Raw genomic sequence first — 288,358 nt, forward strand, 5'->3', positions numbered from 1 at the left:
TCCAGCCTGGGCTACAGATCAAGAGTCTGTCTCAAACCCCCTCCCCCAAACCCCACAATATTTAGTCTTCCAGTCCATGGAAAAGATGTTTTTCCATTTATTTAGGTCTTCTTTAATTTCTTTCAATGATGTTTTACAGTTTTTAGTTCAAGTCTTGTACTTCTTTTGTTAAACATATTCATCAGTATTTTATTCTTTTTGATGCTATTGTAATTGAAAGTTTTCTTGTTTCATTTTTGAATTGTTTGTTAGTGCATAGACATACAATTGAGTTTTGAATATTGATGTATTCTACAACTTTACTAAATGTGTTATTTTCAATTGTTTGTGTGTGTGTAAATTCCTTAAGATTTTCTATATACAAGATTATGTCTTCTGTGAATAGAGGTAATTTTACTTTTTCATGTCTGATTTGGATGCCTTTTATTTTGTTTTAGCTTCATTGCCTTGGCTAAAACTCCCAGTACGAGTTGAACTGAAGTGGTGAGAAGGAACATCTTACTCTTGTTCCTGATCTTAGGGTATAAGCATGCAGTATTTCACTATTAAGTGTGGTGTTAGTCGTGAGTTTCATGAACTGCTTTTATCAGATTAAGGAAATTCCTTCTATTCCTGGTTTGTTAAGTGTTTCTATTGAAAAATGATGATGTATTTTGTCTACTACTTTTTGTGTCTATTGAGAGAATCATATGGTTTTTGTCCTTTATTCTGTTCATTACATTGATCGATTTTCAGATGCTAAACTGACTTTGCATTCTTGGAATAAATCCCACTTGGTCATGGCTTATAATCCTTTTTATAGGTTGCTGGATTTGGTTTGCCAGTATTTTTTTGAGGATTTCTGTGTCTCCGTTCATAAAATATACTGACCTATAGTTTTCTTTTCTTGTAATGTCTTTGTCTGGTTTTGGTGTCAGGGTAATACTGGCCTCATAGAATGAGTTAGGAATTGTTCCCTTCTATTCTATTTTCTAAAGAATTTGTAAATGATTGGTGCTAATTCTTCTTTAAGTGCTCAGGATGAGGACTTGAAATGTGGATATAACCAAGGAAGCACAGAATAATGAAGAAGAGTGCTAGCTTTCAGGAGCTGAGAGGAATGGGGCAGTGATATTTCTGAAGATATCAAGAGAAGGGAGAATTGACAGACAAGGCTTCGCTGGAGGAGAAAAGGAAGTTTGTGCAGAAATACCATCAAAGGCACTCCTTCCTGCTGCCAAGGGCTCTTGCATCTTGTAGAAAGGCTCCAGATTACAAGATGACCTCATTCCTCAGAAGAAATTCTCCAACTGGGCAAATATTTCCTTGCTCTTAGGCCAGTTTGAGCTTGCTCAGAAGTGTTAGTTCTGTTGGCCTCCCCTGCGCTTTCTTCATCCACGGGTGTGTAACAGACTCTTTGAACATCAAGAATAGTGCTTCCCAGTGCTGGTCTTGACATGTCCCAAGGTGTCTTCGGTTATTTCAGGGGGTGTCTTGTAATTCCCAGAATTAGTTTACTTTAAATTTATTTTATAAAGAGCTATATACCATTTCAGATGTTCCTTTGTGGTAGACATGTCAGGAGAGGCAGTATGGAAAGATATGTATCACAGAAGGGAAACGAAGCAAGAAGTTACAACTGATAAAAGACTGAGAATCTCAGATCTCGGGTGTTTGGAAGTGTTCACTCTGTCCTAATCACTGATTTGTCCCAGTGTTTAGAAGAGGTTCTGGCATATCAGAGTAGAAGTTCCATAAATATTTGTTGAATGAGAAACTATGGAATCATGATTCTAAAACTCTGTGTGTGTGTATGGGAGAGCAGACATTATGTGGGGAGTATCTAAAGAGGTACAAGAAGATATCATTGTCCCCAAAGGAAGTGGCAAGTATGAACATGTAGGCAGTAGATGGATGTTTATGGTAGCCTTAGGTCCTAGACTTTTCCTATAGCCCTAATTTACAATATTTTCCTTTATCACTCTGTTAAGAAAATCATTCTTATCAGAACTGCTTTTTGCTTTGTAAAACATCCTCACTGCGAAAGGCAGAGACCTTCTCGGTGTAGATTGTGGCTGTAATGGAGCAGTGGTCAGTGTGTGTGAGCTATGGCATATTGGAGAGAACACTCCACTTGGAATCAGAAGGTGCCAGTCCCACCTTGACGAGGCGCCACATAGGTGGGATCACCATAAACATTGATAAACACATAAGGAAACAATCCACCATGAAGGAGAGTCAGCCAACACAAGAAGCAGGGTAAGTGGCACCCCATGAACATAAGAGATCAGAATTGTTGGTTAAGGACTCTGCTAAGTATGTTTAAAATGATTAAAGAGATAAAATTAGCAAGGGAAATTATAAGAGTAAGACTCTATTTAAAAGAAAGAACATACAGATTTAAAAAGAACAAATGAGATTTAGAGAAATAAAATTAAATGTATTGAAATTAACATGTTAATGTATCACCTATGTTCACTTTAAAAGGAATTTAATATTACTTGGTAAAATTGAAGATGTCCATACCCTATCTCTTAAAAATGTTGTAAGTACAAAGGCAAACACTAGAACAAAAATACAAGCCTTCCTAAATATTCAAAGATATTTATAAATTATAATAGCAAAGAAAACAACAGCATGAAGAAAAAGAAACAGTAGATATACATAATATACATGGTGATTACAATATAAAATAATATATTGAAGTTGAGACCACAAACATCAATCTTATCAACAAATGTGAATGGGCTTAACTCACCTACTGAAACAAAAATATCTTCAATGTGGCTCATAAAGCAAGACCCAAGTATATGTGGTATATGGGAGATACATCTAAATCAAAATAATTCAGATGGGTTAAGAATAAAGGCATGGGCAAAAAAGTACCAGGCAAATGGAAATAACAAGTAAGTGGGGGCTGAGATCCTGATATCAAAGTAGAATTTAGGCCAACAAATGATTAAATGTGACCAAAAAACAGTCAATTTCACAAGGTAGGTTTAACAGTTGTGACAATCTGTGCACCAAATGACCATCTTTAAAAAGCAGAAACTACAGCTGAAAGGAGATACAGATAGAAACACTCTGCTAGTAGGAGAGTATAATACACTGCCCAGAGCAAAACAGATCAAGTGGTAGAAATATAAGTAAGGATATAAAGTTAACAGCATAGTCAATAAAATAGATTTTATCGATCTATACTGAACTTTAGAATCGAATAATAGAGAATACACCTTCCCTCTCAACTGCATATGCTATAGTTACAAAAATTGATCAAATATTAGATCACAAATAAAGCATCAACAAATTCTATACAATAGAAATATTAAGGGCTGGGTGTGGTGGCTCATACCTGTAATCCCAGCACTTTGGGAGGCTGAGGTGAGGGGATCACCTGAGGTCAGCAGTTCAAGACCAACCTGGCCAACATGCTGAAATCCGTCTCTACTAAAAATACAAAAAAAATTTAGCCAGGCGTGGTGTCTCACATGTCCGTGTGAAGAGACCACCAAACAGGCTTTGTGTGAGCAACAAGGCTGTTTATTTCATCTGGGTGCAGGTGGGCTGAGTCCAAAAAGAGAGTCAGCGAAGGGTGGTGGATTATCATTAGTTCTTATAGGTTTGGGGATAGGCGGTGGAGTTAGGAGCAATGTTTTGCAGGCAGGGGGTGGATCTCACAAAGTACATTCTCAAGGGTGGGAGAATTACAAAGAACCTTCTTAAGGGTGGGGGAGATTACAAAGTACATTGATCAGTTAGGTTGGGGCAGAAATAAATCACAATGGTGGAATGTCATCAGTTAAGGCTATTTTCACTTCTTCTGTGGATCTTCAGTTGCTTCAGGCCATCTGGATGTATTCGTGCAGGTCACAGGGGATATGATGGCTTAGCTTGGGCTCAGAGGCCTGACAGTCCTGTCTTCTTATGTTAATAAGAAAAACAAAACAAAATGGTGGTGAAAATTTTGGTGGGAGGTATGGAGAGATGATGGGCGATGTTTCTCAGGGCTGCTTCAAATGGGATTAGGGGTGGCGTGGGAACCTAGAGTGGGAGAGATTCAACTGAAGAAAGATTTTGGGGTCAGGGGTGATATTGAGGGGGTTGTTAGAAGGAGCATTTGTCATGTAGAATGATTGGTGATGGCCTGGATGCAGTTTTGTATTAATTGAGAAACTAAATGAAAGACACAAGGTCCAAATAAGAGAAGGAGAAAAACAGGTATTAAAGGACTAAGAATTGGGAGGACCCAGGACATCCAATTACAGAGTGTCCAAGGGGGTTCAGCGTAATTACTTGCTTGGTTGGCACAAGTTTAGGCTCTATCCTTGAGTTTTTTTATGTTGTCATATACCATGCCAGATTGATTTAGATAAAAACAGCACTCTTCATTTAAAAATATTCAGAGTCCCCCCCCCCCCTTTTTTTTAGCAGTAAGTCAAGGCCTCAGAGATTTTGGAGGAAAGAGAAATGCAAAGCCAGCAACTGTTTAAGGATTAGAAATGGCTAGGAGAGAGTGAGATTGATAGTGTGGTGGAGATAGCTGGGGAGAGGTAGAGGGTGGCATAAGAACAGGAACCAGAATAAGAGTATGAAAGTAAAGAATAGGACTTCATCAGGGTGAAAGTATTGGAGGGTACCTTGTCACTGAAGATCTATCCACTTCAAGAGAGACTTAAGGGTGGCGATTTGAGGTAAAACCAGGAGCCACTAAATACCAAGAGCCTGAGAAACTGCTTGGGTGATTTGACTAATAAAGGCTGGTCCGTTATCAGACTGTATAGAGGTGGGAAGGCCTCTATAAAGGTCTTCCTTATTTGACTAATAAAGGCTGGTCCGTTATCAGACTGTATAGAGGTGGGAAGGTCAAACTGAGGAATTATGTCTGACAGAAGGGAAGAAATGACCACGGTGGCCTTCTCAGACCCTGTAGGAAAGGCCTCTACTCATCCAGTGAAAGTGTCTACCCAGACCAAGAGGTATTTTAGTTTTCTGACTTGAGGTATGTGAGTAAAGTCAATTTGCCAGTCCTGGGCGGGGGCAAATCCCCGAGCTTGATGTGTAGGGAAGGGAGGGGGCCTGAACAATCCCTGAGGAGTAGTAGAATAGCAGATGGAACACCGAGAAGTGATTTCCTTCAGGATAGATTTCCACGATGGAAAGGAAATTAGAGGTTCTAAGAGGTGGGCTAGTGGCTTGTAACCTACATGGAAGAGGTTATGAAATGACAACAGAATAGCATAGCCTGCCTTTGCTAGTGTGTGGCAATTAGGCCCGGTGGAACTGCTATCAATAAACTAAGTGTGATCAGGGTGAGGAACAGGAAAGAAGGAAACACAGGGAAATGGAGTGAATGTCAGGTGGATCAGAGAGATACAGTCATGGGGGTGGGGCCAGACTAAAACAGTAAGGTCAAGTTGTTTGGATAGAAAGGCTACAGGGTGCGGTCCTGGCTCTTGTGTAAGAATTTTGACCTCACAGCCCTGTACTTTGGCTGTGTGTAATGAAAAGGGTTGGGATGAGTTAGGGAGAGCCAGCATGGGGGCAGCTTCTAGGGCTGTTTTTAAGGAACAGAAAGAGGAGTGGCGAAAGGATTTAGGATCTATGGGGTCAGCTAGGTTTGCTTTTGTTAGTTTACACAATGGTTTAGTCACAATGGTAAAACTAGGTACCCAAAGGCGGAAGTACCTAGCCATGCCTGGGAAGGAAAGGACTTGTTTCGTAGAAGGGGTTCGGGTTTTGGAGATTAGCCGGACACGATCAGCAGGGACAGCATGTGTGGTTTTCATGAGAATTATGCAGAGATAGGTAATGGATGAGGAAGAAATTTGGGCTTGACTGCAGTAATGGGTGCTGTCCGTGAAGCCTTGCGGCAGTACATCACAGGTAATTTGCTGAGCCTGATGGGTGTCAGGGTCAGTCCATGTGAAAGCAAAGAGAGGCTGGGATGAAGGGGCAAGGAATAGTAAAGAAAGCATGTTTGAAATCCAGAACAGAATACCGGGTTGTGGAGAGGTTGTGGAGGGAGGTTTTGAGGATAGGAGAGTATATGGTTTTGGCACCACGGGGTGGACAGGCAAGACAATTTGGTTGATAAGGCGCAGATCCTGAACTAACCTGTAAGGGCTTGTCTGGTTTTTGGACAGGTAAAACGGGGGAATTGTAAGGAGAGTTTACAGGCTTTAAAAGGCCATGCTGTAACAGGCGAGTGATAACAGGCTTTAATCCTTTTAAAGCGTGCTGTGGGATGGGATATTGGCATTGAGCGGGGTAAGGGTGATTAGGTTTTAATGGGATAGTAAGGGGTGCATGATCGGTCACCAAGGAGGGAGTAGAGGCGTCCTATATTTGGGATTTAAGGTGGAAAGATACAAGGGGAGGATGTGAAGGAGGCTTTGAACAGGGGAAAAAGGAGGCAATGAGGTGTGGCTGTAACCCAGGAATAGTCAGGGAAGCAGATAATTTAGTTAAAATGTCTCAACTTAATAAGGGAGCTGGGCAGGTGGGGATAACTAAAAAGGAGTGCATAAAAGAACGTTGTCCAAGTTGGCACCAGAGTTGGGGAGTTTTAAGAGGTTTAGCAGCCTGGCCGTCAATACCCACAACAGTTATGGAGGCAAGGGAAACAGGCCCTTGAAAAGAAGGTAATGTGGAGTGGGTAGCCTCCGTATTGATTAAGAAGGGGACGGACTTACCCTCCACTGTAAGAGTTACCCAAAGCGTCTGTGATGGTCCAGGAGGCTTCTGAGGCGATGGGGCAGTGTCAGTCTTTAGCCGCTAAGCTGAGAAGATCTAGGAAGGAGTCAGTCAGAGCCTTGGGCCAGTTGGACAGTCCAGTTTCCAGTGGGGTCCCACACAGATGGGACATGGCTTAGGAAGAATGCCAGGCTGCGGGCATTCCTTGGCCCAGTGGCCAGATTTCCGGCCCCTGAAGCAAGCTCCTGGGGGGAGGAAGTCCTGAAGGAACGCCTGACCGCTGTGGCTTAGGCGTTTTGAAGTTTTTGTGTGCTTGAGATATGGCTGGGGTTTCTTTCACAGCACAGGCAAGTAACTGCAACTCTTCTCTATTATTGTACCCCTTGAAGGCGAGGTTGATTAAGTCCTGTTGTGGGATTTGAGGGCCGGAATTTAATTTTTGGACCTTTTTCTAATGTCGGGAGTGGATTGGGTAATAAAATGCATATTGAGAATAAGGCGGCCTTCCTCTGGGGTCTGGCTCATGAAGCCGGTGGTTATCAGCATGAAATGGGGCTAGAGAAAAAGCTTTGCCATTCATCTGGGGAGAGGGTAGAAGTTAGGGTGACATTTAAGTCACTCCAGGTTAAATTGTAGGACAGAGGTAGATATCGGAATTCTTGTATATATTTAGTGGGGTCCGATGAGAAAGAGCCTAAAAGCTGGCTGATTTGGGAAAGGTCTGATAGAGAAAAGGGTACATGTACCCAGACTATGCCTTCAGCTCCAGCCACCTCTCTAAGAGGAAATTGCTGGGCAGGTGGGGGAGGGCTAGTCGTGGAACGAAACTGTAAGCCAGACCGGGTGTGAGGAGGGGAGTTGATAGAGGGATTATAGGGTGGGGGAGCAAAGGCTGAGGAAGAATTGGAACCTGGGTTGGCCTGGCGAGGAGCAGCCTGGGAAGAAGGGGAGAGGTCGGATGAGTCCGTAGAAAAGAAGGATTCAAAGGACTCAGAGCTTGGGGTGGAGACTGAAGGAACAGACAGGAGGGAAAGAAGGAAGATTTGGGATGAGTTGCATTGGGAACAGAGACTAGGGAGGGACCAATGTGTGAAAGAATGCCTGGACATCAGGCACCTCAGACCATTTGCCCATTTTTCAACAAAAATTATCTAGGTCTCATAGGATGGAGAAATCAAAAGTGCTGTTTTCTGGCCATTTAGAACCATAGTCGAGTTTGTATTGGGGCCAAGCGGTGTTGCAGAGGCAAATAAGACGCTTAGATTTTAGGTCAGGCAAGAGTTGAAGAGGTTTTAAGATCTTGAGAACACAGGCTAAGGGAGAAGAAGGAGGAATGGAGGGTGGAAGGTTGCCCATAGTGAAGGAGGCAAGTTTAAAGAGAAGGGTAGAGACACGGAGAAGGTGGGCGGGGAGCAGCCCCGGGCTGCAACATGGGTGAGCAGCCAAAGCAGGCGTCCCCGCAATTGACTTGCCACCAAGGGAATGTGGGTGAATGATCAAGGCAGGCGTCTCCACGGAGATCAGACACCAATGGAACGTGGGTGAATAATCAGAGAGGCGTCCCCGCAATGATTAAACACCAAGGGAAGGCTGCCTTCCCGAATTCGTGACCGGCGCCGGAGTTTTGGGTCCACAGATAAAATGTGTCTCCTCTGTTTCTGCCAGAAAATGAAAGGAATTGAAATTAAGAGAAGGGAGAGATTGAAGGGTGATGCCAAGACTGAAAGGAGAAAGAGGTTGAGGGATAGTGAGAGAGGTTGGAGAAGAGAGTAAAAATAGGCCGCTTACCCGATTTAAAATCGGTGAGATGTTCCTTGGGCTGGTTGATCTGAGGACCTGAGGTCGTAGGTGGATCTCTTCACAGAGTGAGGGTGAGGACAGGGGACTGGTCTTCCAAAGGAGTCCCGCGGACCCGGGTCTTTGGCACCAAATGTCTCACATGTCCGTGTGAAGAGACCACCAAACAGGCTTTGTGTGAGCAACAAGGCTGTTTATTTCATCTGGGTGCAGGTGGGCTGAGTCCAAAAAGAGAGTCAGCGAAGGGTGGTGGATTATCATTAGTTCTTATAGGTTTGGGGATAGGCGGTGGAGTTAGGAGCAATGTTTTGCAGGCAGGGGGTGGATCTCACAAAGTACATTCTCAAGGGTGGGAGAATTACAAAGAAGCTTCTTAAGGGTGGGGGAGATTACAAAGTACATTGATCAGTTAGGTTGGGGCAGAAATAAATCACAATGGTGGAATGTCATCAGTTAAGGCTATTTTCACTTCTTTTGTGGATCTTCAGTTGCTTCAGGCCATCTGGATGTATTCGTGCAGGTCACAGGGGATATGATGGCTTAGCTTGGGCTCAGAGGCCTGACACATAGTGGTGTGCACCTGTAGTCCCAGCTATTTGGGGGACTGAGGTGGACGAATTGCTTGAACCCAGGAGGTGGAGCTTGCAGTGAGCCAAGATCTCGCCACTGCACTCCAGCCTGGGCGACAAAGCGAGACTCCATCTCAAAAAAAAAAGAAAGAAAGAAAGAAAGAAAGAGAAAAGAAATATTAAAACAATTCTTATCAAAGTGCAATAAAACTAAGAACAAAATAAAAGCTTCCCCCCAAAATCTTTTCCAACTAGAAACTGTTAATATTTTCTATTAAACAACTCTTGGATGAAAGGGAAAATACAAGCCAAAATCACAGAATATCTGAAAAGCAAACAAATAAACAACAACAACAAAAAGCAAGTAATGAAAACACTACGTATCAGGATGTTGGATATGTTTAAAGTAGAGATTATAGGAAAATTTATAGCTGTAAACACTTATATCAATAAAAAATGGATGAAAATGAGTGAATTATATTGTCAACTTTAAATAATGATATTCAGGCTGGGCACGGTGGCTTACACCTGTAATTCCAGCACTTTGGGAGGCTGAGGTGGGTGGATCACTTGAGTTCAGGAGTTGGAGACCAGGCTGGCCAATATGGTGAAACCCTGTCTCTACTAAAAACACAAAAATTAGCTGGGCGTGGTAATGGGCGTCTGTAATCCCAGCTACTCGGGAGGCTGAGGCAGGAGAATTGCTTGAACCCGGGAGGTGGAGGTTGCAGTAAGCAGACATCGTGCCACTGCACTCTGGCCTGGGCAATAGAGCAAGATCCTGTCTCAAAAAAAAAAAAAAAGAAAGAAAGAAAGAGAGAGAGATTCAGAAAATATGATTAAGTGTAGAGGTTATCCAAGCACAAAGCTTGAGGATGGCCACTGGGAAAGCACGGACTCCAAACGAATGGGGTCAGTGGTTTTAAAATGGAGAAGTTAAAGTTTCAGTTATATAGGCAGAGACAGAGACGATCCAGCAGGATTACGTTTTCCATACAAGACCAGTGCACATGCGCCACAGTTATTTGATTGGTTACAGATTGCTACATTCCAATGAAGATTACTTTATTACTCTGTGAGGAGGCGTAGTGACTTGAGTCAGGGGTTCTTATCTTTGGAGCTATTTGGTCTTAATTATTTACAGGAAAAAGAGAAAAAAAGGTAGAAGTTGCAACTGCATGCCTTGTGACCCAGGTTGCATAGTTAAAATCCTCTCAAGGCTCAGGGTAATTTAAAGTTCTAACAGCTTTAAGTTTGAATTATTTAATTTTACAATATCAGCTTAAAAAGTGAGAAAAAGAACAACAAATGAGTCAAAAGAAAGCACAAGGAAGAAAACAACAAAAGTAAAAGCAGAAAAACAGTAAAGGTTAAGAATAGAAAACAGTGGGTCAAATTAATAAAGAAAAATTCTGGTTCTTTGAAAAAAGTAAGAAAATATGTAAACCACTAGCTAAATTAATCAAACTACAAAGAGAGAAACACATTTATACAAAATAAGACAAAGAAGAAATAGGCCAGGCGCGGTGGCTCACTCCTGTAATCCCAACACGTTGGGAGGCTGAGGCAGGCGGATCACAAAGTCAAGAGATCGATACCATCCTGACCAACATGGTGAAACCCCGTCTCTACTAAAAATACAAAAATTAGCTGGGCTTGGTGGCAGCCGCCTGTAGTCCCAGCTACTTGGGAGGCTGAGGCAGGAGAATTGCTTGAACCCGGGGGATGGATGTTGCAGTGAGCCAAGATTGCGCCACTGCACTCCAGCCTGGCAACAGAGCAAGACTCTGTTTAAAAAAAAAAAAAAAACAAAAAAACAGACATAACGTGGAATATGAATAGGCGTGAACAGACTAAACTGCTTTGTAAATGAATAACATAAGCATTCTAAACAGGGAGGGGGGCAAAAGCCTAAGTAATTTTTGAGCCTAGTATTTTGACTGTGTACATTAAGACCAAAGAAAAACACTGCAAACAAATATTGAACTCTAATTAGTAGGTTTGTCCTTTGTTTTGCAGAAATATGAGTTAGGTGTTCTGAGGCTGCTTTCAGAGTCTTGTAGTATAGAGCAAATAAGTAAATACAGTTGCCCCTCGGTGTACACGGGGGATGGGTTCCAGGACCCCCGAGTATACCAAAATCTTTGAATACTCAAGTGCCATGGTTGGCCTTGCAGAACCTGTGTATACAAAAGTCAGCCCTCTGTATATGTGGGTTTTGCTTCCCACCAATAATTTATTTTTATTTTATTTTATTTTTACATGGCAAGGTTGCAATCGTCAGCACAGCAGAGAAAGGGCTGTCTGCTCCAAGAATAATTTTAAAAGTCTGCGTGTAAGTGGACCAATGCAGTTCAAGCCTGTGTTGTTCAAGGGCCAACTATATTTTGAGGATAATTGGAATGAGATTTCTTACAGCTTGAGCAGAGCGTCACCAGTGCAGAAAGGGGAATACCAGCAGGTACTCTGTTATGTTGATTGGAATTGGAGGTATTAGTATAAACTCATGACTTTTAATATATCTATTTCTATGTATATCTATATCTTCATCTTTCTAGCTGTAGACAGAAACTTGGCACACTTCACCTTAACTCAATGATCAAAGTGAACCTCATCATTGATTTTAAAAATGCACCTTTGATGAACTAGAATACAACAGTCCTCCTGTGACGTTGTTGTCCAAAAGCCATAAACTGAATCTCCTCATGAGGAAATATCAGTCACATCTAAATTGAAGAACTTTCTACCAGATATCTGGCCTATCCTTTTCTTTTCTTTCTTTTTTTTTTTTTTGTTTTTTCCTGAGACGGAGTCTCAATCTGTTGCCCAGGCTGGAGTGCAATGGCGTGATCTTGGCTCACTGCAACCTGTGCCTCCCAGGTTTAAGCAATTCTCCTGCCTCGGCCTCCTGAGTAGGCTGGGATTAAAGGTACCTGCCACCACGCCCGGCTAATTTTTGTATTTTAGTAGAGATGGTGTTTCGCCATGTTGGCCAGGCTAGTCTCGAAGTCCTGGCCTCAAGTGATCCACCCGCCTCGGCCTCCCAAAGTGCTGGGATTGCAGGCGTGAGCCACCACGCCTAGCCATGGCCTATCCTTTTCAAAAATATCAAGGTCACAAGAGATGAAGAAAGATGGAAGAACTGTTCCCAATTAAAGGAGAATAAAGAGACATGACAACCAAATGCCATGTGTGATGTTGCATCAGATTCTGGGTCAAAACAAATTATTTTTCTTTTTGCTAAAAAAGGACATTATGGGCCAGATGTGGTGGCTCATGCCTGTAATCCCAGCACTTTGGGAGGCCAAGACAGGAAGATTGCTTGGAGCCAGGAGTTTGAGACCAGTCTGAGCAACATAGTGAGACCCTTGTCTCAACAAAGAAAAAAAAAATTAGCTGGGCATGGTGGTGTGTTCCTGTTCCCAACTACTAGGGAGGCTGAGGTGGGAGGATCGCTTGAGCCCAAGAGATGGAGACTGCAGTGAGTCGTGATTGCACCTGGGTGATAAAGCGCGACCCTGTCTCCAAAAAAAAAAAAAAAAAAAAAAACATTATTGGGACAATTGCAAAATGTGAATAAGTATTTTAGATTAGAAAATAGTATTGGGCCAGGCGCGGTGGCTCAAGCCTGTAATCCCAGCACTTTGGGAGGCCAAGATGGGCGGATCACGAGGTCAGGAGATCGAGACCATCCTGGCTAACACGGTGAAATCCCGTCTCTACTAAAAAATACAAAAAACTAGCCGGGCGAGGCGGCGGGCGCCTGTAGTCCCAGCTACTCGGGAGGCTGAGGCAGGAGAATAGCGGGAACCCGGGAGGCGGAGCTTGCAGTGAGCTGAGATCCGGCCACTGCACTCCAGCCCAGGCGACAGAGCGAGACTCAGTTTCAAAAAAAAAAAAAAAAAAGAAAATATTATAAAGCCAAGACAGGTGGATTGCTTCTTGAGGTCAGGAGTTTGAGGTCAGGCTGGGCAACATAATGAGACCCCATGTCTACAAAAAATTAAAAAAAAATTAAAATAGCTGGGCATGGTTGCACATGCCTGTAGTCCCAACTACTTGGGAGACTGAAGTGGGAGGATCATTTGAGCTCAGGAGGTGGAGGCTGCCGTGAGCCATGATCATGCCACTGCACTCTAGCCTGGGCAACATTGTGAGACCTTGTCTCAGAAAAAAGAAAACAGTATTGTATTAATATTAAATTTCTGATTTTAATTATTGTACTTCAGTTATATAAGAGAATATCCTTATTCTTAGGAAATACACACTGAAGTATTTAGGAATCAAGGGGCATGATATCTGCAACTTACTCTAAAATGTAAAAAACTATATATGGGGAAAATGACAAAATGAATGTGGTAAAATATAAAACAATTGGGAAATCTGGGGAAAGGATAAATGAGAGTTATTTGGACTGTTCTTGCAACTTCTTAGTAGCTTGAAATTATTTCAATTTAAAAAGCAACAAGGAATTTTGAAAATGTTTGCAAGAACATGTAGGAGAATAACTGTTCTTTTGGAGCAGTATAAGATTTTTGAATTCACACCAAACAGGCCAGGTGCAGTGGCTCATGCCTGTAATCCCAGCACTTTGGGAGGCCAAGGTGGGCAGATCACCTGAGGCAAGGAGTTCGAGACCAGCCTGGCCAACAAGGTGAAACCCTGTCTCTACTAAAAATACAAAAATTAGCCAGGTGTGGTGGTGCATGCCTATAATCCCAGCTACTCAGGAGGTTGAGGCAGGAGAATCACTTGAACCTAGGAGGCGGAGGTTGCAGTAAGCCTAGATCACACCATTGTACTCCAGTCTAGGTGACAGAGTGAGATTCCATCTCAGAAAATAAAAAGTAAAATAAACCAAAAAACCCACCAACCATAACTGAAAGAATGATATATTTGAGTAAAATAAAATAACAAATTTATGTACAATAAAGAACTCTAAGGCCGGGCGCGGTGGCTCAAGCCTGTAATCCCAGCACTTTGGGAGGCCGAGACGGGCGGATCACGAGGTCAGGAGATCGAGACCATCCTGGCTAACACGGTGAAACCCCGTCTCTACTAAAAATACAAAAAACTAGCCGGGCGAGGCGGCGGGCGCCTGTAGTCCCAGCTACTCGGGAGGCTGAGGCAGGAGAATAGCGGGAACCCGGGAGGCGGAGCTTGCAGTGAGCTGAGATCCGGCCACTGCACTCCAGCCCAGGCGACAGAGCGAGACTCAGTTTCAAAAAAAAAAAAAAAAAAGAAAATATTATAAAGCCAAGACAGGTGGATTGCTTCTTGAGGTCAGGAGTTTGAGGTCAGGCTGGGCAACATAATGAGACCCCATGTCTACAAAAAATTAAAAAAAAATTAAAATAGCTGGGCATGGTTGCACATGCCTGTAGTCCCAACTACTTGGGAGACTGAAGTGGGAGGATCATTTGAGCTCAGGAGGTGGAGGCTGCCGTGAGCCATGATCATGCCACTGCACTCTAGCCTGGGCAACATTGTGAGACCTTGTCTCAGAAAAAAGAAAACAGTATTGTATTAATATTAAATTTCTGATTTTAATTATTGTACTTCAGTTATATAAGAGAATATCCTTATTCTTAGGAAATACACACTGAAGTATTTAGGAATCAAGGGGCATGATATCTGCAACTTACTCTAAAATGTAAAAAACTATATATGGGGAAAATGACAAAATGAATGTGGTAAAATATAAAACAATTGGGAAATCTGGGGAAAGGATAAATGAGAGTTATTTGGACTGTTCTTGCAACTTCTTAGTAGCTTGAAATTATTTCAATTTAAAAAGCAACAAGGAATTTTGAAAATGTTTGCAAGAACATGTAGGAGAATAACTGTTCTTTTGGAGCAGTATAAGATTTTTGAATTCACACCAAACAGGCCAGGTGCAGTGGCTCATGCCTGTAATCCCAGCACTTTGGGAGGCCAAGGTGGGCAGATCACCTGAGGCAAGGAGTTCGAGACCAGCCTGGCCAACAAGGTGAAACCCTGTCTCTACTAAAAATACAAAAATTAGCCAGGTGTGGTGGTGCATGCCTATAATCCCAGCTACTCAGGAGGTTGAGGCAGGAGAATCACTTGAACCTAGGAGGCGGAGGTTGCAGTAAGCCTAGATCACACCATTGTACTCCAGTCTAGGTGACAGAGTGAGATTCCATCTCAGAAAATAAAAAGTAAAATAAACCAAAAAACCCACCAACCATAACTGAAAGAATGATATATTTGAGTAAAATAAAATAACAAATTTATGTACAATAAAGAACTCTAAGGCCGGGCGCGGTGGCTCAAGCCTGTAATCCCAGCACTTTGGGAGGCCGAGACGGGCGGATCACGAGGTCAGGAGATCGAGACCATCCTGGCTAACACGGTGAAACCCCGTCTCTACTAAAAATACAAAAAACTAGCCGGGCGAGGCGGCGGGCGCCTGTAGTCCCAGCTACTCGGGAGGCTGAGACAGGAGAATGGCGGGAACCCGGGAGGTGGAGCTTGCAGTGAGCTGAGATCCGGCCACTGTACTCCAGCCTGGGCGGCAGACCGAGACTCCGTCTCAAAAAAAAAAAAAAAAAAAAAAAAAAAAAAAAGAACTCTATATTGAAGTTAAAAGACAAACAACAATGAGAAAATATTTGCTATGCCTCGGATTAGTATCCAGATTATCTGTCTGTCTGTCTATCTATCTATCTATCTATCTATCTATCTATCTAAAAAAAAAAAAACTACAAATGACGGAAGAGAAAAATAAGCAAAGGATATGAATAGCTGAGTCACAGGAGAAAGTAACAAGCATGGGAAAACATGACCAACTGCACTAGGAATTAGGGAGAAACAAATTAAAATAACAATAGTATACCATTCACACTTATTCAGATGATTATCCAAAATTATATAATTTGGTAATACCTATTGTTGAAAGGATGAACAGGGAAGGGGATTTTCTTAATTGGTTTATCTATCTGGAGATCGTCTAGCAAAATCTAGTAAAACTGAAGGCATGCACTCAGATATGTATGTAATTCCATCTTTCAGTATGTGCCCTAGATTATTGCCAAAGGAACAGGCGGAGTTGCTCACTGCAGCATTGTTGGTAACTAGTGGAAAATTGGACACAATTTAATTGTCATCAAAGATGAGAGCAGATAGTTAATTTGTGGTATAATCATACAATGCATTTAAAATTAATGAACTCTACATGTATTAATGTGTAGAAATCTCAATAACAGAATTTTTTTATTATTATTATTTTCAAGACAGAGTCTTGCTCTGTTATCCAGGCTGGAGTGCAGTGGAGCAATCTCAGCTCACTGCAACCTCAGCCTCCCTGGTTCAAGCAATTCTCCTGCCTCAGCCTCCCAAGTAGCTGGGATTTACAGGCATGTGCCACCACACCCAGCTAATTTTTGTATTTTTAGTAGAAATAGGGTTTCACTATGTTGGCCAGGCTGGTCTTGAACTCCTGACCTCTTGGTCCGCCTGCCTCAGCCTCCCAAAGTGCTGGGATTACAGGAATGTGCCACCGTACTCGGCCTCAATAACAGAATCTTAGGCAAAAAAAAAGCAAGTAGCAGAAATTTAGAGTGTAAAATTTATAAACACAGAAACAATAATGGATATTGTTGATGAATATAAAAGGAGACACAGTCCCTGCCCTGGAGGAATTTGAGGGCATTTAAAGAAATGTCAAGTCAACAGGTGATTACAATGTAGTGGGATGAAAGCCCCGATCAGAATAGACACCAAATACAGATGGAGGTGGCAGGAAGAAGGTGAAAGAATATACTGAAGAAATGACAATACCTTCCATGCCCCACTTCCACGCTGAATCAAGTCCTGAAAGACAAGAAGGGGTTACTTAGGTGAAAGATAGGAAGGAAGGGTGTTTCTAGACGATAGTGTTATTTGCAAAAGTCCCCAGAGGAGAAACCGCAGAGCCTGATTTGGAAACTGCCAGTGGTTTCTCAGAGCTGGAGTAGATGGAGGAGGGGGCAAAGAAAGGGATGGAGGGCATTGGTAGATGCCCCCTGACAAAGGGTCTTCAGACCAGGCTATAAGGAGTTTCACCGCCTTCTGAAGGCGGCGGGAAGGCTGGATTATTGAAGCAGAAGAGTAACAGTTGCATCATGAATTATAAAAACGACGGCTCTGGAGGCAAGATCAGTTAGTTTTTTTGTGTGTTTGTTTTTCTTTTTAAAGAAGAAAACCAGACAAGAAACAATGGGATCGCAGCTGAAATAGACGAGGTAGTGACTGAGAGAGAGTATCGAGTCCAACCTTTAGGGCTTCAGGGAGGGATTAGAGGTAGGTGTCGGGAGAGGAGGTTCCTGGCTATCTTGGGGTGTACGATGGAGTGACAGGGCTTGCGTTTTGTGACACCTGACTTTGCCCCTGGCCACTCCTGATTGGACCTTACAAACGTTTAGTTCAAACACAAAAATGGGCCGGACACGGTGGCTCATAACTGTAATCCCAGCACTTTGGGAGGCAGAGGCGGGAGGGCTGCTTGAGCCCAGGAGTTCGAGATCGGCCTGGGCAACATAGTGAGAGCTTGTCTCAAAACAAAAACAAACAAACAAACAACAAATATAAAAATATCCAGAGGAAAAACTGAAGGCGGTGGTTACCATTACAACGCGTTTTCGTTAGGGGTATATGTGGCTTTAGAGTCATCTTAAACGTTTTAATTACAAAACAAAAGCTGAAGTCTATGCAACATAGGAAAACATCGACTTGTGTAACATCTCAGTGAGCACACGGGCGTCATATTATTTTCTGTACTTTGCTGTGTGTTTGAACCACATAGCAAAACACTGTTGTCGACAAGAATTGGAAAAGCAAAGTACAAGAAAGGCTTTGAGTTCTATAAAGGGGTTAAACCAGAAAGCGGCGGGGGCAGGGAACAGTCAATCTTTGTGTGTGCACACTGCGTGGGCAGACAGGCGACTCCTCAGGAGACCAGGACCTGTCTGAGTGTGTGCGGGGATGAAGCGGGACGAGGGGAACTGGGGCGGGGGAGGAGGGGCGCGCCGCGGAGGTGCCCCCCGCCCCCTCACAATTCTTCTCCCCACCCCCCCCCGCCCCTCCTCCCTCAGTGACGCCGCTTCCAGTCTCCAGGCAACGTGGGGGCCAAACAACGCGGCCGGGAGGCGGCCGCTGCCTGCCGGGCCCTCTCTTCTGGGACCCTCGATTTTCGGACGCTGAGCGCCATGGCCCTGCCTCTGCTGCCGGGCAACAGCTTCAACCGCAACGTGAGTAGGAAGGGCGTCCGAGGTCACAGCTCCCGGCTGGAGTCTGGGGTCCAGGCAGGGTAGTGGCATGGCCACCTCCGCGGACTCTCCTGGAGACCCGGTGCTGCTGCCCTGGGTTGGTGGCAACTTGGACCAAACTTAATAGGCTCCTTCTCCCATCTCTCCAACTGCATCTGAATGTTTTTCCTAATTTAGAAACATATATATAGACCCCTTATAGGTGACAGGACCCTCAAAGGTAACGAATAATAGGGACGATAACCATTGCGGGTTTAATGTGTGCCAGGCGCTGTGCTTTAATCACCTTATGCAGCATCCAGTGTCCCAACAGCCCTTTAAATTAGGTAGTTTTTATTCCCAGTTACTATTGAGGAAACTGAGGCACAGAGCTACACAGTCTCAGTGGTGAAACTGGGTTTCTTTCAAGCAACCTTGTCTCCACAACCCAGAAGCCTAATCATTATCCCCCGTATCCTGTGTGAAAAAAGATCCCATTTCAATTATCAAATCGAAGAAATTTGGCACTTATCAAGAGGGGTAGGTGGCAGATAAGAGTGGCAGCCTGTAAAGTTTACTCCCAAACTTTATAGAGACAGGCACCCAAACTTGGAGGGATTTTTTTTTCTTCCTCTATTTATAATTGGGAGGTTGGGAGGGGTTCATTTCTTCTTCTTCTTTTTTTTTTTTTTTTTTTTTTTTTTTTTTTTTTTTTTGAGACGGAGTCTCACTCTGTCGCCCAGGCTGGAGTGCAGTGGCCTGATCTCAGCTCACTGCAACCTCCACCTCCCAGGTTCAAGCGATTCTCCTGCCTCAGCCTCCCGAGTAGCTGGGATTACAGGCGCCCGCCACCACACCCGGCTAATTTTTGTGTTTTTAGTAAAGATGGGATTTTACCATGTTAGCCAGGCTGGCCTCAAACTCCTGACCTCAAGTGATCTGCCCGCCTCGGCCTCCCAAAGTGCTGGGATTACAGGCTGAGCCACCGCGCCTGTCCTGGAGGGATTCATTTCAAAAGAACATGAACGTACAGAACAAAGCAACACAACACAAAAAACCCTGAGCATGAAAGAACTTTTGACAATAAATAGCACCTCATTTAAACGACAGAAGGAAAAATGATTCAGGCTTTTGTTTATACTGGTTACTACTCTTCACTTGGGTCAGCCATCTGTGTCTGCAGGAAAAGCTAATTCCCAATTAGATGGGAGGGAATTAGATGGAGCCACTCAAAGCAATTGTGTAAACCTTTGATAACTTTAGAAAGCAGGCAGCAGATTGAAGTGCTTGACTTTATAGTTTCCAAACAGTGTCTGTATCTAAGTTGTTGGCCCTAAAGTACCAGTTTTCTTTGTAGCTTCAGGTCATTGAATTCTGACCCCCACACGTCTGGTCAGTCCAACTTTGAACACTGATTTGTGCATTTCTTGGTTGATGGGTAGAGGCTGGCCTTCCAGCATAGCATTGTCCTTTGGTAAGTTTAAGCCAGCCACGCAAATAAGAAAGGTCCCTGAGAGACGGGACATGAAAACAGATTCCAGAAGTAAAGAAGCATGCTGTGTAAAAGTAATTTTACTAAAAAATGAAAGTAAAGCCTACAGCTTTTTGCCCAGCAACACTCTGATTACCAATGCCTGCCTCCTGCAGAAGTATCATAGCTCTCACATGCCGTGATTAAGGATGGGAAGGAAAAATAGTGGATGGATGGATGAGATATTTATAAATCTGCAAGGTTCTGAGTGTATTTTTGCTTTTTAAAAAACTTTTAAGATCATGAAGTACAACACATATACAGAAAGATGCACAATGGATGATCACAAAATGAACATCAAGAAATTAAATATGGGGGCTGGGCACGGTGGCTCACACCTGTAACCCCAGCACTTTGGGAGGCAGAGGTGGGAGGATCCCTTGAGCCCAGGAGTTGGGGACCAGCCTGGGCAATATAGTAAGAACTCGTCTCTACAAAAAATTGAAAACATTAGCCAAGCATGGTGGCACATGCCTGTAGTCCCAGCTACTCAGGAGGCTGAGGTAGGAGAATCACTTGAGCCTGGGAGGTCGAGGCTGCAGTGAGCTATGATTGCATCACTGCACTCCAACCTGGGCAACAGAGCCAGACCCTGTCTCAAAAAAAATAAATAAATAAATAAAATAAAATATTACCTGTTCTCCAAAAATACCACCCTTGACTGGGGCTGCTAGATTTAGCAAATAAAAATACACATCTTAAATATCGCATGGAACCTGTTTATGGGAAAGGATTATTGTTTACCAAATTTAACTGAGCATCTTGTATTTTATGTAACAACTCTACCTATGAACCTTTCTGTTCAGTACGCCTTCCCTGCTCTCCAAATGTAACCACTGTTCTGGCTCCTATCACTATAATTAGGTTTTGCTTGCCTTTGAACCTTTTATCAATGGAAATGTTTGGTGTTTATTCTTTTGTGACTGACTTTTTTAGCTCAACAGTATGTTCGTTAGATTTGTCCATGTGGCTGTCTGTAGAGGTAGTTTGTACATTTTTGTTACTCTGTAGTATTGCATTGTATGATTTTCACATCATTTATATATACATTTTACTCTTGATAAATATTTGGCTTGTTTGGGGTTGTTAAGAATAATTTTACTGTGACTATTTTTGCTCGTGTCTTTTGGTAGGATTGCTAGATCATGCAGTATTCATATGTTCAGCTTTAGTGGATGCTGTCAAAGTGATTATACTACTTAAATTCCCACCAGCATTTTATGTTCCTGTTGCTCCACATTCTAACACTAGGTATTGTTAGTCTTTTAAATTTTAGATATTTTGGTTGGTGGGTATAGCAACTCTTTGTAGTTACAATCTGTACTTCCTGATTCCTAATGAAATTGAGCATGTTTTACACATTTATTGGTCATTTGTATGACCATTTATTGGTCACTACTTTTTTTTTTTTTTAAACAGAGTGTTGCTCTGTTGCCCAGGCTGGAGTGCAATGGCGCAATCTCGGCTCACTGCAACCTCCGCCTCCCAGTTTCAAGCGATTCTCCTGCCTCGGCCTCCCGAGTAGCTGGGATTACAGGCATGTATCATCACGCCTGGCTAATTTTTTTTTTTTTTTTTTTTTAAATTTTTTAGTAGAGACGCGGTTTCACCATGTTGGCCAGGCTGGTCTTGAACTCCTGACCTCAGGCGATCTGCCTGCCTCAGCCTCCCAAAGTGCTGGGATTACAGGCGTGAGCCACGGTGACTGGCTTTATTTGTATGACCATTTGTTGGTCACTACTTTTTTATGTAGCACCTAGTTATCTCTTGTCTAATTTTTACTGGGTTGTTTGCCTATTTCTTAGTGATTTGTAGAACTTATATATACATTTTGGATATTTTCTTGTCTGTGGTTGGCCTTTTCCCTCTCTTAATGATGTTTTTGATGAATAATTTTTGGAAAAGATCACTCTTTCTCCACGTCTCTGCAGAGCCACTTTGTCAAACATCCATCTACGTGTGGGTCTATTTCTAGACTCATGAGTATTTAAAACATTTATTTACTTTGTGCCTGAGAACAATGGGAGTGTGTGTGTGTGTGTGTGTGCGTGTGTGTATGTGCATGTGTAATAGAGAATGACAGTACCTTGGACTGTCATTCAACAAATCAGTATCTATTTATTTGTTGAGTATCCTAGTATGTGCCAAAATTAGGTGACTGCATTTAAAAAATTGTTACACTAGCCTTGGTACTAAATGTACTATGTGTTTCCCACAAATTAATATTTTAAAAACTTGTACTTAGTTAAAAGATTGGATGTTCTCTGGCATAGAATGGTCAGAAAGTCAGTAAAGCCATATCTCGCCTTTTAATCCCGCCCCCCGACCCCCGCTTGCTGAATTAAATGACCGAGTGAAAAACCTTGGCCTCCTGTAGATAGCATAATTACTTGGCTGTTTGGATTTAAAATTATAACACAGCTAACTTTTATTGCTTTTCCATATAAATTGAAAAGGAACTTATGTGCCCCTTACTTAGCTGCCAGTGGTCAGTCATAAGCAATAGATTGATTTCTGTCCACGGCTAGATGATATGCAGCCTATATTTCTCTCTCTGAAATACAAGAAGTATTGTGCCTTCTAAAATATGAACATTTGTGCCTTTGATGACATTAGAATTATTTTGATATAAGTTGAAAACCTTAGGGAAATATCACAACTAAATTCCAGATACACCGTATTTTTTTTCCAACAATTTCCATGCTGAACTTGTATTGAGCAAGAGAATCTTGGGCATATTATTAAAATTAAAAGAGACATTTCCAGCCAAAGCCAAAAATCCTTTCTACAGTATTTTGGACAGATGGTTGTGTGGCCCATCCTGATCCTGAGTGTCTGTAATGAATGATGAGGAATTCACTCTTTCTGCTTTTTTTTTTTTTGAGACGGAGTCTCGCACTGTTGCCCAGGCTGGAGCACAATGGCGCCATCTCAGCTCACTGCAACCTCTGCCTCCCAGGTTCAAGCGATTCTCCTGCCTCAGCCTCCTGAGTAGCTGGGATTACAGGCGTGTGCCACCACGCCTGGCTAATTTTTGTATTTTTAGTGGAGTTGGGGTTTTACCATGTTGATCAGGCTGGTCTCGAACTCCTGACCTCAGGTGATCCACCCTCCTCAGCCTCCCAAAGTGCTGGGATTACAGGCATGAACCACTGTGCCTGACCGCTCTTTCTGCTTTTAATGAAGCTACCTTGACACCATCTTAGGAGGGTTTGCTGTACATAGCCCATCATCTAATTTGTAGTGAAACAAAGTCCTCCTTAAGAAGAAAGAAAATATATTTGAATTCACAGCAATAAAAAAAATAAATAAATAAGAATGTAATGAATCATGACCAGCATTTGTTTTTTTTGAAAAGGAAAAAAGAAAAAGAAGAGACTGGGATAGAATAAAGAATTAGAGTGTATTATGCTTGACAAGAGTTAAGTGTTTCATGGACTTTTTTGTCTTTCCTGTGTGTGCTTGTGTATGTATGTGAACTGGCCTGCACCGAAATATGCCTGTTACTATGGTTGTGCAATCGATGTTTGAAAAAAATCTCATTTGAGCCACCTCCACCTTTTTTTTTTTTTTGCGATAGGGTCTTGCGCTTTCTTCCAGGCTGGGGTGCAGCGGCAAGGTCACTGCTCACAGTTCACTGCATGCAGGCTCAACCTCCCCGGCTCAAGACATCTTCCCACCTCTGTTGCCACAGTAGCTGAGACTACAGGCATGCACCACCATACCCAGCTAATTTTTAAAATTATTATTGGTAGAGATGCGGTCTTACTCTATTGTCCAGACTGGGCAATTCTGATTTAAATTTAGATCTTCAGCTTCTTTCAAGGTCAGATCTCATCTCTCACCCTTCAAAGAGCCTTGTCAGCCTTTCTCAATATATTTTTTAAAAATATTTTGAGGTAAATTTCATGTAACATGAAATTAACCACTAACTATTTAAAATTATACAATTCAGTGGTACTTAGTACATTCACACTGTTGTGCAACAACTCCTCTAACTAGTTTCTTTTTTTTTTTTTTTTTTGGTTTGTTTTGTTTTTTGAGACGGAGTCTCGCTCTGTCGCCCAGACTGGAGTGCAGTGGCCGGATCTCAGCTCACTGCAAGCTCCGCCTCCCGGGTTCACGCCATTCTCCTGCCTCAGCCTCCCGAGTAGCTGGGACTACAGGCGCCCGCCACCTCGCCCGGCTAATTTTTTGTATTTTTTAGTAGAGACGGGGTTTCACCGTGTTAGCCAGGATGGTCTCGATCTCCTGACCTCGTGATCCGCCCGTCTCGGCCTCCCAAAGTGCTGGGATTACAGGCTTGAGCCACCGCGCCCGGCCCCTCTAACTAGTTTCAAAACATTTTCATCACCTCAAATCTCAATCTTTTTACCCTGGAGAGTCTTTGAAATGATTTTCAGGTCTTAGAGAACTCCTGCATAAAACCTATATCTATAGTCCATGGTACATTAGCACAATCTGTGATAATAAATATATAATTACATAACAAGATGTTCAACATTATAGCTATTAGGGAACTAAAAATAAAAATCAAGGTGAGATCCCACTGTATACCTATTAAGATGGCTAAAATCCAAAACACAATACCAATTGCTCACATGGATTTGGAATAACAGGAATTCTCACTCATTACTGGTGGGAATGCAAAATGGTTATTTCTTACAAAGTTAAACACCTGCCATATGGCCAGTTCCAAATTTATGTGAAATAAATAAATTCCCGTAAATAATTCTGGGTTAAACTCGAAATAAGCACACATCAATTTCATTTTCAACTGGAATGAGAATATTGTAGCTATAACAATCCAATAATTGTCTTTTTTAAGTAAAAAATGGTAGTTTTCTGTGAATCTCTTGATTTCAGCCAACTTATTGACCTTTTCTTTCCCTTTCTCACAAAGGGTATCAACCTTAAAGCAAGTGGGAATGTAATAGAGGAAACTTCAGGTTGTTTTATGGTAAAATTTCCTACTTGATTTATTTTTCCTTTTTACCTTACCCAGGTAGGCCTAAAGGTTCTCTATAGTTTCTATTATAGAGGGTGCTATTGAGGAATGATATATGGTATATGGTATGGACAAGAGTGGTTTTCTTCCCTATTAAAAACTGAAAAGGACTTTTCACCAGCTTTTTTGAGGAAAAAAAAAAACTCCAAAACAGGTAAACTTAGCTTACTTTTCTTTCCTTTTCATGCATTCAAAAAACTTTTCAGTCAGCATAATGTAAACATGTTAAATAATTCAAGATTATTTCTGTTTATATCTAAGATGGAATTTACTTTTTCAAAAAGTAGGCTAAGATGATTTAATTTAAATAAAGGTTGTAAACTCATTGTAATTAATGCTGTTTTCAACATGAAAATGTATTGACAATGTTACATAATAAAGCTACTAAAACCATATGACAAAGCATTATGAGTAAAAATATAACCTAAGATACAATTTTATACAAGACTTAAAAATTAAGTTCTTTTACTGACTGACATGATTGGGCTTAAATATAGGCAGTTACAAAACTATAATCTTGATTTCTTTATAGACCTGTATGTACATAAGAGTCTTATTTTTTAAAAGCTAAAAATAAATAATAAAATTTACCTCTCCACTCTGAAATCTGTGTTTATATTTTGCCACATGAATAATTCCGGGTCAAACTCGAAATAAGCGCACATCAATTTCATTTTCAGCTGGAACGAGATTTCTGGCCTTCTTTTCGATACCTGTTAAACAAGGAAAGCTTTGCTTGCATATATAAGAAGTTGAAAATTATAGCAAAGCCGGGCGCGGTGGCTCAAGCCTGTAATCCCAGCACTTTGGGAGGCCGAGACGGGCGGATCACGAGGTCAGGAGATCGAGACCATCCTGGCTAACACGGTGAAACCCCGTCTCTACTAAAAACACAAAAAACTAGCCGGGCGAGGTGGCGGGCGCCTGTAGTCCCCGCTACTCGGGAGGCTGAGGCAGCAGAATGGCGTAAACCCGGGAGGCGGAGCTTGCAGTGAGCTGAGATCCGGCCACTGCACTCCAGCCCGGGCGACAGAGCAAGACTCTGTCTCAAAAAAAAAAAAAAAAAAAAAAAAGAAAATTATAGCAAAATGGTCATTGCTTTCCTGTGAATGGCAGGATACTTCCTTTTATGTAAATTTTGAACTGGCCATATGGTAGGTATGTGTTTATCTTTATAAGAAATTACCATTTTGCATTCCCACCAGCAATGATTGAGAATTTCTGTTATTCCAAATCCTTGTAAGCAACTGGTATTGCCAATGTTTTGGATTTTAGCCATTTTAATAGGTGTATAGTGGTATCTCCTTTTTTTTGAGACTGAGTCTCACTTTGTCACCCAGGCTAGAGTTTAGTGGTGCGATCTTGGCTCACTGCAACCCTCTGCCTCCCAGGTTCAAGCGATTCTCCTGCCTCAGCCTCCTGAGTAGCTGGGATTACAGGCGTGTGCCACCACGCCCGGCTAATTTTTGTATTTTTGGTAGAGACAGGGTTTCACCATTTGGCCAGGCTGGTCTTGAACTCCTGACCTCAGGTGATCTATCTGCCTTGGCCTCCCAAAGTGCTGGGATTACAGGCCTGAGTCATCGCACCTGGCCTGATATCTCCTCTTGATTTTAATTTTTATTTCCCTAATGGCTATGATGTTGAACATCTTTTTATGTGCCTATTTCCCATCTGTATATCCCCTTTGGTGAAATGTCTGTTCGTGTCTTCTACTCATTTTTAATTGGGGTGTTTCCTTACTGATGAGTTTTGAAAGTCATTTTTAATATATTCTGGATACAAGTTAGATGCAAGTCTATTATTGAATATATAGTCTTTAAGTATTTTGTTCCAGTCTATGGCTTGAATTTTCATTCTCTTAAAGCAAGGTTAAAAAATATGTACATATATTTAAGGATAAAATATAACATGAGTTCAAAAACTATTGTTTCCAATGCAAATTAAGGATTATAGGGTTTTTATTTAACTTATTTGATTTTATATATTTACATGTAATCTTGCTCCATAAGTACATTAGCTGAATTACTTGTCCTAACATAAATAAAAATATACAATCACATAATAATTTTTAATTAATAATACCATTATTAACAATTTGAGTTTTGAAAATAGTTTAAGATTTCTTTGTAGCTATTTCTGTTGTGAGGGTATATCCCACCAGGAACGTATTGTCAAATTACTGGATTTTAGCTTCATTTAAATCATTGCTGTTAGTATGGTTAAGTTACCAGTTCAGTATCCAGTTAGGTTCATTTGTTTCATTGTGCTTTTGATTCTGAACTTTTAAAAAAGCATTTGTGTGGCCTCAAAGTCAAATTTGCAAACTAAGTTACTTTCAGAGAGCTCTAGCTTTTATTTGTCTCTTCAATCTTATTCTGTCCCTCTCTCCATAATAACTTTAAAAAAAAACAAAAACCTTTATTTAGTTTGGGGTTATCCTCTTTCTCTTCTTCCTTCTTTCTTTCTTTTTTTTTTTAGTTTTTAAAACAGCAAATTGTTAAATATATTCACATGTTCCCCTTTTATTCAATACATGGTAGCATAATCTACACAGTCTCTTGAACCTTCTTTTTTTCATTTTAACAGTATATCTTGGCTATCACTTGGTAGTGGTATATAGGGCTCTTCCTCATTTCTTTTTACAGTTACATAGTACTCCATTGTGTAGACTTACAAGTTTATTCAACCCATCCCCTTTTGGTGTACAGTTACATTATTTCCAGTTGTTTGTTATTATCCAATAATGTTGCAATAAATCGCCAAACTGTGCTTCAAAAGACACTATCAAAAAAGTGAAAAAGCAGCCGACAGTGTGGGAGGAAATATTTATAAAGCATATTATCTGATAAGGTACTAGATTCAGAATATGTAAAGAACTCTCAAAACTCAATAATAAAAAGACAAATAGGCAAGGTGTGGTGGCTCACCCCTGTAATCCCAGCACTTTGGGAAGCTGAAGTGGGTGGATCACCTGAGGTCAGGAGTTCGACACCAGCCTGACCAATATGGAGAAACCCCGTCTCTACTAAAAATACAAAATTAGCTGGGCGTGGTGGTGCATGCCTGTAATCCCAGCTACTCAGGAGGCTGGGGCAGGAGAATCACTTGAACCTGGGAGGCGGAGGTTGCAGTGAGCTGAGATCGCGCCGCTGTACTCTAGCCTGGGCAACGAGAGTGCAACTTCATCTAAAAAAAAGAATAATAATAATCCAGTTTTGGTGGTATGGGATTGCTGGGCAGACAAAACAGTTGATGTCTACTATGCCAGATCACAGGATGGTTTTGATATAATGAATTATATTACTTTGTTCCCAGTACCTATTAAAATATCCTTGAAATTACATTATTTCAGATTGGGCCGCTTATTGAAGCTGCCATCCATACTTTGGAAATCACATATTCCATTACTATTCCTAAATGTTCATTTGAAGTTCAGAAATTAGAGTCTCCTTGCCTATGTAGGATTCAAACACCTAATTTTGGTCACTGTGCATTCTGTACTGAACTTCATAGCTCTGTCACCTAGGGTACATTTGACTATAAGTGACAGAATACCTGACTAACAGTGATTTAAGCCAAAATTAATTTTCTCATATCATAAGAAGTTTAGAGGTGTAGCATTTTCAGATTTAGGCAGTGACTGATGAATGTCATAAAGAACTCAGGCTCTTTTTATCTCTGCATTCTGCCATCTTCAGAATACTAGCTTTTCTTTCTTAGGCTTGTGACCTCATAGTTGCAAAATAGTTGCCTCAGTTCCAGTCATCACAACTACATGTAACCATATTCAAGACAAGCAGGAAGGAGAGGGAGGGGAAACAGCTCTTCTTATACGAGAAAATAAAATGTTTTCCAGGAGCCCCCCAATAGATTCCCTCCTTCCATCTTATTTGTTAAAATTGATGCACATGGCCGTCCTTTGCTACAAGGAGTGCTGGGAAAATTTCTTGATTTTTTTCACTATCTACTTTTGGAGGTGGGAAAGGGAAAAGAGGGTTCACTAGTGGCTGTTAATAATGGCCAACAAACTTTGTATGCCACACCAGCCACAGACAATACCTGTGAGTCTGGAATTGTCAGACTTAGTAGTATCCCTTTCATTACAATTTCTTTGTGTTTTTAAATTATACAAGTAACACATGAGTATATCATCATTGCAAAGGATTCCAATAATACTGTTCTTTCTAAACTGTCTTCTTTTCCATAATGGAAAATAAGCCTAATACTCCGGTTAATCCAGCATGTTCACTCTCTGTCCTTTGGGTATACTTTGGACTTTTCCACTCAATTATTAGTTTGTTTGTCCCCTTGCCTGATAGCAGCATCCTCATGCCTCTTCCTCTTCCCATCTAGATCCTGAGCTTCCCTCAAAACTTGGCTCTAATCCCCCCTCCTCATTGAAGCCTTTCCCAATCTTCTCAGCAGGAACCATCTGTCTACATAATCTTGCATGCTCATATTGCCCATTTACCGCCTTATTTCCTGTGTTGTGTTTTGTGTTCTTTATGTGTGATCGTGGCAGTCCTCAGCTGACTAAGAAACTGTGATTGGTGGCTCTTTGGGTCATGTTCTCAGTGCCTTCCTTATACAAACCGGGTCCTTAATAGGTGATTGTCCATTGCTGCCTCTACCTGCAGCAACCATGGTTAAAACATAGACGGGAATAAACACAGCTCGGGGGAATCCTCTCTGGAATTAGTTTCCTGCTTATGTCTTCCGCTGCTGCTGTAGAACAAAATAGTTCTTATTTTAGCAATAGTGAATATAAAGGAGAAAGAAAGTCATTTGTTTTTGTGGCTTAAATAGGAGATAAGCCTCTCAGGATACATGGTTTATACACAGCAGCCAGGGCAATATGAAGATGTCCCTATCGAAATTGTGACTCAAAGCCTCTCTGTGGCCTCTTGTGCCATGCTGAGGGATATTTTTCTCTCTTATTGGCATCCAGTTTGGGTTTTCCTGGAAGCAGCAGGTTTGTCTGTGCATATTCATCAGTCAGGACTCCTAAGGAGACCATTCTCCCCACAGTAGGATTCCAGCTATGCTAATGGTACAGATGTAAAGGGATTTCTTAGGCCATTTCCTGGGGGAGTTTATTCTGTTTTTACAGTTTCGGAAAGGGCAGAGCCAACTTCTTCCAGAGGGGGGATTCCCTAAAGCAAAGGGTATTGAGGGGTGGGCATTTTTATTTCCCCATTACCCAGGCCCCTGGGTGCTCAAATTCTACCTGGCAACTCCAGTGTGGCAAAGTGACCAGCTTGACCAGCTGAAGGCTAAACAAATTATTTGCTTTCCTAATGGTATGTTTGACATCCCAAAGGAGGGAATGGTCAAAACCGCTAGATCTTTTTCGGAGTGTGAGGTCGGGGAGAGTTTAGGTCAATTGCATGGTTTAACTGTAATTTAGATTACCTTTTCTTCTTCATATGAATTTGGTAATTGAAACGTACTGTTCTGTCAGATTCAAGCAGAGATGTTTGTTCAATCAGTTACAGGACTATTTCCATATCATTTCGGTTAGAGTTTAGTCATTTGTTGCTCAACTATGTTCAGACCTAAACTTTATAAAAGGCATGTGAGTAGAGCCTCTCCTAGTGACCAAGGAAAGTGGACCTTCTCTTTTCTTTTTTTTAAATCGAAAATTAAGAAAAAATTTAAATCCTTTTTTTATTGAGATAATTGTAAATTAACATGTAGATTCACTTAAGAAAGAATACAAAGAGGTCCTATTTACCCCTCACCCCATTTACCCCAATGGTAACATTTTTATTTTCTTTTCTTTTTGTTTTTAAGATAGGGTCTTGCTCTGTCACCCAGTCTGGAGTGCAGTGGCGTGATCATAGTTCACTACACCCTTGACCTCCCTGGATTAATCAATCCTACCACCTCAGCCCCTTGAGTAGCTGGGACCGCAGGTGCACACTACCACACCTGGCTAATTTTTTAAAATTATTTTTTCTAGAGTTGGAGGGTCTTGCTATGTTGCCCAGGCTGGTCTCGAACTCTTGGACTCAAGCAATTTGTCTGCCTCAGCCCCCTGAAGTGTTGAGATTACAGGTGTGAGCCACTGCGTCCAGCTCATTTTTCAAAGCTATAGTATAATATCACAATCAGTATCTTGACATTGATATACTCCACTGATCTTATTCAGATTTCCTCAGCTTTACTTGTGTTCATTGGTATGTTTGTATGTGTGTATTTAGTCTATACATTTCATCACATGTGTAAGTTTTTGTGGCTACTACCACAATAAAGGTATAAAACAGTCTTATCACCATGGGGATTCCTCACGTTATCCTTTTATAACCACACCTCAGTCTCTTCCACCAACTTCCCCAACCCTACCATTCCTAACCCCTGGCCACAACGAATCTGTTTTCCATTTCTAAAATTTTGCTATTTCAAAATGTTACATAAATGGAGTCATAAAGTATGTACCTTTTGGAATTGTTTTTTTCCACTTGGTATGAGTCCCTGGGGATTTATCCAGTTGTTGTGTGTATCAACTGTTCGTTCGTTTTTACTACTGAGTAGTAGTTCATGTATGTATCACAATTTCTTTACATTTGCCTTTAGAAGGACATTGGGGCTATTTCTAGTTTTTAGCTATTATGAATAAAGCTGCTGTGAAGATGTATGTACAGGCTTTTGTGTGAGCATACATTTTCATTTCTCTAGGATAAGAGCCCAAGAGTGCAATTGCGTGTTATTTGATGCTTACATGTTTAATTTTACAAAAAGACTATCAAACTATTTTTGAGAGCAAATTACCATTTTACATTCCCAACAATATGAGTGATCTAGTTTCTTTGCACCCTGGTCAGCATTTAGTGTTGTCACTATTTTTATTTTAGCTGTCTGATAGGTGTGTAGTGATATCTCATGGTGGGTTTAGTTGGCATTTCTCTGATGGTTAATGAATTGAATATCTTTTCATGTGCTTATTTGTCATTTGTATATCCAGCTAAGTGAAATGTCTGTTTATGTCTGTTTATGTCTTAGCACACAGTGCTAAGATTACAGGTGTGAGCCACTGTGCCTGGCCTCCTGTGTTGTTGTTGTTTTTTTCTAAAGGATTTATAGTTTTACATTTTATATTTAAGTCTGTGATCTGCCAGGCATGGTGGCTCATGCCTATAATCCCAGCACTTTTGGAGGCTGAGGTGGGAGGATTGCTTGAGGCCAGGAGTTCAAGAACAGCCTGGGCAACATAAGGGGACTTTGACTCTACAAAAATGATAATACAAAAAAAGCCCCGTGTGGTGGCGTGCAGCTGTGGTCCCAACTACTTGGGAGGCTGAGGTGGGAGGATGGCTTGGGCCTGAGAGATGGAGGCTGCAGTAAGCTGTGGTCACACTACTGTACTCCATCATGGGGGACAGTGTTTGACCCTGTCTCAAAAAAAAAAAAGTCTTTGATCCATTTTAAGTTAATTTTTATTTAAGGTGTGAGATTTAGGTCATGATGAACTTTTTTGGCCTATGGGTGCCCAGTTGCTCAAGCACCATCTGTTGTAAAGGATATCTATCCTTCCATGGAATTACTTTTGAATCTTTTACAAAACCATTTGAGCATATTTGTGTGGGTTGTCTTTTGAGTTGTCTGTTCTGTTCCATTGGTCGCTGTATCTATCCATCTGCCATTGCCATACAGTTTTTATTACTGTATCTGTATAGTAAACCTTAATATCAGGTTCAGTTCTTCCTCCCACTGTATTTTTCTTTGTCAAGGTTATTTGTCTTTTTTTGTTTTTCCTAATATATAAAGAAAATTACTCTTTAGATCACTTAATCTTATTCTGCTAAAAAAAATTAAAAGATAGCTTTTAGAGACTGCATGCATTAGTTTGTAATGCTTTCTCCTGAAAGTAATGGAATACCTGACCAATAGAGGTTTAAACAAGCAGGGATTTATTTTTTTCACCAAGTAGGAAGTCTGGAGGTGTTACCAGTGGAGGGTGTCCAGCTTCTTGGCATTGTGAACAAAGAATTGGACAAAATGTACAAACAAAGCAAGGAAAGAATTAAGCAACAAAAGCAGAGATTTATTAAAAATGAAAGTAAACTCCACAGTCTGGGAGCGGGGGGAGCATAGGGGCTCAAGAGGCCCTTTACAGAATTTTCTGGGGTTTAAATACCCTCTAGAGGCTTCCCGTTGGTTACTTGACGTAGACTCTATATAAATGAAGTAGTGGCCCAGCAATCAGTTTGACTGGTTGGGGAAAGCAACCAATCAGAGACTGAAGTGAAGTTATAAAGGTTACACTCCTATGCAAACTTTCTGCAATCAATCAGAGATACTTTTTGCTTTCTGCAGCCAATCAGATACTTTCAGTTTTCCATCTGCCATGCAGAAAAAGGTGGGGGTCGCAGGGGGATTGCAAAGGGAGTAGCTTCCCTTGGGTCCTTTTGTTACTTAGGTGTGGAAAGTTGTGGGTTTCCTTTTGATTTAGTTCTAAGAAGTCAGCGTGAATTAGCCTTAGGTTCACTGCCTCCAGACCCTATTCTCTTGCCTCAGAGGTAGGTGGCTGCTGGCACATGTTTAGAGGCTCAATTTTGTCTCCGCCAGCATTTCTGCAATCTTGCCCATGATCCCAAGATGGCTGCTGCAGCTCCAGGGATCATGTATACATTTCAAGGCAAGAAGAGGTGAATGAGGGGAACGTGACCTGCATCTGTCCCTTGGCTCAAGGGAGCAAAAATCCTTCAGAGATTCCAAAACAGATTCCTAAAAAGAGGCTGAGGAAACAAGTGCAGTGTTTAGCTTTTTCTGGAGTTTTTAAATGGAGACTTGCAAGGGAGAAGGAATTTGGGAATGGCTGCACGAATCAGCTACAATGAGCCAGTGGTTTCAACTTACTTTGGGGAAAATCTTTAGAATTCTCTTTATTGACTGGTGCCTTAAGTTCAGTTATTTAGAGAAAAAATATCAGAGCCTTGTGAGAAAGATTCTGCAGATCTCCAGATCTTATTGATTTAAATTTTGTTTTTCACTCTACTGATTTAAATATGTTATTAAATATATAAAATCAATCTTATTGTTATTTTGAGTTGATGGCTAAGAATCATGAGCACAACACTTTTTCAAGTTAGTTTTAGAAAGAGGAAATTAGCTTAAAAAATGTTTGAGGTTTTCTTTGGTGTGCCTTTTTAATTTGCACATTTGGGGTTAGTTTTTGAGTAATTTAGCTTAATTAATAAGTAATGATGACTTTCACGCTCTTACAGTCTTACACTGTCAGATCCCACTATACCTGAGGCGATTTTGTTATTTTCTCTGGGAGGTTCGCAGTATCTGCTGAATGACTTTTTCTTCTCCATAAAAGTAAAGAAAAAAGAAAAGAGAAAATGAATTTTTAAAATAAATATTAGATGAAGGAGGAAAAAACCCCACACTATTCACAGAATAGGAGCAAATTAGTCCAGAACCTGATCAGACAGAAATATCTAAGAATGATAGTTTTAGATAATTCTATATCAAATTTTCTATTAACCTAAAAAAAGAAAAATAAGTTTTGTTAATGTTTATTGAAATATTAAATATTAACTGTCTCTCTTCAGTTCCCAAATTTCCAGTAACTGCTGGTGACTGTAGAGGAATTTCTACAGCACTCTCTTTTAATACTTCCCCAGCTTTTAAGAGATTGAGTCTAGATCCAATTATTTGGTCTATTTCCTCCCTTCTGGGTCATGGTGGATGTTTTGGCTGTTATATTTGCCAAAAGCAAAAGTAACAATTCAACCCTGATTACTTAAACAAGGAGACATCTATTACTTTTCTCAAAAAAGCACAAAGAATATGAGGCCTAATGCTTAAGGGCTCAGGTGTTGGATTTGCATCCTGGATTCACCACTTAATACTAGTTTAGTGACCTTGGGCAAATTACTAAAACTCTGTCTTTCAGAATCTCCATCTAGGCTGGGCACAGTGGCTCACGCCTGTAATCCTAGCACTTTGGGAGGCCGAGGTGGGCAGATTGCTTGAGCCCAGGAGTTTGAGACCAGCCTGGTCAACATGGTGAAACCCCCTCTACAAAAAATACAAAAATTAGCCAGGTGTGATGGCATGCATCTGTAGTCCCAGCTACTCAGGAGGCTGAGATGGGAGGATTGCTTGAGCCCAGGAGGTTGAGACTGCAGTGAGCCACGATTGTGCCACTGCACTCCAGCCTGGGCTACAGAGTGAGACCCTGTCTCAAAAAAAAAAAAAAAAGAAAAAGAAAAAGTCAGACTCCTCATGTATAAAATGGGGATGACGAGAGAATATACTCATAGATTTTCTCTCTGAGGATTAAGAGCATTTTTAAAAACTTGCATATCTCATTTATTAATGAGGTTAACTATATTTTAGTTTATTGGCTATTTCCATTTCCTTTTTTTGTGAAGTGCCTTTTCAAATCCATTGCCCATTTTTCTGTTGGGTTTTCCCTTTTTTAGTGTACATATACGTGAGATAAAGAGTGGTATTTCTCTATGTGTATACAATGTGTAATGAGCAAATCAGGCATATTTATCACCTCAAATATTTATCATTTCTTTGTGTTGAGAACGTTCAAAATCCTCTCTTCTAGCTTTTTGAAAATATATAATAAATTATAATTAAATATATTCACCCTACAGTGCTACAGAACACGAGAATTCATTTCATCTATCTACTGTAATTTTTTATCTGCTAACCAACCTCTCCCCACCTCCTCTTCTTCCCCTTCCCAGTCTTTAATACTCCCAATGATTAAGAGAATTTAATGTGGCTGGACATGGTGGCTCACTCCTGTAATCCTAGCACCTTGGGAGGCCGAGGTGAGCAGATCACTTGAGCCCAGGAGTTCAAGACCAGTCTGGGCAACATGGTGAAATCTCGTCTCTACAAAAATTACAGAAATTAGCAGGGTGTGGTAGTGTGCACCTGTAGTCCCAAGCTACTCAAGAGGCTGAGGTGGGAGGATAGCTTGAGCCCAGGAAGTCAAGGCCACAGTGAGCTGTGATCACGCCACTGCACTCCAGCCTGGGTGACAGAGCAAGACCCTGTCTCAAAATAAATAAATAAATAAAAATTAATGCTTCTAAAGTGCTTAGAGCAGTGCTACAATTGTTAGCTATTATGGCAACAGAAATGACATTTATATTTGCTTATCTAGCTCATGGTGGTCCTAGTAAGCTGTCCCATTCTTTTTTTTTTTTTTTTTTTTTGAGACGGAGTCTCGCTCTGTCGCCCAGGCTGGAGTGCAGTGGCGCAATCTCGGCTCACTGCAAGCTCCGCCTCCCGGGTTCACGCCATTCTCCTGCCTCAGCCTCCCGAGTAGCTGGGACTACAGGCGCCCGCCACTGCGCCTGGCTAATTTTTTCTATTTTTAGAAGAGACGAGGTTTCACCATGGTCTCGATCTCCTGACCTTGTGATCCGCCCGCCTCGGCCTCCCAAAGTGCTGCGATTACAGGCGTGAGCCACCGCGCCCGGCCAGCTGTCCCATTCTTACCAAGCACCTCACTCTACCTGCCTTTGTCCTGTGGTTGTCAAGCATCTGGGCTTTTGAGTGTAGCCTAGAAAGAAACAAGAGACTGCTGTGCTGGGGTTCTAAAACAGAGGTTGCAAACAGATCAAGAGCTCCTAATGTAGATGACTATAGCCAGCTTCTCAGTTTGGATTAACTTTACGGTTTCTGTAGCGGCCTTGATAACTAACTGATTAATCAACTTATGCATGTAATAAAATTGCCCTTCCAATTTTTAGCAGCGAGGAAGGGGTGCTGATATTAGCTTTTAATTTGATATGAAGCAGAGTCTGGATTTGGCTGCCACCTTTCCAACAGTGGTAGAATGGGAATCAGGGAGTTGAGATGCCAAGGAGCACTGATCTAGGATCTAGGAATAGTTATGTTCCTAACTTTATCATTTGCTAAGACATTTGCTAATTTCCTTGAATTGAGACTGAGTACCAATTCACAGTCACTATGGCAAAGGTTAGGTTGCCATGCCATCTTAAGAGGCTATAATGGCAAATCTCAAGCTTGTATATGTGTGTGGGGGTGTGGGGCTGTGGGGCAAACATTTTAAACAAGTGCCCTATGGACTGTTACATCGTATCAAACAAATTCTCAACATGTTAGTTTCTAAGGTATAGAATTCTGAATTGAAATCTCAAGCTAATACTCTAATAGCGCAAAAATGGAGTTTTGCATGCTATGTCAATTAGAATAACAATAGCAATTGGCATCATTGAACTTAAAAAAAGTGTGTGTGTGTTTTGTTGTTTTGAGTTTGTGTGAATTCACAACTCACAAGCCAAGAGTTTTGGAGAGGTTTTAGCAATAGTTCCTTTCATGCTAAAAACATTGTTTTAAATAATTAGGTGTGGCTGATTTTATTTTATTTAGCACGAGAATTGGAAATATTTAACAAGTATCTGGATAATACTCTTTGGGTGGAGAATTTGCTCATAAATTTAGCAGCAACTTGGTTGAATGAACTGCATTCTGACTTTGATATATTTTGGTTTCTCCTCAATTTTTATAGCATTGTGGATTTTATGGGCCCCACATGCTTCCATACAACTCTGTTGGCCTTGTTGGAGTTTAATGTTTAAAATTAAAAGGCCCTGTCATATGATATTCTTAGTTATTGTTACTATTATAGCTGGACAAAGATATGCTGGTAAGAGTTTGTAGCAATTGTGTGTGTGTGTGTATGTGGGCGGTGGGTGGGGGGGCGGGTGTGTAGTGGTTACTGCCCCTCAAAGAAGCAAGCATGTAGCTACCCAATGGGTTTTTCTCACCCACTGCCCAGATAGAGCCGATTTATCAAGACAGAGGGATTGCAATAAAGTTTCATATAATCAGAGCCACCTAAATGGGAGACCAGAGTTTTATTACTCTCAAATAATTCTCCCTGAAAATTTTGAGACGGAGGTTTTTAAAAGACAGTTTGGCAGGCAGGGGCCTAAGGAATGGGGAATGCTGATTGCTGGTTCAGGGATGAAATCATAGGGAATTGAAGCTGCCGTCTTGTACTGAGTCAGTTCCTGGATGGGGGCCACAGACCAGATGAGCCATTTTACCTGTCTGGGTGGTGCCAACTGATCCATCAGAATGCAGGATCTGGAAATTATCTTGAACACCAGTCTTAGGTTTTATAATAGTAACGTTATCTGTGGGAGCAATTGGGGAGGTTAGAAATCTTGTGGTCTCAGGCTGCGTGATTCCTAAGCCATAATTTCCAATCTTGTGGCTAATTTATTAGTTTTACAAAGGTGATCTGGTCCTCAGGCAAGGAGCAGGGGTTTGTTTCGGGGAGGCGCTGTTATCATCTTTGTTTCAAATTTAAACTATAAACTCCTCCCAAAGTTAGTTCGGCCTATGTCCAGGAATGAACAAGAGTAGCTTGGAGGTTAGAAGCAGGATGGAGTCGGTTAGGTCACATTTCTTTTACTGTCATAATTTTTGCAAAGGCAGTTTCAGGCATACCTCTTTTGCCCTTGTTTTTTCCAGCACCTTCTCTTTCTCTTGCAGTGGTGGTGACCAGGAAAGGAAGGTTAGCCTTGTGGAGGGCTCTTGAATTTCAATCCACCTCTTCAGCCTCCTTTAGAAATACTAGCAGAAATGAGCCTTATACCCCATAAGATGTTGTTTAAGTGTCTGACTTTGCTATTTAAGGCTCTCTATGGATTGATTTCCACATTAACTGTTCCAAGTTCGTGTCCCACTACTGTAGGAAATGCCCCTGTATCTAGCTGGGTCTAGTCCTGGTCCTTCAACATGCTTCAGCATCTTTTCTCTTACTCTGCCCAAATTCAGTGCATGGTTCAAGGTTCACTTTAAGACTCAAATTCCACATGAAGTTTTCTCTGGCATCGACCACTCCATAGAATACTTCTTTGAATTCCTATAGCCCTAATCTATATACATAGGGTTGGCTGTTTGCTACAGTGGGTTGCCCAAAAAATAAATCTTAAAAACAGATGGTATGTTTAAGTTGAAGAACTATTGACTCATACCTATCAGACCCTGTTGAATATTTCTTATTCAACATTTAACATGTGGCCCTGCTTCCATGGAACTAAGAAAAACAGTGTTAAAAGTGACATTTGACCCAGGAATGAAGATCAGATAATTAATGTTCATGGAGCAAATATTATGGCCAATAATGTCATAAAAATGGAGATAAATCTATAAATCTACTTGTGGAAAAAAATATATAAGCTCTTAGGTTGGTTAGTAAGGGAGTCATACTTGGTCCCTTTTTTTTTGGATGGAGTCTTACTCTGTCACCCAGGCTGGAGTGCAGTGGTGCGATCTCGGCTTACTGCAACCTCCACCTCCCAAGTTCAAGTGATCCTCCTGCCTCAGCCTCCTGAGTAGCTGGGACTACAGGTGCATGCCACCACACCTGGCTAATTTTTATATTTCTGGCAGAGACAGGGTTTCACCATGTTGGCCAGGCTGGTCTCAAACTCCTGTACTTGGTCCCTTTTTATTGGAGCTCTGACTCAGTTCTCTCTAAAAGCTAATACCAAGTCCTTATTCTTGAGAAAACAAAATAATAAATGCTAACAGGCAGGCACAGTCACAGATATTCTCTCACTTAGTCCTAACCACTGTCTCGTGAAGCAGGTATTATTATTCTCACTTCAGACATGGCAAGCCAGAGGCCTCTGGAGAAGTAAAGTGACTGCTCCAACATCACATGGCCCATAGAGGCAAAGCTGGAAGGTGAATGCCAGGCTTCTGATGCCAGATCTCCTGTCCTATCCTTTATGACCCTATTACTCCCTGGTTCTGCTCTCCATTCCAAATGTTTGATTATTAGATTTAAGGGTGTCTAAGCCAGGTAACATGAACAGGGAAAGATCAGCTGACAGTATCTGATTTTTTGAAAATAATCCACAGCTTATGTTCTATTCATTCAATAGATGCTCATTGAACACCTACTATGTGCCAGGCCCTATAGTCCTTACTGTCAGAAAGTACAAAGTCTGGTATAAAATGCAAGTATATAAACAGGAAACTATAGTATAATATGCTGATTACAGTGATGGTTATACAGGAATTATGGGTATAGAATGAATGAATCAAGAATAAACCTTGTGAGATTGTTTGTTTCTGTCTGTACCACTGCTGCCCTTTCAAGGAGCACATGTATAATTTTTTTAAAAATATTTTATTCTCTGTTCTAGGCACTTCGCCTGGCCCTGGTGATACAGCTGGGGGTGGGGGAGGGGAAAGCGTAAGTTCCTAAATAGTTAAAGACAGGGTAACCTTCTAGACTTTAATAGAAGATCTATGCAGGAACAGAATGTTCTGTCTCTGGCAGTCAGAGAAGACTTTAAGAGATGACATTTAGATGATCTTTTATTTATTTCTTGCATTTTTCTGAGCTTGGGTTATTTTAAGGAAATTATAAATACTAGAAACTCAAGAGTTTTGATTTGCAATACCTTACCTAGAGCTGTTCAAGAGCCATATGGTTCACAAGCTATTTCTGTTCCCATGATTCCGCTGAAACCATTCTCGTCAAGGTCACCAGCCACCTCCATGTTGCCAAATCAGGGGGTCAAGTCTCAAGCCTCGTCTTCATTTGACTTATTAGTAGCCTTTAACACAGTTAGTCATGTGTTCCTTCAAATGCTTTCTTTATGTAGTTTCCATGATACTGAACTCTCCTGGTGTTCTTCCCATCTTACCAGCTGCCCCTTTTTAGTCTTGTTTGCTAATTCTACCCCATCTCCCTGATCACGTAACATTGGGATATTTTAAAGCTCAGTCTTGGACTTCTTTTCTGCACTGTCATCATTCATTGTAGCACTGTAGCCTTAAATACCATCCATCAACTGATGTATATCAAATTTTTATATCCAGCCTTGACTTTTTGCTTGAACTTCAGACTCCCATATCTACCTGCTAGTCCACATTTCTACTTGCTTGTCTGAGTGGTATCTTGAATGTAACATGTCCAAAATAGAATTCTGGACTCCTGTGCCTGCCTCCTACCTCCAGAATTCTCATTTAAGTTCTCTCCCACCATTCTGCATCCCAGCACCTAAAACTCCATTCTTCTCATTGTTCAGACCAAAATACTTGGGGTTGTTAACAACTCATCCCTTTTTCCACACCCTACATCTAATCTATTGGTAAATCCTTTTTGTTCTACCTTCAAAATACATACAGAACTTGATCACTTCCACTGTCTCTACTTCTATTACCCTGGTCTAGGCCACTATCATTTCTTGCCTGGACTATTGCAATATTCCCAGTTCTTTGTATTGTGACCAGAGCGATCCTTTCTATGCCCTGCTCAAAACAAAATCTAGTGTTCTTTAAACCCCTAAGGCACTGGCCCCTGTTTATACTCTTAATCTCATGTCTCAAGTTAGAGGACTCTAGACCTTTCAAACATTAGTATAATGTGGTGTGCTGCAAGGTAAGGCCTAACAGGGGAGGTTGTATGACAATCCAGAGTGCAGGAGTGAATGGAGGAGAGAAGGCACTCTCAGTGACTGCAGACTACTGTTTCGTGAAACATGAAGATAGAGGATGGGAGGGAGTGAAGACAGTAATGAAAGCAAGACTAAGGGCTGAAGGAGGCTTTTCTTCCTCTAAGAGGTGAAAGACTTGAGTGTCTTTATGAGTCCATTGAAAGGAGGTCATGGAAGGGAGAGGCTAATGCTGTTGATCACTGACTTACCAGGGACACAAGCAAGCCAGTACTGGAAGGAGAGACAGTTAGAGCCCACGTGAATATGGAGATCAAAAATTGACTGCAGTCACTTTTGTTTGCTTAGGTGCGTGGTTTTATCCCACCACTTCACTCTGTCTTCTGACCAGAGCCTTCTAAGTATCTTCAGTCTAACCCTTCCCAGCCCTTCTATTATGCCTGCCAGTCAATCCCAGCACCTTCTCCCTTGTTCTGCTCCAGGCTCCTGAACACTGTGGATGTGACACAGCTCCTGAGGGTCACATTGCTTCCTGGATCACTATTCTTCTCTGTCTCCTAATTCCTGCCCTCCTCCCAGGTGCTTTAAACTTATCTACTCCAGGCCAGGTGCGGTGGCTCATGCCTGTAATCCCAGCACATTGGGAGGCCAAGGTGGGTGGATCACCTGAGGCTGGGAGTTCGAGACCAGCCTGGCCAACATGGTGAAACTCCGTCTCTACTAAAAATACACAAAAATTAGCCAGTTGTGATGGCATGCACCTGTAATCTCAGCTACTTGGGAGGCTGAGGCAGGAGAATCGCTTGAACCCAGGAGGCAGAGGTTGCAGTGAGCCAAGATTGCACCACTGCACTCCAGCCTGGGCAACAGAGTGAGACTCTGTCTCATAAAAATGCATAAATAAATAAATTAAATAAATAAATAGTAAAAAAAAAAAAAAACTTATCTACTCCTGTGACATTTGTTTGATAGGGTCAGAGGCTATGAAACTTTAGAAGCATACATGCTACCTTTGGAATTTAAAAAATGTATTCGATCCATTGCCATGGATCCATGCCAACCGATCCATTATTTACTTAATATCTCTCTGTGAAATGAATCACTCTTGGAAAACTAAAACCTATTTAAAAGGGAAACTTTATATCCTTACCATAAATGAAAACCACACCATTTGATCTAAGTGGAAGGTCATGGTAAGAAAAAAAGAAAACAAAACAGTGTTTTAGATTTGATGCCTGTAAAATGTTATGAGCCTGAGCCCTGCTTTCTTTTTATAGGCAAGTATTTGGGAGTATAGTCAGTACTACCAAATTGAGACTTACCCTTGCCTTAATCAAAAGGAAGAAGATAGAGCAAGATGAACATTCTTGCATACCCGCTGAAATCATCTCCATTACCAACTAGGGTGGCATCCCTGGAAAGAGTGAGGCCCGGGTGTTTGTGTGCACAAAGTGTTTGTGTGCACAGTTAGCTCAAGTGTTGGCATGCTGTGGCTTGCTTAATCAGTTTCAGTTTAAGATTGGTTGAAGATCTTCATGTTAAGATATAGCAGTGGCCTCTTTAAAAGTCTTTTGTGCCTGTCGCGGTGGCTTATGCCTATAATCCCAACACTTTGGGAGGCTGAGGCAGGCGGATTACTTGAGCCTGGCAGTTTGAGACCAGCCTGGCCAACATGGTGAAACCCTGTCTCTACTGAAAATACAAAAAGAGCCAGGCGTGGTGGTGGGCACTTGTAATCCCAGCTACTTGGGAGGCTGAGACAGGAGGATCACTTGAACCTGGGAGGTGGAAGTTGCAGTGAGCTGAGATTGCGCCACTGCACTCCAGCCTGGGTGACAAGAGTGAGACTCCGTCTCAAAAAAAAGAGTCTTTTGCCTTCAGACCTTTCCCCTTCCAACCTACCCTGCCCACTCTTAGTGGATCTGTCTTCAGATTTGCTGCCTCATATTGTCCCTGTGTCCCTCGGGAAGCTTTAATGGCTCCTTGTTACCTATTTGATCCAGACACAAGGTTCAATTTGGCAACCAGTGAATCTACCACTCAAGTTTTATGGGCTTCCTATATCTGCAACAATCTGTTAGATGGTGAGGGGACATAGAAAGAGGAAGAAATACACACCATGGTCCTAGAGTTTAAAAAATGTGTCATCTGGTTGAGGAGACAGATCAGACATGAGTATGTGCACATATTATGGTGCATGTACACGACGAAGGGCTGGTGGTCAGGGAAGGCCTCATGAATCTGCCCATCCCTGTGCTTGGTCATCATATAGCTCATTTGTGGTGTGTGAATCTCATGCTGGCTGGGGTTTTCTTTTTTATTGTGGTAAAATACACAAAGTATAAAAGTTACCATTTTAACCATTTAAATTATACAATTCACTGGCATTTAGTACATTCACAATGCTGTGCAGCTGTCCCCACTATTTCAAGAAAATTTTCATCACTTCAAAGGAAACCTGTGCCCAGTAAGCAGTCACTCCCCATTCTTTCTTCCTCCCAGTCCCTAGCAACCACTAATCTGCCTTCTGTCTCTGTGAATTTGCCTATTTTGTATATTTCATATAAATGGAATCATAATACGTGGCCCTTTGTATCTGGCTTTTTTCTCTTAGCATAATGTTTTCAAGGTTCATCCATGTGGTAGCACATATCAGTGCTTTGTTCCCTTTGACGGCAGAATAATATTCCATTGTATGGATATACCACATTTGTTTAACCATTCATCAGCTGATAGACATTTGGGTTGTTTCCACCTTTTGGCTATGGTAAATAATGCTGCTATGAACATTTATGTGTAAGTTTCTTTCTGTGGATGTATGTTTTCAGTTCTCCTGAGAATATACCAAGGAATGCAACTGCTGGATCATATGATGATTCTATGTTTAGCTTAATGAGGAACTGCCAAACTTTTCCACAGCAGCCATGCTAGTGTACATCCCCCACCAGCAAGGTGTGACAGTTCCAGTGTCTCCACATCCTCACCAACATTTATTTTCCATTTTTAAAAAATTATAGCCACCCTAGTGAATGTGAAGCATTATCCCATTATATGTATGTATATATCTATGTATGTATGTATTTTTGAGACAGAGTCTCTGTCGCTTAGGCTGGAGTGCAGTGGTGCGATTGTAGCTTCATACCTCACTACAGCCTCAGCCTCATGAGCGCAAGCGATCCTTTCACCTCAGCCTCCCAAGTAGCTGGAACTATGGGCATGCACCGCCATGCCTGGCTAATTTTTGTATTTTATGTAGAGACAAGGTCTCACCATGTTGCTCAGGCTGGTCTCAAACTCCTGGACTCAAGTGATCTGCCTGCCTAAGCCTCCCAAAGTATTGAGATTAAAGTATGAGCCACTGTGCCTGGCTTCATTGTACTTTTGATTTACATTTCCCTAATGACTAATGGCATTGGACATATTTTCATGTGCTTGTTGGCCATTTGTATATCTTCTTTGGAGAAATGTGTATTCAAGTCCTTTTGTTACACGCCGAAAGAATGAAGGTCATGGTCAACTCAGTATACCACTGGAGGCTATATGAGTAAACAGCAAACTGTTTCTCATAAATGCAGAATGTTGGCAAACTGACAAACTGTCTGCCGCCCGGAAGGAATACTGAGGGCAGTCATGCCCCAAACGCAGTGTTTCTTGTGATTAGGTACATCTGAAGCCTGTTAGTAATAATATGAACCTGTGATCAATTAAGGAGCTGACCAATCATTACCTCCTCCCTGCTCATTCTACCCAATAAATACGAAGATCTGTGGACGCTCAACAGGGGGTGGTAGGGGGTGGTGGGGGGTGGTGGGGGGGTGGCGGGGGGTGGCGGGGGGTGGCGGGGGGTGGCGGGGGGCGGCGGGGGGCTGCCTTTGCTCACTAGAAGCAGAGAGCTGTCTTCCCTGGACCCTTCCTTTAAAACAGTTTCTTTTGTCCTAAGTTTTCATTTCTATGTTTGTTCCCGTTCATTCAGTCTCGTAATGACGGTCTCAAGTAGTAACAGTAGTGACTCTTGTAATGACGGTCTCAAGTACTAACAGTAGTAACTGTCATAATGACGGTCTTAAGTAGTAACAGTAATAACTGTCATGGTGATGGTCTCAAGTAGTAACCATGGCAGTCTACCACATCCTTTGCCCATTTTTAAATTGAATTGTTTGTGTTTCTGCTGAGTTGTAAGAATCTTTATATATTCTATATAATAGACCCTTATATGATTTCCAAATATTTTCTGTCATTCTCTGGGTTTCTCTGTTTTTTAGAAATGACATCTCACTCTATTTCCCAGGGTGGTCTTGAACTCCTGGGCTCCAGTGATTCTCCCAGCTTAGCCTCTTAAAGTGTTGCTGGGATACAGACTTGAGCTACCTCATCCAAACTTCATTCTATGGGTTTTTTCACTCTCTTGATAGTATCCTTTGACACACAGTTTTAATTTTGATGAAGTCATGTATGAAACCCATTGCCAAATCCAGAGCCATAGTGACTGGCTTCTTTTCTAGGGTTGGGAGCTATGGCTTGCCCAAGGCCATGTCCCCAAAGTCTCTCACAACTTAGCACCCAATGGATGCTCACCAGATGTTTGTAGAAAGGATGACTATGTAGTGGGATGTGAGCTGGCCCTTGGTGGGGAGAGCGGTTTGTGTAGAGGTATAGCCTGACCAGGGACATGACTTTGAATAGACGTTAAGGTGCCTTGTAAGCTATAAGATGTGGTCTGACCGAAGAGGGGGGTACACATGAACAAATTGTGGAATTCTGGGGGATAGGTAGCTGAGTGAGGCCTTCAACGGTGGCAAGGGCTTCTTCCATGTGATTATGGAAACCTAGATCCATGGAGGAAACTTGTGAGTAGTGGAGAAAGTTCCTCGGGGAAGGAAGGCTGGCTGTGACTTCATCTTTATACCATACTCTCTAGAATAGGGCCTGGTCAATATTAGGCCTTAGTAAATATTCCAGTGGCCTGATGAAGGAGACTTTTAAGATATTTACATGAGAGGCTTTTCATGATATAGTCGTCCTTATATATTCTACTCTAGCTCACCCTCCTTCCAAACTTGACCTTGACTTTCTTTTTTACTAGATTTGCCCCTCTCCCTAGGTGCTGTCAGCTCAGCTGCAGTACCTCACTCATAACCCTGCTTGGAACATCCTTGCCTCTCCTCTCCTATCTAATTCATCTCATTCCTCCAGGCCCAAGACAGTATCCAGTTATCCACAGAACCTCAACACTACTACTCCAGCACATCAGTGTGTGGCTCTGGTCAGCCATACACTTAGCCATACACTTACCAGAGCTTAGGGTCACATGATCTTAGGTTCAGATCTCAGGCTCCAGTAGTTATTGTGTAACTTTGGGTGGGCCAGTCTCCCTCTCTCTGCCTTGGTTTCCTCATTGGAAAAATGGCAGTAATAACACTGATAAAACAGTTTTGTGACAGTGAACTGAGATAATAAATGAGATATAAAACCCTTAGTAAAGCATCCAGCTCATAGTAAGTGGTCAAAAATGGTAGCTGTACTGTTTTCTAGTTGTTTTCTGTATTTGGCTGTTCTCGTGTTGCTACAAAGAAATACGTGAGGCTGGGTAATTTATTAAAAAAAAAAAAGGCTTAATTGGCTCATGGTTCTGCAGGCTATACACGAAGTGTGGTGTTGGCATCTGCTTCTGATGAGGGCCTCAGAAAGCTTCCAGTCAGGTGGAGGGCAAAGGGAGAGCCAGTATATCACATGGTGAGAGTGGGAGTAAGAGAGAGAAGGGGGAGGTCCCAGACTCTTTTAAACAACCAGATCTCATGTGAACTAACTGAGCGACAACTCATTTATCACTAAGGGGATGGTGTGAAACCATTCATGAGAGATCTGCCCCCACGATCCAATTACCTCCCACCAGGCCCCACCTCCAACACTGAGAATCACATTTCAACATGAGATTTGGAGAGGACAAACATCCAGACTGTATCATTTTGTAAATCTAAATCTTGCTTCCTCCACAAGATTGTGGGTTTTTTTCTTCGGGGCAGGGGCTGAGTCTTATGCTTATTTTAACTCGTATATTTGGCACAAAGCTAGGACTATAGTAAGTACTTAAGAAACATTTGTTGGTTTGAGGTGACTTTATGATTACTCGGAGTTACTTGCTTTAGGAGACAGTATATCATTATTAAATTCTATATTATTCCACTATTCATTTTCTGAAAGGCAACTTTTGCTTTGTTTTATGGGGATCTGGGACTGCCTTGTGGTAATCTGATTGTATGTGTGAGCAAGTGTGTGTGTATGTATGTGCGAGAAAGAGAGACAGAGAGATAGAGTGGAGGCAATGGTGGAGGTAGTGACAATTGGTTCCCTAAGGGGCAGAGCCAGCTATAGCTCACCATCCTAACCACTGCATCTAGCTTTCCTCTCCCAGCCCTAGAGCGGGGCTGTTATCTGCCCAGGGCAGCTGTTATGGCCCTGACTCCCCTGGGGAGGGCTGCTCAGGCCTTCCTCATTCTTCCAGGCTGCCTTTTTCCACAAAAGGAAATGAGGTCTTTTTGACCCTATCAGACTTCTCTGCCAAGGCATCATGTTTTGCAAGAGGCTATTGCCCTGGCTATATACAGTCCTGGGCAATGTGCTAATATTAAAGAAGCAAATTCAGGATAATGGTTACCTCTGGAGAAGGGAGGCAGGGCTATGAGCTCTGAGATAAAGCTTCAGTTATCTCTGAGGTGTTTATTTTTTATGCAGGGCTGTGGGGCATATGAGTGTTCATTTATTATCATGAACATTATATAATCTTGAATTTGCCGCTTATTTCTATGCATGTATTATCTATAAATATTACCATATTTTTAGGGTATTTTCCAGCTTTGTATATGTGTTGTGAAATTTTATGTGTACTTCAGCTACCTGTATTTTTTGCCTGACAGTTTTTGAGATTTGTCTGTTTTTTTGTTTGTTTTATGAGACAGAGTTTTGATCTTGTTGCCCAGGCTGGAGTGCAATGGCATGATTTTGGCTCACAGCAACCTCTGCCTCCCAGGTTCAAATGATTCTCCTGCCTCAGCCTCCCAAGTAGCTGGGATTATAGGTGCCCACCACCATGCTCGGGTAATTTTTTATATTTTTAGTAGAGACGGGGTTTCACCATGTTGGCCAGGCTGGTCTTGAACCCCTGACCTCAGATGATCCTCCTGCCTCAGCCTCCCAAAGAGCCGAGATTACAGGCATGAGCCACTGCGCCCGGCCTAGATTTGTCTATATTGATATATGTAATATGAGACTTTGTGTTAATATTCCATTTTATAAAGAGATATATGTATCTTTTCTGCTATGGGTAGACATTTTAGTGGTTTCCTATTTTTCACTTTTGCAAACAGTGCTATAACAAATAGTCTGGTATGCAGTTCCTTGTGCCTAAGAGAAAATACTTGTGTGGGAGTGGACTGGCTAGGCCATAGGACATTAATGCCTCTCTCTTTGTTCGTATTGCCACATCGCTCCTCAGAGTGATTGTCCTGCTTTACCTTCCCACCAGCAGTGCACAAATGTTGATGTTGGCTATGTCCTTGCCAACCCTTGGTAGTTGTATCTGTGATTTCTCCTTTCTCTCCAGATCACCAGAAAAGGTGGGAGATAAGGTTTTGCAATTAAAGGAGAATGTCAGCTCTGAAGAATTTCCTGTTACATTTACTTTAATGAGGAAAAGATTTTGTTCTCTGTTTTGGTGAAAATAATGTTTAGACCTCTGTGGAAAACAGTTACATACACTTTTTATTCTGAAGCAGAGCAGTTTTTTCTTTTCTTTTTTTTCTGTTAGCATTCTTGGCAAACAAGTAGGAAAGACCAATTAGGAAGCTAATGTTCTAAATATTTACTTGCAGTAATAGTCATTTTTTAATGTTTTATATAGCATGGAGCATTAGGTTTATGTTTACTGCCTTTCGATGTTTTGAATTGGTTAAAATGAATTAAGAGTGTGACACAACTTTATGGATAAAGATTGATCATAATTATTTGCCACTTTATTTGCATTTTGTGAGGGAAAAATACATGGTAAGAAAATGTGTTGACATTTTACAAACAGGTTAGAAAAGTCATAAAGAGTAATTTTGGCTATTTTATGTTGTCTTTTATGTTCACAGGTGGGAAAGGAGAAGTTTCACAAATCCCAACATTGGGGCTTTTGCAACAATGTTATGATGTTAGTGAGTGATGAAAAGCCTGGAATAGGTGGAGAACCACTTCTGGGACAAAAGATAAAGCCGAAATGTAGCATATATCCTAAAGGAGATGGAAGTGATGTACCATCATGGGTAGCCTTTGATAAACAGGTAAGTCACATGACATTGGGAGGAATGCAATCTTAGAATTTTACAGATGCTAAATAGCTTTGAGAAAGTAGGAGTCTTCAGTGTAAATGTTAAGGCTAATTCTTTTTCTTTTTGCCTTTTCTACTTATTATTGCCTTTATTTTTAGTGTTTTATTTTTAGTGTTTCTCCCCTTGTCTTTATTTGTTTAAATTGACAAACATAATTGTATATATTTATGGTGTACAACATGATGTTTTGAAATATGTATACACTATGGAATGGCTAAATTGAGCTAATTAACATATGCATTACCTCATGTGCTTCTCTTTGTGATGAAAACACCATCTATTGTCTTACAATTTTCAAGTGTACAATACATTGTTATTAACTATAGTCATTGTGTTATACAATAGGTCTCTTAAACGTATTCCTTCTAAGTGAAATTTTGCTTCTTTTGACTAAGGTTAGTTCTTCTGAAAAGATACATTCAAAGTATCCTAAACAAAGAAAAATTATTCTTGCTCTGTTCTTTTTTGTCAGGCACATTGGTTGCAGGATGCCACATGTTTATCTTTCTTGGCTAATGCTTATTAACCTTTCTCTCATCTTCACTGAACAGGATAATCTGTCCTGTTCAGAGTCTGGTCAGATTGTCACTTTTGGTTTTGAGTTGCCATTGACTAAATAATTGTATTTGAGTCTGAATGTGGCTTTACATAGGAATAGAAAAATGCCTTCTCTTCTTTTCTCCATACTAACTAGTAATAAACCATAGTAATGATTCTCCATCCCTAAGGGCTAAAATGTGATATGGCAAGAAGAATAGTGAAAGGAAGCGATGCCATTATCAGACAAGAGCTGGAATTTTTTAATGTATATGTCTATACACATACACACACACATACATATGGACATATTGGCAGTTAGAAAAGGGAATGTATTCGAATATTTTTTTAAAAGGCTAAGATCAAAGGAAAGAAAAGGCAACCAGCTATATGGATATGCTGTGTTTATCAGACAGCCCTGTATCCCAGCCCAATGTTCTGTTCTCCAGAAAGAACTAGTTATTAGATTATTTTAGATCCTGTAAGTGCAAGATAGTTCAGGACTAGATAAAGAATTGAAACCATAGCATGCTAAGTTTACCAGGTGGTTTTTGGCAGCTTTCAACGTGGATTGATTGGCAGTACTTTGATTCTAATTAAAATGTCCTCAAATTTGGTAGAATTGACACATCGCCATGTCGTCTGTGATAGGGTAGATCAATTCGAGTGCACTTTTTTTTTTGAAGCCAACAGTGATCTAACAGACCACAGGGAGGCTTCCTTCCTGGGAAACCATCTCTCTCCTTTCAACATGGGCCAATATTCTTTTCTTTTCTTGGATTATTTTCAGTACCTGGCTCAGTGCTGGACCCAGAGCCCAAAAATAATTCTGGACTGACTGACTTGGGTGGATTATGCATAGTTTTCTGTTACTCTCAATCTTATAGGATGTTTACTTTGCATGGGCCAAAGAAAAGATTCTATTTTTACCTCATGTAAAAAAGAGGGTATTGACAATATTTTAAAACTAATCCACTACTGAATAAGTAACATAGGCCACAATATATTAATATTAAACTATTCTCTTGCATTTCAAGTCAAAAAGTCATTTCATGTTTTTCTCAATATTTAATATATGCCTTTCAAGCCTATTTTGCAGGCCTTTAATTACTTATAAAGTTATGTAGAATATTTCGTGAATCCGGAATAATTTTAGCTTCAGACTACTTGAGAAAATGAAGAGCTTGCTCATTTCAGGTCTAACTAAATGCAACATAATTCTTTCAGTTATTTTGTTGGTCAACTTCTATTAAATATTCATTGAGCTTTAAATGAGACACTGAGACTGAAATATTTACGTGCTCTGATGAGACTGTGAACTACAGACTAGATCCTGGTTAATACCCCAAGCAAATTATAAAGCGCTTTCTACAATAGCGGTTCAACAAAAACAAGTCAACGCCTGTTAATCATTTTTCTTAAAAATGAGACATTTTCGGTGCACCCCGTCCCAGCCGCCCGGTCCAGGCCCCTCACTCTCCTTCGCTGCACCGCCACCGGGCTCTCCGTCCGCGTCCCGCTCGCGCACATCGCGGACCCGCAGCAGCTGCAGCTCTCGCGGCTGAAGGGGCTCAGCCTGGGCTACAAGGAGAACACGCCGCCGGCCCTGAGCGGGACCCGCGTCCTGGCCAGCAAGGCCGCGAGGAGGATCTTCCGGGAGCCCGCGGAGCGGAAAACTAACGCAGCCGCCCCCGGCGTGGAGGATGAGCCGCTGCTGAGAGAAAACGCCTGCCGTTTTGTCATCTTCCCCAACGAGTACCATGATATCTGGCAGATGTGTAAGAAGGCGGAAGCTTCCTTCTGGACCTCCGAGGAGGTGGACCTGTCCAAGGACATTTGGCACTGGGAATCCCTGAAGCCCGAGGAGAGAGATTTTATATCCCATGTTCTGGTTTTCTTTGCGCAAGTGATGGCATAGTAAATGCAAACTTGGTGGAGCGATTTAGCCAAGAAGTTCAGGTGACAGAAGCCCGCTGTTTCTGTGGCTTCCAAATTGCCATGGAAAACATACATTCTGGAATGTATAGTTTCCTTACTGACACTTACATAAAAGATCCCAAAGAAAGGGAATTTCGCTTCAATGCCATTGAAACGATGCCTTGTGTCAAAAAGAAGGCAGATTGGGCCTTGCACTGGATTGGGGACAAATCAGCTACCTATGGGGAACGTGTTGTAGTCTTTGCTGCAGCGGAAGGCATCTTTTCTGGTTATTTTGCATCGATATTCTGGCTCAAGAAACGAGGACTGATGCCTGGCCTCACCTTTTCCAATGAACTTATTAGTGGAGATGAGGGTTTACACTGTGATTTTGCTTGCCTGATGTTCAATCACCTGGTACACAAACCATTGGAGGAGAGAATAAGAGAAAGAATTATCAATGCTGTTCGGATAGAACAGGAATTCCTCACTGAGGCCTTGCCTGTGAAGCTCATTGGGATGAATTGCACTCTAAGGAAGCAATACATTGAGTTTGTGACAGACAGGCATGCTGGAACTGGGTTTTAGCAAGGTTTTCAGAGTAGAGAACCCATTTGACTTTATGGAGAATATTTCACTGAAAGACGAACTTCTTTGAGAAGAGAGTAAGGGAGTATCAGAGGACAGGAGTGGTGTTGAGTCCAACAGAGAATTCTTTTACCTTGGATGCTGACTTCTAAATGAACTGAAGATGTGCCCTTATTTTGCTGATTTTTTTCCCATCTCATACAAAAATCAGCTGAAGTGTTATCAACTAGCCACACCATGAATTGTCCATCACGTTCATTAACAGCATCTTTAAAACTGTGTAGCTACCTCACAAACAGTCCTGTTTATTTATAATGCTGGTAGTATCACCTTTTGCCAGCAGGCCTGGCTGGCTGTGACTTACCATAGCAGTGACAATGGCAGTCTTGGCTTTAAAGTGAGGGGTGACCTTCTAGTGAGCTTGGCACAGCAGGATTAAACAATCATTTAACCAGCACAGGCAGTTGAAAGATGCAGCTTCCCTGCTTCAACACAGATTTTAATGTTTACTTAAATATAAAACTGGCACTTTACAAACAAATAAATATTGTTTGTACTCACAAGGCGATAATAGCTTGATTCATTTGGTTTCAACACCAAATACAAAGCATTCTCCTGACCACTAATGGGAGCCAATTCACAATTCACTAAGTGACTACAGTAAGTTAAACTTGTGTAGACTAAGCACGTAATTTCTAAGTTTTATTTTAGTGAATTAAAATACTTGTTAACCAACTTTAAAGTCAGTCCTGTGTATAGATAGATATTAGTCTATTGGTGCCAGATAGAAGACAGGTCGTGTTTTTATCCTGTGGCTTGGGTAGTGTCCTGGGATTCTCTTCTCTGAGTAAAGTGTTGTGGGATAAAGAAATCTCTCAGGGCAAGGAGCTTCTTAAGTTAAATCACTAGAAATTTAGGCATGATCCGGGCCTTCATATGTGTGAGAAGCCATTTCATTTTATTTCTTACTGTATTTTCCCCAACTTCTAGTTGATAAGAAAAAAATCTTGAAGAGTTTTCATATGTGGGAGCTAAGGCAGTATTGTCAAATTTCAAGTCATCCTTAAACAAAATGACCCACCTAAGATCTTGCTCCTGTTAAGTGGTGAAATCAACTAGAGGTGGTTCCTACAAGTTGTTGTTTATTCTGGTTTTGTTTGTGTGTAAGTAGGTTGTGTGAGTTAATTCATTTATATTTACTATGTCTTTTAAATCAGAAATTTTTTATTATGTATGTCCTTTTAGATTTTGCCTGTAGTTCATACTTTAAAATAATCACCCAGTGTCTTATTCTAGCATTGTTTAAATCTGAGTATTATCTAGGGGAATCTTAAACTTCAGTAGGAAACCATGAGTTATTAATATGGTTTCCATTCAAATAATAAGTTCAGAAGGAAACAGAATTTTTTTTTTTTTTTTTTTTTTAGACTGAGTCTTGCTCCGTCGCCCAGGCTGGAGTGCAGTGGCGCGATTTCGGCTCACTGCAACCTCCACCTCCTGGGTTCAAGCAATTCTCCTGTCTCAGCCTCCCGAGTAAGTGGGACTGCAGGTATGTGCCACCACACCCGGGTAATTTTTGTATTTTTAGTAGAGACGGAGTTTCACCATATTGGTCAGGCTGGTCTTGAACTCCTGACCTCAGGTGATCCACCCACTTCGGCCTCCCAAAGTGCTGGGATTACAGGCGTGATAAACAAATATTCTTTATAGGGCTACTTAGAATTAATCTGCCTTTATGTTTGGGAGAAGAAAGCTGAGACATTGCATGAAAGATGATGAGAGATAAATGTTGATCTTTTGGCTCCATTTGTTAATTGTATTCACTATTTGAACATTGTCCTGTTCTATTGTTAAGTTTTCTTCATCATTTATGGTATAGTCAATTTTTAAATCTCTGTAATATGATACATTTTCCCATCTTTTAAGTTATTGTTACCTAAAGTTAATCTAGATTATATGGTCCTTATATTTGTACAACATTAAAATGAAGAAAGGCCAAAAAAAAAAAAAAAAAAGAGATTTTCAACTTGTTGCCAGTTTTTCCAGTAGCTTTTAATCCTAGCAATATATCTAGCATTACGCTCTCAAATAATACAAAGTAAAAATAAAGGCGGTTCTTTGGAAAGTGTATTAAAATTAATATTTATAGTAGATGCTCTTTGTGCCCACCCAGATCCATGCTGGGGTGGTGCTCCCCCACCCCCAGCTGTGACAAATGCTTTGACAAACAGCTCACACCTGTAACCCTCTCTGGAGCCTTGCCCTTGGCTGATGGGCGTTGCATCTCTCAGAGACACCTGGGAGGTTACACTGGCCCCTTTCCACCAAGAGGGGGCAGCTAATAACTGATTTATCAAGGGTAAAAAAAACCCAGCTTCCTTGCCTGAAGGAGGGATAATTCTTTGCTATGATTCCGGCTCCATAGCCCCTCGTGCATCAGGCCAAGGCTACACTTGACCTGAGAATGCATCCTTGCTTGCGCGGCTCATTTCCTTTGCTGCTTCCCTTGCACTCTTACAGGTTTCTCCCAAGAGTCTGCCCTTAATAAATCACATGCACTAAAATCCCTGTTTTCAAGCTCTTCCTCTATGGAACCCAACCTAAGACAACATTCCAGGTTTTAATCTGTAATTCTGAAAGCAACGACCAAAATGCCTTGCTCAAGTAGACTATCACATTACAAGCAGAGAAAAGGCCATTTGCAATCACCAAAAGGAGCCAGTATTTGTTATCCCGCATGGCCCCTGTGGCAGACACTTCTAGCTGTTTATCCTTTGTGCATTCTACCCTTCCTTCTTATGGGCAGAACAGTTTTATGCAGGCTGGAATTGTGCCCACTTAAACGTGTTACCTCCCCAGGCTCCTTGCAGTTAGGGCTGGCCGCATGACTCACTTTTGGCCAATGATATATGCATTAAGGTTTATTGGGTGGGGCTCCTGGGAAAGTTACTATTTTTCTAATGAAAACAGGCTCAGCGGGTATGATTTCCTTGCCTTTTGCCCTCCTTTTGTTTTTCCTGTCTGGAACTAGTGTTACCGAACCAAACTGGGTCCATTTACCTGCATGCAAGGGAAAGCCGAACGCCAAAACACAAGGTTTTTTCAGCAAGAAAGGTTTATTGAGTTGATTGGCAAGGAGACAGGAGGAAACGCTCAAACCTGTCTCCGGGAGCTGGGGGCTGGGTCAGGTTTTGTAAGCATAGTGTAATGAGGTGTGATCTGATTGCATCTTGCAATGAGGTGATGCTGGGAGGCATAATCTAACTGGATCCTGCTATGGGGTGACACCAGAGCGTGATCTCTTTGGTTCCTGGATCCTGCCATATGGGCTCCATTTCTTAATTCAGTCCCTGTTCCTTGGTTCAAGCACTTAGATTTCACCTGTGCACACTTGGTTCAACTGGTCATGCTTGGGTTGTATGACCTTCGACCCTGGGGTTCACGGCAACTGAAAAACAACTCACGATTTTGTTATATAAAAGTTGAACTAGATTAGTCTGGTGTGGTTACACTAGGACATAATTCCTAGGGCACAGCAGCCATCTTGTGAGCATGACAGAGATAAAGGAAACCTAGGTCCTTGCTAGCATCATGGAGCCACTGTTTGAGGCAGAGGCTGCCTCTCTTCGGACTTGTAGTTATATGAGAAAAATCAAGCCATATTTCAGAGATTCTCAACCTAGCAAGGTATTTGGAAATATGTGGAGGTGTTTTGGGTTGCCACAATGATCAGGAGCAGGGCCGAACTAGGGTAAGGCAAGTGAGGCACTTGCCTTCGGTGCAACATTTAAGGGGTACCCCCACACTCAGCAATTAAGCTAGGTAATATTTTATTATTATCTAGTTATTATTAAGCTAGTATAATGTTTAAAAAAAATCAAATTAATGCCAGAAATTCATGATGAACAAAATGCCAACATTTTAATTAAAGACAAGATCAGTAACTGTGCCATGGAAGTTATATTGGAGCCTGAGGCCAAAGGAAAAATCAGTAACACTGATCCAATCTTTATTAAAAATTTGGCATTTTGATATTTTGTTCCTCCTGGATATTTTGCATTATTTTTGTTTTATTTTATTTTATTTTATTTTTTGAGGTGGAATCTTGCTCTGTTGCCCAGGCTGGAGTGCAGTGGCACGATCTTGGTTCACTGCAACCTCCGCCTCCCAGGTTCAAGTGATTCTCCTGTCTCAGCCTCCCTAGTAGCTGGGACTTCAGGCACCCACCACCACACCCAGCTAATTTTTGTATTTTTAGTAGAGACGGAGTTTCGCTATGTTGGCCAGGCTGGTCTTGAACTCCTGACCTCAGGTAATCCACCCCCCTCAGCCTCCGAAAGTGCTGGGATTACATTAATTTTCCTGGCTTGCATTAATTTTGATGTTTTAAATCGCCTCACCCTAGGGCCAGCCCTGACCAGGAGGTGCTGCTACCATTGAGTATCCAGGGGCCAAGTGTATATTTTATATCCTGCAATGTGGGGAAGGCAACCCTACATTGGGGAAGAATTGTTCGACCTCAAATGCCAATACTGTTTCCATTGAGAAACACAGTGTGTGTACTACTTGCTTAAAACCCCTAGCATTGGGAGAATTTCTAAAAGCAGGCAAGAGAATTTTGCTTAATACTGCATCCACCCTTCAAAGACTTAGTTATTTCATTGAATTCATTTAAATAAAAGCAGACTATGATGGGACCAAGACAAAAACAAGACTACTCCATAATCATAACTGTCTGAACACAGAACACGAACACCGTCCAAGTCACAAAATGCGTCACTCACACCAGTTATTTCCAGTCATCATCCCAGTACCTCCATGAGTAAGAAGCAAATGTAGATGGTTGTCCTCACCATATAAATGAAGAATCATTCTCAAGGAGAAATGGAGCAGGAACCAGAGTCTGAGACTGGGTGTTGGTGGCACTGATTCTGGTTCTGGTCCCGCCATTAACTATACGTGTGATTGTGCCTTAGTCACTTTACCTCTCCGAGCCTGTTTCCTTAACTATAATGCAAGACTTGGCTAGCTGATCTGTAAGGCCCTTTTACCTCTGGCAATTTATGTCTAAGACTTGACTAAAGTCAAATTCAGCTTGTTTATCCTAGAACTGAGCCCAGACCCTGGATCTCATGGTCTAGGACTCTCTAATTACATCAGGCACCCACTACTTCATTATTAATTGAAATTTGGCATTTAGCAGTTTATGCTACACTGTGGTGGCTGTATAAGATCTATAGTTAGCTGCTTTTATAAAACGTTGGAATATTTAGAAATATACAAATGACTGAATGTTTTTATATGACTTTCGTCTGGATGTTAAGCCCCATTTACATAGACTCTACAATTTTGCTGTCATTTTTCATTTGTCAACAGCTCCTAGTTAGCCTAATTTGTTTGCTATTTCACAAATGACTCAATTATAGTAAGTGGCAAGATAAAAGTTGATCTTATGGGATATGCATACATTTAAAAATATTATTTCTTTTTTTCCATCTATTGTAAACATAATGATTATAATCAAAACTACTGACCGCACAATTGGAATTTTAATCACTTACATTAATTGACATCAAGTTTGTAATGAGCTGATTATTTATGTAGCACTGTGTGACTCTATGATTTGAACAATATAAAAATAGAGTTTTAAAATATAATTTGGTCCCTTGGGTCATCTTGATTTTTTTTTTTTTTTTTTGGATTAAGCAAGCTAGTTTGTTATTCATTTGCAGCAAGGGAAAAACACACCCTAAGCAACTGTGGGATGTCTAATGAAGCAGGTGTTAGAAAAGGCTTATTATAGGATTTGGGCTTGTGTTAAGTAATTGTGGGGAGTGATTAAGGAAGCAGGGCTTTGCTCTGGATTGGGTACTATCAGGAAGTAGGGGTACTTCTACGACTGGGTATCTTAATAAATCTCATTATAGAGAGAACAGACTAGAGTGAGTCTATACCTATAATTGGGAGAGAAGCAGCTGTCACTTCTGTGAGCCAGGAGAGGGGGGTGTTTGACATTTTGTGGCTGGACAAGTTTCATTTTCTGTCTGTGTTTAGATGTGACTGTGGAGTGGTCTTGGTTTTGTCTTGATCCATCACGGTCACAGAGTGGCCTTGTCTGATGTTGGTGGTCTCTGAAATGGTTCTTGTTCAGCAGGAGAACACTAAGGCCTAGCTGTGGGTGCCAGGCCAGCTTGTAGCAGCACCAAGACCAGCTGATGGTATAGGCCAGCTCCTGAATGTCAGGGGCTACTTTTCTCTTTCTTACCCAGTACTAGCTAGAATTTTTAATTTTCCTGCAGGGAGATTAAAGAATGATCAGGTACATTACAATTTCACTTGGTTAACAAAGAATAATACGTAAATACAGATTCTTGAAGTTTTGCCTAGAGCCAGTTAGGAATGTTATAAAATATAATCAATATATATAAAAATAAAATATAATTAAGCTTTTAAAAAAACTGGAAAATGCATTTAAACCTTTAAACCATACCTGAAATTTCAAATGGAAATCTTTCCATAGGTTTATATAATTTTTAGATTATCTGACTCCTGCTATTACCATGTCATAAAAGACACCAACATGTATAATTATAAGACAATGTAATTGTAATACATTGCCATTTTAATCCCATGTTTTACATCACAATTACACAGATCTTCAGCTATTCAGTTTTAGAGAAGAAATAAAAAATCTTGCCTGAAATCAACCATGTCATGCCCCAAATTCTCAACTATGCATTCTGCATTTGTCACTAAGAATAAAACACTTAGTCTTTAAATTTATATTAAAGTGATAAAGTTTCCAAATTCATTGTATTATGTGGGTTTCTTTAATCTTCTTTTGAAATTCAAAAGGCACTTAATAAAAATAATACCCAAGTCTGGAATAAATGTTTTTGGAATAAAAAGAATGAGAATCACAAATGAGCCTTTTACTAAAGAAGACAGTTCTTCCTCCCCTCTTTTCTAAAACCTAGAATGTAGCTATTTGACAACATTTTAAGGCCCTTCCCTCAGGCCAAAACTTTTTATCAGTAACTAGGCCTGTGGCTTATTCTGATTAGTCCAAAGTTAAAATTGTCTTTTTGAACTTAAACTTTTGTAGATACCACTACATCCCCATTAGAATGGCTATAATTTTAAGACTCTTACCACTCACTAAGTGTTGGTGAGCATGTGGAGAAACTAGAACCTTCATACATTCCTGCTAGGAATGTAAAATGGTGCTGCCATTTTGAAAGACAGTTTGACAGTTTCTTAAACATATACTTGCTGCATGACCCAGTAATTCTACTCCTACGTATCCATCTAAAAGAAATTAAAACATGTTCACACAAAATCTTGTGTGTGAACGTTTATAGCATCATTATTCATAGTAGCCCCAAAACAGGGAACAACCCAAATGTCCCTTAAGTAATAATGGATAAACAAAATATGGTATATCCACATAATGAAAACTATTCAGCGACAAAGAAACCTAATGATATATGTTACAACATGGGCAAACCCCAAAAACATTACACTAAGTAAAAGAAACCAGACACAGAAGACTTCCTATTATATGATTCCATATATATAAAATCCTAGAAAAGGCAAATACATAGGAGAAAGCAGATCAGCAGTTGACTGGGGCTGATGGTGGGAGAGGGGAATTTTGTTGGGGGGGTGATAGAAATGTTCTAAACTGGATTGTGGTGATGATTACACAGCTCTGTAAATTTGCAAAAAACCGTTGAACTGTATGCTTAAAAGTACTAAATTTTATGGTGTATAAATTACAGCTTAAAATATTACTTTGTTTGGGTTGCCATTGTAACTGCCCAACTGGTTCACCATGCCTGCTGCCTAGACAGAGCCGATTTATCAAGATAGGGGAATTGCAATAGAGAAAGAGTTATTCACACAGAGCTGGCTGTTCGGGAGACCAGAGTTTTAATATTACTCAAATCAGTCTCCCACAAAACTCAGGAATCGAGATTTTTAAGTATAATTTGGTCAGGGTGGAGCGGGGAGGGGGCGGGTTGGAAAGTGGGGAGTGCTGATTGGTCAGGTTGGAAATCATAGGGAGTTGAAGCTGTTCTCTTGCACTGAGTTGTTCCTGGGTGGGGGCCACAAGACCAGATGAGCCAGTTTATCAATCTGGGTGGTGCCAACTGATCCATGGAAAACAGGGTCTGCAAAGTATCTCAAGCACTGATGTTAGGTTTTTTTTTTGACAGAGTCTCACTCTATCGCCCATGCTGGAGGGCAGTGGTGCGATCTCAGCTCACTGCAATCTCCAACTCCCAGGTTCAAGCGATTCTCCTGCCTCAACCTCCCAAGTAGCTGGGACTACAGGCATGTGCCACCACACCCGGCTAATTTTGTGTATTTTCAGTATAGACGGGGTTTCGCTCTGTTGGCCAGGATGGTCTTGATCTCCTGACCTTGTGGTCCGCCTGCCTCGGCCTCCCAAAGTGCTGGGATTACAGGTGTGAGCCACCGCACCTGGTGATGTTAGGTTTTATAATAATGATCTTATTTATCCCCAGGAGCAATTTGGGGAGGTTTAGAATCTTGCCGCCTCCAGCTATGTGACTTGTAAACCATAATTTATAATCTTGTGGCTAATTTGTTAGTTCTGCAAAGGCAGTCTAGTCCCTAGGCAGGAAAGGAGTTGTTTTGGGAAAGGGCTAGTATGTCTTTGTTTCAAAGCTAAACTATACAGTAAGTTTCTCCTGAAGTTAGTTCGACCTATACCTCAGATTGAACAAGGACAGCTTGGAGGTTAGAAGCAAGATGGAGTTGGTTAGGTCAGAGCTCTTTCACTGTAATAATTTTCTCAATTATGATTTTTGTAAAGGCGGTTTCACCATAACAAAATACTACAGACTGGATGGCTTAAACAGAAATTTGTTTTCTCACAGTTCTGGAGGCTGGAAGTCCAAGGTCAAGGTGCTGGCAGGGTTGGTTTCTCCTGAGACCTCTCTCCTTGTCTTACAGATGACTACCCTCTTGCTGCCTCATCCTCTGTGCACACTAATTATAGTTATTTTGAACATACAATCCTTGTCATTTGTAAGATTTTAGTTCACAAATTAGGAAGAAACTGATAGTTACTATTTGACTTGTTGACTTAAATTTTAGGCTGATTTATATTTTGTTCTGAATTTTTAATCTATAGAAGTCATGGTTATTTATGTATTTTCCCCCTCTGAATTCAAACCAGCTACAAGCTTATTTGAAATATTTAAAAAAACAAATTCTTTACCTTCCTTGATTTTGCATTTGCAGGACTCTGCCCTATGGTAAACTCACTTTTTGTAACACTGATAGTGGGTGATAGCACAAATGCCATAGACCATATAATCTAGCTGTATTCTTAATACAATTTTTTTGGAGTAATTTTGGACTCACAAAAAATCACAAAAATAGTACAGAGAGTTCCTGAATACCCTTTTCACAGCTTTCCCCGATGATAACATCTTATATAACCATAATGCCTTATCAAAACCAGGATTTTACCTTCTGCAACATGGTAAAACAAGAACAAAAATGCAGGAAATCAGCATTGGCATTGTGAACCCCAAAGTATCTGAGATGGGTCTCAATCAATTTAGAAAGTTTATTTTGCCAAGGTTAAGGATGTGCCTGTGACACAGCCTGAGGAGGTCCTGATGACATGTGCCCAAGGTGGTCGGGGTACAGCTTGCTTTCATACATTTTAGTGAGACATAATACATCAATCAATATATGTAAGATATACATTAGTTTGATCTGGAAAGGTGGGCCAACACAAAGCTGGGGAGAGGCTTCCAAGTCACAGGCAGATCGAAAGATTTTCTGATTTGCAATTGGTTGAAGGAGTTATTATCAATATAAAGGAATGTCTGAGTTATGATAAGGGCTTGTGGAGACCAAGGTTTTATCATGCAGATGAAGCCTCCAGGAAGCAGGCTTCAGATGGAATAGACTGTAAATGTTTCTTATCAGACTTAAGGTCTGCGTTGATGATAATGCTGGTCAATTTTTCCTGAATTCCAAAAGGGATGTGGGTATAATAAGGAATATCTGGCTCCCCCTTCCCAACATGGCCTGAAACTAGTTTTTCAGGCTAACTTTGGAATGTCCTTGGCCTAGAGGAGGGATCTGTTCAGATGACTGGGGGGCTTAGAATTTTATTTTTGGTTTACAGTATAATACTATTAACTAAACTGCAAACCTTGTTTGGATTTCACCAGTTTTTACATGCACTAACTTTTCCCCCCTTAGTTTAATAGTTCTATGGCATCATATCCCATATATAGATTCATGTAACCACCATCATGTTCAGGATACAGAATAACTGTATTCTTTAGGATTTTGCTGTTTGAGTCCTCATTTATTGAGGTAAACTTCATTTTAATTCTTAAAATCAATTTTATTGAGGTATAATTTATATGTAATAAATGAGTCTTTCTTTTTTTTTTTTTTTTGAGACAGAGTCTCACTCTGTTGCCTAGGCTGGAGTGCAATGGCATGGTCTCTGCTCACTGCAACCTCTCCCTACTGGGTTCCTGCAATTCTCCTGCCTCAACCTCCCAAGTAGCTGGGATTACAGGTGCCCGCCAGCACTCCTGGCTAATTTTTATATTTTTAGTAGAGACGGGGTTTCACCATGTTGGCCAGGCTGGTCTTGAACTGCTGACCTCGTGATCCGCCCACCTCAGCCTCCCAAAGCACTGGGATTACAGGCATGACCCACCATGTCTGGCCAAAATGAGCCTATTTTAAGTATACAATTCCATTAGTTGTGACAAATGTATGCATCTGTGTAACCACCACCCCAGACACCATCTAGAATGTCTCTGTTGCCTCAGGAGGTTCCCTTATTCCCCCATTTTGTTTAGCCCTTTCCCATTGTTCTGACTTCTATCACCATAGCTTAGTCTTTCATGTTCTTGGATTTCAGATAAATGGAATCTTATGGTGCGTCTGCCCTGGAGTCTAGCTTACTGTTTGAGATTTAAGATTTGAGGCATAGCTTTGACAATGTGTATATAAACAAAGTGTAGCAAATTCATGTAATAATCTACTATACCAGATTTCTGGGCATTTGACAGTCCTTTTTAGTCCTCTGGTTTTATAACCCTTTACTTTAAAACATTCTGGTTCCACTTTTTCAAATTACTCTCTAACCTCCTTCAGGGGTTTTAAAATACTTTAAGATGTTAATAACGCCACATTATTCAAAGGTATGAAGAAATGCTTATCTCCATTCTTTTTTCAATGTTGTCCCATTTCCTTTTCTTTTATTCTATCTCTCTCAATTTTCTTGTCTCTTCCCCTTCTGGTTTTTTTTATTTTTTTATTTTTAAAACTTTTTTATTTTTTTACCTTTTTTCTATTTTCTTTTCTCTTTTATTGGACTTCTTCTATCTCTTCATCCTCATTCTCTTTACTTTCATCAATTTTTATTCATCTTCTATTGTGAGTGCCCTATTTAGCTTTCTTCCCTTCCTTACTTTGTCTTCTCCTGTTTCTGGCCTTGCAGTTGCTGACTTCTCTTCTTAGGAGAGTATCATCATTGTTATCATCATCATCGTCATCGATTTTTTTTTTTTTTTTTTTTTTTTGAGATGGAGTCTCGCTCTGTCACCCAGGCTGGAGTGCAGTGGCGTGATCTCAGCTCACTGCAACCTCCACCTCTCGGTATCAAGTGATTCTTCTGCCTCAGCCTCCTGACTAGCTGGGATTACAGGTGCGCGCCACCACGCCCAGCTAATTTTTGTATTTTTTTTTTTTAGTAGAGATGGGGTTTCACTATGTTGGTCAGGCTGGTCTGTAACTCCTGACCTCATGATCCACCTGCCTCAGCCTCCCAAAGTGCTGGGATTACAGGCAGGAGCCACCGTGCCCAGCCCATCATTGATATTATTACTAGGGCCTTTCCCCTTCCCCTTTCCCCTAGGGCTGGACCCAGGGTATATATGTCTCTCCAAATGGAGTGTTGCCTGAAATTAACTCTGTGTGCAGTGTCTAGGGTATTCTTTGGAAACATGGCCTGCCTGCAATACCTCTTTAATGAGAGGCTGTTTGGTATAGTAGAAAAAACAAGGCTTTTCAGTTAGACTGAGAGTTAGAACCTGGATTTACCATCTATTACCTATTTCATCCTGGCCATGTTTTTAACCTCTCTTAGCCTGAGTTCTCTCACCTGTCAAGTGGGAATAACAAAACCCACCTTAGAGTTTCTGTGAGCATCAAATGGGTAATGCATGTCAAATGCCCAGGTCATAGTAGTCACGAAGAATTATTTCCTTACATGGGGTGGGGAGAGCAGTTTTCCTAGGGGAAGTGAAGCATAAGCTGGGACTATCCCAGTGCTCATTTGTGCTACAGGATTCTTGCATTTTTCTTTGGGATAAATTCTGGGATTTTCTAGAAGAATAAGTTTGGAGATGCTACCACTGAGACTAGTGAATTCTAAAAAGCAGCTATTAAGCTATCAATGTATTGCTCTTTTCAATTGTCCTGTGTACCATTTATGTTGAAATTAGGGTAGTTCATAAAATCATATATTGTTTAAACAAAAGATTTTGTCATGTCTCTTCTATTTTAGCAAATTTACTTAATGGTTTTTAGGAGGAAAGGTGATAAATAACTACCTTTTAAATTATTTTTTCATTATTCTGAACTAATAGTGGTCAGTAATAGGCTGCTACAATTGTATTTACATGCCTATTATTCATAACTGTACTCATAGATTTTATACCATGATCCTCTAGGTTCTAGAAATTTCATGCAAGTCCTTTTATGTTTAATTGAAATTCTACTTCCTTTGTAGTCTACCATGTTCCCCCCCTTTTTTTGGCTTAAAATATGAAATATGTTTTGCATGCATTTTACTATTTCTCTTTGATTCTACTTGTTGATATTTTTCATTCAGAATTTCAAAACATTTATTTTTGTATTTATATTTGCATATCAAAATATTATATTTTAATAGTTTTACATATTAAAACTATTTTCAATTCTGGTCTACTTGGGTTTATAGTCAGCTTTATGAATTGAAACTTTGGTTCTTATGGGTAGGTAAAGGAGATAATATTATTGTGTGTTCCCAGCTTTCTCCTTTTTCACATACCCTGCCTGCTGAACAAAAATTTGTCTTTGCTCACTCCACTTTTTTCCGCCTCCATGCTCGAAGGATTCTTCTGACTTTTTCAGTTGTTCTTATGCTTTGTGGGATATAGGAAAGAAAGAAGGGGATAGGAGGGAGAGAGAGTGTGAGTGGGAGAGCACTGATGGTGATGAAATGTGAGACTTGTGAGAATTGAAAAAGAGAGAAAAGGCTTTTTTGGGGGGAAGTGTAGATGTGGAGCATAAATTGGATCACCTTTAGATTTTCCTTGGAGGTCTAAGTGAAGATGAAACAGGATTTTCAATTGCTATTAGTTGTTAGACCTTTTCTTTGAATATACTACCACCATGCTGAGACTAAGCCACACTGGCTTATTATTTGAGTTACTTCTAAATGTGAACTTACTAAATTATATATTTTTGTGTATGCTTACACAAATAAGAGAACTGCCATTACCCACCCCTCTCCCAGCACTGATCAGTTGATCTAAGTCCTCTCATTTCCCTCTGAAATCTCCCTTTCATCAGTCTCCTTCTTTCCATGGCCACTGCTGCCATCCTAGTTCATCTTTCACCTGGAGAGTAGCCTCCATTGAAGGCATCCCTGCCTTCAGTATAATTCCCTTCCTCAACTGCCCACTCTGCTACAGAGTTAACTTTCTAAAATGTTTAGACTCCTTTGACCTCCTTTTCATGGCTTAGGGACCACCTATATTTTGGCTCTTGTACCTTTATAGTCTCATCTCCTTTGCTCCCCCATCACCACTCAACCCTTAGCCACACAAAATGACTTGCAGTACCCCACATACCGAACACTCCTATGCTCCCATAACTTTGCACATGCTGTTCCCCTTTGCAGAGAATGCCCTTCCCCTCTTGTCCACTTCCTCCATCTTTCAGCCCATTGAAGACCCATTTCAGATGTTACCTCCACCATGATGCCTTCTGCTTAATACTTTCAGGTGATTGGCAATTTCCTCTCCTTTTGGAGCATTTTCATAAACGTTTATTAGTGTTCTCTGTGTCCTCCACTGAGCAGGAGTGAGTGGAGATTTTGTGGCAGTTCAGGGCATAGTGGTTAAGTTCGTGGCCTCTGAGGCTAGGCAACTTGAGTTCCCAGCTGTCTCATTCTTTTACTTTGAGACCGTGCATAGATTACTTAACCTCCCAAATCTTAACTTCTATAAAATGAGAATCACAGTATTACTTACTTTATTGGTGTTTTGTGAGGAGTAAATGAGATAGAGTATAAAAGTACTTAATACAATGCCTGACCCATTATAAGTACTTAATCAGTGTTGGCTATTTTGTTTAGCTTTGAATTCTCAGGCCTTAGCACAACACCTGACACATGGAAGACAACTTGGCAATATATACAGAGCTGCAATATTATTAAGTCTTTCCTAATGGCTTTTAGCTTTTATCTCCAATGCATTATCATTATTTGGAGGTACCATACTCTGTTTTGCAGTTATTTGCATATAGTCTTATTCCCCTTACTTGACTGTGTACCCTTTGTAGCTGGAGAGATTTTCTTATTGAGTGTTGTATCCACTGCACAGAGCTTTGAACTTAGCAGGTATTCTGTGGCTGGTTGGTTTGTATTATTTTCCATTAGTAAGGGAGGCTTTCAGTATGAAATATCCATTTTGTGACTTTGGTTGTTGATGCACTTGTGGGAAATAAATAACATACTTTGGGATCATTAAAATCATCTAATGTATGGGGAGGTCCAATTCATTGGGTAATTACTAGAATTCTAGAACAAATTCTTTGGATTGGAGGAGAACATAAAGGGCATCATATCCAAGCATCTTTCTTCTGATCTTTTGCATGGAATCCAGCCTTTTAAAAATACATAATATCGGCCGGGCACGGTGGCTCACGCCTGTAATCCCAGCACTTTGGGAGGCTGAGGGGGGTGGATCGTGAGGTCAGGAGATCGAGACCATCCTGGCTAACACGGTGAAAGCCCGTCTCTACTAAAAATACAAAAAATTAGCCGGGTGTGGTGGCGGGCGCCTGTAGTCCCAGCTACTTGGGAGGCTGAGGCAGGAGAATGGCGTGAACCTGGGAGGCAGAGCTTGCAGTGAGCAGAGATTGCATCACTGCATTCCAGTCTGGGCGACAGAGCAAGACTCCGTCTCAAAAAAACAAACAAACAAACAAAACCATAATACCGCAAAATGATGGCATGAAGGAGTGTTTTTGCCTTGGCTCTCATTCCTGCTAATTTTATACACACACGCGCGCGCGCGCACACACACACACAGAGTATACCAAATCCGAAAACTTTTTGAGTGCTAACATGATGCCACAAGTGGAAAATTCTACACCTGCCCTCATGTGATGGGTCACAGACAAAATACAAGTGCACAACGCAGTTTATTCAGCATCCCAAGGGAAGAAGAAGCCCTCCCAACCCCCTTCACCTACAATATAGATTCTTTGCACATGCCCAGATTCCCCAAAACAAGCATGCCTACAAAGTGTAATAAAATGGCACATGTGCAGGCTGGATATGCCAATGGCACGTTCCCCACAATGCCCTGTGTAGGACCAAGACCTTCGTGCATTACTCATTGTGTATTTTTGCTTATTCTCTGCTCTGTGGTGTAAAGATATTGTTGAAAATGTCAAATAGGTCTGAAGATAGCCTTATGGGTAAGAGGAAGGGTTTGTGTGTATCTATAGCATAGAAAGTCAAACTGTGGGGGAAACTGGACAGCAGTGTAAGTGTGAAGCGTCTTACAGGAGAGTATGGTGTTGGAGTGACCACAGTATATGACCTGAAGAAACAGAATGATAAACAGTTGAAGCTCTATGCAAAAGTGATGTATAGAGGTTAACGAAAAGTAGAAAAACACTGCATAAAGCTAAAAATGAAGGTCTTGAACATGTATTGAAAGAGTGAGTCCATCAGTGTCACAGTGAACACGTGCCATTTAATGGTATGCTGATTATGAACCAAGCAAAGAAGTGGCAAAACTTTTGCCGTTGCTTTCAGTGGCAAAAATTTTGCCATTGCTTTCAATGGCAAAAACTGTAATTATTTTCGCACCAACCTATAATAGCTGAAATGGTTCTAAATCAAGGTGATGATGAAGATGACATTGCTAACTGTAAAAAAAAAAGTGCCTATAGATGATGTGGTGAAATTGTGATGCGATTATTGGATGACTAGAGACATATGCATTCATAACAGAACAAGAAACCATGTCAGTTGATAAAATCAGGGGCACTTATGAGACAAAAACCTCTATTAATGAGGCTGATAACTCTGGAGGAAACATTTAAGAAAGCCATCCAGCAGAATGCCTCCTCATCTCTAGAGGACCTACTTCCTGGTCCCTCAACTGCTTCTGATGTTTCTTCTCACCTAAAAAAACAGAGCGTATGAATTAGCTGGGCATGGTGGCGTGTGCCTGTAATCCCAGCTACTCAGGAGGCTGAGGCAGGGGAATTGCTTGAACCTGGGAGGTGGAGGTTGCAGTGAGCCGAGATCGCACCACTGCTGCACTCCAGCCTGGGGAATAGAGCGAGACTCTGTCTCAAAAAAAAAAAAAAAAAAAAAAAAGAAAGAAAGAAAAAGAAATACCTGAGACTGGGTAAATTATAAAGAGGTTTAGTTGGCTTATGGTTCTGCAGGCTGTACAGGAAGCATGTCACATCTGCTTATAAGGAGGCCTCAGGAAGCCTCCAATCATGGTAGAAGGCAAAGGGGGAGTGAGGCACTTCACATGGCTGGAACAGGACGAAAAGAAAGAGTGGGGAGGTGCCACATACCTTTAAACAACCAGATCTCATGAGAACTCAGTATGGTGAGGATAGTACCAAGGGGGAAATCCACCCCCTTGATCCAATCACCTCCCATCGGGACCCACCTCCAACATTGGGAATTACAATTTGACATGAGATTTGGGTGGGTACACAGATCCAAACCATATCACATGTGAGTAAGTGTAAGAAAATGATTGCTTATCCAAAGCATATAGATTCAGTCAGGAACGATGATTATGCCAAATAACCAGATTGTCCACATAAGTGGTTGAGATAGTGACACCTTTGCTTTCTGATGGTTCAATGCACATAACTTTGTTTCATGTGCAAAATCGTTAAAAATAGTACATAAAATTATCTTTAGGCTATGTGTATAAGGTGTGTATGAAACATAAATGATTTCTTACTCAGACTTGTGTCCCATCCCCAGGATATCTCACTATGTATATGCAAATATTCCAAAATCTGAAAAACATCTGAAACACTCCAGTCTCAAGAATTTCGGATATGGGGTACTGAATCTACATATTTCCATACGTGTATGTGTATATATATGATAAAGGAAAAGTATTATAAAAGATAAAGGAACAATCATATATATATATCCACACAAACACACACACACACACATATATATATAATCATTTATATGGTAAGTGTTTTCCGTTTCTATTTTTCGTATTGAATGTCAGTTTTCTTATTCAGTTTATAAAACTCCATGATTAGCAATGTGATATCTGCGGGATAGGGTGACCCCCTTTCTTCTAGTCCTAGTATGATTTTTCCAGGAAGTCTGATTTTAAACAGTGGTTTGGAATCTCTTCTCTTAGTAATATCAAGTGTTTTTTAATTGCTTGCGCAATAGACTCCATAAGGATGTGAAGACTATTTTAGATATGGTTTTGACAGTATTTTCAAGCTTCCAGCTTTGCATCCTACACTGATTTATATATTATTCAGTATTTTTATACATTCATTTTCTCTCCAAAGCCCTGTTATATATACATAATTTTCTTAATTCTTTAAATAGTGCTGTGGTTATCAGTGTGGTTAGCAAGTGTTGATTTTCTAATTTTTGCTGAAAGGTTAATCAGTGAACAAAGAGCTTAAGTGGTTTGTACCATTGTTGTAGTTAATTAGTGATGAAGCTGCATGAACATTCTAGCATTCTAGCCACTTCCCTTTCCATTTTTATGCATCATAAAATCATGTCTTATGCAGACAAGTAAAACTAAATTTCATGAATGCTTATATTGCCCATACAGGTGGATTTTATCTTAAACCATAATTTAGTCATGAAAATTTGAGTATCAATTATAAATAGGTTTATGATATTTTTGTGATACAAAAATATTCTTTGGAAGTCATCCCTCTGTAATTTACCTTTTTTGTTATTCATTTATGCAACTTACCTTTGTTGACCATCTCTTATGTTCAACATGCTAAATGAGATTCAGGTTTGTATAACTTGAGTTTTCTTAAAATAAGATACGCCTATATAAACACAGTATCCATAGGAACATAAATTTATCAAAAAATGAAGTGAGAGGGGAAAAAATAAGAATTTGGAGTGAGATTATAACTTGAGCATTGGTATTTAGATGTACCCCCACCTCCACAATCCCAATTGAAATCACTGCAAAATTTTAAAATGTGGAGAAACTAAATTAGTGTTGGAGGCCAGGGAGGGGTTCCATCTTCATGTTGCAAACTTTGAAGAGTTTCCACCTGATATAGTGCAGATGGGATCATAATGAAGGAATATACCCAAACCAAATTGCAATTTCACTTCCCGAGAAAGTCACAAGAATCGAGTTGGGGGTTAGGACAACCTGTAGGGGTTTCCACCTGGTTCACTTTCACAACTATTGATGGCGTAAGAGTGTCACTAGGAGGCCCAGAAATATAGTCACACTGAAGTCAAAGCAGGTCCTGCATTCGGGCTTTTCTCTGATGGAACAGGCAATGGCATACAAAGGACTGGCCACTCTTCCTGGAGCGGAGGTTGGGTCAATTCATAAAATGTTTATATGGAAAATTAGAAGGTTTTCCTGCTGGGGACTACCCATGGTTCCAACTCCCTTCCTACTTCTCTTGACTACTCTATATGAATTTATATTAACCAGAGAGGAGGGATCTAAGAACATTAGGATACATGGTGAAGGGAGTGAAAGAAAACCCACCCACCTACCCTATTTTGTGGAAAACACCAGCCTAGATAGACTGCTCTTTGTTCAGGAATGAACAAAGAAACTTAAGGTTTCTGAAAAGATTCTACAACATAAATGGAGAACATAGTATTCAAAAGACAGAGGAAGAAAAATACTTATTTTAAAAGTATGTTTTCTACAGAAAAAATAAATATTTTTGATAATGTGCTTTGTGTAAGGAAGTATATAACACAAAGTGAGAAGTAAAAGCAAATTAAAATATTATTGAATGAGATTGCAGGCAAAAAGTCAAAGGGAGATTGCTGAAGAAGGATGAAATGTGAGGAATCTAAAAATGCATTATATGTAGTAAAGAAAAATATTAAAACTGGGAGAATGGGATGAGTGATGGAAAAGGTAAACTTGAGAAATTATCCTGAAATGCAATGGAAAAGGTAACAGAGCAATGAGATAATGGCAGGTTGGACAGAGGATGGAGCTCTAACATGCAGACAATTGTTCCTAAAGAATTAAAGGTTAGATTAAAAGCAACCAAATTGATTAAGCATACCATAAGAAAACAATAAAAACAAAAGCAACTTTCTGGATTATAGAAAGACGTAGACCGGCAGATAAAATACTTATTCTGTACCAGAGAAAATAAAAAAAAGAGATCAATAATTAGATCTACCCTGACAAATTTTCAAGGATAAAGCAAGGAAATTACCAAGCATCAGGACAGAAAAAGTAATTTAACCCTCAAAGGAGAAGTTGACATTGGAATTCTCAGCAATACTAAATGCCAAAAGACAATGAAGCAATATCTATAACTTTTAGGGGAAAATGTTTGTGACTTAGAAAATCTAGACTCAGCCAGGGTGTTATCATTAGTGAAAGCAGCAGTAAGATCTCAGTTATATAATTTATCACAAATATGCTAGCCACATACTTTTCCTGAAAAAGTTGCTTAATTGCTAGCCAATTAAGAGATAAAGCAAATTAAACAGTTCAACCATGGGGAGGTCATGAAATAAAAGGATTAGTGGTGAGTAGTGAAAAGAAACATATATAATAGGTCATGAAATAGAAATAAAATTCAAAACATGACATAAACATTTTGAGTATTTATTGAAAGATAAAAGAATAACAATCATAAAATGAGCCCCAAATGCAAGATAGGGATAGAAAAAAATATATAAATTATTTAGAAGAATATGCAATTTAACAGAGCTATATGGTCACAACTATGTCAAGGAAAGACATCAACAACAGTGGGGTTCTAGATAATAGAAATGCCATATACTTTTTCCTGCTACTATTTCCATATTTTTGTAATACATTTGTATTTTTATAGTGTGTAAAGTAAACTTTATCAAAATAAAAAAATCTATGTATACAGCAGAGTTATCATTACAGACACATTTGTGGTACTGACTGCTTTGTTCTTGTTCTCCAAATTAAAAATAAACTAAGCATTTAGCTTAAGACATTAGAAAATACACAATAAAACAGACATCAGAGAACAGAAAGAAAAACAAATTTCAAAGCACAATTTTATGTATCAGTAAACAATAGTTTTGAAAAAGCACATGCTGTCTGAGTTGATCATTTAAAACAAACAGAATTAAACCTAAATAAAAAATACAGAAAACAATATATTTAAATCATAAACTCAGAGGAAGTAAATATATAGCTATGCTAACTATGAAGTAAATATTATTAACTAGCAAAACTGATTTAAGTACAGTGCTGGAATTTGCCAGTAACTATGGAAATATTAGAGAAAACTGCCAAAGAGCTACTCCAAATGTTAGTGATTGTCTCTAAGTGGGTAGCATTATGGGCTATTTTACTCCCTCTTGGCATGTTTTTTTTTTAAATTTTTACTTTTTACTCTTTTCCCCACTACAAGCTACTTTAATTCTTTGAACAATTTTTCCATGCAGGTAAACTGTTACCATATTTTCCTATTAAGAAATATTTTCAATAGTTTTTTTTCTACAATAAATTTTTCTGAAAACATTTGGTTCATTAATTTTTGTCTACATGAATGCTGTCCATCATGGCTTTTGACAATCTGAGTTTTCTTAATGATCACATTTCTACCAAAATCAATTTTCCTGAGTCAAATTTTTTATATCCAGATTTTGCCAATATTTGACTCTTCTATTGATTTTTAAAAAATCAATTTTACCATGTGCATTTTCCCTTCTGTTGCTTTTGTTTGGGTTTTTAAAAAATCACATTTATATTTTTGCTTGTCTCAAAAATTTTTAATAAGCAGGTATGAATTTTGAAGTTAGATATAATAAAAACCAACTGAAAAAGCAAATCCCTCTGTCTCCCATGACAAAGTAGGCAGGTTTGTTTCTTTTGAGCTTTAAAGGTAGAAATAGCTGCCTTTCTAAAATTTAAGTGAAGCGAAATGTCGACATGCCCTGAAAGGACTGCCAAGGTTCAGGGAGCCTGTTAATGGGCCTTGAGAGGCTCTGCGACTCTGGACTAATGACCTAGGGACCACTAAGAGTAAACTGAATTTCTAGATTACCGGCTACCTTCACAGCTCTCTGATGCCTCCAGGATGGGAGAGTAGACACACCAAATGCCAGACAAATAAATGCTAAATAATAATTCTTTGAGGTTCAATGGAATATGTATCACTTAAATAGCAAACTATTTACAAAATGTCACAAATTTTGCACATTTGCATTGCAAGATTTTACTAGTAACATGAGTAGGTGCACTGTTCTTTACGTCACTCATGGAATAAGTAAATGAAGATTGTGCTTTTTGATTTAGACCACTCTTGAAATACTACACTGAGAACTACATTGCTCACTCCTCTTCCTAAAGAAATAAAGGTGAATTACAGCAAGGTTCTCTCCTGCATGTTAGAAACACTGTAAATACTTGCATTTGCCACACAGAAATGCAGGGAGAGAGGAGCAGGTTGGAAAAGTATTTTTCCCATCTAAAATTAAAAAAAATTTTGATAGAAAAATTTTTTTGTAAAGGAAAACTCATTGTGTGTATATCTTGGTTACCTTGTTCAGTGTATTCTTACTTTTTTTATTTAAAACATTTTTTTTTAGAGACGGGATTCTCTATGTTGCCTAGGCTGGTTTCAAACTCCTGGGCTCAAATGATCCACTCGCTTCGGTCTCCCAAATTGCTGGGATTATAGGCGTGAGCCATTGCGCCCGGCCTACTTTTTATTAAAAAACTTTTTTTTTTTTTTTTTTTTAGAGATGGGAGTTTCACTCTGTTGCCAGGCTGGAGTGCAGTGGTGTGATTATAGCTCACTGTAGCCTGACACTCCTGGATTCAAGTGATCCTCCCACCTCAGCCTCCCACATAGCTGGAATTACAGGCGTGTGCCACCACACCCAGCTGTTGTTTTTTGTTTTTGTTTTTTTTTTTGTAGAGAGGAGGTTTCACTATGTTGCCCAGGCTGGTATCGAATTCCTGGGCTCAAGTGATCCGCCCGCCTCGGCCTCCCAAAGTGCTGGAATTACAGGCGTGAGCCACCACGCCCGACCGATTTTTAAATTTCTTAAATAGAATTCCTATAATATACAAATATAATACACAAAATCACCTACCCCACTTTTAAAATTCTACATTTTTTAAAAGACAAGTAGGAGGGTGACTTTATTCACCAAGTGATCAAAAGCAGGCTGCAGAGGACAGGGATTTAGATCGGGAAACTCTTTGTATTCTATCAAGCTCTCTTCTTTACTGGCTACCTTAAGGCATTTTTGCTGGGAAGAAAAACCTTAATAACATCAAGGGCAGTTTACCTTAACCCTCCTCCCATCCCATTGTAACCCACCCTACCAGCCAGAAGCAGAAGTCTTATGAAAAAGTTTTGAGGAAAATATCCTGTCCTAGTTTACTCCATTCCAACGAATTCTTCAAATACATCCTTGACCCGGGACATAGGCAGAGTTCAAATCTAGTCTATATGTTTTGTCAGGCTACCAGTCTCCTTTCTTGGGAAGACTCCTGACTGTGCCTTTTCTGTTTAAAGATGGTAGAGGCGACGGGTGTTCTCCCGCAAGATGGCCAAGGTGTGCGAGAGCGAAAGATCTTTGATTCTGGCAATCTCTCGCACCGTATGCAGGGCCAGGCCTGGGTGGGCATACTGGCAATGGCTTTTGGAAACCCAGCGAGGGAGGAAGAAGGGAGCATCGGTTTCTACGATAATTCTCTCTAGTGGGATCTTTTTCACAGTTTCTCGGGCTTGGTCAGCAGAAGAATAAGTCAGAATTGCCGTGAAGCCCACATACAGGTTGGGAAAGTGGTTCAACAGGGGCTCGATGACTGGGTAACTGCCAGTGAAGCAATGCCGGTGTATCTTGTGGTCAGAGGGCACATATTTTTTCAAGATGCCCAGTAGGTCTTCATCGGCTTCTCGGCAGTGGATCATCATGGGCTTCTTTAGAGAGACAGCCAGCCGCAGCTGTCTCTCAAACACCTTCTGCTGCTCTGGGACATGCGTGGTACACTTACTGGAGTAATCCAAGCCCATTTCTCCAAATGCCACAGCCTTGGGGTGTCGTAACGCTTTTAAAATATTTCTTTCTTGATAGTTGTTATAATAATGGGCAAAATGAGGGCGACAGCCAAAGGCCCCCCAAACCAGATCATCTTTCAAGTGATCCTCCCACAGGTCATCACTTAGGTTTTGAGGATTGCAGAAGCAAGAAATGCAGCCCTCAAATTCCTTGGGGAAGGTGTTGCTATAAATTTTTCTGAATTTGGCAAAGGTGCCTTTGAAAGGCAGCCTGGAATACAGCAAGTCCAAATGACAGTGGGTATCAATGAAACCCTGTTGCTTTGGCTGCCAGAGGGTCCTTGGCGGAAAGCTAGATGCATCTCCTCCATAAGGACGTCGTAATGTCTCCTGTTGATATGCTCTCTCCTCCTTCGCCTCTGCTTCCACATTTCTGGAGTAGTAAAATAAGGAAGAATTCTTGGATCTGCCTTCCTCTGCCATCTTCAGATCTCTGGACGTGTTTTGGGAGCTCACTGGAAAACTGGTGGAATAATCACTCAGGAAACTCTGGTGGCTGCTCCTCTCACCCTGGAATATGTTGTTCTTGCTTCTGCTGCTGCTGCTGCTGCTGCTGCAGCTACTCTTCCCAGCCTGTAATGTGTTACTGCTGCTGCCCAAGGAGGGATAGCAAGAAGACTTGGTATTGCTGAACCAAGAGCTGGTGTAGTCATGCCAAGGACTATAATGAGGTGGAAAAGTGGTATAGTCAGTGGCGTAGTATGGCGGCTCTGACACTACAGGGAGACACAGTGAGAATGGCTTCTCTTCAGAGAATATGGCTGTGGTTCCACCTACATCAGACCAGTCACTCCCTGAAGAGGGGCGCTCAATCACCATCTTTTCTTTGTGATTTTGGATTACTGAATGGGAGTTACAGTCATCCGGAAAATTTAAAGGTGGAGAGCATTTTTCACAAATGACTGTACTTTGTTTATTAGGTCGCCCCTCACTGAATTTCTCAGGAGGATTAACAGTCACCCTCTTGTCACAGGAGCTGCTCATCTCTGGGGCTGACTCTTTCTCTTTTTGAGGAGCAAAGATAGTGGCATTCCTGGCTGCTCTTTCTGCATAGTAGGGACGCTGTCCTAGGCTTGATTGTGAGCTAGTGACAGCCTCTTCTTTGCCTTTTGGCATGTCATCTTCCAGGATCTCCTGGAGAACCCTCAGAGGCAATGAAGCATCACAATCTTGAGGTATGCCCTTCCTGTTCTGGAACTTGTTTGGTTCCTCAGTTTCATTTTGACCCTCACTTCCAGCTGCAAATTGAGGGTTCATGAAATTATAGGAGCTATGTTTGGAATTAATTTTAAGGCTGTAGATGCCCTCCTCCAGAGAAGCCATTTCTTTTAGAAAGGGGCTGGCAGACTGCATTGGGGATCACAAGGACGAAAGGAACCCCAAATGCTCCAAATTAGGCAGTCTTTGGAGCCGGCCCTAATCACGCCAGTGGCTGAGGAATGGGAGGGGGAGGAGAAAGAATTTCTGTGGCAGGATGAACCTTAGGAAAAACACGGTGTGCAGGCCACAAAGTACTCCTTTGGGGCTTTCAGGCCTTTGGGGCCTCTGTCCCCTTCCACACCACGTTACTGAGCTCCCTGGGGCACCTGTGTTTGCTGCAAACCACGTTACTAAGCTCCGCGGGGCGCCTGTGTTTGCTGGGGGATCCTACCTAAGTGCCGCTCCGATGGTACTTTTCCGCGTGCTGACAGGCCCGAGCCGGAGGGCGCTGAGGCCACTCCGGCGCCTCAGGAACGTTTCCTCCTTTTTTCAACTGTCTATCACAGTTCTCCGTGTTCTAGAGATGCCAAAGTCCTTCCACGATTATTTCAAAGTGCTTTGGAGAAGTCCTAAGAATCCAGGCCCGGTATGGCGTCCGAGCCCACACCGTACTCCTAAGACTGCCCCAAATGGTCTGATTTTGCGCTGTGCAACTTCCCGGATGTTAAAAAAAAAAAAAAAAAAAAAGTGCTTCCGGGGAGTCAAAGTGCTTCCGGGGAGTCAAAGTGCTTCTGGGGGGGGGTCAAAGTGTTTCCGATCGACCGGGCGCCCTGGCTCACGCCTGTAATCCCAGTACTTTGGGACGCCAAGGCGGGTGGATCATGAGGTCAGGAGATGGAGACCATCCTGGCTAACATGGTGAAACCCCATCTCTATTAAAAATATAAAAAATTAGCCAGGCATGGTGGTGGGTGCCTGTAGTCCCAGCTACTTGGGAGGCTGAGGCAGGAGAATGGTGTGAACCCAGGAGGCGGAGCTTGCAGTGAGCCGAGATAGCGCCACTGCACTCCAGCCTGGGCGACGGAGCCAGACTCCGTCTCAAAAACAAAGTGCTTCTGATCAAACCTCTTACTTTTGGTTTGGAATACAAGGCCCGTTGGAGATGTCAGAGTTCATGAAATGACAACAAGACACTTTAGGGATCACACACAGGGTGCCCCTGGGTGGGCTACTGGCCTAGAGGCCCTGATCCCCAATGGCCAGCTGGAGGACAGGGCAGAACACAGTGTAGAAGCAGAGTTGGGAAGCCTGCCCAGCCCCCATCACCTCGCCCACCAGCCTGGGTCAGGCCACCAGCCCGCTCCATCTAAGGGCAACAGTCACCCGCCTCCCCCCACCCCGCCCCTCCTTTACCACGCTTCTTTTCACTGCCCAGCCACTTGTCTACCCCGAGCTGCCGCCATTACATGCTTTTTGTTCCTCCCCTCCACCCTCAGTCTTTTCAAAAAACGTAGTTGTGGTTTATAGAGCATAGTTTAAAAATGTAGTTTTAAAAAACATAGTTATGACTGTGGTATATAACAATTTTCAGTCTTGTGGGTTTTTTTTTTTCCCCCGGGAGACGGAGTCTCAGTCTGTCGCCCAGGCTGGAGTGCAGTAGCATGATCTCGGCTCACTGAAACCTCCACCTCCTGGATTCAAGCTATTCTCCTGCCTCAGCCTCCCAAGTAGCTGGGACTGCAGGCTCATGCCACCATGCCAGGCTAATTTATTTATTTATTTATTTATTTATTTATTTATTTATTTAGTAGAGACGGGGTTTCACCATGTTGGGCAGGCTGGTCTCAAACTGATCTACCCGCTCAGCCTCCCAAAGTGCTGGGATTACAGGTGTGAGCCACAGCGCCCGGCCCAGTCCTGTGTTTTATTCACTTAACATTACTGTATAGCCTCAGTATTTTTCTTATTGCCTCATGTTTTTCAAAAACATCTTGCTGGTGTCTTTATAATACTCCATGGAGAACGTAGATGTGCCGTAATTAACCAAGCTCTTCCCTTTTTGTTAACTCTTCAGGTCCCCTTATTCTACTTTTTTTTTTTTTTTTCTTTTATGATAAAAAGCTGCAAAGAACATCTTTGCACATATAAGTTTTTTCTCTATTTTGGGTCGTTTCTTTGGACTACGTGCCGGGAAATGGAGTTCCTGAGAGGAGGTAGGAATTTTAAATTGGTTCCTCATAGCATTACATTGCCGCAGAAGAATTGTACTAACTTAAAATCTCATCCGTGATGAATGGTCCATTTAATAGGAGAAACACACACATAAACCTGATGCCTCGTTGTTATTTTAATTTGCACTTAATCTGACAGTTTCTTAGAGTGAACTTCTTTTTATTTGTTGACCTTCTCATGAATTTTGTTTATGCTCTTTTCCCATTTCTCTTTTAGGGTCTTTAAAAAATTAATTTAAAAATGTTTATAAAATTAAAGTTTAGCCATATTTTCTAAATTTTTTTGTTAGCATGTTTTTGTTTATATTTTAGTATATCGAAGTTATAACTTATTTATGTAGTTAAATTTTAATTTTAAAAAATGTTTTCTTTCTCTTTTTCTCCCAAGCCTGCAATGTCATTCCTCCTTCTGAGGCTTGACACATATTAATTTTTTTGGAAGGTGAAAGGTATTGATTTATTATATTTAAGACAATACTTCATCTGATATTTGGGTTGGATTTTACAGGGAGCTATACACTGATGCTTTTCCAAGTTGGTACTTTTTTGATTATTGATATATGACTCCTCTTTCATTATGTGTTAAATTCCTGTTAATAGAGTCTATTTCCAGGCCATCTATTCTTTTACACCTACTATGTCTCTTGTTATTCCGGTATTGCACTACTTTAATAATTGAACTATTATATTAAGGTATAAAGTCTGGGAGAGCTATATCTCCTTCATTACACTCAAATTTTATGACTATCTTTAATAGGCTGAACTGTTTATTTTATCAAGTAGACTTAAAAAAATAATTCTAGGCCCGACCCGGTGGCTCACACCTGTAATCCCAGCACTTTGGAAGGCCGAGGCAGGTGGATCACCTGAGGTCAGGAGTTTGAGACCAGCCTGGCCAACATGGTGAAACCGTCTCTTCTAAAAATACAAAAGTTAGCTGGGTGTGGAGGCGTGCACCTGTAGTCCCAGATGCTTGGGACGCTGAGGCAGGAGAATCACTTGAACCCGGGAGGCAGAGGTTGCAGTAAGTCCAGGTCGCACCACTGCACTCCAGCCTGGGTGATAGAGTGAGACTTCATCTCATAAATAATAATAATAATAATTCTAAGTCCCTCCAAAATGATATTGAAATACCCACTTGAAAAGTTGTTTTAGTCTCTGCTTATCCAGAATATACTTCACCTATCCTTTTAGTCAAGCTCTTCTATTCATATATCTTCTAGTAAATCTTTTTAGAGTTTTATCTGGGTCAGAGTTTTTATTAAAACTATTTTTAAGTATTTTGTAATTTTTTATTATGAACATACTTTCCCCCCACTGTATGGTCTAGCTGTTATTGCTGACACATAAGAATATTTTAAATTCAGGTATGGTTGTACTGAAATCTTTGTTAGTTTTTCAGCCTTTGTCTACATCATTATTTTATCTACCCATAATGATAATTTTTGTCTCTTTCTTGCTAATATTTTTACTTCATATCTGTCTACATTGTCAGTGCTTTTAAAAACAATATTAAATAATGATGCTAGTAGGGGCATTATTGTTCTGTTCCTGATTTTGGTAGGCACATATTTTAATTATTATGTTAGATATTTAGGCTGTTGTTTTAAAGCAGATCCTTTTGTAATCTTGTTAAGGAACTACCCCTTGCATTTAAAAATGTATGTGGTAGGAAATGGTGTGAGATCATTACTTATTTGCTCATATTTCCTAGTTGGGAAACATGTTGGCATCTGTGAGTAAAATGCTGTTTTTTTGTGTGTATAGGTGGCTTGTAACTGTTACAGACTATTGAATTCTGTTTGCTTGTATTTTACTTAGGATCTTTCTTCTATAAATCATAAGTAGTGAAAGTGCTCTGTAGCAGTAGTTCTCAACTCTCGCTTGCAGTTTGTAATCACTTGGGGAGCTTTAAAAATTACTGATGCCTAGGCCCACCCGGAGAGAATCTGATTTCTCTGTGTGTGTGTGTGTGTGTGTGCGCGCGTGTGTGTGTGTGTGTATAGGGGATGGTGGATGTCTGTGGTCGGGGTGGGGGTGCTGGTGGTGGGGACAGTGTGGCCAATGCATCAGGATTTTTAAAAGCTCTATAAGTGATTCTAATGTGTAGCAGGGTGAGAACTATTGTTTCACAGTTACTTTTTTTTTCATGGTACATCTATTAGGCATAGGAATTCACCTTCGTAGCTTTCCATCTTTTTTTGGTATCCTGGGGAGTTATATAATTTGGTGATTTTCTTTTCCTTGAAAGTTTGAACCAATTCATTAGTAAATCATCCTGGTTGGAGGCTTTATTGGGGCAATTGTTTGGTTACTTTTTTTCACTTCTTACTTGGTTATTAGCTTATTCATTGTGTTTTTGATAAGTCACGGTTCTTACAGAACATCACTTATTTAATTGCAATTTTAAAATTCATTTTCATATGTTTGCATGATTATTATAAAATAATTTATAGTTTATATCTTATAATTGCATCTCTGTCGTGCACAGTCTCATTTCTCATTTTATTTATATTTTTCTTGCCGAGCTTTCTAAAATCTTATCTCTTTTATTTATTTAAAAAGTCCTTGGGTTTATTTATTGTAGTTGTTTTTCTTCTTTCAAATTTATATATCCATACTATCTTTTTTGCTTCCTGTTTTTCTTATGACAAATTTTTGCTTTTTCAAAACCTTTTGTTTGTTGTTTTGAGGCAGTCTCATTCTTTCGCCCGGGCTGGAGTGCAGTGGCACGATCATGGCTCACTGCAACCTCTGCCTCCTGGGTTCAAGTGATTCTCCTGCCTCAGCCTCCTGAGTAGCTGGGATTACAGGCATGCACCACCAGGCCCAGCTAATTTTTTTGTATTTTTACTAGAAACGGGGTTTCACCATGTTGGACAGACTGGTCTTAAACTCCTGACCTCAGGTGATCTGCCCGCCTCGGCCTTTCAAAAAGTGCTGGGATTACAGGCGTGAGCCACCGCGCCCGGCTTTAAAAGCTTTTGTTTGAATCATTGCGCACTGATTCTAAACTCTGGCTATGTTTCAGAATTATCTGGGGAGAGTAGGAAAGAAAAAGGTATTTTGTACTTGCCTATCTCAAGGTTCATGGTTGAGACCTCTATAACAAAAGACAGATTAACAAGAGAAAAGCACACAAATTTATTTAATGAAAGGTTGAGGAGACAGGGAGCCTTCAGAAATGATCCAAAGAAACAGGAGAAAACTGTATTTTTGTGGACAGTCATGTAGAACTATGATTGGAGGACAAAAGGATGTGATCTAATGGTAATAAACTGGGGGGAACTTAAAATAGCAAGACTTGTTTGTTCAGATTTTTTTTCTTCATCCCTATGTGACACTCCTTTCCTCTGGGTATAGGGCAGGACACCTGTCACATGCGAGTCTATAGGGAAGGAGGAAGGGAGAAGGTCAGACAATGACCTTCCTAGGTTTTATGACCTGCCTCCAGGGAGAATGATGGGAGAAGGTCAGAGAGAACTTCCTGCTTCTACCTTTTTCTCAAATGCTAAGGTGCCATGTGCCTCGGCGTATTTGCTGAGGTAGCATGTCCTGAACCCCATCAGTAGCTTTTAAAAAATAGTAATAGTCCCCTCCCCAAGGTTCTGATTTAATTTATTTAGACAAGGTCTGAGTTTTTTGTTTTTTTGTTTTTCACGGAATGTCACTCTGTCGTCACTCAGGCTGGAGTGCAGTGGCGCAATCTTGGCTCACTGCAACCTCTGCCTCCCAGGCTCAAGTGATTCTCCTGCCTCAGCCTCCTGAGTAGCTGGGATTACAGGTGTCCACCACCGTGCCCAGCTATTTTTTGTATTTTTAGTAGAGATTGGGTTTTGCCATGTTGGTCAGGCTGGTCTCAAACTCCTGACCTCAGGTTATTCACTCACTTCGGCCTCCCGAAGTGTTGGGATTACAGACGTGAGCCATTGTGCCCGGCCGGGTATGGTCTTTTAAAACTTTTTTAAAGTTCCTAATGCATAGCCAAGGCTGAGAATCACTGTTAGCGATTTATCCTGTCTCTCAGACTCTCAATTCTTTTATGTAATAATTTTAATCCATTAATTTACTCCAGATTGCAAATTTGCCTAGATCCTATAGGTTTGTATGGTCTTATATTTTATTATATACTTTTATAGAAATTTTATTTTATACATTTATAGAAATTTTATCTTTGTACTTTTTATATTTTTAAATTTATTTTTGGTACAATTATGAGGAGTGACAATTTTTGTTTATAGGTACATTATACACTTCTAGTTGTATTACTTTGTGGTCAGTGAGTATAACTTGTGTAATTTTACTGTTTTTAAAATTTATTAAAATTTTTGTGAATTAGCATGTAAGTTTCAGATATATTTCTGTAAATATATATATTATCATGTATAAAGGAGCCATCCTCTATATGCAACACAAAATTTATTATCATTGATTTCCTTGATTATGGGACTTCATAATCATAAGATAAACCATTGATTTAATAATAGCTTTTTCAGAAAGAGTAAGCAACATTGTATTAAATGTACACAAATTTTTATTGTCTACTAACATATAGAGCATGCATTTATCCTTATGTCCCTTTTACAGTATTTCACAATTTAAGTCTGAGCCTTTTTCATAAAATCGAGCTTAGACATATTAAACTTGGACATGTGATGTTGACCTCTTTATAAAATGTTGAGGTTATTGAACATTGCCAATGTTTTGTCTTTCTTTCCTGATAGCTTCTCTAGAAATTCAGCTGTAAGTTTTTGACACTTAGATGTTTGGTTCCTGAAGTAATAGTCTTTCTGACTCACATATTGGCCACATCGGCCTCCCCATTTTTAAAAATTATATGATTTATTCTAAGAGATTAGGCTTTTGCTTTTGCCTTACAGTTGCATGGTCTAGCCTGCAATGGACAACCTTCTCCACGCAATTATTTTTTGTGTCATACTGCATCAGACAATACTTATTTTCAAACATTTTAAGTGAAAATTAGGAATCTAGTGTTAAAATTCAACTGTTTGGGATATGCAATGCAAAGCAAATAACTCAACTGACATGAAGATAGGATAGATCCTTCTCTACAAAGCTAAATTTGCACCATACATCAAGTTGGAACTACTTGCCCATCAAAATGCATTCTTGATTGCTTTGAGATTCTTTTTGCTTTAATTGTAAGAAGATCCTGAATTCAGAAATATTAACATTTAAAATTTTTCCTTTGTAATGAGGAAATCATATACCTGTTATTTAAAGCTAATTGATTTCAGATTTCAGGGTTTTTTTCTTTTTCTTTTTTTCTTTTCTGTCACCTAAACTGGAATGCAATGGCATGATCATGGCCCACTGCAGCCTTGAATTCCTGGGCTCAAGCAATTCTCCTGCTTCAGCTTCCTGAGCAGCTTGGACTATGAGGCATGCACCACCATACCTGACTAGTTAAATAAAGAAAAATTGTTGGAGAGACGGGGACCCATGTGTCGCCCAGGCTGGTCTAGAACTCTTGGCCTAAAGTGATTCAATCCTCCTGATGTAGCCTCCTAAAGTGTTGGGATTACAGGCATAATCCACTGTGCCCAGCCTAAGGTTTTATATCCTCTAGGCTAAGATTAAAATTCCAAATGCCTTGAGGTTCAGGCAGGTAACCTCATATAATATCATAGGGTCTGCAGAGGCCTGTGGAGGACTGAAGATCACATGCCCCCACCAAATGATATATATATTCTGTTTTCAAGAAAATTGCAGCCAATTACATCCTCTAGGACCTTATTTTTCTTTTTTATTTCTTTTCTTTTTTTTTCTTTTTTCTTTTTTTGAGATGGCGTCTCACTCTGTCACCTAGGCTGGAGTGCAGTGGCACGATCTTGGCTCACTGCAACCTCCACCTCGCCGGTTCAAGTGATTCTCCTGCCTCAGCGTCTTGAGTAACTGGGATTACAAGCATGTGCCACCACACCCGGCTAATTTTTGTGTTTTTAGTAGAGATGGGATTTCTCCATGTTGGTCAGGCTGATCTCCATACCCCTGACCTCAACTGATCCACCTGCCTCGGCCTCCCAAAGTGCTGGGATTACAGGCGTGAGCCACCATGCCCAGCTTAGGACCTTATTTATCTAGTTTCTGCTTGACATCATAAGTGATGATAACACCTTATATCATAATTATGTTCCTATAAATTTTCATTTTTAACAGTTTTTATTTTAGGTTCTATTTTCTGGATTCTCTGATACATCAAATTCCATTGCAATTAGATCATTTATTTTTGCAAGATCACTTTTTAATCTATTTGGTGTCTCTCCTCTTACATTCTACTTTGCCACATTTTACAATTTCCTCTTCCTCTTCCTTTTTTATCTTTCCATCTCTACCTCATTCTGACTTGCTCTGTATCTTTCATGCTGGAGTTTAACAGCCCTGTATTCTCATGGGACCAGAATATGAAATATCACTCTGTCCCTCATCTAGACATATTAAAGCCCAACCTAAGATAATGTCTTTCCTTTTCTCTTTATTTCAATTTAGCATCCTTCTCTTTTAATGCATCATTTGATTGATAAATATTTAATGATTACATACATGACAGTTGACCTATGCCAGTTGTCAATTGACCTGTGCCAGTGCAGTCGTTCACAAATTTATACTGGTAGCATTCAGTATATAGAGGAGGGTGAGAGCCAAGAATATTCTCTCTACACTTTCCTACTTGATTACAAAGAAAAAAAAAATCTCAGATTAAATATTACCTACACTGAAAGTTTGATGAATCCCCAGCTCTTTCTCCTTTTAGGTGTTCTAACATCTTTTCTTCCTTAAAAAATTTTTTTTTTAAAAGTTATTTTTGAGACACAGAGTCTCATTCTGTCACACACGCTGGAGTGCAGTGGCGAGGTCGTCACTCACTGCAGCCTCAATCTCCTGGGCTCAAGCGATCCTCCCACCTCAGCCTCCCTAGTAGCTGAGACTACAAGTACATGTAACCATGCCCAGCTAATTTGTAAATTTTTTTGTAAAAACAGGGTCTCATTATGTTGCTCAGGCTGGTCTTGAACTCCTGGGCTCAAGTGATCCTCCTGCCACAGGCCTGGGCCACTGTACCCGGCTTCCTCCCTCTACTTTTTAAAAGTTGAAATATAATTCACATAACAAAAACTCACCATTTTAAAGTGTCCAACATGACTCAGTGTCTAATATCTTCTTTTTAACTGAGGTAAAATTCACGTAACATAAAATTAACCATTGGCCATTTTAAAGTGTGCAATTCAGTGATATTTAGCATATCCACAAGGCTGTGCAACCATCACATCTATCTAGTTCCAAGACTTTTTTGTCACCCCAGAAGGAAACTCTATACTTGTCCAACAGCATCTTATCTGAAATGTTCACTCAATACAAATGTGACAGCATTCTAGCAATGGGGTTTAGCTAACCTAATTGGAGTCAGGCCAGACAAATTCCTTAAGAAAGCAGCTGAACATAGGACTATTTGGGAATGAAGCCAAAGGTGCCATTTTGAAGGGAGTAGATCTCTGGGCTCACCAGACTCTTAGAACCTGTTCCTTTAAGGACAGTGCCTGGTTAGTATTTGTAACTGGTATGTGCATTTTGAATATAATCATTTCACTAAAATTTATTTCTAACATCACTTTTGGCAATTGACAAAGCTTCTTGTGTTGATCAGAGAATAAGCTACTGAGGCATTTTGTTAGCTACTTCTGAAGTGTGGGCTTCTGATAAAAATTTGCTAAGCACTCCTGGAGTATATATTCTTAATTAGGTTAACTGACCACCACCCCTAGAGGGTAGATTGCATCTAACAGACTCACTCATATATATCATATTGTCCACATTAAATAACCCCGGAGTTACATCATATGCACAGTTAACTTTTGCAACTTCAATTATAAAAATTGATCAAAAGCGAGAGACAAAGAGAATATTTAAATGGAGCTCTCACAGAGCTTGAGCCACAGGTCAAGCTTGAAATGGTAGCCTGAATCTACTTTTCCCACAGTTGTCCTCAGTTACCTTGTCGTGCTCAGTGTGTGAGCAGGATGCCATATTAAGAATGTTTCCAATGGTTAAAGATATATATTATTCATACAACATGGCACCTAAGCATAAAGAAATGATTTTAACTGGTCTTCAACTGAAGAAGCAGGCAGTCATCTGCTTCAATATGGGAGAAAAATGGGCTGTGTTTTACTTTACTGAGAGGCACAGTTTTCTAAAGTAGTTAAGGAATTTTCAAAGATATTTTTGACTATCTCTGAATTTTACCATAACTGCTTTAGAATCCACCTGTCCTTCCCTTCCTTATTCCCTACCGCCCCCATACAAGATGAGTCTGAGTCTAGCATTGGGCTAGGCTCCTTGAGGTTCCCGAAGTGTAAGGTGGCGTCTCCAGGGCATTGGATGAATTTCAGATATGCCTGCTTGGATTGCCTGAAGGCAAGCAATCGTCTGGACTAACAGTCAGGATAATTTTATGCCAGAACCAAGGCAGCTTTGTGTTATTGTTAATGGGAAAAAAATGACAAAACTTATTCATCTTGTGAGAAAGAATATTTTGTCTCTATAACACATACATTTAGAATCCCACTGTGAAATCCCAAAGGCAGACTCTAGTTCAGTTTATGGTAGAGCTGAACGATGGATATATTACTTGAATATCATTTCCTTGTTCTAACCAGATGGTGATAAAAGTATAAAATAATCTTTATGTATTGTATCTTAGATTGTATATCCATTCGCATAGCTGATGTGTAGAATGTCTTCTTGGAAAAATTCTCTCTACTTTTTTCTTTATATTAACAAAAAGTATACACGCAGTTGCTATGGTGATTTTAAGTTTGCTGAATTTTCTTTTCATTTCTTACTTTCTAATTATGATTCCAACAGGTATTATCTTTTGATGCCTATTTGGAAGAGGAAGTACCTGATAAAAGCCAAACCAACTACAGAATAAGATACTACAAAATCTACTTCTACCCTGAAGATGACACAATACAAGTAAATGAACCAGAGGTGAAAAATAGTGGATTGCTTCAAGGTATCTATTTAAAGCAGAGTTATGGTTCCTTCACTTCTGACTCCTGCCTTTATATACTGCCTGCCTTTAGCTTTTCAAAAGACTGCGTGCTACTGTTTAGGCTGTCTAACCTGCTGGCAATGGTGAATATAAACATGCCATTAGCATGTAGTTATTGATGGTGACTTACCAGCTTTCTACCCTCTGCACCTCAACATTGGCTGGGTCTCTCACTCCTCTGTGGCATATTTGTATCCTTTCAGGTGCTGCTCTGGTATGAGTAAACTCTCCTGTGCCTTTAACTTTTTCCTCAAACCCTTTGGTCACTTTGCCCTGAGCAGATCACTTCCTTCACAATACCATTAGGGGAGAAGAGAAAGCTGTTCTCTACTGCAGCTTCCAGATTGGCATTCTCTTCTTTCTTGAATTTACTGTCATTTGTTTCAACCACCCCCTCCTCATCCTCATACCTGTTAACTACAGACTTCGATGGTACCTCACCAGAGAGTCATTGTTCCTTCACCCTGTGTATGCCAGTCATCTTTGTCCATACTCCTCTCAGCCACAGATAAGAATTAACTCTGTGATGTGGCCACCAGAGAAGCTAATCCTAGGTTGCATTAAGTATGGCAGAGATCAGTGGAGGTGACTCATTTCTTCTGTTTGTGCTGTGGGTCCTTCTCTTGGGATGCTGCTGAGTTCTGGTTGACTTCAGGGGACAGCAACTACGACGGTGAAAGAACTGAACATTTGCCATGTGCAAGACAGAATAGTGAAAAGGAGTATTTGTCTGTAATGGGGAGACTCAAGTGTGCTTGATAAATGTCCTCAGGAATCTAAAGGTGTCATGTGGAGAACGGGTGACCTTATTTCTGTATCTTCGTGTCTTCATGGATGGGACCTAGGGATCAGAGTTCAGGTCAATAAGAGGAAGAGCTTTCTGGCAGAGAGCTGCTAGAAGTTGTAGGGAATGGACCTGGATAGGGTTGGGGTTAGGGGTCTGGTGTAGGGGCGGAGGAGAGGAGAGTCACAGATTTGTTTGTTCCCTCGTATAGATAGATGGCCCTGGGGGCAGGTCAGGGGTTGTTTTTCACCGACAGCCTGCTAGAAGTATGAGAGGATTTGAGTGTTTGTTTGGTCGCTGGTGTAAATGACCTTTCAGGGTACTTAGTTCCTTGAGGAGCTGATTCTTGGGTGTGTTGTGTTTCTTTGCCTTTTAGAGTATTGCCACCTCCAGTATCTCAGTCTCTGAAATTGTCTTCTCTAACTACAATCTCTACTCCTTTTACTTTCCCCACTTGCTCATAACTACCATCCCTGTTCTTCATTCTCCTAGAAAAACATATCCTGAATATGTCCATGTCTTTATATCCCCTTCTCTACCATCCTCATTCAAGTTACCCTCATCTGTTGACTAGAGGAATGGAATATCTGCCTAACGTGGTCTCTCTGTTTCCATTCTTGCTCCTCCTACAATCTGTTCTGTATGTGGCAGGGAGAGTGTTGTGTGGGATGTCACCTATATGCAGTGGTGGCCTTTGAGAATTATACATGCAGACTCTCCCAGAGGCCACAAAACACAAGGCTTATGGATCACATTAAAATCCATGAATCACATGATACATTAAAGTAATTTAAAATACATGATGAGAAACAAGAGGGAAAGAGATAGGGTAGGTTCACACACTTGGGACAGGGTACAAGTAGGCAGAAGGACCATACTGCCTGAATCCTGGCATCAGCAATGGTTCTGTCTCTGCTTCACTAACCTTCCCTGCTACTAGTATGGTTTGGAGACCAGAATTGAGGGTCAAGCAAGTAGAACCACAGACAGAAGGGGCCTCGGGCTGAGGGCACACACTTGCTCTGTTGGAGAGATGCAGGGAGAAGTGTGCCTGGCCATGGCTGTAGCTTGTCAATAAGCCTGCTGAATAGTCTTGGGTTTTGTTTGTGTTTCTTGGGCAGAGGTCACATGGGGCCAAAATGGGTGTCACCGATGAATGAGTGGCCAAATTGAGGCCTCATAAATATTGGGTGTTCATGAATATTTAGTGTCCCTTCTATATTTAACATATCATGAATATTTAGAGCCCAGGTGCCTCATGTATATTTACGACCTACTGAAGATCAGTTATCTTTTGGTTTTTCCATCCCTTTCTTTCTATGTTTAACATGCCCATGCTCTACTTAGCCTACCTTCCTATTGTTATTTAACACATCTCATGATTTCTGCCTATGTTGAGCAAATTTTGCCTTCTAATTACTAATCTAGGCCTGAGGGCTCTGTATTGATATACCACAATGAGTACAAGGGGGAGAAGCAGGGATTTGAGGGCCATGGGCTCTGAGAATAAGGTTGTCATGCAACCTCATTACATGTGCAGAAGGCTTCCTTCAATGCTCATGAGATAGAGGTTTTTCTTAGAGCGTGGCTTCATTGTGTCTGGTGGTTGGAATAATGAATTTGGAGCCAGCCAGCATTGCCAAGAAGTGTTTGTTGGATGCCTACTCTGTGTCAGGCACTGTGCTGTGTTTTGGGAAAATGGACAAAAGGACTGAGTCCCATCATAGCCCTATCTCATGGAGCAATAATAGGCCACCAGATTGGAAAGGAAAGGGAGCAAGGCCACCAGTCCAAGAGTTTTGCAATTGTTCAGGCTAGAAATGCTGAGTGTCCAAACCAGGACAATGATTGTAGGAACAGAAAATTGGGGAAGGATTTGAGAGACATTTGGTTGGCAGAGTTGATAGACAATGGCCTGTGATTAAATACAGAGAGTGAGGAGGGGGAATATCCAATGAAAAAGTGCCTACCTTATCATTATCTCATTTACTCTTCTGATGACCATCTAAAGTAGTTATTGTCACTGTCAGCTTTTACAGAAAAGGAAACAGGCGTAGGGAGGTAATTTGCTCAGTCTGTTTTGCATTGCTCTAAAGGAATACCTGGGGCTGGGTAATTTATAAAGAAAAGAGGATTATGTGGCTCACAGTTCTGCAGACTGTACAAGAAGCATGGTACCAGCTTCTGCATCTGGTGAGGCCTCAGGAAGCGTTTACTTGTGGAAGGTGAAGGGAGAGCAGGCGTGTCACATGGCAAGACGGGGAGCAAGAGAGAAAGGAGGGGATGCTGGGCTCTTGTTAACAATCAGATTTTACAGTTACCAACAGAAAGAACTCACTCATTACTGCGAGGACAACACAAAGACATTCATATGGGATCCACCCCCATGACCCAAACACCTCCCAGCAGGCCCCACCTCCAACATTGGGGATCACATTTCATCATGAGATTTGGAGGGGACAAATATCCAAACTGTATCGGCCTCAGAGGTCTCTGTGGTTGAGTCATGATACCTTTATAAAGCCCAGGAGCACAAAGCAAGAAACGGGATTGGGGTTTGAAGCTGGGGTATGTTTCAGGGCATGAGGCCTTTGAAGGGGTGTTAGGACATCTGTGTGGTGATGTCCCTCCAGGCAGGTGGAAACTTGGGATGTGTTTTCAGGAAAAAAGTCGACTAGAAATGGAGATTGGGAATCAGAGGTGCCCAGATCATGACCAGGCTATTCTACCATGTTAGAGGAGAGCCACTGGTGAGGTGACGGAAAGAGAAAGAGAATTCAGTTTAGTGTCTCTACTTGGTTTTACTAGTGGTGGGAAAAGAGGAAGATTAATATGAGGAGGTGATATGAGCTGTCCTCATTGTTCTTTGTGTTCCAACTGACACACTATCCACTCCCTGGCCATTTTATTTGGTGAATTTGGCTTAATGGTAAATCTTTCAGGAAATAGGGAAATACCTTAACATTTTAAAAACAGGTTTTCACAAATTTTAAGGTTAAAAGTATGACATTTTACAAAGAGACAAGAAGTTTTAGATTCTTTAGGGTCATTTAAAACATATAAGGCAGTTTTTAAAGAGTGGCGAGAATGCATTAGAAAATGGTTGAAGATTATTTAAGAACAAAGAATTTACAATTTATAATTTCTGTGGGTATCTATTTTACTTATGTGTATTTCATTATGTAATAGTATTGCTGTAGCAAAAAAAAAATTCTTACAGGTTTTTATCGAAACATTTTGTTCTGATATTCTGTAACTAAGCTCTGCTTATTTTCTGATTACTTTCCCACCATGACACCAAACTTGCAAAAATGATAGACTGGAGGTCACAGGACACCCCAGGCCTGGGTTAGTGACTTGCATTATTGTTTTCATTATTACCTTTCAAGTGAAAGCTCATAATCCTATAGCTCACTGGCTCCTGTCCAGCTCATCTTAGTTTTATTAAACTATCCAAGAAGAAATATGAAATGTGACTTCTTTTAGAATCTTGGAAAGGCTTTTATTAAGACTTCAATTCTTTCAAACTCTTGATTTCAAATCTCACATAGGCAGATTCCAAAGGCAAGCCGAAGATAGTCATAATGATGTACTTGAAAATCATTCTTGTGTAAGGAGGGAGGAATGCTATCATAAAGGCTCAGGAAAAAAAGACCTGAGTAAAAGACAATTTTAAAGTCTCTGGAAATTTTCCGAATTTTTTATTGGTTCACTGTGGTCAGGACATTTCCCTGTGTGAAGACACAGCTCAAGAGTTGTGTATAGAATACACAGTAATCACGCTGCGTAATGACATTGAATTTGTTAGCAGAGTAGAGAAATTTGGAAGGCTGTAGCAAATCCTGTAGAAAGCAAACATGAATAACACTCTGTCACCAAGCTTTGTTTAGAGAGAAACCAGTCTCTCTTGAAATATTTAATATGAGAATTCTTGTTAAGGAAGGTCTATTTGGACTGCAGATAGTTTGAAAAATCATTTGAATCCCTTCTTCGAGCTTTTCTAAATTAAGTGATTGGAAAAAAGAAAACACACTTAATGAGCCAGTGGTTCAGACGTCAGTGGGACAGGGTAGGTAGTGTTTCTTTCAGTTGTGACGAGTGGCCTGGCCTTGCTTTCCATGCATCTGGGCCCTGGGAAGAGGCAAATGGTCAAGATTAGGTGCTGTGCATTGATGGTCTTCCTATCACTTCCATAGGATTTTGATATTTTCTAAATGAATTTGGAGGTCAGATGCATTTGTTTCTTGTGTGACCATTTGAAAATTAGTGCAACTGGAGGAATTATAACCCTCCCCTGCTCCCTTTTAGTTGCCTCTATTATCATGTAACTTTTTAGGGTGGGGGGAGTTTGGAATCAGCCAGAAACAAAAGAGGCATCTATTAGCATGGTACCAAAATAGGCATTCATGCAGCTTCTAATCAGAACAACATATTTTTAATATTCACAAGTTCTTGTTGGCAAGGAGATTTGTGTGTGTTATGAGTCAAGAAAGCCAGTGTTGCACTTCAAGGCTTGCTTTCATTTCTTGCCAGGACATCACTCTCTTTTCAGTTAGATGTGTTATATTTATAGAATGTGTTGCTTTTCTGCTGGAATGTAGTTAAAACAACATTGTATCAAGCCAAGAATGTCAGAGGTTAACCCAGTAGTTTTACCTCTAATTGTCTAGCAGAATAATTGTCAGTTAAATACACCAAGTCCAGACTAATCTGTGCTAAAGAAAGGCTAATGATTAGAAATGTGCCATGATTTTCTTTTATGGTCTATACCAGTTGTTCTCAGTTGAAAGTGATTCTCAGAATCTCCTAGCCCATCCCAGAATTTTTTCTTCTGTAGACGTGGGGTCAAGAACTGGCTTCCCTGTGGTTCTTGGTTCATCTTAGTTGAGAACACTGATTTCCACTAATGACTTGTTTTGGCCCCTTAAAAAGGTAGTATTTCTTATATATATTTTTAATACTCTAAGATAATCTACTTGATCAAGCAAATGTAATCACACAAAATAGAAGTCATTCATTCATATACCATTCACTCTTATTGGGTATATACTGTATTTAGGTATTATATCCCATAAAGTGGTAGAGGGGTGGTGGGAAGGTTGCCAGATGAAGTATAAGATACTCAGTTATATTTGAATTTCAGGTAAGCAGTGAAGTTTTTAGTATAACTATGTCCCAAATATTACATAGGACATAGTTATATTAAAGAATTTGGCTGGGCATGGTGGCTTACACCTGTAATCCCAGCACTTTGGGAGACAGAGGTGGGCTGATAACTTGAGGCCAGGAGTTTGTAGACCAGCCTGACCAACATAGCAAAACCTTGTCTCGACTAAAAATATAAAAATTAGCTGGGCGTGGTGGCACATGCCTATAATCCTAGCTACTCAGGAGGCTAAGGCAGGAGAATCACTTGAATCCGGGAGGCGGAGGTTGCACTGAGCTGAGCTCACACCACCGCACTCCAGCCTGGGTGAAAAAAAAAAAAAAAAAGAATTCTTCGTTGTTTATCTGGAATTCAGATTTCACTGAGCAGCCTATATTTTAATTTGCTAAATCTGGTGACCCTAGAGGTTGAACACTGGGGAGGGAACCAGGTACCTGCGGGATCAGAGGAGGAAAAGCCAGTATCCACTAGAGAAGCTGGCATTTGAATGGTGCCTCAAAAGTTTCTCTAGATAAAGATGGAAGAGAAAGGCAGAATAGTCAAAAGGAGCAACATGAGATAAAGTGGTGGGACAATAAATTGGGAAGTATTTGGGAGCAGATCATAGATTGAATAGGGAAAACTGGGCAAGAAGGTGGTCATGCAAGAGGACATTAAAGCATCTGTTATTTTGGTGCTTATTCAGTGGCTAAGGGGGAGATGCATAGAGTTAGTGTTTCTTATTGTGAGCAGAAATGTGGAATTTTAAACTTCTTACTCTTGTGCTGCGAGGTGGGTGCCAGGTTATGTATATAAAAATAGTTATTCTTGTGAAACCAAAACTCTAAAGGTAACATATTAGAAAAATAAAAGTAAAAGTATACAAGTCATTTTAGTGGAGGAATATAGTAAGCACAAGAGGAAGAAAAGACTCTGTTATGTGTGATTGTGGTTAAGGCTCTTAGTATTTTTAGGGCACAAACTTGTAGATGGGATGACAAGTGGCAATTGCAGTTATATCTTCATTTACCTAAGAAATATCTGCCTCTAGGTCGCTTGAGCCTGGGAAGTTGAGGCTGCATTGATCCATGATCATGCCACTGCACTGTAGCCTAGGCAACCATGTGAGACCCTGTCTCAAAAAATAAATGAATAAATAAATAAATAATAAAATAGAGGTGAGAGTTTGGAGTCTTAATTCTGGAAGGTGAATTCCAGAAAAGTAAATTTAGTGGTATGAGCAAAGATCTAAGGCAAGTCCCAACTGAATAACATGAAAACACATTAAACATAAATGGATATATGGTCACTTTGATCTAAACCACAGGGAAATGTTAGAAAGTTAAAGCTTGAAAAGTATAGCCCGATAGCAGGGCTTTTACAAAGGAAGAGAGATGTAAAACATGAAGATGAAGAAAAGCTGGAAAGCAGGCACCTGATCCCTGGACATGTGTCCTAATAGTCTTTATGGGACAGTTAAGATAAACACCCGAAAATTTAAAGGGCAAATACAGTGCTTTAGTTGTTTTTCTGTTTTGTAACAATATCTTTATTTATCTACCTTGATGATTTCACCTGCTCTTCAATGTGGGCCAAGGACATGATATCCTGCCCATTTCTTTGATATCCCAGAACAAATTCCTGCTAATGGAGTTTCTGCCATTTATTGTGGAAGACTAAAAACATACAAATTCTGATAATTAGAAATTTTAATTCTCAAAGGACACAGTTCAGAAACCCTATGAATATGTTATTGAAAGCTCTCATGTGCAACTGTACATTTCGAATGACCCACATTGGTTTTCTGATTAATATGGAATTGTGACATTAGATTTTTGGTTATCAAAACTTTACTGTTAGTGTTAGACCTGCCCTTTCTTTCTAACTCATGGGTGTTCAGAACTCAGGACTCTTTTTTTTTTAACACCAAGAAGAACTTCCCTAGCCTTTTCTGAGAAGCATCTAGTGAGAGAAGTGTAGAGGCTAAGAGAAGGAAGAGTTGGGGGGGGCTTGAAATCTGCAGGCTCCTGCAGGCAAGTCACCTGGTGGGGCAGGCCCTGCAGGGTGCATTGCCATAGCAGTGGGTGGGCATCTCTGGAAACTTCCCCTTAGAGCAGAGAGGCTGTTCATTCAGAAGAGCAGCTTCATCATCTCTCTCTTCTTTTCACGGTGGCTGGTAGCTCTTTTATCCATTTCCATCCTGTTATGCCTATGGCTTTTCCTCCTCAAGTCATATGTAGCTGCAGTACAGTGAGATACAGCTCAGGGCAAACTATGGAAAGTAATGGTATTTAGTTAGAGTCTGAAAGCCCAACTTCAAGATCTTTTACTGCCATTTGTTAGGGCATGACCTTGGGCATGGCATTTAACCACTCTGAGCTTTGGTTTTCTCATCCTTAAACTGAGTATTCATATTTCATGTATTATCTGCCTTATAGAATTATTGAGGATTAAATGAGAAAATGTAAGTGGAAGTTTATCCTAGGGCTATGATGATGATTGTGATTAGTATTATTTAAAAGTCCAGTGGGTAGGCCAGTTTTTCCCACCTAGAAAAATATAGGACTCCTATTCAAAGTCTTATGGAACAAAAATCATCACTAACTTGCTTATTTGAATTTCTATAATGAAGTAAAAATTCAAGATAGATGGAATTTTTGAAGAAGCTCCTGACTGTTGAATAATTCTTATATATTTTAAAAACTGTCACAATATAAGTATTTTTAAAGTAGTATATAATGGTTCCTGAAAATACCTGAAATGCCCATCCTTTTATACATGTTTAAGTATGCAATTTGTTCCAAATGTCTAATCGTGAATGATTAAATAATTTGCATGCTGTTTTCAGTGTTATGAATTAAAGACTAATTGAAGTATAATTTTTTTGCAGTAAAATTATATCATCTTTTATGTAGTACATTTAAAAATATTCTAGGCCGGTTCTAATTTTATAGTTTTATTATTTTAATTTAATGCACCAAGTAATTAAAAATTGCTACAAAGAAAAGAAGCCAAAAATGATTTTAGTTAATTTCCCCTCAACAGAGTGAAAAGATGATAAGTAGAATAATGGAAGAGAGCCCAACACAGTTCCTGGCACATAAAGATATTCATTAAATATTCCTTAATGAATAAGGAATGACTAATTTCTAAGTGGCTCTAGACTTCGAGAAAAGGCACCATTTTCAGTGCTGTATAAAATACAAAGAAGATAGGTTGACATCTTCATATTAAAATACCTCCATGCAGAGTTCCCACAAGCCAATTTTTATTGAATCATTAGATCTGCAGTTTGCTCTGCTTTCCTTTTTCTCTTTGTTCTTGGAGTAGATTCTCAGGCCTAAGTCAGTTACAGATATTGAGAGACAATTCTCCATGGGTATCATGCATTTCTGTATCTCTTGCAAGCAGAGGCACTGACTTCTCTTTGTTCTGGACTATCTCTTCAAGGATGTTTATATAGCAAGTAGCTGTGGAAGACAAAAATAATCTCTCCCTCTGGAGCAAAGTATAGGTTTGCTTATAGCCTTGGAAGATAGAGGCTTAGTGTCTCCTTCCAGAATAAAGTCTAATAAAGATAGTAGCTCCCTCTGAGATAAAGAGCAGGGATGCTTATTGCTATTTGTAGAAGATTTGGGTTCCCTAAGCTAAGGGTTCCTCTCCTGTAACGTAACCCACTGCATGTACAAATGTTACCTGGCCCTTATTGTGTCATCCTGTGGGAATTGGGGCTTAGGAAACTGGAACAAGAAATGCTGATATTCAGGCTACTCTTACTGCTGTTGATTAATAAACTGCCTTTTGTCTCTGACCAAGGCACCTTCTGTCTTCTACCAGCATCCATGAAACTATGGAAGGCTAACTTGTCATCTTGCAAGTAGGATAAAATCTCAAACCCTAAACAATTCTCTTTTTTTTGAGACAAGGTCTCGCTGTGTTGTCCAAGAGAGAATACAGTGGTATAATCATGGCTCACTGTAGCCTCAACCTCCTGGGCTCAAGCAATCCTCCCACCTTTCAGCCTCCCGAGTAGCTAGGACCACATGTGGGCACCACCACACCCAGCTAATGTTTTTTTTAATTAATTTTTTTTTTCTTTTGTAGAGACAGGATTTTGCCATGTTGCCCAGGCTGGTCTCAAACTCTTGGGCTCAAGCAATCTGCCTGTCTCGGCCTCCGAAAGTGGTGGGGTTACAGGCATGAGCCACCATGCCTGGCCCCTAAACAATCCTGGACAACAGATTGCAGCAATATTTGGGTAACTTGGCTGGTATGGTGTGGTGTAGTTGATACACTCATGTAGGCAAGGACCCCTTTTACCTCCAGTGGCTGACCACTCTTTTGGATATACGTGGGGACCCTGGGAACATATTCTCCAGCCACCATGAGGAGAAATGAATGGGCATCAGGGCTGGAAGTAGAAGATGGGATGAGATCTAGAGCTTTTGGCGCAGAGCACTGGCTAGAACTATGAAGACTCTGGTAAAACTTGAGGTAGTGCTTGGGTGGAGGTGGACAGAGGCTATAGAGGAAGGAGGAGGAAAAATAGGTTGATAGAGGAAAGAAGATTCTATGTAACTTCACAGCAGCCAAAAGTCATTCATCCTTCTTGAAACTTCTAAGTCAGCACTGGCACCTATCATTCCAAAGCTTATTAGCTTTTTGTTGTTGTTGTTGTTTTGAGCCATGAGTACACATTTTTGTGAGCACTCTGCTTTGGTGCCTTAATGCCTTGTTGAGTATGCCCACATTGAGTGCTTGCTGGTGGCCGAATGTGAGCAGGCTTGTTCTGGGAAAAGACATAATGGCAGCGTCTGGTATTTTTGGTCATTCTGCCTATGTCCCCTTTCCTTCATCCCCCATCCTCACCCTAGTCTTTATGGTTCATTAAAATACTTCCCAGCCACCACTTAGGCAACTCTAACCACGTGCAAGGCTGGCCACAGAGCTCTGAACCTCAGAAGTCTCAGCTCCTTCTGACTCCCTCGGAGTTGGAACGTACTAATGCTGCTTCCTAGAATGAGCCCTTTGCCCAGTTTTCTCTTGCGGGAAAGTATTTGGGGTTGTTAGTGAATGCGCTGCATCTTCTTACTTGATAGCCACATGATAAAACAGTTGTATTTTCTTTCATGCCATAGGGACTTCTATCCGGCGTCATCGGATTACTCTCCCGCCTCCTGATGAGGATCAGTTTTATACTGTGTATCATTTTAATGTCGGCACAGAGGTTGTCTTCTATGGTCGGACATTCAAGATTTATGATTGTGATGCATTCACAAGAAACTTTTTGAGGAAAATAGGGGTCAAAGTGAATCCCCCAGTACAATGTCCGGAAGATCCTTACATGAAGATTCGGAGAGAGGTAAGGAATTGACGTTCATTGAGTTCTTGTCTTCAAAATAAAAATTCCTTTGGAAAGTCAGTAAAGGGTATTTGTACTCCTGATGCAGATGTCAAAGACCTTTTAGGGCCATAGTTATTCCAGTTGTTTTGTTGTTCTTTGGGCCAGAGGGAAGGCTGAGTGTGAGCCACAGAGCAGGAATGACTTCCTCACTGCCTCACCCCAATTCTCTCGGTAGAGAGTCTCTCTTTCAGGTAGTAGGTGTCTTCAGTGAACTGCACAGGGGAGACAGTTTCTAGACACCCACAACTGGCTTTGTGGTCACTGATGGTATGTGAATTGTATTCACACTTCCTTGGCTTGTGTTTTTGCATTTCAGTTGCCTAACTGCCTAGAAAGATCTTTGCTTCTATACTAGTGATTTAGTGAACCAAGCCTTGGGTACACCTTTTTACTTCCTCCTAGGAAATTCCAGGTCCTCTTAGGGTGGCATTGGAATGCCGAGATGCTCTGGAAGAATAAGGAGGACCATGATTCTGGTGTACCTCCTTTAGGAAATGATATTTGTGTACAAGGTCTGACCCCAGCTAGGGTAAGGGAGTAAAGACTCAATATTTTTAGTATTATTTTTGTCTTCCTATGTTTTAAACAGTCCCTGGGCCCAAATTCTGTTTTCTAGAAGAATTTGAACACTCACAGGGGTAGAAGGTGGCACACCCAGCTAATCTCCTTGCTGGGACTGGATCGCAAATCTCTTGACTCTTACCCTGATTTCCATCATCATCACTTGTTTCCTTTTTCCTTTTCTATTGAAGTGTGATTACACACAGTAAAATACACAGAAATTAAGTGTACAGTTGGATGAGTCTTCACAAATACATGTACCCCTATAACCTACCCCCAGATTGAGATGTAGAGCATTTCTCTTCCCCCAGAAAGTCCCCTCATGTGTTTTTCCTATCAATCCCACTCCCCACCACAGACAACTGCTGTCCTCATTTCGATCCCCATAGATGAGTGTTGTCTGATTTTTATTGTTTTAAAACTTACAATTCATTTCCTTGCAGAGAGGTAACAAAATTTAGAACAAAATTCTCTTTTGATTCTGTTTTGATCTCTTTTTAAAAGCCACTTGTAGGATCATTCATCTATTCCTGCCTCCCAGCCCCAGCAAAATTATTCTTTAATGTTGTTGTAGGCATACAACCCTCTGGAGAAATATATATATGGTTGATCCTGGAATATCTAAGGTGAAATGCCTGTATATTGATGTACAAAGGGACATTTTTGGTTTGGATTCATTTTTAGTTTTTCCAAATGCCCTGAATGAAAGAGTCTAGATAAATAGAAAGAATTTAGAACCAGCAGAGAGAACTTGAAGGAAATGGATCCAAATGAATTGCCACCCTTTGCATATGGCTACACTCATTCACTAACAGTTGTTGTTACATGATAGTGATTGTGAATGATGATGGATTATATGAAAATGCACAGAGCATCGTGGGATTTCATAGGTTTATGAAGAAAATATATATATATATATTTAAAATTATACTTTAAGTTCTGGGATACATGTGCAGAATGTGCAGGTTTGTTACATAGGTATACACGTGCCATGGTGGTTTTCTGCACCCATCAACCCATCATCTACATTAGGTATTTCTCCTAATGCTATCCCTCCCCTATCCCCCCATCCCCTGATTGGCCCTGGTGTGTGATGTTCCCCTCCCTGTGTCCATGTGTTCTCATTGTTCAGCTCCCACTTATGAGTGAGAACATGGAGTGTTAGGTTTTCTGTTCCTGTGTTAGTTTGCAGAGAATGATGGTTTCCAACTTCATCCATGTCCCTACAAAGGACGTGAACTCATCCTTTTTAATGACTGCATAGTATTCCATGGTGTATATGTGCCACATTTTCTTTATCCAGTCTATCATTGATGAGCATTTGCATTGGTTCCAAGTCTTTGCTATTGTGAATAGTGCTGCAGTATACATACATGTGCATGTGTCTTTATAGTAGGATGATTTATAATCCTTTGGGTATATACCCAGTAATGGGATTGCTGGGTCAAATGGTATTTCTGGTTCTAGATCCTTAAGGAACTGCCACATTGTCTTCCATAATGGTTGAACTAATTTGCACTCCCATGAACAGTGTAAAAGCATTCCTATTTTTCCACATCCTCTCCAACATCTCTTGTTTCCTGACTTTTTAATGATTGCTATTCTTTTTTTTTTTTCTTCCGAAATGGAGTCTCACTCTGTTGTCCAGGCTGCAGTGCAGTGGCGCAATCTTGACTCACTGCAAACTCTGCCTCCTGGGTTCAAGCAATTCTCTGCCTCAGCCTCCTGAGTAGCTGGGATTACAGGGGCCTGCCACCACATCCGGCTAATTTTTTTTTTTTTTTTTTTTGTATTTTTAGTAGAGACGGGGTTTCACCATCTTGGCCAGGTTGGTATTGAACTCCTGACCTCGTGACCCACCTGCCTCAGCCTCCCAATGATCACTATTCTAACTGGCGTGAGATGGTATCTCATTGTGGTTTTGATTTGCATTTCTCTAATGACCAGTGATGATGAGCTTTTTTTCATATGTTTGTCGGCCATATAAATGTCTTGTTTTGAGAAGTGTCTGTTCATATCCTTTGCCCACTTTTTTATGTTTTTTTTTTGTTTTGTAAATTTGTTTAAGTTCCTTGTAGATTCTGGATATTAGCCCTTTGTCAGATGGATAGGTTGCAACAATTTTCTTCCATTCTGTAGTTTGCCTGTTCACTCTGATGATAGTTTCTTTTGGTGTGCAGAAGCTCATTAGCATAATTAGATCCCATTTGTCAATTTTGGCTTTTGTTGCCGTGCTTTTGGTGTTTTAGTCATGAAGTCTTTTTCCCTGCCTATGTCCTGAATGGTGTTGCCTAGGTTTTCTTTAGAGTTTTTATGGTTTTAGGTCTTATGTTTAAGTCTTTAATCCATCTTGAGTTAATTTTTGTATAAGGTGTAAGGAAGGGGTCCAGTTTCAGTTTTCTGCTTATAGCTAGCCAGTTTTCCCAACACCATTTATTAAATAGGGAATCCTTTCTTCATTGCTTGTTTTTGTCAGGTTTGTCAAAGATCAGATGGTTGTAGATGTGTAGTGTTATTTCTGAGGCCTCTCTTCTGTTGCATTGGTCTATATATCTGTTTTGGTACCAGTACCATGCTGTTTTGGTTACTATAACCTTGTAGTATAGTTTGAAGTCAGGTAGTGTGATGCCTCCAGCTTTGTTCTTTTTGCTTAGGATTGTCTTGGCTATATGAGCTCTTTTTTGGTTCCATATGAAATTTAAAGTAGTTTTTTCTAGTTCTGTGAAGAAAGTCAATGGTAGCTTGATGGAGATGGCATTGAATCTATAGATTACTTTGGGCAGTCTGACCATTTTTGCAATATTGATTCTTCTATCCATTAGCATGGAATGTTTTTCCATTTGTTTGTGTCCTCCCTTATTTCCTCGAGCAGTGGTTTGTAGTTCTCCTTGAAGAGATCCTTCACATCCCTTGTGAATTATATTCCTAGGTGTTTTATTCTCTTTGTAGCAGTTGTGAATGGGAGTTCACTCATGATTTGGCTCCCTGTTTGTCTATTATTGGTGTATAGGAATGCTTGTGTTTTTTGCACATTGATTTTGTGTCCTGAGACTTTGCCAAAGTTGCTTATCAGCTTAAGGAGATTTTGGGCTGAGATGATGGGGTTTTCTAAATATACAATCATGTCATCTGCAAATAGAGACAATTTGACTTCCTCTCTTCCTATTTGAATACCCTTTATTTCTTTCTCTTGCCTGATTGCTCTGGCCAGAACTTCCAATACTATGTTGAATAGGAGTGGTGAGAGAGGGCATCCTTGTCTTGTGCCAGCTTTCAAAGGGAATGCTTCCAGCTTTTGCACATTCAGTATGATATTGGCTGTGGGTTTGTCATAAACAGCTCTTATTATTTTGAGATACATTCCGTCAATATCTAGTTTATGGAGAGTTTTTAGCATGAAGGGGTGTTGAATTTTGTTGAAGGCCTTTTCTGTATCTATTGAGATAATCATGTGGTTTTTGTCATTGGTTCTATTTATGTAATTCATTATGTTTATTGATTTGCACATGTTGAACCAGCCTTGCATCCCAGGGATGAAGCTGACTTGATCTGGATGGATAAACTTTTTCATGTGCTACTGGATTGGGTTTGCCAGTATTTTATTCATGATTTTTGCATCGATCTTCATCAGGGATACTGGCCTGAAATTTTCTTTTTTTGTTGTTGTGTCTCTGCCAGGTTTTGGTATCAGGATGATGCTGGCCTCATAAAATGAGTTAGGGAGGAGTGCCTCTTTTTCTGTTGTTTGAAATGGTTTCAAAAGGAATGGTACCAGCTCCTCTTTGTACCTCTGGTAGAATTTGGCTGTGAATTGATCTGGTCCTGGGCTTTTTTCGGTTGGTAGGCTATTGATTACTGCCTCAGTTTCAGAACTTGTTATTGGTCTATTCAGGGATTTGACTTCTTCCTGGGTTAGTCTTGGGAGGGTGTATGTGTCCAGGAATTTATTTCTTCTAGATTTTCTAGTTTATCTGCGTAGAGGTGTTTATACTATTCTCTGATGGTAGTTTGTATTTCTGTGGGATCAGTGGTGATATCCTGTTTATCATTTTTTATTGTGTCTATTTGATTCTTCTCACTTTTTTTCTTTGTCTGGCTATCTATTTTGACTGCTATCTATATAGACTGATATCTATTAGCAGTCTATCTTTTTTGTTGATCTTTTCAGAAAACCACCTCCTGGATTCATTGATTTTTTGAAGGATTTTTCATGTCTCTATCTCTTTCAGTTCTGCTCTGATCTTAGTTATTTCTTGCCTTCTGCTAGCTTTTGCATTTGTTTGCTCTTGCTTCTCTAGTTCTTTTAATTGTGATGTTAGCGTGTTGATTTTAGATCTTTCCCACTTTCTCCTGTGGGCATTTAGTGCTATAAATTTCCCTCTAAACAGCGCTTTAGTTGTGTCCCAGAGATTGTGGTATGTTGTGTCTTTGTTCTCATTTGTTTCAAATAACTTATTTATTTCTGCCTTAACTTTGTTATTTACCCAGTAGTCATTCAGGAGCAGGTTGTTCAGTTTCCATGCAGTTGTGCGGTTTTGAGTGAATTTCTTAATCCTGAGTTCTGAGTTGATTGCTCTGTGGTCTGAGAGACTGTTTGTTATGATTTCCGCTCTTTTGCATTTGCTGAGGAATGTTTTACTTCCCATTATGTGGTCAACTTTAGAATAATTGTGGTGCCAAGAAGAATGTATATCTGTTGATTTGGGGTGGAGAGTTCTGTAGATGTCTGTTAGGTCCTCTTGGTCCAGAGCTGAGTTCAAGTCCTGAATATCCTTGTTAATTTTCTGGCTCATTGATCTGTCTAATATTGACAGTGGGTTGTTAAAGTCTCTCATTATTATTGTGTGGAAGTCTAAATCTCTTTGTAGGTCTCTAAGAACTTGCTTTATGAATCTGGGTGCCCCTGTATTGGGTGCATATATATTTAAGATAGTTAGCTCTTCTTATTGCGTTGATCTCTTTACCATTATGAAATGCCCTTCTTTGTCTTTTTTGATCTTTGCTGGCTTAAAGTCTGTTTTATCAGAGACTAGGATAGCAACCCCTGCTTTTTTTTGCTTTCCATTTGCTTGGTAAATCTTCCTCCCTCCCTTTATTTTGAGCTATGTGTGTCTTTGCATGTGAGATGAGTCTCCTGAATACAGCACACCGATGTGTCTTGACTCTTCATCCGATTTGCCAGCCTGTGTCTTTTAATTGGGGCATTTAGCCTGTTTACATTTAAGGTTAAAATTGTTATGTGTGAATTTGATCCTGTCATTATGATGCTAGCTGGTTATTTTGTCCATTAGTTGATGCAGTTTCTTCATAGCGTCGACGGTCTTTACAATTTGGTATGTTTTTGTGGTGGCTGGTACCGGTTTTTCCTTTCCACATTTAGTGCTTCCTTCAGGAGCTCCTGTAAGGCAGGCCTGGTGATGAAAAAATCTTTCAGTATTTGCTTGTCTGTAAAGGATTTTATTTCCCCCTTGCTTATGAAGCCTAGTTTGGCTGGATATGAAATTCTGGGTTGAAAATTCTTTTCTTTAAGGATGTTGAATATTGGCCCCCACTTTCTTGTGGCTTGTAGGGTTTCTTCAGAGAGGCTTGCTGTTAGTCTGATGGGCTTCCCTTTGTGGGTAACCTGACCTTTCTCTCTGGCTGCCCTTAACACTTTTCCCTTCATTTCAACCTTGGTGAATCTGACAATTATATGTCTTGGGGTTTCTCTTCTTGAGGGGTATCTTTGTGGTGTCATCTGTATTTCCTAAATTTGAAGGTTGGCCTGTCTTGCTAGGTTGGGGAAGTTCTCCTGGATAATATCCTGAAGAGTGTTTTGCAACTTGGTTCCATTCTCCCTATCACTTTCAGGTACGTGAAACGTACGTTTGGTCTTTTCACATAGTCCCATATTTCTTGGAGGCTTTGTTTGTTCCTTTTCATTCTTTTTTTCTCTTATCTTGTCTTCATGCTTTATTTCATTAAGTTGATCTTCCATCTCTGATATCCTTTCTTCCGCTTGATCGATTCGGCTGTTGATACTTGTGTATGCTTCACAAAGTTCTCGTGCTGTGTTTTTCAGCTCCATCAGGTCTTTTATGTTCTTCTCTAAGCTGGTTATTCTAGTTAGCAATTCCTCTAACGTTTTTTCAAGGTTCTTAGCTTTCTTGCATTGGGTTACAATATGCTCCTTTAGCTCAGAGGAGTTTGTTATTACCCACCTTCTGAAGCCTACTTCTGTCAATTCATCAAACTCATTCTCCGTCCAGTTTTGTTCTCTTGCTGGCAAGGAGTTGTGGTCCTTTGGAGGAGAAGAAGTGTTCTGGTTTTTGGAATTTTCAGCCTTTTTGTGCTGGTTTTTCCTCATCTTTGTGGATTTATCTACCTTTGGTCTTTGATGTTGGTGACCTTTGGATGGAGTTTTCTTTTGGACATCCTTTTTGTTGATGTTGATGCTATTCCTTTCTGTTCGTTAGTTTTCCTTCTAATAGTCAGGCTTCTCTGCTGCAGGTCTGCTGGAGTTTGCTGGAGGTCCACTCCAGACCTTGTTTGCCTGGGTATCACCAGTGGAGGCTGCAGAACAGCAAAGATTGCTGCCTGTTCCTTCCTCTGGAAGCTTCATCCCAGAGGTGCACCTGCCAGATGCCAGCTGGAGGTCTCCTGTAAGAGGTGTCTGTCAACCCTTGCTGGGAGGTGTCTCCTAGCAGGAGGCACAGGGGTCAGGGACCCACTTGAGGAGACAATCTGTCCCTTAGCAGAGCTCGAGAGCTGTGCTGGGAGATCTGCTGCTCTCTTCAGAGTGGCAGGAGGAACATTTAAGTCTGCTGAAACTGTGTCCACAGCCACCCCTTCCCCCATGTGCTGTGTCCCAGGAAGATGGAAGTTTTATCTATAAGCCTATGACTAGGGCTGCTGCCTTTCTTTCAGAGATGCCTTACCCAGAGAGAAGGAATCTAGAGAGGTAGTCTGGCTACAAAATCTTTGCCAAGCTGTGGTGGACCCCACCCAGTTAGAACTTCCTGGAGGCTTTGTTTACACTCTGAGGGGAAAACTGCCTACACAAGCCTCAGTAATGGCGGATGCCCCTTCCCCCACCAAGCTCCAGCGTCCCAGATCGACTTTAGACTGCTGTGCTGGCAGCAAGAATTTCAAGCCGTTGGTCTTAGCTTGCTGGGCTCTGTGGGGTTGGGATCCACTGAGCTAGACCACTTGGCTCCCTGGCTTCCACCTCCTTTCCAGGGGAGTGAGCAGTTCTGTCTCACTGGTGTTCCAGGCGCCACTGGGGTATGAAAAAAACTCCTGCAGCTAGCGTGGTGTCTGCCCAAACAGCTGCCCAGTTTTGTGCTTGAAACCTAGGGCCCTGGTGGTGTAGGCACCCGAGGAAATCTCCTGGTCTGAGGGTTACAAAGACCATGGGAAAAGCATAGTATCTGGGCTGGAGTGCACTGTTCCTCATGGCATAGTCCTTCATGGCTTCTGTTGGCTAGGGGAGGGAGTTCCCCGACCCCTTGCGCTTCCTGGGTGAGGCAACGCCCCACCCTGCTTTGGCTCGCCCTCCCTGGGCTGCACCTACTGTCTAACCAGTCCCAATGAGATGAACCGAATACCTCAGTTGGAAATGCAGAAATCACCCCCCTTCTGCATTGATCTCGCTGGGAGCTGCAGACCGGAGCTGTTCCTATTCGGCCATCTTGCCAGCCACCCCCAGAAAAAGATCTTTTGTGCCAGGAATTGAGAATAAATACCAAGAACAGCTAAGAAATGTTTTAAATAATTTCCTTTCAGAGTGGGAACATCATTTTAGCATTTATTCCCTCAGGGAGAAAATTCTTCAATAAATATAGAAATCTTTGGGAAATTAGGAGTTTAATAAGAGGCTTCTATATTGACTTTCATACATTTACTTCTGCAGTGTTTGCTGTCTTGAACTGTAAAGTTAAAATTAAACAATTTAACTTAGACTGAAAAGAATCCCAATGGTATATTATCAATAATGCTTTTCTTAGAGGCCTCATAATGCCAAAGAAACGTTTTTCAATCAATTGAAATTGTGGTCCCATAATTTCATTTAAATATCGGGGATAAGACTGAAGAGTCTTTGGAAAGCCATCATGTCTCCCCGCTGTCTTGGGTTAAGACTGCACCTAGACTGCCCTCAACAGATAGAAATTTCAGAAATTTCAAGAATTTACAAAAAGATTGTATAACCTGATTTGGGATAACATCTCCCTTGTCAGTGTGCACTTCTTTATGTAACAGTCCTATTTGATTACATCAGATGAAATGGGGGCAGTTTAACTCCATGACAGGGCTGCAGAAGTGCAAATAGAGGGAAGAGTTACATCAAGAAGACTATGGAACTAGTGGTTCCTGGGCCAGAGGACAGCCAAGGCAGAGGCTCTGCAGACCTTAAGTTCTCCATTTGCTGTGCTCCTGTTTCTCCGGGGCATTCTTATCCTTGATACCTAAAGCTTTTTGAGCTAAAATAAAACAGTGAATATATTTCTTCCCTTTTACCTTCACAAAAATCTTTGAATGAGTAAGAATTATGTACACATATGAATTTCCCAGTGAAAAGACAAATTATGTTTTTGGTTGAGATATAATTAACATAGAGTCAATTGTATAAATCTTAAGTGTATAGGTCAACACGTTTTGTAAAATGTGTGCAGTTGAGTAACCAACACAAAAATCGAGATGTAGAATGTTTTTATTACTTCAGAAAGTTCCTTTCTCCCCCTTTCTGGTCAAATTCCCTACCTGGAGGCAATTACTATTCTGATTTCTGTTACCATAGATTAGTTTTGTCTATTCTTAAATAAGAATTTTAAATCTTTGAGAAAAGTCAGTTTTAAAAAATATTAAAGAAGTATAGTTTTTTTCTTTTTTTTACTTATTTATTTATTTATTTATTTTGATACGGAGTATTGCTCTGTTGCCCAGGCTGGAGTGCAGTGGCACAATCTTGGCTCACTGCAACCTCTGCCTCCCAGGTTCAAGGAATTCTCCTGCCTCAGCCTCCTGAGTAGCTGGGATTACTGGCGCCTGCCACCACACCTGGCTAAATGTTTTTGTATTTTTAGTAGGGATGACCAGGCTGGTCTCAAACTCCTGGCCTCAAATGATCCACCTACCTTGGCCTCCCAAGGTGCCGAGATTACAGGTGTGAGTCACCCCGCCTGGCCAGAAGTATAATTTAGTGTATTAATGTTTAATATGAAAAACTTCCTCATACTTGTTTATCTCTATTCTTAAGGTTGAAACTGGTTATAGATGCATATGTATCTATGTCATAGTTGAAATTAAAAAACGAAATCACAGAATAGTCTATAGAAAAATAGATCTTTTTTGTTTTCTTTTTTTTTTTTGAGACAGGGTCATGTTCTGTCGCCTAGGCTGGAGCGCAGTGGTGTGAACATAGCTCACTGCAGCCTTGACCTCCTGAGGTCAACAATTCTCCCATCTCAGCCTCCTGAGTAGCTGGGACTACAGGCGTGTAACACTGTACCTGACTAATGGTTTTTTTTTAAGAGTTGTGTTTTTGGCCGGGCGCGGTGGCTCAAGCCTGTAATCCCAGCACTTTGGGAGGCCGAGACGGGCACATCACGAGGTCAGGAGATCGAGACCATCCTGGCTAACACGGTGAAACCCTGTCTCTACTAAAAAATACAAAAAACTAGCTGGGTGAGGTGGCGGGCGCCTGTAGTCCCGGCTACTTGGGAGGCTGAGGCAGGAGAATGGCGTAAACCCGGGAGGCGGAGCTTGCAGTGAGCTGAGATCCGGCCACTGCATTCCAGCCTGGGCGACAGAGCGAGACTCCATCTCAAAAAAAAAAAAAAAAAAAAAAAGTGTTGTGTTTTTGCCATGTTGCCCAGGCTGATCTTGAACTCCTGAACTCAAGCAATCTTCCCGCTTTGGCCTCCCAAAATGCTGGGATTATAGGCATGAGCCACCGTACCTGGCCAAAAATATATCTTTATATATTTGTCACTTGATTGTGTGTGTCTTAGAAGTGATTTATGCAAACCCTGCAACTATTACTGACATTTTCTCCATTTGCAGGTTCTAGAACACGTAGAGCCCTTACGTCCCTACGAATCCCTCGACACCCTGAAACAGTTCCTCCAGTATCATGGCAAGATTTTGTGTTTCTTCTGCCTGTGGGATGACTCAGTCTCGATGTTTGGAGACCGTAGAGAACTCATCCTGCATTACTTCTTGTGTGATGATACTATTGAAATCAAAGAATTGCTTCCACACAACTCAGGCCGAGATGCTATAAAAATGTTCCTCCGGAGGAGTAAGCTGCCCAAGGTGAGCAGTGGACATAACCACTTTCTGAATTTGCTTGTGAGTCAAGAGACTAGAGTCACTGTTTGGAATGTTGTGTGTTATGACTATGTGATGATAATAACCATGCACTGGTGCAGGTATTTAGAAAACTTTCATTTTGTGCTCTCTATTAATATACATCTGTGAAAGTAATACAGAGAATATGATCAATTAGAGTTGGAACATTGAAGTTAAGGCAAGTAAAGGAAAAAAGTCAAATGTAAGAGAAAGCACCTATTCATCATTGAGTTCATATCCAGTTTTATGAAACTAAATGACTCCTTAGTAAAAGAATTGCTTGTGGCTTTGGATGGGGCACTGCAGACTACTGAGGAGAGCCCATGGTTTGGTCTAGGTTGTGAATACAAACACACACTATACACGTGCACCTACATGTGCATGTACACATGCACTCACAAACATACACATGCAAGTTTACAAACCAAAGTGCCTTTTCTGAGTGTAGCAACTGGTCACCAACTAGCCACTAGCTAGTGGCAGTGATGACTTTTGCATTTTATTTGATATTAAAAAGAGTTGTCAGATTGATTTCTATAAATATTTATGGCCATTTGAGAGCTCATGTAATTTGGGGGCAGCAGAAACTTCCCAGACCTGGATTAGAGTTGTGAGTCTGCCTCTTAATAGTTATGCTACCTTGGGCAAATCGCATAACCTCTTTGAGCTTATTTCCCCGTCTTTAAAATGTGGTAACATAGGAAAAAAACAAAAAAAAAAACAAACAAAAAAACACCATCGAAGGACCTGTAAACACCTATAAGGACACTTAAAAACATAAAGGCTTTTTCAAAAGCTCTGTTATATTTTCTTTCTTATTTGGGTAAAGTATCTTCTTAGTGCACATGGAAAGGTTACTGTAACACTGATTTCCGAGGCAAATAACTGCTGGCCATTCAGTCCTCATGGGAGGTTTTTCCAGATTCTCTGAGCCCACTGCCAGAAGCCCTACTGTGTGTGCTTGGAGGCAGGGGAGGCACAGTTTGTCCCAGAGTGAGCCCTGGGATACGCATAGCAGGCAACCAGGAGGTGCCAGAAAAACCTGTTTTTAGAATGACTTTGAAAAATAGGCTAAATATAAAATAATAATGACATACCTGACATTTACAGTGTGCCAACATCAGTTAATTCATTTTATTCATTCATTCAACAAATATTCATTGAGTGCCACCTGTATGCCAGCCCCTGGAGTTATAGTTAAGAAAGGGAATGGATTAAATCCTACCACACCTTGTTTTGATTTTATCTTCCAGAATTGCCCACCTAGAGTCTATCAACCAGGCCAGATAACAGATCGAGCGGTTCTCAATTTGTATGGTGACTTTATCAAGAACCAAGCGGATGGCTTCCTGATGGATAGATATAAGGGAAGGAACCTCACATTTTATTACCTGTTTCTAGTGTAACTTCTTTGGAACCTGAATAGTGGGGCGAGTTACATACTCTTCTCTTGTGAGATTGTGAATGAAATCGATGATTGCATAAGTATGCATTGTACTGCTGTTTATTAGTAATAAGCATGCTGAAATGTCTATATAAACATATGCATTGCATTGCAGTTTGTAAGTATAATACTACAGTGCTAAAATAATACTTTAGAATATTAACATCAACTGGTTGCTTTTTTATTTGATTTTTAAAATTTAGTTATTAAAGATTGAAGTTTTATTTTTAATTTCCTTTTTTTCTCTGGAAAGGGGTTCCTGGTTCTTTAGAGGGTCCATGGTGCCAATGCTATGTTCCTTTGTCTTTATTAGCTAGGAGAAGTAGACCAAGAGTTTTACAAAGATAGTGACCTGTCCCTCGGAGTCACCATCAATGTGTGGGGAAGAAAAGTGCTCCTTTATGACTGTGATGAATTTACGAAGTCTTACTATAAGTCTAAATATGGAATTGGTAAGTGATACGTATGTCAATTAAAATATTTTTAAAATTAAACTCTTTGTTCCCCAGTTAAGATTTTACTTTGGAGTTTCAAATGCTAGGCTCATAATAGCTACCACTTACTGTGCATTTGCTATCTTCCAGCCGTTTGTTGTCTTATATATTCCTAACAATTCTCTATGGGTAGGCTCATGATCCCCGTTTTAGAGGTGAAAAAAACCGAGGCTTAAAGGGGGCTCATTTGTCCAAGGTTATGCAGTGAGCAAAGAGTGAGCCAAGATTTGAACTTGCCTGCCTGATGCCAGGGACTTCCATTTTCCTTTATAGTCCTCTGCCCCACTCCAGTATGGGGTAAATGTTTTGGCTGAGCAATCGAAATGGAAATCTGAATGCTTTTCTTTTCTCTTAATTCTTCTTACCACAATGGGTATACTTAATTGAGTTATCGAGGGAATTCTCTTCTGCTAGTTTTGCTCTACCTTTCCTGGTGAGGCTCAGCCAGGTCTTAAGCTTCTCTCTTCTCAGACATTAACTCCATTCCAATAAGGTTAGTTCAGTTCAGAATGAAAATGAGCTATTGATTGAGTACCTACTATATGTAGGTCATTGTAGTAGACTTAGGAGATACAGAATTGCATAAGAGGTTTCTAGGCTGGAAGGGGAACTGAGACCTGCAGCGTGTGACACCGTGTTACGAGTGTCTTGGAAGCTGGTGGAGGATGTGACGTGAAACCTAAAACATAAACCCTCATTTGTTAAACTCCCCTCTACCTGAGTCTCCAGGTACCTGCTGCTGCTAGAAATTGATGGGACTTGCTGACCTCTCAGTTTGGGACTGGAGTTGGGATAGGGGGTACTTAGTCCTGTACTTCTCTCTGAACCTTGGAGTATTCATATGAGCACATTTCCCCGAGGGGTGAGATGGAAGCCAAGTGCAACCGCAGCTTCTTAAAAGACAAGGTGCTTTGTCTCTAGAATGAGATGAAGCCATGCTATGTGTCTTGTTGTCTGCATTGTGCAGTATTCCTGGCCTTCTGGGAGTCTCTATATTGTGAGAGAAGGCACATCAAGCACACAAAGGGGTTAGAGTAAAAAAGGCTTTCAGTTTTACTCTTAGGTTCATCAGGGGAATTTGTTGCACTGCATCTGCATGCCAGATTAGTCAAAATGTATGGGCCCTACTGGGGCCAAATTGGTGACCTCTTTTTATTTTATTTTCTAAAATTAGTCCCCTTCAGTGGACACAGTTAGGCATATTTGCCTTGGGGACTGTGGACAAGAAGCAGCCAGGAATGTGTAGGTGGCAGCTGCTCTGGAGAAGCTGCTGGTGGCCCTTAGACTATGGGAAAAGAATTTGGCCTTTAATAAATGTAGATGCCTGTTTGGAATCCATAAGTCTTTAGTATAGAATGAAAATTTAAATGTATATATCAAGATGAGTCACCAAAAACCGTAACTTACACCTGATGATTACCTAAATATAAAGGATGTGGTAAATGTTCCAAAGCATTGTATGATTCCTTAAACATAAAGTCCAACTTTTGGTTGATGTTTGTCTGTCAGTTTGGTGAGAATATGAAAGTTGCATTTGATAAAATGAATGTCCTAGTGGTGAGACTTAGTATGTTGTTAGGGTCTTAACGGCTTCTCTAGAAAATTTTTGGAGGCAGTGTGAATTCCCTGTTGTGCTCCAAATCGAGCCATCCTGGGTAAATGTATCAGCTTCAAATGTCCTATGGTCCATTTCAGTCGAGTCCTTGTGCTTAATTTCTTTCTGTTCACTTCTTTTGTTCACTCTGTGGACTAATTGTATTATGTAAAAAAAAGTACTCTGTGCCTTTAAAGCTAATATAACATGAGCATTATGCATTTAAACAGAAAATTATGCAAATGCAAAATTATGATGCATTTCATAGTCACACTGACTTTTTATATTTCTCATAACATATGTTAAAATATCCCATTTAACAGACACTATTATTACACAACATTTCTTGAGTTACAACAGTGTACTTAATGTAAGTAAAGACTAGAAATTATATCTATGATGAGGTGGAGGGGAGAATGAATCAGTATTCTCTGATAATCTTTGCGTTTGTTTTTCCTGATTTTTTGGTAAGGTTAAATTAATATCCTTAATGTTACTTAGATACAGTTATTTCTGCCACTTTAATTTTATTTATAGTTCATCCGGTCCCAGCAATTTTTTAAACTGACCAAATTACATGTGTTATGTTTTGGTATCCTTAAAACCCAAACCAGGACAAAGTCCCATCAATCATTGTGGTTCTGTCAATAATCGTGGTCACATTTCCTCCCTTGTCAATTATTGCGTTCAGTAGAAAACCTGGGTGTCTCCACTGTGCAGCATGCAGGAAGGATCTGACAAGTACCAGCAACACAGCTAGGGGCCTCTCTAGCAGGAAATAGGGGGAGACTTCTAACGCAGAATGCAGCCTTGGTGCTTTAGTACCTTCTCCTGTGTGATGATACCCCAACATATTTTTGGGGGAGAAAAAATGGCAGACAAAGACAAGGAGTTGGCCACAGTCCCAAGAAAGATACATGGATAACCTTTCTATTTATGTAGAAGTGGAGGGCTTGCTAGAATTCCAAGAGACATTTGAGCTCCTGTGTAAAACTCAATCTCTTAAGATGATTCCTTCATACTTTTAAGGATTCTAAGGAGAAGGTGATTCCATAGATTTCTTCTCTTTAATAGTGCAGTGTGACCCCCTCCATCAGGCAGTTTGGCCATCCCTCTGGCCCTGGCTTGCCTGCTGGGCTGTAGCATGTCACTCCCTCATTATTTTATGTGAATGAACACCGACCGGCAGATGGAGTTCTGTTGATCTTTCCTATAGCATGAAGGTTGAAAAAGGCTCTAGGGGTTCCAGCAGGTGTTTCTTTCACTAAAAGGACAGGGATCAAATGTAAACTGTTCATACGTAGGAATTTCTGCTTTAGGTTGTTATTTGTCTATCAGTGGACTTTCTTATTTTTTCTTAGTGGCTGGGACAATGAAACTAGTAACAAGACTGTTCATTCTCATTGCTTTTGAACACTTATTAGGCTATACTTAGATTGAACAAAAATCTTAAAGACCTTTAATTTTGTGGAGTCATTTCTGGCCATCTCTGAATTTTTAGGAACAGCAGAACATTTAAGATGAGTGTTTAATGATTATTTGAGTGAACTGGACACTTAAAATTGCATCAATAAGATAGAATTGGCTTCTGGTCTCATCACATGGTCCTGATGGACCTAACAATTTTGTTTTTTTTTGCTTCCCATATAAAATGAAGATGGTTGAGATGGGAGGATTCTTAAAGATTTTATAGCTCTAACATGATGTGATTCACGAATTTAGGTTTCATTGAAGTCGTTTGATGTGGGTATTGAATACAAGTACAAGTGGATTTACCTTGAAGCTAATGAATCATAATCTTTAGAGGTCTTCCTTTCCAGGGGTCCCAATCCAAGGCCCTGGCCTAATTTTGTCTTAGTAGTTTGATATTCTTCGTCTAGAAGAGCTTCGCCCAAATTATTTAAGCTTCCAGCCTCCCAAAACCTGTATTCATCTCTAGGCTACTAGAACATAAGCAATGAAATTGAAGGCTTTTCCCAGTAGTCTTTCCCACTGAGATGGGGAATAGAAAATCACCACGAAGAAGCATTAAGACTCCTTTGTAATATGTATCATCTCTCTGCCAATTTGTTGGAATCTCGTCAACCATGGATGGACATTCGAGATATATATATGTATATATATGTTTTGACAAGTCACTTGGAATTAGAGAAATCAGATAATTAAAAGACATATCTGTCTCAGGATCTAGCAGAATGCCAACTTAAGACATTGGGGAAGATGCTTTGTACAAAAATGTAGACTTTTTCATTTATTCAATGAATATTTTTGAACACCTAAAACATGCGGGATGCTGGGATGATGGAAAACCAAAGTGAGGAAACTTGTCATTCAGCTGTGAGTTCAGAGCTTTGTGAATGTATGCAAATTACCCAGAGAAATGGAATTTAAAGTTGGATCTTGAGCCAGAGTTTCCAAAAAGATGTATGTGGTGGTATAAAAGTCAGGCATGATGGAGTGGAAAAGTTCTCAGCTTTTATACACTAGATGGCACTGTGGGTGCAGAGGAAAGCTCTAAATTGGTTCTTTTGTTACTTAAATCTGTTGCAAAAATTATATGGTTGAGAAAACAACAGTGTGTTATAAGCCCTGTAATTCTGGGGGGAAGTGTAGAATGCAGTCCTAATTACTTTGAGATTCAGTATGTGTCCTCTTTTGGTTAGACTGCTTAGATTGGTACGTAGAGTTGTATGTATATGTCTCCTGTTGTAAGAAACTGCTCAGGCCCAGATTTTTTAGTAATCACATAGAGCTCTCCTGCCATGATTATGATGCTCTTCCTGAAATGAAAGACCAAACAGTGGTGCGTTAGATGTAATGGTTAGCAATGATAGAATCTACTGCAATTCTGCCCAATTCCAAGATTTGAACTCTCCTCTTTATTTCCAAGACTTTTCTTTAATCACCACAAAAATAGTAATAGTTGAAGCTCACAAGTCACTTCTGTACAGGCAGACTGGCTCCCCCCTTTCACTGAGTAACCTTTATAAACATGTCTGCTGTAAGCAGTCTCTGTTAGGATGTAACAATACTCTTTTGGGGATTGTATTTGGGGAAATTTCACACAAAGGCTGCTAGGAAGTCTAAGGAAATATGAAAGCTGAAAATGTTTTCAACAAGAGTTAGAAATGGCCTCAAGCTCTTAGCCTTTTGATCATCAGTTAAAACACAAAACAAAAACAAAAAAACCACCTTAATATTAAGAGTTAGGTTGTCTTGGATGAAAAATTGATCTCTGTTTTCTCTTCTAGAGGTGTGCACTAAAATTTGTACTCTTCCTCTATGAGAACTTTGACAGTGGAAAAGGAAATATTTGCTTATGTAGAACTCCTTTCATTCATGATTAAAAACACCTATGTCATACTGAAGCTTAGAGAAGAAGTAGAAAATAGATTCTGTGGGAGTTTGTTTTGTTTCGTTTTAGGAAAGATCTGGCATCTTTTTTGCCATTTATGTTAAGGACAAACACAGTGACTTGGATAGATCAGGTCAATATGTTCCTTGCTATGGAGAGCACGGTTGCTTCTGAGATTGTACAGCCTCGCAAATGAGTACCTGAAAGCTCCTAGGCTATTACAAATATGTTACCAGCTCGCTCTCCACCTCTCTTTCCTCACAGATGATAAGTATATAAATAAAATCAACAGTATTTACCGCATAGCACTCCCTTGGAGAGAGTAGGCAGTTGGCTATTTTAAAAGTTTTTTCTCTTTCTGTTTTGTTTGTTCACTTCATTGCATTTGAGTGCAATTGTAGTCTTATCTTAGGCTTAACAAAAGCTACCTGGGGCTGTGGCTGGTGAGAGGAAAGTTTTATTTTGGAGTTTGTTTTTGAACTTCATAGGGAAATACTAAGACCTGGAGTTGATTTGGAGGCAATGGAGGGTACTCAAATAGAGGGTGCAGTAGGAGGAGATGGTGGATGGGGAAGGATAAAGGTGAATAGTGAGGAATAAGTCCTGTTTGGAAAAGAATTTTATTAGTGAGTGTTGACTGAGATAGGAGAGGGCTAAATTACAGGTTAAAATATGGAATGAGTGGCATAAAGTTTCAAATATGAATTTTCATACTATTGGAAAAATCAGAGGAGAACAAAAAATATTCAGAAATGGGAATGTGATGACAAAATATAAACGTTTACTTATTTGACATAGATTCCTTTTTTTTTTAACTTTTGAACCGATGGTGATTATTGAGTTCCATGGTTTTTGTAAACATGATTGAAACGTACTCTCACAGGATTTTGCTGTGTTTTGTTTGAAAGAGTTTAAAATAGTCTACAAAGATCTCCATGTTGATCTTGAAAACATAACAAACCTTTCAAAACAGCCATAATCAGGGCAAAAAAAATATTGATGTTTTGTTTGCCTTTGTTTTGTTCTAGAGAACTTTACCTCAGTTTCATGCAAGCCTCCTTCTCCTCCTCCAAAAATAGAAAGGAAATTTCCACCTTACAACGGTTTTGGTTCTGAAGAGGATTCTCTCCGTACCTGCATAGGCCTCAAGCCCACACCTCATCGGAGGAACTTCAAGAAGTTTATGGAAAAAGACAGGTGCTTGAGGGAACCATGATTTTAGTCTGATCTTTCCCAAATGTGTTTGGGGTTTATAACATAGTTCTCATGACAAAACAGATGTCACGCAGCTCATCTAATTGCAAGTCCGGGGAGACATTATTATAGGCTTTTAATGAGGTTGATTAACATGCACGTATTAACAGGTTCTTACTTGAGTGCTTATTTTAATAAGTATCATCTGGAGGCCCCTAAAGTAATATTATCTCCAATCTATGTTGCCTTTCCATATCTATCTATATGTCTGTCTCCCGAAGATGGGAAAGATGTAGAGTAGGAGTTTGCAAGCTCTTTCTTAAAGGGTCAGATAGGAAATATTTTTGGCTTTGTGGGCCATACGGTGTCTGTCACAACCACTCAGATCTGCCTTTGTAGCGTGAAAGCAACCACAGACAGAATGTAAATGGTTGTGTGACTGTGTTCCAATAAGACTTTTTTTATGGACACTGACATTCAAGTTTGATATAATTTTTACATATCACAAAATATTACTCTTATTTTGATTTTGCCAACCATTTCAAAATGTAAAAACCATTCTTATCTCAAAAGTCATATACAAACAGGTGGCCTGGTGGATTTGGCTCACTGACTGTGGTTTGCCAACCCCTGCTATAGAGATTTCAAGGATTTATACGTGTTTTTAAAAATGTTACTTGGTGATTGATGTTGTTGTTTTCACTTGAGAGGTTGGCTGAGTTCAGTAACCATAGATTTCTCACTTGGCTGAATATAATTTTAAATGATGGACTTTCAGAAGTATTCCTAATAGACATGGAGAAAAACCTGCCTATAAATCATGCAGATAGAATGTAGACACCGCCCTCGGCTACTTTTTGCTTCTGCAGGGAGAGCAAGCCCTGGAGAAAGAACTCAGGGGAAAAGTGGTGGGGAAACATTGTAGGTGCTTGAATAGGATGTGGGCTAAGGGTTGCAGTCCTGTGTGAGGGGAATAATGGATCAGGAGATCCTGGGGAGAAACATTGATAAAGGGAATGTGGTAAGTCTAGGAGAAGGAGAAGAAAAAGACATCCTGAATTTCATCAAATTGATTGGGGTCAGGTGTTGTTGTAGAACATTTGAAGGAGAGAGAACAGTAGTTGTGTTATATTTGTAAAAGTGGTAAAAATCAATTAAGAAATATATAGAATGTCTAAAAGTCTGCCTTTGCTATGACATGATGTCCTTCGTCTTTCTAGAAATAATCTTTTATTTTTAAAGACTTTAGGGTTCTATTTTTAAGTTTTAGATTTGATGCTTCTCAGGAATGGTCCCTGTACTTTTTAGAAATGCTAATTATTGTGCCTCTCCCCACCCAGATCGACTGAGATAGAAGCTCTGGGGAAGGGGCCCAACATTTAAGTCTTCCAGGGGATTCTGAGACACACCAGTGTTTGAGAACCACTGATTTTTATCACATAAGAGGGTTGCCAGCTTATACTCTGTCCTCCCTTATCGAGAACAGTGTTTAGGTGAGGTTCCAGGGTAGGACTTTTGATGACTGCTGTTTTTAAGGACAGCCACCCGAAGGAGGTGGGCAGAAAGAATGTCCCTATTGTAAAAGGAGAGGGAATTTTTCTTATAAGTAAACAAGATGAAATATTATCCAGGGTGTTGCTTCTGGAACCCAGGGGAAAACCGTTCTTTGTGAGTAGTTGATTTAGTCCCTCTTTCTGTCTACACTGGGTAAACTTGCCCACAGAACACTGACTGTAGATGGTGTTCTATGTTCTTGTCATGTTGTCATGGCTGAAGGGTGGTAGTGTAGGCACAAATGTCTCTCATTTTGTTCTTTCTGTCCACTGCTCAATCTGTGCCAGGAATACACTTTCCTCAAGCTCTTCTCACACAGGGACCGTGTTTCCATAGTAACTAGCACATTCAGCTGGAGACTTATACATGAGTTTGAATAACCCAAGGTTTTAAAACTGTAAGAACCTAAGGAAGATGATTTCACAAAGCATACAAAGAATAGTTTTTTTAAATACAAATAAACTGTGAATTGAGACATGAAATTGTACATGACACTTTGATTATATATATATTGCTATTAAAAATGTACTTGGTGCTATTGTTGTGAGGTTAACGCTGATCTATGAGTCATTGGAGGGAATAGTTTCAGATTAAAGCATATGAGCTTTTGATGGATATAAAGATCTTCTTTATTATCTGGGTAGATATCACTGTGGTAGCCTGCTGGGCAGATTGTCTAGTCTGAGGAGGGAGAGCCAGGATAATATCTTTCTTGCTGCACCAGGCTGAATTAGTTACTCTGTTCTTTGTGTGCCCACAGTACTCTGTTGATTATATCTCTAATAATAATGTTATTACTATTGCTGATTACTCATAATAAGCCATTAGTGGTTACTATGTGCTATGTTACAATACTTAATCTAATTTAATCATCAAATCCTTGGAAAGTAGATAATGTTATTGAACCCATTTTTTACATGAGAAAACTGAGGCTCAGAGAGGCCATGCAACTTCCTCAAGGTCACACAGCTAATTTTTAGTTGAACTAGGAACTGAACCCAGGGAAATCTGACTTCTGGAATTTACCTGTCTTTCGACAGAATCTATACATATAACAGTGCATGTTAAGGACTTGTTTATGTAATTTGTGGGGTCCTTTTAGACCAAGAGCTCCTTGAGGGCAGGGGCCAGCTTTATTGCTTCCGTAAGAGCTGGTGCTGGCTATATATTTGGGGATCAATAGTTTGTCTAAGAAGAGAAGGAATGGATGAAGAAGTGAGCAAATAGAATAAATGTTCACTCATCCAGTTCTTAATCATGGATAGAAGAGACTGATGACTTCTCACTGGGAGGGTTATTATCCCAGACTTGTGCCAGTCATAGCCATATAGCATCCAAAAATTTGTGGTTTAATCTTCATCTCTGTCTTGTTACAGATATTGTCCATCTGCTTTCCCCACCAGTCATTTTTTTCCTTCTTTTAAAAATGTTTCCCCATTAATAAAAATAAGCCTTCATGTGTCTTCCAACCATAAGATTCTATAGCTGTAGCTATATTTGAGGTTTTTAGTAGGTGTATAGCCCTGGATGAGCCATTCATTATCTTAGTGAACAACTATTTCTTGAATCCCTGCTGTGTGCCAAGCAACGTTCTGAGTGTTTGGGATACATCAGCGAACAAAATAGACACCAAGGCCTGCCATCGTGGGACTTATATTCTAGTTCTGGGAGGTGGACCATCAATTAATACATAAGTAAATTACGAAATATTTACAAGATGTTAAGTACCATAAAAAAATAAAGAAAGTATTAAGTTGCTGTGGAAAGAATAAAGGCAGATTGGGAATATGGGGCTGAGGAACATTCCTGGTTGCAATTTTAAATAGTGTGGTCTTGAGGAACTTTACTGAGGAAAGGAAATGTGCTCCAGGCAAAAGGAACAGTCGGTGTAAAGGCCCTGAGCAAGAAGTGTGCTTGGAATATTCAAGGAGCATCCGGGAGGCCAACATAGATGGAGTAGATGAGTAAAGGGCAGAGCACACAGAGAGGAGATGAGTGTATGGGGAACTGGGTACACAGGGCTTTACGGACTATTTAAGGACGTTTTGACTTTGAGCGATAAGGGGGCCATTAGAAAATTTGAGCAGAGAAGTGACTTGAGCTGATTTTCTTTTTAAAAGAATCATTCCAGTGTAATGTTGAGAGCAGACTATAGATGGCAATGGTGGAAATTAAGACCGGGTAAGAAGCTACTGCAGTAATCCAAGAGAAAAGTTTTAGTGGCTCAGATCTGGGTGAGTGCAGTGGAAGTGATGAAATTAAATAGTGGATCCTGGAAATATTTTGAGGGTAGGGCCAGTGGGATTCCCTGACAAACTGGTGATGAAGTATGAAAGAAGTGAGGAGTTAAGATGACTCTCAAAATTTGGGCTTGAGCAGCTGAAAGGGTGGAGTTGCCATCCACTGAGATGAGAAAGACTGGAGATGGGATAGGTTTAGGGACAAGAGTAGAAGTTCAGTTTTAGAACGAGTTAAGTTTGGGATGTCTATTAGATATCAAGTGGCAATACCAAGTAGGCAATTGAATACATGTGTGAGTATAGAGTTCAGAAGATAGGTGGACATGGATGCCATCAGCATGTAGATGGTATTTAAAGCCATGATACCAAATTGTATTAAAGCCTTGAGATTGGATGAGATCACCAAGGGAGTGAATATACATAGAGCAGAGCATGACCAAGGAATAAACTCTGAAACATCCCCAATTAGGAACTTGGGGAAAAAAAGGAGGAACCAACAAAGGAGACTAAAGAGGAGCAAACAAGGAGGTAGGAGCAAAACCAAGAGAATGCTGGATCCCGGAAGCCAGTGAAGCAAGAGTAACACTGAAGGAGTGATCATTTGTGCCGGTTGCTGCTGACTGGTTAAGTCAGATAGGCACAAAAAATTAAGCATTGGAATTGGCATTGTGGAGATCATTGTTGACCTCTACAAGAGCAGTTTAGGTAGAGCAAACCTAATGGAAATGGATTCGAGAGAAAATGGGAGAAGAATTTGACATAATGATTTTAGATAACTCCAAGCTGTATGTAGAAAAAGTTAAGACATGGCTTCTGGACCTAGGAATTTATAATTTGTTTGGGGACAACGGGAATAAACACATTTTTAAAACAACCATCCAAGAGTACAAGTCTATATAGAGCTAAATTGGGTGTGACCTTACAGTTGATGCAGGAGGTATAAGTAGGTGATCAGCTGGAGTATTGTGATAAAAAAGAATATTCTGGGAAGTTTGAGAAGTAGTTATTAGGGAAATATCTGAAGACACTTGCAGTGCTTCTCAAAGTATGATCAGGGGACCACCTTATCAGAATCTTCTGGGGTACTTATTAATAATGCAGGTTTCTGGAGATGTGAACTAGCTACTGAATCCCCCCATATCTCTGGGGATGGGACTCTGGATTCTGTATATTTAACAAGCTCCCCAGGTGATTTTTATATACAATAAACTTTGTGAACTGCTAGTCTGAAAATTTTATTGAGTAGATTATATTCTCGATTGATGAGATCTCCAGAACACTAGATTTAGGTAAAAAAAAAAAAAAAAAAAAGGCATATTGAATGTGTGAAGAACCCACACTTAACATATACACTTAGAAATTATAAGAAGTTAAATTTACAGTAATATTCCTTTTCCTGAAGTTAGACCTATCCTGTTTCAGTGATATTTCGGGTATCTGAAATGTTACGGCTTTTTTCTGTGAGAGGGGCTAGCAAATCTATTTGTTACTTACAAACACAATTATGTATCAGAGAAGATAGTTGACAAGGCATAGCTTCTCCCCGCGCCCCACGCACTATATGAGGTCTGTCTGAAGCCTGGGAACTGGGTACTGAGAAAACAGCCATGCAGACCTGGCTGCTTTGCTCAGGCTGTTTTGGGGTGAACTTTCCAAACTGCTGCACACCATCTCACATGGGGCCTCAAGCCTAGGAATCTTGGTGCCATCCTTCCTCAGCCGTGATTCTTGTACAGCCCGAGAAAGGGGCAGAGTAAAGCACTTTTTGCCGCTGCAAGTCAGAAATACTTGTTTTATTTTTCTAATCACTGTGGACACAAGGAAAGAATGATTTTCAGCCTAGGAGACCCTGCAAGGGAAGACTTCTCTGCTTAGAGTTGTGACAGGGGACATGGTTTATTATCCTGTGTACCTCCCTGGGGTAATGATTTTAGTTATCAAAGACCTCTCCAAGGGTTTACTGTTTGTTACAAAGTCCACCTTTCACTAGCTGATATCCGCAGACATGCCTCTGCTGACAGATCAGAAATCAGTTTCTTCAGTGACCAGGCAATCGACTTTGGTAACTTTTAATTCTATAATTCGATCCTATCTTTAGTCTACTAGACTCTTCTATTTATGCATAGAATTCTGAGTGCAAATTCTAATCAATACAGATCTCATAACAATTTTCCATAAACATTTATTGAATACTTATAATGTAAAAAGTATTATATTAGATAATGGTTAATAAGACAGTCTTTGTCCTTGGAAAACAGACTTGTAATGGCTTACAATATGAGTGATAAGCACTATTAAAAAAAAAAAAGGTGGGTCCATCCTTTGTGTTATAGTGTTTGTAAAGGAAAAGTTAATTTTTCCCTTGAAGAAAGTTGGGGGGATGCTGGGGAGCTGGAGGAGTGAGTCAGAGAGGGGAGGATGTGGGCTGGAAAACAGAAAAGCAAAGGGCATGAGACAGTGAGTGGTGAATGGGGGAGGTAGCCTGAGATACTGGCAGAGCCCAGGATTGCCCACGCAGTAGGGCTAGGTGCTTGCTCTTCTTTCCAGCATGATTATTGTGATTGGTGACTAGCCTCGTCATTAGAGAACAGCCAGTTAGCGCAGCTGGTTTGAGCAGTGTGTTTATGACGTTTGTTTTGGGTTCATTTTCCCAATGTGTTACCCAGGACATGCAAAGAATCAGAGATATCTTAATATACTGAGAAAATTCCTCTGCATTTAGATTTAGAACCTTAATTAGAAGACGGTTGAACTCTTTCACTTTGGACAGTTTATGCCTACTATATTAAAGCCATATTATATCTTTTGCAGACTTTTAAAAACATAATATGTGGAAGATTACCTGTATAGTGCTGTAACTGTCATTTCTGTTCCATTTAGCTATGGCTTCAAAAGCAATATACTCCGTTTTTTTGCAAAACTAGTCACAGACAAATGTGTTGACTTGGACAGGATGTTTGTTATTTCATATTATCTCAGTGATGACACCATTTCAGTGTTTGAACCTATAGAGAGGAATTCAGGTAAGAGATATCCTTCTCACAGTATTTTCTTGAGAATGTTTTAAGTGTCTCTTCATGTTGAAAATTAGGGAACATGATCTGGTTTTGTAGCCTAGATTATCTACAATAGAGGCTTTATAAAAAAATTAAAAAAAATAAAAAACCCAAACAATAGAGTTCTTTTTACAAATCTCTTAAATGGGAACATAAACATTTAAAATGATAGAAGTGAAACAGTTTTGGTTGGCTTAGGGCCAGGGGACCTGGAGTTACTTCCTTTTTGCCACTATCCCCACTTCCACTGTGACTTCTGAGGCACCTCTGTGGAACCCAAGGGCTTCAAATTCATGGTCTGGGTACCACTAGTTTTACTTGTAGCCAGCAAGCCAAGAGGAAGTCTGTATTCTTGATAGTCCTACTTACAAAATTTTTGTTTGGCTGTAAGACAAGAATCCCAGATACACAAATTCAATTGTCAGGGTCCATCTTTATCTGGTCCTTCTGTCTGTTGAGGTTGTTGCCAAGGTTCCCGCACTCAGACCCATAGAATGCCTCTCTGCAATATGCTGGCACCACCGTCACTGCTGAGGAGAGTCATTGACTTACCCAATCATGGCACTGTAGGATCCTGTTCTTTGTCTCAACATGTTTAGAACTTTTATCTGTGCTGAAGACATGCATTTGGGAAGAATAATCAGTGATGTGCTGGTTAAGTGGCTCTTTGAAAAGATTTTAAAAGCCCTGATTTGTACTGTTTGCCAGTTTCCATGGTGTGAATACCCCAACCATGGCCAATTTCAAGCAGCCAAGAGTTTAAAAACTGGCTTGCAAAATCTCTGAAAATTCGACTCTCAGCTCCTATGAGCTGATATGAGCTACTTAGCACACGGATGAGTAATGAATAACTTGTATAACTAAGGCTCCACAGTGATTTGAATAATGGATCAAATCTTAAAACATGAAATTGCATAGGGATGAATATAAGTCATGCTCTTACAGGTCAAAAATCAACTCTATACACTTAGAATGGGGAAGATGTGGCCAAACAAGTTGCAGCATGTGTGAAACAGAAAGGAGTGATGGTAGTCAGCAGCAAGCTTACTAGTAATCACAGTGGCCATGATTGAGAACTTACTATTATCCTTACAAGGACTTTATGAGGTTAGATTTTGTGTTAGTCCAGCTCCTCCAAGAAGCAACTGCCGAGACAGGATTAAATGTGCAAGAGATTTAATAGGGGGAATGCTGGTGAGGGAAAATGTGGAAGGAGCCAGAAGAGGCTGGGAGAGCTGTCAGACTATAGTGCAGTTCTGACACCTGTGAAGCACAGAGGGAAGGAAGAAAGAGGGAGTCTTAGACTGCAGTGAAATTCTAAGAAAATTTCGACAAGGTCGACAGGGAGTCCTTGAGGCAAAGTTGCAAGTTGGAGGAGTCCTTGTTTTGTAGGAGTGAGCCTGTCTTACTATCCCTGCCTTGGTCACTCATCTATTGGTAGCAGCCTGTGGGAAGAGTGACCTCAACACACACCTGAAGATTGATTTAAGAACGCAACAGCTGGGGCCTTCCATCAGTTATGTTCTTCACTATAGGTGACCTGAGAAGTACATTTTCTGGGCCTCCACACATCTGATTCCCATTGTACCAATAAGAATTCAGAGAGATTAAATAACTCCTAAAGATCACCCAGCAAGCAAGTGACAGAACTCGGAAGCCTGTGTCTTTTTACCACCTATCATTTCTGAATGTGATAGGAGAAGTGGAATGAAGTGGCCCAAAAGCTTATCTGGTCTCAGGCTCTATTTATAGGTCTGTAGATTTCAGTTCAGTATCAGAAGATGCTGGAGTTCCCTGTTCAACTCTACTGGCTACTTTCCAAGAGGTCAAAACAAATAATGTCTAGAAGAGAACAGATGAAATGGTGACAGCTCTGGAAACTAATATGAAGCATTACTAAAAGAAGCAAAGGGATTTTACCTGTAGGAAAAAATGACTTAAGGGGACTCCCATAGTTACCTTTAAACACTTAAGTAATCTCCTTTACAGAAGTAGGGCATTTGCTACTTAATCTGCATGTCAGATTAAGTATAAGACATCATCCGGGACAAATAGGTGGAAATAAGCACAAGTGAGGAATTTTCTAACTGGTACTGTTCAAACATGCTCTAAAGACGAGTATCTTCCTGATGTTCCACACTCCCAGTATGCTGCTGGGCATATATAGGAGGTCTCTGCCAAGTGCTTATTGGACTGGGAAGAGAGTAGAGAGAGAGAAAAAAAGGCTAGAATTACACATCATTTTCTCTCTCTCTCTCTCTTTTTTTTTTTTTTTTTTTTTTGAGATGGAATCTTGCTATGCTGCTCAGGCTGGTCTTGTACTCCTGGCCTCAAGCAATCCTCGTGCCTCAGCGTCTTGCGTTGCTGGGACTGCAGGCACATGCCACCATGCCCAGCTTTGCTTTTTGTCTTGAACACCCTTGCCTAGGAATTCTTACTCCTTCACTCACTGCCTCATTCTTCCCTTAAGTCCAAAACAATAGGCAATATTAGTTCACAGGTAAATTATATGGTGGTCTGTGCTTGAAGATAAAGTAACTCTGAAGGCAAGTCAGATGGTTCTTTTAAGAATAAAGGCTGCTCATGAACTTTTCTGTTTTTCTATAGGAATTACCGGTGGGATGTTCTTGAAAAGAAGTCGTGTTAAGAAGCCTGGACAAGAAGTCTTTAAAAGTGAACTATCTGAATATATCAAGGCTGAGGACCTGTACATTGGAGTCACAGTGAATGTGAATGGTTACCTATTTCGTTTGCTCAATGCTGATGAGTATACCTTAAACTACATGGAGCAGAATACAGATAAGGTGAATTTACTTTGTGTAATTCTTCACTTGCCTCTCAGCCCTCCGCAGTCTGTGTTTTTCTTTCTCTAGGGCCTTTTCTTCTTCATCTTGCCACCAGTTTTACATTGTGCATTCATACATGTGGGCATGAATAATGGATTCGTGTGACTTGGCCACATGTCCCATCACAGAGGCCAGGTTCTTGTCTACTCTGTTTACATGCTGGGTTCTCCTCTGCCCAGCATCACAGATTCCAGGCACAGGCAGGAGGCAGGGCCAGGGTTGAATCAAGTTTCCTGGGTTTTTTGCTGACACTAACAATGTTTTCAGAAAGAAATTCAACAACTATAGGAAAGGAAGAAAAATCTGGTGCCACACACTGTGCCGTCCCAGTTAATTGGCACAGGCCAACAGAGAAGGCCAAGACCTGAACAAACAGAAACCTCAAGGGAACTGAATAGTTGCTGGAGTTGCAACTTCCCTTAACAGTGGCCACCTGAGGCCTAAATAAGGATTTCAGGATAAACTGGCGACAGTGAGCTCAAAGAGTTTTTTTTTTTTTTTTTTTTTTTTGAAATAAGATGGCAGATGGGTACTGTTACTGCAGGTGCCATTATGGCGATGCTGTTCAGTAAAAATAACATATTGATAAAATCTGGATTTTAAATGTGGGCTAGTTCAGTGTACAAACATGTTTATTTGGGAATCATTGCCTAATATGGAAAAATCTATCTGGAAAATTTTATTTTAAAAGTTTACCTATAAGTGATAATATTTATGTACCATTTATATACATACAGTGCCAATTTTGTCTCATTTATATATAAAATGCCTGGGGTTAAGTTGCTAAGATCAGTGTCTCTGTGTACATCACATCATTCATATCAGTTTGGGTCCTCTGAGAAGCAGATGCCAAGACAGAATGAGAAGTGTGAGAGATGTCGTGGGGGAAATTTCTGAGAAGGATAAACGGGGAGGGGACAGGAGCGGGCAGGGGGGCCTTCAGACCAGGAGACAGGTTGAACCCCTGTGGAAGGAGAGAGAAAGGAAGGAGGGGTGGGTAGGCAAAGCCTCAGCTGACAGTGCAGCTCTGAGAATGTCTCACTTTCTCAGTGAAGGGGAGCCCCAGAGCACAGACTGCCCATCAGAGAGGTCCCCTGTCAGGCAGGAATGGCCTGGCTCTAGTTCCCCTGCTGTGCTGTGTCATTGGGTGGGAACAGCCTGGGGAGAGGGTGGCCCCAGCAGCGACATTGCCTGCGAACTCTGTGTGAATCTGGAAGATATGGCAGCTGGAGTCTGTCAGGCAACGATGCTCTTCTCCACAGGGTCTCTCTTGACAGGAGGCCTGCGAAGCACCCTCCGTGGCTGCCGCGCCATCTTTCCATTTATAGTCTTAGGGATTCAGGTTATCATAAAACCATGAACCAGGAGCTATTCGAAAACACTGAATCTAGACGAGAAGCTCAGTAATCGGGAGTTTAGATTTCTGGAAACCAGCAGGCCTGGCTTGGGAACCTGACTCCACGTTAATAGCTGAGGGACCTTAGATACGTATTTTTCCTGAGCTTCAGTTTCTTCATCTTTGGAATGGAAGGAACAACAGTGCCTATTTGATAGAATTGCTATGAAGATTAGATGTGATAATGTGTGTGAAGCTCTGAGCTAACCATGAGGCCCATGGTAAGCTCAATCAGTGTTACTATTGTAAATTAGAATTCTATTTCCAATCAGAGGGCGAACCTATACCTTAATAAAAAATATATATAGTATAAATATAAGATATAAAGGTTTTTTTTTTTTTTTTCCTTTGGGGACAATAAAAGCAGGGTAGGACATTATCTGGAATCAGCATCCCAAGTAAAAACTGCATTATTTTAAAACTGCCCTTAACAAAGACATTCTAAGCAGAGAAAGTTTGCTATACTGTTTAATATCAGCCTGAGGAATCTTTTCAAAAGAGCTAATAGATCCTGTCATGGAAATAGATGAAAGGAAATGCAAAAAAGTGGGAGGAGTAGGGGTCTGCGATAGGTGCCAACCCACCTGGATCATTTTCTGGTGGGAGAGAGGGATCTTTAGACTAAATTGCCATCAGTGTTTTTATTTTAAAATTTCATCTTCTCATTTTTGATCTCTTAGCTATAATTATTTACGACCTTATGTTTCACTGGATGCAAGAAGTATTCTTACCAAGTCAAAAAGCTAGTCACAGGATAAGAGACAGGAACCGTAGACAGCCCAGAGAATGACTGTGCGAGGGGTTAGGGTACCTGTGTGGATCTTCCATACCCAGCTTTGCTCTCATCAGTGCGTTGCCTAATGGATAACAGTTCCGGGGGGACCCCATTCTAAAGATCTAGAGAAAATGGAGGGCTACTTACCCAGTTTTGAATCCCCATTTTCTCCGTTAGGATCTCCCAACATATTGGGCCGATATCCAAGGGTTATAGGGAGGAGGCTGAGATGGAAGCAGGGGTTGTTTTGTGATCTCTGTGGCCTCGTGTTCCTTAAGCTGGTTTCCCTCAGAACTGGGGTCTATGCTGCTGTCAGCTGTTGTCCAGAAGCTTTAACTGAGGAGATTCAAAGCTAGTCATGCCTTCTCGGTGTTGGTTTCTTTGCAAAGACAAACCTGCTAACTTCATGTGCACAGTGTGAAGTCCCTTTACTGGCCATGAGCAAGATTGGGCTCCTGAACTGTTAGGAATATTTAAATATGTTTTTCCTTTCATTTCCCCCTTACAGTATCCTTTCAGTAACCTCAAACTTGCCCTACAAAAGTTGAAGCAAGAAGAAGCAAAATCCAGAGAGCTCAAGCAGATATTCAGAGCTGCTGACCGTAAGCACACAAAGAAGGTGGATTATAATACATTCAGGTAAGCCATATTCTGCTAACAGTCATCTGTTTTCCCCTCAAGATTATCCAAAGAACAGAAAGAACTGTTTCTTTCCTAATCAGTTAACTATTTTTAATTAGGAATTGGCATTTCTTTGAGTTTGTATTATTTTGTAGTCAAGTTTTGGCCACTAATACTCTAGTAAATGTTATGAATTTACATATAAAAGGAGTTTGTACATGGGAACAGAGGGACAAGAGCGTAGAAAGTCAGTTGGTGACATTGTCTTATGAATCAGGGAGTTGAAGGATCAGCAGAATGCCAGGAATGGTGCATCTGAATGAGAAAGACAGAAAAAAGCACTGCTAAGAGCACCTCCCCACCACCGAAATCTGGGGGACAAAGGAGGGACATCTCCAGGAATGTGATGAAGTTGGAAAATAGTAAAAACTTCACCGATTATCAGAGCAAAGGTGATATGTATGCATCTGTGTATACGTGTGCTTGTACACATATGTGTATTCTGAAAGACATGAAAATACAGGAATCGAGGGGAAAATATGTGACAGTAGTGGGAAATATTATAACAAATCTTGATCAAGGTTTTCTCTAAGGTGAAGCTGAATTCTGGGACTATCCAGTGGCTGACCGAGGCAAATTTTCAAACAGCAGAAACACAGGGAAATTCAAATTCAGGGTCTAGTACAATTGTGAGACTTCTTAGGCTGAAAACAAAGTGAATGGAGCGTTTAGGAGAATAAATTAAATCATGGATGGAGGACAAAGGGGACTTTCTCTTTAGGCTGAGAATTCTGGCTCCTGACAAGGATAGTGGCTGAAAGCTATATAGTAAACTCTGCTTGATGCAGTCAAGATGTGGGCTGAGAAATGAGGAAGTGAGCCCAGGAGAGGGTACCAGGGAGGTCTTTCCAACTTTGTGTCTGCAGTCGCCCTATTGCATCACTACCTGGTGGCCTGGAGCCCACCATTAGGCCCGGAGTGTCCCAAGAGCTCATTTGTTGTTTTAACAAAGCTCTTTTGTATCTCCAAAATGTTCTTTGGAGAGAAGCAGTCAGAGGACATATTTTTATTGTTTAGAATTCCCAACCTTCTGGGATCAATAAGAATTTATAGTTCTTTGTTATTGTTCACAGTCACATACACATGTTCATAGTGTTTTGGAAAATAAATGGAGACAGTAAAGAGCAGAGACAATTACTCAGGCCATGGGCTAATGGAAAGCAGTGGAGAAGAAAGCAAGAAATTTCCATCAGAAATGAGGGAGTGGTTTTGTTTTATTATTTGTGTCCTTTTACAAAAGCATCCATTTTTCCAACACTTGCAAAGTCTATTGGAAACACTTTAGTGAGTTTATAGGGCTTTTTGGGAAGCACTTAGGCCAGGCAGGCGATCCAAGGAGGAAAAGTTGCTTTGCAGATGGAGGCCTGACCCTAATTGTGGGTGGGATAAAGGACCACTATGCTGTGATTGGAGGGGTAGCCTCAAGGAGCTGCATGCTCAAAAAGAAGGACCTCCCTGTCCCAGAAATTCCTTAAAATGAAACTCAGATCAGGTTCAGGTTTCGCCTGGCTTGAAAAATCCTTCAGCGGCTTGCCATTGTCCTCACAATAAGATCCAAACATTTGACTGCAGCCAGCAAGGCCTTGAGTGATGTGAGTCTGTTTGTATTTCCAGTGTCATCACCTCTTTTTCTGCAGCCCTGTCTTTTGGCCTCACTGACTGTCTTTCGGTTTCTCAAACACATCAAGCTCTTTCCTGACTCTTGGCCTATGCACACCCAGTTCCCTCTGCCTGGAATGCAGTCACCACCACCCTCTGCATAGCAAACTCTAGGACTCATCTCAAATGCCGGCTCCCAGAGGGGCTTTCATTCAGAGGGGCTTTCTAGATCCTATCTAGAGTAGATCACCTGCTGTTATTCTTAGCCACTTGTTTATATATTTTTCCCAGCACTTAGCACAACTTACAGTTATTTTATTTAGAGATCTGTTTACTTGGGGGTAGTGCGTCTATGTGTGTGTGCTGTGTGTGTCTTCTCCTATTCGCATGTGAGCTTTCTGAGGGCAGGGAGCTCAATGGTGGTGTTCCCTGCAGCATCCCCTACTGCTGGGCGCTCTCTCTCTCTCTCTCTCTCTCTCTCTCTCTCTCTATATATATATATATATATATATATATATATATATATTTATTTATTTATTTATTTATATATATATTTTTATATATATATTTATTTATATATATAGCTACCAAATGAAATAATGAACCGCTAGAGTTGTTCCTGGGGGTTCTAGTTTGGAGGTGATGGCATGACCTCCAAATAAGAGCTTAGACCAAGAGTCTAGATGTCTCGATCCATATGACATGCTTGGTGCTGGGTGCTGAGCCCTCCGTGCTTGGGGCTGCTCATTTGTGCTCGGCCCACAAATGTGGGTCCCTGCACCTTGTCTTCAGCCCCATCTTATGCTTCTCAAACTCTTTCCTGAGCAAACAAAAAGGAACTACGTAGCCCGTGTCTATCACATCATATCCTAATTCAATTCTTTGCTCAGTGCTTTTACTAGCTAATATTTCCTTTCATTATGTGTGTGTATGTGTGTGTGTGTGTGCGCGTGTGTGTGTGTGTATTCTGACTCTCCTCACCAGAATATAACCTCTTTGAGGGCAGGGGCCTTCTCTTTCTTATTTTCTGCTTTAGCCTTATGACTTGTTTCAGTGTTTGGCAAATAATAGGGTGTTAATAAATACTAGTTGAGTGGGTACATTTTTTGTTTAGTGTTTAATATGCCTCAGATGAAATCTACTGAGATAATTCTCTGCTTTTGTGTCTTTTGTGTTCCACTTTCCCTTTTCTTTTCCTTTTTTTTCTTCTTTTCTTTTCTTTTCCCCTCCCTCCCTTCCTCCCTTCCTTTCTTTTTCTTTTTTTTTTTTTATTATTATACTTTAAGTTCCGGGATACATGTGCAGAACCTGCAGGTTTGTTACATAGGCATACACGTGCCATGGTAGTTTGCTGCACCCATCAACCTGTCATCTACATTAGGTATTTCTCCTGATGCTATCCCTCCCCTAGGCCCCGACCCCCTGACAGCCCCTGGTGTGTGATGTTCTCCTCCCTGTGTCTATGTGCTCTGAATGTGTACATTTTATCTAGCCCTCACTGCTTTGACTCTGACCTGTAGGGTGATTGTGTCCATGCTAGTTCCTCAAGCTCAGACCTTTCTCCTGAACTATAAACCTGGAAATATGCATACCTCTGGGACATATGCCCCTCACATGTCTTTTAGGCATCCCCCAAAATAACTTTCCCTAACTTGACCTCGTTTTCTTCTTTCATAAAGTAGCAGCTAGGGGACTGTATCTTGATAAAGGCCATCATGGGCATCCCCAAGAGTCCAGACCAGGGGTTGGCTTTGTGTCTCCCCTCTCTCGACCTCTCCCACTCACCCTTTGGAATTATATGTCTTGAACTACCTCTGGAAACTTTCCCTTCTTTCCATCTGCAGCTTCACAGTTGTAGTTCAGCTTTTCATCACTGTTTACTTGAACCCTCTGGAGAGCAGTGTAACTGATCTCTTTTTCTTAACTCTCATCCTCCAAAGTTTTGCCAGAGTGACCTTCCTAAACTCTGATAGGATCATTCCTCTGCTCTTAATCCTGCATCAGTGTGTCGCGTGAGTTTGCCTACCTTTCTCTCCATATTTCCATCTCACTAGAAGAATAATACTTTTGTAGAAGCCACCATGTATTGAGCACTTACTGGGGGCCAAGCATCGTGCTAAATGCTTTCTACCTACTATTTACTGGTAGCCTTCTGTCAAGTTGTTGCTTATTTGCTTCCCTGCCTCCACATCAGCTCCTGCCAAGTGCAATAGATGTTTGCTGAATAATTTAATGAACGATCCTATTTCTCAAGGAACGTTCAGTCTAAAGCTTGCAGCAATCAAGTAAATAATTGATTTCCTTGCACCAGGGAAGGGCCATCTGGCTCTCACTTAGGGAAGTAAGGAGAGGCTAGGCCTGATCTTCACTAGCCAAGTAACTTGGGCAATTCACTTCACCTACCTGTGTCTCACTCTTTTGTTCATATATTGGTCTCTGAGGTCCCTTCTAGGCTCTGACAACTGGAAACTCTGAAAATATAAGTTTATAATATTCTTGTAAAATGTTCTCTTTTCAAATTTATACATTGAGATAGTGGAGAAGAGCAGAGGCAAGCAAAGGCAGGATTGCAGCATAGGTCTATGGGCTTGGCCTCTGTGGCCCTGACTCTCTCCTGCTTAGATACCTGGCGCTCTCAGCATACACCTGGGGCTTCAGGGCCCAGACCTGCTGCTCTGGGCAGTGGTCCAAGCCCCTAGCATTACCCTTCTTCTCAGAGATGTGCATCTCCTCTCAGGAAAACCTTGAGGGTAGGAACTGATAAACTACCCCTGCATAAGGCACCTTGGTCAATAATGGATTAATGTGTGGGCCTCCCAGAGATATTTGTGCCTCAGAATAGACCTGATGGAATGCAGGGACAGGCAGCTATCAGGAAATGGAAGTAAGGAATGTTTGGTTTTTGGGTTTTTTTGTTTTTTTTTTTTGATTTTTTAATCTGAGTAGGGAACATTTCTCTTTTGCCTTGTGGGAATTCACCACTTCTGCTTCTATTTCATTGATCCTCTCTAGAATCTTTTTGTCATGGTCTGTCAAATTCACCTGTGAGAGCTGCTGATCGTTATCCAAGAGAGTGCAGATAACCTTTCTCAGAGCCTTGGGATAGATACCTGGTGGCAGTGGTGGGCAGATTTCAGCAGGTAGCAGGGCAGGGACTAAGCTTGGCAGGGCTAGTATTTCATGCAGTTGGGAACATGGGCAGAGTGGAGCTTCCCAGTGAGGGCCCTGGACTCTGAACCACAGGCAGCAGCAGCAGCGCAGAGAGCCCAATGCCAAGGAAGATGTGGTCAGTCCATCTCTCTGGCCACCTCCCTGAGCCTTGATCTACCCATCAGAGATGACACCTGGCCCCATGTAGCCTATGTGTATTTTGGTTAGCTGAGTGCTTATCTCTTCTCCCCACCTGGGGAAGCTCTCAGAGAGCAGGGCCCGTGCCTGGTTCACTCTTGTGTCTTTCCCAGATACCTCCAGAACCCAGTGTATCAAACCTCAATGAACATAGTGAATTATTACAGATTTTTTCTTCAGGCCCCCATTATCAATTGTAGGGTCAGTAGCTCTCCTGTGAACATCCATGTAATAAATTCCTTCTAAGATTTAGAACCTCGAGGAAATTTTCTCTCTTGTAAAACTAAAATTCTTCCTAAAAGGGGTAATATAATAGAAATAGTTCTTTTCACTGGTTTTGGAGTTGGCAAACCCAGATCCAGCTCTTGGCTCTCTTGTTTACCAGCTTAGTGGCCTTGGAGAGGCTGCTGAATAATTTTTTCATCTGTAAAATGGGGATAGTAATACATAGGACACAGCTGTTGTGATGAATACATTTGATAAAATTCTTACTGTAGCTGACTAGTGCATGGTGGATACTTAGAAAATGAAAATGCTTTATCCCAATAGTTGTAAACTGGTGTCACCAACAATAGTAATAGGAATGTACATCCTGTTTTCAGTATTTCTATAAGCTTTATATTTACTCATGTTGGGGGTCATTCAACACATTCTTTAATAAATGAGGTTGAAAGAGAAACTCTAAAAACTTGTAGGCCTTGAAGATGGAAAATAATAAACATCATTGTTGGTGGACCAAGGCTAGGAAACATTAATATAATCCACCCTATTGGTGTCCTTTACTTCACAGAAGCAGATTGTAAATTTAGTGCTTAGAACATGGTAATGATCTCATCCTGATTTATCTAGGGCAATTATCGCTGCCTTTGTATGGTTTTGCTCTATTTTTATTTGGACTACTCTGTGTACATTGCTATTGGTGTTTTTTTATTGTAAGCAATCTAGCATCTTTTAAGGAAACCACTAGTCTGTGAATCTATATGAACAAAAGCAAAAACAAAGACAATAAAATCCCAAAGCACTCAAACATAGGTTCTTATCATGAACCAAATAGATTCTTTGACAGTATTCATAGCCTGTCTTCAAAATGGAAATTTCAATATACATTTTTGAAAACAGCATTTTGAACTTTCCTAAAAGCATTAAATATAAATAATATGTTGTTGTAGAAAGAATGCTAGCCTGGGAGTCAAAAAGATGGAGATCTTTGATTTGATTCTGTCACTGCCTGGTGGTGGTGTTTGTATTGGTGAGGGCTTAGTTTTAAAAAGGAATATCCTCTCTGGCTGGTTAAGCAAAAAAAAGGAATTTATTAAAAGGAACCTGGGTGGTTCACAGTGTCTTTGGAACAGCTGGAGAAATAAGCTCAAGGCTGAACTATAGGAACAGTGCCCAAAACAGGGCTGTAGAGCTTGTCTGATGAGAAAATGACCTCTGTTGCCACCACCACCACCACCCATGACTCATTGCTGCACTTGCATTGCTGCCAAGAACTTGATTTTACCATAGCCCTAACTACCACTATTTCTGGCAATCGTCCTTTACCACCCCTGAAGGCTGAGCTCCTTTGACACCAAATGTGGCCCACCCTGAGCTGCTTTTCTTCTGTTAATCCCTTCTGAGGCACAGTCTTACTTCCCTGATTGGTAGAGAGCCTGGGTCACCTGCATATTTCTAACTGTAAGGAAATCTGGGAAATTGAGCTCTGACCTCTGTTTTGGGGTGGTAGGAAACTTATGTGGAATTCCCCAAATATAGAAAGGCTATTTAAGAGATAGCCTTTGTAGAAAGTTTCAGTTAGACAGGATGAATAAGTTCTGGAGATATGGAGATTTATTGTACAACATGGTGACTATAGTGAATAATGATGTATTATATACTTGGATTGCTAAGAGAGTGGCTCTTAAATGTTCTCACCACAAAAAAAAAAAAAAAAACATGTGAGGTGATAGATATGTGAGTTAGCTTGAGTTAGTTATTTCTAAATGTATACGTATATCAAAACATCACATGTGCTGTAAATATATACAATTTTATTTGTCAACTATACTTTCATAAAACTGGGGGGAAACAAAATAAATAAAAGGTACCCTTTTCATTTGCCATGAATATTGCAGGGATAGTAAATCCAAACCAACATGAGCCAAACAGGGAACAACGAATGTATGTTGACAACAGAGACTAAAGTCTTTGTTTGTAACCAAACCAAGCAAAGCACCTACCTAGTTTTAGTACTTTGAAAATGTTGTTTTGACTCGCCAAGCAACTAAACAAGAAGCAAAGCCCTCCCCTACGCTTGGCTACTTTTGCAATCTCTGATGAACCTTTCTGAGTTTCCATTGCCTTAAATGAAGGTATTGAATTAAATACAGGTTTATAGGTTGAAAGCTGGCAGTTATATTTTGTTTGGCTTTTGTTTAATGTTTTTAAAATTAGGAGTTTAAACCTAAGAATATATGTATCTGGTGCCTCTTGGAAAATAGAAATTGGACCCACATTTCTCCATGGCAACAATCTTTTGGGGGTGAATGGCACTTGCCCTCCTAAGATGGAGATTGTTCTCTGCATTTCTTCTCAGTTTCTACAAGTCCTTATTGTCTCACACCAAGGCACTTTCTCCTATTTATCTTACATACCTACCCCAGTAGGTACTAGACTAGGTAATTCTTGGATTAGATCATTATAAGGCACCTCCCAGACATAAAATTCCATTATTTTGTTACTCTAGGTATTGTGGAAATAGGCATTTAGGAATCACTGTATAAATAGTTCAAAATAGAACTGAAGACTAATTTTTAAAAATTAGAATCCAAATATGATTGTATACTTGGAAAATCCAAAGGAATCAATTTTATAATGGTTGGAACTATTAAGAGCATTCAGGAAAGTAGCTAAATATAAGTAAGCTATATACAGAACAATAGCTTTACTTTATATCAGCAATAACTAGTTAGGAAGTGTTCTGAAAAGGGGAATACTATTTGCTGTAGCAACAAAAATGAAATATCTGGGAATAAATTGGACGAGAAATGTAAGACTAAAATGAATGCAATTTTTAAACTTGATATCTCTGAATGGGAAGGCAATATTGTGAAAATTCTAATTTTCCAAATTTATAGATTTGAAGCAATTTCAATCAGAATTACACAGTAGGTTTTTGCTGTTGCTGTTGTTAGATTTGGTTTTGTTTAACAGGGTTAGGGGAGATAAATTGACTGATTATGAAGGTTCATCAAGAATAAGGGGTTGAGAATATCCAATAAAATGTTGAAAAGAATATTAAAATGTAGATACGAGAAAGGTATATGATTTACATACATTTGAAAACATTTTCTAGCAGAGAAACAAAAATATCAGTGAAATACAGTGTAGAGTCCATAAAAGACCCATTTTTATGAACTTTCGTATAAGTATGGAGAACATTTCAAATCAGTAGAGAAAGAATGGATTATTAATAAAGACTTTGGTGACAATCAACTAGAAAATGCCTTTATACACTTATTTTGTGGTGAAGCACAGTTTCCAAAAGCCATAAAGGAAAGATTATATTGACTACAGAAAAATTTTATATCTCTCTATAGAAAAAGATATCACAAACTTAAAAGACAAGGGACAGACTAAGAGAAAATATTTATAACCAGTGTAAGAGCCAGGGGATTAACCTTAAGTACTTAAGAACTCCTATAAAATCAACAGACAAAAATGGATCAAAGGCAGGAATAGTTCACAGAAGAAATACAAATGGTGTTTAAACCTGTTGAAAAGATGCCCAAAAATGACACAAACTGAAACAATGATGAAATATTATTTCCAGTTACTCTATTGGCAACATTTAAAAAGAATGATATAACTGACTCCAGGTGAACATGTGGGGTAACAGGTACTCTCATTTTCCACTGATAGGAGTTTAAATTGGTTCAGCATTTTGGAGGGCTATCGGCAGAATGTGTCTGATGTTTAGACTCTTTTACCTGGTAATTGCACTTGTAGAAATTTTTTATTTGGAAAAATTTGGACAGGTGGATTGATAAATATGTGTATGTGCATGCACAATATTTATTGCAGCAAACTTTGTAATAGTAAACATTTGGAAAAATAAAATGCCCAACAATAGGGAAATAGTTGGATATATTCTATTGCATTAATTTCAGACAATATTTTTTAGCCATTAGAAAGAGGTAGACCACATATGCATACCAGAAAAAATGTTTGATGTATCAGTTAGGATTGGCTAAGTAATGCTGCAGTAACAACAACCCCTGAATCTCAGGGAATTAAATCAACCAAGGTTTATTGTTTGCTGACTTTATGTATCCGTTGTGGTTGTCAGGGGAATTTTGTTCATAGTAGCCACTCAGGGACTGAGGCTGACAGAATAGCCACTACCTTGAATGTTCCCAGTCACATTGCCATAAAGGAAAGAGAATTTTAGAGGGTCAAGTACAACAAATTTTTATTTGGAAAGAAATACATATCATTTACACTCTCAATTTATTGGCTAGCACTAGTCACAGGACCCCACTCATGTGCTTAGAAGAAGGAGGGAAACCAGATCTTGGTGAACAGCTATGGGTGGCTACCACATATGTGTTGTGCTGTTTTGTAGATAAAGCAAAATCCAGAAGCATGTTAATATCCTACTTATGCCAAAAATGTAAAAGTTGTATGCACATGTGTGTATATATATATATTTCAAGGAATGTATATCCTTTGAAGAAATGCTAGCGGGCTACACACTAAGCTGTTAGTGGAGCATGCTTCATTCCTTGATTTTTAGTTTTTTTTTTACAATGAGCAATTATTTAAAAAAAATTCAATTTAAATAAAATAAAACCCAAACAAATAAAACCAAAAAGCCTGGGCAAAGAGCTTATGGAACATTTTTTCAGAAAGAACATTTTTTATTTCTTGCTTCAGTTTCCAGAAACAGCTAATGGCAGATGCTGGCAGGATGTTCTGAGCAAAAGTCAAGAGGCTTGGAATTGTACAGTAGGGCACAGGTTGTTGTAGTTGATACTCTACTTACTCTGATTATTGACTACAGTCAAATAATTGTAATGTGCTTACATAAAGTTCTTATTTTAGGGGCCACAATATTTTATGTTTATGCAATTACAAAGTTTCAGAGGTTTAAAGTTAAGTTTTGAGATGAAATAGTTTTTATAATTTTCAAATTCCTATCAAATTAGCATGTTTTACCCATTCATTTTCTCCAGCATTCTACGAGAATTTTAAAACATCCAGAAAATTTGGCAAGAGTAAACAGTGGACACCCCATATATTTACCATTGTACCATTAACCTCTTACTTTATTTGCTTTATGACACACCTCTCCATTTATACATCCTTATATCCATCTATTAACCCATCTTAATTTTGGTGCATTTCAAAGAAAATCACAGACATCAGTTACTTCCCTCTAAATATTTTAGCATGCTTACTATTTATTTATAGTTTTTCTTTTGATGTAAAATTTATGTTCAATAAAATGCACAAACTTTATACATTTGCTGGGTTTTGACAAATATATGTTTGTGCAACCCAAATCCCTACTAACACATAGAACGTTACCATCACTCCAGAAAGTTCCCTCATGCTCCATCCCAGTGAATTCATGTGCACATCCACCATTCAAGAGGTAACTACTGTTCTGATGGGGTTTTTTTCCACTTGAGGTGTCTTTTTTTTTTTTTTTTCAAACTATTGGTGATTTTTCTCTGTTCTAGAATTTCATATAAATGGAATTATACAGTGTGTACTCTTTTGTGACTTCTTTCATTCAGTGTGATTTTGAGATTCATTCATATTATAGAGTGTATCAGTAATTCCTTTATATTACTGAGTAGGATTCCATTGTATGAATATACCACCATTTGCTGATTCATTCCCCTGCCAATGGATACCTCGGTTGTTTTCGATTTGGGGCTAATATGAATAAACCTGGTCTGAATATTCCTGGCACAAATATTTTTATAAACATGTATTTTATTTCTCTTGGTTATATACCTAGGAATGGAATAGCTGGGTCACACATAAAGTAAGTGTGTGTTTAGTTTTTTGAGAAACTACCAGACCTTTTACCAAAGTGGTTGTATCAGTTTACATTTCCAAGTCCACATTGTCAGTTTTTTATGGTTGTTGCTTTCTGTGATCTGTTTAAGATGCCTTTGGCTGGCTCAAAGTTGCCTAGTCTCCTATGTTTCCCTCAAATAGCTTTATGGTTTTAGCTTTCGCTTTTAAGTCTATGAGTTATCTCAAATTAAATTTTGTATATGTGTGAAGTAGGGATCAAGGTTCATCTTAAATTCTTAAAATTATTTGAAATTCTAATATTATGGGCCAGCATATTTTATATTAAAGTAAAGAAAAAATAACTCTAGAGCTTTAGAATATAATTTTGAAATGAAAGAGTTTTCATAATTTTCAAATTCTTATTCAATTACTGACGTCTTACCCATACTTTTTTTTTCTTATTCTATGGTATAGTTTTGACTGTTAAAATATCAAAATCTCCTTTGCAAAGGAAGCTAAAATACTGGCCTTTTATATTTTCTCAATTCTTACAGTTTTTAATATTTCCTTATGTAATACATTCGTATTTCTTGAAAATTGAAGTATTCTCACTGAAATAATATCCCAACTAACTGAGGAATGCTGGATACCAATGATCTTATTAACTGAAAGAAACTGTATACCACACATATAGTGGATTCTATTTTCCAAAGATTGCTTCAACAGTATCTCCTATCCAACATGCTCCCCTATAATGTGAACTTGACCCTTCTTCTGAGGGATAGGGCTATGTCATTTCCCCTTGAATCTTTTTTAATTTACAATTTCTTATTTTTGTGGGTACATAGTAGGTGTATATATTTATGGAGTACCTGAAATGTTTTGATACAGGCATGCAATGCATAATAATCACATCATGGAAAATGGAGTATCCCCTTAAGCATTTATCCTTTGTGTTACAAACAATCTAATGACACTCTAAGTTATTTTAAAGTATGCAGTTAAATTATTATTGACTATAGTCACCCTGCTCTGCTATCAAATACTAAGTCTTATTCATTCATTCAATTTTTTTGTACCCATTAACCATCCCCACCTGCTGCCCTCCCCAGTCCCCCACTACCCTTTCTAGCCTCTAATAAGCATGCTTCTACTCTCTATCTCCATGGGTTTGATTGTTTTGACTTTTAGATCCAACAAATAAGTGAGAACATGTGATGTTTGTCTTTCTGTGCCTGACTTATTTTACTTAACATAATGAGCAAATCTCATACTTTTCTTTGACTGAATACTACTCCATTGTGTATGAGTACCACATTTTCTTTCTTTACTTACCTGTTGGTGGACACTTAGGTTGCTTCCAAATCTTGGCTATTGTGAACAGAGCTGCAACAAACATGAAAGTGCAGATATCTCTTCGATATACTGATTTCTTTTCTTTTGGATATACACCCAGCAGTGGGATTGCTGGATCATATGGTAGCTCTGTTTTTAGTTTTTTGAGAATCCTCCAAACTGTTCTCCACAGTGGTTGTACTAATTTACACTCCCACCAACAGTGTACAAGGGTTCCCTTTTCTCCACATCCTCTCCAGCATTTGTTATTGCCTGTCTCTTGGGATATAAACCATTTTAACTGGGATGAGATGATATCTCATTGTAGTTTTGATTTGCATTTATCTGATGATCAGTGATGTTAAGTATCTTTTCATATGCCTGTTTGCCATTTGTATGTCTTCTTTTGAGCAATGTGTATTCAAATTTTTTGCCCATTTATAAATCATATCATTAGATTTTTTTCCTATAGAGCTGTTTGAGCTCCTTATATATTCTGGTCATTAATCCTTTGTCAGATGGGTAGTTTATAGATATTTTCTCCCATTCTGTGGGTTGTCTGTTCACTTTGTTGATTGTTTCCTTTGTTGTGCAGAAGCTTTTTAACTTGATGTGATCCCGTTTGCCCATTTTTGCTTTAGTTGCCTGTGCTTGTGGGGTATTACCCAAGAAATCTTTGCCCAGACTGATGTCCTGGAGAGCTTCTCAATGTTTTCTTGTAGTAGTTTCACGGTTTGAGGTCTTAGATTTAAGTCTTTAATCCATTTTGATTTGATTTTTGATTTGATATGGTGAGACATAGGGGTCTCATTTCATTCTTTTGTATATGGATATCCAGTTTTCCAGCACCATTTATTGATGAGACTGTCTTTTCCCCAGTGTTTATGATCCTGGCACTTCCCTTGAATCTCGAGTGGGCTTGTGACTCACATGTAACCAATAGAATATGACAGAAGTAATGCTGCATGACTTCCGAGGCCAAGTTAGAAAAGGTGCGGGTTGTGCATTGTCTGCTATGACACTTCCCTTTGGAGCCTGAGTTACTGCGTGTGTAAGAGGTCCTGCCACCTTGAGGCTACTATGCTATGAAGAAGCCCAGGCTACACTGAGAAACCAACCAGTTGTGGGTGGTAATTCGATTGAGAGTCCCAGCTGATATCTCAGTTAATGGCCCTTGTCATGCATAATTCAAGTCTCCAGTTATAGAATCTTCCTAGTTAAAGCCCCAGACATTCTTCTGTGCTCTGTCTGAATTGCTGACTCTCAGAAACCATGAAAATAGCAAAATGGGTTTGATATCTTTTAGTGCCTCAAAGTCATGGCTTTCCAGTTTTTTAAATGCAGGGGTAGAGAAATCTCGTGACACAACTTGGAAGAATCTCTTGTTAAAAGACCTTCCCTTGTCATATATATAATTAAAATGCAGAAATATGTATGTGTGTGGATATGTATAGATACACACGTGTGTGTGTGTGTGTGCATGTGTGCATGTCAAGATTCTTTGTACTTGTATCTTCAATCTGCAAGAACAGTAGGGAATATCTTCCTTTCACCTGAATTCAGCCAGGTGAGGTGACTTTACATGTGTTTTCCATCCAAAGAAGATGTGGTCTCCTTTTCTAAAACCGCATTTGATTTTTAAAATTTTAATTTAAATTAAATTCATATACAATAAGATTCACTTTTCTTGGTGTACAATTCTGATTGTGATGCATTCCTGGAGTTGTGTAACTGCCATCACAATAAAGATACAAAACAATTCTATCACCCTGCCTTCCCCCTTCCAATACCCACCCCCCCCACCCCCATGGAAGTATGCTTTCTCTTGAGTAAACGCATAGGAGTTGAATGTCTTGATCATATGGTAGGTGCATGTTTAAACTTTGTAAGAAACTATCAGTTTTTTGTTTTCTTTTAGAGGTTTTCTACCTCTTTCATTAGATTTTTCCCTAGATATTTGATATTTTATTTATTTATTTATTTATTATTATTATACTTTAAGTTGTAGGGTACATGTGCACAACGTGCAGGTTTGTTACATATGTATACTTGTGCCATGTTGGTGTGCTGCACCCATCAACTCGTCATTTACATCAGGTATAACTCCCAATGCAATCCCTCCCCCCTCCCCCCTCCCCATGATAGGCCCTGGTGTGTGATGTTCCCCTTCCCGAGTCCAAGTGATCTCATTGTTCAGTTCCCACCTACGAGTGAGAACATGCGGTGTTTGGTTTTCTGTTCTTGTGATAGTTTGCTAAGAATGATGGTTTCCAGCTGCATCCATGTCCCTACAAAGGACACAAACTCATCCTTTTTTATGGCTGCATAGTATTCCATGGTGTATATGTGCCACATTTTCTTAATCCAATCTGTCACTGATGGACATTTGGGTTGATTCCAAGTCTTTGCTATTGTGAATAGTGCTGCAATAAACATAGATGTGCATGTGTCTTTATAGCAGCATAATTTATAATCCTTTGGGTATATACCCAGTAATGGGATGGCTGGGTCATATGGTACATCTAGTTCTAGATCCTTGAGGAATCGCCATACTGTTTTCCATAATGGTTGAACTAGTTTACAATCCCACCAACAGTGTAAAAGTGTTCCTATTTCTCCACATCCTCTCCAGCACCTGTTGTTTCCTGACTTTTGAATGATCGCCATTCTAACTGGTGTGAGATGGTATCTCATTGTGGTTTTGATTTGCATTTCTCTGATGGCCAGTGATGATGAGCATTTTTTCATGTGTCTGTTGGCTGTATGAATGTCTTCTTTTGAGAAATGTCTGTTCATATCCTTTGCCCACTTTTGGATGGGGTTGTTTGTTTTTTTCTTGTAAATTTGTTTGAGTTCTTTGTAGGTTCTGGATATTAGCCCTTTGTCAGATGAGTAGATTGCAAAAATTTTCTCCCATTCTGTAGGTTGCCTGCTCACTCTGGTGGTAGTTTCTTTTGCTGTGCAGAAGCTCTTTAGTTTGATGAGATCCCATTTGTCAATTTTGGCTTTTGCTGCTGTTGCTTTTGGTGTTTTAGACATGAAGTCTTTGCCCATGCCTATGTCCTGAATGGTACTACCTAGGTTTTCCTCTAGGATTTTTATGGTATTAGGTCTAACATTTAAGTCTCTAATCCATCTTGAATTAATTTTCGTATAAGGAGTAAGGAAAGGATCCAGTTTCAGCTTTCTACTTATGGCTAGCCAGTTTTCCCAGCACCATTTATTAAATAGGGAATCCTTTCCCCATTTCTTGTTTCTCTCAGGTTTGTCAAAGATCAGATGGCTGTAGATGTGTGGTATTATTTCTGAGGACTCTGTTCTGTTCCATTGGTCTATATCTCTGTTTTGGTACCAGTACCATGCTGTTTTGGTTACTGTAGCCTTGTAGTATAGTTTGAAGTCAGGTAGCGTGATGCCTCCAGCTTTGTTCTTTTGACTTAGGATTGTCTTGGAGATGCGGGCTCTTTTTTGGTTCCATATGAACTTTAAAGCAGTTTTTTCCAATTCTGTGAAGAAGCTCATTGGTAGCTTGATGGGGATGGCATTGAATCTATAAATTACCTTGGGCAGTATGGCCATTTTCACGATATTGATTCTTCCTATCCATGAGCATGGTATGTTCTTCCATTTGTTTGTGTCCTCTTTGATTTCACTGAGCAGTGGTTTGTAGTTCTCCTTGAAGAGGTCCTTTATATCCCTTGTAAGTTGGATTCCTAGGTATTTTATTCTCTTTGAAGCAATTGTGAATGGAAGTTCATTCCTGATTTGGCTCTCTGTTTGTCTGTTACTGGTGTATACGAATGCTTGTGATTTTTGCACATTAATTTTGTATCCTGAGACTTTGCTGAAGTTGCTGATCAGCTTAAGGAGATTTTGGGCTGAGACAATGGGGTTTTCTAAATATACAATCATGTCATCTGCAAACAGGGACAATTTTGACTTCTTCTTTTCCTAACTGAATCCTCTTGATTTCTTTCTCTTGCCTGATTGCCCTAGCCAGAACTTCCAACACTATGTTGAATAGGAGTGGTGAGAGAGGGCATCCCTGTCTTGTGCCAGTTTTCAAAGGGAATTTTTCCAGTTTTTGCCCATTCAGTATGATATTGGCTGTGGGTTTGTCATAAATAGCTCTTATTATTTTGAGGTATGTTCCATCAATACCGAATTTATTGAGCATTTTTAGCATGAAGGGCTGTTGAATTTTGTCAAAAGCCTTTTCTGCATCTATTGAGATAATCATGTGGTTCTTGTCTTTGGTTCTGTTTATATGCTGGATTATGTTTATTGATTTGCGAATGTTGAACCAGCCTTGCATCCCAGGGATGAAGCCCACTTGATCATGGTGGATAAGCTTTTTGATGTGTTGCTGAATCCGGTTTGCCAGTATTTTATTGAGGATTTTTGCATCGATGTTCATCAGGGATATTGGTCTAAAATTCTCTTTTTTTGTTGTGTCTCTGCCAGGCTTTGGTATCAGGATGATGTTGGCCTCATAAAATGAGTTAGGGAGGATTCCCTCTTTTTCTATTGATTGGAATAGTTTCAGAAGGAATGGTACCAACTCCTCCTTGTACCTCTGGTAGAATTCAGCTGTGAATCCATCTGGTCCTGGACTTTTTTTGGTTGGTAGGCTATTAATTATTGCCTCAATTTCAGAGCCTGCTATTGGTCTATTCAGGGATTCAACTTCTTCCTGGTTTAGTCTTGGAAGAGTGTAAGTGTCCAGGAAATTATCCATTTCTTCTAGATTTTCCAGTTTATTTGCGTAGAGGTGTTTATAGTATTCTCTGATGGTAGTTTGTATTTCTGTGGGGTCGGTGGTGATATCCCCTTTATCATTTTTAATTGCGTCGATTTGATTCTTCTCTCTTTTCTTCTTTATTAGTCTTGCTAGTGGTCTGTCAATTTTGTTGATCTTTTCAAAAAACCAACTCCTGGATTCATTGATTTTTTGAAGGGTTTTTTGTGTCTCTATCTCCTTCAGTTCTGCTCTGATCTTAGTTATTTCTTGCCTTCTGCTAGCTTTCGAATGTGTTTGCTCTTGCTTCTCTAGTTCTTTTAATTGCGATGTTAGAGTGTCAATTTTTGATCTTTCCTGCTTTCTCTTGTGGGCATTTAGTGCTATAAATTTCCCTCTACACACTGCTTTAAATGTGTCCCAGAGATTCTGGTATGTTGTATCTTTGTTCTCATTGGTTTCAAAGAACATCTTTATTTCTGCCTTCATTTTGTTATGTACCCAGTAGTCATTCAGGAGCAGGTTGTTCAGTTTCCATGTAGTTGAGTGGTTTTGATTGAGTTTCTTAGTCCTGAGTTCTAGTTTGATTGCACTGTGGTCTGAGAGACAGTTTGTTATAATTTCTGTTCTTGTACATTTGCTGAGGAGTGCTTTACTTCCAATTACGTGGTCAATTTTGGAGTAAGTACGATGTGGTGCTGAGAAGAATGTATATTCTGTTGATTTGGGGTGGAGAGTTCTATAGATGTCTATTAGGTCTGCTTGCTGCAGAGATGAGTTCAATTCCTGGATATCCTTGTTAACTTTCTGTCTCGTTGATCTGTCTAATGTTGACAGTGGAGTGTTGAAGTCTCCCATTATTATTGTATGGGAGTCTAAGTCTCTTTGTAAGTCTCTAAGGACTTGCTTTATGAATCTGGGTGCTCCTGTATTGGGTGCATATATATTTAGGATAGTTAGCTCTTCCTGTTGAATTGATCCCTTTTCCATTATGTAATGGCCTTCTTTGTCTCTTTTGATCTTTGATGGTTTAAAGTCTGTTTTATCAGAGACTAGTATTGCAACCCCCGCTTTTTTTTGTTCTCCATTTGCTTGGTAAATCTTCCTCCATCCCTTTATTTTGAGCCTATGTATGTCTCTGCGTGTGAGATGGGTCTCCTGAATACAGCAGACTGATGGGTCTTGACTCTTTATCCAGTTTGCCAGTCTGTGTCTTTTAATTGGAGCATTTAGTCCATTTACATTTAAGGTTAAGATTGTTATGTGTGAACTTGATCCTGCCATTATGATATTAACTGGTTATTTTGCTCATTAGTTGATGCAGTTTCTTCCTAGCCTTGATGGTCTTTACATTTTGGCATGTTTTTGCAATGGCTGGTACCGGTTGTTCCTTTCCATGTTTAGTGCTTCCTTCAGGGTCTCTTGTAAGGCAGGCCTAGTGGTGACAAAATCTCTAAGCATTTGCTTATCTGTAAAGGATTTTATTTCTCCTTCACTTATGAAACTTAGTTTGGCTGGATATGAAATTCTGGGTTTAAAATTCTTTTCTTTAAGAATGTTGAATATTGGCCCCCATTCTCTTCTGGCTTGTAGAGTTTCTGCCGGGAGATCTGCTGTTAGTCTGATGGGCTTCCCTTTGTGGGTAACCCGACCTTTCTCTCTGGCTGCCCTTAAGATTTTTTCCTTCATTTCAACTTTGGTGAATCTGGCAATTATGTGTCTTGGAGTTGCTCTTCTCGAGGAGTATCTTTGTGGCGTTCTCTGTATTTCCTCGATTTGAATGTTGGCCTGCCCTACTAGGTTGGGGAAGTTCTCCTGGATGATATCCTGAAGAGTGTTTTCCAACTTGGTTCCATTTTCCCCCTCACTTTCAGGCACCCCAATCAGACGTAGATTTGGTCTTTTTACATAATCCCATACTTCTTGCAGGCTTTGTTCATTTCTTTTTCTTCTTTTTTCTTTTGGTTTCTCTTCTCGCTTCATTTCATTCATTTGATCCTCAATCGCTGACATTCTTTCTTCCAGTTGATCGAGTCGGTTACTGAAGCTTGTGCATTTGTCACGTATTTCTCGTGTCATGGTTTTCGTCTCTTTCATTTCGTTTATGACCTTCTCTGCATTAATTACTCTAGCCATCAATTCTTCCACTTTTTTTTCAAGATTTTTAGTTTCTTTGCGCTGGGTACGTAATTCCTCCTTTAGCTCTGGGAAACTTGATGGACTGAAGCCTTCTTCTCTCATCTCGTCGAAGTCATTCTCCGTCCAGCTTTGATCCGTTGCTGGTGATGAGCTGCGCTCCTTTGCCGGGGGAGATGCGCTCTTATTTTTTGAATTTCCAGCTTTTCTGCCCTGCTTTTTCCCCATCTTTGTGGTTTTATCTGCCTCTGGTCTTTGATGATGGTGATGTACTGATGGGGTTTTGGTGCAGGTGTCCTTCCTGTTTGATAGTTTTCCTTCTAACAGTCAGGACCCTCAGTTGTAGGTCTGTTGGAGATTGCTTGAGGTCCACTCCAGACCCTGTTTGCCTGGGTATCAGCAGCAGAGGCTGCAGAAGATAGAATATTTCTGAACAGCGAGTGTGCCTGTCTAATTCTTGCTTTGGAAGCTTCCTCTCAGGGGTGTACTCCACCCTGTGAGGTGTGGGGTGTCAGACTGCCCCTAGTGGGGGATGTCTCCCAGTTAGGCTACTCAGGGGTCAGGGACCCACTTGAGCAGGGAGTCTGTCCCTTCTCAGATCTCAACCTCCGTGTTGGGAGATCCACTGCTCTCTTCAAAGCTGTCAGACAGAGTCGTTTGCGTCTGCAGAGCTTTCTGCTGCGTTTGTTATTGTTTACTGTGCCCTGTCCCCAGAGGTGGAGTCTACAGAGACAGGCAGGTTTCCTTGAGCTGCTGTGAGCTCCACCCAGTTCGAGCTTCCCAGCAGCTTTGTTTACCTACTTAAGCCTCAGCAATGGTGGGCGCCCCTCCCCCAGCCTCGCTGCTGCCTTGCCGGTAGATCACAGACTGCTGTGCTAGCAATGAGGGAGGCTCCGTGGGTGTGTGACCCTCCCGGCCAGGTGTGGGATATGATCTCCTGGTGTGCCTGTTTGCTTAAAGCGCAGTATTGGGGTGGGAGTTACCCGATTTTCCAGGTGTTGTGTGTCTCAGTTCCCCTGGCTAGGAAAAGGGATTCCCTTCCCCCTTGCACTTCCCAGGTGAGGCAATGCCTCACCCTGCTTCAGCTCTCGCTGGTCGGGCTGCAGCAGCTGACCAGCACCGATCGTCTGGCACTCCCCAGTGAGATGAACCCAGTACCTCAGTTGAAAATGCAGAAATCACCCGTCTTCTGTGTCGCTCGCGCTGGGAGTTGGAGACTGGAGCTGTTCCTATTCGGCCATCTTGCTCCGCCCCCGATATTTGATATTTTTGCTGCTATCGAGTGGCATAATTTTTAGTGGTTGCCCTAGAGTTTGCAATATACATTTACAACTAATCCAGATTGTACCAGTCAGTTCTGACGCTGCTATGAATAACTACCCGAGACTGGGTCATTTATGAAGAAAAGAGGTTTAATCGACTTACAGTTTTGCAGGCTCTACAGGAAACATGACTAGGAGGCCTTAGGAAATTTACAGTCATGGCGGAAGGTGAAGGAGAAGCAAGAACCTTCTTCACAGGGTGGTAGGAAAGAGAGAGACAGCAAGGGGGGAAGTGCCACATGCTTTTAGACCATCAGATCTCTTGAGAACTCACTATCACGAGAACAGCATGAGGGAAATCTGCCCCCATGGTGTAATTAGCTCCCACCAGTTCCCTCTCCCAACACTGGGGATTATAATTCAACACAAGATTTGGGTGGGGACACAGGACCAAACTAACTAAGTTCAGTTTCAGATAACACTATACTAGCTTCACCAGTAGGCCAGTACTCCTTCCCCCTTCTCTTGTACCATTGCTGTCATTCATTTCACTTACATATAAGCATACGTAAGTTTAAAACCATACATAATCACATACATTGTTGCTATTATTTTGAACAAACTTTTATGTTAGATCACTTAAGAACAAGATAAACGTTTTTACTTACCGTCACTTACTCCTTTTCTAATGCACTCTTTCCTTATGTAGATCTAAGATTTTTACCTAGATAATTCCTTTCTCTTCAAAGAGCTTCTTTTAACATTTCTTGCAAGACAGGTCTACTGGCAACAAACTCCCTCCATGTTTGCTGAGAAAGTCTTTATTTCTCCTTTACTTTTGAAGGAAAAATTTCACAGGATACAGAATTTTAGATTGGTGGTCTTTTTCTCTCCACACTTTAAATATTTCAGTGTACTCTCTTCTTGCTTGCATGGTGTCTGAGAAGTCAGATGTAATTCTTACCTTTGCTCCTCTTTGGGTAAGATTTTTTTCTCTGTAGCTTCTCTCAAGATATTTTCTTTAACTTTCATTTCCAACAGTTTGAATGTGAAATGCCTAGGTGCAGTATTTTTGTTTTGGTTTGGTTTTGGTTTGTTTTGTTTTTGGCATTTATATGTCTGTTCTCTGAGTTTCCTGGATCTGTGATTTGGTGTCTGACATTAATTTAGGTAGCTTCTCAATCATTACTTATTCAAATATTTCTGCTGTTCTTTTCTTTCTTCTCCTTCTAGTATTCCCATTACCTGTTTGTTATGCTTTTTGTAGTTGTCCCACAGTTCTTGGATGTTCTGTTCCATTTTCTTTTTCTGTCTTTTCTCTCTTTGCATTTTGGTTTTGGAAGTTTCTATTGACATATCCTCAAGGTCTGAGATTCTCATCCTTGTCAGTTTACTACCCCATTGAAAGTATTCTTCATTTCTGTTATAGTTGTAAACCAAAAATAAAATTCAAAGCCCCCCACCTCATCTGGATGGACCCCTCCTCTCAGCAAGGGTATCCCTGAGGGACTAACCTGAGGGACTAGTTTAGGTCATGATGAGGGGCGGGGGTCAGACATACCTCATTATACCCTCCTCCTTTTTGGAATTACTAACAGAACATACTCTTTAAGTCTGATGAGAAATGTGTACAATCTATTCTCTCTAAAGTCTGCTACTTGGAGGCTTCATCTGCATGATAAACCTTTGGTCTACAATATGCTATCATTGTAACCCAGACATCCCTTTCTATTGATTCAAGATCTTGAGATAATAACTTAACTCTTTCAACCAATTGCCAATCAGAAAATTTTAAAATCTACCTGTAACCTAGAAGCCCTCGCCCTTTGAGTTGTCCTGCCTTTTCAGACCGAACAAGTATATCTTACATGTATTTGATTGATGTCTTATGTCTCCTTAAAGTGCATAAAACTAGGCTGTGCCTCAACCATCTTGGGCATATGTTCTCAGGATCTCCTGAGGGCTGTGTCACGGGCCACTGGTCACTCATATTTGACTCAGATAAATCTCTTCAAATATTATAGAGTTTGACGCTTTTTATCGACATAGTGTTTTTGATTGCTAGCATTTCTTTTTGAGTTTTTCTTAGAATGTCCATCTCTCTGCTTACATTATTCATCTATTCTTGCATATTGTCTAATTTTTCCATTATAACTCATAGCATATTAATTCTGGTTATTTGTTTTAAATTCCTGGACTGATAATTCCAACTTCTCTGCCATATCTGAGTCTGATTCTGATGCTTTGTATTTTCAAACTGTGTTTTTTGCCTTTTAGCATACCTTGTAATATTTTGTTGAAAGCCAGACATGATGTACTGGGTAAAAGGAACTGTGGGCCAGGCACAGTGGCTCACGTCTGTAATCCCAGCACTTTGGGAAACCGTGGTGGGTGGATCTCTTGAGGTTAGGAGTTTGAGACCAGCCTGGCCAACATGGTGAAACCCCATCTCTACTAAAAGTACAAAAAATTAGCCTGGCATGGTGGCTCATGCCTGTTATCCCAGCTACTCGGGAGGCTGAGGTGGGAGAATCACTGGAACCCAGGAGGCAGAGGTTGCAGTGAGCCTAGATCGTGCCACTGCCCTCCAGCCTGGGTGACAGAGTGAGACCCTGTCTCAAAAAAATAAATTAAAAAAATAAATAATGTGGCAAGTAGGCCTTTAGTGATGTGATGGTAAGGTATGGGGGCAGGGAAATATTCTCTAGTCCTCTGATTAGGTCTCAGTCTTTTAGTGAGCCTATGTCCCTGGACTGTGAAGTACCCTCAGTTCCTCCCCTCCCCTCCCCCTACTCTAGATGGGACTGGATATCTGGAGGGGACTGGAGTCAGGTATTTCCCTTCCCCCATGTGGATGGCTAGAGCAGGCTGCAGTTGAGTATTACCCTTCCCCTAGATTGTTAGGCTCTGATAAAACCCCAGTAGGTCAGGCTCATGGTTACTTTGCTACTCTCCCTGCCAGAAGTCTGAGGGCATATTTTTTGATAGTCACTGTGAGAACCTGGTGGAGATCGTGGAGGTAAAGTTCATATTAAGTGTAGGCTCTCCTCCCCACCCTCCTCATCCACTTTGACTGGGATATCTAGAGTTTTAAAGGGCATTAAAAAAAGTTTTGCTCTTTTTTAGAAGTGGGATCTTACATTTCCCAGGCCGGATTCAAACTCCTGGGCTTAAGCAGTCCTCCCACTTCAGCCTCTCAAGTCGCTGGCATTACTGTGTCCTGAGACCTCAAGAGTTTTTATCCCTCAGGCGTATCCACATTGAGCCTCCAGCATTCCAATTACCGTTCAGAGTTTTCTACCTTGGTACTGGTTCCCACAGAGGTTTCTGCTCCAGTAAATTGTGATTCTCCGTATGTTCCTGCCTGTCTCTCTAATTTTGGGGACAATGATTTACCCTGTGACTTCACTTCTCTGACAGATCTAAGAAGAGTTCTTGATTTTTCAGTTTGTTCATTTTTTTATTTTTTACTTCCCGAACTGTTTTTTGTTTGTTTGTTTGAGATGGAGTCTCACTCTGTCGCCCAGGCTGGGGTGCAATGGTGTGATCTCAGCTCATTGCAACCTCTGCCTCCCAGATTCAAGTGATTCTCCTGTCTCAGCCTCCCGAGTAGATGGAACTACAGGTGCACGCCTCCACGCCTGGCTAATTTTTGTATTTTTAGTAAAGACGGGGTTTCACTATATCAGTCAGGCTGGTCTTGAACTCCTGACCTCAGGTTATCCACCCACCTCAGCCTCCCAAAGTGCTGAGATTACAGGCGCGAGCCACTGCCCCTGGCCTCCAAACTGTTTTTTAAAGTAGTTGTATATTTTTCTTTTTTATCAGGAGTCTTGGAGAATTCTAGTACCTTTACATGCTTGTCACCCTTGATATGGTCTGTCTTTTAAATTTTAACTATCCTAATAGCTGTGTAGTAGTATCTCATTGTAATTTTGATTTGCGTTTCCCTAATGATTAATAATGTTGAACATGTTTTCTTTGTTTATTTGCCATCCATATATCTGGTGAACTACCTATTCAAGCCTTTTGTCCATTTTTAGTTTCTCTTATTCCTGAATTTTGAGAGTTTTAAAAATATATGCTGGACACCAGACCTTTATCAGATATGAGATTGCCAAATATTTTCTGTTTCTCTGTGGATTTTATTTTTTTAAAAGTGTCTTTCAAAGAGCAAAAGTTTTAAATTCTGATTAAATCCTATTTATCAGTTTTTGCTTCTATGGATTATGCGTTGGTATTGTATCTAAGAAGTCTTGGCCTAATCCAAGGCCACACAGGTTTTTTTTCTACTGTATTTTCCTCTGGAAGCATTAACATTTCAGATTTTATATTTAGGTCTATGATCCACTTTGAGTTAATTTTTGTATGGGTGTGAAGTATTTGTTAAAAAGTTTTGCTGTTGGGAGGCCGAGACGGGCGGATCACGAGGTCAGGAGATCGAGACCATCCTGGCTAACACAGTGAAACCCTGTCTCTACTAAAAATTACAAAAAACTAGCCGGGCGAGGTGGCGGGCACCTGTAGTCCCAGCTACTTGGGAGGCTGAGGCAGGAGAATGGCGTAAACCCGGGAAGCGGAGCTTGCAGTGAGCTGAGATCCGGCCACTGCACTCCAGCCTGGGCAACAGAGCGAAACTCCGTCTCAAAAAAAAAAAAAAAAAAAAAAGTTTTGCTGGTTTGCATGTGGATATGCAATTTTTTTTAGCATCATTTGTTGAAAAGATTATCCTTTCTCCACTGAATTGCCTTGTTGAAAATCAATTGTCCATGTAGGAATGGGCCTATTTCTGGACTCTATTCTGTCCAATTGACCTATTTGTCCATTTTGATACCAATACCACATTTTCTTGATTACTGTAGCTTTATAAGTCTTGAAATCTGGTAGTGTTAGTCCTCCAACTTTGTTCTTCTTTTTCGAAGTTATTTTGGCTCTATACTGGATCTTTGTAGTTTCTTATGAACTTTGGTATCAGCTTGTCAATTTCTATAACAAACCCTGTTGGGATTTTGACTGAGATTGCATTGACTCTATAGATAAATTTGGAGACAATATTGAGCCCTTTGACTAATGAACATGGTATGTCTCTCCATTTATTTTGGATTTCCTTTATCTCAGAAATGCTTCATAGCAGTGGTCCTCAACCTTTTTGGCACCAGGGACTGGTTTCATGAAAGACAATTTTTCTATAGACCCAGGTGTCAGGGCTGGGAGATGGTTTCAGGATGATTCAAGCACGTTACATTCATTGTGCAATTTATTTCTATTATTATTACATTATAATGAAATATATGCAACTCACCATAACGTAGAATCAGTAGGAGCCCTGAGCTTGTTTTCCTGCAACTAGGGGGTCCCATCTGGGAGTGATGGGAGTCAGTGACAAATCATCAGGCATTGGATTCTCGTAAGTAGCGTGCAACCTAGATCCCTCGCATGCACAGTTCACAAAAAGGTTTGCACTCCTATGATAATCTAATGCTGCTGCTCATCTGATAGGAGGCAGAGCTTTGGCAGTAATGCGAGTAATGGGGAGTGGCTGTAAATACAGATGAAGATTCACTTGCTCTCTTGCCCACCCACTGCTCATCTCCTGCTGTGCAGCCCAGTTCCTAACAGGCCACGGACTGGTACTGGTCCGTGGATTGGGGGTTAGGGACCCCTACTTTATAGTTTTTAGGGTATAGGTCTTGCACATCTCGTGTCAGACTTGTCACTAAATATGTTATTTTTGATATTTTCATAAATGTTTTAAAATTTAATTTCTTATTGTATATTGCTAATATATACAAATAAGATTGATAAATTTGTGTATTGATCTTATATTCTGCAACATTGCTAAACTCATTTATTAGTTCTGGTAGTTTTCCTTTTTATTCTATCAGTTTTTCTACACTGATGGTCTTGTCATCTGTGAATAAAGACATTTTTACTTCTTTATTTTCAATCTGGATTCCTTTGATTTCTTTTTGCTTGCTTTATTGCACTGGCTAAAAGTGCCAATATGGTGTGTTTTGTCACATGAAAGCTTCAAATTTTTAATTATACTTGAATTCGCCCATCTTTTCCTTTATGGGTTTGTGAATTTTGCATTCTGTTTAAGAAATTATGTATGCCCCACATATATGAAGATATTCTTCTCTGTTTTCTTCTAAAAGTTACAACATTTGCCTTCCACATTTGGGTCTTAAATTAATCTAAGATTAATTTTTGTGTCTAGGTTAACATACATACACACACACACACACACACACACACACACACACACAGATTGCCAGTCAACCCAGTATCATGCATTGTGTGTCCTTTCCCCAGTGGTTTGTACTGATACATCTGACATATGTCATGGACCCATATCCATATGAATTGATTTCTAAGCCTTCCAATTTTATTAAATTTGTTTGCTTGTCTATTCTTAAATCAGTATTATCTGTTTTCATTTATTACTATAGCATCATGATATGTCATGAAGAAATATAAGCAGGGTAAGTTCTAATTTTTCTTCTTCAGATTCATCCTATTTGCAGACTTTTAATTTTCCATATGAACTTTATGACCACTTTTTCTAGCTCTATAAAAAGGTTGATTGTATTTTGATTGGAATTGTGTTGAATTTATACATTAATTTGAGGACAGAAATTTTTCAAAAAATTTTAGATTCAGGAGGTACGTGTGCAGGTTTGTTACTGTGTATTTTGCATAATGCTGGGGTCTGGACTTCTGTTGACCTTGTGACCCAAATAGTGAACATCGTACTCAATAGGTAGCTTTTCAACCCTCGCCTTCCTCCCTCTCTCCCCCTTTTTGGAGTCCTCAGTGTCTATAATTTCCATCTTTATGTCTGTGTGTCCCTTTTGTTTAGTTCCCACTTATAAGTGACAATATGTGGTATTTGATTTTTCTGTTTCTACATCAATTCACTTAAGATAATGGCCTCTAGCTGCATCCATGTTGCTGCAAAGGACATGATTTCACTCTTTTATTTATGGCTGCAGAGTATTCCATGGTGTACCACATTTTCTTGCACTGATATGTTTATAAAAGTAGTATTCATAATAACAACCTCATAGAATCAACATAGGTGCCCATCAACAGTGGACTGGATAAAGAAAATGTAGATTTCTTTTCCTTTGGGTAGATACCCAATAACGGGATTGCTGGGTTAAATGGTAGTTCTATTTTTAGTTATTTGAGAAATCTCCAAACTGCTTTCCACAGGGGCTGAACTAATTTACATTCCCACTAACCGCGTATAAGCATTGCCTTTTCTCTGCATCTTCGCCAACATCTGTTATTTTTTGACTTTTTAATAGCCATTCTGACTGGCATGAGATGATATCTTATTTGATTTTAATTTGCATTCCTCTGATGATTAGTGACGCTGAGCATTTTTTTCATATTTGTTGGCTGCTTTTATGTCTGTCTTCTTTTGAGAAGTCTCTGTTCATGTTCTTTGCCCACTTTTGAATGTTTGTTGTTGTTGTTGTTGTTGATTTAAGTTTAGATTCGGTATATCAGTCCTTTAGTCAGGTTCATAGTTTGCAAATATTATCTCCTATTCTGTGGGTTGTCTGTTTACTCCATTGACAGTTTCTTTTGCTGTGCAGAAGCTCTTTAGTTTGATTAAGTCCCATTTGTCAAATTTTGGATTTGTTACATTTGCTTTTGAGGTCTTCAGTATAAATTCTTTGCCTAGGCAAATGTCCAGAAGAATTTTTCCTAGGTTTTCATAGTTTTAGGTCTTACATTTAAGTCTTTCTTTCTTTCTTTATTTTTTTAGAGATGGAGTCTCACTCTGTTACCCAGGCTGGAATACAGTGGCGTGATCTCAGCTCACCACAACCTCGGCCTCTCGGGCTCAAGCAGTTCTCCTGTCTCAGCCTCCCGAGTAGCTGGGATTAAAGGCACATGCCACCACACCCAGCTAACTTTTCTAGTTTTGTGGAGACGGGGTTTCACCATTTGGCCAGGCTGGTTTTGAACTCCTGGCCTCAGGTGATCCACCCACCTCGGCCTCCCACAGTGCTGGGATTATAGATGTGAGCTACCGTACCCAGCCACATTTAAGTCTTTAATCCATTTTTAGTTCATTTTTGTATATAATGAGAGTTAGGGATCCAATTCATGTCTAGCCGGTTTTCCCAGCATCATTTATTGAAGAGGGTGTCCTTTCTCTTTTGTTTATTTTTGTCAACTTTGTCAAAGATCGGTTGGTTGTGGGTGTGTGGCTTTGTTTCTGAGTTCTCTATTCTGTTCCATTGATCTATTAATACGTGCCTATTTTTGTACAAGTACCATGCTGTTTTGGTTTCTATAGCCTTGCAATATTGTTTGAAGTTGGGTAATGTGATGGCTCTGGCCTTGTTATTTTTGCTTAGGTTTACTTTGGTTATTCAGGCTCTTTTTTAGTTCCATATGAATTTTAGAGATGTGTTTTTTCTAATTCTGTGAAAAAATGACATTGGTAATTTGATAGGAATTGCATTGAATCTGTAGATTGCTTTGGGCAGTATGGATATTTTAATGATGTTGATTCTTACAATCCATGAACATGGGATGTTTTTCCATTTACTTGTGTCATCTATGATTTCTTTCAGCAGTGTTTCATAGTTCTACTTGTAGGGGTCTTTCACCCTTTGATTAGATGTATTCCTAGGTATTTTATTTTTTGTGGCTATTGTAAATGGGATTTCATTCTTCATTGGTTCTCAGCTTGAATGTTATTGGTGTATAGAAATGCTACTAATATTTGTGCATTGATTTTGTATCCTGAAACTTTACTGAAGTCATTTTTCATGTCTCGGAGTCTATTGGAGGAACCTTTGGGGTTTTTTAGGTATAGAATCACATTATTGGCAAACAGATGATTTGGCTTCCATTTTTTCCTGTTTGGATGCCTTTTATTTCTTTCTCTTGCTTGATTGCTCTGGCTAGGACTTCCAGTACTATATTGAATAGGAGTGGAGAGAGGGGACATACTTGTCTTGTTGCAGTTATTAGGGGAAATGCTGCCAACTTTTGTCTTCCTGATGTAAGCCTTTAGCACTGTAAACTTTCCTCTTAACACTGCTTTTACTGTATCCTAGAGGTTTTGGTATGTTGTGTCTCTGTTTTCATTTGTTTCAAATAATTTTTTGCTTTAATTTCATTGTTTACCTAAAAGTCATTCAGGAGTAAGTTGTTTAGTTTCCATGTATTTGTGTGGTTTTGTGAGTTCCTCTTGGTTTCTAGTTTTATTCCACTGTTGTCCAAGAAGATGCTTAGTAGAATTTTGATATTTTTGAATTTATTGAGACTTATGACTGAGCACGTGGTCAATCTTAGAGAATATCCCGTGTGCAGATGAGAAGGATGTATATTCTGTGGTTATTGGGTGGAGTATTCTGTGGATGCCTATTAGGTCCATTTGGTCAGAAGTCCAACTTAAGTGCAGAGTTTCTTTGTTAGTTTTCTGCCTCTGTGATCTGTCTAGTCCCGTCAATGGGATGTTGAAGTCCTCCACTATTATTGTATGCCTGTCTGTGTCTTTTCTTAGGTCTAGTAGTAATTGTTTTATAAATCTGAGTGCTCTGATGTTGAGTGCATATATATTTAGGATAGTTAAATCTTCTTGTTGAATTGAACGCCTTATCATTATGTAGTGCCCTTCTTTGTCCTTTTTTAATGTTGTTGGTTTAAAGTCTGTTTTATCTGATACAAAAATAGCTACCTCTGCTCTGTTTTGTTTTCCATTTGCATGATAGATCTTTCTCCATCCCTTTACTTTGGGCCTATCAATGTCATTACATGTGAAATGGGCCTCTTGAAAACAGGAGAAGGTTGGGTCTTGTTTTTTTTTTTTTTTTTTTAAATCTAATTTGCCATTTTATGTCTTCTATGTAGAGCGTTAAGGCCATTTATATTCAAGGTTAATATTGATATGTGAGGTTTTGTTCCTATTTTAGTGTTGTTTAGCAAGTTGCTTTGTAGTATCAATTGTGTAGTTGCTTTATAAGGTCTCTGGGCTTTGTACTTACGTGTGCTTTTGTGGTAGCAAGTATTGTTCTTTCATGTCCATGTTTAGAACTCCTTTAAATATTTCTTTTGACTGGTCTGGTGGTGATTAATTCTCTTAGCATTTGCTTGTCTGGTAAAGACTCACTTTTGTTTATGAAGCTTAGTTTGGTGGGATATGAAATTCTTTGCTGGAATTTATTTTCTTTAAGAAGGCTAAAAATAGGTCTCTAATCTGAGAGGTCCACTGTTAGTCTGATGGGATTCCCTTTATAGGTAATTTGGCCCTTTTTTCTAGCAGCTTTGAAAATTTTTCATTATGTTTTGACCTCAGATAGTCTGATGACTGTTTGCCATGGGAGTGGTTGTCTTGTGTAGTATCCTGCAGGAGTTCTCTGAATTTCTTGTATCTACATATTGACCTCTCTAGTGAGATTGGGGACATTTTTCTGAATTATAGCCTCAAATGTTTTCCAAATTGCCTGCTTTTTCTCCTTCTCTCTCTCGAATGCCAGTAAGTCATAGGTTGGGTCACTTTATATAATCCCATATTTCTCAAAAGTTTTATTCATTTTAAAATTATTTTTTCCTTATTTTTTGTGTGACTGGGTTAACTTGGAAGACCAGTCTTTGACCTCTGAAATTCTTTCTTCTACTTGATCTAGTCTATTGTCAAGGTTTCAAACTGTATTTTGAAATTCCTGTAGTGAACTTTTCAGTTCCAAAAGTTCTGTTTGGTTCTTTCTTAATATATCTATTTCATCTGTCATTTCCTGGATCATTTTTCTGTTTTATTTGTGCTGGATTTCAACTTTCTCTTGGATATTGTTGAGTTTCCGTGCAATCCATATTTTGAATTCTTTATCTGTCATTTCAGACATTTCAATCTGGTTAGGATCCATTGCTAGGGAGCTAGTGTGATCTTTTACAGGTGAGAAAACACTGGTTTTCTGTACTGCCAGAGTTCTTGTGCTGATTCCTTCTCATCTGAGGCTGTTGCTGCTTTTTTTTTTTTTGGATTTGCTACCATTTCAGAGGGCTTTCTAAAAATTTGTTATTCTTTTTTCCCTTGAGGGTATGACTGTGGTGTATGTTGTGTGTGATTGATTGGCTTCTTTTCTGGATGCTTTCAGGGGGCCAAGGCTCTGTACAAGTTCCTTGGTTGCAAATAGGTTCTGTGCTATGACTTTCTCAGATGCTGCTTATTGTAGCAATGCATTTTTGTTTGGTGGCACAGTTCAGGCTGCAGTACAGTGGATGGTGCTGAAGAGTAGCAGCCAGTAGGTAGGTTGGTGTCCAGGTGGACGCACCTGCCCTGATGGTGGTGGCAGGAAGAGATGATGATGGGATGTGCTAAAGTCTTGAGGGACCAGGCATGGTGGCTCACACCTGTAATCTCATATTTTAGGAGGCCAAGGCAAGAGAATTACTTGAGGCCAGGAGTTCAAAGCCAGCCTAGTTAACATAGTGAGACTGAATCTCTACGAAAGAAAAATTTAAAAATTAGCTGAATGTGGTAGTGTGTACCTGTAGTTCCAGATACTGGGGAGGCTGAGGTGGGAGGATTGCTTCAGCCCAGGAGTTCAAGACTGCAGTGAACCATGACCATGTGACTGCATTCCAGTCTGGGCAACAGATCAAGACTCTGTCTCAAATAAATAAATAAAGTCTCAGAGGTGGATTTAGGGAGTGCACCAACTTCTTGTCGTAGACCAGCAGGAATCCATCTGTTTTCTTATCACTTCACTCTCACAGGGCTCACGACCTGTTTATAAAGGTTTCGTCCTTTGGTTCTATGCCATGGTGTGGCTGTGGGCCATGAGTCCACCTTTCTGATGGCTACCATTAGAGTGGGGGTCAGGGCAGAGCCTCTTCCCACAGTCCAGGGACGGTAACTCCAAGGTCGGTCCTCTATTGCTAGGGCACTGCCATTCTGTTTAGGGAGGGGGAGTTGGGCCTTGCACTCCGTGCAAGCACAAGCAGACATGGGCTTGCTTTCAGTGGGGGTGGAGCTGTGGGAAAAGTGTGACAAGCATTTTCAGTGTGAGCTCACTTTCAGCAGGGGTAGACCTGCTAGAAAAGCATGAAGAGTGCTTTCTTTCAGTGCACTTTGACTTTCATTGGAGGTAGAACTTCCAGAAAAGTGTGAAAATTGCTTTCTTTCAGTGCACATTCACTTTGAGGGGGGATGGAGCCCCCGGAAGTGTGAATAGTGCTTTCTTACAGTGCATGCTCATGGGGCCCTGGTGGGGAGATCTGCTGCTGCATCTCCAACAGTTACTGGGAGGGGGGTGAGAGACGACCCGTCTCTCCATATCTGTTCCCAGGCATCAGTAATATCCCCTTCAGCAGTTAGTACCACACCCATCATTCCTTTGTCCCAAAGAATGCTTTGGTGGGCTGTGCTCCCCTCTCCCTTAGGGGCAGCCCACACTGAAATTAGACCTCCTGGGGACCTACTGAGCCCCTGTGCTTGCCAAAATTGTAGTGGGTTCTGGGGTATGTTTGTGGGCGGTCTGGTGGTACAGTGGCTCAAGGGCAGAGGATCCCTGGGCGCGGGCATGGCACCACACATGCACAGCTGGTATGGTACCCTCCATCTCAGTTTCAGTCTGAGAGTTGTGTGACATGGCTGCGTAAGCTGGCCACCAGATTCTGGGGACACAATTTATGTCACTTTGAAATAGAAACTTCTCATCCATAAATATAATGTATCTTGTTTTATAATACTTTATAGTTTTGTTGTTATTGTAGATGGTATATTTACTTCAAAATTACATTTTCTAGTTGATGGTATGTATGAATGCTGTTGTTTTTTGTTTGTTTGTTTGTTTGATGGAATCTTGCTCTGTCGCCCAAGCTGGAGTGCAATGGAGCGATCTCCGCTCACTAAAACCTCCACCGCCCAGGTTCAAGCAATTCTCTTCCTCAGCCTCCCGAGTAGCTGGGATTACAGGTGCCCACCACCACTCCTGGCTAATTTTTGCATTTTTAGTAGATACGGGGTTTCACCATCTTGCCAGGCTGGTCTTAAACTCCTGACCTCGTGATCTACCCGGTTATGTTTTATATCTTGATCTCATTTTATTTTTTGAATTCTCAGAGTCTGTAGATTCTTTGGATTTTAATTTTGGACCATATTATATAAACTATAAATAATGACAGATTTGCTTCTTCCTTTCTAATCTTTATGATTTTTTTTCTATTTTTATTATATTGGCTAGGGCCTACAATGCAACATGTGAGTAGTAATAGCAGATCTCCTTATCTTTTTCCTTACCTTACAAGAGATATTTTTACTAAGTACTTAACTTATTATGAGTTTTTGGTAGACGCAAATATTTTCTTTAGGATTTTTACATCTTTGTTCATAAAGGAGATAGGTCTATACTTTTTCTTTCTCATACTACCTTTGTCCATATCAAATGTGTGTTTTATAATTGCTTCATAAGATGAGTTTCAGAACATTCACTGTTTCTTAAAGCAGCTTGTAAAATGTAGGTATTGTCAGTTTTTTTAAGGTTTTGTGTAAGTTGTCTGTAAAACCATATGGCCCTTCCTTTTTTCAGTGGGTAGATTTTTAATGATTCACTTCCTCTAAGGGTAATACATTTTATTCTGGATTTCTATTTCTCTTGAGTTGGTTTTGAAAATTATGTAGCTTCTAGAAACTTTTTCATTTCACCTAATTTTAAATTTTTTATCACCTTTTTAGTCCTGTTACTGTTGATTTGTTCCTTTGTAAGAATTCAATTTTACTGGAGTTGTGTTTTAGATTTTTGTAAACAACCAAATTTTAACTTGTTAACCCTCTTTTTAAACTTTGTTTTTTATTTCATTAATTCATCAATTTGTATTCTTATTTTTATCATGTTGTTCTTTGTACTTTCTCTGTGTTTATTTTCTAACTTCTTGACTTGGATATCTGTTTCACTGATTTTCAGTGTTTCTTTTCTTTTCTTTTTTAAAAATTTTTTATATACTTTAAGTTCTAGGGTACATATGCACAACGTGCAGGTTTGTTACATCAGTGTTTCTTTTCTAAGAAATGCACTTAAGGCTTTAATTTGCCTTCTGAGTATTACTTTAGCTGTGGTGTGTTTAGTGTTTATTATCCTCCATATATAAATATTTTCTAGTATTATTTCTTTTTTGGCCAATTAATTATTTAAAAGTTTGTTTTGACATTTCCATATGTGTATGAAGTTACTCTCTTTTGGTTCTTAATTTCTCTTTTTATTACATTTAGTTAGAGAACATTGTCTGCATCTTCTTGATTCTTTGATATTTAATGAGACTTGCTTCATAACCCTGGGAATTAAGTCTTAATTTCTGAAATGCATGTATTTTTCTCTTACTTTTGAAGTTTAAACGGGTACATAATTCTAGATTTAACTATTTTCCTTTGATCTTTTGAAGATACTCTATTGTCTTCTGTCTCCATTGTTGGTACGTCTCTTGTTAATATAATTGTTCCTTTGTAGTCATAAGCCTTTATTCCCTCTGGCTGGCTGTCTTTGTTTTTGGTGTTCTGCAGTTTTATTACAATGCATCTTGGGACTATTTATAATTCTTCAGTTTGAGAATTATTCTGAGCCATTATCTCTTCAAATAACTTCTCTTGTTCATTTTGCCTGTTTTCCTTCTCAAACTCAACCTGTTCTTGTTATCTCTTAATATCTCTGTCAAACTCCTCCTTTTTCTCCATGTCTTTTGATCTTTCATTCTTTTCATTTATTTTTCATTCTGTGCTGCTCCATTTCTGGAATTTGCCTTAAATTTCATCTAGTTCATTGATTCAGTGACTCTGCCTTCTTATTCTTTAAGTACTATTTGATTGTTGTGTTTCATGTTTCCGTTCTTTTCTGTAGCATCTTATTCTTTTCTTATGGCTTCTCTATGTTTTATCTGTTTAATAATTTTAAATATAATAATTTCATGGTTCATTACTGATTTTTGTTCTATTGTCCCAAATTCATGGAATGCCAATTCTTCTGTTATATCTGCTGACTTAGGGTGGGTTGTTTGCTTTTGTTTTCTGAGCTCATCTTAAATTGGACTTTCTTCCTCCACTTCATTGTTCCTTTGTTGCTTGGGTTGACCATTTAGAATAGTTTTTAAAAAATCTTTTATTTTGAACTATTATTGTAGACTTACAGAAAAGTTACCAAACTAGTACAGAGAGTTCCCATATTTCCCTCACCCAGCTTTTTCTGGGTTAACATCTTACCCTAGTGTAATTATTAAAACCAAACAATTAATATTGGGACAATTCTACAGACTAAAAACTTCATTTGAATTTTACCAGTTTTTCACTAATGTCATTTTTCTGTCCCATGATCCTATCCAGGATCCCACATTGCATTTAGTAGTTGTTTCTTGTTAGTCTTCTGTGGTCTGTAACAATTCCTCAACCTTTCTTTGTCTTTTATGACCTTGGTACTTTTTAAGAATAGTGGTCAGTTATTTTGTAGAATGTTGTTCAGTTTGGAGTTGTCTGATATTTTCTCATAGTTGCACTGAGATTATACATTTTTGTAAAGAATACCACAGAAATGATGTTGTCTCCTTCTTAGAACATCATATCAAGTGGTTCATGATGTCAGCATGTCTTACTATTGGTGATGTTGGCCTTGATCACTTGATTCAGGTAATGTCTGCCAGGTTTCTCCATTGGAAAGTTACTATCTTTCCTTTTGAATTTAATAAATACCTTGAAAGAGATACTTTGAGACTATGCAAACCCTACTTTTTCTCAAACTCACCTGCTAATTTTAGCATCCAGCAATAGAACTCTTTGAGTAGTTTGGATTTTACCTTTCCGGGCTAGCTTACAAACTGGTCTAATTTCATGTTATTTTTGATGTTAATTAATTGCCTTGGAACATGGGTTAGTCAATTTTTTTTGTTGTTGTTATAAAGGAATGCCTGAGGCTGGGTAATTTATAAAGAAAAAATGTTAATTTTGGCTTATGGATCTTCAGACTGTACAGGAAGTGTGGTGCTAGCATCTGCCTCTGGTGAGAGCTCAGGAAGCTTGCCATCAGGGCAGAAAGCAAAGAGGGGAGCCGGCATATTACATGGTAAGAGGGAGCAAGAGAGAGAGTAAGGAGGTGTCAGGTTCTTTTAAACAAACAGATCTCATGTGAACTCAGAACAAGAGCTCACTCATCACTGAGGGGACTGTGCTGAGCCATTCACAAGGGATCTGCCTCCATGATCCAAATACCTCCCACCAGGCCCCACCTCCAACACTGGGGATTACCTTTCAATGTCAGATTTGGAGGGGACAAACATGTGAACTATATCAGAGCTTTATATAGTAAGTGGGCAAAATAAATTTATACTCTAAATTCTTATTAGGTGGAATATTGGCTTTGATTTGTATCAGATAACTTTTTTTTTTTTTATACCCTAGAGACTCAGCAGAGAAAGGCCTCATTGTCATCTCTCTTGTCCAATGGGTAGAGTTTATTAATTCTTTCACTTCACTTGCAGCCTTTTTACAGTTCTAGCTTTATGCATAGGTTTAATGTGTAGGAGTTCCCAGTTGCTACTGTCCTGGACTGGAGGTCTTGTCTTCTGTGCCCCGGTGAATGTTAAAAATATAAACTCTTACCTGCTAAAGGGTTTGATCCCACTTCCTCCCCACCCCAACTACCTCTCATCCTGCTGCCACCTATTCGCTTGTTCACCTTTCTCTCTGGCTGTCAGCTACCTCTTCGCGTTGGTACCTGGAGACATTTCTCTCTGTTTTCGCAAGCTCAGCCAGGAGTGTGAGTTTTAATTGCTGCCTAGTCTACCATTTTGCCATGCACAATCTCTCTCCTATACCATAAGACTCTCTAAAATTACACTGGGAAAAATACTGACTAGACACATTATTATTAGGGAATGTCACATTATTATTAATACCTGTGCTAAACTGGATTAGGCTGTGATCGTATAGGCCTAGTTAAAATCAGTTCCACTATTTAAAAATCTTAATCATGCTTAGACTTTTCTCTTTCTATTTTTGAAGCACATCCATTCTTATAACCTTGAATTTTATGGGACGCTAGAAAAAATTATTGGCATTTTAGAATAAATAAACCATATAATGTTGTGCCAAAACAGATAGAGTGTTTCTTATGTTTCTAAAGAGTGGAAAAAGGGCCAACTCTTTTTCTGGAGTTTTATATATACATATATTTTTATATTGTGTTTATTTTATTTCTTTTTCCATGATTATATTCCTGTGGAAATGAGGAAATCATTAACAGTGAAACTACTGTTTCGTCCAAAATACAATGTTCTAATGGTCTGTTTTCTAAATGAAGCTTCTATGAATAAAAGCAAGGCCGCTATATAGCCATTTAGTTGCTAACAAATGACCCAGTTAGTGCCACCCATGATTTCTTCTTTAATTAGATTGCAAATTTTGTGTTTAAAAATGGGAGCAGTAAGTAAATGCTAATTTGTAGTTCCTCAGAGGGAGAATTATGATGTAAAAATTAGGATATAAAATGAGAGGATACTGCAGGGCAGGAGGGTAATGGCACTTGGGCCACCATAGGGCAGGCCCTGCCAGGCTGCTTTTCATTCAAGTGAATTTTGCAACTCAAAGTACTGGGTTTGGAAGGCGTGCCACATAGTACAGTGTTTAATCATGTAAGTTTATTCTTTCTTCATTCAATAAAATATATATTGTGCGTGTACTCTGTGTCAGGTCCCATGGTGGATGATAGAGGCTTAGAGATGAATGAGCTGCCCTTTGGGAGTGCCAGCCTCATCTGTGGCCTTGGACTGCTGGTTCTGTGCTGCCCAATCTGGGTCACTCTCTTCCCACACCATTTTGGAGGGGTCTCTCCTTTGCTGTCCAGTTTCTCCTGCCTGCTCCTGAAGACATGGACTAAATTATATTTCTTCTCTTAAGATGTTCCTTACCACCGCAGCTCACAGTAATCCTTGCCTCTTTCAACTCATTTTATTTATGGCTGGTGTTACCCAGCATATCTTTTTATTCCCACATGCATGTTAGTTGGAGAATAGATGGATGAATGAATGAATGAATGAATGAATGAACGAACAAAGGTGGTGCCTTTTGTTTGGATTCAATTTTCGCTCACTTAATAGGATCATATTGACAGGGCATTCCTAGACTTATTTTGACCTTTCTTGAAGGATGATTCATTCTACCACTTACTAATAATTATCATAGTAGCTAACATTTATATGCTTGCTGCTTACCATGTGACAAATGTTGCACTAAATGCTTTCTACATATTAACTCATTTACTCCTCACAGCAATCCTACAAAGTGGGCACTATTATTATTCCCATCTTGCAGATGAGGAAACTAAAAAGCAGAGAGGTTAAGGAATGTACTCAGAATTACATATTAAGTTGCAGAGCTGGGATTTGCACCAGGCAGTCTAGCAATTTCATCATGAGTTAAGATTTAGAATCAAACTAGCTAAGGTTGACAATTCATTCTGCCTCTCTAATGCTTCAGGTTCATCATCTGTGAAGTGAGAATCATTCACGAGCTTACTGGGGGCATTAGATGAATTAACATATGCTAAACACTAAGCCAGCAAATATCCATGGCATTAGTTCCATCCGCTTCTTACCACTGGCCACATGGAACTTACACTCTGGGTCTAGAAAGCACGTATGTGCCCCTGGATGGCTCAGCAGCTGTCTCCACCAACTTTGAGATCTTGGCTCTGATTAAAATCTTTTTCCTTGACTCTGCCTTTTCTGGAAGACTGTCTTTTGGAATGGGGGCAGTTGGGGTAGGATTTAAAAAAACTTTCTGGGTAAATACCCCTTCAGTTCTTCTTCTCGCTACTGTATGTATTTTTATATTTATCTATTTTGCCTTGTTTCAGAAATGGATTTAAGGTAAGCTAGAAAGATGTAAACAGTTCTATAGCATAAAATGAATATGCAAATACTAAAAAGAAAAAATATAAGTAGGAAAGAACAAGGGAGCCAAGAGTGGGGTTGGCATACAGAGTATATTTACAGGCTCTGAAGTTAGGGGCATTTACTAGCAGTCAGCCACAGGCTTCCTAGAGGTCAGTGCAAAATAGGAGACCATGATCAGTTCGTGGTGTTCATAAAGCAACTATAAGCTGGGTGTGGTGGCTCATGCCTGTAATCTCAGCACTGTGGCAGGCCAAGGCTGGTGGACCACTTGAGCCCAGGAGTTTCCAACCAACCTGGGCAACATGGTGAAACCCCATCTCTTCTGGGAATACAAAAATTAGCTGGACATGGTGGTGCACACCTGTGGTCCCCAGCTACTAGGGAGGCTGAGGTGGGAGGATCACCTGAACCTGGGGAGGTCGAGGCTGCAGGGAGCTGTGATCACACCACTATACTCTTAATTTGGACAACAGAGTGAGACACTGTCTCAAAAAACAAACAAAAAAACCAAACCCAAAACACAAAAAACATAAATCAACAATAAGCCAGTTGCCTAGGAAAAGGGATCCTAATGCAGAGCGCAAGAAAGACATTCTCCACTGGCCACTCACAGAAAGGACTCTCTGGTAGGTGAGTGGTGGTCTCAGTAGCATGCCCCAGGATACCCAGGGATGAAGGACAGGTGGCTGTTTCTGACAGTATTCCTTAGAAGAAAATAATATCATTCCGTCAGAATACTGTTCAGTCAAATTAATTCTGCCAGAGGCATCATGTGCCATAGCCCAGGTGTCCACCTTCTTGAGGTCCAGCTTAACAGTGGGGTTTGAAGCTGCCTCTTAGCACTGGGGTGTGAAAGAGAAGAAAGTGCAAGAAGGCAGGACTTAGGAGAGTACATCAATCATCACTGCCAGAATTTTGATGTGTAATAAATGACCTGAAAATCTCTGTCACGCAAACACACACACACACATACACGCATGCACACATTTATTTAGCTTACAGGTCTGTGGGTTGGCTGAGGGTTCGTTGATCTGAGCTGGGCCCAGCGGGGGTGGATCTGTTCCACATGTCTGTCATTCTCCTTCAAGGAGCAGCAGGCTAACCCAAGTATGTCGTTCTCATGGCGATGGCAGAAGTGCAGTTGGAGTGGGAAACAAGAAGACCTCTTGAGGGCTAGGCTCAGAACTGGCACACTTTGACTTCCACATCATTCTCTTGGCCAAAACAAGTCCTGTAGCTGACCCCATTGTCAAAGATCAGGAAAATTGTGCCCCTTTAGAGAGTGCAACAGCAGAACGACACGAGAAAGGGCGCAGATAGCGAGAGGGAAGTATTGAAGGCAATGGTACAATATCCCACAGAGGAACTGGAAATGACTTTGAGAAAAACTCACTGCCCCTTGAGGCACAGAGGCCCCTGCACTGTTTGTATCTGCTGCCACCATGCAGGTTTAATTCCCCGCTGCAGGAGGCTTGGGCATGAAGTGGCTCTGGTTGTGGCTAGTTACCATTGCAACAAATGAGCTCAGTACAAATTGGACCCCGTGAGTGACCATTCTGTAACCTGGGTAGAACTTTGTGCCAGTGCCTGCTAGAGTTGCACACTCCCTCCCTAAGCTGGAATATGGCTGGGTCCCTGAAGTGGCAGGGAAGTTACGGTTGTAACTGACAACCAGCTTCCCCATTTTGCTTGATCTTAATTAATTCATGCTCATTTTCCCTTATATTTTATAAGTAGAAATGTGAAACACTTACTAGGTGAGCCTATTTACTTTATTTTTGATTTAGAGCCACCTAAGTTTTAGAGATGAAGCTATCAGCATATGGATTTCTTCCATTACTTTGAAAACTGCTATATTTAGGACTGATGTTCTGTGGTTACATGCTGGGATCCATTACACAGAATTTAAGCACAGAGTGTTTAAAACAAGGAGCCAAGAACAAGTTCTCATTACATTATCTGGATTGAAAATGATTTCTTACTGACATTGCAAAGTTTCAAAGTTCCAGTCACTGTCAAAATGTAGCCGGATAACTTGCCTAGATCGTGTCTATGACTTCTAATTCAGATAAGTGATTTGATTTTCAGCCCAGTACTACCCTCTCCCAAGCTCAGAATTCTTCATAGAAGACCCAAAACAAATAAAAAAATAGGCCACAACAATAAAATGTAAGAAATTCTCCTACTTCATGTTCTGGTAAGGAAGTAAATCATTTTATTCATTGATGGACTTATATTTCTGCCTTTTTGATTTATTTCCTGGCATGAGAGACCTAGTTGCCTTAGTGACAATTTGTCAATTGAGCACAAGCCCAAAAGTCTACCCTAGGGCTTCCATGTGAGTCAGTGGTCCCAGGGAAGAGCCACTGCTAAGGGTTGTGCTGGTTGTGAACTACACAACTCTGGAACACTGCATGGAGAGCCTCTCTTGGAATTCGTTTGTCAGTGGTTGGGGTATTGGGACAAGGCTCCCAGCTTTTACTCTGCCCCTCATCCTCTTCTTTTCCTACCAAACACCTATCCCAAATTTGGCTTCTTGGTCTCTAAATCAAAAGCTGGTCTTTCTTCCTCCCTCCCACCCTCCTTCCCTAAATAAATGTGCCCTCTTTTCATAGTGATTTGGCACATTTATTTATGACGGATACAACTAGGTCCCTCCTTTCCTTGGCCACTCTCCCTCTGTCTACACACACAGACACATACACATGCATGCACCATCTGTGACAGAGCCTGTGGAATTTGTGAACCGTAGCCACACACCAATGCCCAGGACTGTTCTAGAGACTTCTTTGTAAAGTTGCATGAGCAGAAAAAAACTAAATCATGCACTACAGGAGAATCCATATAGATTCTGAAAGTGATTTGTTGTATGAAAAGTTAGTTTTTGTTTGTTTGTTCTAAGAAACTAGTTATGTTATTGTAAACCAAAAGTATCTGAGAAAGGTCTCAATCAATTTAGAAAGTTTATTTTGCCCAGGTTAAGGACATGCCCATGACAGAGCCTGAGGAGGTCCTGAGACATATGCCCAAGGTGGATCAGGGCACAGCTTGGTTTATGCATTTTAGGGGGACTTCAGACTTCAATAAATACATGTAAGATGTACATTGGTTTGGTCCAGGAAGGTGGGACAATTTGAAGGGGTGGGGGGTAGAGCAGGCTTTCGGGTCATAGGTAGATTTAAAGATTTCTGATTGGCAATGGGTTGAAAGAGTTATTATCAATAGAAAGGACTGTCTGCATTACTATAAGGGGTTGTGAAGACCAAGGTTTTACCATGCAGATGAAGCCTCCAGGTAGCAGGCTTCAGAGAGAATAGATTGTACATGTTTCTAATCAGACTTAAAAAGTCTGTTCTATCAATAATTCCAAAAGGGAGGAGGGTATAATGAAGCATGTCTGGCTCCCACTTCCCATCATGGCCTGAACTAGTTTTCCAGGTTAACTTTGGAATGCCCTTGGTTGAGAGGAAGCGTCCATTCAGATGGTTGGGGGGCATTAAAATTTTCATTATGGTCACAACAAAATGTATCAGAGTCTCAGCAGGAGCAAGCCATTTTGAGAAACAAGCAGAGAAGAATAAAGAAAGATGTGTTAAAACTTACAAAACACATTTTATGAATTAAAAATTAAATTAGAGGCACTGATAGAAAACTGGACACTGCAGAAACTTGGTAATAAACCAGAGAACTATCTTCAGAAACACCACCAAGAGAGGGATTGAAACAGTGACAAAGAAGAGAGCAGAAAGGAAGGCAGAGAGAACTAAATAAATGCAGCTAAAGTGATAATCAAAGATCGTTTAAAAAATCATTTTCTAAGCTCAATGAAGTATTTGTAAATTGAGAGAATTCACTCTGATCCATGTAAAATATATGAAAAGGGATCATTAAATATACCTTGGTAAAAATGTGAAAGGTCACATAAAAGAAAAGACTCTTATAAGCATCAAAGCAAACTTATCCAAAACAACGCTTAAAAATGCCACCATCACCAGCAGAACCAATGTCCTAAAACCCAAAAAGATATTACCTCAGGCAATACACAGAGGCAGTGGTTAAATCTTCAGTGCTTTGAGGGTAAACAAGTTGTTTTTTATGCATGGAACAATAGAAATGTTTTTTAAATCTTTAAGAAAACCAAAAATATCTAGTTTCTTTAGTAAATTGTTCAAAGTAATATATTACTTTAATAACTTAATCCAGAACATGATGAAAAAAAATCAAACTTAAGAACTCAAAGAGGACATCTTATCTTTAAAAACTGGAACAGCATTGGACATTAAAACAGGTTTTATACACACATACACACACACACACACATGTTTACATATGTGAATTCAAAGCAAAAACATTATTTCAAAGAGGTGAATGACATGATTAGAAATATTAAAAAGGTAGATGATATGGGTTATGCCACAGATAAAATAACCAAAACTCAGAAAGAAAGAATAAGGAGACTAAGGGCAAAATTCCTCATATTGTATCTGAATGTGAAATCATATTTCATCCATTTCTTTGATAATTAAGTATATATAGGTTTAAGATATTTTAGGACAATTTCAAGTTAATCAAGAATAGGATTCTAAATGAAATTGTAGAACCTAAGAGCGAACCAAATACGGTAAATCCTTAATGCTGTCAATAGGTTTTCGGAAACTGTGACTTTAGGTGAATGACATATAATGAAACCAATTTTCCCTTAGGCTAATTGAGATAAACAAAAGTGAAGTTCCTGCAGCATACTTCTGTTCACAAAAAAATCACCAAACTTCTAAATAAAGACCCAAACACTTACAATATCAAGCATTGAAATAAATGTGAGCCATACATACATTTAAGAAAGATGAATAGACCGGGTGCAGTGACTCATGCCTGTAATCCCAGCACGTTGGGAGGCCGAAGCAGGTGGATCACCTAAGTTCAGGAGCTTGAGACCAGCCTGGCCAACATGGTGAAACCTTGTCTCTACTAAAAATACAAAAAGTTATCCAGGTATGGTGGCGGGCGCCTGTAATCCCAGCTACTCGGGAGACTGAGGCAGGAGAATCGCTTAAACCACGGAGGCAGAGGTTACAGTGAGCCGAGATCACACTATTGCACTCCAGCCTAGGCAGCAAGAGTGAAACTCTGTCTCAAAAAAAAAATTAATAAAAACAAGACAATGATTTACCCAATTTTGGTGAATCAGTGAGTGGCAGTGGCCGTGGTAGTGATGGGTGAAATCAGGGAATAAATGTTTGCAGAGCAAACACTGTAAGGAGCATCTTTTCCCACCTTGCAGTTCAAAACCAAAAAATCAGAAGTAGAGCAGGCTTGCTGAGCGCTTTTGTCCCATGTCCTTTATCGTCATAGACTTGATGAGTTTTTATTTTATCCTAATTTGTATTCATTTGTTCATTCATTTTCCAACCCAGTTATTCCAGTTCAAGGTCATGAGTGGCTGGAGCCTGTCCCAGCAGCTCAGGGTACAAAATGGGAACCAGCCCTGGACAGGCCACCATCCCATCGCAGGGTGCACTCACACATCCACACTCAGTCACACTGGGACCATATGGACATGCCAGCTCACCTCATGTGCACAGCTTCGGGATGTGAGAAGAAACCAGAGAAAACCCGTGCAGACATGGGGAGAAAGTACAAACTTCATGCAGACAGTGGCTCCAGCCTGGAGCCATTTTTTTCCCAATCAGCATTATCATAAAATGATGTTGAATGAGGTGATGTTATTCAAGAACCTGCCACGTTTAGGCTGTATTGCAAAAGACAAGTAGCAATCAATATAAGGTAATAGCAACAATACATGAAAAACTGAAAACACAAAATAAGATGACAGGAGGAAAAGAAATCAAGAGAAATCTTCACCATAAATGTGAACTCCTTGATTGTCCTTGAACCATCATGACACATGCCACCTGCTCCAGATTGGCATATGGTCACCTCTCTTTTACTTTCTCATTTAATTCCCATTTGCCATATTATCTGGAATTCCTCTTGGAGATTTGTCAGTCTATTCTTGAGACCTCTTCTCTTTTCCTTTGCCCTTTGTTGTCCAGGAACCCCAGGGATGCTTATTTTGTCTGGGGATGGCCAGACCACTGCCAAACGCCGCTGCTGTGGCTTCTTCTTGTCACCAGGCTGCTGTGGAAGACAGGTTCTGCCAGGCTGGCGGACACTACCAGGATGACTTTACTGGGCGGAAGGTCATGGACTGGGTTTTGCTGTTGTTTTAAGTTGAGAGAGGCATGAACATTCTATATGCTGAAAGGAAAGGACCAATAGAAATCAGGCACAGATGACAAGCTGAACAACTGATGGATCAGTGAGTAGCTGAGGATGAAGAAGCAGTTAAGGAGGGAATCAAGGCCTAGTTGTACCTGTTTCCACTCTCCACAATGGATATTTCTAACTTTCTCACTCTTAAGCTCCTAACTTCACCATTTTCCTCCAATTTATACCAGAAAACCTCATCTCCAGGTTAATAGAGCATATAGAGATCCTGAGATGTAAACCCCACCCATGCCCCCACATCCACAACTTGGCATTCCTTTTTCATCTCAGTAGAAAAGGTGTCCCTCCTGCTGTCCAAAGCTAGCTTCCATGATGGCCCTGTCTCCCAGACACTCAACAAGAGGCTTAGAGTCCATCCGAGGTCCAGCACATTCAATTCTAGTTTTGCCTCTGAGCTGCAACCTCAGCCCATTCTCTTCATCCCAGAAGCACTCCCGTGCCTACCTCTGCATTGCTTCCTGAGTACTTGGGCTTCTAACTCTCTGCTCATATTGCTGTCTTGCTCAACACCCTTCAAGAGATTCCCTTCACCAACAGAAGAAAACCTGGGTATCCTAACATGGCACACACATGCACCTCTCGTGATTGGGCCCCACCTGCCAGCTCTCTAATTTATCTCTTGCTTTGTGTTCACTATATTCTAATCATTCTATGAACCCTGAACATCGTGGTTCAATTCTTGGCTCCACTTCTTACTATTAATAGTATTGTGCCCTTGGGCAATCTGTTAAAGCTGTCTGGGCCTTAGTTCCTCATCAGTATAATGGGAACCAAGTTCCTACTGAAAGGATTGTCATGAGGGCTAAATGAGTCTATGCATGTGAAGCAGATCAATGTTTGACATACACTGAGCTCTTGGTAATGTCTGTGCCTGTTATTAACACTTTGTACAGCTTTTCAGATGTATTATACCATCTTCTTGCCCTCTTTTTTTTTTTTTTTTGAGATAGAGTGTTGCTTCGTCATCGCCCAGGCTAGAGTGCAGTGGCACAATCTCGGCTTACTGCAACCTCCGCCTCCTGGGTTCAAGCAATTCTCCTGCCTCAGCCTCCCAAGTATCTGGGGCTACAGGTGTGCACCATCATGCCCAGCAATTTTTTTTTTTTTTTGTATTTTTAGTAGAGATGGGGTTTCACCATGTTGGTCAGGCTGCTCTCAAACTCCTGACATCAAGTGACCCACCTGCCTCAGCATCCCAAAGTGCTGGGATTACAGGTGTGATCCACTGCACCTGGCTCTCTTGCCCTCTTTGAATCTTTGAGGATATGATTCTTTCTCCCATTCCTCTCAGCCTCCTTCCCTTACTCAGCTCCCACTTCTCTGGTTGGCAGATTGCCTTTCATCTTCAAGATCTGCTCTGCTACCACCTCTGCTGTGAAGCTTTCCTGAATTTCTCCCTACATGTATACACATGTCAGACTGGATGAGGGGTACTTTCTCTGAGCTTTTGGACATATCTTTATTATAGCACTTTTTCTACTTCACTGACTTGGCTTTTCCTCTAGTCTGTGGTTAATTCTAGGATGTAGATATTGAGAGTTGGGAGTCAAATCTGGTCCATTCCTCTATTATTCTCCATCATTCAACATAAAGTTAATGTTCAATCAGTGTTTATTGAATGAATGAATGAATGAATGAATGAATGGATTCATGGACAAGGGGTGTGTGCAGACAGAACACAATAGAAGAATATTTCTTAAATAAGGGGAAGAGATGTTGAAGTTTATTAGTAATCAAATTATTATTGATTAAAATGAGGCATCATTTTTACTTGTTGAATTAGGAAACGCTTTTATGGCCAGGCATGGTGGTTCATGCCTATAATCCCAGCGTTGGGGAGGCTGAGGCAGGCAGATGGCTTGAGCCCAGGAGTTTGAAACCAGCCTGGGCAAAACAAAAAGCCAACCCGTCTCTACCAAAAAAAAAAAAAAAAATTGCTGGGCGTGGTGGCACATACCTGCAGCCCCCAGATACTCAGGAGGCTGAGGTGGGAGGCTCACTTGATCACAGGAGGGAGAGGTTGCAATGATCTGAGATCGCACCAGTCCACTCCAGCCTGAGTGACAGAGCGAGACTCTGTTAAAGAAAGAAAGAAAACACACACACACACACACACACTTTTTTTTTTTCTTTTACTTCCGTCTCCATATTTGACAGGAAACACCTTTTGAAAGGATATTCCATTGCTGAGGACTCTTCCTCATTGCTGATGGGAGGGTAAAAGCAACTTAGTCTATGTGTCAAGACCTTTTTAAGTGTTACTTTCTTTTTATTTTATTATTATTTTTTGAGATGGAGTCTTGCTCTGTCGCCCAGGCTGGAGCACAGTGGCACGATCTCGACTCACTGCAAGCTCCGCCTCCCGGTTTTGTGCCGTTCTCCTGCCGCAGCCTCCTGAGTAGCTGGGACTACAGGCGCCCACCACCACGCCCGGCTAATTTTTTGTATTTTTAGTAGAGATGGGGTTTCACCGTGTTAGCTGGGATGGTCTCGATCTCCTGGCCTTGTGATCCGCCTGCCTCGGCCTCCCAAAGTGCGGGATTACAGTCTTTTTAATTGTTATTTTACTTTTCTTTTTTGAGACACTTTCTCACTCTGTCACCCAGGCTGGAGTGCAGTGATACCATCATAGCTCACTGAAGCCTCAAACTCCTGGACTCAAGTTATCCTCCTGGCCTCTCAGTCTCCCAAGTAGCTGGGACCCTAGGCACACACCACAATGCCAAGCTAATTTTTTAAAAATTTCTGTAGAGATGGGGTCTTGCTATGTTGCCTAGCTGGTCAAATGTTCCTTTGTTTTGCCTCACTAATTGTACTTCTGGAACACCATCCGAAGGGAATAATTGTAAATACAGACAAATGTTTATGCATATAGATGCTCATTATGGCATTATTTGTATAAAAATTTGGAAAAAAAGACATGTAATATCCAGTAACAGAAGTATGGTTTAGCATTTTGGTTTCAGAATAGTCTGTAATAACATGGAAATGTATTAGTTAAGTGAAAAAGATGAAAATATGTTCACACCTATTAAGAAAAAGACAAATGTCCATGCATAGTAAAGAGACTGCAGAGGAGTGTACCAGGATGTTTACTTGGTTATATTTGGGTGGCAGGGGTGTGTATGGTTTTTCTTTTCTTTTTTTCCTTGCTTTTACATATTATCCAAATTCTCTATAATTGGAAATGTATTACTTTTATAATGGAGTAAAGCCTGTATATATATATATATATATATATATATATATATATACACACACACATTTTGTTTTCCTTTGAGACATGGTCTTGCTCTGTCACCCAGGCTGGTGTACAGCAGAATGATCATAGCTCACTGCAACTTTGACCTCCTTGGCTCAAATGATCCTCCCACCTCAGCCTCCCAAGTAGCTGGGATTACAGGCACGTACTACCATGCCTGGTTAATTTTTTAATTTTTTTGGTAGAAATGGAGTCTCATTAGGTTTCCCAGGCTGGCCTTGAACTCTTGGCTTCAAGTCACCTTCCCACTTTGGCCTCCCGAGTTGCTAGAATTACAGTTAAGAAGCTCCGTGCCTGGCCCAAATTTTATATTTTAAAGTGTGTGTTCAAAAAGATTTAAGAATCTGATTATATTACCGATAATTATTTGATGTGAGTAAATCTTGAATTACTAAATTGATTATAAGCACCAATAGGGCACAGACCGTGTTTTGTATTCACCTGTTGTATGATCACTAAGTACCTGTGGGTTTAGCTGGGGGCACCCTTCATCACATAAGGCCCCCCGATTGTCACAGAGCTCACCATGATCTTGTAGGCCTCAAACCATCTGGTAACCAAGCGAGAGACAGTGAAAAACAAAAAGCCAAAGAAGTGGGGTTTGCTTGGAGACAAATAATCCCTGAACATAAAGTGGGTGTTAATGCAAAGGTGGTGGTAGAAAACGAAGAACTCTGCTTGTAAATGAAATTAATATTCACTCCTTCTGCTTACCTTGCATGGTAAGCACCAGTATTGAGACTTCATTTGCTGTTACCAGTTACCAAAAATGTTGACACAATTTAAAAAACAAAACTAAAAAGCCCACTGTTGCTTTAGCTTGTTTAAATGCATATTGTACCAAATCATGGAAGAATTATAGATGAACATTTTAAAGGATTTCTAAAATTATACTTCTGTGAAGAATAGACTGTTAATGATATACAGCAATTACTCTTAACTGCATGAAAATATCTCATTTTGTTTGGCTACACTTAAATCGGCCTGAAGTCAAGTGTACCAAGACATACTGAATTTCAAACTAAATAAATTAAAATTACCATGTACATTCCACTACATGTCAAAACAGGAAAAACCATAGTATTATAGTTGATGTGAAATGAAGATTAGAACAGTAATACAGAGAAAACATGAAGCTGCTTATATTTATTTGGAATAAGACAACAGGGTCAATGATTTTCACTGCAGATGTACTTACTTCTCTTTGAGAAAATATATCAAAAACTCAATTTACAAGGCAGATGAATTTGGCTGTTATTATTTATAGTATGTAAATGTTATTTAGTTTCAAAAGGATTTCTTTAAACTGGGCACAGTGGCTCACACCTGTAACCCCAGCACTTTGGGAGGCCAAAGTGAGAGGATCACTTGAGCCTAGGAGACCAACCTGGGCAACATAGCAAGACCCCATCTCTACAAGAAAGTTTAAAAATTAGCCAAGCGTGGTAGTGCACACCTGTGAAGCTAGCTACTTGGGAGGCTAAGATGGGAGGATTGCTTGAGTCCAGGAGTCTGTGGTTGCAGTGAGCCATGATCACACTACTGCACTCCAGCCTGGGTGCAGAGTAAGACCCTGCCTCTTAAAAAAAAAAAGATTTATTATTTCTTTCAGGGTTCAGTGTGCTTACTTGTCATTAAGAACTTGACAGAAATTAGAGGAATTTAAAGTTAAGATGTTAGATGCCATTGCCAATTTAAAATGACCAAGATAAAGATAGCATATCTTTATATGTAATAGAGAGTGAAAGAGGGCATCTAATTCAATTTCTAAAAATTAAGTATTTGTGGAGCATTTCAGATCTATTCATTGTATAAAAGGAGGCATACCTGGAGTTTATTTTTTAGTACTTTAGACTTACTCCTGAATATGACTGTTTAAAACAAGCATGCCATTTTCATTTTATATCCTGCAGATAGATTGTAAGGTTTCAGAGTCATCAAAAGCATTTCACATTTCTCCAAGATAAACTTACTTAAGAGAAGTGGTGCTTTCAGTTTAATACAACTTGAAATTATCTCCATTGTGAGATGATGAGAATAATAAAAATTGCTATCATTTATTGAGCATTCATAGTTCAAGGTACTGTGCTGAATGCTTTTTATATCTTGCTAACTTAATCCTCATTTTTCATTTCTTCATCAGACTATTTGTTATAGAGAGCTTACTGTGTGCCGGGGCTATTTAAGGTGTCACAGATTCAACAATGAACAAAATAGACAAAAACCACTACTCTCTGTGGATCTTATACTCCAGTGGGGGTGGGAGGGAGATAAAGACTATCTTCAAAATAAGTAATTATATACCGTTAGAGTGTGATGAATGACACTGAGGAAAAGAAAGCAGGAAAAGGATTAGGAAGTGCCAGAGTTGTGGAGGAAGGGGTCACACTTTTTTTTTTTAATTATTATTTTTTTGAGTTGGAGTTTCGCTCTTATTGCCCAGGCTGGAGGGCAATGGTGCAATCTCAGCTCACTGCAACCTCTGCCTTCCAGGTTCAAGCAATTCTTCTGCCTCAGTCTCCCAAGTAGCTGGGACTACAGGCGTGCACCACCACGCCTGGCTAATTTTTGTAGAGACAGGGTTTCACCATGTTGGCCAGACTGATCTTGAACCCCTGACCTCAGGTGATCTGCCCACCTTGGCCTCCTAAAGTGCTGGGATTACAGGTGTGAGCCACCATGCCCCGCCAGGGGTCACACTTTTAAGAAGGTTGGCCAGAGAATGCCTCACAGAGAAACTGACATCTAACAAGATAAGATGCCCTACAGGAGGTGAAGGAATAGCCTATGTGACTGTCTTGGGGAAGAACATTCCATTCCAGGTAGAGAGAACAGCAAGTACAAAGGCTCTGAAGTTGAAATGTGCCTGGCTTGTTTTAGGCAGGTGTAGAGGGAAGGATGGGAAGAGTTGTAGAGGATGAGTTCCTAGCAACAGCAGAGGAGGGGCCAATCATGTCAGGCCTTGTAAGCCATCATGAGGCCTTTGAGTTCTACTTTGAGAGAGATGGCCAGCCATCACAGGGTTTTGAATAGGCAAAGAACATGGTCTGACTTCTGTTTTAACATATCATCCTGGCTTCTATAGGAAAATAAAATTCTATTTCACAAGTGGTCTTGTCCCATTTCACAGGTAAGGAACTGAGGTTCAGAGAAGTTGAGTAGTTTACCACAGTTCCCATTTACTGGTGAATTAATGGGACTGGAATTTTAATACAGGTCAATGTAATTTGAAAGTTCACACTTTTTCCACTAAACCACACTACCTCCTGGTTGAAAACAAGCTTGTGACCTCAGCTGGAGTAGATAGTTTTCTGATAGTCTGCAGTGACCCCTTTTTTTCTCCTTTTCTGTGGAATTCCTTGGTCTGTCTTGTGAGGTCACCATGTTGCATAACTCCAGAAGAAACCACTTATACCACAAGTCTATAACTGCACTCTCTGGAGGTGAAGTGGCCATCTGTAATGGCCTTGTTCTCCAGTGAGGTTGAAGAGCTTTGTACATGGCATTAGACTCTGGTTAGGCCTGTAGCAAAACCTGTTTGGTCAGACATTTGTATTGGACTCTCTGTGATGTATTTTCCCATCTCTCCTTCCTCTGACACATATTCTACCAGCTATCTCTACCACCCTCTACTGTCTGGCAATCCTCTAGCCACAGATTCAACAATGAACAAAACCACAGTATGACATGCTGGAATATAAGTGACAATACAGCAAGGGTTTCTGTTTTGTATGGACAGCTTAGGCCCACAAGTGTAAGGGAAAGCCTGAGGGAGGGTAGAATATGAGCAGGTGTGCACAGCTTCTGATTACAGGAAGCAAAACACATTTTATTTGATGAATATCAAATTGAAAGTAATGAGAAAGGGTGCTACCTAATTGTCGCCAAAACTGCTGCTTGGTTTAATTTAGGCTCAACTAGATTTTGCTGTATGCCTTAGGGTCTGAAGGCTTAGGCTCTTGAGCCCTTGTTTATGCTAAAACTATTTTTTTTTTTTAGTTTATTTGAAAGACATTGCTTAAACTTTAATGATTCAACAAGTAAGAAAATACCCTGAGATTCAGAGCTTTAAAAGGAAGTTTTGATTCACCATTTTACTGGATGACTTTAGTGGAATTATGTCTTATAAAGCTGTTTAGCGTTTCATGTTTCAGAATTCTGCATAGAATTCTCAATACCCTAGAGCATCTTGGCATTTTTTGAGTCTTATGACTTTAGTTACAAAAGCCAAGAGAAAATCATGGCAGCATCCCTTATAAGATTAACTAAATAATACTGTGATATTATACTATTATACTGTATTAAAATATTAGTTCCAGGAATGCAGTGCAGTGTTGGCTAAAGGCAAAGGTAACTTGCTATCTAAATCTTCAAGATTAGTAATAATAATCACAGGACACAAGATCAATACAATCACAACTGCCTTTTAAAATACATTTTTATTTCCCTGAAATGATTGGTCAAGAAGTACTGAGATCAGATTTTGCTATCAGATCTTATTTCAAGTTCAGTATGACATTTTTAGGTGAGGAAGGGCTATGCTTGATGGAAGTTGGACCTATGTTTTTGTGGCTGCTGCTAAGCAAAAATAGAGTGTGCAGAAAGCAGTTTGGCAGTGCCACAATAGGTTAAACAGACTTACCTGTGACTCAGGAGTTTCACTCCTTGGTATATGTAACCCAAAGAATTGAAAACAGGTGTTTACACAAAAACTTGTACACAGATGTTCATAACAGCACTATTCACAACAGCCAAAGGTGGCAACAACCCACATGTCCATGTACGTATGAGTGGATAAACAAAGTATGGCACATTCATACAATGAACAATAGTATGATAGTACAATGAATAAGATTTCAGCAGTGAAAAACGATGAAGTCCGGATACATGCTACAACATGGATGAACTTTGAAAATGTGCTGAGAGAACCCAATCACAAAAGAATACAAATTACATAATTCCATTTATATAAAATATCCAGAATCTGGCAAATCTGTAGAGATAGCAGATTAGTGGTTTCTGGATAGGGAGGAGGATTAGGAAGGAGGGAGGAAAGAGGTGTGGTTGCTCAATGGGTATGAGGTTTATTTGGGGTGATGGAAATGTTTCAGAACTAGATAGAGGTGGTGGTTGTACAACATTGTGAATATACTAAATGTCACAAATGGGAAATTTTATGCTATGTGTATTTTACTACAATAAAAAATGGAATGTGTGACTTTTGATTTTTAATTCTTTGTGAATCCTACTAAAGTTTAACAGGGCGGGGTGAATCCTGAAAAACACACATGTGTCAAATGCGGGGCAGAGTGGCGACAGCCATCTGAGGTCTGCAAGGTGAGGCTTGTACATCCTGATTGAGATCCCTGGTGCAGGAACCTGCCTCACGTGGGCGCAGCAGCCACACAGGCAGCCGCTCCAGGAGCCCCTGATGCCCTGCAGGGCTGTCAGCAGTTTCAAGTATAGCGCAGCTTGTTTGAAACTCTCATGTAACGCCATGTAAAACTGGAATACTGAGCTGTTTAAAACCCAAGCATACAGAAACCCAGCAGATATAAATTTTAACTGCAGTGAAGCCAGGATAATTTCAGTTTATCCAATGAAAAGGAAAATAAACTTTTATGTTCTGGTGGTGCTATAATAAGTTTAGTGAAAGATGTATGGAAAGTTTCTAGTTATTGCTTCACATGTTCTTTTTCCTTGTCCTTGGGAGCATGCCACTTTCTCTTCTTCACGCCATATTCTACTCTCAAAAGGAAATGCTTTCAAATGTTTTTTTTTTTTATTTAGACAATGAAAATAATATTTGATTATTACAAAAATTCAGAAAAAAATGGAAATACGTTTTGTTTTAAAAAGACATCTCAGCCATTCAGGATAATACTATTGATGTTTTGGCATGCATCCTTCTGGTCTTATTTCTATGACCATATGTGCACCTGTATTTTGATTTTTCACTGGGATCATACTACATTTATCAACATAGCATGGACATCTATCATACCAATAAATATCAATCAATACCATACTTTTCTTTTTTAAGAGATGGGGTCTTGGTCTGTCACTCATGCTGGAGTGCAGCAGTATGATCATAGCTCATTGCAGCCTCAAACTCCTAACTTCAAGTGATCCTCCTGCCTCAGCTTCCCAAGTAGCTGGGATTATAGGTGCATGCCACCATGCCCAGCTTTTTTTTTTTTTTTTTTTTTTTTTTTTTTTTTTTTTTTTGGTAGAGATGGGTTCTCACTATGTTGCCCAAGCTGGAGTACAGTGGCATGGTCAGAGCTCACTGCAGCCTCAAACTGCTGGGCTGAAGCAATCCTCCTGCCTCAGCCTCCCAGACATCATAACTTTTTTTTTTTAACTTTTAGATATATTCTTCTATAATCTTCTTTTTTATTTTTATTTATTTATTTTTCTTTTTTGAGACAGAGTCTCACTCTGTCACCCAGGCTGGAGTGCAGTGGCATAATCTCAGCTACCACAACCTCTGCCTCTTGGGTTCAAGTGATTCTCGTGCCTCAGCCTCCCGAGTAGCTGGGATTATAGGTGTGCGCCACCACGCCCAGCTAATTTTTGTATTTTTGGTAGAGATGGGGTTTTACCACGTTGGCCAGGCTGGTCTCGAACTCCTGACCTCAGGCGATCTGCCCATCTTGGCCTCCCTAAGTGCTGGGATTATGAGCATGAGCCACCGCACCTGGCCCCAAACATCATACTTTTAATGATGGGGTAGTGTTCCATTTTACACACATGGCATGACTATTTCTTGACCAGTGTTGTAGAGGAGCCAGGGGCTTTACTTGGAGTGGCTCTTTTGTGGTTACTTAGCCCTCTGTCAGTGATGGTTGGTGACTCAGGTTTTCTGAAATTATTTTCTCTTAGTTTTTAAATAATGGTTAGTGATAGCCCTCAAAGCAGAGATGATGGACAATAAAGGCAATAGAGGTTCATAAAAAATCAGCTGGCCGGGCGCGGTGGCTCAAGCCTGTAATCCCAGCACTTTGGGAGGCCGAGACGGGTGGATCACGAGGTCAGGAGATCGAGACCATCCTGGCTAACACGATGAAACCCCGTCTCTACTAAAAAATACAAAAAAAACTAGCCGGGCGATGTGGCGGACGCCTGTAGTCCCAGCTACTTGGGAGGCTGAGGCGGGAGAATGGCGTGAACCCGGGAGGCGGAGCTTGCAGTGAGCTGAGATCCGGCCACTGCACTCCAGCCTGGGCGACAGAGCGAGACTCCGTCTCAAAAAAAAAAAAAAAAAAAAAAAAAAAAAAAAAAAAAATCAGCTTAAACCCCACTGCCTTTAGGCAGATTTCCTGACTGAGCCCCACTCCATCGGTTCTCTCCACCTTCTGTGTCCCAACAGAAGAGGGATAGAGTAGTATGCAAGAGCATGGGCTTTAGAGCCAGACTACATGGGTTCACATTCTGGCTTTTGTGACATTAGGCAGGTTACTTAACATTTCTCTGCCTCAGTTCACATCTGTACAGTGGGGATAATAGTAGCACCACCTCCTAGGCTAGATGTCAGAAGTCCCTGCTAGCACAGGACCTGGCACACAGTTAGTACTCAACAAATGGCAGAAGTTATTGCTATTACTGTTTATTTAAGTGGCCCTACCAGTTTCTGGCTTTGAAAGTTCTTCTATATGCTTGGACAGTGCAAATAGATAACAGACTCGGAAAAGTTAAAATGCCAGAGAGCCTTTTACAGTGTTTTCCATATAACGAGCCTCCTGCCAATATTACTGATTGGTTGTCTGACCTGACTTGCTGAAATTCTGGGATCATCTTGGTTGGATTTTGCATTCATTTCTCATTAAAAATACAAAAGCGAAACCAAATGTAAACAAAACAAAACAACCGAGGAAACTTGAGAAGTAGATGTAGATGAAATGAATTTCCTTTAGATAGGTCAACATCATTGCTGTAGGCTTTCCTAGACTCTATGGAAATTCTTGACTAGGAGAATCTAGAATTATTAAATGATAATGTCCAGAAATACCTGAAAGAACTGAAAGCATTTATTCTGAAAGACCTCTTTCTAGCAGAAGGCCAAATAAAATTTTCTATTCCCTTGTTTATTCAGGATTCTTTTTTTTTTTTTTTTTTTTTGAGACGGAGTCTGGCTCTGTCGCCCAGGCTGGAGTGCAGTGGCCGGATCTCAGTTCACTGCAAGCTCCGCCTCCCGGGTTTACGCCATTCTCCTGCCTCAGCCTCCCGAGTAGCTGGGACTACAGGCGCCGCCACCTCGCCCAGCTAGTTTTTTGTATTTTTTAGTAGAGACGGGGTTTCACCGTGTTAGCCAGGATGGTCTCGATCTCCTGACCTCGTGATCCGCCCGTCTCGGCCTCCCAAAGTGCTGGGATTACAGGCTTGAGCCACCGCGCCCGGCCTATTCAGGATTCTTAAAAACTGAATTATTTCCAGTAAATAAATTTTCTAGACAGTGGAAGCTTATTCCTGTAACAGCATAACATTTTGCATTTTAATTGTTTTGATGTAATTCTTTCTGATGTATGCTGCATAGTTTATGGCTTTCACACAGAGTTACATTGAAAACAATTCAGCCAATTTGTTAGGCCTCGAGTCTTCTTCATTGATGTGTTGTTATTTAGTTTTTTAAGCTCTACCTAATAATCTCAGTATCGTTTGCCTTCTAAAGATGCAGATAGCTGTATGCTTACATAGGTCTTTTAACTTTTCATTTTTTTCTTTTTTCTTTTTCTCACTGCTAGGGTGTGTCCATTTTCACTTTTTATTACAGAAATGTGTGTGATTGCTTTCCCTATCCCAAAACACCTTTCTGCTTTATTAACTTAACAAATCTTATGTCCCAGGAAACCAGAAATGCAAGCCTGTTACTATTTTGTGTAAGGAAGATTAATAGGCATTGAATAAAGTCGTGTACTTGGTGACAGGTTTTTTGACCATTCAAGGCCTTTAAAAATTTACTTCCTGGTTGCAGGCTGTTATTTGGTAGGTGTTTGACTCTGGGCAAAATGCCATTTTATTTATAAGCTACAGTGCCTATGATTTTCCATTCTGGCATTGGTGCCTTCCTGCTGCTCCCAAGTTAAGTAGAGAAATTAAGTTTAAAAAAATCACCTGACCTCTGTACAGTTGGTAAAAGTTTTATAAAATGGAATTTGGGTCTTTTAAATAGAAGGAGAGGTAAAATACTGTATTCTTATATATCAGCTTATAAATGATTTTCCCTTTTTATTACAGAGACATATTGATGTCTTTTACTGTTGGAAACCTCTCAGAGCAAGAATTTGTAACCATTGTACGTCACTACCGTGCACCTGAGGATACCTGTTCAGATGTGGATTTCTTAATCGCACTGGCCCACGAAAAGTTCAAGAAAAATATGTTTGAGAATTTCGACAGTTTCATTTATTCCTGTGTGTATGAAGATCGAGAAAAGTAAGCTTTTGTTTTATTGATTCTAATCATTTACATTTCTGTGAACCTGAGTAATGAAGGAATTTCTATTTTATCAAAAAGGGCAAAAAGAAATTGACATGTGTCATCATACTCATACTCTACTATTTAGCACAGACACCTTAAATCATTTTCAGAGAAGTATTTGGGTACAGATATTTCCCAGTGATGGTGAGCTTTGTGTGTGTGTGTGTGTGTGTGTGTGTGTGTGTGTGTGTAATATGGCATCTGGTTCTGTCGCCTAGGCTAGAGTGCAGTGGCATGACCTTGGCTCACTACAACCTCCACCTCCCAGGTTCAAGAGATTCTCCTGCCTCAGCCTCCTGAGTAGTTGGGACTACAGGCTTGTACCGCCACACCCAGCTAATTTTTTTTTTTTTTTTTTTTTTGTATTTTTAGTAGAGACGGTTTCACCATGTTGGCCAGGCTGGTCTTGTTGAAGGAATAGGAGAAGCCCTGTACCTTTGAAAGAATAGGCCTCTCCCTTGCATGTTCTTTTCATTTTTTTCTAGAAGCTTCAACTGAAGCATAGTAAATCAAAATGTTAGAAGGGTTAATTTGAGTTGTGATCTTTTTACATTATTTTATTACTGATGGGGATTTATACATGTAACTTTTATAATAAACAGAAAATGGAATTTTCAAGCAAACATTCTGTAGAATTTCTTTGAAATTATTTCTTCTTGAAAATAATGAAGCTCAGCATAAGCTATTTCTTATACGTTGATTGTCTACATGTTGAGCTTCATTAAGTCATTGTTATATACAACTGGATGCAAACATCTTAATTTTTTTTTATTCATCTTACAGACCTGATACAGTGGGGGAGAAATATAAATTTACTGATTTCATCTAGAATTAGAAAAATCTTGGTTCTCACTCTAGCTTTTAATCCTTATGCTGCACACCACTGCCATCTCTCTTCCTTGTGACCTCTTTCCTTATCCCCAAACTTGAAGTCTGCACCCAAGTGGCTAACTGCATACCCTGAATATCTGTGCAGGTCCCGTAGTTTGTCTTAGAAATAAACATTTTTTTATTAATCCATAATGCATCCTCTTTGAGTTTTTATAAAGGTGGTATTTTTCCTTGACTCTTTAAGCTTCCCCAAGCTTCCTAGAAGATGTGTGACCTGAGTTTTGCATGGCCCCGGCCCTGCCTTCCACCCTGGTGGTGCCCCTTCCCCAGAGTGAGAAGTGTGGCCCTCCTTCATTCAAGGAACACTTCTTGGGAACAATGGGGCTGCTTGACCAGATAACCTGAGGTTCTTCCAGATCCAACAAGCTTTCATTCTAGATATAAACATTCTCATTGCAAAGAAAAGAGCCAACTTTCTTTCCTGTTGGTTCTAATTTTGCCTGATGCCTGGAAAAGTGTTGGCTGAATGAGAACATTGGACAAGCATTTCTTTGCCCCCAGAAGACTGGAGAAAATGACTGTTGGGCTGCTCTAGAGAAAACTGCTAGCATCTGAAAAAATTGAAGTGAATATTGAGGCCCCAGCTGGGGCTTCCAGGTTATAAGGTTTTGGGTCCAAGGAAAAGAACAGAAAAACACCCTCAAGTCATATCATACTTGTGTTGGAGGCTCTAGATGCCTGTCAAATTAAGAGATGTTTTCAAATATCAGAACCATTTTTGACTAGTGGTCAAGAATGCAGATCAATTACTTAGAGCAACACTTGTGGCTGCAGCCTTAATAGGCTGTACTGTCACCAACCAAGAATCTGCATCTTGAAGGAAAAGCCTTTGTAAGGATGGAATCTGGTGGCCTCTGAAATAGAAAAAGTTGATGAAATGAAATATGACTGTTCTTCCTTATTGTGAATTCCAATGCCAATTTTCATACTTCCATGTGTACATTCTCAGGAAACATCACAAATATATTTTCTTTCCTATAATATGTAATTGTTACTAAAGGTATACAAGGTATATGAAAGCTCATTTACTCTGTTTTAATGCAGAAAAAATGTATTACCCACCAAAGACATTAAAAGGCTGTGCAAATCCTCCAGATTACCTCTGAGTGATGATCTTCTAGAATCCTTATTGTCAAGGTAAGTTAGAGTTCCATTCTTGATAGGGATTGGCCTGCATAGTTTTATTTGGGGGACCATTCCTGGTTTTACATCTCCCTTTAATTATCCTTGATTTACCCTTAACTGTTTTGATTATATTATTGGTGACCTACCTCCGTTTAAGTGTTACTGAAGGAAAAGTTTGTCTTGATTTTGAATGTTAGAGAGCCTATTACAAATTATTATTTTATCTTTTTAACATGAATACACACTTATATATCCACAGATTCCTGAGGCAAAATGAAATACACAACTTTGTTGGTTAGGAGGACATTAGATGTAAAATTCAGGGCAAGTTTTTCAAAGCAGCAGTTCCTGATAGCTACAGACATGCAGTAAGAGAACCTAGGGTTATTAGCATGGGGCTGTGTCCTGATAGAGCACCAGATGTAAAACATAGAGATTATGATGCTATAAAAGGAGAGCATGGTGAACTGCTTTCTAAAACACATCAATTCTACTGTTGAACCTGACTTTTGATTTCCTGGCATGTCCCTCTCAGCCACCTAGACTCCAGCCACCTCTCATGTGTCCTATAGCATCACTCACTCTAGCTCCTCCTCTGACTTATATATCTTGATAATTCTGACATTTTTGACTGTGTTCTAGGCATTGTGATCATGGTTTTGGATACATTATCTCATTTGCTTTTTGAGTACAGCTTGATGAGGTCGGAACTGTTATCCTTCGTATCTCATACATAAGGATGCTGAGGTTTAGAGAGACGAGGTATTTTGCCCAAAGTCACATGGTGTGGAAGAAGAAGAGCTGTGACTTGAATCCTGAACTTCTCAAAGGCACATCCTCTGCTTCTAATTATTTTGAGTTACTGTCTACATATAGCCAGTAGATTAGAATGTCTTGACAGTTCTACCTCTTCCTTACTGCCTGCGTCTACTCTCTCCTCTCCATTTCCACTATCATCATTCTTGTTCTGACCCACATTGCTTCTTAAATACTGCAGTGCCACCACATTGGTCTTTCATCCACCAGTCTCTAAATGTTTAAATTCATCTTTACATATAGCAGCGAAGTACCTTCTAAGAGCAAAAATATATGACATCATATTGCACTTTTACTCACAAACCTTCTGTGGTGTCTCTTTGCTCTCTAAGGAAGGACCATCTCTTTAACTTTGAATTAAGCTCCTTCTCCATAGTGGGGCTTAGGGTTGACAGTTGGAGCATTGTTCTCAAATAGGGTCTGAAGTGGGGAGTCCTTGTTTGAGACAAAAGGAGAAACCAAAGGAACAGATAAAGCCAAATTCTATGTCAGAGAACTAGGGTCCAAGGTGTCAGGAGGGAAACCCAGAAGAGGGCAAATCTAGTTGGATGTGTGTGTGCATTGAATCGACCTGGAATAATTTTCTAGATTATCAGCTCTATTGGTTTTGTTTTGATTTTGTTTTTGTTTAACCCTATTTGCTTTTATTTGCTAGCAGCCGTGTGAGGGATCCTGCTGTAAAGGAACTGAGATGAAGTAGGCAGGCCTTGGACTCAGAGTTCTTCACAGTTATCATCCCCCACCCCCAAAACTCCCCTTCCTGTTCCCAGTAGTGTAGCCACATGGGCCGTTTAGCATTTTATACATATACTTCCTGCCTTCCCTGGCTCCCCCCCTTTTTTTTTTTTTCCCCCACTGGCCTTTTCTCTTGCTATTTCTTCAGTAGGCAATAGCTCCCAATAGTTTTCACTTGCTGAAAGCTTGCTCTTCCTTCATGACCCATTTCAAGTGGCACCATGTCCATGAAGCTCTGTTGCATTTGTTTGGCTGATCATCAGAGTGATTCTCTCTTCCTAAGAATTCTCACAGCACTATTTATGTGTCTCTTTATCCCTTACCTTGTAATGAAGAGTTGTGACTTGAACTTTGATTCATTCAGATGCAGACACTGCTTCTGTTTGATTTACCACCTATAAATAACCAATGGGTTGTCACATCCTGACAATTTTACCCCCTTCCTCCACTCCCATCTCTTACATTCTTTGAGTCCACTTATTAGCTGTGTGATCTTGTGCAAGGGTTTTGACCTGCCTGAACCTCAGATTCCTTATCTCTCGAATGAGATAACAGTACCTATTTCCTAGTGGTTAGGAAGATTAATTGAGATAACATACATAAAATACCCAGCACAGTACCTCGTGCAAAGAATTGATTGAGGACTAGGAGAGAAATTTAAGTCAGGGACCATAGACCACACACTCGTACTTAGAAATGAACTGGAAGAAACCTGTGTCTTTCTATGTAGAGGAAGCCATGTTTTTCAACAATTGGATCTGAATGCCTTTCACACATTAAGCTGTCTTCTAGTCAGGAAGCTGTGGATGTTTATTAGATTATCTTTTGATGGCTTTGAGGATGAGTTGTCCTGGAAAGTCCAGTAATGTGGGAGCCTGGCCTCTGGAGGACCTACATGTTTCTTATCCAGTGCTGAGGCCACCAAGTCATCATCCTCTCATTCTCTCAGCAGACTGTTTTGTCTTTGCCTTTACGATTTGACATTAAATGCAAAAAGATTGTTTCAGAACTTGCTTCGAAGTCGTCTCAGTCTCTGAACACATCTGTCTCCAAGCCCAGCTTAGCTTTGAGGAGGTCATCCCGCTCAGCTGCTAAGCAGACCATGTTCAGTCTAACTTTGCCTCTAATTGTGCAGTGACCCTTCTCCACACTCAGGGGAAACTTCAGACTAATCAGATTAGAAAATGTCTCATTCCCATTCCCCTCTCCCTCCAATATGCCCTGCCATGATTTGGGTCACATGCTTGGTGTTTTGCATCATCTCTGCAGATTCCTTTCAAAGACTGCCCTAATTCCTAATGGGCCCATCAGCCTGCAGCTTACATTTATATTCTGCATTCTTATTGTTCCCCACAGACTCCACAGGGCTTTACAGAGCCCTGACCAGAGTCTCTTTCTGCACAGCCCTCCTTATGGCACGCTAAGCCAGAGCCCCCTCTGACGTCTGCAGTCTCCCGTGGGAGGCAGGCATGGAGCTTGTTGACTTTGTTCAATGCACGCTCTTGCCCAGTAGTAGTTTTACCTGCCTTGGGATGAAGCTGGGCAGCTGTTGAGCAGCCGTGTAACCCTGCTGTGTGAATTCAGATCAGGAGATGAAAAACAATATGGCTAAAGGGTTGGATGCTTTCTTTCACCCAGTAATTGTTACCCGTGTATTTCTCCTAACCCTGTATTTTGGTACCAGGATTTTCCTTCTACCCCATTCCCATTTTTCTTATAATTCAGCTTGGCCTTTTCCTATTATGTTAGCATAACTCAAACTGGAATCAAGACTTCAAAATCTTTTTGTATCTGGTTACGTCAGCCCCTGTCAGTTTGTGCTGTGGGAGCTGGTATAAGGTCATCTTACTTACCAAGCAAATTCATTTCATTAATGTACAGAGCATCAGACTCAAATGTTCTTATAGTGGTAGCGATTATCCATTAATAATAGGAGTGACACTTTGTATTGATGTAGTGCTAAGGGCCTTAGAATATTTTGCAAGTTTTTGAGCATATTAAAAGGTACATTTTAATTGACAGTAGGCATTATTCCTCATTTCATAAGTGTAAACTCTGAGGTATAAGGAGAGTCTTTCACTGAAGACTGTGCTCTAGGCCAAGATGAGCCTCTAATGGAAGTAGAACTACAACTCCCTAAGATACTCTAAGCCTTTGCCTCTATCTGAGCTCCTGGGGGTAGGGACTAGATCTCGTTCATTTTTGCAGCCTCAAAGACTTGTCCTGTGCTAATGCACTGCACACGGGGGAGAAAAACATGGGCTTGGTATCCACCAGAGCTGCTCCTGCCTCTGCAGGTCAACTCTACTGCTTCTTGGCCATGCGATTCTTGGGCATTTACTCAACCCCTCTGAGCCTTCATTTGGATATTAATGTTCCTCTGTAATAATAAGCAAGAAATTCTGATTCTTAGATCGTAAGAGGTAGAGGGAATTCTGAAGTCATTCCATTCTGTATTCTTTGTGGGACTGGGAAGGAAAGAGGCAGCCTTCTCCCCTAATTGTGGCCTTCTGAATCTAGACTTGGAATAAGTAGAGATTCAAGTGCAACTCTTTCCCCAGCAGCTCTGTCCTGAGCTAGACTTTTATAGTTGGCTTTGGGTTCCATGGAATGCCTTAGAACTGGCCTCCCAAGAGAGCTGGTGCCTCATCCAGAAATATCAGTTAAAACGGAAAAAGTTAACAGGGCTTTAAAATCATCTCATTATAGTCTGCCCAGCCCTGCCCCGTGCCCCGCTCCCAGAGGCAGGGTTAGGGCTCCTGTGATTTCACCCAACAATACCTGGCAGTGAGGGTGAAGGGCAAGGGCTGAGCCATGTGGTAGCTATTGTGGCAGAGTGTTTGGTGTACTGATGAAGTTTTCAGAGAGAAGCCCCTTCTCTCTATCTCTCCCTTTTTCCTATTTTGTGTGCTCTCTCCTCTCACTCTCTCTGTCTCTTTGTCAGACACATCCACCCACCCGGATGCTTTCTACCTTTTCAAATATAAGGGAATTTCTAGTTGAAAAGATTTTTCTTTTAAATCCCAAACCATGTGGACAAACAGAGTATCGACTCTATGTACAGTCCTTACCTGGCAGCTGTGACTCACCTCACAGAGATCTGTGCTGTAGTCAGAATTGGAATTTAGAGGCATGACTATTTAGAGATAACCAGAGTTACTTGTTGGCAACTTGACGCAGGGGCCCAGAGCTCCACCTCTTCTCAAATGTCTGGCCTTGATGACTTTTACCAGGTGTTTCAGGATGCACCCCTGGGTTTGTTGGGTAATGGACTGAAACCAAATACAACTGAGTCAAAAATGGATCTTCACCATCTTCTCTCCCTTCCAGATCATTCCCCTAAATGATAGGGTGACCTTTGCAATAGAGGAGAAGAAGGCTCCTCTTCAGCAAAATACAGCTGCCACTGAGCCTTTTACCTCTACCAAGGGTGGAAATAGAGCAGCTCAGGATTATTCCCCATAGCAAGGAGATGGATGGCTTCTGTGGTTTTCAAGCCATTTATCATTTTGGGGAGGGGGAGTATGAACATCAGTCAAACGTCACATCAGACTCAGTTCTAAGAACTCCCACCTAGCAAGACATCAGGAAGCATGTTCGAGGGGTCGTATTATCTAGAAGGGAACCAGAGGAATTGCCTTTCCTCCCCCTTTTTCCACAAACATGTCTCTGAGTTTGTGTAGTGGAGAAAATGGTGGATTCGCGAGTATCAAAGGGAAAGAAGAATTTATGGAGGTTTTAGGAAAACACTTTCACACTGTGAGCTAGGACTTGAAAGTAAGAAGGCTGACTTTTTAACAAGCGTAGAAACACTTCAAAGCCAGAATTAGTGCTGCCCTTTAGGGCAGTCACCCTGGAAGGCTGCACACTGATTCCAACAATGTGGCCATAGAAAGTTCTTCTTTGGAATTGCCTTCAAAGCCTTTTGAAAAGAATTTCCTCCAGAGTGGCAAATCTTTGTCCTTTGACCATGGATCAGAGTTTTAACAAGAGCCAATGTCGTTTGGAGAGGAGTGAAGCAGGGGACTCAGGTGGAGAATTGGGACCACGTTTTTTATGGAAAGCACAGCATGGCCATGAAATAAGGAGATTTATCTTCTATACGATTCATAGGCTTTTCCAGATTATTTTGAAAGGATGGCTAGGATTTGGTAAATGATGCTTCTAGCCATGAGACAGAGGGAGGCCTGCCTCCGTGATGGTGGACTTGGGGAGATAACCTTCAGGGGTAACTATAGTCACTGACTGACTGATTTGTTCTCACTCCTGTAATATTCAGACCTTTCTCTGAACTGCTTCCCCTGCCTCCTCCTCCTCCTCTGACCTATACTATTGTTAGGACTGGAGATCTTCCTTATGTCCTGATTCTCTCCTTATAACCTCAAATAGCAAGCAGGGTGTATATTAGAGTGCATGTTATATAGCAAATGATGGCATGAAAAATCACCTTACGTCAGTGGCCCAGGAGGCTACGGGCAGAATTTTGGAGCAAGGAGGAAAACTGAGAGACTCATTCCTCCTGAATATACTCCCGACTAGTAGCACTTCTTTCTTTCCACATCTGACTTTTACATGTTTACTCCCTGGAAAATCATGTCTCAGAGTCTCTCATCTGCTTTTACACTCCTTAAAATTTTATTCGTATCAAACTGACATATGTTGATAGTCAAAAATTATCAAATCATTCTAAAAAGCTTATTTCAACAACAGCAATCTCTGGCCACATTCTTCTCCACCCCCTAGACCCATTCACAAGAAGGAGCCACTTTCAGCACTTCTAGCTGCTTCTGCTATTTAAAATAGCATGTACATATTGAGTGCACGGCACATGATACCGTAATTGATCATTTGCAGATACTGTCTGCTAACTTCCTGTTATAGTGACTGAAAATTTAGCTTAATATTGATTTCCATTGCTATTTATTCTTTTGGAATGCTCTTAGGATCTTCTCTTTATTCCTGGTATTCTGGAAGTTCATGATGAGAGAGAGAGTGTGTGTGTGTGTGTAACTATATATGGATTCATTGTGCTTAACACCCTATAGGCTCTTCTAGTTTGGAGTCACTGTCCTTTGGTTCTGAGAAATTTTCTATTAATTATTTAATAATTTCTTCTCTATTATGAGAACTCCTATTGCTAAGATTTTAAGGCCAAGTGTGGTGGCTCACACCTGTAATCCCAGCACTTTGGGAGGCCGAGGCAGGAGGAGACTTGAGCTCAGGAGTTCTCGGCCAGCCTGGCAACATAGTGAGACCCTGTCTCTACAAAAATAAAAATAAAAAAATTAGCCAGGCATGGTGGTGCGTGCCTGTAGTTGCAGTTACCCAGTAGACTGAAGCTGGAGGATCACTTAAGCCTGGGAGATCGAGGCTGCAGTAAGCTATAATCGTGCCACTGCAGTCCAGCCTTAGCAACAGAGCAAGACTCTGTATGAAAAATAAATAAATAAATAAATAATAAATAGAAAGATTTCAGATCTCTCGAATTTGGATATTTTCTCTCCCAGATTTTCTTTTTCATTAGGATGCATTTACTAAGGGATTTGCTTAAGTTTATATTCCAGCCCTTCTACTGCATATTTTACTATCATATTAATATTTTTAATTCCAAGAGCACGTTTTTCATCCAGATATTCCTTTCTTGTAGTCTTCTGTTCTTTTTTCAGGAATGTAATACATCCTCATATCTCACATCTTTCCCTCAGTTACCTGAATTGCCGTTGGTTCCCTTTTTTTTTTTTTTTTTTTTTTTTCTGTTGCTGTTTTGGCTTCTGTCTTTAATGTTGGATGCTTTGGTCGGGGGAAGGGGTTTGTTGATTAATGGATTTCACTGCCCAGTCAACTTCTGAGGCTTCATTTTATTAGAGAATCCCCAGAAGCTGGAATCTGGAGATTTCTCTTTAACCATTCAGAGTATGGAGAGAAGAATCCTACCTTCTCCTGCAAAGATAGGAGGGAGGGTGTGATGGGGAAAGGGAGAGTTTAAGCATGGCCACTGGTATTCTAGGAATAGAAAAGGGGAAGGAAGGCGCCTGACCGCCGCTCGTCTTCTGTACTCCATTTTGCCTCCTCTCCCCAAACTGGAGCTTCTTTCACTGAATTTCTCTGGCGAACAAGCCTCTGCTCTCTACAGGGAGGAGCATAGTATGGAAGAAGATACTTGACAGTTCAGTTGGTCTTGCTTTCTTCAGGCTTTTTTTTTTTCTTTTGAGACAGAGTCTGGCTCTGTTGCCCAGGCTGGAGTGCAGTGGCGCCAGGCTGGAGTGCAGTGGTGCGATCTCGGCTCACTGCAAGCTCCGCCTCCCGGGTTCACACCATTCTCCTACCTCAGCCTCCCGAGTAGCTGGTACTACAGGCGCCTGCCACCACACCCGGCGAATTTTTTGTATTTTTAGTAGAGATGGGGTTTCCTCCATGTTAGCCAGGATGGTCTCGATCTCCTGACCTCGTGATCCGCCTGCCTTGGCCTCCCAAAGTGCTGGGATTACAGGCCTGAGCCACTGCACCCGGCCCCCGCTTTCTTCAGGCTTTCAAACAATCCGTGTTTTCGATGCCACACCGTATCCCTCCCTTTATTGGCACCTGGAGTCAGCAGTCACTCAGTCTCCCAGGAATTTTGTGGGCCTAATCAACTGGACTCTGAGTGCCCTCTCCCCACTGACAGGAACATTTAGGGTTCAGCTTCTCTTCCTCAGCTCTGCCAAGTTATTTACCAATCCTCTGTTTACTTTTCATCTTGAAAAGAGTTTGACGTCTCTTCTCTACCATTGTCTTTTTTCCAATTCTTTTTGTCATTGTGGGTTATAACCTATTTTTATTATTTTTTGGTCATTTTGGTAGGATTTGGGGGAAAAGGGAGAGAAATATTTGTGATTGATTCATCGTGATTTACTGCAACTCTATCTACTTCCCAAGAGCAAAGAATTCTTCCAAGAAACATGAGCTAGTTTTATTCCTTTTGATTGAAATATCCTTTGTTCTTTTCTCCCTTGTGCCTCTTGGGGGGATTCCCACACACACTGAGATCCTCTAAGACAGAACTGAAAAGAAAAGCTTGGAGTATTTTACCACATTACCACAACTCTTCCTTTAGGCCTGGCTCTGGGATTTTGGAAAGATGAACTCGTTCAAGCATTTTTTCTCAAAAAAATTTAGACATTATTTCTGAGCTATGTATACTTTTATTCAGTGGACCTTCCTGAATATCATTTGATTCCTAAATATTATTCTTAAATGTCCCCCTAAATGGATAAATGGTTCAATGTTTTGAGTCTGACACATGAACTGGGCAGGAAGGAAGACTGGGTGTTATGAGGTAACAGGTAAGTATCAGAGTTAGTGGTAACAAAGTCTAATAATAGGACTTCCTGTGGTGACTTCCAGAAATTTTCCAGTAAGTTCCAGTGCCATCATCTAGGGCAAATGCAAATTCAGGCATAGGGACTCAGATAAGAGGAACTTCAGGAGGACTTTCTAAGGAAGCAACATTTGAAATGGGACTTTCCAGACAAAGGGACCAGAAGTGCAAATGCCTTGCATTTCTGCCAGCAATCTTGGCATGATCAGGGAACTAGAAGAAGGCTAGTTTACCTGAAACATTGTAAACAGAGAGAGTTTTCAAGTGAGGAGATGTAATCAGAGAGGCCATCAGCAGCCAGATTAAGTTGGGTCTTATAAACCCTGATAAGGAGTTTAGCTTGTGTTCTAAGTGGACTGGGAAGCCACTGGAGGATTGCAAGCAAGAAAGTGATTAATCTGATCTGTGTTTTAGAAAGAGCACCTGTGGTGGAGAATGGTCTGCAGCAAGGTAAGAGTAGAAGTAGCAAGACCAAGACAGGAAGTTATTGCTATAATCCAGATGAGAGACAATAGTGGCTTGGAATTAGGGAGTGGTAAAAGAGATGCAGAGAAATAGATAGACTTGTTATATGCTACAGTGGTAGAACCCACAGGACTGCTTAGTGGGTTGTATATGAGGAGTGAAGTCTGATGTGATCCCAGATTTATTTGGTAGTCTTTGACTGGTTCCCAGATTACCGGGATACTATACTTCTGAAACCCCTAAGATTGAGTAAGTGCCTCTTATAATTGATGTAATGGGAATTTACTGACAAATTCTGTACTTTAAGAACAGACAGAAGAACTTATGTTATTGATGATTTCCTCAAGTCTCCCAATTTTATGACTTTAAATACCTTCTATATGGCTAACGACTCCCACATTTATATCTTCAAATGGACTACTTCCTTGAGCTTCAGACTCATAGCCCCACTTTCTCACTTTCCATCCAAATACAGTGTAAACAAAACTGAGCTCATGATCTTTCCAACCTGCAGCCCCTGCGGTCTTTCTCATCTCAGTTAGGACAGCTCCATTGCTCCAGTTATTCAAGCAGAGGCGTTGGAGTCATCCTGAATACTCTGTCTTTTTCCCTCTCTCTCTTACTGTGTATATATATATATATATATATAGTCTTTTAGGAATCCCACAAAGTATATTCAGAATTGCCTACTCCTCACTGCCTTCCATGTGCCACTGCCCTCATCTAAACTGCCATTTTCTCTCATCTGGATCCCTGCAAGGGACTTCTAACTGTCCTTGCCACTTCTGCCTTGCCCTCTGTGTTCAACTCTGAATATATCAGTCAGAGTGATCTTTTAAAAATATCATAAGTCCCTTCTTAGTCTGTTCGGATTGCTACAACAATACCATAAACTAGGTGGCTTATAAACAACAGAAATTCATTGCTCAGAGCTCTCATGGCTGGGATGCCCAAGACCAAGATGACAACAGATTTGGGGCTGATGAGGGCCCACTTCCTGGTTCATAGACGATGCCTTCCCTCTGAATCCTTAAAGGATTACATGGCAGAAGGGGCAAGAGTGCTCTCTGGGGTCTCTTTAATTAATATAAGGGCACTAATCTCATCATGAGGGCAGAACCCTCACTATCTAATCACCTTTCCTAAAGCCCCAACTCCTAATATCATCACATTGATGCGGTCTCATTATATGAATTTTGAGGGGACACAGACATTCAGAACACTGAAGGTCTCATAACCTTTCTGTATAATATGCTCCAGTGGCTCTTAGTTTTCCTCAGCATAAAAGCCAAAGGTCCTACATGATCTCATTCTTTGACCTTAGCTCCTACTCGGAATATTAGGAAATATTTTCTTTCAAGGCTCTGTGCTAAAAAAAAAAAAAAAAAAAAAAAAAAAAAAAAAAAAAGTTTATTATGGGACATCTTTAACTGAGTTTTCATTCTTCCCCCAAAACATACACAAATAAAAGAAATAATGGTCCTACATTTTGGCTATAAATATTTCCATAAACAGAGTATGTCCTTTAAAGGAGTTGAACTGACTAGTGAGCCACAATTTAAAGGGTAAACAGTGGGTAGGGGGCAGCATATTGGAATTGCAGCTTAGAATCCTTGGCCAAAGAAAATGTACACAAAAGAATTACAGAATTCCCCTTTCCCCTCTTCTGGTCACTTTGTTTATTCCATTTTGTTTAGATTGATGAGGCTATGTGACTTCAGCTTGTAACATTTAATTTATTGCTGCTAATTTTTATTAGTTTATAAATATAAGCTATTAATTTTTTAGTACTTTGAGAAGAAAAGAGAAAAATCTTTGGACTGATTAGGAGTATATTTTAAAGGCAGGAGCCTGGAATAGGGTGCCTGGAACAATGTCTAGTGACCACTTTGTACTTTGTATTTTCCTTCAAAAACTGGTGTTACATGATAATCAGCCTTAAAAACTGGCAGAACATGATCAAATTTAGGATGGGTGGCATTGAGGCATTACACTAAGAAGTATTTTGTGTTTTGGTCATTGTAGCAGTTGTGTTGAAATTACTGTATCTTCATGGCCAAAACTCTATTATGGTTAAGGAAGAATTTTAGCCAATGTCCATAATTAGGAAATAGTAGTCAAAGAGATTCATTATTTTTGACCTGTATTTTTATGGTACAGAATAATCATTTGTTAATTTTTTTTCAAAATGAAATGGGCTGAAGTTTTTCTGATTATAAACTTAAAACAATTCAGATGATACACAAAAGTCTAAAGAAAAAGCAAAAATCAGAATCTCTCTTCCCAGAGATATCTATCTATTCTTAATACGTAAGTCTATTGCTACCATACTTTTTCTGTTTTTTAATAGAAGTATAAACCTAAAGTGGGATCATAACTCTACATACTGTTTTACAGCCTCCTTTCTGCTCAACAGTGTATCAAGAACAAATTTATATGATAACAAATTTGGATCTAAATAACCCCTTTTAATGGCTACATAATAAATGACAAAGATGCCTTTTATTTTTTCAAAAAATATACCGGTAGACAAATGAATCTAGCTTACCTTAAAGATTTAAAAGGTATGCAATTTAAGAAATATAAGGACATTCTATTTTGCTGACATATAATATCAACCATTAAACTAAAAGGACTTTTAAATATTTGTAACAAAATATCACTATAGTCTTAGTCACTGAATGAGCAAATTCTGTGGCAACTGCAACAAATATTTATTGAACACCTACTAAGTGCCAGCACTGATCTTGTTGTTGGGGATATTTTGATGAATTAGATAGGCAAGATCCCTGCTCAAAGAATTTACATTCTGGAGGGTCAGAAGCAATAAGAAATTGTAAGAAATAAGAAAAATCTCAGATATTGAAGCATATATGGTATTATGTTTTCATGATAAAAATTGAAACTGACATTTTGGTCTTGAATTCGGCAGATTGAGTCAAATTATATAATTATATTTTCAGGTTTGAAGACAGTGAAAAACAAATAGATTATAAGTCATTTTTCTCTGCCCTGAACTGGAGAAAGAATCCAGTGCCTGAATTGCAACCAGCATCATACCTTAAAGAGGTAAAATGAACACTTATTTTAAAAACCATCTATGGTTACTTCCCTTGCATGTTTAATATCCTTTATCTTTAAATTATTTTTCATCATAAAATATTAACACCAGTGCTTTTGGAAAGAGTGCTTATGTGTTTCTGGGTATTTGTGTTAAAGGCTAATTTACTTTCCATGCTGAGCAAACATCTGCTCTGTAAAAGCATGACTTTTCTTATGCAGCTGATTTTTTTTTTAACCTCGGTCACATCCAATTATATGGAAAATAGGATAATAGGTTACAGTTATAAATAGATATAAACACTGTTATCAAGGGATTCTGGTAACATCATCATAAGCCACAAGAGCAAATCTCAAATGGTGCCTATGGCAAGAATCCCTAGGGTATCTGTGACTGTGCACCCAGGTTTGCCATGGGTGAAACAATAGAATATGGGGATGCACATTTCACGGTGGAGCCAAATTTAAAATCAAAATTCCACAGAAAAATGCTTGGTTAGGGAAAACAAAGTTCACGTGATCAGATGGTGCTCTCAACATTGTGGAATTGTCTGAATTCTCTAAGATCTCTTTGGACCAATTGTCTTTTAAAAGTGGGTGGGTGGGTGGTGGTTTGTTTGTATTTTAACATGCTCCAGAAATTGATTTTCTTGGGAAAGTCCCTTGATAAAGCAAATGTCATGTGGTTGATACTCCCAGAAAGGAGGCATTTATTTCTCCCGGTCTCTGCTAACCAGCTCATTCTGGCTGGAGCTGGTCTAGTGCCCCTGGGAATTCCCTCAGGCATGCAGCTACTCCAAGGGCAGCCATAGAACTTCCAGATGGTTGGGGGAAAGTATAGTAGCCTTTGGAGTCAGACAGAGCTGGGTTTGAATTTTGGCCCTGCCACCTACTTAGCTGAATGACTTTGGGTCAGTTAAGTTACTTATCTTGTTCATTTATGAATGTAATCCCCAGACAAATCAGGATTAAGTATTGACTCTCATCAGGTTCTCTGCTCTAGGCTAGGGTCCAGAGACAAAAATTGTCATTGCTACCTTTGAGGGGCCCACTACTGATGCGGGAATTGGTACCCTCATGATTTGGAGTGTGGCGTGATACAGCCTGCATGGGATTCTATGGGATGAGGAGGTAGCTGCTTCTAAACAGACTGGGGGGAACAGGAAGTGTTTTCAGGGGAGGTGACATTTGAAATTTCAATGATGAGTAGTAAGAGTTAGCAAGGTAGGAAAGTGACATGGTCTGGAAAAAGCATTTCCAACAGAATTCTCTGGACATGGGACAGCATGGTACTTGTACAGAACCAGGAGGAACTGGTGTGGCCAGAGCAAAGGCACATGGGGAAGAGGTGAAAAGGATGAAGCTGAGATACCTGCACGGGTAACATTTGAATATTGTCCTGTGAGGTCTGGAGACCACTGACTAACTTCAAGGAAGACAGCAACATGATCAAGAGTGCCCTTTACACAGAACTTGCTTTGGCTGGATGGTGGGTGGACTGGAGATGGAGTCTCACTCTGTCACCCAGGCTGGAGTGCAGTGGTGCGATCTCAGCTCACCACAATCTTCACCTCCCGGGTTCAAGCGATTCTCCTGCCTCAGCCTCCCGAACAGCTGGGATTACAGGCATGTGCCACCATACCCGGCTAATTTTTGTATTTTTGGTAGAGACAGGGTTTCACCATGTTGGCCAGGCTGGTCTCGAACTCCCGACCTCAAGTGGTCCACCCGCCTTGGCCTCCCAAAGTGCTGGGATTACAGATGTGAGCTACTACACCTGGCCATGGAGGCTCTTGTCCTGTTGTCCCCATAAATAACGGCAAACACTGAAAGCATTTACTGTGTGCCAACTACTGTTCTAAGATCTCAAAATCACTTAGCTTATTTAATCCTCTTAGCAATCTTAGGTACTTTTATTATTCCCAGTTTAGAGATGAGGAAGTTAGATAAACAGCAATGTAAGGCAGAGTCAGAATTTTAACTCAGGTCTCTTGCTGCAAAGAATAAAAAAGAAAACTGTCCTTCAAATATAATTATTTTTGAAGATACTGGATTGGATTAACCCAAATCTGAAATACTATCACAAAAACAAATCAGTACTGTCATTTGCCCTGATAACCCTTTCATTCTTATCCATGTGAATATTTAATTTTTACATACAAATAGAAGCATGGTAGATGGGATTTACATTCTTCTACCTTTTCATTGAATGTTCTAGTAGTCTGTATTGACTGCATCCCTATGTCCCTTTAGGACTGCTCTCCAGAGCCCTTTACTGTGCTCTGACCCTGCCCAGGCCAGTCCTTGGCAGCTGACCTTTGTAGGCCACATGAGTGGGTCCCCTAGCCCTCTGGCCTCCAGTTGGGTTGACCAGTGGGATGCACCAGCAGGAGAGTAGAGGGTGAAAGGAGAGAGCAATCTTCTTCCTCCCTGCCAGTCACAGCAGATTGACGGCCTCCTCCTTCAAAGTCCACAGCACTTGTCTAGAGGCTCTTTGCATATGGCTGGCCACTCCAGGCTCTGGTGACCACCTTCATGTGCCCCTTCAGCCTCAGGCGGTAGTAATGGCTCCCTGCTGTTATAAACCCAGGGGATTATACCCTGTTGGTTTTCCTAAACACTTCCCACAACTTTGTAACTAGTCACTTTATTAAACTCTTCTCAATTTCCACAGTTTGCATATGTCCTCCATTTCCCATGAGACCCTGAATAATATATAGGACATACCTATTTTTGCTATAATCCTTTGTCATTCTTTTCCTTACTTTCTACTTCTCTCTTTCCTCTTCCATTCCACTCAGTCCACCACCCAAATGTTTACCTCTGTGTTGAGGGTTTTATTTCATCATGTATTGTGTGAAAATATGTTTATACCACATGCATTTATCTGGAGTATGCTTTTCTTTCTTAATCATGGAAAATTTCCCTAGTTTAATATGTATAGACCTAAACCATTCTTAATAGCTGTAGTGTGAATATATAATAATTTATTAATCTCTTTTTTTTTCTTTTTTTTTTTTTGAGACAAAGTCTCACTCTGTTGCCCAAGCTGGCGTGATCTTGGCTTGCTGCAACCTCCACCTCCCAGGTTCAAGCGATTCTCCTGCCTCAGCTTCCTGAGTTGCTGGGACTGTAAGCACACGCCACCATGCCTGGCTAATTTTTTTGTATTTTTAGTAGAGACAGGTTTTTACCATGTTGGCCAGGCTGCTCTTGAACTCCTGACCTTGTGATTCGCCCGCCTCGGTCTCCCAAAGTGCTGGGATTACAGGCATGAGCCACCGCGCCTGGGTCTATTAATCTGCTCTTTATTAACAGGCATTCAGGTTGTTTTTTATTTTGCCTCTGAAAACATACCTTACTACTTACTACTTACTACTTTAAATTTTATTTTCCTGATGACTATTGAGTTTGAATGAGATCCAATCATCTTTTTGTACTACAACCTACAGTAAGAAAGATACTTTTTTCATAACAACACAGCATGCACATATATAACGGAATCTAAGATTTCATGGATTAATACTGTTCTGACTACATGTGGTGCAGTATGATACAGTCTTTTCTTTTTTCATTTCTCTCTTCCTTTCTTTTCTTTTCCTTTTTGTCATTACCCACCACCTCTTTTTCTCCTCTCTTTTGAATGTTGTTCATGACCCATTAAATTGATTTCATGACCCACAAAAAGATCACCATACACACTAGAAGAGAAGTCACCGCATGGGATGGCCAAAGATCCACTCTGCCTTTAATCACCTCTCCCCAGTTTCATCACTTTTCAACTCTGTCAACCGGGATAGGTATCGAGCCCTGGACCTCAGATGCTTTTGAGAGGCAATGTAGAACAGAAGGTCTCCAATCACAGGGACCCTGGTTCAAATCCTTAGCTCTACGATCAACTAACTGGGTGACTTTTTACAAATTACTCAACCTTTCAGGTTTTCCCATCTCAAAAATGGTGATAAGAATAGTTCTTCCATTAGGGTTGTGAGGATTAAGGAAGTCAATATACACAAGTCACTTATCACAATACCTCTGCCATAGTAAGGGCTTAAGTGTTGGATGCTATTATTTTTTGTAAAATGGAGATGTCTTACTTTCCTCAAGTCAGGAGGCTGGGCAGTCCCTGCCAAGGTTAAGATGGGAGATTCTATTCTTAATGGCAAGAGATGGTTCTAGGCCAGGAATGTCACATCAGAAACAGCTTGGGCTTCAGCACTAGGTTCTTCTAATTGCAATTCATTTATGGTGAGAACTTTACTCATAGGGCCTCATCAATTCTGCTGATAAAGCCTAGAAGTATTTCAGTCTGCAGGAGGCATTCGGAAAGGACTATCCTTTTTCAGCCAATTAAAAAGAAAAGAAAATAGATATAAAATGGTACCTGATCAATTTCACCAACAATGAGAACTTAACTAGATTCCAAAGAGTTTGAAGCACTCTGGTACTGATAAGCTTGTTATTATTTCATAAAGAAGACATAAAATAGCTTGGGAATGTTACCAGTGAGTCTATAATCTCATGTGAAAATATTTAGCATGAAGGGGTTGAGCACAATGTTGAATACTTTATACAGTAGAATACAGGAGCAAAAAGTATAATATCTACTGACCCATGTAAGTGTGCTCACATGTTATTAATAATGTTGAATAACTGCTGGGTCAGAGTTTGTCACAGGTGGGGTTCTCCAGGAAGCAGATGGAGTCTAATGTGTAGGATATTTATTTGGGAGTGTCCTTGGGATCATCTCCCATGGAAGGTGGGGGAAAAGAAGAAGAGTGGGCAGAGGGAGAAGTTGAACTGTGATACAAGCCCAAAGATAGCCTTGGCCAACCCATAGGGAGCTCTGGAGTTAGCATGTATTTTCAGCGTTGTCCTGAGTTGGGCCAGAATGGCCTGGCCTTTGTCCCCGTGGGTTGGTTCAAGAAGAGATATGACTTTGTGCAGCGTGGCTCTTTGCAGCCAAGACATGTTTGTAGCTCAGGAAATCCATGAAGGGGACTCCCAGCAGCTGGGCCACCAAATCCCTCCTCAAGGGGATTCTGGATAGTATATCACAGCTTGGCAACCAACTACTCTTGAAGCCCCTGTTGACTTTACTTGGTATCAACTGAGAGCCTGGCAGTGTGACAGCCTCCTCCCCAGCTGGTTCCCTGGTTATTTCCTAATCTTCTATTCATAGTAGGGAACTGAGAGGAGAGTGGTTATGCTATAAGAGACCGTGGTGGAGTCAGACCAGATGTGTAGGTCCTGGGGGCGCAACTGGGCAGAGAAAACCTCCCAGTTATGACTTTGGGGATTGCCAACATTTGAGGACTCTTCCATAGCCAGTCACATGTAGGGCTTCAGGGTAAGATCCATCAGGTTGTGAAGGCACCCCAGCCCTGAGTGTGAAGTGATGAGACCAAAGGTCTTTTGAGAACAAGGAATGACAGGCTGAGCTCCTATGTGGAAGGAAGGCTTAAATGGAGGCCCCAGAGTTGGGAAGCTGCACCCTTCCTCCAGTATATGAGCCTGACAGGCTGGCTCAGGTTAAAGTTTCAGAGGTGTTATAGAGAGCTCTGTAGAAGTTACCAGTACAGGCCACCACCTGGAACCTGGATATTTTTACTCCTGGGCTGAATATTGTCATCAGCAGGATCTCATTTCTGGACTGGGAATCTTACTGAGAAATAAAAAGAAACTTATTGGCTGATGAAAGCTGAGTAGGCCTCAGTACTAGATTCAACTCTAATTCTGTCTGCATCAGCATGAATGGATAGGATGGATGTTATGGGTGGAAATTTGGGACACCTTCCCAGTCTAGTGTGACTAACCATCATGGGGTGAGAAGGGAGAGGCCAGAAACCAGGAACAAGACCACAGGATTCAGCCAACCACAGGCTGAGTAGGGGTGTGGTCTGGTCCACAAGACTTGAGATTGGAAGGGAGTTCTAGCAGGGCATCCCTCCAAAACAGTGAGCGTAGTGATGGGGAATCTTGAAGTTAGCACCATTCGGCAATCAGAGGAAGCCACTCAGCAGGCTCAGACCAAGCTTTCACCCTGCCAAGGGGACGGAGCTGGCTAAGTCCCTAAACCCGTGAGGTTACAGCAGGAAAGACGCAGCATACTCAAAGGGATCCTGGAGATGGATTTGATAAAGGGACTGTTGATGGGGTGGGTAGGGTTAAGGGAACCAAGCGGGCGGGGATGCGGGGGAGGGTGGAGCACTCAGGGACTGGCAAGAACGGGAGAAGCAGGGAGGGACTGGGGGACTGGTGTTATTGGAGCCCAGCAGAGGAGCTGGACGATAGCAGCAGGTAGAGTAGTGTAGCCACTATAGCCACTCCCAAACCATGGCCTGGCATGGAGGGAACAGGGTGAAGGGAAGTAAAATCCATACTCTGACCTCTTGCTTATCCTGTTTTCTGATCTCCTGATGCTGCTTCACATTGGCTGAACCCACCCAGAAGCCAGAGAGCAAGGAAGCTTGAGGAGTGATGCAATCCACAGAGTCGGTCTCCCAGGGCAGAAAGCAGAGTGAAAAGGGCAAAGAATGGATCTTGAGGGGCAAATGGAGACTGACCCAGCACAATCTGTTTGTTATCAGAATAAAGCCTTGAGCTCAGAACAAGCCCCACAGCCAGGATAAAAGCTAGGTCTACACTAACTACTTCTGGGGCTTGGTCTGCTGGATTTGAGGACCAGTTTCCTGGACTCAGAGGTGGCTCCCCTACATGTGCTTATCAGGTGGCCTCAGCTAGTAAGAATTGGGGTCAACCACAAACAAGGAGAATTTAAAGAGTACTATAGTATAGCTAGTCTAGCTTTGATTAGTCCTACTGCCCTTTGGTGACAGGTTTTTCCTACATGGTTGGATGTAAGCTGTCATCCATCATGACTGTTGGCTATGGCCTGTAGCCAATGGCTTGTAGCCTGGATTCTCATTGGACTCCCTTGCTTATCCCTCTGCCTGGCCCCTCAGCAGCCCATGGTGAGCCATGGGGCTGTAATTTAACTCTCACTCCATTATGTGACTATCTATGGTCTCAGCATGTTGCCCTGGCGCTGTCATGGCCTGGAGACCCCATTTCCATTCTATTGTGTTTGCTCACAGATGGTAGCTGTAAAACTGGCAGAATAGGTCCCACTGTTTAGAGCCTGTCTGGTTAATCTCAGAAGTCACGTTTTAAAAAATAACACTAAATCGGTTCTCATATAAACTTTATAACTTACACTGTGTGACTGGCGTCTTATCTTTTGACATTTCTGAGAAAAATGGGATATGGCTTCATTTTATGAACATCGTCACTGCGAAAAAAAACATTAGCAGTCAGCTCGAAAGCGCGCTCTTTCACAATAGGATGATATAGGGCCTTGGCATCAGGAAGTAGGGGGCAGTTCGGTACACCTTGGGAAACGTCTTTGGACACCCACCTTGTTGAGATTCTCCTTTTGGTATTTAGAGCATGGAATAACCTGTGACATTTTGTTGTCCCAACAATCTTGCAAGAATAAGTATTATTCCCAATTTATAGATAGGAAGCTGAGGCTCAGAGATATTCCTAATGGTGCGGATTATATAGTCAGGGACTGGTGCCAATTTTTTAAATAAGTAAAGTTATTTCTAATATTTGTGGTTGAATACAACAGTCAAAATAAAAGGTTGTTAACCATTCCTCTTAGACTTAAAAAATAACTGGCAAACACATACTGTTGACCTAACACAGAGCAATAACCTAGTAGGAAAGGATACTCCTGAAATCTACTTTCAGCTACAGCATCAGGTGATGTCCACTTGAATTGTACACATAAGCCTGTCATTGAAGCTCAAAAATCCACATCTCCCTGAAAACTTTACTTGCCCTGCATTGCACTTCCAAGGAAAGGTTTTCTGTTTAGAAACTACACCTGTCTTTTAGCTACAACTCACATACAGAAGACAACTCTATTGAAGCTTTGTCTAGAGAAAGGGGAAACAATCATGAAATATTGGCATTGCTGTAAAGACAGAAATGTATAGAAATATAAGCTAATCTTCTGGCTTTATATATGAGCTTTTCCTTATGTTATCAGAATGCTCTTGATTATCTCAAGAAATATTCGCAAAATCCTTTCCCCAAATTTATTTCAATTTGATTTGCTTAAAATTTAATTGCTTTTATGATTTTGTCAAACTAATTAGATTATTTCTAAAGCCATGTTAACTTTATTTGAAGGGAGAAAATCTAAGAAAATCACAATTTTAATACTGTATACACCACTGGCCTTTTCCATACATTTATAGATCTTTCTCATAGAAACATCCTTTTCCTAGTGAGTAGAGGGGAGTAACATGGTGAAATCACTAACATGACTCTATCTGCCTTGCATTTGGGAGGAATAAAAATAACCTTGTTTCAGTGAAGCATGGAATTTAATTGGCTCCCGATCTTTCCCCTCATGCATCTGGTGGCCAGTATTACAGTAGAAAATTTTAAACAAGAAGGAGACATAATCCAATTAAATTTCCTTTTAAAAATGTCAAAGCAAATAAATCTAGGGCCCATTAGCTCACACACAGCTTTGCTATTCTCACTGGGCAGCTGCTGTTTACTGGGTTTTCATCCAGTGCCATCTTTGCTTCCCATTTCAAGGGTGTGCGATTTTACAGATCGGCAGCTACATTTTTTCACCACTGATGAACGAGTAATTTATTGCCAACTGGTTTGACATCTTAAGTGCCTCAAGTGACAGCCAGCTTGGAAGATGTCATAGGGCCTTCTTGGAGACAATGATTCCCAGACATTTTAGAATCCTGATTTTTGTATCATTGAATTTCACTCTGCATTTCATAGTTCTTCCTTCTTCCAGAAAACACTATGTGGCATGTATTGTTTCTGCTCCAGATTACATCAAATTTTGTTCTGAGATTTGAGTGCTGTCCTTTGAGTATCTGGAAGTCACTTGGAGACTCTGGATTCATCCAATTTGCCAGGAAGTTGCTTTGTTTCAAGCTGTGCTGTGCCTTTCTTAGACATATTCTTAATTTTGATAAATGCAAAATTGCATAGAATCTACATCTGACTTCCTCTAGAAGCAGACTTGGAGACAAAGATTTAAGTGTAAATCATTTTGGGGGGAGAAGTGAAAACACTAGTAAGGGAGTGGGAGAGTGAGAAAGGGAAGGGAAGGAGCTACTAAAGGCATATTAACAAACCAGTTACAAATGTAGATGATATAGACGATTGAAGGTTTTGTTTTGTTTTGGGACAGGGTCTCACTCTGTCACCCAGGGTGGAGTGTAGTGGTGCGATCATGGCTCACTGCAGCCTTAAACTCCTGGGCTCAAGCAGTCCTCCTACCTTAGCTTCCCAAGCAGCTGGGACTACAGGCCCACACCACTACACCCTGCTATTTTTTTTTTTTCTTTTGTAGAGACAGGGTCTCACTGTGTTGACCAGGCTTGTTCAGAAGTCCTGGCTTTAAGTGATCGCCCACCTCAGCCACCCAAATGGTGGAGTTGCAGGTGTGAGCCCCCACACCTGACCTAATGATTAGAGCTTAATGCAACTGGGAAACATTGACACTTCAGAGTCATCCCACCCAAAGTGCAAGGGAGCCACGGTATTCATCCATCAACTCCCATCAGTCATTGTTTGAGGGCTGCTCTTGAAGTGGAGGAAAGGAAATAATTCCCTGGCACTTGTGGCTTGCCACAGGGGCAGCCAAAGCAAGCCTCAGAGGCCAAAGAGAAGCCCTAGGGCAAACGAACGCAGGTGCTGGCCATTGGAAGTCAGGTTGGTGTGCACCAGAGTGGAAAGGATGAGGAGATAGGAAGGGGTGCTGGCAGAGCCTGCTACACGTAGACAGTTAAAATCCTAAATTCCAAACCTGCACTGCCAGGGGAATCTGCTTTACAGAGATGCAAGTAAGCTTGTTCTCACCCGGAATGGGCAGGATCAACTTCTATGGATGACTCCTCCTGTTGTAAAAGTACCACACAGTTATTCCCACTTAAAACTGATGTGCACTGCTGGGAAAGCCATATGTATGAGTTTTCTTTGCATTGCATAGTGTAGGGTTAATAAAAAGTCAATGAAGACAGTATTTTAACTCACTGCCCAGATTTTCATAAAGATTCTACAATATTTGGAACATTTGCAGATTTATTAGAAAGTACAATTAGGCAGTGGTAATATGTGGATTTCTTATGTTGCCAAAAATGTCTTCATTTTACCAAGGGGCTAGCCATGAGATTCCTTAAGTAGATCCAATTATAGACAAAATTATGAAGAAAGTGCCTTTCCCTCTACTTTATTGATGCCCCTCACCCCATCCCCTGAGCCTTGGAAACCTCCCCTGTTTCCTAACCTTCCTTTGGTCCCAAATTTGATTCCATTAGTCCATTTTAAGCCAATAGGTGTGAAAATCTCCCTGAAATTGGAGGTTGGCAATAGATGGACCCACAGCACTGCTAATGTGCTTGTGGCATTTATGAAGTGTTTGGACAGAAAGTCACTCCCACCTGGAACCTAAGGAAGAGTGACAAAAGGAAAAATAATCAAGGGAAGTGGCATTGATTCAAAAGAAAGAGCACAATGGGACCGGAGTAGTCAGGAGAGCTTTGTGCGAGTCATGGGGTTTAAAGTGGTCAGGATTTAAAGAAATGGACTATTGTTATCTTTTCATCTTAAATTATCCTTAATACCAAATCTCATGGATATTTACTTGAGTTTCATTGTGCCCAAGTTGCTAACAAATTTGATCTCATCTCCAAATTCTTGAGTTCTCATGATAGCGTTGTAAGTTCTATTATTTTCTCTTTATTGTCAGCATCGAAATCACAATTCCTTGCTCAAAAAATACAAAAACAAAACCACTTTTGCTAACTCATAATCTATGAGGCAGAATCTTCTAGTCCTGACCTGTTTCATAAGAGGATCCAGTCCCCGAATAACTTCATCATATTTATATGAGTTACATAATGCATTATTTATTTCTGTGTTGAAAACTTTTATTTAAAAGACCCGTTAGAGGATGGTGATTTTTGAAGGCATATATTTGTACTATTTCTCTATACTGAGATAAAATTTACAAACATCACTTAAGAGCAAATATTGCTGTAAGTTTTGTAATGAAATTTTTGAGGACATGTTAAATAGTGGAGTTGAATGACTATTGATCTTAGCCTTCATTGATTAAAATGTATTGTTTTGTGTGTGTGTGTGTGTGTGTGTGTGTGTGTGTGTGTGTGTAACAGTTTACTACTTTTTGGTGTAAGGAAGGATGTTTTACCAAGTTCCATGTGGTATGAGTTGCACAAAACACCCCTTAGGAGTGGGTTTAGCCATCAGCCATCTGAATGGTCATTTCGCTCTTCATACTGCCAGTTGGTGGTTTGGGCTCAACTTCTGAGAGGCAGCATCTTTGAGAGAGAAGAGTAGTGTCACTTCAAGAACTGCCTTGTTTTGTACTTAAATTTTCTTGTTGGAAGTGTGAGGACCAAATGTAGCTGTGTAGGATGAAAGCCAGCTGCTTCTGAATAGATCCTTCTCAGCTCTGGAGGGTTGCCCCGCAGATGAGCATAGTTCTGCAGCTCCGCTGCCCAGGTTGTTATAATCCAGGCTTCTCCACTGACTGGAGGTTTGACTTGAGACAATCTATTTAATCCTTCTGTGTCTCAGTTTCTTTTTCTGTAAATAGATTATCCTCATAATACTTATCTCTTAAGGGGTTTCTGTGATGATTAAATAACTTAATACATGTAAAACACTTAAAAGAGTATCAGCATGTAGTAAATATCCAATAAATGTATTGTTATTCCTATTACTACTAGGTAATTACAAGATTCCCATCTATAACCCTGCACAAATCTGCAACTAGTTTATCATCATCATAAATCATCTCTTAAATTAAGGTTTTACACCTGAATTAGAGATGCTGGTACTTAGTTATTTTCTGATTCTATGACAGTGTTGTCAATTGTCATAGTTTTACATGTCACTCATATTCCAGTGACTTCTATATCTTTGCACAGTTCTGGATTCTAGCTCTGTGCTATATAGAACCGTATTTACAGATGTTTACCAGAATCTTCACCTTGATGTCCCATGGACACCTGAAAGAAAAAATGCCCACAACTGAACTTAGAATTTCCCTCTGAGCCTTGTTTTCCTACTAAAAAATGTTTTTAAACTCTTCCTGCTTTCCTTATGATATTACACTGGGTTGAATATTGTCCCCTCCAAAAGTCATGTCTACCCCAAACCCCAGAATGTGACCTTATTTGCAAATAGTCTTTGCAGATAAAATTAATTAAAATGAAGTTATGCTGGATTAGAGTGAACCCTAAATGCAGTGATTGGTGACTTTATAAGAAAGCCGCATGAAGACATATTGGTATACACAGAGAACACCATGTGAAGTTGGAGGCAGACGCTGGATTGATATGCCTACAAGCCAAAGCGTGACTGCCAGCCACCACCAGAAGCCAGGAGGGAGGCATGGAGTAAATTCTCCCTTAAAGCCTCCAGAAAGATCCAATGCTGCCCACACCTTGGTTTTGGACTTCTGGCCTTCTGAACTGTGAAAGAATAAGTTTCTGTTGCTTTAAGCCACTTCCTTTGTGGTACTTTGTAATGGCAGCCCCAGGAAACTAATAACAGATACTGTCAACTATTACTAAATTTCGAGTTCTTAGAACCATCCTTACCTGTATTAGTTTCCTAGTGATGCCCTCACAAAGTACCACAGACTGAGTTGCTTAAAACAATAGAAATTTATTCTTCTACAGTTCTGGAGGCTAGCAGTCCAAAATCTAGGTGTCACAGGGCCACACTTTCTCTGAAACCTGTGTGGGAATCCTTCCCTGCCTCTTCCTAGATTCTGACGGTTTGCTGGCAGTCTTTGGTGTTCCTTGGTTTGCAGCTGCAAAACTCTAATCTCTGCCTCTGTGGTCACCTGGTGTTCCCCCTGTGTGTCTCTGTCTTTACCTGGCTTGTCTTCTCATAGGGAGGCCAGTCATATTAGGGGCCCACCCTACTCCAGTATGATCTCATTTTCCTCATCTTAATTTACCTAATCACATCTGCAAAAACCCTATTTCCAAACAAAGTCACATTCTGAGGTACTAGGGATTAGGACTTCACATGCCTCTTTTGCGGGGGGGGGGGGGGGGGGGGGCGGAGACACAACTCAACTCATAGCACTACACCTTTCTTTTTTCACCATTTCAATTGATCCCCTTCTAGCTATTTCATGTTCTCCTGCAGCAGCATCTCTCAGAGGTAGCTCCCGTCCTCCATGCCCACTTCAGCTGCCCTGGTTATGGCACCGTCATCTTTCAGCGGCATTATTGCACTCACCTCCAGATTGATTTTCTTACTTCATTTCATTCTCTGTACATCCAGCAAGTTAGCTAATCAGTTTCTAATCAGATTTCTGTCATTTCACTGGCCAAGACCTACAGTGACTTCCCGTAACCACAGCCTCAAGTAGAAACTAGCACAGAAGGCCAGAAGTTTGGCCCCAGCTTCTCCTTCTAACCATCTCTCTTGCCACTTTGCACCATGTGTCACATACCACACTGGGCTACTCACCCTTTCTTGAAAATAGATTTTAGGTCTCCAGGCCTTTGCTTACACTGGTCCCTATGCCTGGAACACCCTTCACGACCCTAAACCCTCTGCTGAACTGTTTTTCATCCGATAAGGTGCAACTGAAACACCACTTACTCAGCTTGCTTCCAGAATTCCATCACATCAAATTATTGAGCCTTTACCTATGTTTCTGTGACACCTTGCAATTCTCGATACTAATGTAACACTAGTAAAGATATAGAACCTCTTATATGCAACAATTAACCTTGACAGTCATATTTTAACCTTGACAGTAGAAATATAAGCAGGCATATATATGGACTTTGCCTCCTGTTGATACTAATTAACCATTGCAGCATATTCAAAAAGTTTGTGTGTGTGTGTATATACACACTTATTTACATATTATATAAAATATGCATCTGTGTGTGTATATGTATACACACACACACACAAAGTGGCTTATCTACAAGATCACACTGTGAGTGATCCAGTGTTCTTTTCATTGTTTACGGAAGAAACAGTAACCAAGCAGCCAGTATAGCTACCAGTTTGTATTTTAAAAATTGGGTTCTTCAGGCGGCAGTTCACGCCTGTAATTCCAGCACTTTGGGAGGCTGAGGTGGATGGATAACTTGAAGCCAGGAGTTTGAGACCAGACCAGTCCGGCCTATATGGCGAAACCCGTCTCTCCTAAAAATACAAAAATTAGCTGGGCTTGGTGGCATGTGCCTGTAATCCCAGCTACTCGGGAGGCTGAGACATGAGAATCACTCAAACCTGGGAGTCAGAGGTTGCAGTGAGCAGAGATTGCGCCACTGTACTCCAGCCTGGGCAACAAAGTGAGACCCTGCCTTAAAACAAATAAAATAAAAATAAAAATTGGGTTCCTAAGAAAGTATAGGAGGATCTATCACTGTATTAATGCTGCATGGCAACTCCTGAAATTTCAGTGGTTCACAAGAAGACACATTTCTTTTTCTTGTCTATGGGCATGTAGGTCAGTGAAGCATGGCTGGATTCAGCTAAGCTTGGCTCTTAGTCTGCAAGTCCAGCCTGGTCTGATCCCCCTTGGTCATTCTAAAAACAACAGCATCCTGGGCCATGTTCTTTTCATGGTGATGGCAGAGGCACAGAAGGCCAAACCAAATGATGCCAGCACACTAGAGCCTCTGTTCATGATATGTCTGCTAACAGTACATAGGTCAAAGCCAGTCATGTGGCCAACCACATATCAAAGGAACAGGAAAATATACTCTTCTTACTCCACGGGAGGTTCTGCAGAGTCATATGACAAAGAGTGTGGGCACGTAATTCTTATACAGGGAGGGAATGAAGAATCAAGAACAAGTATCCAGTCTACCACAAAGTCTTTATGAACCTGAAGTAGATGGTAGAAATTTTCCCTTTGAAAATAAACTTCGGTGTGGAATTTTCAAAGCTGTACTTTGAAATGTGGTTCTAATCATATCCATTTTTGTTTTTTTTCCTAGAGATGTGAAGATATCTGGCTTGGCATGCCATCACCTATTCCTGCGAAATACATTGACTACTTGACCCTTTTGAAGGACGTGTTTGGCTTAGAGGAGGAATAACCATGCCAGTTTTGGTCAATTCTCTTTGATTTACTTCTCTCATTTTGCCACATTTACTTTAGTAGATATAATTTCATTAGAAACAAAAAAGAAACAAGGTTTATATTAAATGGAAATCCACAAATCACAATTAATCCTATTTTGTCATGTTAGTTTTTCAGAACATCATGTTATATTGCTGCCGTACTGTTACTATTTAAAATGCCATCTTAAAACATGTTGAATATTTTTATTATATGTATGTTTTATTAATACCAAAAAATCTTCTGATAATTTTTCATCCAACGTAATTTGATTCATTAGTATATGAACAGAAAATAACTTCTGAAGGTTATACATGATAATACAAAATCAAATTACATCACAGCAATAAGTTGTGATTCTATTAAATATTTTTGGAACCTTTTTGACACATTTATTACTTATATAATTAAGTTTTGTAGCAACCCACCTCATCAAAATAATTCTTAAACCTCTCTAGAGTAAATATGTTGATTTTTTTGAACTTAGTAAAGCTATGGGAAGAAAAAGAACCTCCACAAAACACACACACACACACATACACACATACATACATACACACACACACATACACACACACACAGGAAACATATGCAGTATTTATATTTGTAATGCCCTTTTTTCTATCTAAAGTCAGCTTGTTAGCTTAGGAATATATGCATGTATATATAATTATAGTTTGACCAAAAATTTATTATGTCTAAAATATTTACAAATGTGAAAGCTGAAGATTTTGAGATTTTTTTTTGGTTTGTTTTACACACACATCCCACCCGCCCCACCCTAGAGGTTTAAATATTCAGAAACTACAACATTTTTCCCCTGCATGTTTTCTAGTTCTATTTTTATTTTTCTTCAGCAGAACTCTTGTCATGTAGTGTACATTTGATTAAAACCCATAGCCATGTACCTCTGGGAATTCAGTGTAAGAAGTCTATCCCTGTCTATCCCATTGTTCAATGTGGGGTGCTATGTATCATAAATCCATTTGCCTGGTGTTCTGGGAGACAGTGGAGGTCTCTCAAGAAGGAACTGCACCATTTACCTTTCAGGGACTACTCTGAGAAGAAGAGGAGCTGATGACATCTCAAGGGACCCTTCGGACTCATTATTCTTTCACTCCACATTTGCAGCAGTGTCTTGCCGGCTTCTTGGCACTCAAATGTACCAATTCACTCTCGACAACAATGGCCCTTTCATTTTTAAAAAATTGAAGTTAATCAATAAACGATTTCTATATATAAACCTAGAATAATTCCACACGTGCTATTGTTAGAATAGATGCTCCCCCCAACCCTTTCAGGACTTAACACTAAACTAGTATACTCAATTTATATACCAAAACTATCTACCATAAATCCTAAATTTGACTACTTGATTTTTGTCCCAGGTTTTTTTTAAGGCAACTGACAGTGCCAAGCCATTTTGTCACTTTAAGATTTTTCATTCCCCAGAGAGCAAGCTTTTAGAAGGATGACACTTTCCTGGAACTTTTCAAGCTGACACATTCGTCACTTACCTATTCAACTCTTCAGTCAGTTGTCTTTCCTTCAAGAGTTTAAATATGTAGATAATTTAGCCCTTGTAGAGGCTTATAATGTAGTTCATTTGAGAAGCTGGGGGAGAAAAAGGAAGCAAACCAATGACAATGCTCCTGAGTTTGTGGGGTGACAACTGCTTATTCTATTGCATAGATGTGTGTTACTGCTCTGGTTGTTTCTGGTTCAAGCCCACAATTAGCAATGAAATGGCCATTATAGGATTCATGCCGATAAACATGATACATTGCAGCCATACAGACATTTTAAATAATTATTCTTTTTATAACTAAGCCATATACTGAACAAGATTTATAATTTAGAGATAATATCCCCATTAGTAAAGTTTATGACCCAATAAACAGCTCCCACTAGTTAATAAATGCCAAAGCCATAAAAACAAAGACTATTAATGTAATAGAATTTCTGTACCTCCCTCTTTTGCTGGTGGTCTCAAGACACTGAAAGGAAATGCTATCTTAGGAAAAACATTTATTCTCATTATGTAAATATCAGTGAATTGTCTTACAATCCATCTGGAAGTCTCCCAGCCCCCCTTGGTCCCAGGTGGTCCCGAAATGCTGATGCATTCTGCTTAGGTTTCAAGCAGTAGATAACTGTGGTTTTCAGCACCAATAAATCCTGAGACTAAAATTTTGGGGGAAGGAGGACTAGAATTTCTGCCTCTTCTCTTCCCTCTGCAAAAGAGAAATCCCAACTATTGTCATTGTTCCAGGGTAATAATTTGAAAGAAGTTTCACAACCTTTCCATATACTTATATTTTCAGCTGCTAACATGCTCTCGTTTTGAAGAAAAAGCAAGTGCTGCCTTTGGATGTCTGGGTGAGTTGAAGGTTAATATAGGCAAACCTTTTGTCCTAAGAACTAATTGTTATTTAGTATTCTTGGAACTGTGGGAATGATTGATAAAGCCATTTGAAAACCCAAATCAAATCATGTCTTTTCATACAAAACTGATTAAAAGCTGTTGAAGTTCACAGTAAGTGGTTTGCTGAGGCACTGTTGTGAGGTATGATGTCGCCAGCAGAGGATTAATTTGCAGTACTTATTTGCCTTTTATTACCTTTTTTACCTAACCACTTGAAAAGTAATGTAGGTAAGTCTATTGGTTTCCTTTAGCTTAAGCTTACTAAAATAGTTAAAATTTTAGACAACAGAGGGGAGATACAGAACTTTGTAACTTTCAAGCATTTATAATAGTTTAAACATTTTGCCTACTTTATTTCCTGTATTGCCTTCGATTCCATTACTGACAAATTACTATTCTTGTTATTTTTTTTTTTAAAGACTAGAGTATTTGAAGTTTGGTTATTTGGGGTCATAGAGCTTCCAGGCTTTATGGACCCCTCAGTCATGAGTTTAGAATATTTAAATTGCCCTCCCTTCTTTCAAATAGGGAATTATTGATGAGTAAAGTGAAATCTCAAATCAATACAAAACACAAAACTCTTGCCTTTCCAACTTGAATTTATCTTGAGTTGGGGTTGCTTCCTAGCCTTTTCCACTTATTTCTTCTTTCTCGTTTCCCTTCCACCGCACATGATTTAGCTATAAGTTTAGTAGTTGGAGTCATAACGAAATAGGGCCTTCCACAAAATATTTATGATATTGAATAATGCAGAAACCATTATAATCATTATAATGAAGTGTCATGCTTCTGATTACATGTACATTCATTTTAGTTATGAGTATAGATTCCTGAATTTTGAATACCCTTAAAAAATGGTCTATAAATAACCTTTCAGACAAACAGCTTCCCAGTGATGGTAGAAACATATACACGAGTGATGCGTCTCTGCTCTAATGTTTGTGCAAAGTCTAAATTGCTTCAAGTTGAAGGCAGGTTAAGACCTTTTCGAAAATGAGTGTTTTCAAGTTGACTGAGCATCTTCAGAGACACCGTGCTTTTCAATTCCCAAGAGAATGTCATGTGTAAAAATGGAAAGCCCACTGAGGCAAGATCAATGAGGCTATTTAGAAAATAATAAACCTGGAGCGATAATGGAGCAAACATTCATTATTACAAAGGGTAGGACTGACTGTGCAATTAGTTTACGAGAATTTTGTAACTCACCTCCTCCCCTTATTCTACCAGGTTATACATATTGGTTTAAATATACATTTTCATTCAAGGTCAATTAAGTTCCCTAAAACTAAGAGTTCTGAGACATCTTTGTCAATGGAGTGGCTAGAATATGCATCTTCTTTGTAATTTGTTCCTGGTCCCCAGAAAAATTCCTTGCAAGGGGACTTTCAAGCCCATTATGTGTCTGGTGTGTGGTACACACAGGAGCCCAGGGGTCAGCACTGCGGCTCAGAAGCAACTTGGTAAAAGCTAAAAAAATGTGGCCGATGAAAAACTCCACAGCGGCTCTGCAAGCGGAGAATTAATGACTCGCTGGAATCAGTAGGAGCCTTTACTTCTAAATACTCATTAGTTAAAGCAGTGAGGCCTGATGTTATGCAAGTTAGAGAGGGAAAGGGGGGACTGCCCCTCCCCATTGTCTATTTTGAACAGAATATGCACATTTAACTCAAAGTGCTGAATGATTCAAATACATCAAACCAACTATTCATCAGTCTCCTAGCTTCCTGAGCACCACTTCGCATCTGTGTAAAGCCAACAATAGAGGAAATGCTTGTTATGACCCCACTATAATATTAAAATCCAGAGGGGCCGATAGCTTGGTGAAAACATAAAAATGCATTCTCATTTAGAAATACTTCCACCAAAGTCATCTTTGTGTTTCTTTTTTCCTACTTTGCCTATACAACAAGAACCTCTGACTGAAATAGGAACTTGATAAAATTACTTTTGCCTGCTTTTTTCTCCTGTGCTACCACTGTTCATTATTGCTGTAAGGCCACCCGTTGAATAAAAAACAGGAGCTGAACGGCCATTTCAGACGCCTGTGAATACCCCCAGTTTTAACTATGACTGGAGCTAGGAGAGTGAGAAGGGAAGTGGCAAAAGATGACCATTTTAGAGGGGAGTTGGGACAAAAATAGGGACCACCTTGTGTGTGTGACTCATGTTGAAGAGTTTGCACTTCATCCCAAGGCAATGAGAAGTTTCTGAAATATTTTAATCTGGGGAATGGAAAGATCATGTCTGTATTTAAAAATCTCTGGCTGCTTTGTGTGTGTGAACTCTAAGAGTGAGTTTGGCGGCAAGAAGACTGATTAGGAGACTGTTGCCAGAGAAGTGATGGGTAGTTTGGATTAATGTAATGTTGGTGAGAAGTGGAGGGATTCACGATGCATTTGCGATGTTGGAGATGAGGGAGAAGAAATCAAAATTATGACTGGGTCATTTTCACAGCTGGATAGATGGTGTTGCCTTTCATTGTACTGGGGTACATGAGAGAAAAATCAAGTGAAGGGAGAATATCAAAAATTCTGCCTTGGGCATGCTGAATTAGGGTGCTTGCAGAACTGATAAGTGGCCATGTTAAGGCAGCTGGATTAATAGGTCTGAATCTCAGCAGAATGGCCTGGGCTGGAGACACATACTTGGGAATCATCACAGTATGGATGGTAATTGTGAGTTTGGATAAGATTACCCAGGGGAGGCATGTTGTCTGAGAACCATAGTGCCTCGCATATTACTAACAGTAATAACTTTCTAAAAACCAGCTTTATTGACTTAACAGTGAACTGCACATATTTAAGTATACAATTTGATGAGTTGGTATATGTATGTACCCACGATACATCACCCCTATCAAGATCATAAATTGTTAAATTAAACTAAATTTGGCCTGAGGCTGCCTTCCTACTTTGAGTCCTAGCATAATGAACTATAAATAACTGAAAGCCTGACTTAGGAGTGTCAGAGACATTTGAACCAGAGCGACTCCATCTTGAATAGGGGCTGGGCAAAATAAGGCCGAGACCTGTTGGGCTGAATTCCTAGGAGGTTAGGCATTCTTAGTCACAGGATGAGATAGGAGGTCAGCAGAAGAAACAGGTCACAGAGACCTTGCTGATAAAACAGGATGTGGTAAAGAAGCTGGCCAAAAATCCACCAAAACCAAGATGGTGATGAAAGTGACCTCTGGTCGTCATCACTGCTCATTATATGCCAATTATAATGCATTAGCATGGTAGAAGACACTCCCACCAGTGCCAGGACAGTTTACAAATGCCATGGTGATATGGTTTGGTTCTGTGTCCCCACCCAAATCTCACCTTGAATTATAATCCCCATAATCCCCACGTGTCAAGGATGGGTCCAGGTGGAGATAATTCGATCATGGGGGATGGTTCCCCCATGCTGTTCTCATGATAGTGAGTCAGTTCTCAAGAGATCTGGCATTTCCCCTGCTTGCGCTCACTCCGTCCAGCCGCCATGTGAAGAAGGTGCCTGCTTCTCCTTTGCCTTACACCATGACTGTAAGTTTCCTGAGGCCTCCCCAGCAATGGGGAACTGTGAGTCAATTAAACCTCTTCCCTTTATATATTACCCAGTCTCAGGTATCTCTTCATAGCAGTGTGAAAATGGACTAATAAACATGTCAACATCCGAAAGTTCCCCTATATGGTCTAAAAAGGGGAGGGACCCCCAGTTCTGGGAAATCTCGGTTCCTTTCCCAGAAAACTCGTGAATAATCCACCCCTTGTTTAGCATATAATCAAGAAATAACTATAAGTATACTCAGTCGAGCAGCCCATGCCACTGCTCTGCCAACGGAGTAGCTATTTTATTCTTTACTTTCTTAATAAACTTGCTTTCACTTTATGGACTCATCCCAAATTCTTCCTTGCATGAGGTCCAAGAACCCTCTCTTGGCATCTGGATTGGGACCCCTTTCCAGTAACAAAAACCCAATACCCCAAAGTTTAGTACCTTGATGTGCTGAGTACTTTAAACTAAAGGAGATTTGAAGTGCTCAGAGGCAAGGTCTCTCTGACCCTCTGCTGCGCTCCTCTCTCTATTCCTGGTTTTCTCCTCGAAAAGTGTCATAGAAACCAGAATTCCTCTTCCCCAATGTAGGTCATAGAACCTAGAAAGGTCATTCTCTGACCTTCCCCTTTTCCCTTGGAGACCCTCATGTGACAGGTGTCCTATCCTATACACAGGGGAAAGAAATGCTACACAGAGAGGCCAAAAAGCATATGAATGGACAGGCCTTACTGAGCTTCCCCCTTCAGTCTATTACCATTAGATTGTACCCTTTTGTCTAATCACATTTCCACACAGCTGTCCATTCTTCATCAAACCTAAGCATAAAAATAGACAGTTTGTCCTGGGTCTTTGGGTCTGAAGGCTCCCATGTCACATAGAACCTGGATTAAATAAATTAGTTATGCTTTTCTCTTGTTAACCTGTCTTTTGTTATAGGAGTGTTGGCCATGACTCTTATGGTGAGGAAAGGTAGCACACATTTCTACCCCTACACTTGTTATGGTTAATCCTTCAAATTTTAGCCATTCTAATAGCTGTGTAGTAGTACAGTCAATTGTTCATCTCCATGGGTTCCACATATGTTGATTCAACCAACTGCAGGCAGAAAACATTTTTTAAAAATTGCGTTTGTACTGACATGCACATATGTTTTCGCCTTGTCATTTTCTAAACAATGCAGTATAACAACTGTTTACATGGTGCTTACATTGTATTAGGTATTGTAAGTTATCTAGAGATGATGTAAGGTATATGGGAGGAAGTGTATAGGTTATATGTGAACACCTATGCCACTTTGTATATCAGGGACTTGAGCATCCACAAATTTGGGTATCTGCAGGAGGTCCTGGAGCCAATCCTCCACAGATATCAAGGAAAGACTGTAACTCATTGTGATTGTTTATATTCTTCTTATTGAGTTTTGAGAGTTCATTATATGTTCTGGACACAGGCTTTTTATCTGATGTGTGATTTCCAAATATTTTATCTCGGACTATAGTTGTCTTTACATTTTGTTAACAGGGTCTTTTGGAAGGCAAAAGGTTTTAATTCTGATGAAGTCTATTTTATTAATTTATTCTTTCATGGATTATGTTGTTGGTGTTATACTTAATAAATCTTTGTATAAACCAAGTTCACAAAGGTTTTTTCTGTGTTTCCTTCTAGAAGTTTTGTAGTTTTAGGTTTTTCATTTAGATCTATAATCCATTTCAAGTTCATTTTTGTATACAGCACAAAGTATGGCTCCAAGTTTATTTATTTATTTTTTTGAATATGGATATCCAATTGTTATAGTATCCTTTGTTGAAAAGATTAACATGTCTCCAGGGAATTAACCATTGCATAAAATCAGTTGTCAATTATGTGTGGATCTATTTCTGGATTTTCTATTCTGTTCTACTGATTTATGTGCTGATTTTTACATTAATACCACACTGGTTTGTTTACTATAGGTTTTTAATAGGTCTTGAAATCAGTAGCTTTAATTCTCCAACTTTGTTCTTTGCAAAGTAGTTTTGGCTATTCTAGATCTTTTACAATTTCCTATGTATCAGCTTGTCAATTCTAAAATCATGCTAGGATTTTTATTGGGATTGTACTGAATCTACAGACCCATTTGAAGAGAATTGTTATCTTAATAATATTGAGTCTTCTGGCCCATGAACACAGTATGTCACTCTGTTTATTTAAGGCTTCTTTATCTCAGCAATGTTTTGTAGTTTCCAGTGAGCAGGTATTGTACATATTTGACAGATGCCTCCCTAAGTATTTCAAATTTGTTAATGCCAATGTAAATGGTAATTTTTGAAAATTTTAAGTTTTGATTGTTGCTAGAAGATAAAATACATTTTTTATTTATTTGATTTTTATACATTGATCTTGTATCCTTCAACCTTAATAAACTCATTTATTAGTCTTGCGGCTTTTTTAAGACATCATCAGATATTTCACATGGACAATACAAATAGACAATCATAGATGATCAGATTTTTCATATAGATGATGTTAGTCCATGAATAAAGTTTTACTTCTTCATTTGAAATATGGATGCCTTTTATTCCCTTTTCTTGTCATATTGCACTGACTAGAACTTCCAGTACAACATTGAATAGAGATGATGAGGGTGGACATCCCTTTCTTGTCACTGAACTTAGAAGGAAAGCATTCAGTGTTTCACCATTAAGTATGATGTTAGCTATAGGATGTTAGTAGACATCCTTTATCAGGCTTAGCAAGCTCCCTTCTATTTCTATTTTGCTGAGAGATTTTATCAGGAATGGATTTTGGATTTTGTTAAACATTTTGCTGCATCTATTAAGATAATCTTATTTTTCTTTTTAAATATAGTACTTGTTTAATATAGTAAATGACATTAATTTTTAAATTTTTTATTAAGATAAAATTCATATAAAATTAACCATTTTAAATTGTAAAATATAGTGGCATTTAGTACATTCACAATGTTGTGCTGCCACCACCTCTAGTTCCAAAATATTTTTATCACCACAAAAGGAAAACCCCATACCCATGAAGCAGTCACTCTCTATACCTCTTGCCTTCAGCCCCCTGGCAACCACTAATCTCCTTTCTGTCTTTATGAGTTTACTTACTCTAAATATTTCATATAAATGGAATCATACAGTATGTGACCTTTGTATCTGGCTTCTTTCACTTAGCATAATGTTTTTGGTCATCCATGTTGTAGCATGTATTGCTGCTACTTTTCTTTTTGTGGCTGAACAATATTTTATTTTATGGATATACCACAATTTGTATATCTATTCATGCATCAGTGGACATTTGGGTTCTTTTCTCCTTTTGACTTTTGTGAATAGTGCTGCTATATAAACATGTGTGCACATGTATTTTGTTTGAGTACTAGTTTTCAGTTCACTTGAGTATATACCTAAGAGTAGAATTCTAGGGACATATAGTCATTCTCCATTTAACTTTTTGAGGAACTGCCAAATTGTTTTCCATAGTGACTGAACCATTTCATATTTCTACCTTAAAGGTATGAGGGTTCCAGTGTCTTCATATCTTCACCAACACATGTTATTTTCCATTTTTTTAAATAGCTATCCTGCTGCGTGTGAACTGGTAGCTCGTTTGGTTTATATTTCCCTAAAGACTAATGATGCTGAGCATCTTTTCTGAGTTTTTTGGCCATTTGTAAATTTTCTTTGGAGAAATGATTACTTGAGTCCTTTGTGCACTTTTTAATTGAAAATGACATTGAATTTTGAATATTAAAATTTTGAAACCAACTGTGCATTACTGAAATGAACCCTATTATGTCACGATGTGTTATCCTTCTTATAAATTGCTGGATTCAGTTTGCTAAAATTTTGTTGAAATTTTTTCTCCTATGAAAATCTATGAAGGACATTAATCCTAGTTTTATTTTCTTGTCATATCTTTGTCTGGTTTTGGTTTCGTGATAATGTTGGCCTCAAAGAATAAGTTGGGAAATATTCCTTCCTTTTCAATTTTATGGAAGAGCTTGTATAGAATTGGTATTATTTCTTCCTTAAACATTTAGTAGAATTTACCAGTGAAGCAATCTGGTAGACAGTTGCTCCTGGGGAAGGGATTTATGACGATTCAGTTCTTTTGGGAGGCACTGCTTTTAGGCAGAGAAAGTTTTTCAGAAACTCAAATGCCTTCAGCTCAAAATAATTTTTATGCCACAGTGGCTTATTCTGGACCCTTTCATTATAACTCTTCAATTTGTTATTATATTCGTTGTTTTAGGGTTTGCAGTATATGCCTTTAACTTAGCACAATCTACCTTCCAATGATGTATGGTATAGTATAGTAATCTTAAAATAGTATATATCCATTTCTCCCCTATTAAATCTTGTACTATTATTACCTTACTTTTCATATGTTTTAAGCCCCACACTGCATTGCTATTTTTATTTAATAGTCATTATCTTTTAAAGAGATTTAAATAACAAGAAAAAGCTAATGTAGTTATCTATGTAGTTACCATTTCTTGTGCTTTTTAATCCTTTGTACAGATCCATATTTCCATCTGGTATCATTTCTCTTGTGCCTAAAATACTTCGTTTAACATTTCTTGTAGTATGGGTCAGTTGGTGATGAATTATTTTGCTTTCTTTTTAAATGTCTTAAAATGTCTTTATTTTGCTTTCATTTTAGAAAGATATTTTCACAGGGTATAAATGCCTAAGTTGAAAGTTTCTTCTTTCTATATTTTAAGTACATTGCTCCCCTTATTTCTGGCTTACATTGTTTCACATGAGAAATCTGTCAACTTTATTTTTGTCCCTCTGTATGTAATATATGTTTTTTCTTTGGCTAATTTCAGCATTTTCTATTTATCACGAGTTTTAAACAATTTGTTTATGATGAGCCTTGAGCTAGTTTCCTTGTGCTTGGGATTTGTTGAGCTTCTTGGTTCCTTAGATTTATAGTTTTCATAAAATTTGGAAAATGTTTGGCCATGTTATCTTCAAGTGCCTTTTTTTTTTTTTTTTTTTTGAGACGGAGTTTTGCTCCTGTTGCCCAGCTGGAGTGCAATGGCATGGTCTCGGCTCACTGCAGCCTCCACCTCCTGGGTTCAAGTGATTCTCCTGCCTTAACCTCCCAAGTAGCTGGGATTACAGGTGCCCACCACCATGCCTGGCTAATTTTTATATTTTTAGTAGAGATGGGGTTTCACCATGTTAACCAGGCTGGTCTCGAACTCCTGACCTCAGGTGATCTGCCTGCCTCAGCCTCCCATAGGGCTGGAATTACAGGCATGAGCCACTGCACCTGGCCCAAGTGCTTTTTTAGTTACCACTCCTCTCTTTTCCATTGGTAACTCCTATTACATATATATTAGGATGCTTAAAGCTGTCCCATGGTCACTGATGCTTTGTTCACCCTTTTCTCATTTTTTTTTGGGGGGGGGGGATGTAGTTCATATTGGATACTGTCGTTTGCTCAGTCTTCAAGTTCATTAATAATTTTTTCTGCAATATCTAATCTGCCATTAATCCCACCCACTATATTTTTCATCTTGTACTGTACATGGTATTAGATTTAGGTCTTTTTATATCTTTAATGTCCCTACTTAAGATGCTCAGTTTTTCCTCTAGCTTCATGTATGTATGGAATAAAGTTATAATAATGGTTCAAATATCCTTATCTACTAATTTTATCATCTAAGTAATTTCCATGTCTGTTTTGAGTGATTTTTCTCCCCATTATGGATAATATCTTCCTGCTTTTTGCAGGCTTGCAAATTTTTTTTTTAGATGCCAAAATTTAGACTTTTATTTTGTGGTGTGCTGAATATATTTGCATTCTCTTAAACAGTTGTGAGCTTTGTTCTGGGGTATGGTTAAGTTACTTGGAAACAATTTCCTTCTTTAAGGTCATGCTTTAAAGCTTTGTCAGGCAAGACAAGAGCAGCCTTTAGTTTAGGACTAATTTTTTCCCAATACTGAGGCAAACACTTCTTAGCACTCTACCCAATTCTTCATCATTAGTAAAGTTTTTGACTCTGACTGATGGGAACAAGAATGTGGTAGGCAGAATTCTAAGATGCCTGCCAGTGACCCATACCTTTATATAATCCTTTCCCATTTGAATATGGTTTTGAATCATGAATATGATAGGATAGTCACTACCATAAGTAAGTTATGTTATGTGGCACAATTGATTTGAGAAAGACTGGGCTGGGCATAGTGGCTCATACCTGTAATCCCAGCCACTTGACGTTGGCAGGCCAAGTCAGGTGGATCACTTGAGGCCAGGAATTCCAGACCAGCCTGACCAACATGTTGAAACCTCGTCTCTACTAAAAATACAAAAATTAGTTGGGCGTGGTGGTGGGCGCCTATAGTCCCACCTACTTGGGAGGCTGAGGCAGGAGAATCGCTTGAACTCTGGAGGCGGAGGTTGCAGTGAGCTGTGATCGTGCCACTGCAGTCCAGCCTGGGAGACAGAGTGAGACTCCATCTCAAAAACAAAACAAAACAAAACAAAACAAAAAAATAAAATTTAAAATATCAAAGTCAAGCATTTATTAAGTGCTTACTATATATAAGGCATCATGCTAAACACTGTGGAAACTAGCAGGAAGTAGAAGTATGATGCATATGAAGCCAAAGAGAAAAATGTTTAGAACATTACCAACTAAATTGCCACTAGAACTGGCACTAGAACTAGAACACTACCAACTAAAAATTATATAACTACTGTTATATAAAAGTGTGGTGAACCTCACTTTTACCCTAGATTACTCCCTAGAGAGAGTTTCTCGCCAATGTTGAGGGAAGAGGTAAACCAAGTCGAATATAGCAGACCCCATGACTATAAGAGATGGGGTAAAGAGTCTAAGAGTACCCAGGGAGCTAGAGTTCACAGGACAGATTATTTGAGAGGAGAGAACTGCACGGAGATAGAACTTCAAAGTTCTGCAGGGGGCTCCTCACATATTTAGCTGAGTACTGAGCAGTGCATGTGTGCAAGGAAACTACCCAAGACTGGAGAAAGAAGCACCTGAAAGGATTAGAAGAAATAATACTTGGTACACAAACATAGTAATAATGCCTATTCTCAACAAACTGTCTGAAAAGTCTTATAATTCATAGACTATTGTACCCAGAACGTTCTTGCCTCAGTAATGAGAAATAATTAACCCTAGATGAAACATGGTTTTATCCCACCTAACAAATTTCAAAAGCAAGACCTAAAAGGATCAAACTGTTTCCAAGTAATTTAGCCATGTCGTAGAAAAAAAGCTGAAGAAGGCCAGCACGGTGGCTCATGCCTGTAATCCCAGTACTTTGGGAGGCTGAGGTGGGCGGATCACGAGGTCAGGAGATTGAGACCATCCTGGCTAACATGGTGAAACGCCGTCTCTACTAAAAATACAAAAAATTAGCTGGATGTGGTGGCGGGCACCTGTAGTCCCAGCTACTCAGGAGGCTGAGGCAGGAGAATGGCGTGAACCCGGGAGACGGAGCTTGCAGTGAGCCGAGATCAAGCCACTGCACTCCAGACTGGGTGACAGAGCGAGACTCCATCTAAAAAAAAAAAAAAAAAAAAAAAAAACCCTGAAGAATATCTATAGGAATACATAAATATCCAGCACTTAAAAAGGTAAAATTCACAAAGTATGGCATCCAGCAAAAAAATTACCAGGCATGGATAGGAAAAGAAACTTCAACTCACAATGAGGAAAAAAAGTCAATAGGAACTGATCTAGACCTGACATAGATGTGATAATTAGCCAACAAAGACAATTAAATATGATCAAAAAGTTAATGAGAGATATGGAAGACAAGAAAAGACTGGACTTCTGATAAAAACTACAGTGTGAGGTGAGATGAAAAATACTATAAATGTGATTCATGGGAGATTAGACTTTGCAGAAGAAAAGATTAGCAATAGAAATCCCAAAATGAAGCTCTAAGAATAAGAAGATTGTTAAAAAAAAAAAAAAAAAAAAGAACACATCAGTGAACTGTGGGACAACTTAAAGCATCCTAATGTGTGATTATAGTAGCAGAGGGAGAAGAAAGACAGGGAAAAAATGACCTCAAGTTTTTCAAATTTTATAGAAGCTAGTAACATATGAATCCAAGAATATTAAAAAACAGGCACAAGAAATAGAAAATCAGACCAAGGAACATCATAAACTTCTCAGAACTAGATACAGATTGAAAATCTTAAAAGCAGCCACAGAAAAATTATATGTTATGGACAGAGGAACAAAAATAAAGATTTCAGCAGATTTTTCTTCAGAAACAATGAAAGCAAAAAGATAGTGGACAGATATCTTTAAAGTACTGGAAAAGTAAAACTGACAATGTAGAATTCGATGCCCAATAAAAATATCTTTCAAAAATGAAGGCAGAACAGGAACTCAAATATTTATGCACAAATGTTCTTAGCAGAAAACAACCCAAATGTATATTTATAGATGGATGAGCAAATTATGGCATATATATACTGTGGAATATTATTTAGTCGAAAAAGGATTGAGGTATGGATACATGCTACAACATGGAGGAACCCCAGAAACATGCCAACTAAAAGCAACCAGATACAAAAGGTCACGTATTGTATGGCTTTATTGATATGAAATATCCAGAATGGGTTAAGTTCATCAAGACAGAAAGCAGAGTGAGCTGGAGGAAGGAAGGAATGGGGAGTGACTGCTTAATCAAGACAGGGTTTTCTTTGGGGACAATGAAAATGTTTTGGAACTAGACACAGGTGGTGGTTGTACAACATGGTGAATGTACTAAATGCCACTTAATTTTACACTGTAAAATGGTTAATTTCTTGCAATGCGAATTTCACCTCAATAAAAATGTCAGTTGACTATGAACTGGAAGGCTCAATATAATAAAGATGTAAATTCTCCCAAATTGAAATACAAATATAATGCAATTCCCACTAAAATTTCAGCAACATTTTTTGTAGATGTAGAGAAGATTATTTTAAAATTTATATGGAAAAAGAATGGAACTAGAAAAGCTAAAATGATTTTGAAGAAGGTCAAAATGGAGGAGCCAGTCTATCTGATTTAAGTATTTTTATGATATAGCTACAATCATCAAGACTGTTTGGCATTGGTAGGAGCATAGAAACATAGATCATTGGAAGTGGATAGAGAACCCAGAAATAGACTCACACAAATATGATCAACTGATTTTTGATAAAAATACTAAAGCAATTTCACCAAGTGGTGCTGAGGTAACTGAACATTTATAGGCAAAAAGAAAGAAAAGCCTTGACTTAAGCTTCATGCTTTGTACAAATATCACCTCAAAAAGGATCATGGACTTAACAGTAAAATGTAAACACGTAAAAGGTTTAGAAAAAAACCCAGGAGAAAATACTCAGGATAAAGGGTAGGTGAAGAGTTCTTAGACTTAACGTCAAAAGTGTGATCCATAAAAGAAAAAAATATAAATTGGACTTTTAAACATTTGCTCTGCGAAAGACCCTATTAAGAGGATGAAGAGACACGCTACAGACTTGGGGAAAATCTTTGCAAACCATATATGCAACAAAGGATGAGTATCTAGAGTAAATAAATCTCAAAACTCAATCCGTTACAAAAGACACGAACCAACATTTCACCAAAGACGACATACGGATGAAAAACACATGAAAAGACATTCATCATCATTTAACCATTGGGGTAACACAAACAAAGTTACAATGCGACATCACTACACATCTATCAGAATGTTTAAAAAAAAAAGAAAGAAAATAGCAACATAAAATACTGGCTGGTTGTGGAAAAGCTGGATCACTCATACGTTGATAGTGGGAATGTTAAGTGGTACAGCCACTCCGTAAAACAGCTTGGTAGTTTCTTTAAACACGTAACTACCATATGACCCAGCAATTTCACTCCTGGGTGAAAAACCTATATATGAATGGTTATAGTAGCTTTATTTACGCTAACCCAAACAGCCTAACTGTCCTTCAAAGGGTAAATGGTTAACTGCAGCACCTCCATACTGTGGAATACTACTCAGCAATAAAAAGGAATGAATTGTTGATACAATGTAACAACTTGGATGAGTCTACAGAGAATTACCCTGTGTGAAAAAAGCCAATCCCCAAAGATTACATACTATATTATTCCATTTATACAGATATATTGACAAAATTATAGAAATGAAGAACAGATTAGTGGTTGCCAGAGTTTAAAGGGGTAGTGTAGAGGTTGGGAGGAGAGGAAATAGGTGTAGATACAAAACAGCAAAGGATGAATCCTTGTGATAATGAAAATGCTCCCTCTCTTCACTATCAATGTCAGTATTCTGGTGTGATACATTACTATAGTTTTCCTAGACACTACCAATGGGTGATCTGGGTAAGGGCTACATGAGATTTCTCCCTATCATTTCTTACAACTGCATGTTAAAAATTTAATTAAAAATTTAAAATTTATTAATTTTTTAAATTAATAAAAGGTTAATTTAAAAAAATTTAAAGAAAGGCAAAAATAAAGACTTTTCAGATATGGAAAAAATGAAAGCATTTGTCATGAGCAGTTCTCTCCAAATTGATCTATAGATTCATTATAATCCCAGTCACAATGAGAGTAAGCATTTTTGTAGAAATTGACATACTGATTCTAAAATTCATATGAAATGCGAAGGCAAAAGGAAAATGGCTTCACTGGGGAATTGCACCAAACATTTCAAAAAGAAATAATACTGATTTCTACATAAACTCTTCCAAAAAATTGAAGAGAATGGAATACTTCCCAACTTACGCTATCAGTTGAATGTTATTCTGATACAAAAACCAGAAAATGATATTTAAAGGAAAAGAAACTACAGATCAATATTCCTCATGAACATAGATGCAAACTTTTTTTTTTTTTTTTTAAGATGGAAATTTGCTCTGTCTCCCAGGTTGGAGTGCAGTGGTGCGATCTCTGCTCATTGTAACCTCCACCTCCTGGGTTCAAGCCATTCTCCTGCCTCAGCCTCCCGAGTAGCTGGGATTACAGGCATGCGCCATCACGCCCAGCTAATTTTTGTATTTTTAGAAGAGATGGGGTTTCGCCATGTTGGCCAGGCTGGTCTTGAACTCCTGACCTTAGGTGATCCACCCATCTTGGCCTCCCAAAGTGTTGGGATTACAGGTGTGAGCCACAGCACCCGGCCCAAACTTTCTCTTTTAAAAAATTATTTTTCTAATAATTTATTTTGAAGTCTTTTTAAATTTACAGAAACGTTGCAAGAACAGTACAAAGAACTCCCCTATCCCCTTCACCCAGATTGTTGAACATTTTATCACATCACCCTCTCTTATTATATATACCTGTTTATCTTTTCCTATTTTTTTAAGATTTTAAACAACAGTTTTGTTTGATGCTTCATTTTCAGACATTTTAATATCAGTCATTACATTGACATTCCATGAGCAAAATTTTTCCAGAACAACAGTATGGAATAGTTCTGAATTATGGTGTTGCACAGGTAGAAAACAATGTCCATATACCTTTTTAAAAATTTACTTCTTACTCCACCCTAAATGTCTTCTCAAAGGAGGAAGTCTCAAGCTGACTTAATTTCTTTTTAGGAAGTTTTTTATAGGCCACCTTAACCAAACTCCTTCAAATAGCTGAGGAAATACAATCGCTGGGAAGCCAAAGCGCTCACCTTCACATGATTCAAAATTTCTTAACATAATTTTAGAAAAATAAATCCAATAATCTATAAAAATGATAATACATCGTGACCAAGCAGACTTTAGCTTAGTGCAAAGTTGGTTTAACATTCAAAAAATAAATGTCAGTAGCAGATTTTTTAAAATTACATGATTATTTCAACAGATTTCATAAAAGAATTTGACAAAATCCAAAATTCCCGATTAAAAACTCCCAGCAAAGTAGAAGGGAACTTCCTCAACATGATAAAAAAGCACCTACAAAAAACCCTACAGCTAACATCACACTTGAAAGTGAGAGACTGAATGCTTTCCTTCGAAGATCAGGAAAATATGATGTACACTTTCACCACTTCTGCTCAGCATTGTACTGGAGGGTATGCAGATGGCAAATAAGCACATAAAAAGATGCTCAATATGAATAGTTGAAGGAAATGCAAACCAAAACCATAATAAGATAACTATACATACCGAATAGAACGTCTCAAATTACATCATTGCAATTGTTGGTGAGGATGTGGAGCAACTGGCATGCTGCTGCTGGGAATGTAAACTAGTACAACCACCTTAGAAAACAATTTGGTAGTTTCTTAAAACGTTCAACATACACCCTCCTAGCTATTCTACTCCTAGGTATTTACCCAAGAGAAATGAAAGCACATTTCCACAGAAAGGCTTACATACAAATGTCATAACAGCTTTATTTATAAGAGTTAAAAACTGGAAACAATCCAAATTTCCAGGTAAATGAATAAATAGCAATATATCCAAAAAATGCACTATTGATACATGTCATGAATATGGATGAATCTCAAAGTAAATGTGGTTAGTGAAAAACTGGAAATAAAAGCATACATACTATATGATTTCATTTACATAAGTTTCCAAAGAATGCAAACTTGTCTATACTGACAGAAAGTGGATTAATATTGTTTACTGTTTATCAGTTATACTTCAATAAAGCTGTAAAAGAAACCTGTACAATTTGTGGAATATGAATAAAGTTGTATTTAAAGATAAACTCGTAGCTTAGATTTCTAAAGTATTATATAAAGCATGTGTATAAACAAATTAGATAAAAAGCTATCAAAAGCTGGAGGAAGAAAAACATGAATTTAAAATCAGAAATAGGTCGGGCGCAGTGGCTCACGCCTGTAATCCCAGCACTTTGGGAGGCCTAGGCGGGTGGATCTCCTGAGGTCAGGAGTTCGAGACCAGCCTGGCCAACATGGTGAAATCCTATCTCTACTAAAAATACAAAAAATTAGCCGCGCATGGCAGTGGTTGCCTGTAATGCCAGCTACTTAGGAGGCTGAGGCAGGAGAATCGCTTGAACCTGGGAGGTGGAGGTTGCACAGTGAGCCGAGATGGCGCCATTGCACTCCAGCCTGGGTGACAAGAGTAAAACTCTGTCTCAAGAATAAAAAAAAGAGAAATAAACAGCAATCAGTAGAATTTTCTAATAAAATTCAGGAATCAGCTTTAGAAAAATAATATGTAAACATTATTACATATAATGAATTAGAGAATCATACATGTAATAGAGGATATAGACAGCATTATAAAATTATTGGGAATATTGTGTACACATATATGCTAAGAAATTAGAAATATATTTTATTAAAAAGAAAACTAAGGAGATGAAGTAACTTGCCTAGCATCTCTCAGCTAGTAAAGTGGTGAATCTTGGATTCAAGTTTATACAGTCTAGCTCTAGAGTCTATACTCTAACTACCACACTAAAAATAGAAAGCTAGTTATTTTTGTAAAACTCACATAACATTCATTTCATAACACATTAAAAAATAGTGTGAAAAGGAAAATGATATTCAATGTCACTTATACATGCAAATATCTTAAAGTATCATTAAATCGGATCCAAAAATATATTAAAAGGATACTTCACTGTAACCAAATAGGCTACGTCACAGCAGTAAAAAATTGTTAAATATTTAGAATCAGTTAATGTATTACATCTTAAGGCATATGATCTTCACATTAAATGCCAACAATACATTAGATAAACTCCACTCATTTCTTATGAAAGTGCTTCAAAAGTTAGCAATGTGTGAATACTTTCTTAACAAGATAGGGAAGATTTATTTCAAATTAATAGCAAACATCATTTTTAACAGTGAAAAATGATATTCATGTTAAATCTTAAGCAAGGATGGCCAGTGTCACTATTATTATTTGATATTATTTAGGGAAATATATAAGCGAAGATTATAAGATACATAACAGAAATGAGAAGTAGTACTATCAGATAGGATAAGCTTATTGGATAGGATAATTCTTATTTTCAGGTGAAAGGACAGTCTACAGAGAGAAACCAAGAGAGTAATTTTTAAAGATCGTCTTATAATTAAACAATTCAGAAAAGTTATACATATAAGGTGTATATATATAGATATATGTATATATAAATATATATAGAAATCAACTTTCTGGTAAATCAGCAATAACTAGAAAACACAATGAAAGAAATCACTTTCATAATAATACAATCTCTTAGAAGACCCAAGAATAACCTTAGATTAACAAAGCTATTTGAAGAACACTACAAAATTAAAACAGCTAATATATCCATATGTTCAATAAGGCAAAGGAAAACATGAATATGATAAGGAGCAAGGAAGATATTAAAAAGGCCAAAAACACACAGTGTATATGGGATTAGCAGCAGATTAGACACTGCAGAAGAAAAGATTAAGGAACATGAAATAGAAAAATTTGATGAACTGAACTTGATAAAAAATTATGATTTTGTCCAAAAGAAATTATTAAGAAAATCAGGCAAGTCACAGACTGGGAAAAAGCATTTGTAAATCACATATCTAACAAAGACTTATATCCAAAATATATGAAGAACTTTTAAAACTCAACATTAAGATAACAAACCAATTTAAAAACTAGGCCAAGGACTCGAAGAGATAACTTCACTAAAGAAGCTATTTGGATGGTAAATAAACACATGAAAAGGAGTTCAACATCATTTGACATTAAGGAAATGCAAATTAAAGCCACATGTGCCATTACACATCCCATTAGAATGGCTAAAGTAAAGTTTAAAAAAATATCAAGAGCTGGCTAGGATGCAGAGCAACTGGTGGAAATGCAAAAATGGTGTAGTCACTTTGGAGAACAGTTTCAGAGTTTCTTATAAAATTAAACATACCATATGAAGCAGCAATCCCATGCCTAGGTGTATGCCCAAGAGAAATGAAAACATATGTTCACACAAAGACTTGTATTGAAATATTCATAGCAACTTTATTAATGGTATCCCCAGATTGGCAAGAATCAAAGTATCAATCAACTGGTGAGTGGATACACACACTGATACATCCATACAATTGATTACTACTCACTAATAAAAGGAACAAATTATTGATATATGCAACCACATGGATGTATCTCAAATGCCCTATGTTAAGTGAAGGAATACAGATAAGAGAAGTCGGTATGATCTACTCATATGACATTCTAGAAAAGCCAAGACTATAGTTACAGAAAGCAGATCAGTGGATGCCGGGGGTGTGGGCAGGGGATTGATTGCAAAGGGGAACATGGGAGCCCTTAGGGATGTTGCAGATGTTCTTTTTTTTTTCAATAATTTTTTATTATTATTATTATACTTTAAGTTCTAGGGTACATGTGCACAACCTACAGGTTTGTTACATATGTATACATGTGCCATGTTGGTGTGCTGCACACATTAACTCGTCATTTACATTAGGTATATCTCCTAATGCTATCCCTCCCTCCTCCCCGCTCCCCACAATAGGACCCAGTGTGTGATGTTCCCCTGCAGATGTTCTTAATCATAGTTGAAGTGGTAGTTTCATGACTATATGTTTGCCAATACTCATCTAATTTTACACTTAAAATTGGTGAATTTTATTATCTCTAAGTTATACCTCAATTAAGCTGTTTTTTTTTTTCTTTTTTCTTTTTTTTTTTTTTTTTTTGAGACAGAGTTTCGCTCTTGCTGCCCAGGCTGTAGTGCAATGGTGTGATCTCAGCTCACTGCAACCTCCACCTCCCGGTTTCAAGCAATTCTCATGCCTCAGCCTCCCGAGTAGCTGGGACTACAGGCGTGCACCACCACACCTGGCTAATTTTTATATTATTAATAGAGACGGGGTTTCTCCATGTTGGTCAGGCTGGTCTTGAACTCCCGACCTCAAGTGATCTGCCCGCCTCGGCCTCCCAAAGTGTTGGGATTACAGGAGTGAGCCACCTCGCCCAGCCTTACACTGATTTTTTTAAAAAAATCAATGAGTCTCTTGATGTGATGCCCTGACAAGTACAAAACATCACCTGTGTAGTTTTTCCAATAAAAATATTTCACGAGGATCTGTTCTTGAATAAATTAGCAGACAAACCAAATTGTGAGACATTCTACAAGACAATTGGCCTAAAAACATTACAAACTGTCAGTATCATGAAAGGCAAAAAAGAAGACTAAAGGGCTAAAATGACTAAATATAATGTGTGATCCCAGATTGGATTCTATGTAAGGAAAATTAAAGCAATAAAGGACATAGTTCAGGAAAATCGAGGAAATTTGAATATGGACTCTATTAGATAGTAATGTTGTATAAAAGCTGTTTTCCAAGTATTTTATTCATATAAGAATCCCCTTGTTTTGCAGAGACACATGGTGAAGACTTTCAGGTGAAGCGTCCAAATGACTGCATCTATTAAGTGGTTCAGGAAAACAAAACAAGGATAGATGATAGATAAATAGATGATAGACAAAAAAGAGTTAAAGGGAGTATGCCAAAATATTAACAATTGGCAAAGGATGTATAGGTATTAATTGTACTATTCTTTTAATTTTTCTGTAATTTTGAAATTTTAAAAAATGAAACATTGGGAAATAGGTATTAAAATAGTCTTGATTTAAGACTTTAAGATAGTTTATTGCTTGTGTTAAGTGAAGATTTTTAAAATGATGCATATTCAGTCATATTGCTCTCACTAGAAATATTAATGTTTAGAGAGCAAAAGCATTTTGTACCATTAACAAATAAAATTACAATTTTTAATGTAAAAAAATTCAGTGAGGCAGGGTGTGGTGGTTCACGTCTGTAATCCTGGCACTTTGGGAAGCCAAGGCAGGAGGACCCTTGAGCCCAGGAGTTCAAGGCTGCAGTGAGCTGTAATTGTGCCACTGCACTCCAGCCTGAGTGACAAAGAGATTGTACCTCTAACAACAACAATAAAAACAATTCAGTGGGAGGAAACACCCATTATTCAATACACTGAACACAAAAACAGCTATTCAGAAAATAAAACTATATAACCAATCTGAATGTTAATTATAAAAGTTCGCTGTCAAAATTCAAGCCATCAAAATTGAACATTTGGGCCGGGCTCAGTGGCTCATGCCTGTAATCCCAGCACTTTGAGAGGTGGAGGTGGGCAGAAGGCTTGAGCCCAGGAGTTTGAGACCAGCCTGGCCAACATGGCGAAACCCCGTCTGTACAAAAAAATACAAAAATTAGCCAGGCATGGTAGTGCATACCTGTGGTTCCAGCTACTCAGCAGGCTGAGGTGACAGGATCACCTGAGCCCAGGGATGTCGAGGCTACTGTGAGCCGTGCTCAGTCCATTGCACTCCAGCCTAGGCAACAGAGTGAGACCGTCTCAAAAAAAAAAAAAGAAAAAAAGAAAAAAGAAAAAGAAAAAGAAAAAAAAGAGCATTTGTTGACTAAGTATAATCTAATGGGGAACTTCCCAAGTGTGAAAGAAACTGAAAGCAGCAGAAAAGGATTAACAGATTTGATAATGAAATTAAAATTTTAGAACCTCAAAAACATAAAATTAGACAGCAAATATTTTAAATACGACAAATGATGGGTCACCACATTTATTTGTAATATGTAAAAAGTATGTTATACACATTTGATAATGAATATTCTATGACTAATGAAAAATAAGGAAAGAACACAGTCACAAAACAGAGAAAAATGATCAACAAACCTAAAATTGCATTTGATGTTGAATGTAAATCAAGTAAAGGAAATACTATAATAAGATTCTATTTCCATGAAATCAATGTCATAAACGTTAAGAAGTAGTAATTTATTGCCGAGGAAAATGAGGAATCTGTGCCTTCTCTTATTTCTGATAGGAATGTAAATTGGTATAACCTTTATAAATAGCAGTTCAGGAGCATCTATTTACAACCTTAACATATCCATCCTCTAGAAGACAACCTAAGGAAATAATCAGAGGTGATGACCAAGATTTATGCACTAAGTTAACATTTGTGATATTATGTAAAATAGTGAAGATACGGAAATAACAGAAATGTCCTACAATTAGGGGCTGGTAAAATCCATTTCAATACATATAAGGAAGCAATATGACGTAGCTGTTAAGAAGATGCGTGTGAAACATTCTTTTTTCATGACAGGAGGACTTACTTAAGATACAAATATGAAGGGAAAAAGATCAGAGTTCAAAATTCTATATCAAGAAAATGTCAATTATTTAAAAACATGGGCTTAGAAAAGGGCTTATAGGAAATAGTCCAAAATGTTCACAGTAGTTATCTCTGGATAATAGGATTTTTGCTGATTTTCATTTTCCCTTTACACTTCTATAAATTTTCTTCAGAATACCTGTATTCAGAACACTGACAACATTATTAATATGAACAAGGCGTGGTCTCAGTTGGGGAAGAAAAGCCCTGTACTTAAATCTTGATGCTGGATTGGCCCTGGGACCATCTTGTTCACCTTGTCCCATTCAGGATTCTCTCCTATGGTACCTCTGGGCATGGGTAAATGCACAGGTATTTTGAGGTAACACATTTACAATAGATACGATTTTGATTATTTGGAAGGTCTTCCCTATTGAGCTGAAATTAAAGTCTTCTTAATGTAATATAACTTCCTCTCACTGTTCTTGGACCAGCTAAGTGTGCACGTATTCCTCATCTTCAAATGTCTGAAGACCACCTAGGTCCCCACCTCAACTATTCTTCCTGTGTCACAGTTTTCAGATCCATCAAGATCATGGTTGCCTTAGCTATGCTACTCAAAGTGTGCTCTGTAGACCAGCAGCATCAACACCACCTGGAAGCTTGTAGGAATTTAGAATGTTAGACTCCATCTCAGACCTCCTACATGTAATCTGCATTTCAGTAAGATCCTCAGATGGTTTGTCACACTTTAGAGTTTAAGAAACAATGGCCGTGAGAAGGACACATTCTCCTTTGCCAGCATTTCATTTAATGAGTGCTCTCCAGACTAAAGAATATCCCAATGTTCCTATTTTATTTTATTTTATTTTATTTTATTTTATTTTATTTTATTTTATTTGAGACAGGATCTTGCTCTGTCACCTAGGCTGGAGTGCAGGGGTGGGATCATTGCTCATTGCTCACTGCAGCCTTCACCTCTCAGGCTCAAGCGATCCTCCCACCTGCGCTTCTTGAGTAGCTAGTACCACAGGTGTGTGCCACCACACCTTGGTAATTTTTTTTTCTAGAGACGGGGTCTCACTATTGCCCAGGCTTGTCTCAAACTCCTGGACTCAAGCAATCCTCCCACCTCAGCCTTCCAATGTACTGGGATTACAGGTGTGAGCCACCACACCTGGCTCCTATATTCTTGTAGTATATAAAGCAATTGTTATAGCTTCTGATCTCTCCATTCATCATGGAAACTAATATTTATGGAGTGTGTTGCTTTATACAAGCCACTGTTGTCAGGCACTGTTAAGTGGAAGACAAGTATGAAAAATTAAATTGCTACAAAGGTCTAAGAGTTTCAGTCCCCAGTGGAAGAGTTGTCATAAGACATAAGTGATAAATTGGCAAAAGGATTATATAGACAATGACCGCTATTGAAGCTCAGAGGAGAAAGAGATCATCTGAGAACAGGGTGGTTACAGAGGAGTAGGCTTGTATCTGGGCTTATAAGGATTAAATGCTCATGCTAGAGGCAAAAGTGTAGCCAACTTGTCCCTGGGTATGGTCATGGTGGATCTGAAAGGCAACGTGGTCTGGGACAGGAGTTCTCAAACTTTAATGAGCATCAGCGTCACTGGGAGGGCTTGTTAAAACACAAATCCACAAATTGCTGAGTTACTGAGATTTGAGTTTCTCATCCAGTAGGTCTGGTGTGAGGCCTGAGAAAGTACATTTCTAACAAGTTCCCAGGTAATGCTGAGGCTGCTGGTCTAGGGATCACACTTAGAGAAGCACTGATTTCAAGGAAATAGCATGAGTCAGCCAGTTTTGATTCTACCACTTATTAGGTAGCAAGTATTTTTTTTTTTCTTTTTGAGGTTTCTCTTTGAGAAATGGAGAATTATAATAGCCATCTTACAACTTTTTGAGACAAGTAAAAGAAAGAAAAGTCTATAAAAGCCTCCTACTGTATACTGCCTGGTACATTGCTGTTGCTCCATAGTTTAACTTAGATTTCATTCCTTCCCCTAAAGTAATTCTGCTTGACAATGTTAGTTACAACATCTTTGGGAGTGCAGGGATAGTGTTTTTGGTATGAGGGTCACTTGGGAATAGGCACGGGGCCTTTTTGGAGAACCTAGGGTGAGCCTTCCATACTACTGGGTCATAACAGATAGTGTCTTTTGTGTGACTGTGTTGGTCCATATTTTACTCTGATGACGATTCATATAGTCTGGCAGTGGGTGAAAACAAAGATACCTTAAGGCTTAGAGAGGCCAATGTCATTTCAGGTACATGGTCTAAGGAAATGATTTGAGAAATGGAATTTAGAATTTACATTCTACCAGTGAAAGAGGAAAAAATATTCTTAATTTATTAGAACTGAGGATTCTAAGGTCACTCCCTTAGACTATTTTTTAATTTTAAAAATTTATTTTTTAGAAATGAGGGTCTCACTATGTTGCCCAGGCTGAACTTGAACTTCTTGGCTCAAGTGATCCTCCTGCCTCAGCCTCCCAAGTAGCTGGGACTACAAGTGCATGCTACCATGCCTGGATGATTTTTTTTTTTTAGAAATTCAAGTTATCTTGTGTATTTGTAAAAATATAAATGTAGACCTTTCCTCTTTCTCTGTCTAATAGGGATCCTCTCATTTAAACACCATTAAATAGGGAACAAAATGATTTGGCAATTGAGTGTATTTGTCCATCACAACTTCTTTGGGAACTACTAAAGTCCTTAAAACATTGAGGGATTCCCCAGGTATTTCTTCATTTCACTTTTAGTATTCACAGTAACAGAATCCATTAACAAAATAGGACCTTCCTACATTGATACCCAGATTGAAGTGGGAAATTGATGGATTCTCCTTTTGCCACCATTAGCCCTTGACTCTTTCCTGGGAATTTGTTTATTAGATTATATAATAGCTGGCAGCTAATTAATCATACAGCAAACTTTTGAAGGGTAAGACACAGGTACATTTTGGTTGATGTGGAAAAAGAAAGGATCATTCTAGAGCAGGAGTCATTGCTTAGTTGAGTTTGGGACATTTAGGGGTCATCTTCAGGATGGTGGGCATCTACAGGAAGGACATCAAGCAGGGGAATGAGATAGGAAAGGGGACACAGTTTTCCCACTCTGCAGTTTCGTTTGAGATTTCAAAACTAGACTTAGGGCCTGTTCTTATTTCTTTACCCTCTCAATAGCTGAACTTTAACAGAGAAAACATGTCACCTCCCAGATTATGTGTCTTTACTGGCTCCACTGGTTGCCTTCTGGATCAAATTTAAACTGCCTATTTCAAGAGCAGCCAGTATCCCTTGCCTCCAGTGGTGCGTTGTATAAATAGCCATCATGGGCAATTAGTGTCTCTGATTTTCTTCTTTCTAAATAATGCGGTTGAGGGTTGTTTAATATATTTCAGTTTTTCTCTCCCCAAATCATGTCAAGTAAATTATGTTTTCTTATGCCTTGCAAAGTTCATGCATATATCACTTCAACCATGATTAAAAAGGATAAGGCGATTTTAAAACAATAAAGGATATGAACCAGCCACTCACTAACATTTTATGAGCATAAGACAGTTTCAGTTAGAAATTTCCTTAGGAAAAAATTTCTGTATTTTTAAGAGAAAACATTTTATTTTTTGTATAGAGAATATTAAGTTACGATATAACATTAAATGGGAATTTTTTGTTGCTTATTATTCTTGTCCTTCTTGCCCACCCACACAATCAATGTCACACACATTTACTGCTCCGAATCACTTTAAGTGAACCATAAGTCTGCACTCACGTAACCCCAATAGCAGAATAAGTCTGTCTGAAATCAAGGGAGAGAACATTCTCAACATGTTGATGGTCCTAGTGTTCCATGCTATTGGATTCTCAAGGAATCAACAATTTCTTAGGCTTGATGCCTGAGGCAAAGACTGACTGAGCAGGAAAGAGTTCTATCAGCACTTGGGCAGGGTGGCACTTCAAATCAAAGTACCAGAATACAGTAACAGTGACCACATTGATGAGTTTTTAAAGACATCCACGAACCAGCTTAGCAGTGATGTGTAGCCTGTGCTCCTTCAGACTTCTCATTTGGGCAATAGGATTCTATTATATTTCATAATCACTGCAGGGCAGGTAGCTGCCACTGTCCTAAAGAAGGCAAAAGAGCTCAAATTATGTCCCAAATTGATGATCTCCAAAGAGTGTGCCTCCAGACACCTCAGCTGCTTTTTCAGCACCCCAAGCCGCCACCCACCCTGCAGCATTTTTTCCTAGTGTCCACCAGCCTCTTGGGGCTGCTGTTTTTACTCACTGCCTGCCCTCGGGCTCCTTAACCTCATATGGTCTGTTGGGCCAAGGATAATCCAGGCTTTTGCACACCCACACCCCAAAGAATTGGCTCAGCCCAGTCCAGAACTCTGTCTTCCAAAGAGCCAAAGTTGGAGAAGGCAGGCTCGGGCCTGTGTGGAAGAGCAGATGTGAGAAAGCGCTGGGCATGAAGAGAATGGGTTTGGCTGGTGGAGCCGAAACGGTTGGTGCCCCATCAAAGAACCCTCAGCTCTCATCATTCCCATGGACCCTGACCTGGTGGCTTCCTACTTCAAATTCCTGGGACACTACCTGCGGGCTTTCTCTGGCCGTCAGAATAAGCTAGACTTGTACACAGGGCATGCTGGGAGTAATGGGTAATTAATTAGTCTAGAAGTAGCTCTCAACCAGTGACTGGCAGAAGTTGGTGACTCAAACCCCAGGCCCCTCACTCCCTCAGACAATAAAACTCTGAGCTATGCTCTGTGCAGTGCTCAGAGACACCCAGTGAGATGGAGCCCCAGTTGCCCACAACAGTAATCTTCTTATTAATTCATACTGTATTGGTTTCCTTTCCTTCCCAGTCTCACTTATTGCCTCTCATACTATTGCTTCCTGGCATCGTTCTTCAAATCTTTGTCTCAGGATTTGCTTCTGAGGGAACCCAGTCTAAGTACTAGAACATGGGCTGTGTGAGATTGTGGCTGCACGCATCAGTGGGGACCACGTTGTGGACACCCTAACTGCCGTATTGAAGTGAGACTTTATTCCATGGTGACTGAGTGGTGAGTGTTTGATCAGTCCTCTGTGCTAGAGGATCACTCTGGAAACAGAGAGAAGGATGGATTAGAACAGTAGTTTTCAAAGTGTGGTCTCCAGACCATGAAAGTAAGAATCATCTGGGAACTTTTTAGTGAAGTATGCTTGCCTCCACTCCTAGACCTACTAAATTGGACAATCTGGGGGTAGGGCCTAGAAACCTGTGTTTTCACAAGCCCCCAGGTGATTCTGATGCCCCAAAAGTTTGAGAACCACTGTATTAGAGAGTAGAGGAGAAGCTGGCAGTGTGGAAGAGACCAGTTATCAAGCTATAGGAAGATCCTTAGCAAAAAACTGTAAGGGCCTGAGCTATCAGTTTTGACTCCCTTCCCACATTCTTTTTGCTTTGGACTGTGTTCAGAATGCAGTGTACTTAATCGATATTTTGGCTTGATGTCTCCCATCCCATTATCAAACAAGTGGGCAAATTAAGGAGAGGGGCAAGGATGGGGATGAGTGGGGTGCAATGGAACCTGTATGCTGAAGTGACTTAGTTCTTATGAGGTTCGGCTGCCACTGACTACATGGCATTTAGAGCATTATGCCTTCCTCAGTTCCAGGGACAGAGTCTTCTCCTAAAGAAATCAGGGCATTGGCCAAACCTGATGTCTTCTTTTGAACAAACAGCAACTACTCCCTCTTCAGAAATTAAGATTCCATAGCTTATGTGTATGGAGTCTGAGAGGTATTGTAAATCTGAGAATGAAATCACCATAAAGTGGTCAATAAAAGCTTTTAAACAGAAATTACTTCCTGAGAAAGGGAACATTGTATGTGTTGACAGGAGAAGGATGGAGTTTGAGAAGATGAATAGGAGGTCTCCTGTTAAGTGGCCTGAAATCTCAAATTAATTTGTGTTAGTTTGAGACCTAATCCATATTATTATTACCTGCTGTTGCTTGACGACATTTTCTTTTTTATTTTCAGAGTCAACTTGACCAAGGTCTTTATAAGTCACAAGTTTCAGAACCCTATCATTATGCACTGCAACGTTGGCCAATGGCATCCCAGACTCTCATTGGCTGCTTCTGGGTCTGTGGGAACTCAAAGTCCCCCAACAGTCCCCAAGGCTGGGGCGGGTGAGGGAGACGTGATTGGCAATGGCCTATCCCACGGGGGTACTAGCTCTGGGAACAACAACGCCTTTGACTGAGGCCCTCACAGGAAACTGGACAACATTCTCTGAGCCAAAAGGAGCAATTGGAAAGGTAGTTTTGTGGGTTGGCCTCTGAGCCAGAGTTGAAACAAGGCTGTAGCAAGTCTGAAAGAAACCTGGCAGAGGAGGAGAAGGCTCTCCCTGTGCCAGGAACGGCACAAACCCACGACCAACCAAACAGAGCTGGTGTGGTGAGGAAATATTTCTGACAGGCAAAGATGGCTCCACAGTCTAGTGATTTACCGTCAGTGGTAACGGCCAGTGTCCTGCTTGGTGGGATGAGGCCTGTTGAAGGAGAGCCTGTTTGGAATGATTGCTGTATTACTTATCTTCTACCGGGAAAAAAAGTATGCCTTTTCAAGAGGAACTGAAGAGAGGAAACCTTTTGTGATCGCAAAACCTTAAAAGGGTATCGTATGCCCTTCTTAACCAGCCAGATTGAGCTACTGCTTGACCCATGTCATATAACATTAATGTGAAAATAAAAATGTACATGCACAAGAATTTCCTGTGCATATGGATTTTTAAAAAACAAAGAAATAATTAACTTGAAGAAGCAGGCTACGGTTGGCTACAGACGGACTTTTCAAGTCAACCAGAGTTGCTTTGTGGATTAAATACAAAGCTGTCATAAAATGAGTAAGGACAAAATCTTGTGTCAGAGAGAAAGACTAATTGGACCAGTGTCAGCCCTGGGCAGGAGAGAACAAATCCACAGAGTCAACTCGGCCCCTTTAAAGCTCTCATAGCAGAGGGGCATCTGGTTGTGTCCATTTCTCTCTAGTAACTCTTTGGCGTTTGCAGCAGTGTTTCTGGCTGTCATAACAACCAGCTATGGAATGATCAATCCGGATATTGAAGGGCCTACCCAGTTCAGTATTTAAAAAGTAACATAGGTTTCAGTGATCTGGGGGAGTTTTGTGATTGACGTGAACAGATCTGAACTTGACTGCTTAGTTATCAACCTGAGGATGATTAAAAAAAAAAAAAAAAACCAGGGGAAGGGCGTCAGAGATTGGAGATTGGTTCATCCAACTTCTTCTCCCTCTAGATCTGAGGCCCAGATGGGGAAAGTAACACCCAAGTCACCTGGTAGTGTGTGATAGAACTGGGATGAGACTCCCAGGCCAGAATTCTCCACTTTTCTCCATCTGATCAACCCACAGTACCTACTCTTTATTCACAGAAATAAAACAAAGCCATTTTTTAAAAATTCTGCTCCTTTCCAACAGAAGTTAATTCCCCAAAGATATATCTTAATTAAGCTAGCATAAGAAAAATAGCAGCAATAACTATAAAAATGATGCAAGATAAATACGGGCATTCTTTGCCCCTTAATTTATTATTACTTTAAAAGGGTTACTAAAGCTTGCCTTCCTTCTGTGAAACATAGTGCATTTTTGCAATTCCCCTCAGTTATAAATTAATATAGGCCATTAGGGATGAGGCTAATGGTGGATGAAGACTTTCTCGTGGGGAATACATAGCACCTGAGAAAATGAATGGCTGTGGTGTATGGGCCCCCAACCAGTCCTACAAATGACACAACTTGTCACAAAACTAGCCCCCAAAGAGGCATATTAATTTCCAATAAATAAACCCAGCCAATTTTTTTTCTTTCCTGTATAAGCATGTTCTCCATGTCACTCTACCCAGAGGAGTTTTGGTGTCGGTATCAAGGAGCTGTGATAGGCCAATCTGAGGCCAACCTGCATAAATACTCTTTGCTGACACTTGGCTCTTCCTTTTTACGGCTGAGATTATGTGCTAATGAGAAGAAAAACCAACAAATTTGAGGACTGGTTAGCCATTATCAGCATATCCAAAAGCTGCTTTTTCAGAAATATAAGAAAGCCTCAGAATCTTTCTATTTCCCAAGGTAACAAAATAAAATCTAGGGAGCTTTAGGAAAAGCAGCAAAGAGATGAAACAATATATCACAAGGTTTTTTCCTCCCCCTCCTTGTGGCATCGTACAAGGCTGCTGAGAGATGTCTAAGGGAGCTTAATAACCTACTGGGGGAGGCTTGAGATAAAAACCAAATATTATGCCCCTACAGATTTCTGGTTAGAAATGTAGCAACTTTGAAACTGAAAAACCAAGCTTAAGTCTTAGATTTACAGTGGCCTTCTGAACTCAGAAAAGTGAGGCAGTCTGTCTGAGAACCTAAGATTTGTGCTGTTATCCCACAAACAACATCATCTCTAGACAAGCCATGCCCTGGTGAACTGCTGATTTCAACGCTTCCCTTTCCACCCCCACCATCACCACCACCAGGGTGGATGTCCCTGTTCCTTTGGACTTTAGTTCAGGAGACTTCAACGTCCAATTCTGCCTTTTCTCACTCAGGAAAAATAAATGTAGCCCCTCCTTGTGTGAAGGATAATAACAAAACCCCACAGTAAATTAATGCGGAAGGATGAGCATGCATCTGGCATTAGGGATTCTGATTTATTGCAGCAGCCCTGGGGTCACACACCCCCCCAGCTGCCTGCTTGCACACACACACAGCCAAAGAGAAGCGATAAATGATTGGACCCTTGGAGACAGCTAGCTAGGCAGCTGTGGGCATCACATCACACAAAGTGATCATCTGGGCTGCCCAGCCAGAGTCTCTGTGCAAGCATGAAGCAAACCACCATTTGGAATATCTTCCACTGAATGGAAGGTTAGTTTGATTTTTCTCATTTTATTTCAGTAAGGGAGTGATTGGCTGGGTAATCAGCTCCTGATAAATCACGGTAATGGCCCAGTGTACCCATGCTCGGTCCAATCCAGAGGTGAGGCTGATGTGCACCAGAAACAAAACACACAATTAATTAAAATTAATAAATTAACTTTTCCCCAAAAAAGGTCATTGTCTCTTCCCTGAAGGAATCTCCCTTTTATCAGAACAACTGTGACACAGCTTTTAGAAAATGGGATTGGGACGTAAGTAAGCTAGTAAGTCATCATTTGTGACCCCAAGAAACACAGGCCTTGTGTCTTTCAGGAATAATTCAATATGGAGTGTTGTTATCTTTTAGTAGGAGAAAGAACAGGTATTTTTTTTTAAAAAAAAAAAAAAAAAAGGAGACTGTTCCTTCAAATTCATTGCTGTTTTTGCATTTGGTCATGCAGGATGTTAGATATTATAGGAACAATGGTTGAAATAGGGAACAAATTTGGCTGATTGTTGATTTCCTTATATTAACTAAGAAGATAAAATATATGGAATTTAATATACCCATGATCTATCACCAGAGCAATGACTACTGAATTTCATAGTTTTCTTCTCTGAATTCCCATTGTCTCTTCCAGTACCAAGCACGTAGGAGACCTTGATGAGTGTGTCTTGAATGAATGGGTCCTTGAGATGAAAGGGAGCTCAGACCTAACCACCCAAGGTCCTATGTCCTTATTTCAGAGAAGAGGCCAAGGCATGTGTGTGTTGCCAGGGAGAGGTTTATTAACTCAGTCAAAACCACCCAAGTGGTGAGGGGGCCAAAACAAGACCAGAACTACCAGTTCCTCTGATTGTCTACCCAGTGGTCTTTCTACCACCTTGTAATGCCTTAGCCATCAAGTTCTTCCAAACTTGCTTGCTTTAGCTTTGCTGAAATTAACTTTCTATTACTTTACCTACTTTATGTCTTCCATTCTCTTGCTATCTAAAATTTCATAGTTTGTAATTGTCATCATCAAAACAAGATTCGAGCTTTCCTTGGACAACAGATACATACCCGGAAAGAAATATCTTGCTTCAGACACTCTCCGTGAATTGGTCCAGACATGCTAAGCATTCCTGAGGACTTGCTACCTGTAAACCAGACACCACAACTGTGTGCTTCTTTTTGACAGGCCATAATTTGTCCTCTGGATTAGAAAATACTTCTGATGTCAATAAAGCACTTGTGGAACCCATCAACATGCTCAATGCAAGAGGGGACAGAAAGGAACACTAAGGCATGACTCTGACCCTCAAGATGCTTATTGGTAAGAGCAAACCGGCACACATGAAACAATGCTAAGGTATGCAGCAGGAAAGAGAAAGGATCTGCTGAACCCAAAGGTTTTATAAATATTATCTCATTTACTCCTCACAAAAATGCAGATGAGATCATTGTGTTTGTCCTGATTTTTAAGATGAGGAAATATAAGCTCAGAAAGGTTACATAGTTTCCCTAAGTTCACTCAGCTAGTAAGAGGTAGAGTTGAAATTCAAGGACAGGAGTCCAAGCAAGCTTCTGCACACCACGTTGCTTTCTGTAGCTTGGCAGTACAGACCATGTAGTAAGGAGACCCCAGAGGAGAGGAAGATCCCTAAAATTTAGAGTACCCAGAAAAGGTTTCAGAGAACAGGTGGGATCCAAGTTCGTTCACAATATGGATAAGCAGAGGACAGAATACCAGGTGAAGAAACAAAATGGGCAAAGGCAGGGAAGAGGGTCACTCAGGAACTTTATAATGCTTTCTACTTCTTGGGCACACTGTTAGCTGTTCCATACATCATCTCACTTAACTGTCCCACAACCATCAGAATGATCCAAAGGTAAATTCTCAGTCTTCATATTCTTCATTGGCAGCATTTGACCCAGGGAATCACTCCCTCCCTCTCGAAACAGTCTTCTTGGAGTCCGAGACATTTGGCTTTTTGAGTTTTCATTCTATTTCTGGTCATTCCTCCTCTGTTCCCTGCCCTCTAACTGTTGGATTCTCCTAGGCCTCAGCTCTTGAGCCTCTTTTCTCTTCTATCTAAACCCATTCCTTTGTTGGTGATCTCATTCAATATGAATAGTTTCAATAGCATAAATGTCCAATCTAAACGGCTGATATAAATATCACACACAGAGACACACACACACACGTGTAAAACTTCCAGGGCCAGCCAAGATGGAGTAAGCCTATTTAGTCTATCTCTGCCACCAATTATATCTGAAAACTCCAGACAGAATATACAAAGTAATTACTGAAGGACTCGAAAGGTAAACAATAGTGGATAGATTCAAGAATGAAGTCAAAACTTGAATAAGGCCCAATACTAGCCATATTGCTATTTCTTTTTTCCTCATGTCTTCTGACTTGATATGAGGGTGGTCTGGTGGCCTAAGTCACAGAACATGAAACGGGAGTGGGCACCAAACACTCTAATAGAAATCCGAATCTTTCTGGCCAGAGGTCTGGGGAAAGGAACCCCTGAGAGTCAGAGGGTTCAGGAGAACACCCATTCTTTTTCCTTTTTTCTTTTGTTGTCTCCTGACTTTGTCCTAGGGCTAACCCCAGTCACTGCTATAGTGACAGTGGCAGTGGCAGTTCAGGCACCTAAAATTTGTTTCCTTGACTAATAGAACTGGGAAAAGGGGTCCCTGTGTTTGAAGAGTGTAGAAGGAATCCCATCATTTTTTTTCTCTGTCTTTTCTGTCGCTGCTTTACCCCAAGGATGGTTCCAGTGATGCAGAACTATATGACAGTACAGTAGTGAGGAAAGTTAGAACTCTGAGGGAAACCTATTTTTCTGGCCAAAAGAATTGGAGAAAGTGGACCTTGGGAGCCAGAGAGCGTGGAGAAAATCTTAGAGAGGAGAGAGCTGGAAAAGGGAATTCCCCTAATTCTGTATATGAACTGACACAAGTCCTGGGCTCTTCACAAGTCAGCTATCATGAGCAACACAGACTCAAAGAAGCTCAGTAAAGTCTTTGACAACTGAACTATGATAGGAGTGGTATACCCCAAGTCCCATACAAGCTCCTGAGTTCCAGTCACATAGACTAGGACAACAAAAACAATGACATTCAATCCTGAAATGACATTTGAACCACTATCCACAGACAGTGAGACAAAACTTCTGGTCTTAACCTAACTGAGCTGATTTCCTGCTAAAATAAAAACAATATCTATTGACGTTCTCAAGAGAACTTTAACAGGACCCAGTCTCACAACATAATAGTCAATATGTTCAAAATGTAATCTAAAATTATTGAACATATAAAAAACCAGGATCAATTCTCAAAGGAAAGGACAATAGACAGATGTCAACACCATGATAATCCAGATGTTAGAATTAGCAGAGACTTTAAAGCAGCTATCATAACCATGTTCCATGAAGTGAGGGTGAACATTCTTGAAATGAATGGAAAGATAGATGTTCTCAAGAGAAAAATAGACACTATAACGGAAGAATCAAATGGAAATTTTAGAACTGAAAAATGTATCTCTAACAAAAGAAACACTGGATGGGTTCAACAGCAGAATAGGGATGATACAGAAAAAAGTGAGTGCACTTGAAAATAGATCAATAGAAATTATCCAGTCTGAATAATTAAAAGAGGATTTTTTAAAACGGAAGAAAGCATAGATTGAAAAAAGAACAGAACTTCAACAAATGGTGCTAGAGTAGTTGGATACCTGCTATGGTCTAAATGTTTGTGTCTCCTCCCCACCCTGGCCCCGCAATTCATATGTTGAACCCTAACCCCCAAGGTTATGGTATTAGTAAGTTAAGTGAGGCATTTTAGAAGGTGATTAGGTCATGAAGAGCCTTCATGAATGGGATTACTGACCTTATAAATTAGGCCCCAGGAAGCTAACTTGTGCCTTCCACCACGTGAGGACGCAGCAAGAAAGAGCCTATGAAAAACGAGCCCTCACCAGGCACTGAATCTGCCGGCACTTTGATCTTGAACTTCCCAGCCTCAGAACTGTGAGAAATAAATTTCTGTAGTTTATAAGCCATCCAGTTTATATTTTGTCACAGCAGTCCAGATGGACTAAGACAATACCCATATGCAAAAAAAAGTACCTTGACTATACCTGAAGCCTTATACAAAAATTCACTCAAAATGGTTCATAGACCTAAATGTAATACCTAAATTTATAAGACTTTTAAAAGAAAATAAAGGAGAAGATCTTTGTGACCTTAAATTAGGCAATGGATTCTTGGCTTCAACAACAAAAGCATGCTCTGTAAAAGAAAAAAAATGTTAAACTGAGCTTCGCCAAAATTTAAAACTTTTTCTCTGCTAAAAATACTTTTAAAAGAGTAAAAAAGAGAAGGTACAGGCTTGGAGAATGTATTTCCAAATCACATATCAGACAAAAGACTTTTAAGCAGACTCTATATGGGATTTTTCATACTCAACAATATAAAAGCAAATAACCCAATTTAAAATGGGCAAATATCTGAATGGATACTTTACTAAAGATACTCAGATGGCAAATAAGCACATGAAATGACACCCAACATTATTAATCATTAGGGAAAGGCAAATTAAAGCCACAATGAAATACTCCTACACACCCATTAGAATGGTCAATAAATAAGTAAATATCTGACGTTGCTGGTGGAAATGCAAAATGGTACAGTTACTTTGGAAAACAGTTTGACAGTTTCTTGTAGAGGTAAATGTAAATCTACCATACGATCCAACAATCCCATTCCTAGTTTTGTACCTGAGAAAACTGAAAACTTTTGTTCACACAAAAACCTGTATGTGAATGTGCATATCAGCTTTATCATAGTTGCTTATAAGTGGAGACCACCCATATGTCCTTCAGTGGGTGAAAGGGGAGGCAAAATCTGGTACAGTCATACAGTGGAATACTACTCAGCAGAAAAAGTAATGTACTACTGATAAACACAGTGACATGATTGAATCTCAAATGCACTATGCTGAGTGAAAGAAGCCAGATTCAAAATGCTACATACTGTATCATATGGTTTGGCTCTGTCCCCACCCAAATCTCATCTTGAACTGTAGCTCCCATAATCCCTACATGTCATGGGAGGGAGCCGGTGGGAGGTAATTGAGTCATGGGGGTGAGTTTTTCCCATGCTGTTCTCATGATAGTGAATAAGTCTCATGAGATCTGATGGTTTTATAAAAGGGCAGTTCCCCTGCACACACTCTCTTGCCTGCCACCATGTAAGACGTGCCTTTGTTTCTCTTTTGCCATCTGCCATGATTGTGAGGCCTCCTCAGCCATGTGGAACTGTGAGTACATTAAACCTCTTTTTCTTTAGAAATTACCTAGTCTCAGGTATGTTTTTATTTGCAGTGTAAAAGCAGACAAATACACTGTATGATTTGCATTTATGTGACATTCTGAAAAAGGGAAAACTATAGTGACAGAAAATAGATTAGTGGTTACCAAGGGCTGTAGATGGGGGGAGGGTTTGACTACAAAGGGGCAGTATGAGGGAGTTTTTTTAAGATGATAGAACAATTCTGTATCTTGATTGTGGTAGTGGTTACGTGATTATGCATTTTTTAAAAACCTCATAAAACTGTATAACAAAAAGACAGAATTTTGCTATAAGTTTAAAAATAAATTTTAAAATTTTTCCAAATTTACGTCCCTGGATCAGACATCTCCCCTTCAGTCAGATATCTGATTGACTGTCTGCTGTTTACACTCAGATGCTTAATAAGTGTCTTAAACCTAACCTGCCTGAAATCAAACTCTTGATCTTTGCTTCCAAACCTGCCCCATTTACAGCATTCTTGGTCTCAGTTGATGGTAGTTCCATGTTTCTATTCGCTCTGGCCAAAATGCTTGAAGTCATCCTTGGCCTCCTTCTTTATTGTATATCCCACATCCAATCCACTATAAACCCAGTTGTCTCTATCCCTCAAAAACGTATTCTCACTACTTCTACTTCTACTCATATTGGCTTGGTCCCAGCCATCATCATTTTGCAATTGCTTTCTCACTTAGACTCACTGCTTATGTTAGATACGGATATGTATCATTTTCCCCAACCCGCTTGTATTGGTCCATTCTCACAGTGCTGTAAATAACTACCTGAGACTGAGTAATTTATGATGAAAAAAGGTTTAATTTTCATGATTAAAAAAGGTTTAATTTTCATGATGAAGAAAGGTTTAATTTTCTCAAAGTTCTGCAGGCTGTACAGAAAGCGTGGCTGGGAGGCCTCAAGAAACTTACAATCATGGCAGAAGGCAAAGGGGAAGCAAACATATTTTACCATGGCAGAGCAGGAGAGAGAGCAAGAGAGCGAAGGGGGAAGTGTCACACACTTTTAAACCACCAAGATAATACGAGAACTCATTCACTATGACGAGACCAGCAAGGGAGAAGTCTGTCCCCATGATCCAATCACCTCTCACCAGGTCTCTCCTCCAACACCAAAGAGCACAACTCCAGATGAGATTTGGGTGAGGACACAGAGCCAAACCATATTATCCCTCCTCTTCTAGGAAGAACATGCTGCCCAGCTGTGGAAAGTGCTGTTAACAGAGAGCTTCCAGCTGTTAACTCCTATCACTACCTCCATCCCAGACACACAGTCCTCCTTGCTCTTTCCAAGCAGGCAGGCAAAAGATCTGCCTCAGAGCCTTTGTACCTGCTATTCTCTCTGCTTAACTCTCTTCCCTTAGATGCTGGGTGTATTGGTTTCCCAGGGCTGCCATAACAAATCACCACAAGCTTGGTGACTTACAACAAGATAAATTTATTCTCTCACTATTCTGGAGGCCAGAAGTCTGAAATCTAGGTGTCACAGGGCCATGATCCCTCTGAAGGCTTTAGGAGAGAATCCTTTCTTACCTATTCCAGCTTCTGGTAGCTTCAGGCATTCCTTGGCTTGTGTCCGCATCACTCCAATCTCTGCTTCCATCTTCACATGGTCTTCTCCTCTGTGCCTGTCTCTTCCTTTTCTGTCTCTTATAAGGACACCTGCCTCTGGATTTAGGGCCCACTCAGATAATCCAGACCAATCTCATCTAGAGATCTTTAACTTAATGACATCTACAAAGACCCTTTTTTTCAAATAAAGTCATTCACAGGTTCCAGGGTCAGGATGTGGACACATCCTTTCGGAAGCACTATTCAACCAACTACAACCTCTTAGCTCACTTCTTCGGTTCCTTCAAATCTTTCCTCAAAAGGCGCCGTCTCAGCGTGTGACCTGCCCCCCACACCCTACTTAAAATTAGAACTTCCCCACCCTCCTTCCCTGCTTAATTTATCCCTATAGCACTTATTACCATTAGACATACAGTATATTTTCCTTATTTATTCTTTGTTATTACAGTACGTCTACCACCCCCATTATAATTGGCAGGGTTTTTTGTTGTTGCTGGTTTTTGTTTGTTTGTTTGTTTGTTTTTGTTTTGCCTACTGTGTTCATTGCTGTATTCCCTTTTCCCAGGACAATGTCTGGTATAGCCGTAACATTGAATGAGCAATTATCCCCATATTATGAATCCTTAAGCAGGCACAGAAAGGTTAAGTCATTTGCCCAAACATGACATTCAAAGCATGATCTCTCACACCAGAACCCATGCTCCTAACGTGATCATATGCCATTCTTCCCAGAGAACCACCCTTCATTGGATCTGGAACATTCCCTGGTGCGTTGCTGACCTCTAGGGACATCTATTGTCTCAGAGTCAAGGAAACATCGAATTGACTTCTTATCCTTACACTGTCTGGAATACATGAGACCCTTCCCTCATCTAAAAGTCTTCCCCTGCTCTCAATTCCACTGCTTTACCTTCCCTGTTAAAGAAGTTTCCCTTTCTAACCAGCCTAAATCTTTCATGGTGCTGTGGAGGTTTCTTCTCCCGTCCTGAGTGGTGAGAGCAGCTGCTCTCCAATCCCCTTGCATTTGGAGATTATTATCGAGTCGCCCTGTGGGCATTGCTGGTCCAGACAAAACATGCCAGACAAGTTCCTTTAGCTTTTTCCAGAAATCTCATTTTATTTTCTCCCTCCCTCTCCCTTCTCCCCTTCCCTGCAATGGGTTTCTGATAAAATACAGGATGAGATTTTTGGCTTGTAGCATGCACTGCCCTTAGGTGATGTTCTATAAATAATGAATGGAACAGAACAACATTTTTTAAAATGCATGTTTTGGCACAAATTCAATTACTGGTGTTGGCACTTGCTAACCTAGCAAATAAATGCATTTTCTCTGGCAACCAATGCCTGGCTCCAGCTCTCAATGCCTGTTTTCTGAACATCCTATTCACAAACTGCACTTTCATAAACAGCAGAGAACCCTCAGAGTGAGAGTGGGGAGGCAGGTAATAGTCCCACCCAATTCACGGAAAAGGAAACCGAGGCGGGAAGGGATTGTGCCCCTCCAGGATGGACAGATAGCCTGGAGCTTCCCATACTGGATCACACTGATTCATAGAGCTCCAGAGGCCAAAGGCATTTGCTCATTCCATCATGCAAGCTGCTCTGGAAAGCAAGGCCAGATAAAATCTAAGCCGATGTTTGGATGGACATTATTCTGTGCTCTGTGGGCCAGATTCTCAGCCTATGAAGCTTTGTGGCAATGTGTGTGGAGCCTCATCTCATGCTAGTTGATGGGAATTTCTATAATAAGAGAAACTTAAGCCAAATTCTCAACCAATATAACTCTGTGAATTCCCATAGAATTACGTAAGTTGAGAATCTGGCTTATGTGTATGTGCATGTATATAACTCGCATTATTTTATGAGGTCAATCTAACTGTAGAGATGACCATAAAAGTCCCTCCATTACATTAGTATTTGGGAGGGGTCATGATCTTAGACTGGGATTCCATAATGGGATAAATGGGAAATTATATGTGTGTATGTATATATATACACATATATATACACACATACACACACACACATATATATATATACTATATTCTGTACAAGAATAAGGAAACTCCATGTTATTTGAATCCATTAAGTACCATTGTGATTTTGTTTTATTTTATTTTGTTTCTGTCTTTCCAGGAAGTTTTATTTTCCTCTGTTTTGTTTGTTTGTTTGATTGAAATATGGTGATCCCACTTTTGGACAGTTCTACTCCAACCTGGACAGATGAGCTCTTCAAATTGTTGGGAGAGCACTTGAGAATTCCATTCAGGAAGTTCCAGACACTAGAGCAATTTAGAATTGGCTGTCGGTGCCTCCCCCAGCGCAGGTGGCTTTTATCTTTATTATGGATTGTTCCATGAAACATTTTGGTCATTTGAATTTATTTTCAATGTAACATTTAAACTTGTAAAGAATAAATCCCATATGTGCAAACGGGAATAACAGCAGAAAAGGAGACATGGAAACTTTCGCCTTCGCCCTCCAGCCATTGGTTCAGGGCCAGTCCGGGTCTGCATTGGCAGAACATATCAGCCTTTCAACGAATGCCGTTTCTTGTACTGTGTAAAAAAGGTTGGTGGTCTTGGTCTGGTGGGGCTATGTGGGCAACTGCCTACATCACTAGACTGAGCCCAACAGTGAGCACTGATTCCATGGCACAAAAGCTGAAGAGTGGTTGGACTTAAAAGGGGACATTTCCCATGTCCCTGACTCAGAGCTGATGTGAGACATAGAAAGTCTTTGATGACTCTTCATCACCTCTTCTCACCTGGCTGCAGAGACTGGTTTTCTTCCCTGGAGTCTGTGGATGCTGTCTGTCCTCTTTGGTTTCAAGCTTCTCTCACATTTCAAAGGCATTCAATTCAGCCAATTACTGAGCAGATTCTACATTCTCCAGACCTCTGGCTGGGCTCTAATCTGAAAGATGAAGTCCAAGTTTTAAGGAGTTCACAGCCTGGAGGAGAAAGGGGAGGCCAAGGTCATAGCCAGCTCATGGCATCATGAAGCTGAACAGAAATGGAGGTGCAGAGAACTATAACTTGGGAGGCAGGGTGGGGATCCAGCAGAGAGGATGTAGCCATGAATGAAGCACTTGAAACATGAGTAAGACTTTGTCAGGAAGTAGGAAGGGGAATGGCTGAGAATGTTCCAGGCTGAGGAAACCCCACGTGCAAAAGCACAAAATAGTAAAGTATGTGTACGGTTTTGGGAACCCCTCAGTGGCTCCCCTTAGCTGTCAGGCTAAAGGGCAAATGCCTCAGCATGTCTAAAAAGCCTTTCACGTGGCTGCTGTTGTTCTGCCTCAAGATTCTTCTTTCATTCTTTCCCTTCTTCTTGGCCTTCACCACAAACGTTCTTAATTACAAGGGCTATGCCTGCTCATATTCCTGCATATTTGCATTTGCCACCTGAATCATCCTTGTCCTCTTTTTTTCTGGCTTTCTCCCATCCTTCAGAACTCTACTTAAACTTTTCCAGGATTCTTCCCTGACTCCTTCTTTCCTCCCCTGAGGGACATTTGATGTCCCTCATGGTATTTTGATGGCCCCTTGTACACAGTTCCACAGTATTGTCATTACTGAGCCTGGTGAGATAGCATATGGGCATCTCAGCTCTGAATCTGAAGCACCTAACATGCTGGACAGTGTCAGCGAGGAAAAATTTTTCCTCTACCCTCTTGAGTTCAGTGATTGAAGGCTTGCAAATTAAGCTGACAAAAAACAGATTAGCAAGAGAAAAACACAGATTTAATTACACATGTAGGTGGGAAGTTCACAAAGAAATGTAATTCAAGGAGGTATTAGAATTTGGGGCTTTTATACCATCTTTTTTTTTTTTTTTTTTGCAAATCAGTGGCACAATCTCAGCTCACTGCAACTTCTGCCTCCTGGGTTCAGGTGATTCTCCTGCCTCAGCCTCCCAAGTAGCTGGGACTACAGGCACATGCCACCACACCCAGCTAATTTTTGTATTTTTAGTAGAGACAGGGTTTCATGGTGTTGGCCAGGATGGTCTCCTTCTCTTGACCTTGTGATCCGCCCACCTCAGCCTCCCAAACTGCTGGGATTACAGGCGTGAGCCACCGTGGCTGGCCTATATACCATCTTAAGAGAGGATGAGGAGGGGCAGAGGGACACTTCTGGGAGAATAAATGAGTTTTAGGAAAAACAAATGCGCCCATGGGAGAAGATGGGTGATGTAACAGTTTTACATCAATATCTGTTTAGGTGATTTATCTTAACCAGGGCCGATTTCCTCTTTGTTGATAAGAGTCCATTTCCCCTGATTGTGAAACTCTGGGAGAGGGGATTTATGACAGTTAAATTCTTTCGAGAGGCTCTGCTTTTAGAAATATAAGGGAGGTTCAGAAAAATCTTATTCCTGCAGCTGTTGATTCTCAGATGCCTTCAGCTCAAAATAATCCTTCTGCCACGGTAGCACATCCTGGACCCCTTCACTAGCACATAGTAGATGCTCCAAAAAATATTTGATAAACAGATAAGTTTTTCAGACCTGCTTCTTTTCTAGTGTTCCCCCTCTTGATAAAAGGCACCATCATTGGCTAGTTGCTCAAGCTATAAACCTAGAAGTCAGCCTTGATTTCTCTGTAGTGCCATATCCAATCCATTAGCTGTTCTTGTCAGCTGTGCCTCCGAGACATATGAGTGTACCCACTCCTCTATCTCCACTACCATCCCCTCATCTCAGGCACTATCATCTCTTACCTGGACAACTGCAAGAGCCTCTTAATGTGTCTCTCCCAACTCCCACACTTGTCTCTGCATAATCAAACACCTGTACAGAAGTCAGATTGACCTTTCTTACGGGTAAATTAGAACATTTCTGCCTGAACTGCAGATTCCCCTAAAAAATACTCTGTGGTAAAGTTCACTATTATATTAGGTTGTGCAATCTAAGGAAGTTGCAGTGAGGAACAAAGGAGGTGAGGCAGGGAAGGACGGTGAGCCAATAAAGGGCGTGTTACTGAGCTAGCCACTCTTTAGTATCAAGTGAAACTGATTGCTGGAGCTGATGGGCTGGCTTCAGAGAAGCCATGTAAAGTCTGCCTTTCAAGATAATCTGTCCCAGGGGAAGAAGGGGGAAGAAATATCAACTCTTCTCTCCTGTAGGTCAACAATCCATTCCATGAGACAGTAACTCCCTGCACTTATGAGTTATACACATATAGTCTCCTTGTGGGTGCCTCAGTGGTCATGTCACCTTGTCAATGTGGAAAATCCTAAGGGGAGGTGAGAGGCACATGGATGAGGCACGAGTCGAAGTCGCATTGGAGTGTGTCTATGTGAAGTTAATCATAGAGTGTGTTCAGAGCTGGCCACCATTGCAGCTAGGACAGAAAAACTAGTCAAGGCCCATTCAACAGGTGAGGTTGAGAAGGTGTTAAGGGATAGTGTCTAAGAGGTGTCTGATGTTCTGCCACTCCTGTCTAAAACCCTCCTGTAGCTTCCTATTCATTTCATCTAAAATGGCTGGCCTATACAACTCCCACCTACTCCCCAACTCATCTCCTCTTACCCCCTCTTCAGACCTCCATTTCAGCCACACTGACCTTGCTGTTTCTTAAATATACCAACATTGTTTGCACCCTGAAGGTTTCACGTTTACTGATCTCCCTCCCTGCAAAACCCTCCTCTCAGATTCACGTGGCTGCTATCTACTTGTCATGGAGGTGTCAGTCCAAAAATTCCCTCCTCAGAGATCCCCTCTCTGATCGCCTTACTGAATGTTGGCTTTACCCCCACCTAGCCACTCTCTACCACCTGAGTTTCTTTTCCTGACAGCATAGGTCTCCATCTGTGACTACCCCAGACACCACTTTGCTTTCATATTGTCTTTCTCCCATGACTAGAATGCAAATGCCATGTAGATTTAGAGCTGGCTGGTGGGAGGTTCAGATGCTGGGCTCAGGAGGAAAGTGGACCTGTTCTAATCTCACCTCAGGACCAGGCCCCTTAAGGCTTCCACGTGATAACTGGTAAATCAGATATGTCAATGGGAGTCAAAGCAAAAGAACTCGAAGAGATCTAATATCCCTCTCCACATCCCCACCATCCACAATGGCACCCTTATTTCCACTAATAATAGTAAGTTCTCATTTTTGTTTCTCTCTCCTTCCCATTTAAAATTCTTTGGTGGTTTCTCATTGCCTCCAGGATAAAATCCCTAACCCTTTGGATTTTGTAGAAGATCCTCCTGGATCTCCACTGCATCTCCTTGCTTTCTTCCCTGCTTGTTCTTTTGAGGACTGTGGAAGATGGATGAGCAGGCTGTGCACAGCATCATTCTAGAGGGCATTATTGTCATCTCTGTGAGAGCGGTACCCCCGCAGACTCAGTAGGGCATAACCTGAACCAGGCTTCCAAACACCCTGCTGCTCTTGCTCCCTAGGGCCCTGTTTGCTCTGCCTGGAAAGCATAGTTCGTAATACCTGCCTGTCTAGAATGGATCACCTCCTCCAGGAAGCCTTTCCCTCTCCTCTGTGCCCTCATAACATCCTGCCATATTCTGGTCATAATGCTTACCTTACTGTGCTATAACTGGGTTGATTGGTCTCTGTTCTCCTCTAGTGTGATGGATTGTATCAAAAATGCCTGTGATATGTAGTCTATCCATCCAGTGGAATATTATTTAGCCTTAAAAAGAATAGAACTTCTGACTCATGCTACAACATGAATGAACCAATAATTAAGCTAAAATGAGGACATTAGGGTGGGCCTTAATATACTAAATGAAATAAGCCAGTCACAAAAGGACAAATGATTCCACTTACATGGGTACCTAAAAGCAGTCAGACTCATAGAGACAGAAAATAGAATAGTGGTTGTCAGAGACTGGGAGGAGGGGAAATGGAAAATTAGTGTCTAATGGGTGCAGTTTCAGTGTTGCAAGATAAAGAGTTCTGGAGCTAGGTCACACAATAATATGAATAATTTAACCCTAGTGAGCTGTATATTTAAAAATGATTAGCATAGTAAATTTTATGTTATGTGTATTTGACCACAATCAAAACTTTAAAAAAATGGCTGCAACAATAATTCTTGGCCCATGTGTTCTTGTTGATACCTGATCAAGTGATGGATCTTGAGGAATCCAGTGATTTCCACTTCCCTTGAACCTGGGCAGGCAGTTATGATTGCCTTGACATGCAGCACGTGGGACAGGCGATGCTATGTGGTGCTCAGTGGCTGGGTCATAAAAGGCAACACAGATTTTGCCTGGCTCTTGCTTTTTTGGGATGCCTGCCTTGGAATCCCAGAGGCATTCTACAAGAAGTCTGGCTACTCAGAGGCCATAATGTTAGAAAAGACACATGGAGGGACCACATAGAGATAGAGGGAGGTGCCCAAGAAACTCAAGCTGTCCATCGCCCAGCTGTTTGAGTCTTTCCAGCATCAACTGTCAGACATGTGAGTAAGTGAGCCTTGGATGATTTCAGCCTCCAGCCTTTGAGCTGCCCCAGATGATCATGAGTGGAACAGGTATAAGTTGTCTTTTTTGAGTCCTGCCCATGTCACAGATTTGTGAGCAAATTGAATGCTGTTCTTAGAGCGACCAATTTGTCCTGGTTTGCCTGGGTCTTTCCATATTTTAGCACCAAAAGTCCCACATCCCAGGAATCCCCTCAGTCTCAGGCAAAACTGAATGGTTGGTGTTACAGCCTGAATTGTTCCACCCCCTCCAAACCCTGCAAATTTATATGTTGAAGTCATAACCCACAGTACCTTGAAATGTGACTGTAATTGGAGATATGGACTTTGAAGAAATAATTAAGCTAAAATGAGGACATTAGGGTGGGCCTTAATACAATATGAATGGCTGGTGTTATAAGAAGAGGAGATTAAAAGACAAACAACACACAGACCAAGGGGCAAACCTGTGAGGACACAGCAAGGAGGAGGTGATCTACAAGCCAAGGAGAGAGATTCAGAAGATGCCAACCCTGAGAACACCTTGATCTTGTACTTCCAGCCTCCGGAACTATGAGAAAATACATTTCTGCTGTTTAAGCCACCAAGTCTGTGGTATTTGTTATGGCAGCCCTAGCAAACTAATATGGTTGGTCACTCTTATGGACTGAATGTTTGTGTCCCTCCAAATTCATATGTTGAAGTGCTAACCCTCAATGTGATAATATTTGGAGGTGCAGCCTTTGGGAGGTGATTAGATTTAGGTGATATCAGGAGAATGGGCCCCGCATGATGAGATTTGTGCCTTTATAGGAAGAGGATGAGAAAGAGAATTCTGTGTGTGTGTGTGCATTGAGGAAAAGCCATGTAAGGACACGGTGAGAAGGTTGCCATCTATAAGCCAAGAAGAGAGCCATCACCAAGAACCAAATCTGCTGACACCATGAGCTTCTCAGCCTCAGAACTGTGAGAAATAAATGTCTGTGGTATAAGCTTCTCAGTCTCTGGTATTTAATAGCTTGAACTAATTAAGATTGTCACCCTGGTTGCTCTTGTAGCGAGACCTTAAATCTTGTGGTGGTTTATTATGCAGCAGTCAATAACAAGGCCAACTTGATAGTGGCTTCCTTGAGGTCGGGAATCATAGCTTTCATTATTCTATTCCCAGCACTCTGCACATAAATATTATTTAAATTTTTTTTAAATGTTGGAATGACTGGCTGAACAACTGAGTATATTGGGGAGGGGGGCAGTAACTGTCCCAGATGGGCAACACCTTAGGTGAATTATATAACTGGGTTTTAGAATGTCTGAGTACATAAAGCTATGTGACAAAATGGATTGCCTTTAGCAGTTTAACCCCATTCCTTTCCTCCTGGCAAGCTCAGGCAGTATGATTGCCTCTACCTCTCTGCAATTGCTCAGTGGCCCAAATGTGGTTACCAATCAGACCTTTCGCTTATTTAATCTCCCACTCGGCAGGGGCTATCGAAACGTATAAAAATCATCCTGGCTTACGTCTGCTTCCCCAATCATCACGGGATGAGATTTCAAACCATTATCTGTCTGTAATGATGTCTCTCTTCTCTCAATAATGTCCAGATTTATTGAATTTGAAAGTCTTGGATTCTTCTTGCTAGGGATGAACCTCCAGGGTTTACAGCTCCTCACCCAGGTCTCAATTTATAGTCATCAACAGCTGTTCAGCATACGCTATTTAAGCTGCAGGTGTACTCTGCTAGTAAAATAAACACCCCGATTCTCATTTGTGTGCAATCCAGAATATTACCCAGATGTTGGGATGAATACAATGGGATCATCTGTGGGAAAAGCACATTAGCTGCTGTGATGAGCAGAGGCCCTTGACAGAGATGATGTGCAGCCTGGAGTGAGACATGCCGGGGTGGTGAATGCCAAAAGGCCACACCAGTGGATCCCATCCTCAAGCCACAGCCTGACTCTGTCATTGTTGCAAGATTGTTGATTTAGGGATAAACAATCTAGATTAAAAGAAATAAAGAATTCTACAGCTTTCTGCCTGATTTGGATCTGGACTGTGTTTGTAGTCTCAGGAGGTCAATAGTCAGTGGAATTGTCCTGGTCCCAGCAGACAGGCCGTGAGACAGTAAGTCCTCTCACTTCTGTGCTAACTGCTTCCAGCCTATGCACCTGAGCCGAGGGCTACAGTGGTGGGGCGGGAACAATGACAAGGACAAGAGGGGCTTTCTGGGCTTGCCCACCTCCTGACTCAGCAGTGTCAAGTCAAGGCCCGCAATCTCCCAACTTGGGAGTGAGGATGCAGCAGGTAAGAAAGAGAAGGTAGTTATTAAGTTGTGAGTTTTCATTAAAGTATAATACACAAACAAAAAAGTATATAAATTATAAATGTATATGTCAATCACTTTTCTTAAACTGAACACACCCACATAACCAATATCCAGATTAAGAAATGAAGCGTGACATGCAGCACTCCAGAAGCCCCTTCATGCTCCCTAGTCACAATGCCCATTGCCCAGGGTCACCTCTATCCTGACATCTAACAGTGTCAAGAAGTTTTGCCTGTATGGGGATCTTATACAAATTCAATCATCAATATATATCCTTTTTGAGCTAGTTTCTATTGCCTGACATAATATCTATGAAATTCACAGATATGTTGTGTGTAGTTATAGAACATTCATTCTTATGGTTGTATGGTCTTTCTTTGTGAGAATACCACTATTTATCCATTCCGCTGTTGATACACATTTGGATAGTTTCCGGTTTGGGCTACTATGGAAAATGCTGCTAAAAACACTGTAGTATTTACTTTTAGGTAATATAAGTAAACATTCCTGTTGAATGTAGAGCTAGGAATCGACCAGGTCATAGCGTATGGGCGGTAGATTGTGGTTGTTCTAGTTCATTCAGGGGAGGTTTGCTTAAAAGAAGTGAAAACATGGAGGATCATTATTCTGGCATGTTGCCTTCTCAGGGATAGACCAAGAAAATTTCAAGAGGAAAAGAGAAAAAGGTGTGGATGTTGTCCCTTGGCTTTACTTCTCATTTACTTCTCAGTGCTTCCTCCTGCACGCATACACCGAGGTACGAACCACATACATGGCCTTTACTCTCACAAAATGAGTTGTGAGGAGAAGCCTTCTTCTTGAGATGTTTTGAGGGACTGTCACAAAGACCCCTTGCCCCCAAATATGTCCCCCACTGGTATGATGTTGATATCTGAATTTCCTTGGTAAAACATGATGAGTGAATAACAAATCGTTGTGGAAAAGGTAATGTTTTGACTTGAAAGGCTACAGTAGGCTGATCTGAGGTCAGGTGCTAGATGCCAACATCAGCTGCATGCCAACACCGAGCCAACTAAGCCAGGTGGCTACAGGCTGGGGTGATTACCAGGTCAACATGGAATCGGACATTAAATCTGAGTGAGGGTCTCTGTCAGAGTCAGAATCAGTGGACAAATCTGAGATCAAGCCTTGGAAAGTATATAAAAGCCTTGAAGCCCAGAAGACAACCAGATCAATCCAGTCAGACACTCTGGGGACTAACCCCAGGCATCAGTACCCAGTGGTCACCCAGTTACCCCAGGTGGTCACAATGTGTAGCCAAGATGTGATTCTGCTCCCCAGGGTAAATTTCAACCCCTAGGGGACATTTGGCAATATCTGAGGACATCTTCGGTTGTCACAGCTGGGTGTGGGTGCTATTGGCATCTAGTCAGTAGAGGACCAGGATGCTGCTACACACCCTGCAGTGCACAGGACAGGACAGCCGCTGCAACAGAGAATCAGCAAGCCCCAAATGACAATAGTGCTGAAGTTGAGAAACTCTACTCTAGGCAAATTCTCATGGAGAGTGGGAACGAGCATGCTTTCTTTAGAAGTCTGAGGCTTTGTTCCAGCAGATTTCCTTGAATTGGATGACAGATTATAATTTCGAGCAAGGCAATTTCACCTCTCTCCTGCCTTCTGGAGGCTAAAGATGACATCTCGTTTTCCTCTTCACCTCTCAAAGAAAGTAATCTGCATGAAAGGAATCAGGAGAAATGAGATGGAAAAATTCACTTCCCTACCTCTGGTAATATCCAGCCTGTGGCCAGAAACTGGGTGACATGCTGTTGTCCTTAACCCTGAGATGGAGCCAGGTCTCATGTTGTGGATGATTAAGTACAATTGCCTTCAATCAAAAATCTGCTTTCAGCATTGTGATGCGCACCCGTAATCCCAGCTACTCGGGACGCTGAGGCAGGAGAATCGCTTGGACCTGGGAGGTGGAGGCTGCAGTGAGCCGAGATCGCACCACTTCATTCCAGCCTGGGCGACAGAGCAAGACTCCATCTCAAATAAATAAATACATAAATAAATAAATAATCCCGTTTCATTTAAATTTGGAAAGTTAAAAAAAATTCTCACTGTATTGTAGGGTAGGGTTCATTCATGGCTTGCTATTGGACTCATGTGTGCTTACATCCTAGGTGGAGAGCATACTGAGGGCAGTTTTCACATTGCATAATGCAATGCCTGAAAAATGGTCTGTCCATGTCAAATGTCCTGGACAGCTTCACACCTCTGCCCCAGAATTTATAACACATACTTTTTGAATCACTCATATGAGATACTGGCTTATAATAACATTTAAATGTGTCACATATTTATATTTTATGTCCCAAGGAGAATACTCCTTAAGAGCAGGGACTGGCTCGCCCTCCCCCTCCATCCTCCGCCCTCCCCCTCCATCCTCCACCCCCGCAACACATACACCCATGTCTAGCGGAGGGCTTTACATATTGTAGGTGCTCAGAAAATGACTGTGGGAGGAAAGACAAAAAAAATAAAAAGGAGGAAGGGAGGCAGAAAGGGAGGAAGGGAGGAGGAAGATATAATGTAGGCCTAATGTATCTGAATCATGTAACCACAGTGAGCCGTGATCTAATGACATTCTACAAGGTGTCTGAACATCCAGAAAACACAGGATAAACTTATTGTCAAGCAGTATGTTAGCTACATTTTCAAATAATATGTTCAATGTATTTCTCCTCAACCTATTATAATCTTTTCTTTATGTTTCTAGACTTTCTGAACACTCTGGAGTATATTTACTTGTGTTTTTGTTTATACATTTATAAATACACTTATAAATATCTATTTATGAATACACTTTTTTCCCTATGTTTCCAGACATTCTGTAATATTGTTATATATTTAGCATAGTACAATATAAACTTTTTTCAGAGTAACAATTGGACTGGTTGCTTTAAATTTAGGAGTACCTCACCTTAGAAGATTTATGGAAATAGAAGAAAAATGTAGTGAGCATATTGTTTGAAATAGAAGCTAACATATTGTTTAAGAATATGTTTATCCTGTTGCTCTTGGCTTTTTGGATACCCTGTGTTAATAATTTGGGAAAAAATCCATTTATTTGAGTAATCAGTGATGCCATCAAGGTTTGGATGCTGCTTGTTTTAAGGAGACCATCTGCTGAAACAAAGCTTCCAAGGACCCCTGCCTTGGTGGAACCTGGGGAGGCTTATTAAAAGAACACATTTCTGGGCCCTACTCCAGACCAGCTAAAGCAGAGCTTTAGAATCTACATTTTAAACAAGTTCCCCTGGTAATTCTTGCGCACCCAAGATACATTGTGTTAAAATCGACAGTTTTTATAACCCCCCAATGCAACTGCATGATACATGCGGATGCATGGTGGGTAGTGAATTCAATAAGTCCCCGAGTCACTAAGGCCAACAAATAAAACGGTCAAGTAGAGGCAACTGCTGGCTCAGAGCCAGGAGCATCCTTTTGGGGCTGCTTTTATGAGAAGGGAGCACTTGCAATTCGGTTCCTGGAGGATACCAATAATTGCCTTCTAATAATAACAACATAATAACAGTAACAAAAATAAAATAGCTAGCAGCCACTGAGTGCTTACTAGGTGTTAAATGATGTCCTAAGCATATTGCATGTATCTAATCCCCCCAACAACACTAAAAGATAGATACAGTTGTTTTCCCCATTTTACAGAAGAGGAAACTGAGGCACCGAAGGGCAATGAGCCCACCTAAGATCACACAATAAGAAAGGAGCAGAGCTGGGGCTTCAAGTTCAGGCAGGCCAACCTCTAGTCCCGTGGGTGTGACCACTGAACCTTGTGCTAGACATTATTTGTTCTTCGGAGAGAATGAAGAATGGAATCTGGACTTATAATGATACTCACTGAGAGGCTTTGCTTAGAGTGGTCCATTTACAAATAAATAATGTGAGATAAGTGAATTCCCACTATACGCCAAGCTTGTTTTAGGCCCTGGGTATGTGAAAATGAAGGAAGCAGTGTGTTTTCTGACCTCAAGTAGCTCACAGGCCTTAAGGAGGAGGCACATCATCACATATGTCCATGTAGACTCGCAGCCCTGGTTAACGCTACTCTGAGCATGTGTGAAGCAGGCAGTCTGGCCCAGACAGGGAAGGCTGGTTGTCTGGACGGGACACTGTGGGGATGGCTTGTCTCTACTCCATGATGGCTGGGGCTTCACCTGGGATGCCTGGAAGGCTGGGCTCAGCAGAGTTTACTAACTGAAGCCCCAACATGTGGCCTGTCCATGTGGCTTGGGCTTTTCGGAGCAGGGCAGCTGAATTTCAAGAGGATGCATCCCAACAGGGTTTTCCAAGTGACGTTTCGGGAGAACTAAGCAGAAGTCACGTAGCCTTTTGTGATCCAGAGTTGCAAATTATCCAGTTCTATTTCCACCTAATCCGTTGGTCTAAACAGACATCACCCTGCCCAGATTCAAAAGGAGGGAACGTAGACCTCACTCCTCAGTGAGTTTCGTTCCACGATATTCATAGTTTAAAAGGAGAGTTTGTCCATATGAGAATAATAAACTCTGTGGATTACTAGAGGGTGGTTGGTGGTGGGGTGGGTTAAAAAATTACTTGTTGGGTACTCTGCTCACTACTAGGGTGACGGGCTCAGTACTTGAAACCTCAGCATTATACAATCTTCCCATGTAACAAATATGCACATGTACTCCCCCTATCTAAAATAAAAGTCAAAATTTAAAAAAGAAAATCAAGATAAATATTTATGTAAAATATATCATTAAAAGCTACATTTATGGCTGGGCGCGGTGGCTCATGCCTGTAATCCCAGTACTTTGGGAGGCCGAGGCTGGCGGATCACCTGAGTTCAGGAGTTCAAGAGCAGCCTGGCCAACATGGTGAAACCCCATCTCTACTAAAAAAAAAAAAAAAAACAAAAAACAAAAATTAGCCAGGCGTGATGGCGGGCATCTGTAATCCCAGATACAAGGGGGGTGAGGCTGGAGAATCGCCTGAACCTGGGAGGCGGAGGTGCCAGTGAGCGGAGATCGCGCCATTGCACTCCAGCCTGGGCTACAAGAGCGAAACTCGGTCTCAAAAAAAAAAAAAGAGAGAGAGAGAGAGAAAGAAAGAAAAAACCTACACTTATTTTAAAAAAAGAGAGGAGAGTTTGTTAACCAAGGGGAATAACTTTTTTTTTTTTTTTAATTTATTTATTATTATTATACTTTAAGTTGTAGGGTACATGTGCATAACGTGCAGGTTTGTTACATATGTATACTTGTGCCATGTTGGTGTGCTGCACCCATCAACTCGTCATTTACATCAGGTATAACTCCCAGTGCAATCCCTCCCCCCTCCCCCCTCCCCATGATAGGCCCCGGTGTGTGACTTTTTAACTTTGAACATTTATTTGCTATATTTGGCAGAAGAGTTTTTTTTTGGAGTGCCTCCTGTCATATCATCGGCCACTTTCTATTGTCCTGTGGATTTGATTGGTGGGAACTGGGAGAATATCTCAGGACTTGCATCACTTCCTCAGGTGAATCAGAACTCTGGGGGTGGAACTTAGCAATCTGTAATTTAACAAGCCCTCCAGGTAATTTTTATGTGAGCTAAACCTTGAGCAACACATTATACTCTATAGCATAGAATCCCCAAATGACTGAGGAATTGAAGGCCCTACACTACATCCTGAGACTTCCTGCTTCCTCTCTCCATCCTTCTCAGTGAGCACTGCCCACCAGGTTTATACCCCTCTATCCTTCTTCCTACCCTTTATTACCTTTGCCGCAAGGGTAGAATATCAGAAGACTCCTTTCTTGAGGAACTAAGTGATTTTGAAGTGAAGTTCTTTAGATTGGCAGCACCCTAGCCCATAATGAAACAGCTTGGTTTTTGCCAGGTTTCCCTACAACAAAGGCCACCATTTGACAAGTTCTACTATCCTCGCATACAGAACTTCCATTCAGCTTTGTGGTACTTCTCTCTTCAATATGAGTAGACAGTCAAGAATCAGCAGACATTTGGAGAAATGTCTCTGCCACACAAAAGGCAGAGATCAAATAAGTAAACTCATAGAATGAAGGGATCCAGAGTAAATGTGAAAATTCAGGGAACAGAAGAAAATTTCAACAATAACAATAATGGCAGCAATAAAAATCTCTAATAATCATTAATGCTCCTACTTACAAAAGAAAACACTGGATTCATGAAACAGGAACACGACATGATAAAATGGAACAAATGCAGAAGTGCAAGTTCTTGGAAATTAAAATAGGGTGCTCACAAATTTTAGTGGAGGGGTTGCAAGATAAAGTTGAAAATAATTTCTCAGAAAATATAACAAAAAGACTAAGAAATGAAACATGGGGGAGACCAGTCTGGGCAATGTGGTGAAACCCCATCTCTATAAAAAAATACAAAAATTAGCAGGGCATGGTGATGTGTGCCTGCAGTCCCAGCTACTCAGAAGACTGAAGTGGGAGGATAGCTTGAGTCTGGGAGGTCAAAGCTGCAGTGAGCTGTGACTGTGCCACTTCATTCCAGCCTGGATAACAGAACAAGACTCTGCCCCCCACCCCCCCCAAAAAATAACACATGAGGGAGAAAATTTTTTAAAAAATAAGATGTAAGGCATATTTCACCAGCCTGACCACTTCCCAGCCAAGCAGCCAAGGAAATCTTGTTATTCAGCAAATATTAAGATGGGAGCCCCATTTGTCAGGTATCGGTACGTGCGATGCATGGAGCTTTGCAGCATGTATATCTCACTGATGTTGGGCTCTACTGCAGTGAGCTGAGCCAAAGATCCCTGAGGGTGAGGGAATTAATTGTGGAGTTGTGTTTCCATAGAAGATAACACTGAAGAGCCATTGGGATGTCAAGCCCCAGAGCCAAAGTGGGTTCCCCAAAGTGAGGTCAGAGCCATGAGAGGGCTAAACTGAAAACAGCAGGGTGATGCAAGAAAGTTTAGGTTTTTGTTTTACTGCCTCCCTCCTACCCACCCAAGCAGAAGGGAAAGACAAAGACAGAGAGAAGGCTGAAAGAGGACCAAGTCATATATTTGATAGCTGGAGTTATGGGTTATCAAAAATGGCTATGGAAGTTTATAAGTACAGGGGTAGCTATTATTCAATTGTTAAGTGTGTGAATTGCTGCAAGGCTAACTTCCATTTTCTCCCCAGGCTGTCAGTAGTAAAGTCAACTATACACACATGACTTTGTGTTAGTGAGTTGAATTTTGGATGTGTGTGAATACAGAAAAAAGAACAGGGATGCCCTGTGTTGTACAATGGGGAGGTTCAGAACAGGACTCATTCAGAAGGAAGAGCTTGTGGCCAGCCATGGCTAGGACAAACATTCACCACCTCCCATCCCTTTATCCCCAATCCTTCAAGTCCCTAGAGAGGCTGGGAGTGATTTAAGGTCCTCTGCACACATTGGAAGATGTTTGAACAAATGCCGCTTGAAACTCAAGGGCAGGGTTGCCTTAGCTGAGGTCGTCATTACATAGACACAATTTCATTTAAATTAATGACAAATTTGCAGGTTCATCATTACTGTCGTGATTTTATAGAGGAGGAAACTTAACGAGTTCAAAATGGATGTTGGACAACTTACCCAAGGTGATCCAGTTTTAAGTGACTTAGCTGGGATTGAGAGCCAGGTCTTATTGGTTCCAAAGCTCATGCTTCTCCCATTACACCAGGTCCCACAGCAAGGAATGATATGCCAAGTTCAAGTCATCCAACCCTTTGCTGAAGGCACTGCACCTCTGGGTTTTGATATGGCTGAATATACTCTAGTGTGGGGTAGCTTTTTGTCTAAGGATTGGTGTTTATCTCCATCTTTAATCTTTCCTGATTGCTTCAAGCTTTTTCTTCTCTCCTCATCCTCCTCCTACTCCTCCTCCTCCTCTTCCTCCCCCAAACCCTCCTCCTTGTTCTTCCTGCCCCCAACCCTCCTCCTTCTTCATCCAAAACCTATTCTGTTTCCTTCCATAAGCAAGCAAGCATGAGACATAGACAGCCTCATTTATTTTAACTATAAAGGAAGAGCCCTGGGAAGTTAATCAGACTGCCAGGAATCTGGAATTTGCTGATGAATGGACATTTGGCTGAGCATAGTAAATTCTCAGCTAATTGAAAGCAGATAACAAGAGTAATGCATCCATACCTTGAAAAACATCACATTCCTAATAAATAATTGGAAATGGCAATCTTTTGACATATGAACTGAGGGGGAAAAGTCTTAAATAAATTCTGGACTAATTCCTGTCACATATATTATACTGTATTTAGCAGTTGTGCTATATGAGAAGATTAAAAGCTATAAATCTCTTTGCAACACCATCTACAGCAGTGTTTTAAATCCAGAATAAATAGGAGTGGGGTTCTTAGAGTGCCACATAGAATATTGACTTCCATGGTTTTAATGTTGCGTGTGTGTGTGTGTGTGTGCACATGTGTTTTGCGGGTGGTGATGATGGTGATTTCCTTCTTTCTATCTGAGGAGACAGGTATTTAAAGATATCCAGCAGATCATCCTGGTGATCTGACTGCTGCCACAAACTGGATCTTCTAGGAAGCTTTTGCTAACCCCAGTATGATCCATGGACTGAAAAAACATAGGCATCACCCGCAGGCTTGTTAGAAACACAGAATTTCAGGCCTCATCTCAGACCTACTGAATCAAAATTTGCGTTTCTATTTTGCTTTTATTATAATTTCTTAAATCTGCATTTTAACAGGATCCTCAGGGGATTCATCCTAGGGGATTCATTTGTACATTCGCCTCTAAGAAGTATCGTTCTAGTGTTCAATCCAGGACAATTTTACATAACTTGAGTGATAGCAGATGCAACTCGATTCATCCAGAGTTGATTTCATCCCAGGCTCTGGAAGAAATCTAATGTTCAGGCTATGTCCTCAGAAAGACCTTCGTTTTCCTCCTGCTTTGTCATAAGAGCTGACCTCTACCTCCTTCCCAGGCCCTCCCTTGACACTGAGTTCCAGAAGCCAGGTCTTTGTCCTGTCCCCTCACTCCTACTCCCTATTTCAGTCTCTCTCTGGGTCCCCAGTCTGGAGAGCATTTCCTCTGGACTGGGAATCACTAGCTGGGTCCTCTTTTAGCCTCTTGGGGACTACAGCCCTGCCCGGGGTTATCTCAGGTCTGTATGCCTATGGGTCTTTGCCTGCTACCAGCTTTCTTGGACAGTACCCACCTGTCTGTCCACTGAAGCCAGGGGATTGCAGTGATGGAGAGCCCACCAGCAGGCTACTGCAGGAGGGGGCCAATGATGTCTACGGCCTGTCCCTGCATTGCAATTATCTTGGATTTCTGCGTGATGCAGACCTATTAAGATTTCTGAAGTCAGTTATTTTTAAGAAGGATGTTTTAGCCATCATTTCTTGAACAACTACTGTGTGTTTGGGTACACCACTAGATGCTTTCCTTATGTTATCTTGTTTGTTTCTCACAACGGCCCCACAATATATGCATTTTTGAAATTGTCACTAAGATATAGCATTCAGTAAGATGCACGGATTGTAACTGTACAGTCAGATAAATTTTGATACATGTATGCACCTGTGCAACCCACAGCACAGTGAAAATACAGACCACTTTTTTCACCATAAAGAGTTCCTTTGTGCTCCTTTTTAGTGAACTCTCTCCACCCTAGAGGCTATTACTATTCCGATGTCTATTCCCATAGATTCGTTTTGGCTGTTCTGGAAGTACATATAAATGGAATCATATGGTGTGATACTCTTTTGTGTCTGGCTTCTTTCACTCAACATAAGGTTCACGAGAGGCATTCATGTCATGTGTATCGGTAGTTCCTTCTGGGATATTTTAATCCCCATGTCACCGTGAGCAAGTGGAGGATTGGAGAAATTGGCTAACTCGTCTTGGTCATAGGAAAAGAGTCCAGGTCAGTCTGATTCAAGAACCATCTCAAACTCCCCGTCAGGTTGGATCTCACCAAATATTTTAGATTGTGTTTTTCTAAATGAATCCCACTCTATCGTCCTCTGCATTTGGAGATTCTCTTTAATTCTTACTGCTGGCTGCCCTGCCCTGGCTTTTGATCATGAGTTTCTGTTTTTATCTGGATGGGAGTGTGGGCTCCAGAGTTGAATGGGGCCTTCAAAGGTGATTCCATCCAAGCCTCCTTGGGAGAAAGTGTCCTGAGTAGAGTCCAGAACAGAGTGAAGGGGGATCCCCTCTCCTGTGGTCCTTTAGAGGTGAAAACCTCCCCCTTGGGGTGAGATTAGGGAATGTCATGGGGCAAATTTTATGTGTCAACTTGAATGGATTGGGGTGCTCAAATATTTGGCTAAACATTATTTCTGGCTGTGTCTGTGAGGGTGTTTCTTGATGAGATTAGCATTTGAATTGGTAAACTGTATCAAGCAGACTACCCTCTTCATTGTGGCTGGGCATCATCCAATCTACTGAGCGTCCAAATGGAACAAAAAGGTGGAGGAAGAGAGAATTTGCTCTCTCTCTGCCTGAGTGCTTCAGCTGAAACTGGATTTCTCCTGCTCTTGAGCTTTACACCATTGGCACTCCTGGTTTTCAGGCCTTTGAACTCAGACTAGAATTACACCATGGGCTTTCCTGGGTCTCCAGCTTGCAGCCAGTAGACCATGGAACTTCTCAGCTTCCACAATTGCACGAGCCAATTCCCTATAGTCTCTCTCTCCCTCTTCTCTATTTCTCTCTCTCTCTCTCTCTCTCTCTATATATATATATATAGACACACATGCACACACATATACACACTACACACATACGGTATATATATATACACACACACACACACACACACACGCACACACACACACACAAACATACACTATTGGTTCTGATTCTGTGGAGAACCCTCACTCAAACGAGGACATTTGAATGTCCTGTTAGTTATGCCCCGACATTTCACTAATACTTCCAGCAAGAAGAAGGCTTTTATCTGCTAGAGCAGAACCAAAATTCCTACCCCCGTCCCTCACAGATCTCACAGGCGGATCAAATGCGAAAAGAATGTGAAATTATTTGTAAACTGTAAAGTACTCTATAAAACTAAGCTGTTGTTGCAGTTCCTCACTCTTGGGTTCTGGGTTGCTTCAAAGTGAAACTTAAAAAGTGAAAGCCAAAAGGATAAACCTCCAATACCCCATCTGGAAAGAAGAATTTGACTATGAAGCTGTTGCTATGCAATTTCTTTATTCACTCTTGGGGCTTTCTTTTATGAATAGAAATATATTCTTTTTTATTGCTTTTACCTCCTAGAAGACTTTTCCCCCAAGATACCCTAGTCAACCAGTTTGTTTCAGTTTTTCTTTGAACACTTAAAATGGAAAAGATAGAAATGTCGAATAATTAAAATAATTATTACAGATTTAGTTATACAAAAGAATTGTTATCAACCCTAATTCCAGGGAGAGAAAAGAATAAGAATAATCTGGAACTTGGGTTGGATAGAAGAAAATTTTCCTGATAGAGCTAATTATTTAACTAGAATGGGTTCATAATAGGAGCATGCTTGGCAAATTTTTAAAATCTGCAATAGTTGATCATCTCCAGTAAGATTAAATCTATAATTTCCTTAGAAATAATTATTAAATTATTCCTATTTTCCTTTTTGCCTATTGGAAAACTTCTAATTTCTTTCACTTCCCTTTACAGATTTTTTTTAGTTAGACTGTTCAATCATCCCTATAACTTTTTGCATGGACTTTCTGAAATTTTAAACAGTAGAATTCAGAAGGAGATACTTTACAGTGAAAGGATTATTTCAGACCCTGTGTGCAATACTCCTGCTTGTATGATCTCTCTTGGACCTTGATTAAATGACAGAGCTACTCAGCTAACACGTTTAGAAGTTAAGTCTGCAGGCGTTTCAGTCATATAAGGTCATGGCTATATTGAAATTTATTGTACTGAGTTTTTTTTACTGTATTGAATCCCAGCAATTCTCTCTGTTAATCTCCTTCCTCTTAATTTGTGGCTTTTTCCCCAGTTTTATTGGGGGATTTTGATAGTGTAGTCCCCGCTGCCGTGGTCACTTCTTCCCTGGCTTCCTCCATGGCTAGGATGCCATTATGTGTAAACATGGTAAGCAGACTTACTGTTCATCTTCCCAGGTCACCAATGGAAAGGCTAACATAAAACAGACCCCAAACTGACCTTCAGAGCATTGTTCAAGTGTGAAGGTTCATACTGCCTTGCCAATGGTGGTAGAACACAGCTGTTAGGAGCACTCGCTGTGTTTATTTGTTGAGCTTTGGGCAGGGTATGGGGTGGCTCTTGATGGGCAATTTAGATAAAGATGCTCTATAAATGCCATGCCCTCGTGTCATTTCTAAAATGTCAGGAGTAGAGTATTATAAAGGCTTGCATGAACAGACCTAGGCTTTAAAGGCAGGTTCTGCCACTTACTAGCCGAAGGACCTTGGGCAGGTCCCTTAGCTTCTCTGAGCCTCAGTTTCCTCATCAACAAAAATGGAGATAATAATGGCAACATCACAGAGTTGTCAGGATTAACGGAGTTTGTAAAATGCTTGGCATATTCAAGAGACCACTATCTGGTGACCACTCCATTTGTAACGGATCTCTGGGTATGAGCTTTAAGCCTGTGCCCTTTCCAAAAGTTGTGTGGTTTGGAGTACATGGATTTCTCCAGTTTACTAACGAATTTGTCCTTTGAAACCAAATCAAAAGTTCCTTAAAGTCAAGAGTGATTACACACATTGCCTATGCAGTGATTTAAGATTGAAAATTCTGCTGAGTTAATTTCTTACAAAGTTATGAAGTTTCCTTTCCTGTAGCATTTTCTTCTCAGAACTTAGCAGGTTATCTTGCTCCAATTTTATTCCTGTAGTTTTCAAAACACAGAAATCACATACAGTAGTCCCCCCCTGATTTGCAGGAGATACATTTCAAGACCCCCAGTGGATGCCTGAAGCCGCAAAGAGTACGGGACTCCATATGTACCATTTTTTAAAAAAAAAATCTAATAACTGAGATGGCTACTAAGTCACTAACAAGTGGGTAGCATAGACAGCATGGGCCCACTGGACAAAGGGGGAATTCATGTCCCAGGCAGGATGGAGTGGGACGGCATGAGATTTCATCATGCTACTCATATGGTGCATAATTTAAAACTTATGAATTGTTTATTTCTGGAATTTTCCATTTAATATTTTTGGACTGCTATTGACTGTGGGTAACTGAAACTACAGAAAGCAAAAATCACGGATAAGAGGAACTATCGTATAAAGTTCTGTCATTTCTCAGGCAATCCCTTTTCAGTTTTGTTATGTAAGATTTACACAGGCGCTTTTATGATTGTCCTGCACAGCCTTTTCAGTCCAGACCTCCTTCGGAGTGGTGGGCCAGTCATTTTCCTATACGTGCTGGAGTGAGGCAACAGGTCTGGCCAAGTCCCATGTAACCAGAGCTTCTACAATGAGCTTGCCCGCAATGCCACAACACGCTGCTGTCGCCTCTACATTTCGGGCATGACCTGTCCTTGTTTTCAGTTCAGTGGTTACTCATTCACGGGTAGCTTAATCTACTTTAGGTCATTAATAAAGATGTTAAATAAGGACTTATCTGACAGTAAAGCCCCCTGCCCTCACCCCCACCACAGGTGGCTCTGTTAGAAAGCCCTGGAATGAAGAAAAAAGGACACTTTGTGTTATCACAACAAACTGTCTCCTTTCAGTGAACTATAGAAACCATGGATCCAGTGAGTGTGGAACATGTCACACGTTTAGTCTTTAATGATCAGTTTGTTCCAAAGACTAAGAGAATGCTTGTATTCAACAAACTAAATTTGGTTTGAATCCGGACTTGGAGGTCGTCCCAATGGGTTCAAGCAGATTGAAAAGTCATGAACAAAGGGATGTTGGGATAATGAAGTGTCCTGCTTAAGCTCATCCTTCCATGGCTTTCTAATTTGTGAAAGAGACATCTAACAGAGCCACTGGGGGATACCTTCAGATGAGTCTTTATTTACCATCTCTATTAATGACCTAGAATATCAGCTTGCAACAGGAAATTAATAGATTTAGGCATTGATCATCAATGGTTGATAACATCATAGAGAGGCAACACGATATTACGTACTTCTGATAGAAGAACACATCCACCATTTATGAACAAAGTGCACATCCAAATCTGATCAAACCTCTAGATCCTGCTACCAGCTTACAGGAAATAGAAAGACGGAGAACGTGTTAAATGGTACCATGGAGGTACAATCAACGAAATCCAGACTGTAGGGAATCTATAGGACAAATAATCCTGTTTCTTTACAAATTGAAAGAAAAAATAGAGATAGAGGAGACACCTACAAAATTAAAGAGATTCAAGGGGAAAATTATTCCATTAAAATGTGTTAACTTTATTTAGATACTAGTTCAAACAACGAATAGTTTAAAAAAGATTTATGAGATAAATGGAAATTTGAGCACTTTAATTCGATGATATTAAAAATTATTAAATTTTAAGATATGATAATAGTATTGAGCTTATTTTTTTAAGAGTCTTTATCATTTGAAGACGCATACTGAAATATTTACAGATGCGATGATCTGATGTCTGTGATTTGCTGCAAAATAGCATGGGAGAGAGAGAAAAGAGAGTGAGGGTATAGATGAAAGAAGATTGGTCATTGTTAAAGTTGGCTAATAGGGGCTCATCGTACTCTTCTTTTTACTTTTGTAAGTGTTTAAAGTTTTCCATAATAAAAGAAAGGTAAATCAAGGCACTGTAAAATCCTAAATCTCAAGGGAGAAAGCAAAATCAAGAAATATATGTACGATGGAAGTATGCAGTAGTCTGATAGGCACTGTAAATTATGTTCAATATTCTATATATGCTTAGACAAAGTGGTGGATTAATTAATCTTAACAAGACTTGAAGGATCTTGCTCAAGGTTCTGAAACTGATGGTAGAGTCTGACTTTGAACCCAACTCTTTCTGCTTTAAGATTTGCACTTTAACCCTCAAGCTAACCAGAAGATGTGTATCTTCTGTGTCCAGGTGTAGGAGAGGCAAAAGATGAAAAAAAAAACCAAACCACCAAAAACACCGTATTTATTAGCTGGTGTTTTTGTGCCAGGCACTTCATATATGCATAATCTTACTTGAATCCTAACTTTAAACCTATCTCAATGCCTTGAGATCGGCATTATTTTTCCTAGTAAACGGATGGTGAAACTGAGGCTGAGAAAAGTAAAATAACTTGCTCAGAGTCACATAGCCAGAAATAAAGAATCCAGAAAGTGAACTACCTGGGATATTTGCCTAACTCAGTCTGATGTCAGAACATCCTGATATCCTAAGCAAACTAATGCACGAACAGAAAACCAAATACTTCATGTTCTCGCTTATAAGTGGGAGCTAAAGAACACATGAACTCAAAGAGGAGAACAACAGACACTGGGGCCCACTCGGGGGTGGAGGGTGGGAGGAGAAAGAGGATCAGAAAAACTATCAGGTACTATGCTTATTACCTGGGTGATGAGATAATCTGTACACTAAACCCTGTAACACACAGTTTACCTATATAACAAACCTGCACATGTACCCCTGAACCTAAAATAAAAGTAAAAATAAAAGGCCGGGTGCGGTGGCTCACGCCTCTAATCCCCAGCACTTTGGGAGCCTGAGGCAGGCAGATCATGAGGTCAGGAGATGGAGACCATTCTGGCTAACATGGTGAAACCCCGTCTCTACTAAAAATACAAAAAATTAGCCGGGCATGGTGGCGGGCGCCTGTAGTCCCAGCTACTCAGGAGGCTAAGGCAGGAGAATGGCGTGAACCTGGGAGGAGGAGCTTGCAGTGAGCCGAGATCAGGCCACTGCACTCCAGCCTGGGCTACAGAGCCAGACTCCGTCTCAAAAAAAAAAAAAAAAAAAATCCTTCTCTCAGGACAGTGGAAAAAGAAATATGCATAAATAGTACGTAATAATTAGTGTGATCACTTTATAATTGACGTTTGTGTGGATGTGCTGCCTTTAAAGGGTGGAGGAGGATGATAGCTTCATTTGTTCAACAAACTAGGGATCTCCAAACTTTTGTTTTAACATAATCCTGGCAGCAAATGCTTTTAGTGTTCCATATCACATCTCTTGCGGCAGATAGTTTCCACACACATTGACAGAGTCTTACCCAAGTGTCAGCCGCTTCCTCCTGCTTTCAGGAACTTAATCCACACAGGGCACATCAGAAGTGTGTGGGGTACGGGGCAGAGTTAACACGTCTGGGGGCAAACTCCCACCAATGAGGGGTGGCAGTCAAGAGATAAATGCCCCAGATTTCCATCTTTTGAAAGAACATTTCCGAGGCACATTTGGTAGTTCTTCAGCTGATCCCTAGTAGGACTAAGCCTCAGTTGCACACAGAGGTAACCAGCTCAACGATGCATTGACTTTTCCTTCTCTCCTGTCTCATACTCCTTGTCTCTTCACTCTTCTTTCTAGGATTACCATCGAGATGAAATTCCTGCATCCAGGTTCTTGCCTCAGCTCTGCTTCTGGTAGAACTTGACCCCCTCTCAATTAAAAAAAAAACCTGAGCTCATTCCTAATGTATGCATATTTATTTGTTTATAAATTATACTCATGGCAGGGCCTGGTGGCTCACGCCTGTAATCCTAACACTTTGGGAGGCTGGATCACTTGAGGTCAGGAGTTTGAGACAAGCCTGGCCAACATGGTGAAACCTCCACTCTACTAAAAATACAAAAATTAGCCAGGCCTGGTGGCAGGTACCTGTAGTCCCAGTTACTTGGAAGGCTGAGGGAGGAGAATCGCTTGAACCCAGGAGGTGGAGGTTGCAGTGAGCTGAGATTGAGCCACTGCACTCCAGCTTGGGCAAGAGAGCAAGACTCTATCTAAAAAATACATATATGTATATATATACTTATGATTACTTCATTATATATGCTATAAAACATACACTAAGAAATTCTGAAAGGGTGAAATAGACATAAAATAAGCAATGATTTCCTTAAGATTTCTATTTATAGTGTACAAAATAGGGTAGTATAATCATATTTAATACTTACAAAACATATGAAAGATACATATGAATTTACTGAGGATGCACACTCTAAATATTTTGCTGATGGGCTGAACATAAAAGAATTGAGTAATCACTTTCTTAGACTGTCTGTGGTCATTCTGTTTTTTTTAAATAGACTTTATTAGGTTCACAGCAAAATTGAGTGGGAAGTACAGAGAGTTCCCACATATCACCTGCTCCCACATACAGACAGCCTCTCCACTATTGATATCTTGCACCAGACTGGTACATTTGCTAACAATCAATGAACCTACATTGACACATAATTGTCATCCAACGCTCATAGTTTACATTAGGGTTCATTCTTGGTGTTGTACATTCTATGGATCTTGACAAATGTATAATGACATGTATCCACAATTACTGTTCCATACAGAATAGTTTCGTTGCCCTAACAGTCCTCTGCGCTTCACCTGTTTATCCCTCCTTCCATCCTAACCCCTGGCAATCACTGATCATTTTACTGTCTCTATAGTTTGCCTTTTCCAAAATGTCTTATAGTTGGAATCATATGGAATGTAGCTTTTTCACGTTCGCTTCTTTCACTTAGTAATGTACATTTGAGGTTTTTCTATGTCTTTTCATAGCTCGATAACTTCTTTCTTTTTGGCAATAAATAATACTTCATTGTCTGGAGGTACCACACTTTATTTATCCATTCACCCCACTGAAAGACATCTTGGTTGCTTCCACGTTTTGGCAATTATGAATGAAGCTGCTGTAAACATCTGTGTGCATACATAAGTGTGTATGCACATAAGTTTTCAACTCATTTGGGTAAATACCAAGGGGTCCAACTGTTGGATCATATGTTAAGAGTCTTTTTCATTTTGTAAGAAATTGTCAGACTATCTTCCAAAATGGCTGTATCATTTATATCATTTTATAAATTCCCACAACAATGAATGAGAGTGTCTGTTGCTCTCTCCTCACCAGCATTTAGTGTTGTGGTTAGTATTTTGGATTTTTGCCATTCTAATGGGTGTGCAGTGCTAACTCACTGTCGTTTTAATCTGCAATTCCCTAGTGACATTATAATGTTGAGCATCTTTTTGTATGCTCATTTACTATCTGTATGTCTTTGGTGAGGTATCTGTTCAGTTCTTTTGCCCATTTTTAAGTTGGGTTGTTCATTTTCTTATCGTTGAGTTTTAAGTGTTCTTTTTATATTTTGGATAACAGTTCTTTATCAGATTTGTCTTTTGAAAACATTTTCTCCTAGTTGGTGAATTGTCTTCTCATTCTCTTGACATGTCTTTTCAAAAATAAAACAAAATTAATGAATTTCATCTTATCAATTATTTCGTTCATGGATTATGACTTTGGTGTTGTACCTAAAAAGTCATCGCCAAATCCATGGTCAACTAAATTTTCTCCTGTGTTGTCTTCTGGGAGCCTTATAGTTTTGCACCTTACACTTTGGTCTATGATTGATTTTGAGTTAATATCTGCAAAGGGTATAATGCCTGCATCTAGCTTTATTTTTCTTGCATGTGAATGTTCAGTTCTTCCAGCACCATTTGTTGAGAAGACTGTCTTTCCTCCATTTTATCGCCTTTGTTCCTTTGTCAAAGATTGGTTGATTGTATTTATGTGTTGCATTTCTGGGCTCTCTGTTCTGTTCTATTGATCTATTTGTCTATTATTTTGAGAGTATTACACTGTCTTGATTACTGTAGTTGTATAGTAAGTCTTGAAGTCAGGTAGTGTCAGTCCTCCAACATTTTTCTTCTTTTTCAACATTGTATTGGCTATTCTGAGTCATTTGCCTCTCCATATAAACGTTAGAATCATTTTATCAATATCTACAAAATTATAGGCTGGGGTTTTGATTGAGTTTATATTAAATCTGTAGATCAAGTTGAGAAGAACTGCCATCTTGACAATATCGAATATTTCTGTCTGTGAATGTGGAACCTTTCCCTATTTGTTTAGCTCTTCTTTGATTTCTTTCATCACAGTT

The 288,358-nt window shown here is 40.2% G+C and overlaps 1 protein-coding gene and 1 pseudogene across 1 annotated transcript; both read left to right on the plus strand.

Annotated features, from left to right (window-relative positions):
- The first annotated feature begins 18,147 nt into the window (after nt 1-18,147).
- Nucleotides 18,148-222,328, plus strand: EFHC2 (EF-hand domain containing 2). The gene is made up of 15 exons (XM_073013784.1): nt 18,148-18,289; nt 49,382-49,570; nt 88,585-88,735; nt 99,843-100,066; nt 110,711-110,962; nt 112,252-112,363; nt 112,754-112,894; nt 118,914-119,082; nt 125,754-125,896; nt 128,537-128,733; nt 131,455-131,585; nt 189,751-189,948; nt 191,929-192,021; nt 204,346-204,451; nt 219,496-222,328. Exons 1-15 carry the CDS (start codon nt 18,248-18,250, stop codon nt 219,595-219,597), a joined length of 2,250 nt encoding a protein of 749 aa, XP_072869885.1. The 5' UTR covers nt 18,148-18,247; the 3' UTR covers nt 219,598-222,328.
- LOC103232870 (ribonucleoside-diphosphate reductase subunit M2 pseudogene) lies at nt 51,930-53,129 on the plus strand (annotated as a pseudogene).
- Nucleotides 222,329-288,358: the final 66,030 nt, after the last annotated feature.

The sequence above is a fragment of the Chlorocebus sabaeus genome, chromosome X (assembly GCF_047675955.1).
Source record: "Chlorocebus sabaeus isolate Y175 chromosome X, mChlSab1.0.hap1, whole genome shotgun sequence".
Lineage (NCBI taxonomy): Eukaryota > Metazoa > Chordata > Mammalia > Primates > Cercopithecidae > Chlorocebus > Chlorocebus sabaeus.

Bases quoted from the DNA above. Each gene is read 5' to 3' on its own strand.
- EFHC2 (XM_073013784.1), top strand. From the start codon at position 18,248: ATGGCCCTGCCTCTGCTGCCGGGCAACAGCTTCAACCGCAAC. The intron at 112,895-118,913 runs GTAAGTGATACG...GTTTTGTTCTAG, and splicing joins TAAGTCTAAATATGGAATTG to AGAACTTTACCTCAGTTTCA. The intron at 189,949-191,928 runs GTAAGCTTTTGT...GTTTTAATGCAG, and splicing joins GTGTATGAAGATCGAGAAAA to AAAAAATGTATTACCCACCA.